Source organism: Staurois parvus, unplaced genomic scaffold, assembly GCF_062004578.1.
Source record: "Staurois parvus isolate SC_StPar_1 unplaced genomic scaffold, SC_StPar_1.0 ptg000695l, whole genome shotgun sequence".
NCBI lineage: Eukaryota > Metazoa > Chordata > Amphibia > Anura > Ranidae > Staurois > Staurois parvus.
This window is the reverse complement of record NW_028318491.1, coordinates 1,122,726-1,411,083: the sequence shown is the minus strand read 5'-3', so window position 1 is coordinate 1,411,083 and position 288,358 is coordinate 1,122,726.

The following is a 288,358-nucleotide window of genomic DNA, read 5'->3' as shown; positions in this document are numbered from 1 at the left end:
TGGCATGGCGGTACCTACTATAAACAAATAAGAGGCGTAGCAATGGGTGCCAGGTATGCACCAAGTGTGGCGAATATTTTTATGGCGTGTTGGGAGGAAACGGAGATATACACTAACTACCCGGAAGAACTAAAAGTATACAAGAGGTTTATTGATGACGTTATAATAATATGGGAAGGAGAAGAAACAGCATTGGTGAATTTTCTATATAAATTGAATACTAATGGTAAAAATATAAAGTTCACATGGGAACATAGTAAAGAGGCAATTACATTTCTAGATTTGAATATAACACTTGGGAATGGTACATTTACAACAAAAACATTCTTTAAAGATGTGGACCGGAATGGCTACATACCAATGGGAAGCTGCCATTTTTCTCCATGGCTATACAATATACCGAAAGGCCAGTTTGTGAGAGTGAGGAGGAACTGTACTAAACATGAAGATTATCTGAAACAGGCGAATAAACTGGGATCTAGATTTATAGAGAAAGGTTATTCAAAAGATATGATTACTCAGAAGATAAGAGAAGTTGGCAATATGGAAAGAGAGGAACTACTGAAGGATAAAGATAAAAATAAAGAAGGTATTAATAATGAAGAGGTTCCTATAGTATTGGATTTTAATATCCAACATAAAAAAATAGAATCTATTTTCAAAAGACATTGGAATATTTTGAAATTGGATCCTGGGCTGACTACAGTCATATCAGATCATCCGAGGTTTGTGTATCGCAAAGCACCCACGGTTAAATCTAGGGTGGTAAAAAGTGTGCTAGATCCTCCATGTACAAATAGATTGACTTTTTTAAATGATATAGGCTTTTTCCCATGTAAAAATTGCCTTGCGTGTAAAGCCACAAAAAATATGAAACGGAAAAACTTCAGGGTTAACACTACTGGACAGGAATATACTATTAAAGATTTTATAACGTGTAAAACTATAGGAGTGGTGTACTGCCTGGAATGCGAATGCGGTTACCAATATATAGGCAGAACCAAGAGACCACTATGGAAGAGACTGGGGGAACATGTGAGAAATATTTTAAAAGGGTAACTGAAACATAATGTATCCAAACATTTCTCCATATACCATAACAGGGACCCTAGTAAAATGAAATTTTGGGGTATAGAGAGATACAAAAAGCATTGGAGAGGTAGTAATAAGGTCAAATCATTAAGTCAAGCAGAGTCACGTTGGATACATGATATGAGAACCTTGGTCCCAAGAGGTTTAAATGTTGAATTTGACCTCAACTGTTTTATTAGTGATTTTTAACTTTTTTAACTTTTATTATATTTAATATACTTTGGAAGCTGAGCTATTTATATTGTAGATCCGTTTTTAAGATTGTGATGTATGGGTAAACTGCAAGCATATAAGTTATTTTTTATTTTTATCTTTTATTTTTTATTTTATTATTTATTATTTATTATTTTTTATATGTTATTTTATGATTATCATTTATTTGCGCATATGGGTATATGTGTATACTCATGGGAGTATATGAGTTGGGTATCTGACTATATTTAGTCATACTTGTAGACAGGGGGTATAGGGAATAAATCAATTAATTATGTTCATAAGTTAATTTTATCAGAATTATGAACATTGATTTTTAATATGAATTCTTACTATTCTGTAATAAAAAGTTTTTATGTATTTTTTATCTATTTTATGTTATTAATTAAAGAGGTTACCAAATATATATTTATATCAACATAGTTAAGACAGATAGCCTAATGTGGAAGGATATGGATTATTTAATCGTATATAAAGTTATTGCAATGATTTAAGCACTAGGCTGTTTGCTTAATAGAAATCCCTGGGAGCAGGCTTCAAGAAAATGGCGGCGGCCATATACATGTTAATGGAAGGGAGGTGCATACACCTCCCACTAGGTATAAAAGAGATCTGAGTCTCTCTAGTGGTACCCAGATGAAGTCACGAGGTACGTGACGTAACGCGTAGGCACGCAGAGACGCAGTTTCCGGAGTCCCGAGTGACGTACTTCCGGTACGGGACGCCATTTTCCTAGAGCCTTACATGAGTGCAGTTTACCCATGCAGGGGAGAAGAAAAACGCTGTACACAATGTGAGTGACTTTCTATTCTATAAATAAAATGCTGGTATTTTAACTACTACACTATGGAGGATTTCTTTTCTTGAACTCACCATTGTGAGAGTGAGGATTTACAGAGGATTGGAGTAGAGGTCTCCGTGAGGCGGAAAGGTGTGGAGGAGGACAAACAGAAGGATAACCTGAGAGGTACCATCCAGGAGTGCTGAGGATCCAAGTTGATCCTAAAGGCTTGTTGGCCCCTAGGGGTCGTAGGAAGGAGGTGAGGAGGCATTGCAGCCAAAGTGGAAGAGTGGATTTTTCACGAGTGACACCATGTTAACACATTGCATGTGTATTTAAGCATCACTTGGACTTCACTGTTTTATATTTGTTTTTTGGATATTGGACAATACATTTACTTTTAGTGATTTGGCACGATCACATGTATTATTGATTAGGAGTGGCACTAACACAAATATTATGCTGAATGGTTATTACAACACTAATATGTTTTATGAGGTTTTTCACTCATGAGTTAAGTTACACTTGTTTAGAGCACTTATTTTTTAGACACTATGTGAGTTGTCACTAGGTTTATGTACCTAATTTATTTATTTTAGTTGTTTTTATATGTTATCAAGCGCTACACTATTATATTATTTATATAATATACAAGTCTTCACAGCTATAAAATTGAATCACTTTGACATAAGAAGTTACTTGTTGGAGTTGGTTGATGCGCTTGCATGTGGAATAGCACCACAGCAATTTGGTGTGTCTGCGTAAAACCATTAGACCTAGATCGTGGTGTCATCTTTTTATCACCTGGTATAAATCAACAACCATCCCATCATTACACAATCATTGTTGACTGTGTGGACACCCTGCTCTGAAATCTGCACATACCCCTTTTGTTTATTCTGATATCAAGTTGAAATTCAGGGGCATCACCCCTATTATCTCCTCCTGCAGACATCCTATAATCGGTATAAATTAGTGGTATAAGTATGCAAAAAGAAGCTTAGAGCACATTTCGGCAGGAAAATGTAAAAATATGTATTCCATCTAACATTTTAGTATCATAATGTAATAAAACACTATAGACTCCCTTTGAGCTTGAACTAAATGCACCACAACTGATGTAGGTATATACAGTATATATATATATATATATATATATATATATATATATAATTTTTTTTTTTTTTTCAAATATTATTATTTATTTATTTATTTTTGCATTGGCTTCTTTGTAACTGAACACAAATGTAAAAATTCTGAATGAGCCCTCTGCACACAGATACTGTACACTATATTGTCAAAAGTATTGGGACGCCTGCCATGAACTTTAATGACATCCCGATTTTAGTCTGTAGGGTTCATTATTGAGTTTTCCCACCCTTTGCAGCTATAACAGTTTCAACTCTTCTGGAAAGGCTGTCCACAAGGTTTAGGAGTGTGTCTATGGGAATGTTTGACCATTCTTTCAGAATTTGTGAGGTCAGGCACTGATGTTGGACTAGAGGGCCTGGCTCACAATCTCCGCTCTAATTCATCTCAAAGGTGTTCAATTGGGTTGAGGTCAGGACCATCCCCAAACTGTGCCCACAAAGTTGGGAGCATTAAACTTTCCAAAATGTCTTGGTATGCTGACTCCTTAAGATTTCCCTTCACTGGAACTAAGGAGCCAAGCTCAACCCCTGAAAAACAACCCCACACCATAATCCCCCCTCCACCAAAGGAGGTGGATTATGGTGTGGGGTTCTCCTGGCAACCGCAAAACCCAGACACTTCCATCAGATTGTCAGACAGAGAAGCATGATTGGTCGCTCCAGAGAACATGTCTCCACTGCTCTACAGTAGAGTCTAGTGGGTGCGTGCTTTACACCACTACATCCGATGCTTTGCATTGCACTTGGTGATGTAAGGCTTGGATGCAGATGCCCGGTCATAGAAAAACATTCCATGAAGCCTTCTGCACGTTGTTGTGCTAATCTGAAGTCTACACAAATTTTGGAGGTCTTTAGCTATTGACTCTGCAGACAGTTGGCGACTTCTGCACACTGTGCACTTCAGCACTGCTCTGTCATTTTACGTGGCCTACCACTTCATGGCTGATACATACTGTATATATAATCCATCAGGTTCTAAAGGGGTGTGACCACGTAACACTAAAATTCTGAATGAATCCTCTGCACATTGCTATATACACAAAGAAATGCCTCTCCAGGACACAGGTAATCATTTTAGGTTATTGATCTTCCAAAAGTGGGCAGCACTGCAATTCAGGCCTGTAGCAGAAAGCATTAGCACAGTATCTCCATCACAGTCTATGGAAGAACATTACTAACTCATCAACTGTTCATTTGTGTGATTTTTGGCTTAATTTGCTTTGCTTTGCCATTTATGCCCCTGTTAGGTGAAATGTCCCCATTCAGTGACAATCTTCTCATATGATTGTATGTGAAATTACCTTGTTTTGTGCATTACAACTCTCTGTAATTATTGCTGCAATTATTGCTGATATTACGACGTTAAACAGATCTGAGATCATCTTAGATGTGACATCAGCATTCACAAGAAGACGTAGAGCTGTAACTATATAACTATAGGTGAGACTATACAAGATTATTACACCCAGAGGTGGGATGACATAGCATGTAAAAATTTCATCAGACAAATGTATGGAACCATGACCTTGGTAATATCCATCAAGCTAAAAAGAAAAATTACAATGTTTAATGTATGTGACAATCTTAATAAAGTGGTAATGTGGATGAAATGTGTATGTGTATGGCCAGTTTAACTGAGCAGACTCTCATTTATCTTATGACATGGCAGAAAGGCTGATAACAGGAGCTCACATATAACAGAGCACTGAATAATGCCAGCAGTGACAGCTCCTCCACTCTGCACATTACACTCAGCCTCTGCTTTTTACATATTTGTGCACTAATGACTCTGCTCCAGTTGCCATTTTTTTAATTGTTTAATTACTTCATGGGTGCACAGGCAACAAAAAACTAATATTGCTTGAAATCCTAATGTTTGCTAACAAGTATCTATGTGGGCTCCTAATGTCTGCCTACAAAGCAGCAGGGGAAGGGAACATGAGCAGGGGCTGGCATAGACATGAACTAACACTTCCCAGAAGTGGTGACATTCCTGATAAAGTTACAAGGATCACAACATGGCAAAAATGATGATTAAAAAATAAGTAGGGAAACATGAATGTGCTTATTTAAATGTCTTTCAATTATATAAGTAAGATTTGGTGACAGGTTCTCTTTGAGGATCTCATAAGTCTCAACTCGTAATGACCATTTACCAAACTACTGTAGCAACATGATCTGGGGGTGTTTTTTTTTAACTCTAGGATTTCATGAATCTCTGAGATTGGATCATCATGTATTATCATGACAAAGTTGGCAAGAAAATGGCCTAGCAATTGAAAAGTAATCTGAATAAAGTCAGATTTTAGAAACTATAATCCAGAAAAATACCTCTGATTAAAATCATTTTAATTGCCATACTTCTGTGCAATTGAAAGTTGTGCTTTATTGTAGATAGAGCTTACCATTTAGATCTAAACTGAAGCAATCCAGGATAATTAGTTTTTAGCAAGTTAATAGAGATTTTTCCCACCTAATTTTTCAAGACATTTCACTAGTAATTAGAAAAATGTTAAACTATTGTTCCAAGGATTACAGTGGTTATATTGATGCTGTAGGCTAACATGTTTTCAAAGAAAGAACAGAGCACCATGGGTATTTAGTAAAACCGCAGAAACACATTTATTGATTTTTAAAAAGAATCAGTCATCAATTAGATTCAGTTAAGCACTGTGCTACATAAAAGCAATTCTAATTATGGACCCTGACATAGTCATACACAATCAATCCTTTTTATTGTTTGGTATATCTTCTCTATCCAGCACGCTGTTTTACCTAACAGCTAAACGTTCAGGACTTTGTTTCCTTACAACCCTAGCTATTTGATTATTAAAAGCAAACATGTGATCTAATTAATGTAAGTAAATTCTGATTTTCTCAAGAACAGAAATCTGAGAATCCACTTATAAATTTATAGCATAGTTTATATTTCTAAGTTTGCTAGAAACAAGTATACAGGATACAGGAAAATATGATTCATGCCAATATCAATAATAACATATAAAGGTCCAAATGTAGAGAACTATTTAAAAATTGCTGTTTTAATGTTCACTGTAATACTGATGTAGTGCCAACATTTTTGTGATTTCCTTGATTTTACTCTATTTATAAAGTACTTTAATGCTATTTTAAATCTCTTAATTTAAAATAATTTAACTGTTGTTACATTTTTATTTATGACTGTAAAATGTCATGATAATAATGTTTATTTTGTTAGATTTGTTTTGCAGTTAAAATGTGGAAATGACCGTTAATGTCAATTAATTTTTGGAAATTCAGCAGGATTGTATTACCATTTTAAGCACCAGAACCCTATGTAAACAGAGAAACAATTTGGTAGAGGGCAGTTTGATGAGAAAGCAATATACATCACAAGGATGAGGGGAACTTCACAAAAAATTATTTCTCCAATAATTATTATTCATTTTTAGACATTTTTTTTACAAAACCAACAATCATGCAATCCAATCTCTCTTTACAATTACAGTTAAATGACAATATAATTATAAACCTTCCAGAAATATAATTATCCAAATACCATCTTAAATGATTCTTATATAAGAAAAAATCCAATATATTGCTAATTAAAAAACGATTAAACCCATATAATATAACATATAAATAAACCAAACACTAAAACAACAAAACACATTCAGCACCTTGCTTTTTTAAATCCTACATAGATTTCATGCAGCCATAAACAATATAATAATTGGCTGATCCCCATGAATACCCAGGTACCCTCCAATATAGGCACACCAGCCAGTCACCCCCTCTTTAAAACAATAATCTGTTTAGGATTAATGAAGGTGGAGCTAAGCCAGCAGTAGCAAGCCATCTATTCAAAAATCTTTCAAATGTATTTGGGCAGTTTGTGTGTTGGTAAATTTGTGTTTATTTAGATAAAGTATGATTTATATGTATTTTCAGTTCCTCCAAGGTAGGGGAATAGGGGGATAACCATTTCTAAGCAATTAATTTGCAGGCTTGAAATAACACTTGAGTAATAGAGACATATGTATTTTCTAGTAAAGTAGCCTCTTCCACCATGTTCAATAAACATATCCCTAGATCTTCTGCTAAAGTAACCTAAAAAAATGATCTTATAGTAGTCAGAATCCCTTTCCAATATCTATGAAGTTTAGGACAAGTCCACATCATGTGGATCAGAGTGGCAGGGCCAACAAAAAATTCTTTAGTTTAATTTACTTTTTCTTAAAGTCCTGGGGTTACACACCCCTTCCAAAATGTAAAATCAACTTTATTGCTCAGTAAATGTATAAACATAGACACTGCACCCAGTATCCTACCTCTAACACATTTCACCCCCTACTGGGGCCTACTCAAAGAGCAAGAGGACATGAGGGAGGAAAATATTTTCATACCTTCTCCATGACAATTATCATTTGGTGCCTAAAGGTATACTCTCTTTTTCAAAAATGTCATTATAGCCAATATCACATTCATCCTCTCCCCCCTTCCTGCATTAAAACCAAAAAGTTTATTACAAATATTTAACCACTTCATTACCAGACACTTTTACCCCCTCCCTGCGGATGCCAATTTTCAGCTTTCAGTGCCGTCACACTGTGAATGACAATTATACAGTCTTGCAACACTGTACTAAAATTAAATTTTGAGAAAAATGTTTTCACACAGATTGAGCTTTCTTTTGATGGTATTTGATCACCACTGGGTTTTTTATATTTTGCTAAAAAATTGATACTGAAATACTGAAAATTTTGAAAAAAGTGTTTTTCTTTGTTTCTGTTATAAATTTGTTTCAAATAAACAATCTTTCTTCATAAATTTAGGACAGAATGTATATTGCTACATTTCTTTGGTGAAAATAAACCAAAATCAGTGTATATTATTTAGTCTATAGGAAAGTAATAGAGTCCACAAACTATGGGATATACAATAGCTCTTGCACTCTTTTATATATATATATATATATATTATACTATATTGCCAAAAGTATTGGGACACCCCTCCAAATCAATGGATTCAGGTGTTCCAATCACCTCCATAACCACAGCACCTAGGCATGCAGACTGTTTCTACAAACATTTGTGAAAGAATGGGTCACTCTCAGAAGCTCAGTAAATTCAAACGTGGTACCATGATAGGTTGCCACCCGTGCAAGTCCATCTTTGAAATTTCCTTGCTACTAATTATATTCCATGGTCAACTGATAGTGGTATTATAACAAAGTAGAAGCAACTGGGAACAACAGCAACTCAAGTGGTAGGCCACGTAAAATGACAGATCGGGGTAAGCGCATGCTGAAGCGCACAGTACGCAGAAGTTGTTAACTGTCTGTAGAGTCCATAGTTAAGACCTCCAAACTTCATGTGGCCTTCAGATTAGCACAACAACAGTGTGTGGTAGAGCTTCATGGATTGGGTTTCCATGGCCGAGAAACTTCATCCAACCCTTACTTCACCAAGTGCTATGCAAAGCATTGGATGCAGTGGTAGAAAGCATGCCACCAATGGACTCTAGAGCAGCGGATTACAGTCTATGTGTGCATGGACACATAAGATAACATGCTGGGGAGTTTACTGGCTGTAGAAAAAAAAACAACAAAAACAGCCGCTGTAAAAACATCCAGTGTGCATGAGGACAAAAAAAGAAAACATTATAAAATTTGAATTTTTTAAACTCAGGAAGTTTGGATATCAGACATTGTACAAATATGACATTATATAGACCTCAGTGGACACAGATAGCTATCTCCATTTTTCCTCTGCTGAAAAAGAGCAAGCATGAATCATGTTAACACACTCTAGGGAAGAACAGACAGAGAAGTAATTTGTATGTGACAATATATACTGTGAGAGTGTCCCTATACGAGTCCTCAGAGCACACCCTATCCCTACCAAAGAGATTATGTTGAAAAATTGTATGAGTGCCATTTTGAAAGAAAGCTAACGGGAAATAAAAAAGAAAATGGAAATATTTTACAGCCACGCCAGCCATTTCCCTGGAAGGCCTTCTCAGTGTCTTCATGTGTCCTGTAGGTATTAGTAGAGGGGAGTGCAGTGCTTTAGGCAAAAAGTATTTTGCCAGGAAATTTTGCAGAAAAGGAAAATTCATCGAGCACATTCACTCATTGAGCTGCTTCAGCAAACATTTCTTAAAAATGTGCTTTTTATTTATAGAGTTTTTATTTATTGTTGTTTGGGTAGTTTATTTAATCAAAAAGTTATTTTATACTTATATAGCTAGTATGGCTGAAAAAAGACAAAAGTCCATCCAGTTCAACCATTAAAAAAAAAAAAGTTATAATCCCACAGTTGATCCAGAGGAAGGCAAAAAAACACAGCAAAGCATGATCCAATTTACTCCTGTAGGGGAAAAAAATTCCTTCCTGATTTCCCAAGAGGCAATTGGATATTCCCTGAATCAACTTTACCTTTAAATGTTAGTAACCAGTTATATTATGTGTATCCAAGAAAGAATCCAGGCCTTTTTTAAAGCAATCCACTGAGCTGGCCAGAACTAACTCTTGAGGGAGTCTATTCCACATTTTCACAGCTCTGTGAAGAAAACTTTCCATGTTTGGAGATTAAATTTCTTTTCCTCCAGATGTAAAGAGTGCCCCCTTGTCCTCTGTGATGACCTCAGGGTGAATAGCTCTACACCGAGTTCACTATAAGAACCACTCATGTATTTATACAGGTTGATCATTTTGCCCCTTAACCACCTCCCACCCGCCATATAGTCCAATGACGGGTGCAAGGTGGTTCTCTCGTTCTGAGAGGATGTCATATGACGTCCTCCCATTCTCACCGCGCATGCACGGCTCAGGGAGCGTGCAGCGATCGGCGGAGCATTGTGTCCTTCGGACACAGCGGGTCACCGATCCACGGAAAAAGCCGAAGATGTCGGCTCGGTCATGTGATCAGCTGTGTCCAATCACAACTGATCACATGTAAACAGGGAAATGCCGGTTATCAGCATTTCTCTCCTCACGAGCTGTCACGCTGACAGCTCGAGAAGAGAGGAGAGCCTGTAATCGGCATTCCACGGAGGGGACATCTACACTGATCATCAAAGCGCTGATGATCAGTGTGCCCTGATGATCAGTGTAGCCCCAGCAGTGCCACCTGTCAGTGTCCATCAGTGCCAGCTGTCAGTGCCCATCAGTGCCACATCAATGTCACATATCAGTGCCTACCAGTGCACATCAATGTCACATATCAGTGCCCATCTGAGCCTCCTTTCAGTGTCACCCATTAGTGCCAGTCAGTGCCACCTATCAATGCCAATCAGTGCCACCTATCAGTGCTGCCAATCAGTGACACCTATCAGTGACATTCAGTGCCGCCTATGAGTGCCAGTCAGTGCCACCTATCAGTGCGCATCAGTGTCGCCTATCAGTGCCAGTCAGTGCCGCCTATCAGTGCCAGTCAGTGCCGCCTAACAGTGCCAGTCAGTGCCGCCTAACAGTGCAAGTCAGTGACGCCTATCAGTGCCATATATCAGTGCCATATATCAGTGCTGCCTTTCAGTGCCCATCAGTGATGCCTGTCAATGCCCATCGGTGCCACCTACCAGTGCCTCCTCATCAGTGCCCAGCAGTGCCACCTATCAGTGCCCATCACTGCAGCCTCATTAGCGCACATCAGTGAAGGAGAAAAATCACTTATTTACGAAATTTTATAACAAAAACTAAGAAAAAACATTTTTTTTTCAAACTTTTCAGTGGTTTTTGGTTTGTTTAAGAAAAAATAAAAACCCCAGAGTTGATTATATACCACCAAAATAAAGCTCTATCTGTCTCAAAAAAATGATAAAAATCTCATATGGGTATAGTGTTGCATGACCGCACAATTGTCATTCAAAGTGTGACAGCGCTGAAAGCTGGAAATTGGCCTGGGCAGGAAGGGGGTATAAGTGCCCTGTAGGTTGTGGTTAATCTCCTCTTCTCAAGAGAGAATAAATTCAGTTCCTCTAATCTTTCCTTATAGCTGAGCTCCTCCATGCCTCTTATCAGTTTTGTTGCCCTTCTCTGTACTTTCTCCAGTTCCCCAATGTTCTTTTTGTGAATTGGTGCCCAAAATTGAACTGCATATTCCAGATGAGGTATTACTAATGATTTGTACAGGGGTAATATGATATCTCTCTCTGGTGTCTATACCTCTTTTAATACAAGAGAGGATTTTGCTTGCTTTAGAAACCACAACTTGGCATTGCATGCCATTATTAAGCTTTTGATCTACCAGAACCCCCAGATTCTTCTCCACCATTGATTCCCCCAATTGTACGCCCCCTACTATGTATGATGCATGCATAGTCTTAGTCCCCAAGTGCATAACCTTACATTTATAAACTTTTGTTTATGTTTTTTTCTGTTTTGTTGTGTTTAAGTCTCAACCAATATTAGTGTATTGCCACATTTTTTTACTGGCTTATATAAAAAAATACCTACAGTACATTTATGTGACAAATATTGTACCATTTTTGGTACAAGAACAAGTCCAGGATATTTGAAACGATCTTCCCTAACTCCTAGGAGCTATTTTTAAGCCCATTGCACAGTTGAAAACTACCAAATCACCTTAGCCTAAAAGTCCCTTTTAACATTAGGGGTCCCTCAAATATTTTTCCCTTTTTACATGAATGAGTACAGGGTACATAGTACCCTTTTTTACCTATTCACAAAAAAAAAATCAAATAGTAAATAAACACAAAGACACCATAGTAAAAGTTCTATTTTTTAAAAAATAAATAAATAAACATTGTTCTCCAGTGCCTAGTGTCAATCATCTAATCCTAAAATGTGGATCTATGATAAATAATGCCCCATCAATCCGCCAAACAATGACCATGCCATAAAAATTATTTCCTGCTGGGCTCCCATCAAGAATGACCACTCCCTGGCTGGCTACTGAATGTGTAAAAACTGCCTGGGGATGCTGGCTGACAGAAAATATGAAATTCATGCTGACTTGTGAATAATCTGGAAAAAGACAGAGGACAACCAGAAGCTGTCATTTACTGGTGGCAGTAATACCTTTTGCAGCTTAAAGTTACTGATGCACTTCTGACAAAGGTTAGAGTGGATACCTGTTTTGACAGTAATCTCTCTGAGATCTCTTTACATCATTGATCACTGACAAAATATGGGATTTTCACCAGCTTGTGTACATTATGAAACAAGATGATGGGAATCCAGAACTTATCATCTAGTGGACGGGAGTGCAGCTTAAAGTCACTGAAGCTTTTCTAGAAGGAGTGGGAATAGGTATCTGTATTTGATAGTAATCTTTTTGAGATCACTTTAGAACATATGTGGAAGAAAAGAATAGTCTCTTCTTTTCTACGAAGAAAATTTTAATTCTACAAGAAGTAGCATTATAATTTAAACTTTTTTTAGATTCTCATCTGAGTAGTCATACAAATCAGTAAGTTCAGGTTTACTGTATATATGAGATAGACCAAAAGGGAATTTTTAACAGATGAAATTTGGGAGTAGAAATTTTGCAGCAACTAATGGTAGACTGAGGTGGGAAAAAAAAGCATATCTAGTCTCAATTGTTTAGGTATGGTAGATTTTGTCAAATCAAGAAGTATTATTCTTTCTAGCTTAGCCTTTAATAATTCAGATATTTTTATATACAATTGATGCTACATTATGCTATTTTCAGAAAGTCATTAAAATTGTTTAATGTTTTCCTTTATAGCACTTTGGGGGTATTGCAAAATAGATAATTCAGCAATAGTCAAGGGTTGAGGATCATCTTACAACACTACCATCGCCTTATGAGATCTGGTACGAAGCCAGCTATTTTGGTAAAAAAATCTGAGCCTAAACTTGTAGCTTTCCTTATAGAACTCATTTAACACATCTACCAATTTATACTTAAGAAAATATATATCAGTTTGAATGTGACCGGTGACTTTGGACAAGACAAGTACTTCTTTAGTAGAACATATGAACGAGTGACTGAATGGCTGAATTGTTCAATAGTGCATTTCTGGATGAAATAGAGTAAACTGTCCCAAATATCAGTGGGATATTATTTTGAGCCCAAAAGACAGCAATAGAAAAACGATCGGGAACACCAAAATTTGATTCTCCAACCCCAATGAACTCAGATCCATAGGTTGCACACCTCTGCCCTGGAGGTTGAATGGAATTACCTTGAATCATGTGCAATAATAGCTTTTACAGCCACTGAATTACATTTTGGTGAAAACATTCTAAAGTTATTGCAATTTCCTACTTTAAAGGCTTGTATTCTTACCAAAGGTAAAAAAAAAACACTCTTTTGTGCACTTCATAAATCATATGCCTTTCTGCTATATGAAGAAATCTGAAAAAGGTAAAGCTACATTTTATTATTGTTGCTTATATACACGCTGGTTTGTAGTGAATATACTTTTATCACAGATCCATTGCAAAGCCTCAGAAAAACCTGTCAACTATATGTGATGAATTATGTGGCAACAAAAAAGGAGAGTTAACAACACTGAAGGGGAAATAATGAGTCTGAAGTAAAAGCATAAGGACAGAACTGTGTTATCTTTGGACAGTTTCAAACTCCTGCATATATTGTAAAGCTATTTATAGGCTCCTTGCTATAGAATGGTATTATATACAAAATAATACATTTTAAGAAACATCAAGACATGTGAGAATAAGAAATCAATTCAATACAAAAAAAAAGGTACCTACTGTACATTTCAGCAAAAAATACATTGCCATGGATCGTGAAAATGTTATGAAAATGAGTGTAAGAGTGCTGTCACAATTTTTGAAGTGCTAAAAACAGGGCAAATAAAACTACTTTGGTTAGCACTGCTTTGGTTTTTCCTGGTTTTGGAATACTTTCTTTAGAGTTGGATACAATTGATACAAGTTGTTCTCATTCTTAATTCTAATGTTTGGACTGCGTCAGTGAATTACAGTTTTTGTTTAATACATTTTATTTAAATGTATACAAATATAGTGCACAAAGAGATAGAACATAAACAAATAAGTCAGTGACAGTGTACAGATACAATACAAAAAGCGCAATTTCACTAGGATCAGAAACGAGGGACCAATGCTTCAAAGAAAACAACGCTTACAGTATAACTTCCTAATTCCACCATTGCAGCAATTCTGATTAAATTAATACAGAGTGTGGGAAGCAAGGAAGGATGGAACCCAAAAAATTGTGATCCCCGGGAATTAAAAAAAAAAGTGTACACCAAAGAACTGACACAAGTCATGTACAAATCAGTTTTGTGCACAGAATGGAATTAAAGGAGGAAGGGGAAGCAAAATGAGAACAAACCATGGACACCCACAATCAGAAATTAAGTATGCTTGTTCATGAAGTAAGCAATCTTTCAGAGGATCTTTGATTTTTGTCCAGAGAACAATTTTTGATGAAATCAGTAATCTGCATATATTACAAAAAGTGCTGGACAAGCTGAACTCAGGGACCAAGGTATGAAAGAACTTTGGATCACCAGATTCCACATCATATAAGGATGCAACCCAAGGTAACCCCTGAGATCTCCATGACAACAAAGCTTCTTCTTGTAGGCTTTGAGGAAATATAGGATTGCCATGGATGGGCAGGAATCTAGAAATATAAGGGGATATCCCCAGCTTTTTCTGTATTTCCCTCCAGGCGATCGGTGTCCCAAATCAAGAGATTATGTTGCATGTTCCCAGGGAGCATTTTGAGCTTACTGTGCTGGAGGGCAGAGAGGTTGAATGGCGATGCCATTTCAGACTCCAGAGTATAATTAGAATGATTTGAAGTTTGCATTAGGCAGTCTAGGATTATCCTTAGAAAAAAACAGGATTATATACTCATATATTGTGTGGCATTGTTTCAAATGAAAATTAACAATGTTCTATTGAGTTTTTGTAGATCTTTGTGCTTAAAGAAGAGTGGAATCATCTGGAGTGAGTACAAAATATGTGAAAAGCTAACCATTTTAAAGAGGTGGCATCTCCCAGAGAGTGATATAGGGAGGTCCATCCATGCTTCCAATTCATCCACTATCTTCAAAATGAAAGCAATATAATTCAGAGAAGAGGTACAGAGAGTACAGAAGGAGGGCTCCCTACCTATCCTGATTTACAGAAGAAAAGGGACAAAGAGAAGATTTATAGGGAGCCAGTGGAAGAACGTCACTCTTTAAAAATTAATGCATAAGTCTGAGCAGAGGTGAAAAGTGGAAAAGATCTGTTGTATGGTGTGTGTGTCTGCGAGGGGGGGTAGATGTGACTATTAGAATGACACCTGCAAAAAGCGCTGTGTGGAGGTCTTCCTATTCTATTTTGACACCATGGATAGGGTCTAAGAAGCTTAGATATTGGGAAAGAGGTTCTAGTGTTAGATTAAACAGAAAAGGGGAGAGGGCAGCCTTGTCTTGTTCCTTTATGTAACGAAATACAGTCAGAAATGTTACCTGCCACCACTATCCTAAGTGAGAGCAAGGAATACATACTACCAATAAAGTGTTGAAATTGACCCAAAAAAATCTAGATGATGGAGAAATAAAGACAGCCACTGAAAGTTGCCATTATTAACCACTTAAAGCCCACCCACAGTACATTTACTGCTGTGGGGCGGGCCCTCCAAGCAAAATCACACACACACACACACACACACACACACACATATATATATATATATATATATATATATATATATATATATATACGTGATTCTGTATTCTGTATTTCAAGGTAGGTGGGCCTGTGAGGCACGCAACCTTCCTACCTGCGCCGATCGTGTCCTCTGGTGTCAATCACCGGGTCCCAGCCGGTGATTAACCGCTGGTGCCCAGTGATTACCAGCGATCACCGACAGGGAGGAGGGCTGCATTGTCAATTTGGTCACACTGCTCTGAATGGCTGAGCACAGCCTTCCCGATCAGTGTGATTACAGTGAAGAACACACACCCAACCCCCTAGTAAAACACTCCGATCACACAGTTAACCCTTTGATCGCCCCCAAATGTTAACCTCTTCTTGCCCAGTGCCATTAGTACAGTGTCAGTGCTTTTTTTAGCACTGATCACTGTATTGGTGTCACTGGGGATGTCAGTGACACCAAGTCAGTTCCCCCCCAGTGTCAGAAAGCCCACTGCAGTCCCACTATAAGTCACTGATCACTGCCATAAGTCGCTGATCACTGCCATTATTAGTATGAAAAAAAAATCCTGTATATATACCCCCATTTGTAAACGCAATAACTTTCACATAAACCAATTAATTTACACGTATTGGGATTTTTTTTTGCAAAGACATGTCGCAGAATACATTTTGGCCTAAATTTATGACGATTTGATTTTCACATTTTTTTACTGGACATGTTTAATAGCAAAAAGTCCAAAATATTGTTTTTTTTCTCAAAATTGTCGGTCTTTTTTTTTATAGCACAAAAAATTAAAAACGCACAGACGATAAAATACCACCAAAAGAAAACTCAATTCATAAATTTAATTTGGGTGCAACGCTGCATGACCGTTAAAGTAATGCAGCGCAGTACTGCAAACTGCTTCTTTAACTGCTTCCTGACCACCCTGTAGCAGAAATACTTGCTACAGGGTGGCATGGGTGCGCAAAATCACTTATACATACATGATTCGTGCTCCTGTGGTTTTCACACCCCTCCCAGATAGCATCAGATTTCCTGTCAGTACAGCAGTAATCACATTTAACCCCTTGATTGCCAGGAACACGCTCATACACAATAAACCTCCATCACTAGTATAGTGTCTGAACAATCTGATCAATATCTTTGATCGAATCAGCACTATAACAGCGTTCACATTAGTATAGTGTCCCCAAAAACACAGCGTTAATGGGATCAGCCCCATCACCTGCCAGCACCTGCGTTTAGCCCCTACGCTTACCCCCCCCATTCTCCCCCAACAAGTGCAGTGTCAGTAGGTCACTGTCACTTGATACATTGCACACAAAACCGCAGTGTTCGCAGAATCAGGCCTGATCTCTGTTAGCACTTTCCGGTAAATTTTGATGACTCTCATATGCAACAGAGTGCCAGTACTAGTGCCACTCTACCTTTTGGTGAACTGACGAGCACCAGCGGCCTAGTACATCCTGGTCTTTCACATACCAGCACTGCAGTATAACTTGGTGACGTGGTGAGTCCCATAAGTGCAGTACAAGCTGGTGCGATGGTGAGCACAAGTATTGTCCAGTAGCCACCAAGAATTCGCACACAGGCCCGTAGAGCCCCTAGTATCCTTCTAGATGTGCTTGCAAATCCCTATTGGCAGCCCACAAATTCTACAGCACTAGTAATTCCCCCATTCACTACCCAACCCAGAATACAGGCGGAAACAGCAAATTTAACTACTCCCCTTTTTTGGAGCTCTTTTTCACAGAAGATATGTATGCATTGATTGTGAATCAAAGCAATTTATATGCACAACAATTTATCACCGCCAACCCAAATTCAAACCTTGCTAGACCATTTGCATGGAAACCCATTACGGTTTCCGAATTTAAATTTTGTTTGTGCCTAACCCTCAACATGGGCATTGCTAAAACAAATGAATTGTGGTTGTATTGGTCCACAGACTTGATTCATCATATGCCTGTGTTCTCTGCTGCCATGGCCAGGCATAGATATGAGAGTATAATGTGTTTTATGCATTTCAACGACAATACACTGTCGTCCTCGGGGTTACCCTGAATTTGACCAACTCCGCAAAATTTGGCCCCTCGTAAATCAACTTAACCAAAAATCTGCAGATGTCTATACTACCCAAAAAAAAATCTGCATTGATGAGTCCCTCATTAATTTTACTGGCCACCTTGCATTCAAACAATTTCTCCCCAGCAAGTATGCCATATATGGGGTCAAGATGTATAAGATCTGTGAGAGGGCAACAGGCTATACATATAAGTTTTGGATTTACAAGGGAAAAGATAGTCAGATGGAGCCCCCCGGATGCCCAGACTACATGGGGAATAGTAGCAAGATAGTTTGGGACTTGGTGTCAACCTTTTTCCATATGGGGTACCACTTATATGTGGACAATTTTTATTCAAGTGTGCTACTATTTAGACATTTGTACAATCTTGTAATTGGTGCGTGTGGCACCATATGACCTAATGTGCCCACCATTAGAAGTGGGTGGATGCAGGGTGGTATATTCTAATGGTGGGCATGCCACACACTTTTTCTGTCAGAGATTTCTTCTCTTTTTTTCATTCAGCCCACAGGTGGCTTACAAAAAAAAAAAGAACATAGCATATATACCCAACAAGGACCAGTGAAGTACTGGTACATCACTGGACTTTGAATGGTTATACCAGGATGATGCCTACAGCTGCAGGCATCATCCTGGTATCGTTTTTTTCAGCAGGCGATGGGCTTTCATGTGAAAGCAATCCAAGTGGCTAATTAGCTGCAGGATTGCTTTTACAAGCAATGGTATATGATGACCCCCCTCCCCCGCTGCCTTCCATGGCCTTCTCGGGCAGTCCTGTGTCATCGGGGGAACCTGCTGAGAATGCAACCAGTATTTCTGCCAGCTGACCATAGAGCTGATTGGAGACCGGAATGGTGCCAATCATCTCTATAGTCTAAGAAATTGGAAGCTATGAGCATTTCATCTCTTCAGTTTCACAGGATAAAAACAGCACCATTTGTAAATCGGGAAAGCATCTGATCACACCGATCTTGGTGAGATTAGATAATGTAAGGGCAGAGGAGATATCTAGAGTCTGATAGACTCCATATTTCTCAAAAAAGAATATATGACAATGCCCATTGAAGTTATAGGGGATATTTGCATATCCTGTGATAGCATTAAAAGTGATCAAAGAAAAAATGAAAGGGACAGTGTAAAAATAATGAAAAAAATCTAAATAATTGTGTTCACAAGCGTTGATCCTGTGCCGGTATGCAAACAGCAGTTGTGCCATGCATGTGAGGTATCACCACGAACGTCAGATCTAGGGCAGTAATTCTAGCACTAGACCTCCTCTGTAAATCTAAAATGGTAGCTTGTAAAGGCTTTTAAAATGTTGCCTATGGGTATTAAAAATGTATGCAGTTTGTCACCATTGCACAGGGCATGCACATTTTTAAAGCATGTCATGTTTGGCATTTATTTACTCAGCATACCATCATCTTTTATATTTTACCAAATAATTGGCCAATATATTGTGTTCTGTGCATTAATAGTAAAAAGGAGTACTATGTGACATAAAAAATTGCAGCACCCACCATTTTATTCACTAGGGTGTCTGCTCTAAAAAAATATATACTGTTTTGGGGGTCCAAAATACATCTGCTACTTGTACCGAATGTGAGACTTTTGACAGTCTAGCCAAGTACAGAATCCCTTAATACAATAAGCACCTTCAGGTTTTTAAATGGCTTTATTTCCTCATTACAAGATCTTGTTTGTTGCCACAAGTTTTTGGAAAATAAAGAAAGAAAACAAACATATTTTCTTTTTCTCTTTTTCTTTTTCAAAACCTTGTGAGAACAAATGAGATCTGCAAAATACTCACTATGCCTATTTATTAAATTCCTTGTGGTGTCTACTTGGGGGGGGGGGGGTTGGTGCCATCCTGGCATTTCAGGTCCTCCAAAACTGTGATAGGTAGTGAGGAAGTGAAATGAAGTTTCGCACCTTCAGGCTTTCAAAGGGGTTATTGGATTTCAGGCTTCTGCATGTGGCTAGGCTCCCAAAAAGTCTCACACATGTGGTATCCCCATACTAGTATGAAGTAGCAGAATGTATTTTTGGGTGTAATTCTACATATACCCATGGCATGTGTGAGCAATATGTCATTTAAGTGACAACTTTGTGTAAAAAAAAATGTCATTTTCAAAAACTTGTAGTAAAAATTGAAGTATTCCATTGACTCTCAGCAAATAGTCTGGGGTGCCCACTTTCCAAAAAAGGGGTATTTTGGGGGGTTGTACAATATTGCAATTTCAGAGCCTCTGAAACTGCGATAGGTAGTGAAGAAGTGAAATTAGGAATTTACGCACCATCAGGCTTTCAAAGGTTTCATTGGATTTCGGGTTCCAGTATGCAGCTAGGCTCCCAAAAAGTCTCACACATGTGATATCCCCATACTCAGAAGAAGTAGCAGAATATATTTTGGGGAGTAATTCCAAATATGCTCATGGAATGTGTGAGCAATATACCATTTAAATGACAACTTTGTGTAAAATAAAATTATGGTAATTTTGCAAAAACTTGTGGAAAAAAATAAATCTTTCATTGACTCAACATGCCACTCAAGAAGTGTGATAGGCAGTCAGAAAGTAAAAGCTGTGAAAATTCCAGTATCTACATCATAGTTTGTAGACGCTGTAACTTTCACAGAAATACACTTACTGGGATGTTTTATTCACCAAAGACATGTAGCAAAATACTATTGGCCTAAATGTATGATGAAATTTTAATTTATTGGATATTTTTTATAACAGAAATTAGAAAATATTGTTTTTATTTTAAAATGTATGGTCTTTTTTTGTTTATAGCACAAAAAAATAAAAAACCCAGAGGTGATAAAATACCACCAAAAGAAATCTCTATTTGTGAGAATAAAATTACATAAATGTATTTATGAACAGCATTGCATGTAACTCTCACATAAACCAAATAATATACACTTATTAGGATTTATTTTACCAAAGACATGTAGCAAAATACATTTTGGCCTATATTTATGATGAAATTTGAGTTTATTGGATATGTTTTATAACAGAAATAGAAAATATTATTTTTTTCAAAATTTTAATTTTGTTTTGTTTATAGCACAAAAAACCCCCCCAGAGGTGATCAAATACCACCAAAAAAAACTTTACTTGTGTGAAAAAAGGACATACATTTAATTTGGGTACAGCATTGCATGACCGCACAATTACCAGATGAAATAGCAGAGCACCAAATAGCAAAATATGGCCTGGTCAGGAAGGAGGTAAATCTGCCGGAGGGCAAGTGGTTAAAACCAGTTTAAAGCAGGGGTCCCTTCAATAAGCTTCAAATATATAGAATATAAAACAAAGAAGACTTTGTCAGAGCTTTGTCTAGGATGTCATCAGTAGATATTCCTGGAAACATATCTGAATGTTTCCTGAAGTTTTGTGATGCCCTGCATTGAACTAATGCTGCATTTATCCAGTTTCTCAACTACACAATATCTTTAATAGAATCTGAGTACAATTTGTTACTTATGTTAATTATGTGTTTTTTTAATTATTGCACCCACATTTCTGAAAGGTTAGACCTAATAACCTATTATCAAACAAATAAGTGTAACAAAAAGTTACTCCCTTTGTTACATTAAGAAAGAATTGATAAAGTAGCCTGTTATTATAAATAAATGTAACAATGGGTTTACAATCAGTTATCAATTTTGGGGAGTTTTATAAGCAAACATTTTTTTTATTCTTTCTGAACTTTAAATCTCCCCACATTACAATCATTAAAGCTGAATTTCACTAATATGTCTGCAAAGTCACTGTTATTGCGTGCTTCTATGACCACAGATTATGGGGTTGATTTACTAAAACTGGAGAATGCAAAATCTGGTGCAGCTATGCATGACAGCCAGTCAAATTCTAACTTCAGCTTGTTCAATTAAGCTTTGACAAAAAAAAATGGAAGTCAATTGGTTTCTAAGCAGAGCTGCACCAAATTTTGCACTTTCCAGTTTTAGTAAATCAATCCTAGTGTGTTTTAAACTACTGGAGGCTCCATTCACTAAAACAGATTGCATGCATCATTTAGGTGTCCAGACATATCTTCCCTAAATACACTCAAAATGCTTGGTAAATACTGAATGAAAAGGCATTGAAGTCAATTCACAAAAGAAAATACATAATAACATTCATGAGTTAAATAAGTAGTGTTCCAGGCATGTGGTATGTAGCCTCCCTAGCGGTCTGATTATGTCCATATTTCTGTGCTCAAAGTGGTACATTTTTTTGCATGGAAATATGTATTTTTTTATTGTAGGCCTGTAATTTTTAGGAATAACTCACTGAAATCTGTCCGAACAAGAGTCTAGTAAACATCCCGGGTATGTTAAAATTTGAAACACAAAATCATAAATTATAATTTAATAAATAATCATAAAAATAATAATCTAATAATAAATTTAATTCAATAATATAATCAAACCAAAAACACTGAAATTTGAAATATAGCGCCAAGTTCGCACATCACTGAGCAAAGTCACAAAATAGTTTTCAGTGTCTGATGACGAATTTCCCCACAAATCATTATCACTCAGTTCTGCAAGTGGTTGTAATTTACTATCACTGTTCTCTAGCTGGTCTAAAACTGCTTTTGACCTAAAGGGACCCTTTTGGATGCCATGGACATTTCTCAGTTTCTAGGCAGAAAGAATGGTAAAAATGCAGGCAGGGCACAGGACAAAGCACTAGGGACAAAATGTACGTGAAATGGTTTGGTACAGTAATGTTTTATTATGTGATTTTAGTGTATTTAGTGAATGTCACTTTTTCACATTTTTAAATTTCCCACTGTTCCATCCCTCGTACATTCCGACCTCGCAGGGAACAGAACCCAGAAGACAGATACCGGCATCGGCCGGAGGACATTGCAGGGGACACTGCAGGAGGGACATCGTGGGAGCGCAGGACAAGGTAAGTGCAGAAGAGATCCCGGAGCAGCGCTGCTAGGTATTCCCGAGTGTAGCTCGGGGTTACCGCTTGTGGTGCTGAAAGTTTACCCCGAGCTACACTCAGGAATAGCGCCAGGGAGGTTAAGGAATATAAAAATATAATAGCAAATTTAGAGTAGTCTCTACTTTTTGGATCATTTCTTTCAAACCTAATGCCTAGAAACCTAAATAAAGAAATATGGAAAGCAATGGAGTTGACTTGCTTAAAGTATAAGTAAAGGATTTTTTTTTTAGTTTTGGATAGAGTGGAGGTGGATTAGAACACTTGTCAGATTTCTATTGCTACCTGTGCCCCCATTAGGGAGATTCACCCTCTCTATTTGTCCTGTTTACCATTATCATTGAAAGTGAAAGTAAAAGAAAATCACAAATTTTGAGTTGCCCCCAGAAAAGTAATAGAGGGGAAATCTTCCAATGGGGACTCTAGTTCTAGTTACCTGGGGGACCCCAAGGGATTCTTTTAATTTGCAGGGAATTCCTCTCATTTCCTGTCATAGTCTTGAAGGTGTCACTCTGGTATCCATCTGTCAAACCTTCAAAGTGAGGATACCCTTCTCCCAACAGCTCACGTTCCACACCTTTGTAAGAATACTTGTCTATTCCTAATCCAATTCTGCCTTGTGAATGTTTGAGCCAAAGATATCTCTCAAAATAACTGTGAAAAAATAAAGTATCCCCATTACATATGACATAAGTTCTAACAAGGGACTAGAACATTGTGAATAAGCATATACATTGTATTGTGACAAATAAAAGCTCATTGCTCAAGGAACCCCTGGTAACCCTTTGATAAAGTCTGGTGACGAAACACATGTTGGGGTCGAGCCGCACAATGTATTCTGTAATGAGGCATCCACCTTACATCCCCCGCCAGAAGTGACGTATCGCTAGCGAGCAGCGAGGCAGATCGGGTGAGACGCTCGCTCCATGTGATATACATTTACCCTTAATAGTTATTGTGGATATTTTGGCATGCTTTCATTTATTTTATGTGAGTGCAATACTTTCTATCCATTAAATGCTTTTTAATGGATTCACGCTATGAGTTTACTTTTACATCTTTCTCTGATTATGGAGTGTAATAGTTTGGAGGATGTCCTGCCATCATATTAGTCTCTAATTGATGAAGGGCTTGTTGATTGATGATCTGTACTACGCTGACACTAACCACAAGTGCTATTGCCTATCAGGTTTGGATGGGCCACGATATCTGGTGAGTGCCACTGAATTGGGGAAAGTTTTCCTCTGAAGTATGTGGTAGTATTTGAGTGCATTTTATTCAACCAATTATCATTATGTTGTTCACGTGGTGATCTTGGTGGATCAATAGATACATTGTATTATGTTTGGAGTGAGTGGGAGGTTTTTTGCAGCAAATGATGTATATGCTTCTATTTACACAAAAAAGTCTCTAAAAATCCTGCAAAATGACAGGAGAAAATAGACATATTTTACTATGTAATGGTGTAAATTTACTAAATGTAATGGTGTGAATTTACTAAAGGCACATAGATGGAGCACTTTGCAAGTGCAGTTACTCCAGAGCTTAGTAAACAAGGAGAAACTCTGCTGAGATCCATCATCCAATCATGTGCAAGCAAAAATGTAGCTTTTTAAATTTTTTCCTTGCATGTGATTGGGTATCCTTTGTAAAGTGAAGCTTTACTTCATTTACTAAGCTCTGGAGCAACTTGAAAAGTACATTTCCACCCGGCAATTGCACTTGAACTGGTGCCAAATCCAACCTTGTACCAGTGATTGATATCTGTCACACAGTACCAGTGTCAAATCCATATATGTACTAGGTTAGTTAGTTAGTTCAACTTGAACATTGGCCTTTGATGTGTTTGCCGAACACACGAACGGTAAGGGCATTTGGTGGGCTGTTCATTGTGAGAGCCATGATTAGCCAAAGTAATGCACCTGACCACAGGTCAGGTGCAATGCTTTGACCAATCACAGCACAATTTGGTGGAGCTAGCAGTGACGTCCCCTCTAGTTCCACCCAATTGTTTACATCTGACCGGCAAATGTCAGACCTGTCAGGTTGCGGGGAGTGCTTGGCGGGTGCAAACGGGTGTCGGGTTTTTATTATTTCAGCATGATTTACGATGGATTATGATTGATTTTTATTATCGGATTTTTTTATTAAAGGACTGTTGTTGTAGTTTTTTTTGTTCAATTAACCCCCCTGGTGGTATTCTTGTGTGTAGCTCAGGGTAAGGTTTCAGTACCACAAGCGGTAACCCCGAGCTACACTCGGGAATACCATGCGGCGCTGTTCCGGGATCCCTTGATCACTTACCTTGTCCTGCACTCCCGTGATGTCCCTCCTGCAGTGTCCCCGGCAATGTCCTCTGCCGGATGCCGGCATCTGTCATCTGGGATTCGTCCCCTGCGAGTGTCAGGACGTACGGGGAACGAAACAGGCGGGAAATTTGAAAAAGTCAAAAAGTGACATTCACTAAATACACTAAAATCGCATAGTAAAACATTACTGTATCAAACCATTTCACATACATTTTGTCCCGAGTGCTTTGTCCTGTGCCCTGCCTGCATTTTTACTGTTCTTTCTGCCTTGAAACTGAGAAAAGTCCATGGCGTCCAAAAAGTGTCCCTTTAGGTCAAAAGCGGTTTTAGACCAGCTAGAGAACAGCGATAGTAAATTAGAACCACTTGCAGAATTGAGTGATAATGATTCGTGGGGAAATTCGTCATCAGACACTGAAAACGATTTTGCGACTTTTCTCAGTGATGTGTGAACTTTGTGCTCAATTTCAAATTTCAGTGTTTTTGGTTTGATTATATTATTGAATTAAATTTATTATTATATTATTATTTTTTATGATTATTTATTACATTTTAATTTATGATTTTGTGTTTCAAATTGTAACATACCGGGGATGTTTACTAGACTCTTGTTCGGACAGTTTTCAGTGAGTTATTCCTAAAAATTACAGGCCTACAATAAAAAAAAATACATATTTCCATGCAAAAAATGTACCGCTTTGAGCACAGAAATATGGACATAATCAGACTGCTAGGGAGGTTAATCAAGAAAGTCTGGCATCCCTATTCTTTCACAATTTCACCGTTTATTGAATGGGTAGGGGTACAAGTACCCCTTACTCATTCACAAGGGGGGGCAGCATCAGGGTGCCCCTTTATTTAAAGTGGTACACTGATGCTAATGATACATACTGCAGCATACCTTGTAGATAATATAACTTTCACACAAACCAATTAGCAATTAACATTTTGGCCTAAATTTATGACATTTATGACAATTATTTTTATTATATTGGATATTATTAGAAACAAAAAGTAGAATTTTTTTTTTCAAATCTCTCACTCTTTTTTCAATTACAATTGTGCTGAAAAGTTTGCATACCCTGGCAGAAATTGTGAAATTTTGGCATTGATATTGGAAATATGACTGATCATGCCAAAAAATGCTCTTTTATTCAAGGATAATGATCATATGAAGCCATTTATTATCAAATAGTTGTTTGGCTCCTTTTTAAATCATAATAACAGAAATCACCCAAATGACCATGATCAAAAGTTTACATACCCTGGAATGTTTGGCCTTCGTACAGACACACAAGGTGACACAAACGAGTTAAAATGCCAATTAGAGGGTAATGTCCCACATCTGTGGCTTTTTAAATTGCAATTAGTGTCAGTGTATAAATAGTCAATGAGTTTGTTAGCTCTTACATGGAAGCACTGACTAGGCTAGATACTGAGCCATGGGGATCAGAAAAGACTGTCAAAAGTCCTGCGTAACAAGGTAATGGAACTTTATAAAGATGGAAAAGGACATAAAAAGGTGTCCAAAGCCTTGAATATGTCAATCAGTACTGGTAAATCATCTATTAAGAAGTGGAACGTTCAGGGATCTCTTGAAACAAAGCCAAGGTCAGGTAGACCAAGAAAGATTGCAGCCATAACTGACAGAAGAATTGTCTGGGATTCAAAGAAAAACCCCACAGGCAACTTCAAAAGAAATACAGGCTGCTCTGGAAAAAGATGGTGTGGTTGTTTTTAAAGAGTACAATACGGTGATACTTGAACAAAAATGAGCTGTTTGGTCTAGGTGCCACAAGCTTTTACTGCACCAATGCCACAAAAAAGCCCAGTTACAATATGCCTGATAACACCTTGACATGCCTAACCAGGCTTTTTTGTGTACTTGATGCAGTAAAGGCTTCTTTCGGGCACCGCGACCATGCAGCTCATTTTTGTTCAAGTGTCGTCATATTGTGCTCCTTCAAAACAAAACACACTGTCTTTTTCCAGAGCAGCCTGTATTTTTCTTGTGGTTACCTATGGGTTTCCCTTTGCATCCCGAACAATTCTTCTGCCAGTTATGGCTGCAATCTTTCTTGGTCTACCTGACCTTGGCTTGGTATCAAGAGATCCCCAAACTTTCCACATCCTAATAGGTGATTTAACAGTACTGATTAGAATATTCAAGGCTTTGGATATCTTTTTATGCTCTTTTCCATCTTTATAAAGTTCCATTACCTTGTTACACAAGACTTTTGACAGTTCTTTTCTGATCCCCATGGCTCAGTATCTAGCCTAGTCAGTGCTTCCACGTAAGAGCTAACAAATTCATTGACTATTTTTACACTGACACTAATTGCAATTTAAAAAGCCACAGATGTGGGACATTAACCTCTAATTGGCATTTTAACTTGTGTGTGTCAACTTGTGTGTCTGTACGAAGGCCAAACATTCCAGGGTATGTAAACTTTTGATCATGGCCATTTGGGTGATTTCTGTTATCATTATGATTTAAAAAGGAGCCAAACAACTATTTGATAATAAATGACTTCATATGATCATCACCCTTCAATAAAAGAGCATTTTTTGGCATGATCAGTCATATTTTTAATATCAATTCCAAAATTTCACAATTTCTGCCAGGGTATGCAAACTCATGAGCACAACTTTATATCACAGAAAATAAAAAAACCAGGTGATAAATAAATACCTCTAAAAAAATGTAATTTGGGTACAATGTAGCATAACTGAGTAATTGTCATTCAAAGTGTGAGAGCACTGAAAGCTGAAAATTGGTCTGGGCAGGAAGAGAGTAAAACCCAACGTTGAGGTGGCTAAAGAAGAACTATAGACACAACTTTTTCATTTTGGATAGAGTAAGGCAGGGTTATAACCCATCAGTTTTTTTGCCATGTGTGTCCCATTGAGGATAATGTACTTTCACTTTCTGTCTCAGGAAAGGAAAACAGGAAGTGAGAGGAAATCCTTACAAATTAAAGGAATACATTGGGCCCCCTGGTTACCAGAACCAGTGCCCCCATTGGAAGATTTCCTCTTTATTTCTTTTCTGGGGACAATCCAAAATTTGTGATGTTCTTTTACTTTCCCTTTCAATGATAATGATAAACAGGACAAATAGAGAAGGTGAATCTCCCTAACGATGACACAGACAGCAATATCAAGCTCCACTCCACACTTTGCCTTTAGTTATACTTTAGGTAAATCAACCCAATAATTCTGTGTTCTTCCATATTTATGTTTCTATGCATTACTGTTCAGAGGACTGATCCAAAAAGGTAGAGACTACTCCAAATTGGCTATTATATTTTAACATTCCTTAAATACTGCATGCCTGGACCACTACTTATTTGAATCATGCATTTAATTATTTATTTTCTTTTGTGACTTGACCCTAATGCCTTTTCATGAGGTATTTACTGAGCATGTTGAGTGTTTTGGGGTTAATACAGCAAAATGGCATAGTGAATTGACAACTTCAGGATCGCATGTGATATTTAGGGAAAATATGTGTAGACACCTAAATACCACATGTGATTTGCTTTAGTAAACGGTGCTCAATAAGATTATATCACTTTTCTTTTGAGAAGTATCACTAACATATTAGAGTACATTCATGCTAGCATAACATTTCCCATATATATATAGGGTTGTTTAATAGTTGAAGCAGGCTTTTCACTAAAACACAAGGCATGTGTACATGTCAGCCCTCCACCACCTAATTTACAAAACACTAAAGAAAATCAGTAAAAAGAATTTAAAAAAGGTAGGACTGGACATTGCATTGCTTGAGTTTAGACTTTTAATTCTACAAACAGATCTTGATGAGATCTCAAATTACATGACACTATTCATTTGCAATGACATCAAGAAGCCTTAATACTGTGTACAGTATATGCGATTAAACAATTAAAGTCTCTCAACATAGTAGTCATGAACTAACGCACACATATGGTTAAACATAATGACAAATAACATCTTACGTAACTCATGACGATAAAATGATACAGATGAGATACAGAAATAGCAGTCTCAGCCTCATTCCGTCCACTTTATTCCCATGCAGGACTTGACCTTTCAGTCATCTGATACTGCAGGCTGCTGAGTTTTTATGGTCATAATGGCACTTTTCCCATCAAAAAGCTCTTAACAGTAAAAATGTGAACTTCTCATTTATGATACACAGATCAGTCACTCAGTGGTCACTCAGTGTGTTGTATTTCAGATTTGGGATGCTCCTCCAAAATTTTAAATTAAATTTAAGCTATATGGTCAGCTGGCTGATAATTTTATTTTTCTGTTAAGCTGAATTCTATTCCTAGTTAGTGTGGTTCAAGCGTACCAACTTGATATGAATCTAGAAACATATACCTTAAAGCTCATTACATCCCTCAAAAACACTTTCATTTTGTTTTTTTCCCATTGAAACATTTTACCAAAATGGGGAAATATGGCAGATGGGGAAACTTCCTGACTGCCTATTGTGGGAAAAGAAAGCCAGTTTAATATCCTCTGGTTTCCAAACTTCACCCTCAGTGCCAACAAAGAAGCCACTGATTTTCCAATTATTAATAAAATAGAATCTATTTAAATATATGTCTATACTGTACAATCATCACATGAACTGAATAATCAACACATTCATATACATTCTTATTTGCAAGCTTATCATAAATCATTGTCCCATTCTGCCATCTAGAGAATGATTATTTTCCAAATGAAAAAAAGGAAAAGAATGCAGCTGATCCTCATTATGCAGAATGTGCAAAATACAAAGCATCTGTTTTAATGTTTTTCTTCATTTGCAAACCATACATTAGGTAAAAAGAAATGTAATTATGCTTATTTAATTGATTGGGTGATGTATTTAATTACATGAAGTCTTCATTGTATAATTGATCTGCCCTGTGGTCTTTCAGAATGGCCTGTAAATATGAGTTGTGAAACAGTCAGCACTTGAAGGTTTATTCTCGTACAGTTCCTGATGTGCAATAACAGACTTTGCTTGTAAACACAAATAATACATATTTATTTTAGATAATGAATTTTCAAGTGGTTGCATTATTTGCATATACATTTTGTTGTCATTATTACAAAACATGGGCATAGTTAGTGCATTGGTGTTCAACATTGTTGATATAGGGAGCCTCAAGGGCTGCACCTGACATCACCAAATGGCCACATGTAATATCCAGTAGATTTATTGCTACAGAAGGTTTCCAGACTGTAGAAATCCAAAGAACAAAGGTAAACCACTCAGGCAAACAATCCAGATTGATCCACGACAGGTGCAGCCTCTGGCTCGCCACCACACACGATGCAACAGAAAGAAAGTTCAGCTGCACACTGGAGGATTGATGAATATGGTGTATATTTATTGATCCATAGGACACAAAAAACACCAGAACATGAATAAAGGATATGTGAAATGCGTTACCAGGTCTTATATTCATATCCTGATGTTTTGTGTGTCCTATGGATTAATAAATATACACTATATTCATCAATCCTCCGGTGTGCGTCTGACCCTTCTTCCTGTTGCAGACCGTAGACATGCAATAGGAGATGGTCAAAGACTACAGGTATGGTAGAAGAGATGGCCAGAGATGTTGAACATACAATAGAAGTTGTTGGTGACTGGGAAAATGCTCCAGTTCATATTATTCAATTAATTGAATGCTACAATAGGCTGCCAGAGACTGTAGACATATTAAAGAAGAAGGCCAAAAACTACAGGTATTGTAGAAGAGATTGTCATAGAAAGTGAACATGCAATAGAAGTTGGTGATTGAGGACATGCTGCAAGAAATATTCATAGACTGGAAACACGTTGTTTGAGACTGCTAGAGATCACTGCCCTTATAACCCCTTTATAAATATATACTACCACATTTGTGCTTAGTATAATCCCATTTAAAGTTATTTGTTTCACATATGATATTTATTTCAACAACATACATTAGAAAAGAAGAGAGAAAAAAACATAAAAAGAGAAAAAATAATGGACAGCAGAGAGAGAAAATAAGGTATTGTGAAAGAAATAAGATAAGCTATATAGCTACTGTAGTAGAGCACCCATTTACTCACCATGCTCACCATACATTTGCAGGCCCCTTTAACTTCTTTTCCCGCAACACTTTGGGTTCCTGAACATGCCAATGGAAAATAATTTCCCTCTGTCACAGAGAGGCCACACCTGATAAGTTAGAATACTTATCCTTACCCTTGCTCAGCTCTGAAGAAGGGAGTTCGTCTTCCGAAACGCATTAGCCTATCCCTATTTAGGGCACAGTATTGCATTGGACTGATATTTCAGACCACCTGTTCTGTTTTTATTCTTTTTTGGTTTGTGAGTATATATCTATATGTTTTTTCAATAAATACGTGGTGTACCACGGTAATGCACGATGAGAGTGCGCCCTTGTTTGCTTTAGTTCACCTGATAAGGTAGAGTTAAATGGGCAAGTGATCTACAGTCAGATGAGCATGCCTCCACCATCTGAACTGGCATGTAGGCAGATGGGGAGGAACCTTATTGCAGCCCTGTGTTTTTGGGCCTTGAATCCTACCAGCTGTTTACTTGTGTTAACCAATCTACAGTTGTGTCCAAAATTATTCAACCCCCAATGCTGTAAAGGGGTTTAGGGACTATAGTGTACATTTGGAATTGTATTCAGAATCAAATCCTACAAGGACGTTGTAACTACCCAAATGCAACTAAAATGACATCAATTGTTTATGTAATACAGTAGTAAATGGTTCTTATGTGGTTTCTTCATTGCCACAATTATTCAACCCCTTAAAGACTACCACTCTGAAGAACAGAGGTTCATACAGGTGCTTTCCATCAGGTATTGAAAACACCTGTGGATGTCACCGAGCAGCAATCAAGCATAATAAGCACCAATTAGGCAGCTTTAAAATGACTGTGATACTCAGCTCCTTCTAGACATTTACTGGTGTGGTTACAAACATGGTGAAGGCAAGAGAATGGTCCAGGAAGACAAGAGAAGAGGTGATTTCTCTTCACAGGAAGGGCAATGGCTATAAGAAGATTGCAAAGATGTTAAACATACCAAGAGACACCTTAGGAAGCATCATTCGCAAATTCAAGGCAAAGGGCACTGTTGAAACGCTACCTGGTCGTGGCAGAAAGAAGATGCTGACTTCGACTGCTGTGCGCTACCTGAAGCGTAGAGTGGAGAGAAGTCCCCGTGTGACTGCTGAGGAACTGAGAAAAGATTTGTCAGATGTGGGTACAGAAGTTTCAGCCCAGACAATAAGACGCACACTGCGTAATGAAGGCCTCCGTGCCAGAACTCCCAGGCGTACCCCCTTGCTGTCTCCAAAGAATAAGAAGAGTCGACTGCAGTATGCCAAAAGCCATGTGGACAAACCACAAAAGTTGTGGGATAGTGTTCTGTGGACTGATGAAACAAAATTAGAACTGTTTGGGCCCATGGATCAACGCTATGTTTGGAGGAGGAAGAACAAGGCCTATGATGAAAAGAACACCTTGCCTACTGTGAAGCATGGTGGAGGGTCAATCATGCTTTGGGGCTGTTTTGCTTCTGCAGGTACAGGGAAGCTTCAGCGTGTGCAAGGTACCATGAATTCTCTTCAGTACCAGGAGATATTGGATGGAAACGTGATGCAGTCCGTCACACACCTGAGGCTTGGGAGACGTTGGACCTTTCAACAGGACAATGATCCCAAGCATACCTCCAAGTCCACTAGAGCATGGTTGCAGAGGAAAGGCTGGAACATTTTGGAGTGGCCATCGCAGTCACCAGACTTAAATCCGATTGAGAACCTCTGGTGGGACTTAAAGAAAGCAGTTGCAGTGCGCAAGCCTAAGAATGTGACTGAACTGGAGGCCTTTGCCCATGAAGAATGGGCGAAGATACCCGTAGATCGCTGCAAGACACTTGTGTCAAGCTATGCTTCACGTTTAAAAGCTGTTATAACTGTAAAAGGATGCTGTACTAAGTACTAAGATTGAATGTCACTTGGGGGTTGAATAAAACTGATAATGCTGTGAGCACAGAAAAGACATTTGTGGTTATTTCATTATAACTGTTATGTTATATTTGTCTGACCTACAAGTGCCTCTTTAATGTAAATGTAAGCAAGATGACTGAATGATCAAAAGCAATGTCAAACTGGCCAAAACACTCAATTTCAGTGGGGGTTGAATAATTTTGGACACAACTGTACCTTGGGCTTCATTGAAAGGTTTGCTGTTTATGAAAGTAAGCTCAAGTAGTTTTACTGATGTAGTGATTTTCCTCTAGACTTTCCATTGCTATAGAATGTTAAAGAGATGATACTATACAGCCACATGTTACCTTTCTTTGGCCACAGAGAAATTGTCGTGAAGAGTCCATGCTTGTTCAGCTTTCATGGTCTGTTTTGTACTATTCTGAAATGTGTGCATGCTCTTTTCCATTCTGACACTGTTTTGCATTATTGATTTTAACTTTGTAACTGTTCAATAAACTGAAAGTTAAAGTTGCTCTTTGTCAGGTCATTTGGCTGATTGCCCTTTATGCTACACTTGGTGTACATGAACAGGATTGTCCATGGCACAAAATGGTGATTGAAGTGGTGAGAGAGCAGTGCCCAGTAGTACTACTCAAGAGGGAAGCAGGAAACCTACCATTCCTGAAATAATGACCCCTTTATTCCTGGCAGAACTCCTGTCACAATTGCCTAAGTACAGAAGGTAAGCTCTGGGGAAACTATGCAAAAGATTCTGGTGCCTGATCCATTAATTTAGGATGCCACCCACTTAGCAGGTAGAGCTGGCCATTAAACTCTTAGAAGGGGCTGCAAGAAGGTTGAAACTGCACCTCCCAGCAAAACACTAAGATTCCCTTAAATATAATTAACAGCTTAAAAACAGTGTATAGCAAAGTAGTAACATTAAGGGACCTTTGTAAATGTCATTTTTGCTGTAGCACATCCTACAGCAAGAATGAAGGAGAAATCGTGCAGTGTCCCTTCTAAAATGTGTACCAGACCCTTTGAATCACCCCCCCCCAAACCATTCCAGGCCACATGTTCGCAACATGGGGGAGTTCCTTTCAAGGGAGGAGGCCCCCTGGCAAAGCACCTTGTCCCCTATATTGCTGAGGACAAAGGCCTCTTCCCCACAACCTTTGCCCAGTGGTTCTTGGGACTGTGGGTGGGTATCTTATTGGATACTACCCCCATGTGAATGATAATGAGGTACATAGTACCCCTATGAATTCAGAAAAAAAGTTGTAACTTAGAAATAAAGACATCAAAACATTTGACAAGTCCTTTTTTAAAAATATAAAAATCTGCGCACAGTACCTTGGTAGGTCCAAAGAGGTCTTTGGGGGCATCCACGGTTTTCTTTGCAGGTGGATAGTAAGATATAAGAGTAATTAAATCAGCACCTAACAGAACGCTGGTGGGGATCTCATTCACGACTCCCACCTCTCTCATCTCACTTCCTGCACCCCAATCAATGAACACATAGACATGGGAGATGGGGGAATGGGTCCCCCCAACTCCGTGATGTTCGAAAGTTGTAGGTGTGAAGAAATGCTGTATAGTAAGAATGCTTTCAAAAATGTATATTTACATTTTTTTTTTGCAAAGTGAGGGAACAGAAGAAAAATCTGAATCAAATCAATATTTGGATTCAAACTAGCATCAGTTCTTACACTTGCACACTTTGTAAGGTTGCATAAAGCCAGGGATATTCTAGGAATAAAGTCAGGTGTATGATTTACTAATTATACCAGGCAGGTGCAAAGGGTCATTAATTTCATATGTAGGTTGAAACTTAGTCATTATTTGAAACAGAAACAGTGAGGCATAAAACTAGGTGAGGAACAGATAAACTCTGCTACCAAGGTGAGGTTGTGGAAGACAGTTTCATGTCACAGACCATACACCATGGCAACATTGAGCACAGCAACAATACACAAGGTAGTTACATTGCATTAGCAAGGTCTCTCTCAGGAAAAGATGTCAAAGCTGACTGGGGTTTTAAGATGTGCTGTTCAAGCTGATGAAGCACAAAGCAATGGGCAATACTGGGGACCATAGATGCAGTGGTTGGCCATGGAAACTTAATGCAGCATTATGCATCATGCCTACTTCCCTTTGATGTCCAGCAGTGCCATCAGCACAGAACTGGTAGAAACCATTGGGACCCAGGTACACCCATCTACTGAGCAAAGCAGTAAGGCCAGAAATGGCCTTCATGAAAGAATTGCAGCCAAAAAGCCATACCTTCGACATGGAAACAAGAGACTCAACTATGTATGAAAACATAAGAACTGGGGCTTCCAGTAGGTGATCTGGACTAATGAGTCAAAATTTGAAATAGTTGGCTGTAGCAGGAGCCAATTTGTTTGCCAAGGGGTTGGAGTGCAGTACAATAATGAATGTCTGCAGGCAACAATGAAGCATAGTGGAGGTTACTTGCAAGTTTGGGACTGCATTTCTGCAAATGGAGTTGGAGATTTGGTCATGATCAATGGTGTCCTTAATGCCGAGAAATACAGGCAGATACTTATCCATCATGCCTTACCATCAGGGAGGCATGTGATTGGCCCCAAATATATTCAGCAGAAGGACAATAACCCCAAACATTCAGCTAAAGTCATTAAGAACTATCTTCAGTGTAAAGAAGAACAAGGAGTCCTGGAAGTGAGGGTTTGGACTCCAAAGAGCCCTGATTTCAACATCATTGAGTCTGTCTGGGATTACACAAAGGGATAGAAGGATCTGAGGCAGCCTACATGCACAGAAGATCTGTGGTTAGTTCTCCAAGTTCTTTGGAATAACCAACCTACCAATTTCCTTGAAAAACTGTGTGAAAGTGTACATAAAATAACTGCTGCTGTTTTGAAAGTGTGGTCACACTAAATATTGATTTGGATTTCTATTCTGCTCATTTACTTTCCATTTTGTTATTTGATAAAACATAAACCATTAACACTTCTATTTCTGAAAGCATTCTTAATTTACATCATTTTTTTCACACCTGCCTACAACTTTTGCAGTGTATACAAAAACAAAGAAGGATTATGACAGTGAAAAATGAGTGCAATACAAACACCTGGGCACTTTGAAAATAAAATCATATGTATTACATACAGTTATCAAAGAAGTAAAAATGTTTTCCATATTGAAGCATTTGCTTATATATAGTAAGAGCTTATAATCCTAGCACCTGACAAAAACGCCAAGTGCTAACAAATGTAAACCATGGCGAGGACCAAAAATTAATCCAAATGTCTTATTGCTAAGTCTTTGCCTAAGAGTTACCCTCTGAGATAGCCCCAATTAAGAAATATTTATATTATTATCTTTGAATACTTGAGACTCTTTGTCAGTGTATAATGCAAAAAAAGGCAAGTCCAAACCTATAATAAGGAGTAATGCTATCATGAATTAAGACCATGCAAACACCTGCAATAATGATATAACTCCACCTAATTCTTCACTAAATAATGTCACTATAGCATAACTGAACGTTAGATATAATATGTGTTTCCATACTTTGCAGTGGTGATGGCCAGAAAGTCTGAAACAGCAGTATGCAGTTTTGAAAAAATGTATCTATAATCGTAGACTAGTGTACATTTATTAAGCGGAGATAATTTATCTAATTTCAGTTCTCAGCAGTTCTCAGGGAAAGATTGTCTCCTCTGTCCCCCTGTTTATGAAGTGGAGAACATTTGTTCTCAGGAGGAAAAGAGAGCAGAAATTACTAATTATTGGAATAAGCTATAAAATGAGATATGTTGTGAGTCTTTTCTGTGCTACGCATTGATTTGGTTGGAGGACCTGTTGTTTACATTTACTTTGATCGGGCAAATGCATGCATTTTTTAACTGTATATTAGAAATAGTACACTTATGTCTGGTTCTTATTTTTCTTTTTATCACTTTGATGGTTTTACCTTCATAATAAAAGTCACTCCCACATTTCAATCAACATAATCTGTGAACTCAAGGTATTTCCCATTTAACGATCCTTATATAGACGATTTATGGTCTTGTACTTTATCATAATGGCACAATAAGTACAACCCAAACATAAGTATGAACCAAATTGTAGGTAAACCCAAAGAGAGATTAAATAAATTGTAGGCAAATACACTAATGAACAATAAAAGATAGGATTGGGCAGTTTGCTTCAGCAAAATCTAATAGACCTTTTCTATATGCCTGTATTGGTAGCATTCCAAATTTCAGGATCAATGAGTAACTCTCCTTAGAATGTGCCAGTGTCAGTTAATGATAGATTGTGTTTTATGTGTAAAATGAAGTGTGTGTGACACATAAACCATTTAGTTTTTTTAATGAATTAAGTGCAGAATCTCTTTGTAATATTTGCAGTTGAGCATCTTTTCTAGATGAACCCTCTTCTGAGTAATCCCTTTCCATTAGATTATATTCCATCTCTATCAAATCAAATCTCAGCGAAGAATTCTTACAAGCCTTGAACCATATTTTAACCTCCCTGGCGGTATTCCCGAGTGTAGCTCGGGGTAAAGTTTAAGTACCAAAAGCGGTAACCCCGAGCTACACTCGGGCTTACCATGCGGCATTGCTCAGGGATTCCCTGCAGTGCTTACCTTGTCCTTCGCTCCCGTGATGCGTCCCCTGCAGCGCCCCTGGCCATCTCCTTCGGCCGATGCCGGCATCCGGATTCCATGTTTTGGTCCCTGCGAGCATCGCGACGTACGGGACGTAGGGGGGCCGGAACGGGCGGCAAATTTTAAAATTTTTAGAAACTGTCATTTTTCTAATAAATGAATTTGACATAGTAAAACATTACTGTATCAAACCATTTCACATACATTTTGTCCCTACTGCTTTGTCCTGTGCCCTGCCTGCATTTTGACTGTTCTTTCTGCGTGGAAACTTAGAAAAGTCCTTGGCGTCAAAAAAGCGTCCCTTTAGGTCAAAAGCGGTTTTAGACCGGCTAGAGACCAGTGATAATAAATCAGAACCACTTGCAGAACTGAGTGATAATGATTTGTGGGGAAATTCGTCATCAGACACTGAAAACGATCAATTGCAACTTTGCTCAGCGATGTGAGAACTTGGCGCTATATTTCAAATTTCAGTGTTTTTGGTTTGATTAAATTATTGAACTATATGTATTATTATTATATTATTATTTTTATGATTCTTTATTAAATTATAATTTATGATTTTGTGTTTCAAGTTTTATCGTACCTGGAATGTTTACTAGACTATGGTTCGGACAGATTTCAGTGAGTTATTCCTAAAAATTACAGGCCTACAATAAAAAAAATACATATTTCCATGCAAAAAAATGTACCGCTTTCAGCACAGAAATATGGACATAATCAGACTGCTAGGGAGGTTAACTGATTTCAGGATGTTGATTATCCTTTAAATAAGAAATGTCTTTTATTGAAGAATCACAGTTTACTATAGAGACAAAACATTACAGATTTATAAATTGTATCATTTAATTTCTCCTGCATCTTTCCAAATATCAATTATATCATAAAAATTAGTAATGTAATGGGATACATTGAGAATATAGTATTTTGTAAGATCCAGGGTAATACTAATACCAAGATGTTTAAAAAAATCTGTAACTGGTATATGGCAGGGTGGGGTTATGTCCTGAGAGCAATCTCCATTAAGCAAAAGTACTGTGGCTCTAGACTAGTTGATCATTAAAGCAGGATTAAACATATATTACACTCCAAACCTCCTGAATTGAGGATGTGGTATTCCCTAATAATAGTAAGGTATCATCCACATATAACAGTATCTTTTCATGTTTTTCTCCAAAATAAAACCCAAAGTTTTATTCTACTGCACTGGAGCAGATAAAGGCTCTATAGCTAGCACAAATAGTAACAGTGAGAGTGGGCATCCTTGCAAAGTGCCCATGCAGTGCAAAGGTGACAGTCTGCCTTCCTCACAAATGACAGTGACCTGGATAGTTGATAAAAATGTAATCCAAAGAAAGGTACACCCTAACCCTTACTTCTCTAACAGAGAGATATGGTCCTTCAATACTGTCAAAAGCCTTGGATTTGGTTGCCCTGTTATCTAAGGGAGTTAGCTCATTAAAAAACAATCTAAGGAGACTATATGCAGGGGATTTTTGCAGCAAAAAGTCAGCCTAATTATGGTGGATGATTGTTATAATAACCTTGCCTAATATGTTCACCAGGACTTTTGACAAGTCTTTCACATCATACTGCACAAGTTAAAAAGGTCTATAAGAACGAGGAGCTACAGAATTTTAACAGAGGATATTGATTTTACGTACTCTCTGATTGGAAAATTGAAAGATGTTTGAGTTATTTTAGATCTGTAGATTTTAGCATAGATTGCTAACCAAGTGTCCATTCATGGAAATATGTCTGTTAAGAAACTGAGTTAAAGTTATATCAGGTTAAATTCGAAACCACAACATTACCCTGAAAATGAAATGGCAATAAGAAATCTAGTTGAACTCCTCACTCACATAGCAAAGATATTTGCTATAAAATGGTACCAAACAATGCAAGAATCCAAACAATGTGTTGGTTTAAAATACTGTATTTTGTTGTTTTTTTTTTCATGCTCTGATAATAATTATGGGCAGCACAGTGACTAAATGGTTGGTACTTCTGCCTGGCAGTACTAGGGTCCTTGGTTCAAATCCCAACCACAGCACCACCTGCCTGGAGTTTGCACATTCTCCCTGTGCCTGCGTGGGTTTCCTCCAGGTACTCCAGTTTCCTCCCACACTTCAAAGACATGCTGGTAGGTTAATTGGCCCTAGTATGTGTATGAATGAATGTAAGTTAGGGACCTTAGATTGTACACCACTTGAGGGTTAGGGACTGATGTGAATGTACAATATATACTTGTAAAGTGCTGTGTAAATTGATGGAGCTAGATAAGTACCTGTAATAAATAAATAAATAAAATAAATAATTTGCACTGGAGGAACATGAAAGACCTGTAGAATTGTAGAAAAAAAAAAGAAGCATAAAATAGTTATTCCCAGGAATATGCTGCAGTAAACATACAAAGAGCTTGACTTGTATCTATGAACAGAAAACTAACTCCTTTAATTATAAAAGACATGCTTAGCAGCCTATTAAATGTAAAATGAATGTATAGAAACCCAATATATCAGACATAACAAGAGTTGGATTAAACAGAAATTTAGTCTTTTGTAACTTTAATAAAACATCAGAAGTATCTCTCATATATGGTTATAGGTAGAAACTCTTTTAAATATTTGATTAGTGTCATATTGGGTCGACCCTGGAATGTAGTCAGATTTTTATGTATTTTTGGTAGGATAAAGATTACAAGAGTAGTGTTTTTGTATATTTGTTTGTTTTCTCATCATTAATACCTTCACTTTAGGTAGCAAAAATCACCTCCTCAGTTTTTACCTTTAGTAATACCTTCACTTTAGAGTAGCTAAAATAACCTGCTTGGTTTTTTAGATTGGCAGACAAATAACCTAACCCGCTTTATCAAAATCCATAACTAACTGCTTTCTGCTGAGAGGCCATATATATGCTACCTGGGCCGCAAGTGGATATATGGTCTTTACAGCTGCCTAATCACTTCTACAATTCTCGGAAGGGAGCCTCCCTCCCACTGCTGTCTGACACTGTTCCCAGACTCTCCTGTTCCACCAGGGAGCCTAGGACCACTGTAGGTGATCACATCAGCTGTGCTCAGAGGAGATGGAGGAACATCCATTCCCTCATCTCCACTGTGATGAATGAAAGTGATGATGATTTTGTCACTTCTGGTTTCAGTGCTGTCTTTCCCTGGCCAAGAAAGTATTGGATCAAACAGATCTGTGTTTGATCAGATGCTTTGAAGGGCAGGGAAGACTTTTAGAGTCTAAAAGACTCCTGATGTCTCAATAAAGAGTAACTGTCACTGCCAAAAGCTACCACAAGGGGCTTGTGATAATAAACATAAATGAAAAAAGTGTAAAAAAAAGTTACATAAAACAAAGAATTAAAATATAATTTAAAAGCACCCCTGTCCTCCCGTGCAAGCATGCCATGCAAGCATGCAAATGTGCATGCAGGTCTGACAGTGACTGTACCACACATGTAACACAACATCATATTTTATATGTTACCAAAAAAATAGGTATTATATTCTGTTTGTGTGCATTAAAATTAATTCAAGTGTATTTTTCCTGAAAATTTGTGTTTGATAAACAGCACAAATATTGCGTGACATAAATAATTGCAACAACCACTATTTTATTCTCCAGGGCTTCTGCATTCAGAAAATATGCAATACTTGGAGGTTCTAAGCAATTTACTAGCAAAAATAAGTATTGATTTTAACATGTACTGTATGTGAAAAATTAAAAAGTTGCAGACAAGCTGTCGAAATTGCCTCCTCCGTTATCTGGGAGTTCAATAACATTGTTCAACCTCTTACGTAAAAGAGCTTTGTAATTCAATTGAATAGGCAAGGTAGTATAACTGGGCTTAACCTTTCACTATGCAGGCATCCTCCATTTATTTGTGCTGTGATCATAGGATGTAGGGGACTGCTGAGATTTTTCTTTTTTGGTGGGGGGGGGGGGTATGAAGCATAGGAAAACTTTTGACAAAAGAATGGAGGAAATCTAGAGCACAGCTGGAAAGGTTGTCAGGAACCCAAGGTCTTCAAAAATATCACAGGGTCTGGACATGCCTGATCTTCACAATTGGTCCTTAAATCTTGAATCTTAAAGGGAACTGTCAGTGCAATGAGTCCCTTGTGCTGATTCCTCTTCTGTTAGTAGAAATCTTCCTCTGTTCACGCCCCACTACCCCTGCTGCCACAATATTGTGCTGCAAAAGGGGTTAATACAACTGAAAAGCTGTCACATGCTCTTATCAAGAAAACCAGATTATGTCCACTATTTCCACCCAGCTCCTCCATTCATAGAATACAGCTTCTATGAATGGAAAGTGGTTAATGGAGGATGGGTGTATGAATAATATCCCTACTACCTCCATTCATAGATCAAGTTTCATACATAGAAGCTATGGTATGGCTTCTATGAATGAAGCTGGGTAGGGCATGGTCGGGCACTCTTGATGAGAGCCCGTGACAGTCCATTAATCCTATTAAACCCCTTTGAACCAGAAGACTATGGTGGTGGGTGTGGGGGGGAATGAACAAAGGAAAATTTCTACTGACAGAATAGGAATCAGCACAAGGGAAACATCCTAATAACTATAAGTTATGTTCTTTGTGCTGAATTTTCTGGTTTTTATTTTAACTACACTTAAGCTTTAAAATGGTGAAATAAGATATCAGTCACAAAGGTAATGGTTTGTTTTTCATGAGTGCACTTACTTATAAACTCAGTGAAGAAGCTAAAATAAAAAACACAACCATTTTGTAGCACTACAAAGCATAAAGAATACTGCATTTGTAATGTGCTTGAATGAATATGTGCCTTTATATATGCTTTTGGGTTTACAGTGCTTTTTAAGGAAATGTAGGCCTTTATATAGATAAGTTGTTGTGCTGTTACACTTATTGTGTAACAATATAATGCAATGCATAGTCATGGTTAATGTTCATATTATTGTGAATTGAAATTACAGGTAATTTCTTTAGCCATTGTTTATTTGCCTCATTATAATTAGTTATTATACTGCCATCTTGTGATTAATTTGATTATGGCAGCATCCTTTTCTGCCTTCCATCCTGTCCCCTCCCACTAGCTAGTGATGTAATTCCTGTTCCTTTTCACTCTGTCTTCTTGAGATGAATATGGCTTTTAGTCTCTAGGTCACATGTAACCTGCACGCATTCAGGAACACATGTTTTGACATACAAATAGTCTTTTCAATCATCTGCCGTATCTGTTGTCTGATGTTAACCTGCTGCATGCAATAAAGATCTGTAGATAAGAAAAACAGGTGTTTGGTGAGTTCAGCTATCTGATAAAGACTGTCCGTGGTGATTGTATCTGCTTATACAGGCCAGGCATAGAGGGCTCAGCAAGTCATAAGTCACTAATAGAACAGTTGGAGTCAGAATGAATGTAAGAATGGATGTGTTTACTGATTTAAAGATATATAAATTCATACAGAGATTTGTAGATAGGGTAATATGCACAGATAAAACAATTGACTAAATGCAAACACATAAACAAGCAGTCAAACAAAAGTAATAATTAAGCATTACTTAAAGATTAACTCCACTTTGCAAAAAAATAAATAAATAAAAAAAGATTTATCAAGCAAATATAATTGCTACACAAGCTATATTGTAATTTATAGTTGTTATCCCTGAACCTTACCTTACATAGCTTATCTTATCAACATTCAGTATTGTAATATCCTGTAAAATCCAATGCAATATGGAAACCTGGGGGTATTCTATACACAGCTGGCATACAAAACAACCCAGAAAAATGTAATTCCTGCTTGGATAAAGACCTCTGCACTAAGTTAAATGTCAGGTTTTAGGCATCCTCTGCAACAAAATGTCATTTTAGTAAGATATTCCCTAAGGGTAAATCATGTTTAAAGCTGTGCAGATGCTTTAACTTTTTTCATCTTAACCCTGAAAGTGCATGAGCTGATTAAAATTAATTAGTCATTCCCATTCAAAATCAGTATCCAGTGACAATCAGTATATGAGGACAAACAGCACTGTTTTTCAATATTTGCAAAATAAATAAACTAAAATGAAAATAAGGCTGTAGATATAAACACACAGTCCAATAAGGTTTTTACAATGAGCTGATCTCTTATTCATGTATATCTAATAAAGTAGAAAGAATATATATTACCTTTAAGAATAGTATCATTTGTCACCATGGCCTGATATAGAAGCCAATAGAGCACTATTTCTTGGACACCAATGACAGTACAGTAATTATTTTTTTTCTCAGCAGAAAAGTGTAAGATTGATATTGTGTGTCTGACTGAGAGCAGCAGGTAAAGAAAAATTGTATTTATTGCTAAGGTATAATACACATTGTTTATAGATATCTTTAGAAAAAGGTAATTGCATACAGCAACACAAATGGCATTTCTTGTTTAATAAGAACATTAAAGCAGTTGTTACTTTTTATTTTACTAGTAGACAAGTGATGGAATATTTGATTTAACAGAAGAAATATACAAAGCAATGTATTTGTGTCGCTTTGTCACTCATTGTAAATTGTTCATTGAGTATGGTAGTTACTGTTCAAGGAAAAAATATTTGGTGATATTTATTGCTTAGAGTTGTTAAATCGTGCAAGTAGTAAACTATTCTATATCCTATCTCTTATTACTTCCAGTTTCAGTCCATACCCTGACTCGCAATAAATAACAGACACTGCAACATACTCTGTCTAAACCAGCTATCTCTATGTGGCAATAGTCACCACACTAAACCAATAAATAAATAAATAAAGAGTACTAACATTTAGTTTAACATTGCATTGCTATAAACAAATGCCCATCAATGAAAATAGTAAAAACTGTACCAAAAAAAATGACACATGTACACCATAATTAATGGTGGATGAGATGGACAAGAACTATTAACATTATTCTCGGTGGTCTCCCTGCAGCCAATCTTTCCCCATTACTGAGTTAACATACCTGATTCTGCACCGTTTCTCTGTGTGGAGGCTGTCATCTTGATAGATGCAGGATTTTCCTTCCTCATGTCAGAACCTCCTGCAAGGAGAAAAAAAACAGCATAGTAGTGGCATCACCACATCTCCTAAGACTTGCTGTCTTAGGCAGCAGTGCCTTAAATTTCTTGGTACAGACACACAGTTTTAAAGAAGTGAGCATTTTCACATACCAGGAAGGACACTGCTACTTTTCTTTTCCAATAATTATTTTAGTAAATTGTGAAATAACAATGAAAAAAAATAAGAAATACAAAATGTCACAAATTGCACTAGGTTGCTTGAGCCAGTGCTTTGCCAGTACAGTGAAAAGCAATCATAGAAGGCACTGCTATGTTTCAGGAGTAATTCAAGACAAAGGGTACACTTTTCAGGACTCTGTTCTAACTGTTTCAATCTTTTTTTAAGTTCAGGTCCACTTTAACCCTAGGTTCACAAATATGCAGATTTCAGTGTGTTTTCCAGTTTGCAGAAATGCACTACTGTCCATTTAACATGATTTCCCATGGATCTGGTTCACATCTGTGCATTTAGAGCAAGTGCAGATTTTTTTAAAGTGTCAGGGACTTTTTCCCTTGCAGCAGATTGTGTTTTGCATGTAACAGACTTCAATGGAACCTCATCAAAGAGGCATGCAAATTGCATGTGCGTGCATTTTTGGTGAGTTTCCTGCATGATAACAGACACCTTCCCCTAGCAACATTAAAGTGGTTGTAAAGGCTCAAAGTTTTTTACCCTCATGCATTGTATGCATGAAGATAAAAAAAACCTCCTCTGATCCAGCGATGTCTACAAGAGCCTTGGTTCTCCAGGGACTCTCACTACTGATTGGTTGAGGCAGCAGCGGGAACCAGTGAGTCACTCAGCAGAAGGAGGGGGTGGGGCCGAGCTGAAGCTATGTGTGTGAACGGACACGCAGAGCCATGGCTCTGGACCATGCCTGTGTGAGTGCCCCTACAGCAAGCAGGAGGGAGGGGCCAGGAGCGCCAGAAGAGTACCCAGGAAGAGGAGGATCCTGGCTGCTCTGTGCAAAACTACAGAACACAGAAGGTAAGTGTGACATGTTTGTTATTAAAAATAAAAAGACTTTAGTATCACTCTGAACACATCCCAAAAAATGCTAAATGCATAAATAAGCATTCAAAAGTGTAAAAAAATGCAAAATGCACCTGGAAAATGCATCAACTGCAACCTTCAAGTGTGAACCTAGCCTTAGGCATAGACAAGGATTAATAGTCATGAAAAACAACATGGAGAAATCCAACAAACATCATCAAATATATCAGCAAATATCACATAAGTTTTCCCAAGCTAGGTTGATGCTGGAACCTGAAAAATTAATCAGCTTATTCCTAGGTAGTGCTTTGATTCTTTTCAGTTTTGAATATAGAGTTATAAAGCATTAACTAACAATTCATGAAATTTGCCTTGGAACAATGAAGGTCATGTACAGAAGAATACTGGACTATTGACATGTACAGTATATTTACCAGAAGCAAATAGGAAAGAGTTCTTATAAAAAACCATGGCTATATCACAAAGACATCAGAAAAGTATTCCTTATATTAACTTCAAACCATTTGCATTCACTACTTCTGTAAATGTAACAATGACATGTCATGGTCATATATATGGCTCTCCTAGAAATCCCTTTCCTGATACCAACAGCACCCATTCAAACATGCAGCAAGAATTATTTTTCTTGTGAGCTAAGATGATACATTTATATGCCGTTTCCATGACATTTGAATGTAAATTGCAGTAGGTTGAAAAAAAGGGTAACAGGAAAATGTAGAGAGCTTTAAATATTCATCTTCTTTTGATTATTCTTCTCATAGTTTGTTTATTCTGTCTATGCAAGTACATTCCGTGTGATTTAATGTTATATTAATAAATGTATATTGTGCTTGAAAATAACAATAAATCATGAGTACATGATCAGAATGCTAATTTAAGGAAAACAATTCACACCAAGCTTAGATGCTAAGAAGAAAAGACTAGGAGAACTTTGTCTTCTTAATATTCTACTAGCAGATTCTTCATTACTAGGCACAGGGAGGAAGATGACATAGGCCACATTTAAAGCATGCAGTCTGCTTGTTGTCATGGCTGTATCCCGTGTAGTGTGATGAAAGCGTATTTTATTCCAGCAGTGCAGAATCATGCAAGACTGACAGAGTACCATACATGTTCAGAAAAATGAATAAAGATGTAACTGATTTTAAAATCAGTAAGTGTAAAAATTACTAAGCTTTTCGAAAAATATATTTTTTTCACATTAGGCGTGAACTAAAACTGAATCATTTGACTCTGCTGTAACTCACAGAAAGATTTAACATTTTTCAATTCTGCTTTTAGTGTTGGAACAGGAATTAGGTTAAAAAACACCTTCTTACTGGATACACAAAGTTGAATTGGAGTTTCAAAGCTGGGTGAGGAAATATCAATGCTCAAACAATTTATTGACCTATGTTTTTATATGTATTGTTCTGTTTGTATGAGAAACTGGGTTAACAGTCTTATATTTAAATACCATATATTTTATCTTGTTAGCTATATGTGATGTCACAATTATCATAACTTAAAAGAAGCACTTTCCTCTTTAATAGGGATAAGCAGAGGCTTTGGATCGAAGCTAGTTTGAACTGAACCTTGGCTGTTCAGGTGTTTGGACGACCACCTGAACTTTAACCCTCTGTTCAGGAGGAGCCAGACATCATCTATAGAACTGTTATTTCTACTGTTTCTATATATATGACAACTTTTCACTGTCACTAGTTCCTAAGGAAGCTGCAGATACTTGCACCCATGCACCTCTAGAAACCAATGGCATCTCTAGGAACTCTTTTTAAGCATAACAGGCAGGGCAAAGACAACTGGACATCACTTGGGTCAATGATGGACATCACTATCCCTGCCCCTTACCTGATAGAGCGTATGACACCTATTTGGCTGGTATTACAGCTAGGATTGGTCAGGTGTTTTGGGTAGTCTTTTTTTTTTTTTGACAAGTGGGTGGGTAACAGGCATCTTAATTGATGATGGATGAACATTAAGAACATTTTTAGGGATTTTTATATTTTTAATAAATGACGTCAAATGTTTGGGTGTTTTTTTTATTAACAAATGCATTGTCAATGGCAGATATCAAAGTCATTTTATGGTAATTTCAAAAAAATTATTTTATTTAAATGTGCATCACAGAGATGTGCCCTTAACGGGCAGGATTAGGATACCCCCCAGGAACGTTATTTAAGAAGATTCAACATCTTTAATATTTCACTTCTCCTGGCCAAATGGATTATGACAAACTTTTTTTGCATTGCTACATGCTTCCCAGGATAGTGCCCACCCCCTTGCTATTTTTGACACCCCTTTGCCTATGAGTTTATAAAATTGGCATTTTTAATTTGACAGATTAGTCTACCATTGATTTCAGTGGGGGATGGGTTCTGCATCCAAACTGAACGCAGGGGAGTTCTGATCATCATTACTTTTTAAGAACAAGATCACTTGAATGTTTTAAGCAAAAGAGAATGGAGAAAAAGGAGCAAAAGAGCTGTCGCACAAAACGCGTCAGGGAGGAGCCTTTATTTTTCTTGCATGTTCCCCTTTACAGCAACTGCACTTTCAGTGAACTTCCAAGTGCACTTGGAGTGCACTTGGAGTGCACTTGTAGTGCTCAGCCTGTTTGCCTTTAGTAAATCAACACCTTTTTGTCTTAGTCCCTAGTGCTTTCTGATCTGTCATGCATCTGTCATAGGACCTCTAACTCCCAGACCTGGGCGACTGATGCCTGAGCAAGTTCCAACCTATGTGGGCTTTTGAGCTCTAAGCCAAAACTAGCCATATAATCTCAGACCATAAGGGACAGTGCAGGGGCAGACTGACCATTCGAGCACTCGGGCACTTCCCGAGGGCCTGGGGTCAGTAGGGGGCCCCATGAAATGCCCCTGGTACCTTTTATAGGCTTTCTTGGGTGTGTTTTGAGTGTGGGCAAGGACACAGGGGCCCCAATGATCCCTTATTGCCCGGGGGCCCCGTGAGTTGTCGATCCACCCCTGGGACAGGGTTAACCAAAATAACAGGAGCTGTAAATAAACACTATTACAATAGAACTGTTAACCCACTAACATACAAAGAGGTGACCACTACATATGTGCACCATATCACAAACGTAGCTAGTATAGCGCATGTGAGAATACAAAAAAGGCAAAGATATACTTCCATCACCAGTGTTTAAATATTATGCATACCTAGAAGCCGTGGACAAAAATAGTAAACTATTAAACATAAGAGCACTTGCCTAATAATCTATTCTTGTCTAAATTTAGCAGTAGCTTTTCCATAGGCAGGACTTGTGGTCTTAGACTTTCTCTCCTACTCTTCACTTGCTCCTTCTGGGGTTTTTTACCCAATAACCCAGAGACAGGAAGCACTATACCCAGAGACAGGAAGTGCTATACATAATTAATTCTATCATAGCAGCTCTTTACAAATACAGCCTGTAGAGACCTCCATCACAAGAAAAACCTTATTAACACTGCTGCTCTGAACACAAATAATTTTTTGCTATTGTATCTAGATTTTGTGCAGTGAAAAAAACATTGTAATGTTTATCTCTTTAATGGAACAGAATGCTGCATTCTTTTGAGTCCCTCAGAATCTATTGGTCTGGCCTACAATAACAAAACCATCCATGATTACAAGAAAATAAGACTTATGATTGAATGGTGTGGTGGAATTTTTAATGTCAACTCCAAGTCCAATTAGGAATGCTCCTGCTTTTTTCCAGCTCTTCTCTTCTAGTTAACGAATCATCCACCTGTTTAATGTAGTCTGCCGTATGTACTTGTACTGTAACTATGTTTTCAGTAAGCAGGAAACAATTATGTGGCAGACAACCTAAGTGTTTCCTTGCTTCTGAGTGTACCAAAGAACAGCTTCTGCCAGCTGCTAAGCATGCTCTCGAAGGCTGTATCTGGAGGTTTAACAATCTGTAATATGAATATTTATTAACCCAGCCAATCACAAAGATGAATATTTATCAACCCAGCCAATCACTAAGAGTGCTGTTCTCATGATGTGAATGGTTAAAAAACCCTACATTTGAAAAAAAAAATTACATTTACAAAGTCAGTGGCCAATGATATCCACTGGCAATTCTAAAGAGTACTTAGAATTTGCCCTTCTCTCCCTCACCTTGCTTCGTAAGGTGCCATAGAATGTCCAACTGTTAGCTTGAAAGATAACAGAGGATGTTATTTTACATTAAGACCTTCTCAGAAGTCCACTAAAGATGCCAAATCATACTGGTTCCAGGAGCAATGGAAGTGTAGTAATATGTGGTTATCGCTTCTATATTAAAAAATATATTTAGATTTGAAAAATACTTTTTAAAACCTAGACAATTTTGGTTAGTCATGTAGTTACTACAATGGACCTTACATGAAAAATGTCTCTGCTGTTACTTTAATAAGTTAGCTCTGTGGACCACTGCCCAAAGAGTAAGCATGCAAGTGTGTTGATGAATGGCAGGATTCCATCCTGTATCGTTAGATTTGTAATTACTATAATACATTGTTAATTAAAGTGGAACTTTAGTCAGAAAATGAAGTCCTACTTGACTACTTCAAGCTGTCCCATTTTGCAGGTATAGCTATACCTTAAAAATAAGTGCCTATATTGTTTAAAATCCAGTAATACACTCTCTCCCTCTGAACATGCTCAGTTGCTTTCTATTTTTCAACACTATGCCAAAACTCAGAGCCACCAGAGACCAATCTGCTGACAGCCTAAAGATTTTCTACTGCTCAGGTATCTAGGCTGCAAGCAAAATGGCAGCCTCCAGCAAGAAGAGACAGGAACAATGCTAAAAGCAATTTATAGCACACACTCATTTTGGTAGCATAAAAAATATTGTGGAATATATGTTACTTGCTAAAGAACATTATTTTTACAAATAGTTTAAGTTGTTACAGGTAAGTTCCGCTTTAACATGCTCCATGTACTGTATGATGCAACAATAGAAAAAAAAATCCATGAGGGAAAGACATGGGATATTGAATATACCCTCCAATGTTATATATTAACCAAAAGAACAACAAAATCTGATAAAATCATGATTTTTATTATGCACAATATAAAATACAATATTAAAAATACAATCTCCTAAATATGGGATATTCTTGGATACTCTAGACATGTACACTCCTGTCTACACATTTCGTGGTTCTTCCGCTTCTTTAGGAAATTCAATGAAGCTGTTTGCATTTAATAGGATTAAGAGAAGCATATTCCATCTAAAAAGAATTAACAAATGCTATCCATCCAAAAATCTATCTGGACTTAAAAAGAATGGAACAAAACAGAAAAAAGTAGATTTTTTTTTCTTTTTTCTTTTTCCTTTTTAACCTTTTTCATTATTGTTGTTGTTGTGGGCATTTTTGTGGAAGTCCTTCCTTGATGGTTGATTTGAAACTTCCATTCCGGTTTTCTGTCTGCGCTGGTGATGTGGGCTGCTTCTATCTTTCCCGGAAGGTGCGATGCTCTGGAGTGAGGCACAGAGTGTATTCACTCCACCAGATAATGAGGCTTTTGGTCCAGATGTGACGTCACCTCTGTTCAGATGACTGCAATGTTGGACATTCGCAGCTGCTTATTAACAGGCAATAGTCCATGGGGAGGGGACAGCTCTCTTACCTGCCTCTGGCTGTGAGGGAGTGTAGGTTACTGCATCCCCTCAACTTATTTTGTTGGTGGAGGGGAATGTCCCTGTGAGAGTGAAGGGGGTATTTGAGGAAGAGAGGTTTGGTGGCAATGTTTGTACATGACCACATGTCAAATGATGCATAGCATGTTGAAACATCAGCATACAGTATACATGTGAATGCTCTTTTCTTCGGCATGTTGTATTTTTTCCTTTTACCTTTTTAGGAGTGTCATCTGGCAATTTGCGTTATTTATGGGCTCCTTTGGTTTTTCTTCACTATATAGAGTTTGGAGGCTTCATATTGTATATTGCACATTTCAGCCCCTTGGAAGTTCCTTACAGTATATATACTGTATATATATGTCCCATAATTTACCTTTATCTTCTATCTATTTCTCCCTTTTTTAGATAATTCTAAAAGTTTCTTTTATGTTTGTAAGGTTTCAGAACTTCATTTCTCATACTCTGCTGATCTTTTGCTGCAATCTTCTGGTCTGTTTTTCCATGTGTCCTCTTCTGCTCCTGTGTGCTCTCCCACAGGTTGGATAGGGGATTCTCGTGGGACATCACCCTAGCCGATATCAGTGGGTGTGCTTCTTCTCATGTCCTGTGTAGCTAAGATGAGTCAACTCTACTTTTTTCCATTCTTTTTAGATGGAATATGATTCACTTAATCCTATAACATGGAAAAGACTTAATCAAATGTCCTAAAGAAGTGGAAGAACCGTAAAATGTGTAGACAGGAGAATAAATGTCTAGAGTATTTCAGTATATCCCATATTTAAGAGCTAGTACTTTTAATATTGGATTTTATATTGTGTATGTAATAAAAATCATGTTTTTATAAGAATTGTTTGTTCTTTTGTGTAATATATAACACTGGACGTACAATCAAAGGCCCATGTTTTTCCCACGTGGATTGTTTGTATTGTTGTATTATTAGGGATGATACCTACCAGTGTTACTTTCCTTTTTGTATAAGCATTGAATAATTAATGCTCAATTAACCATGTATGATGCAAGTGGACTTTTTTGAGACAATGTGAATTACAAGAAAAAGAGATGCCTTATTTACATCTTACATACTGTATCTCCAAGATTTCTCTGTATCAACTAGTGTATTCATGAACATTACGCAGAAAATAATTACAAAGGTGGATCATTCTGCAATTTGTTAGAGAGTTATTTGTAATGCACATTAACTGGACAGCTATATCTCTGTGATGATACAATTACTGGCTACCACTGTGCTCCATTGATCTGACCCTGGACCATGACTTACATATATCTGAAAAAAATCTTTAATCAACAAAATATCTAGCACTGTGCTTTACGTGTCACATTTCTAAGGCATTTGTTTTGCTATAGACTCCCAGACTTGAATTGATGTAAACAAATACAACCACAAATTAGGTATTACGTATATCCATATTTTACTTTTAATTAAATTAATAGACTAACATTGTAAATGACAAATTCCCTGTGTAATATGTAGTGTGCTCACATGCGCTGCAGCCCAGGCTCAACCACTTACATATTATTGGTTTTGAAGTCGTCAATATCAAATCAGACTAAACCTAATTGCAATCAATCAGGCTGTAAACGAGCAAATGTTTAACTTCAAACAAACTGTAAGTAAGCATTTTTATTAAGCCATTCATTTGAAGGGCATACTGATGTCCAGAGAAAAAGGAGAGGCCAGTACTGTGGAACTAAATGTTTGTGTTATAGAATGACATAATTTTTTGTAGAATCTTATTTATATTTTATTTTTATAGGTACATTTTTATTTTTAATACTTTTATTTTTTTTTGGAGGGGCAGTGCCGCGGTTTCAGCACATTTGTCAGCAAAAATGGGGTTAAAAGAAGTGGTGAGGAGGCGTCGACTTGCTTCCTTAGTCAGTAGCTTATGAAGTGCATTCCAAATGCAGAAAGGGCTTCAGAGGCAAGGGATTTTAAGACTTTAGACTTTTTTTTAAAAGTACATTTTAATTTTTACATTTTTGGGGGGGCTTTAGAGACACATCAGGGATTTAAACAAACCCCTAAGGTCTCCTTTTTTAAGAGCAAGGGACTGAAGACAGTCTCTTTTTTTGCAGCCTGAGTTGCACTGTAGATGAATGAATAGAAGTCTGTAGAGACCCCTAATTATTCACAAAATGACATAGTAAACTCTGTTTACTATGTTTCATTCACAAACTGAAACATAGCAAACACAGTTTACTGTGTGTTAGTGATGAATAAACAGAGTGATCGTTACAGATCCTGTTCATTCAAGAAAAAAAGGGGCTGGCAAACACAGGTTTACCAACCCCCCCCCCCCCACCCACACTCTCCATTCTGATGGTCATGAACTCCCATGCAGCAGCTGCAGCCAGTGGTAGGGGGTGGAGGGAAAGCCGGCCAGCAGCGCTGCATGGAGGGGCTGTGGATGACCAGTGGATGGGGGACCAAAGGGAGGGGTCACAGCTGCAGGAACTCTTTAGGCTATGCAATTGCTGACAGAGGCAGAGGAGGGAAGCCTGTAATTGCATGATCACAGGGAATTGGTACTGATGGGGGCAGGGGGGGGGGTAACTGGCTTGTTCTGAGGGAGATCAGTGATGGGGGGTGCAAGAAGGGGGCAGGGGTCACAGAGGCAGGGAGGCTCTGCAATTACTGGTGAGAGAGGCAGTGGATGGAAGCCGGTAATTGCCAGGGGTGAGAGGCAGAGAAGGAGCGGCAGGTGAGAGGGTCACATTTTAGGTTAATAGCTCTGATCAGTGGATTGGTAGCTGCTAATCAGAGCTATTGTTTTGTTCAGCTGAGTCAGGTCCATATGGTGTATGGACCTTGACAGCTGAAAGCAGTGCTGTAAGTCCACACGGCGTATGGACCTGGCAGTGAAAAGGTTAAAGCCTGAAGATGATACAGTGAAAAAACTGACCAGCAGCAGGATGTATTTATTGAGACAGATCTGGGTGCAATGTACAGACGAGGATTTTACAACAAGATTTAAGTTATTATAGAGGATGCAGCAGTGTGAAATTGGCCAGTAGCAGAACAGTTGTAATCTGGAATAATGCTCCTTGATGGTGTATGTCTAACTTATGTTTTACCTAATCAATTCCCACCCTACCAATAGCAAAATGATGGCATTCATTTCAAAATTCTATAACAGAAATGAGGAAAAACATGTTTTTTTCAAAATGTTTTGTCTTTTGTGTTTAATTTAGCAAAAAATAAAAAACCCAGTAGCGATTAAATGCAACCAAAAGAAAACTTTAGCTATGTGAACAAAATGATAAAAACTTAGTTTGGGTACTGCGTTGCAAGACCATCCAATTGTCATTCAAAGTGGGAGAGCACCGAAGGCTGAAAATTGGTCGGGGCAAGAAGGGGGTAAAAGTGCCCAGTTTTGAAGTGGTTAATAGGGGTAGGGGGTGCATTGAATGTGAGTGATATAATGTGAGGTGGTTTAGGTGCACACTTTCAGTTAGTCGTTTTTTCTTGTAAATGAGGTAGTGGCAACTTAAAAAAAACTAATGGTTAATAATAATTGACTGATTAACTATAAGCACCCAAGATTTAAAAAGGTATATCAATATAAATTAAAAAATAAAAAAACCCTCCGAAGAAATGAAAAAGCAAAAACACCACCCCAAAAACAGAAGCAACTTTAATGGGAAGACTTGCAGAAAAAAGCAGGTTAACCTAAAATAAAGGCCATATCAATAAACAAAATACCCAATCCATGAACAAAACACCATTTTTTAAAGGAAGCATTGCAGCAAAAACAAAACATCTGCTATGGACTGAACAGCAACTAAAAATGACAGGTCATAAGTACAGCTGACTTATTCACAATTCAATTTAGGTTTATACAGGATCCCCTGGATCCTGTCCCCTCACGACTGTTGCAGCCTCCTTCCTGCTCTATCCTAAACTCTCTAACCCACATCTTCAACCTCTCACTCTCCATGGGCACCTTTCCCTCCCCGCTCAAACATGCACTGGTTACCCCCATCCTCAAAAAACCCTCGCTGGACCCCACCTGTTTGAATAACTTAATACCCATCTCCCTGCTCCCATTTACCTCCAAGCTTCCCGAGCGTCTTGTTCACAACCGTATGAACTGCTAGCTCACCGACAACAACCTTCTTGATCCCCGACAGTCTAGCTTCCACCCACAACATTCCACAGAAACTGCCCTACTAAAACTCACTAATGACCTACTAACTGATAAAACCAACGGCCATTACTCCATACTCATACTCCTTGACCTTTCCGCTGCCTTTGACACAGTCGACCACCCGTTCCTCCTCAGTAAACTCCACTTCATCGGCCTCCGTGACTCTGTTCTCTCCTGGTTACCTCTTACCTTTCTCAGCGCACTTTCAGTATCACATACAACTCCTCCTCCACTCCGCTTCCTCTTTCTGTTGGGGTACCCCAAGGTTCTGTTCTTGGGCCCCTCCTTTTCTCTCTCTACAACTCCTCCCTGGGCCAACTGATAACCTCCCATGTCTTCCCACGTCTTCCAATACCACCTCTATGCTGATGACACCCAGATCTATCTCTCCACTCCCCAGCTCACCCCCTCAATCTCCTCACGTATCACAAATCTACTAAGCGACATATCAGCATGGATGTCACATCACTACCTTAAACTCAATCTTTCAAAAACTGAGCTTGTAATATTTCCTCTTCCCCGATCCCCCACTCACGACTTTACCATTAAGATCAACAGCACAACTATTGGTCCTTCCCCTCATGCCAGGGTGCTAGGCGTAATCCTAGACTCTGACCTCTCCTTTGGGCCCCACATCCACTCACTGGCTAAATCCTGCCGCCTCAGACTCCGGAACATTTCCAAAATCTGCCCCTTCCTGATCAATGACACCTCAAAACAACCTATTAATGCCTTGGTTATATCCTGCCTCGATTACTGCAACTCCCTCCTCACTGGTCTACCGTTACACAGGCTATCCCTCCTTCAGTCTATTATGAATGCTGCTGCTAGACTCATACACCTTACTAACCGATCAAGGACTGCTGCCCCTCTCTGCCAATCCTTTCACTGGCTTCCACTAACCCAATGTATAAAATTCAAAATACTAACCACAGCTTACAAAGCCATCCACAACACTGCCCCTAGCTACATCACCAACCTCATCCACAGATATCGCCCAAATTGCCCACTCCACTCCACTCCTCCCATGATATCCTCCTCCCTAGCTCCCTCATCACTTCCTCCCACGCTCACCTCCAGGACTTCTCCAGAGCCTCTCCCATCCTCTGGAACTCCCTACCACAGCATGTCCGGTCAGCCCCCACCCTGTCTGCCTTTAAGCGATCTTTGAAAACTCACTTCTGCAGGGAAGTCTACCCCACCTCCACCTAAGAACTGTACTTGAATCACCTCCACTAGATCATCCCCCACAGTTATCACCTTTTGTATCACCTCCCCCTTCCTTTAGATTGTAAGCTCCACGAGCAGGGTCCTCCTATTCCTTCTGTACTGAAATGTATTGTAATTGTACTGTCTCCCTTATATTGTAAAGCGCTGCGCAAACTGTTGGCGCTATATAAATCCTGTATAATAATAATAATACATCATCTGCATTACACGCGGGACAAGTTGTATCATATGGGCCTAACACCACAAATGCAGCACTATAGATGTAGTAAATCTCTTTATAACACACTGTATATCACATTCTGGGCTTGTCCATACATCACCAGTGTTTGTGAAGCACTGTTTTCTACATTAGAAACTCATCTCAGATGTTCTGGTTCTAGATCTTTTGGGATATGTCTCCTTGGTATTTTCATGCCTTTGTACCCCCAATAGATGAACATATTAAGTTCCAGTTGATATGATACTACTCAACTGAAAGAACCCTAACCCCCCAACACTAGCACAGACATAAAATAATTAACACTGGCAGAGCATCCCTGAATATATTCCTTGAGATCTGGAATTTATGGATGGAATCCCCTAAAACAAACAATTCAGAAGTAGTTGTCGATATGTTTTTGTTTTGTCCATATGGATTTCTGCCTTCCAACCTATGATATAGGTGTTGGAGGAGGAAGAGGGAAGTATAATGTTGTTATTTGTGTTTATTAATGGTAAGATATACAATGTCATTATCTCACTGATATTGGGTACTGTATATCCAGAACTTGTATAAAACATTTTCATCCATGTATGCTACCAGCTCAGTTAAGCTTGTTGATCTTTTCTATTTGTAATCTATATAAAATCAAAATAAACACCTTCGAAAAAATTACCACTGACCTCACATTAAGCATAAAATAGAATGAAAGAAAAGAGGCCCAATAATAACAAAAAAGGCAGACAAAGGGATGATTGTCCAACAAGCTAGCAGTTGGAATTACAGTACAGTTTCTCAACTGACCCTACTCTCTCCCTTTGCCTTTTTTCAGCTTTCAAAAGGCTTTTCCTACAACAGCTTTCAATTCACTGACACTATGATTGCTCTGTGTCCTATATGACCTGCAAAAACAAGGAAGAGGCAGCAGCCTCAGATATCCAACATGGCATGGCTGCAGCTCCACCACAGAGAACGTGACAAGGAGCAGACAAGCATCGGGATATAGGTGCCAAGAGTAAGTCCACCCACCCAGCGAGGAAAGACAACCTTGGGGGAAATAATTTATTATACCAGAAAGATGAATAGGTTACAGATCAGAGCAATGAGGAAAAAGATTCCTTAGACAAGCAGCAGGAGGTGAAACAGACACCATTTCCTTACCAGCCTCATTTCATGTTCTGAGAAACAGATGGAGGGAGAGGAGCAACTCACATTGAGCCAGATCTTACAAGCTGTAGATAAGTGTACTGCCTCGGTGAATACAGTCAAGGATCGCCTGGGAGGACTGACAGAGAAAGTTGCACTTTGTTGAGAGTCTTCATTATGTAGCTGCCAAGTGCAATTCTGCAGAATATTTCATCACTGCCAGTTGCTTCCTTGTTTATGAGAAAGCCTAGGAAATTAAAATGATTTACAACTTCTATTTTGTCACCGTCTAGTTTCAAATTTTTGTCATTTTCTGTGTTCATGATCTTCATCTTGTTTATATTCTGTTCTAATCCCATGTTACAACTTTCCACTTTAACCTTACTCGGTAGATACAACAAATCTTCTTTGCTGCTAGTGATGAGCATTGTGGCATCTGCATAGTGCAAGTTGTTTATGTTTTGGCCCCCAACTTTAATACTGACAAATTCTTATTCCAAATTTACTTTTCTCAAGATGGCTTCACCGTATAGGTTCAAAAGGTAAGGTGACAAGATATATCCCTGCCTGACGTCCCTTTTTATTGGAAACCAATCAGTGTTGCCGTATTCAGTTCTCGCTGAAGCGACTTTATTTTTGTAGAGGTTCTTTATTAACTGTTTTATGTGTTTAGTTATTTCCATTTACTCCATAATTTACCATGGTCCACACAATCAAACGCTTTACTCTATTCAATGAGGCAAAGGTATATGGTCTTGTGGTATTTTTTGCTCTTTTCTAATATCCATCTAACATAGGCAATAATGTCTCTTGTTTCTCAGCCTTCTCTAAACCCCACCTGAGCTTCAAGTAGTTCTCACTCAAAGTATCATTGTATTCTCCTTCGTATTATTTTCAGTAATACTTTGCTAGCACGTGGAATTAATGCAATCATTCTGTAGTTGTTACATTCTATGGCATCTCCTTTTTTCAATGTAGGAATGAACAGTGATCTTCTCCAGTCAGTTGGCCATGTTTTTTCTTTCCAGATCCACTGACTTAGCTGAGTAAGGGCCATGATAGCTCCTTCGGAGCCTGTTCTCAGTTAGAATCAATACCTGGTGACTTATTGTTCCATAAAGCTTTAATTGCTGCTATGACTTCTTCTTTTAGTATATCTGGTTCATCTTGTCACTATCTGGTCCGCTTTCTACAATGTTATCCATACTGCTTTTTTTATATAAATTATCAGTATAATCTACTTATCATCATGGAGGACTTCAATGCAAAAGTAGGATGTAAATACAAAGACGCAGTGTTTGGAAAATATGGATCAGGAGAATGAAATAAAGCCGGTGATAGCTTCATACAGTTTTGCAAAACAAATTAACTGTGGGGGGCGTGGCCAACACTCGAGCAGCATGGACTCATGAAGCTTAGCTCTCCATAGAGATCCAGGCACAGCATCAAACTAGAGCACTCCTCGTATCTGGCCCGAAATTTCACTGGGCCTCCTGCCACCCTGGACAGCAGTAGCGGCATGTCTCCTAAAAGAAAGGAGGAGAGGCACCTGAAAAAATTACGGCCTTCCTCTTCCAGTCAGCCTCAAGGACCCAGCCAAGATAGCGCCACAGCTGTGGCACATGTCTCTCCCCCCACACGGCTCCCGACTTCATACTGTTCACTGACTGAGGATGAAGGAGAAGGAGGTATGGATCTGTCTAATGCTGCCCAGCACCTGCCATCATCTCCTCCGGGCACACTGCTGGCATGCAGCCCAGCCAAAGCAAGAATGAGAATGAGTGCAGCTTCCACAGTCACTTATGAGGTGAGCCATAACATTATGACCACTGATTCTGTCAGCTCTGCACCAGACCCCTTTACCATTTTCCCTACCAATGATCAGCCTGTGTTGGACACTACTCTTAAAGAAATGTTAACAACTTTAAGGAATTCACTGCAAACTGACATACTTTCTATCATGCAGCGATTTCACTCTGGCATGTCCTCAGTCACCAATAAGGTTTCCCACACTGAAAACCAAATGGGAGATTTCACTGCAACTGTTAATGATTTGGTTGCTGCACATGAGGACAATGTAAAGGAACATATCTGTATCAGGCAAAAACTGGCTGACCTGGAAGACAGATCATGCCGTAACATCTTGACAATTAGAGGCATTGCAGAAACAATGCAAAACCAAGATTTGGCAGGCTACACTAAAGGCCTGATAAAATCATTGCTATCGCATCTCAAAAATATTGAGTTAGTGATTGACCAAATCCATTGTCTGCCAATACCAAGTTTTCTGCCTGACAATATTCCAAGAAATGTTATCTTGTGTATACACTTTTATCACATCAAAGAGCAACTAATGCAGAAGGCTAGAAATATGGAATCCCTACCACATCCATACATGCATCTCCAACTATATGCTGCTCTATTGCAGCATACACTTCAGTCACACAGTGAACTCAACAAAGTGACTAAAGCACTCAGAAATCATAATATAACATATCAGTGGATTAATCTAGCAAAACTACTGATCACCTACAATGGCGCAAAATATTCGGTAACCACCCTTGCTGAAGGTCTGCAACAATTTCATACCTGGGGCATAATTCCAGAGGCTCCAGACCAATCATCTGGTACCCGTTGACCCAACAAGCAGCCTCCTGAGAAACACGTACCTCAGTGAGCACGCTTTTCTCAAAATTACTGATAAAAAGCCCTGGCTTATAACAGCCTCCATATCCCGGATTAATAAATGGCACCATTCTACCTACTTGAACTTTTACCCTCCACATAGTAACCAAGAAAGTGCCCGGCACTCAACTGCGTGATACAGCTCCTTCAGTCACTTAGTTGATTGTTTGTCTTTTTTACTGTTACGGTCATATAATAGTTCACATTTTAGCTCCAGCAAAACACTTTATTATTCTACTTTGCTAGTGCATACCTAGCTGTCAGTGCGTACCTCCGGTACAGTTTGGATGGCACACAAAGCCTATATGCGTGGAATCAACAAGGGTCTAGAGCAAAAAGGAAAAGAATGCAGTACATAGACAGTTTACTAAAAGAAATCTAAGACCTTGACTCATTAAACAAAAAACATGCAAGTGATCACTTGCAAAACAAGCTAGGCCGCCTCCGCTTAGAACTCAGATCCACACTATTGCACCAATTTGAATTCACCCACAAACGTTTCAAATCCTCCTTATATGCAACTAGCAATAAAGCAGGTACATTATTGGCCAAACAAATTAAAGGTCATCAAAACAAAACAAACATCCACTACTATTATCATCTCATCACTAAAGAAAAATTACTTAACCCCCAAGACATAGCCAATGCGTTTAGTGCATACTATAAGTCTTTACACAACCTTCAAGATGATTCCACTACGACAGTCTTCTCACATCATTTTACAGCATATTCAACAACCTTGCTTGACGCATTCCAAAATTGAGACCTTAAATTCTCCATTTACAAATCATGAAATAAACAAAACCATCAATTCTCTTCCCAACAGCAAAGCTCCAGGACCTGTTGATTTTGCTGCTGAATAATATAAACTTTAATAATTACCGCACCAAAACCAGGGAAAGAACCCACTTTCCCTTTGAATTTGCGCCCTATATCACTGTTGAATCAAGACCTCAAACGGTTTGCCAAAGTGATTGCAAACAGGATCACAGACATATTTCCTAATTTATTCCATCCAGATCAATCCGGATTCATAAAAGGAAGACAAACAGCAGATGTAACTAGACGTCAAATCAATATTATTCACAATGCCAATAGTCATAAAATGCCTTCTCTGCTTCTCTCTTTGGATGCAAAGAAGGCTTTTGACAGAGTCCATTGGTCCTATTTAAAGCAAACTCTGCAGAAATTTGAATTCCAAGACCACATTCTTTAACAATCCTAGCACTATATTCCAAACCATCATCCCAAGTTTACTGCCCAGCTATGCTTTCCACATCCTTCCCTTTATCAAAAGGTACAAGGCAGGGGTGCCCCTTATCTCCCCTTATCTTTAACCTTATGGAACCATTGGCTCAAAAAGTGCACTCTCACTTAAACATTTCAGGATTTCTAATTGGCCAGAGGGAACACAAAATCAATTTGCCGATTATGTAATATTTATGCTAACCAACCCAGATACTTCTCTAGCTGCTGTACAGACAACCCTATTGGAATTTAGTTCAATATCTTATTATAAGGTAAATTAATCTAAATCTTACATACTAGGCCTTAATGTACCTCCTAATGTAAAACTAACTTTACTAAACGCTTCCTATATGCCTGGACAAAAACCTCTATATCCTACTTAGGAGTACAACTCACAACTAACAGAACCTCTCTTTTTCAAGAAAATTTTTTACCTTTTCTATAAACTTTACAATCAGAATTATCCACCCTTTCCAAAAATATTCTTTTTTGATCAGGTAGATTAGCTGCCTTCAAAATGCTTAAGCTTCCACAATTGCTATACTTCTTCTGATCCTTACCCATTCCTATACTCACATCTTACTTTAAGAAATGTCAGTCATTACTCTCCCATTTTGTGTGGCAAGGTAAACGAGCAAGATGTTGCCATATTAAACTAATTAAGCACAAATTAGTAGGGGGCATGGGTTATATTGACTTTAAAAATGACTATTTTGTCACAATATTAGCACAATTAAAAGCGTGCTTTACCTCTCAATCACAAAATATTTGAAAGTAGCTGGAGTCTTTCCAAATCCCAGGCCACAACCTATACAACTGGCTTAGCCATCTCCAGAAGAAAAACACAGACAAGCATCTATCTCCAACTATAGTTGCTTCATTGTCAGCATTCCATCACCTACTACTCAAAACACCTAATGATACTTCCTGTACCCAACTACCAACCCCCTTAACTACCCTTCCTTTATTAATTCCTGACATCAATATTCAAACATGGGTAGGAAGAGGTATCAAACATGTATCAGATTTATACTCTTCAAGAATACCTAAATCCTTTCCAAGACTTCGAAAAGAATTTCAGTTACCTACCACCCAGGGGCGGACTGACAACTCATGGGGCCCCTGGGCAATAGGGGATCATGGGGCCCCTGTGTCCTTGCCCAAAATCAAAAAAGCCTATGAAAAAGGTACCAGGGGCATATCATGGGGCCCCCTACTGACCCCAGGCGCTCGGGCACTGCCCGAGTTTCCAAATGGTCAGTCCGCCCCTGCTACCACCGATTATTTTTTATATATATTAGAATTACCCACTGCTAAATACATTCCCCTAAGCTAGTTTTCTGTCTCCAAACCATCATGGAAGCTTTGGTCAGGAGTGAACACTCGCATTAAAGGCATATCTCTCTTCTATCAACTCTTGCAAGAGAAACTAACATTCACCAAATCAAACTCTCATGTTAGATGGGAACGAGGTTTGGGATCCTCCTTTACTGAAGCACAATGGTTGGCCTCCATAAATGCACCTTTTAAGGCTTCTAAATCTGCAAATCTCTGGAACTATTATATAAAATCATCCTCAACACTCACATTAACCATTTCCAACCTGGGCACTTTTACCCCCTTCTCTCCCAGGCCATTTTTCAGGTCTCAGCGCTCTCACACTTTGAATGACAATTGCGCGGTCATACAACACTGTACCCAAACTAAAAGTTTATCATTTTCTTCACACAACTAGAGATTTCTTTTGGTGGTATTTATTCACAACTGGGGTTTTTATTTTTTGCTAAATTAACAAAAAAAAATAATTTTAAAATAAAAAAACACGTTTTTCTTTGTTTCTGTTATAAAAGTTTGCAAATAAATAATTGTTCTTCATAAATTTAGGCCAAAATGTATTCTGCTACATGTCTTTGGTGAAAATAACCCAAATTAGGATGTATTTTTTAGTTTGTAGGAAAGTTATAGAGTTCACAAACTATGGTATAGATCTGAAAATTGATCAATCCTGAAGTACTGACAGCCAATCTAATTTCTTGAGGTCCAAGAATGTCAGAATAGTACAGATATCCCCCAAATGACCCCTTTTTGCAAAGTAGACAGTCCGACGTACTTCAAAAGAGGCATGGCAAATTTTTTGAAGTTGTATTTTTTTGGAAAATGAAAAAATTAAAACAATTATTTTTTTTACATACTGTCACCAGTGCAGTACAGCATCATCATATAACTGGCATGGCGGTGATCAGGGACGCTTACTGGTGACAGTATTAAAAATGTATTTATTTTTTTTGTATTATTTTTAATTTTTTGTTAAATTTTTTTTCTTTTTTTTAAGATTTGTTTTTCGTATTTCACTTTGACTAAAGTAGTACAATGTTGTCATAGTAATAGTACCTTTACTAAAGCACAATGGTTGGCCTCCATAAATGCACCTTTTAAGGTTTCTAAATCTGCAAATCTCTGGAACTATTATATAAAATCATCCACCACTGGTACAGAAGTCCTCACATACTGCACTTAATAGACCCCTCTACCTCACCCTTATGCTGGAGGGGATGTGGATCTCATGGTACACACTCACACATACTGTGGTCATGTAGCATCATATCCAACTTCTGGGGTGATGTCCTTCAACTAATCCAGAATTTCACCTACATTAGTATTGACCCTTCACCAGAACTTGCTCTTTTAAACCTGGGCATAGACAATCTCCCTCACCCAGCTAGATGCATAATCATTCATATCCTCTTATATGCTAGACTGGTCATCACACGTAATTGGCTCTGTAACTCCTTTCCTTCCTGCTCAAGAAAGGGCCACATTCACACAGCTCAAAAAGAATGGTCCCAATGGGCTATCTGGTATAAAGAATTGTACACTACAATCAGCTAACTTGACAGTAGTAGGTCCCCTTTTCTAGTGGTTCACAATATTATACTAATCTATCCATCATAAACATGTTTTCTGAATGAATATATATTATTTGGTTCTTCTTTCCAAACATCACACAAGTAAATGTTCAGTTCTATGTATATTTATAATTATGCTGCTTGTTATTATGTGTATGTGCCTGCTAATAATATTAAAGTACTTTGTATTACTCTGCACACAAATTCTTAATAAAAATATATTGAAATATATAACTAACCAACTGTCCATCATGAATACACAATTCGAGCATCACTAGCATTGGCAATACACATGGACCTCTCCAAATGGCATGCATCATAATCAAACTGACTTCACCTGCATAGGACAGATGTAGAAATCTACAGTTTTGACAGCAAAGATTAAATCTGAAGCTGACTGTGGCAGTGATCACAAACTTTTGACATACAATATCAAGGTACAGCTTTGCAGGCAAAAGATCGTTAGATGCCTTTCAAGATATGATAATGAAAATATTACACAAAATTACTGGATTAAACTCATCAACAGATTTTCAGTTCAGGATACAGGAGATAGAAAGCGCAAAGAGTTATGTAACCATACCTAAACCATAATTAGTGAAGAAGCTGAAATAACATTACAAATGAAGAATAAAGCCAAAAAGTCACCTAGGATTTCAGAAGAAACTAGAAAGGCTCATTTCAACTATAAGTAATGTTTTAGCTATAAGTGAAGCCAGATGAGCTGAGTGACCTGCTTCTTTGGTTTTGGATATTTCAACATTGAGGTCTCCCCTGCACAATACTTGACTACCAGGTAGTTTTCTCTGTTCCTGCCCACCTTTGCATGCTTTAGCACAGCTGTTACTGTCTTATAGTATATAATATCAAATCAATTAAAAAAGCCAACAGAGGGTGATATGCCTTCAGAATGACCACAGCAGATGCAGCAAACCAAGTCCAGACTTAACACTAATAGAGTCTCTATGAAAGATACAATATTTTTAGATGGTTTAGGTTAGGTCTCCAGCATCTTCTAAACACTAGAACATTATATTTGAATCCCCTGACACTTTAAGCTAATGCAGTTTAGACAGGTTTGATGTTTCAATAAAAAAAACTGGTTATCTTAGTTATCCTAATTTTACTAGTTATTCTATATTAACTTAAATGAACTTATAAAAAATTGCATGAGGGAGTTTTAACATGCTCTGAATAAAACACAAACAACATGATTTATATATATATATATATATATATATATATATATATATATACACACACACATATACTGCATATACAATATTATAGTCAAATAAAAAAATTTCTAATTAATTTGTGACTTAGCTGTTGTCTTTGTATGGTGAAATTTGCTCCTGTCCATAGTTATTGTTTATTTCTATAGTACAAATATCGGGGAATGTATTTTCATACAGCTATCGGGTAATGTATTTTCAGCAAACATGAGCAATTAGATACACCATGGACAGAGATTATCCCAGCATGTCAAAGGTATTTGCATTGCCTTCTATATCAGTTAGCTCTCTGAGCAAAATCATTACTAAGAAACAATATGGAGACTGACTTTGATTTGTTTATTCTTATGAAGAGCTGAGATGAAATCATGCACTTGGCCTGGAACATTGTTTGTGTGGGTTTATACATTGATGTAATAATTAAAATACTCTGTGAAATCAAACAGACTGGTGGCTTTTATTATTTTGTTTCTAATGTAAAAATTGTAAAGCCTTTGAATAGCCACAAAACACTTGTAAAATAAGCACAATGTTTTCTATAGAATAATAATTTAATTGAGTTAGTGTTTCTTAACCTACAACATGAACTATGATGCCCATTTAGTGTGTGCATATAATGCACTTCTTTACCCTTTGTGGCTAAGGTAATTTCTGGACTGTATCAATGTAGAAAGCCATTGTTGTCATATAGGCTGGGCTTCAAGCATGTTTGTCTTTATTCATCATTATTACGTAGTGGATTTATGAGATTAGTAGTTTGCAAAATAAGATTAGATTTTTTTGTTGTTGTCTATTAATCCTACAGAAAGACAAAGGCACTGAATATCTGAAAAGATCCACAGGTATTTTCAGCACTTACTGAAAATGTTCTTAGCTTGAAAAATGAAAACTCTTGCAGTCACCATATCTGAGTACTGGCAGACTGCAATATATAGCATTTTTATATTTTGGTTTAGATATGCTTCAAAATGCATTTGACGTTAGTTTTTTGCATCTTTTTTCTCACCAATGGAATTTATTTACTTTGCAAGGAAAAAATGCAAACAAATGTACAGGCTTTTACCCCTATCATTATTCAAAGCTTGCAAATAACCATCAGAATGTTGATTACAGAGATAGATCAGCAAAACATTACAGAGAGTTGTACAACTTGCAAGGGAATTTTCCCCAGAGCTTAGTGAATGTGGTGAAATTTCACTTTGCAAAGAATACCAAATCACATGCAAGGTAAATAAGAACAGCATTTTTGCTAGCACAGGATTGGATGATGGAGGTCAATACAGCTTGACCTCATTCACTAAGCTCTGGGGAAAAATTCCCTTAAAAAGTGCAACTTCCCTTACAAAGTGAACAGTCTGCTTGCCCTTAGTTAATTAACCGTAAGAATTGCAACATACTGTAGATCTAAAAGCAAGTTGGGGGGGGTGTAGCCAAGTGCACAGCGGGATAGGATGTGCAGCTTCTGAGCTCCCACCAACGCTTTGATCAGCTCTCAGCACCTTCCCCAGGTTGGTACCAACCTCAACATGGGAAAGCTACACAGCAGAGAAAGACAGAACTGGAGTGGTGGCACCTATTCCACTGAGATCAGCCATTTATTCACCAGTGCCGGCCCACTCCTCATCCTCCCACGTGGCCTCACCAGCCAGCACCAGGCACCTTACTAGATTTCCATAGGACTCAAACCACGGCTCCCCTAGATCCAGGAGCCCCTCACAAACCTCACATAGGTCTAGGGATGGCTGGGACTTGGAGTCCTATATCAAATCTCTCCACACTCATCAGGACATAGAAAGCTACGTGAATGGGCTTGAACATACATACCGCCAGGAGATCGCTGACTTGAGGAAAGATTTTAGCTCCACGGTGGAAGATGTGGAGCAGTCTGTGGAACAGGAAGTGGCCATGCTTTTGGCACCAATACAACATTTCGCCTCTCTCAGTAATTACAAGCTGAACTTAGGTAAAACCAAAGCACTTAATATCACCCTCTCAGGTACTGCCCTGGCAGCTACACAGATCAACTTTCCATTTCATTGGCAACAAAAATCTATACTTACTGCTATTCCCTCTCGTCTAGCGGATCTCTGTGCCTTAAACTATAGCTATCTACTCACTAAGATCCGCAGATCATTAGAAACCTGGCAAATATGAAAATCCCTTGGTTCGGCAGGTTAAACATACTAAAAATGGATATTTTACGAAATTTTCATATATATTTCGAGCCATCTCTTTATCGGTACCAGCTTCTTTTTTCAGCACCCTTTGCTCCCTGGTGATTAGTTTTATCTGGCATCACAGAATGTCACAACTGAACTACTATCACGTACCTGGTGTTAGAGGCCAGTGGAGAGAGGGCTTCCCTTGCGGCTAAGTTCCAGACTCCCCTGAGAGTGGGACAGCAGGAGTCTGGCCCAAAGTGGCACAGGTCGCCTGTAGGAGTGCTCATTGGTGGTCCACCCAGGAGCACAGCTGATGCACTGAGATGGGATCTGCAGACAGTTGGGCCCTGATTCACTATTGGGCGTGGGCGCATATTTATGGGCTTAAGCCCAATTTTCATGGGCGTCTGTCATTTTTTACCCTGCAACCTAATTCACTATTGAGCAGAGCCCATAAGCAGATGCCCAATCTAATTCACAAAAAGACACACGCCCGAAATCAGACTCACAAAACAGACTTGCTAAGAAGCAAGTCTAAAACCATGAAAAATCACTGCAGAGACATGTTCACTTAGAAATTTGCTTTGCCAAATATCAGGACTTCACTTTAAACAATATCTGCTATTTCCAAAAAAATTAAAAATGTGTTAAAAATCGTTTTTTTCAAGGAAATCGACACAGTAAAAATCTAGAAGCCCGTGCAGTGTCTTTGGCAGATACAACTGAGCATGTGCAGAACACATTTTAGACTTCTGCCATGGGCGTTTGCTTTTTAGCCACTGACTAATAGTGAATCTGATTGTGGATTCCTCTGAGAGCCGGCACTCGCTCGCGACTATTGTGTTTAATAAACAGCACTCGGCATATCTTCATGTAATCTAATTAGATTTCCTTAGTTCTAGTGATTCTATTTTTGTTTCTTATCCTTTATAATTATTTCTGTAATGATTTTACTTATTTCAAAGGTCTAGATAATATTTATTTTGACAGCTGAATGTAAAAATAAAGGTCCACAATAAAAAAAAAAAAAAAAAAACAGCGTGGGTCCCCCCTCTCATCCATACCAAGCCCTTCAGGTCTGGTATGGATATTAAGGGGGAACTCCACGCTGAAATTTAAAAAAAAAAACAGCGTGGGTCCCCCTCAATATCCATACCAGACCCTTATCCGAGCATGCAGCCCGGCAGGTCAGGAAAGGGGGGGGACGAGCGAGCGCCCCCCCCCTCCTGAACCATACCAGGCCACATGCCCTCAACATGGGGGGGTGCTTTGAGGCAGGGGGGCTCCCCCCCCCAAAGCACCTTGTCCCCATGTTGATGAGGACAAGGGCCTCTTCCCCACAACCCTGGCCGGTGGTTGTGGGGGTCTGCGGGCAGGGGGCTTATCAGAATCTGGAAGCCCCCTTTAACAAGGGGGCCCCCAGATCCCGGCCCCCCCCCTACGTGAACGAGTCTGCGGTAGATGCTCCCGCAGACTCCTTCACAAAAAAAAAAAGTGTGGTGTAAAAAAAACACAGTACAGGGTCTTTGACAAGTCCTTTATTAAAACAATGTCCCCCGAAGTAGATCCAACGTCAATCACGGCGGCGGCGGCAGGGACCCGAAAAAAGAAAAAAAAAAAAAGGTTCCGCTCCCGTCGGAGGCTTCCAGCCATGTGAAGAAGAGGCTAGCTGACAGTTCTTATATAGGTATGGGGCGGGGCCAGCCGGGCACATCATCCCCGCCCCTTACCTATTTGAGAAATGTCACCCTGTCTCTCCGCTGAGGCTAACTAGCTGAATGCAGGAGACAGTCTGACATTTCTTATATAGCTATGGGGCGGGGCCAGCCGGGGACATCATCCGAGTGACCCGCCCCATGTCACATGCTTGCTGTTCCCGGCTGGCCCCGCCCCATAGCTATATAAGAAATGTCAGACTGTCTCCTGCATTCAGCTAGTTAGCCTCAGCGGAGAGACAGGGTGACATTTCTCAAATAGGTAAGGGGCGGGGATGATGTGCCCGGCTGGCCCCGCCCCATACCTATATAAGAACTGTCAGCTAGCCTCTTCTTCACAAGGCTGGGAGCCTCCGACGGGAGCGGAACCTTTTTTTTTTCTTTTTTCGGGTCCCTGCCGCCGCCGCCGTGATTGACGTTGGATCTACTTCGGGGGACATTGTTTTAATAAAGGACTTGTCAAAGACCCTGTACTGTGTTTTTTTTACACCACACTTAGTTTTTTTGTGAAGGAGTCTGCGGGACCATGTACCGCAGACTCGTTCACGTAGGGGGGGGGGCGGGATCTGGGGGCCCCCTTGTTAAAGGGGGCTTCCAGATTCTGATAAGCCCCCCGCCCGCAGACCCCCACAACCACCGGCCAGGGTTGTGGGGAAGAGGCCCTTGTCCTCATCAACATGGGGACAAGGTGCTTTGGGGGGGGGAGCCCCCCCTGCCTCAAAGCACCCCCCCATGTTGAGGGCATGTGGCCTGGTATGGTTCAGGAGGGGGGGGGCGCTCGCTCGTCCCCCCCCTTTCCTGACCTGCCGGGCTGCATGCTCGGATAAGGGTCTGGTATGGATATTGAGGGGGACCCACGCTGTTTTTTTTTTAAATTTCAGCGTGGAGTTCCCCCTTAATACCCATACCAGACCTGAAGGGCTTGGTAAGGATGAGAGGGGGGGACCCACGCTGTTTTTTTTATTATTTATTTAATTCACGGAAATAATTTAAAATTCAGCTGTCAGTGGGAAACCCCGATGACAGCTGAAACATTCCTTCTGTCCCTGCAGAGAGCTCCGCTATTATATTTGACATTAAAAAGTATAGAGACTGCAACATTGTATCCATTTGTATCCATTCCGGATATAGATGTTTTTATTCGGATACAAATAGATACAATGTTGCAACCTTTATACTTTTTAATGTCAAATATAATAGCGCAGCTCTCTGCAGGGACAGAAGTAATTACTTCGCTATTATATTTGCAGGCCGTAGATGGGGCGAAAATCGAACAATTTTTTTGCCATTGGTGGTAACGTCGGCCCATTGAACAACCGATTTTTTTTTTTTAAAACGGTCAGTTTTCGCCCCATCTAAGGCCTGCATTTTTCTTTTTCTTATTCTTTTTTTTTATTCTTTTTCTTGCAGGTCATGGCTCATGTGCAGATTATTTATCTGTTTAAAGATCAGCCAATTTGCCGATCATTGCAGCTAAAATCGGCCGATCTGCAAAATCGGCCAATTTTTATCCAAATTTACCAATTAAAAAAAGTTGCAAAATCCCCAAAAATGGCTGACCAATTAACCCACTAACGGGCTGAAAATCAGCCGATTTTTTTTGCGGACGATTTTAGACCCATGTAAAGCAGGCCATAGATGGGTCTAAAATCGGCCGATTTTTCTGCCGAAAAGAAAATCGAACGATTTTCGGGCCGTTAGTGGGTTAATTGGTCAGCTGTTTTTCGGGATTTTGGCACATTTTTTTTATCAGTAAATTTGGAACAAAAAATTTTCAACTTTACTGGTAAACAAAATATGCTAAAATCCCAAAAAATGGCCGACCAATTATCCCAATAACGGAAGAGGCCCTTGTCCCCATTAACATGGGGACAAGGTGCTTTGGGGGGGAGCCCCCCTTCCCCAAAGCACCCCCCCATGTTGAGGGCAGGTGGCCTGGTATAGTTCAGGAGGGGGGGCGCTCGCTCGTCCCCCCCCCTTTCCTGACCTGCCGGGCTGCATGCTCGGATAAGGGTCTGGTATGGATTTTGGGGGGATCCCCAAGCTGTTTTTTTTTATTTCAGCGTGGAGTTCCCCCTTAATATCCATACCAGATCCGAAGGGCTTGGTATGGATGGGAGGGGGGACCCCACGCTTTTTTTTTTTTTTTTTTACATTCAGCTGTCAGTGGGGAACCCCGCTGACAGTTGAAACATTAACACATGGCTGTCGCTCCTACAATCCCGCATGAGTTATGTTATCAACTCATGCAGCATTTTAGTAGCGAAAACCAATGCAGCGCTCATGTTTCAGCTGTCGGCGGAGTTCCCCACTGACAGTTGATGTAAAAGTATTGCAGGGAATTATAAACAATTTGTAAAAAACCCGGCGTGGGGTCCCCCCTCCCATCCATACTAAGCCCTTCGGGTCTCGTATGGATGTTAAGGGGTAACTCCACGCTGAAATTAAATAAAAAACAGCATGGGGTACCCCCCAAAATCCATAACAGATACTTATCTGAGCATGCAGCCCAGCAGGTCAGGAAAGGGGGGGGGGGACAAGCGAGCGCCTCCCCCCCTCCTGAACCATACCAGGCCACATGCCCATACCAAATTATTCAAACATTTGTAAACAGACCAATTAACTGAAATGGTTTGGCATTTGTACCCCAAATATGACGTTCCCTGAGGCATTGGTAAACCGAGGTACGCCTGTATTAGTATTGCAATCCTTTGTATTGGGATACATAGAACCATCATACATGTGAATTGGCAACATAGCACAACATTTGTGTCACATTGGAGATATCTGGTAGTTACACTGAACTTGCCCAGGGACCTAAGATTGATTCACAGCACAGAAATACAGGCTGGATTAGCAATGTAGCTCCGTGGATTAGTGGTTAGCACTACTGCCTCACAACTCTAGGGTTGTCGGTTTGAATCCCAACCACGGCAAGGAAGTAGTATGATCTCCATGTGTGGCTGTCTTCAAATAGATGTTCTGGCAACATCTTTGCTTTCTGTCTAAGTGATCCCTAAAATGTGAATTAGAATGAGGCCTTGTCTGTTGAAACACCTTCAAAGCTGCACCTTATGTGAATGTCATACAATGGGGTAAGATAAGAGCCTGGAGCACTAATAGATTTGATAATGATGGTTTACACTCAACCCACTTTTGTGAAGGATTTGGCAAGCAAAGAGCTGACAGAGAGAGAGAAGAGCGAGCCAGTGAGATGAAGAAGAGTGAGCGAGAAAAACATACTGAAGAGTGATAAAGAGAGACATACAGAAGAGTGAGCGAGAGAGAAGAGCGAGCCAGTGAGACAAAGAAGAGTGAGCGAGAGAGAAAAGACTTGGTTGGTGAATCCACACATCAAACTTGTCACAAATACTGGTATGGATTTTTCCACCAAATGCAAAGCAGACCGCACGCCTTCAAAGATTTATTTCCTTTGTTAATTCTCCTGCTTCGTTCACACTATATGCAAATGAAAATTACTGTTTAAGTTGCCAATTTTACTGTGTTTTCTAGAGAATTACTAACTAGTTGTGTTTTCAATTGTGTGTAGCATTGCGATTTCTATTTGAGTCTAGATGTTAAATTGCTAATAAATGGCCAAAATCTTCAAATACCTTTGAACTCTCACTGCAACAAATGGCGTACGTTAATACACTCACATTCACATTCATTATATCCAATATCAGGTACCATGTCAATTCACAAATCGCACCTGAAATTGCACACCCTGGATGCGACTTGTCATGCGATTGGCATGGCCAGCAACTTGCCCTTTGCATGGCAAATTGCACACAATGTTACTGGGGGCCAACACCACTGTCACATCTAATCCGATGCGGCAATTGCCCAACTTACAGTGAAGTTGCACGAGTTCACAATCCAATTGGATGTGAACAGAGCCTACAGTGGCCAATAGGGTGCGACTCGGTCTACGATTTGCAAGTCGCCTGTAATGCCAATTGCATGGCAATCGCAAACAATGTTACTGGGGGCTACCCGGTCACATTAAAGCAGATTTCTAAGTGGTGTTATTGACACCACAGTCACATCATGTGACTTGCATAGAAGTTGCATGATTTCAAAGTTAGGGTACATGGTGATTTCAAGTGCAATTTGCAAGACAATCGACACCGATCTCTCAGCAAATTGCATGAAAAGTAGTGTATTCATTACTCTATTATTACTTGCGGCTCCAACCAAGTTTGAACCACAACAATATGAACACTCCAATAGCGTGCACATTGAGTGGGACATGGCATGTGATTTGCACAACATGCAAGTTGTAAATCGTCTGCAAAGTCGCACCCTATTGTCTGCTATTAGAGTGACCACATGGGTGCGTTTCAAACACTGATTTCTATAGTAGTACATGTACTACTTTAGTGGCAATTTGCATAGAGATCTGTGTCAGATGTCTTGAAAATTGCATTAAAATGGTCAACTTTACTGTAAGTCGCAGGATTTGTAAATCAGCTTTGCCCAGAGTGTAATGTTTGGTGATGTTTGATTTCTGGAGTGTTTTGCCAATTGATGGGAAATTCACCATACTAGTCAAATCGATTTGTCATTTTCAGTATTGCATACAAGATGTGGTCATGTGACTGTCTTAACTCATGCGAGAATCTGGAGGGAATTGTGACCATAGTAGCAATAAAGGTTCCAATTGGGGTTCCCTTTCACATCCCTGCTCAATGTTCTGTTGTATGCTGCACACGTACATTTCACTGTATATTTCTTTCTGATTTGTGGGGCCTGTATACCAAGGGTTAATGCAGGTAGGAAGCGGATTCATCAGGTGAAAACACTTTCACTGACCAAATTAAGGTCAGTGGTGGGTGTGGCTTCATTGGGTGTGGGGCCTTGTTTGGCACGCTCCAAATACAACCTAGCTTATATAAAGATGTGCAGTAGGGAGTGATTTGGCCTGTTACTAGGCCGGGTGGTTTGTGACTAAGGCCTTGCTTGTAGTGGTTTGGGGGAAGAAGAGATTTTGTGCTGAATTGCCCCAGACACCACCCAGGCTGTGTTTGGAAGTGGGCTGGAAATGTTTGCATATTTTTGGCCTTGTAAAGTGTTTGTGTGTTATTGCACAATGATTGTGTTTTTTCTCTTTGCATTGAAAGCCTCACACATGTCAATCGTTTTGTTTAAAATCTGCTCTTGTTTTAATTTTGCTTGCTTATTTAGACTCCAATGCATTTTTCTGACAAACCTGCTGACAAATGTATGTGTAGGGGATTTGTAGAGGTGGGAGGGGATTTGTAGAGGTGGGAGGGTTTTTTTTCACATGCTTTGTTTTCTTGATATTTTGATCTGAAGACTTTTTTTTTTGAATGGATCTTTATACTAAGTGATTGTGTAAGTAAATCCTATGTGCATGAAAATGTTACTTGATTCATCTTCCCCTTTGTTTCCTGCTATAACCTGAGCACACACAGTTCACTAGAAGTATCTTTAGATTGTAAGCTCTTATGAGCAGGAGTGTTTTATTTTTGCCACATCAATCCTATTTTTGTGACTCACCAAGATATTGACTGTACCTACTTGTTCCTGCTGACCAAATAAATGACGATATATTTGATCAATAAATATTTGACCGATGTTTTTGTGTTTATTTTATGTTCAATATATGAACAACCTTAATAGTTACTTTGTATACTTATATAATCTGCTCAAATGTAGCTTGTAAGAGCGTGAATATGCAAGTGTGTGCAAACTGGCTTTTTCAAAACCAAAAAAAAAAAACCCACTTGCACCACAATATTGTTATGTACTAATGAATGTCACATTCACTGTGCAGCCAGCTACAGGTTTTCTACAATTCGATTTACAGTAATAAAATAGTCCACACTTTGTTGATTTTTGGCCTTTGGCAACAAATATTAGCCAAGGTTAAAAAAAACAAATCAATAAGAAACACACATTTGCGAAAGCTATCATAGCCGCACATAAAAATGCGCGATTGCAAACAAATAAGCACCAAACAGGTGTCCGCATGGCGCATGAACGACTATCCTGGAAGTCTGTCATCACGTGCGCGCGCACCCGGAAGTGGTTGTGGGGAGTGTAAGTGGATGAGAAGTGGTTGGAGGTTTTGTGTTGGTTGAAAATTTTGATAACTTTATTGGCATTTGGACATGGCGAGAGCACAGTTCTCAACTGAGGAGATGATCCTTATATGTACAGTAAGTGTGGCCATTGCAAACATGTTTATAACATGTGAGGGACAGGTAATTGCAATTTTGTGGGTGGGGCCTAGCAGAATCTCACTTGGTGCACATGCTACTTATCTGTACATTAGCTCCTGGGTATTGATGGGTCAATGATATTAACCACTTGCCTACTGGGTACTCCTACCCCCTTCCTGTCCTGGCCAATTTTCATCTTTCTGCACTGTTACCCTTTGAATGACAATTGTGCGGTCATGCCACATTGTACCCATCTTAAATTTGTATCAGTTTTTTCAGACAAATAGAGCTTTCTTTGGGTGGTATTGACTTGCTGCTGTGTGTTTTACTTTTTGCTCGATAAACCACAAAATAGCTCATAATGAATAAAAGTCTGTTTATATTATAACATTTGGTAAACTGGTAATTTAGCAACACTGATGTGCGTTGATGAGGCAGCACTGGTGGGTGGCACTGCTGGCCACAGGTGGGCGTAACTGTTGGGTGGCACTGGTGGGCACTGATCATCGGGGCCGACCCCTGCTTTGATAACTGCTGGTTCTCGGCAGTACTTTCCACACATTCTGATAGCGTGATGAAAGTGCAGCCAAGACCCGGCAAATGCATTTCCCGGTGATCAGCGTGTCATTGGACATGGCTGATCACATGGTAAAAAGCCGCTGTGATTGGCCTTTACCACATCACGTGATCAGCTGTGTCCTTAGGACACAGCAATCACGGAGAGCGTGTTCTGCCAGGATGTCATATGACACCCTCCCAGAGCTGCCTGGATGCAGTGTAGCGTTATTCGGCTATCTGCGGTCGCCCAATAGGTAACCAGCTAGGCCTTCATGGCTAATCTTTGAATATCTGGACATGTATACTGCGTATAATGCATTACATTCTACAATGTGTTGGTGTACATGGTATTACAGTGTGCAATGCGTTGCTGGATTCTGCATGACAGTGGACAGCGTATCACAGTGTGCAATGCGTAGCTCCATCCTGCATGACAGTGTACAGTGCATTACAGTCTACAATGTGTGGGTGTACACGGTATCACAGTGTGCAATGCGTTGCTCCATCCTGCATGATAGTGTACAGTGCATTACAGTCTACAATGTGTGGGTGTACACGGTATTACAGTGTATTACAGTGTGCAATGCGTTGTACACTGCAGTGTGCACTAAAGCATTTTACACTCATGCACTGTACACACTAACGCATTTGACATTTTTAGTGTGCAATGCGTTAGTGTGCAATGCCTTGGACAGTACAATACATGTGCATACCCTGAAAAAGGGTCCTGCACATTTTTGGCCCGGATGCGGTGCAATTTGAGGTGTGCAAAATGTATGTCTCTAATTGCAACGCACACAAATTGCATGTGATTTGCCCAGGAGTGCGGTGTTAGACCACAATGCATGTATGTGAAGCCAGAATAAAAGGATGTGGATTTTGTCTATTTTTACTTGCGCATGTTAACATTATGGAAGTGCATTTTTTTTCTGTTTAACATGCTATAGAAATGCAACATGCATTTGGATGGAGTGTTTTTATATGTGCATTTTGGAAGTATTCTAAACACACATTGACCCTAGGGCCACACCATATCTTATGCAGGCCATAGATGGGTCGAAAATTGGCCGATTTTTCGTCCGAAAATAAAATCGGCCGATTTTCGGATCGTTAGTGGGCTATTTGTTCGGCCGTTTTTCGGTATTTTGGCAGATTTTTTTTTCCGGTAAAGTTGGAAAAAAAAACGGCCGAATTTGCCGATCGGCCGATTTTCGCGGCAATGATGGGCAAATTGGCCGATTTTTTACTGATAAAAAATCTGCACATGAGCAGTGACCTGCAAGAGGAAGACAAAAAGAAGAAAAAGAAGAAGAGGATGAAGAAGAGGATGATGATGAAGAAGAAGAAGAGGATGATGATGATGAAGAAGAAGAAGAGGATGAAGAAGAAGAAGAAGATGAAGAAGAGGATGATGATGAAGAGGATGATGATGATGATGATGATGAAGAAGAAGAGGATGATGATGATGATGAAGAAGAAGAGGATGATGATGATGATGATGAAGAAGAAGAGGATGATGATGATGAAGAAGAGGATGATGAAGAAGAAGAAGAAGAGGATGATGATGATGAAGAGGATGATGAAGAAGAAGAGGATGATGATGAAGAAGAAGAAGATGATGATGAAGAGGAGGATGATGATGAAGAAGAAGAAGAAGAGGATGATGATCAAGATGAAGAAGAAGAGGATGAAGAAGAAGAGGATGAAGATGATGAAGAAGAAGAGGATGAAGAAGAAGAGGATGATGATGAAAAAGAAGAAGAGGATGATGATGAAGAAGAAGAAGAAGGATGAAAAATGAGAGGAATTCCAGTATGGCAAAAAGTGTCCCTGCAGAGAGCTCCGCTATTTCTTTGACAGTTCCTTGACATTTACAGCGGTTGCAACATTGTATCTATTTGTTTCCGAATAAAAACATCTGTATCCTAAATGGATACAAATAGATACATTGTTGCAACCGCTGTAAATGTCAAGGAACTGTCAAAGAAATAGCGGAGCTCTCTGCAGAGACACTTTTTGCCGGCTGTAGACGGGATGAAAATCGGCCGATTTTTTTTTTACCATTGCTGGCAACGTCGGCCGCTTGAACAACCAATTTTTCATTTTTTAAAAGAAAAATCGGCCGTTTTTCTCCCCGTCTATGGTCTGCATAAGCATTAGTGTGCCTGGGGGAGGGGGGGACCTTTGGCCTTTCCAAACACAGTAGATGCTCCAAGAATGTTTCCTTGAACTCTTGAAATGGTTAAAAAGGAAAGACCCTCTAGATAGCCTGCACTGAGAATTGACTGTCATGATGACGTGTCAATGATTATTTGCTCTCATTTTTCAGGAGTGGTACTGCTTGCGGTTGAAGCTGGTAGAAATCCACCTTCACGTCCTCCACTCACCTTCACTCGTGGCCAGTGGATATTTTGTGGCCGCAGGCAAGAACTGGCATCGAGGACCTGCATAATGACCCTGGCATGCCAGAGGTGGTTTGGAAGCAGCACAGCAATTTGACCATCCCTTTCCTCTATGTTGGTTTTAGGGGTGCAGAATTGCTTCTCGTTCGTGAACGGACTGTCGCCGGATATCAGAGTCCCCATATTTTCAAGATATGTTTTAGCCATGTTGGCTTATTTTTATGTTATTTTCCAAGTGTGTCGCACCTAACCGCACAGTAGTGTGGTGCCATGCGTATTTGTGGCTGTGAATGGGGCTGTTTTTAATAGACGTGTGTAGGTGCAACAACGTTTTCATCATGGTACCTGCGCACATCTACATAGGGCATTGCATTTCTTTGCTGTGCTGGAAAATGTGTGTTCTTGCATGCGTTTCTGCACCACCAATGGTGTGAACAAGTCCTAAGGGCTGGTTCACACTATAGAAACAGTCTAGATGTGTTCCTGATGGGTTTTTTTCATGCCCTTTTGGCATGCATGTTTAGTGTGTTCCAGTACATTTTGAATGCGTTTTGGACATGTTTACATTGCATTTTTATATCCCTTCCACTTATTTTTTTCTATTTTCTTTGTATTCAATGTAGTTAGGGACATGTGCGTTTTAGTACATTCAAGGACGTTTCAATGTGTTCCAGTACAGTTCTGTGCAGAAACAATGCAGCGTGGTCAACTTTGTTTACAGCACCTGCAATGCACTGAAAATGCAAGTGCTGATGTGAACTATGACATTGACAACCATATAACCTTCTTTCTGTGCGTTTGTGATGCCGAAAAAGCAACTGAAACACATGTAGTGTGAACTGGCCCTAAAGTTTATTAGAGGTCAGGGAACGGGACTGACCAGGAATTGTGAATTCAATCAGACTAGTGGTGAGATACAATCAGCAATTGTATAATAATGTGAGATCTGAGCTGTAGCTGATAGAAAATGAGACACATTCACTTGATCAGTAAATAGATAGTTAAAGAGTGGGGCGGTGATCCATAGATTTGCATATGGGACAGGTGATGGCGGGGTGGGGGAGGGGGTCAAGTTGTATAAGGAGACAGATTTAAAAGAGAAAAATGTTACAATGAAGTATACACGGCATGAAAATGGCACATTTCCTAATTGGCAGAAGAGTACATTCATCCACTTTCTAGTCATTAGGCAAAATCATAATTGTTTGATCAATATTCCTGGCACTGACACAACCCAGAAAATTGATCTCCATTTTTTAGGATGCAGCCATGACCGGGATTAGAACCCATGACCCAAGTGCTGTAAGTTCTGAGCTCTAACCACTAAACCACTGTGGGAGACACAGTTTGAGTTATAATGTAGAATAGTTCCATTGTTTGAAAATGATAGAGCGAGCGCTGGTCAAATTATATAGACTACTAAAATGGTATTACACAAGATAAATATAACCACGAACAGTAGTGCATGAACTCGTGAAAGGTCATCCACCCCTGTGACAGTGTACTACACTATTGAGCACCTTTCTGGCTCCTGTGGCTGAGCTAATTCCTCCCCAGGACCATTTGGGCACCCACCCTGATGGATGGATGGATGGAGCTGGATGACTAACCCATAACTGCCAGCATACCGCTGCACCCCCAGATGTGTGGAGTGTATAACCCATACACATTAATACTTTTGTTCTGGTGAGTGTAGACCAGTCCCAAGGGTGGTTTACCTTTCACGAGTTCATGCACTACTGTCCGTCACGGAGAGACCACACGTGCCATTCATAGGCACTCTCTGAGTTGGTACTCTCACACGAAGGACATTCCATTATTCAGGAATGATTCTATGAACTTATTTTAGCACCATTTACAATATTACATCATTGTTGCAATTCTTTGCACTTTTTGGTTTTTACATGCGTTCATTATTGATCACATGCATTTATAGCGCTGCACTTGTCTTTACCATAGAATAGTTACGTGATTAAAGAGAATGAAGATATATAATTATATTGGGAAATTAGAAGTATATAAATTATTTGAGATATAAGTGTGTAAATGTTTAACATTTGAGTACAGAATGTATGACATTCATTAGTAAATGCATTAGTTTCCTGATCATTTTGGAGACACAGCAAGAAAATGAATAGAAGAAAATAGAAAATTCTAATACAGGTGTATTTATAACATTCTAAGAATTATTTTGCCATCATGAAAACGCCAATGTAAATAAAGCCCGCGCTTGTGCGCCATCTAGCGAACATATCCGGTATTGCACCTAAAAATGTGCCAGTGATAGCAAAGTAGTCAATAGACGCTCGTCAATGAGCTTGCTAGACGCTGGTCAGACGACTGATTGATTGACCGGAGTCTGCCTGAATGGTCAGTCTCTGCTATTACACTCACATCTTAGTGAATCAGGGCCCAGGTGTCTGTGCGAGGTATGCAAGCCTCCCGGGAAACAGAGGATCACAGGATAGCCAGTTCAAAGCCGAGGTCATGTACCAGGTGGGAATCAGAGCAGACATAGTCAGATGGGATAGCCAAGGTCATACACAGAGGAGCAAAGAGGGAATATCCGTTAGCCAACCGAGGTCAGATCAGGGGTTAAGCAGAGAAGACAGGTCCAAGAGCAAGCCGAGTCGGTATCAGGAAATCATAGATCACAATAGCACAGGAAACAGGAACAAGGTACTGGGAAGCCAGAGATCAACCAGCACCTGAGAGTAGGGCAGGGCTTCCTTATAAAGGCCATTTGGAGCCAAATTTGAGCTGACGTGAACTTCTGCGGCCATGCAAGGTACTCGCAGGGGTACCAGGTCTCCTAACACCTCTGCCGAGGACAGAGCCCTGCCAACTACAGGACACTCTGTAAACCCAAATTGTCTGGCAGAATCAGGCTTCCAAACTTTGAACTATATCATACCTCAGCACTGCTTTCCCACATGCTGTACTGGTTTCTGTGACCTTTAAAGAAAGCTTCCATAATGATAGAACAAGATATGGTCCCAGTGGACCTGAGGGCTCTACCTTGGCCTCACCACAACTTATTCTGCACAATTCCACATGTTCTCCTTTAACAATAGCCTCCCTAAGTAAATGGTACCATAGAGGCAGCCCATATGCCATCTTTTCTGATCCAAGTGCACTCTCCCCACTATTTCACAATCCCCAGCTCCCTGAAGTAAAACGTGTGTCAGCTTTCAGGAACATATACTCAGTCAGAATAGCCTCAGAAACACCATTTATCTACAATCAGCAGGTCTCTCCATACTTCTGGCTCAGTGAACAGGCCACTTACTGAATTTGAAAATCTATGTCTACACTCAGAACCACCACGCCACATGATCTCCACTGTGTACAAATCTATATTATCCTTCCAAACTTTGCTAGATTGTGGTCTGGAGATCTATGGAGAGAGATCACCCCCGAGGAATGGCAGAAGGTCTTTACCTTCACACATAAGTTCTCTGTATCTTGTTAAGCACATGAAAAAAAAAACTACAAGGTCATTTCTAGGTAGTATAAAGACCCTGCCACCCTCCACCGCATTTTTCCTTCGACCCTAGAGGGTTGTTGGTGGTATTATAGTGGGTGAGGTACGTACCTGCATATTTGGTGAGAGTGTCACAGGGTAAGGCCTTTCTGTAATTCCATCTTTCAAATTTACAAAGATATCTATGATGAGTCTCTTACCCTATCCCCTTTCTTAACACTTCTATCGATACTCTTGGGCTTTATAAGATCTAAAAAAAAATGCCTTTTACAGTTCTTTATTTTGGCAGCCCAACAACCGATTTCCAGAGACAGGAAATTCAAGGCCACACCCCTTCTGACGCTATGGTAGATGCTATTAATGATCTCATGCTGATGGAGGAGATGCAGGAGCAAGAAATAAACTCCTGGGATAATTTTAAGACTCTATGGTGTAGCTGTATACATTACGCAGCCTCGGAGTCCCTTAAAAAATGTCTCCCCCACTGAATTTATTGTGCTGTTTACATATGGGGACTCCTACCATGGATCTTTCCCCTGAAAATGACCATGGGACAACTTATTGCTAACCCTCAAGTAGGGCGATATTGTACACTAGAACACCTCTAGATAGGTTTGTTTTGCCCCCTTCCCTTTGTCACATATGCCCTTCCACTCCATGGCACATGCCATTTGGGTGGTGCATTAAAAACAGATGGATCAACCTAGTAGCCTGACCTACTCTACACTTTCTCCTCTCTCCTTTTTCTTTATCCTATTATTTCTCTCTTCCCACTTTTCTGGATACTCCAACCACCCTCACCTAGTTACAAATCACATTCCATTGGATTCCAATATACACCTTCACTGGGTTCATTACACCCCATAGCCTGCTCTCCTGGCACCATGGGTAGAACACACCACTGGTCTCCAGGCCCATGCCTTTATCATTTATCATTGCTTTCAATTTGTGTCATCTTTGTAATTGTCATCTTTATGATTCACATTGGTTATGGACTTGAATGTTATTATATGTTATACTGGAACCTTTACTCAATATTTTTATATTTTCCACTTTTTTGTTGGATTTTGTACAACTTCAATAAATATATACTCAACCTAAAAGCAAGGTCTAGGTCATAAAGTGGTAATCAAGTATATAAAAAGGGTATACAAGTGTTTGACCCATCCATCTCTCACTGAATGGTTGGATATCACATGTCCATGGATCCCAGACCTTTTCAATCTTCATCAATTTATCCTACAGGGTGCCTGCAATTTTCTCATGGAGAAATGTGTTCTTGAGTTTCGTGGCTGCAATATCAGCCACTGAAGTTTTCCAAGTCTTTGTGATTGACATGCCAAACTGGTATGTGCAATATAGATTTAAGGGATAGAGATGTAGTGAGTGGTAAAATTTAGGGCAAAACAAACTGCCTAACCTCCTTTAAAAGACAGCAACATTAAGAGATCAATTGGATGGGGTCCTTCTTCTTGGGTTTCAAGGGTTACCCAATCTAGTTTATAGGAGTCAGAATAGATCTGCAACAACTGAGTCAATTGGGTCAAGCAGTAGTATTTCACAAGGTTCGGAACCCCCAGCTTTAGGAGCCTATAGCATCTTATATGCAAACCTATAACTCCTGGGACTCTAAATCATTTTCAATATTAAATCTGAGATAAGAAGCTTTGTGGGTCAGTGGACAGGGATGTTAATAGACAATGTTCAAAAGTAATATAGGACATTGGGTAGCAGTCATCTTTATTACAGCAATTCTACCTATGCATGAAATTTAGCAAAGCGAGCGGCAAAGTTTAAAGATATAACAACTCCCAAGCTAACCTCTTTATCAAATATATTTACATCCCAGGCTGCTGCAAACAATAAATGTGTTCCCACATGTTGATAAATAAATGATGCTAAAAAAATGTTGTGCTGCCTACAAATAATAAATACAGCTCTACATAGAAAACATAATGTTATAAATGTCCACAAAGTAAATTGAAAGTAAATAAAGATTTATAAATAATAATGCATAAATATGAGACACTTTGTGCCCACTATTCCCACGCTTGTGCTCAATAGCAATAAATCACATGTTTGTCCGTAGAATAAAGTGCTATACTTTGTGCCCACAATTCCAATGCTGCACATATACTGGACCAATATACATACTGGAATAAATATTAGTAATATAAATCCATGCAATACAATCCTACTACAGTATACACTTCAGTATTTACATGCTTGACAAGTAATAATTCATGCAGCTCAGGAGGTTAATACAGTACTAAACAGTAGGCAATAAGGAATAGGCTGGGCAGTCTGAGCCTAAGTGTGATAAGCTGTGATGTAAGGTGTACTAAACTGAAAGAAACAATTAAACTTAGCACAGTCACTTGCAACTTGTGATGGCCTTGGTATGGAACCCTCGCACTTGATCTGTAGCCTCGGTAGCATAATAAGTAGTCTCTCAGTAAGGGATTCCCATGTTCTCCTTGTCCTTCTGGTAAGAAGTGATGCCGATGGCAGCACGACAATCCACCTGTCTGCAGGGCTGTCTGTCCTGCTTGTCAGTGATACCAGTGGTCTGCGATCCTTCTTCACTTTTCCACTCTCCTGCTTGACTCAGCCCAGATCTCCAGCTTCATGCACAGCCTTCTCCACACACACATTCTCTGTTCCTCACTATCCACTTCCTTCTTGTAAATTTCCTGGGCTTCTGAATATATATGCCCCCATTCCTTGCCAGCTCTCCTGGGAAATGTAGGCTGTTTACTCGTTCTCTGACCACAAAGATCCTGTTACAGCATACAAGTTCAACAAGGCTTTTCTTTAGTAGAGTCTGCATAGCTGAGCCACAGAACACTGCCATCTTGTGTCCAGTTAACATCCTGCAACCTGTATTAATGCAGGGTGTTACACAACTGAGCACAACACTAGAATTGTGGGCAAAAAGAGTCTTATATTTAAGCACTATTATTTAAAAATCTTTATTTAATTTTGACTTTATTTGTGGGCATTTATAACATTATATTTTGTATGTAGAGTTGTATTTATTATTTGCAGGCAGCACAGCTTTTTTTGTATTATTTATTTATCAACAAGTGGCATAGTTTGCTTTATAAAGTGTAGTAATATTTGATGTGAATTTATTCCCCAGGAATGATAAATGTAAAGTTGCCAGGAGAAAGGGAACTGAGCCTTGAAGTTCTGAATTACACACGTTAGTAGGTTTGCATTAAGTGCTTCGGAATTGTCAAATTAACCTGGAGTGTCAATATGTCACCAAAATGTTTAAGGGTTTTGAACAGGTTGGACAGAGTGATAATTGGAGAAGTAATAAAAAGTAGGAAATCAACCACAAAAAGGGCATACTTATGGTGACATCTCAACTTGTAATGTCAAATATATCGAGGTTGGCCCATATGGCTACAATCAAAGTTTCAATGGCTATGATAAATAAAAGAGGTGACAAGCAACAGCCCTGTCTAGTGTCTGCATGAATGTGCATTGGGTCAGGTTTATAACCTTTCACTGTAACCTGTGCTGTGGTGTTGGAGTACAGAGAACATATTGATGCAATAAATTTAAGTCTGAGATTAAATTTTAACAGCATGAGGAATAGATATGACCAGGAAACTCTATCAAATCTTTTCTGGAGATCCAGTGATGACAACATTCCTTTACTGTCTCTTCCACCAACCCAGTTAAATCTTAGAAAAGAGATAAGGCCAACAGCCCTTCTCTTGTGATCTAACACCTGCTTATAGGTGGATGAAGCCTACCTAGTCAACATGGATGTAAATCTAAGTTTACTTACTGTACTTTAATTTGCAGTTAATTAGTAACATTTGCCTATAGTTGACAGCATTACATGGATTCTTGTAGGATTTGAGTAGCATGCAAATGTGAGTCCTATTAAGTTCTTTGTCTGGAGCTAGCCCAGACAGAGTGCATAAAAAAATAATGAAGCGGGGCACCAATTGTGGGGTAAATTTCATATAGTATAGTGTGGTGATGCCATTGAGGCCCTGAGGCGTGGAAGGCATACACTTTGGATAGCTCTAGGACTTCATATCTAATATCTCATATTTCCCTGTAGGCCTTTAGGGGATTGGAAGCTGCTATAAAAACTATTTAATATCTTGGGAGGTTCAAAGGGGGTTGTTATGGGCTGTGTAAAGGGCTGAATAAGAAGAGTGCATTTCCGTGAAAACTACAAAGGGATATGGGTGAAGCAGCTGTCTGGCCTCAACAGTTTCTGGATAGCAGTATGGAGTGGGCAAGAAGAATGCATGGGGTTCATTCCAAAATCTATACCAGACCTCTATCCAAGAATGTCGCTTTACTTGCCAAGAAAGGGGGGTCAGCAAGCACATGCTTCACCCTCAAAACCATATCAGGCCACATGCCCTCAACATGGGGAGGGTAACATGCCAGAAAACCCCCATGGAAAAGCAGCTTGTCTTTATGTCAAAGTAATATAAGAAAACAGTCTAATAGACTAAGGCAGCTTGGAATGTCCTAGAAAGGATTGAGTCTCATAATATATTTATGATATATTAACAACCCTCACAGTTTTATTTAGGTATAGTATTGATTGGGGTTAACTATATATTTCAAAGTAATTATTTATGCTTTAGACCAGTGGGTTTGACACATAGAGGTAAAGAGGTGTGTCACTGCCATTTTTTTTTACATAGAATAATTTTCGGTGCCCCACAAAGGACGCTGACATGCATATTAGAATAAAGGTCAAAACCATATACTTAGATGCTTTTGTATTCACATGCACTTTTAAGGGGGTGAAAAGCGATTCAGATGCAACAAAAGCATGATCTCTAAGGACTACTGGCTAGAAAGTATTACTTCTACATAGTGATTCTCTGTGGGCAGACTAGGCATGCAAAGTTTTGTAAAGTGCTGCACAAACTGTTGCCGCTATATAAATCCTACATAATAACTAAAATAATAATAGGATAGTTGGCAAGAGTTTTACGTGTATGTAAAAGAGAATGTGTAATGGTTATGTATATATTTTTCATTATTTATTATGCTTATTAACATTATATCAGTTATCAGTAAAGATAATGTCATCCAAAGGAATAGAACTACTCCTAAAACATCTTTGATACCAATTTTTTAATCAGTTTCTAGGTTGCAGATGGCAATTCATTTAGCTGATTTTAAGCCCAGATAAAGAAGCCATGGACTGGCCACAACCCCAGAGTAATATCCTATTTAGTTTGTATTATGAAACTTTATATTGTTTTGCTTTATTATGTATGGTTTATTTGATGTTTTAGTGAGATTTAGAAATTCTGGACATAGAGTTTCTATTTGTGATATTACACTGCTCAAAAAAAATAAAGGAACTCTTTGAAAACACACCAGATCTCAATGGGGAAAAATATCATGCTGATATGGACTGGGTAATGTGTTAGGAATGTAAGGATGCCCCATCGTTTGATGGAAATGAAATGATTCTGCAGACCCTTTCACGTCTGTCACATATGCTCAGGGTGAACCTGCTCTCATCTGTGAAAAGCAGAGGGCACCAGTGGCAGACCTGCCAATTCTGGTGTTCAATGGCAAATGCCAATCGTGCTCTATGGTGCTGGGTGGTTAGCACAGGGCCCACTAGACGTCGGGCCCTCAGACCAACCTCATGAAGTCTGTTTCTGATTGTTTGGTCAAAGACATTCACACCAGTGGCCTGCTGGAGGTAATTTTGTAGGGCTCTGGCAGTGTTCATCCTGTTCTTCCTTGCACAAAGAAGATACCGGTTCTGTTGATGGGTTAAGGACATTCTATGGCCCTGTCCAGCTCTTCTAAAGTAACTGTCTGTCTCCTGGAATCTCTTCCATGCTCTTGAGATTGTGCTGGGAGACACAGCAAACCTCCTGGCAATGGCACATATTGATGTGCCATCCTGGAGGAGTTGGACTGCCTGTGCAACCTCTGTAGTGTCCAGTTATTGCCTTATGCTAGCAGTAGTGACACTGACCCTAGCCAAATGCAAAACTAGTTACAAACTGTCAGAAAAGTTGAGTAGGAAAAAAATATCAGTGGCCTCCACCTGTAAAACCATTTCTGTTTTGGTGGCCGTCTCATTGTTGTCCATCTAGTGCACCTGTTGTTCAGTTCATTAACACTAGAGATGAGCGAATCGAAGTATCCGAAGTGGAATTCGAGTCGAATATCGGAAAAATTTCGATTCGTGCCGAATCCGAAAAACAGCCTAATTCGGACGCGCGAATCGAAATTTTTCCGAAAATGGCGGCTGACATGTGCGGCGACGGAGCGGGGATGTCGGGGAAGGCGCGCAGACAAGGCGCGCTGCCCCATAATGCATTCCTCAACGACATGTGATCGCATCAGCCAATCAGCAGCCAGCCAGCCAGCACTGTGTAATGGTCGAGGTATATATAGCGGCCATTTTGGAAATCTTCATTTGCCTGCAGTCATTGAACAGAGGCAGACCGCTCTGTACTAGGGACAGGGACAGAGTTAGGGCCACAGAAACGAGAATTGGGGACAGAGAGAAGTTACTTAGGGACAGAGAACCATTACTCAGGGACACAGACTTGTTAATGAGGGCCACAGAATCGTTATTTAGGGACAAAGAAACGCTAGTTAGGGCCACAGAATTCATACTCAGGGACAGACAGAATTGTTACTCAGTGCCAGAGAATTGTTACTTAGGGCCACAGAAACGTTATTAGGGCCACAGAATTTTTACTCAGGGACAGACAGAATTGTTACTGAGTGCCAGAGAATTGTTACTCAGGGACAGACAGAATTGTTACTGAGTGCCAGAGAATTCTTACTCAGGGCCACAGAATTCATTCTCAGGGACAGACAGAATTGTTACTCAGGGACAGACAGAATTGTTACTGAGTGCCAGAGAATTGTTACTCAGGGACAGACAGAATTGTTACTGAGTGCCAGAGAATTGTTACTCAGGGACAGACAGAATTGTTACTGAGTGCCAGAGAATTGTTACTCAGGGACAGACAGAATTGTTACTGAGTGCCAGAGAATTGTTACTCAGGGACAGACAGAATTGTTACTGAGTGCCAGAGAATTGTTACTCAGGGACAGACAGAATTGTTACTGAGTGCCAGAGAATTGTTACTCAGGGACAGACAGAATTGTTACTGAGTGCCAGAGAATTGTTACTCAGGGACAGACAGAATTGTTACTGAGTGCCAGAGAATTGTTACTCAGGGACAGACAGAATTGTTACTGAGTGCCAGAGAATTGTTACTCGCACAGACACAAAATTGTTACTTGCACAGACACAGAATTGTTACTCGCACAGACACAGAATTGTTACTCAGGGCCACAGAATTCATACTCAGGGACAGACAGAATTGTTACTGAGTGCCAGAGAATTGTTACTCAGGGACAGACAGAATTGTTACTGAGTGCCAGAGAATTGTTACTCAGGGACAGACAGAATTGTTACTGAGTGCCAGAGAATTGTTACTCGCACAGACACAAAATTGTTACTTGCACAGACACAGAATTGTTACTCGCACAGACACAGAATTGTTACTCAGGGCCACAGAATTCATACTCAGGGACAGACAGAATTGTTACTGAGTGCCAGAGAATTGTTACTCAGGGACAGACAGAATTGTTACTGAGTGCCAGAGAATTGTTACTCAGGGACAGACAGAATTGTTACTGAGTGCCAGAGAATTGTTACTCGCACAGACACAAAATTGTTACTTGCACAGACACAGAATTGTTACTCGCACAGACACAGAATTGTTACTCAGGGCCACAGAATTCATACTCAGGGATAGACAGAATTGTTACTGAGTGCCAGAGAATTGTTACTCAGGGACAGACAGAATTGTTACTGAGTGCCAGAGAATTGTTACTCAGGGACAGACAGAATTGTTACTGAGTGCCAGAGAATTGTTACTCGCACAGACACAAAATTGTTACTTGCACAGACACAGAATTGTTACTCGCACAGACACAGAATTGTTACTCAGGGCCACAGAATTCATACTCAGGGACAGACAGAATTGTTACTGAGTGCCAGAGAATTGTTACTCAGGGACAGACAGAATTGTTACTGAGTGCCAGAGAATTGTTACTCAGGGACAGACAGAATTGTTACTGAGTGCCAGAGATTTGTTACTCGCACAGACACAAAATTGTTACTTGCACAGACACAGAATTGTTACTCGCACAGACACAGAATTGTTACTCAGGGCCACAGAATTCATACTCAGGGACAGACAGAATTGTTACTGAGTGCCAGAGAATTGTTACTCAGGGACAGACAGAATTGTTACTGAGTGCCAGAGAATTGTTACTCAGGGACAGACAGAATTGTTACTGAGTGCCAGAGAATTGTTACTCAGGGACAGACAGAATTGTTACTGAGTGCCAGAGAATTGTTACTCAGGGACAGACAGAATTGTTACTGAGTGCCAGAGAATTGTTACTCGCACAGACACAAAATTGTTACTTGCACAGACACAGAATTGTTACTCGCACAGACACAGAATTGTTACTCAGGGCCACAGAATTCATACTCAGGGATAGACAGAATTGTTACTGAGTGCCAGAGAATTGTTACTCAGGGACAGACAGAATTGTTACTGAGTGCCAGAGAATTGTTACTCAGGGACAGACAGAATTGTTACTGAGTGCCAGAGAATTGTTACTCGCACAGACACAAAATTGTTACTTGCACAGACACAGAATTGTTACTCGCACAGACACAGAATTGTTACTCAGGGCCACAGAATTCATACTCAGGGATAGACAGAATTGTTACTGAGTGCCAGAGAATTGTTACTCAGGGACAGACAGAATTGTTACTGAGTGCCAGAGAATTGTTACTCAGGGACAGACAGAATTGTTACTGAGTGCCAGAGAATTGTTACTCGCACAGACACAAAATTGTTACTTGCACAGACACAGAATTGTTACTCGCACAGACACAGAATTGTTACTCAGGGCCACAGAATTCATACTCAGGGACAGACAGAATTGTTACTGAGTGCCAGAGAATTGTTACTCAGGGACAGACAGAATTGTTACTGAGTGCCAGAGAATTGTTACTCAGGGACAGACAGAATTGTTACTGAGTGCCAGAGAATTGTTACTCGCACAGACACAAAATTGTTACTTGCACAGACACAGAATTGTTACTCGCACAGACACAGAATTGTTACTCAGGGCCACAGAATTCATACTCAGGGATAGACAGAATTGTTACTGAGTGCCAGAGAATTGTTACTCAGGGACAGACAGAATTGTTACTGAGTGCCAGAGAATTGTTACTCAGGGACAGACAGAATTGTTACTGAGTGCCAGAGAATTGTTACTCGCACAGACACAAAATTGTTACTTGCACAGACACAGAATTGTTACTCGCACAGACACAGAATTGTTACTCAGGGCCACAGAATTCATACTCAGGGACAGACAGAATTGTTACTGAGTGCCAGAGAATTGTTACTCAGGGACAGACAGAATTGTTACTGAGTGCCAGAGAATTGTTACTCGCACAGACACAAAATTGTTACTTGCACAGACACAGAATTGTTACTCGCACAGACACAGAATTGTTACTCAGGGCCACAGAATTCATACTCAGGGACAGACAGAATTGTTACTGAGTGCCAGAGAATTGTTACTCAGGGACAGACAGAATTGTTACTGAGTGCCAGAGAATTGTTACTCGCACAGACACAAAATTGTTACTTGCACAGACACAGAATTGTTACTCGCACAGACACAGAATTGTTACTCGCACAGACACATAATTGTTACTCAGGGCCACAGAATTCATACTCAGGGACAGACAGAATTGTTACTGAGTGCCAGAGAATTGTTACTCAGGGACACCTAATCGTTGAATTAAATAGTATGTCAGACAACATGCAGAGGAGTGGCAGAGGAGGCAATGTTTTAGGAGCGAGCAGACGTGGCAGCAGAGGAAGGGGTCGAGGCAGCAGTATTCGCAGCCAGAGGCCAGTGCTCCCGGTGTCATCCAGCGGTCGTGTCTCCACCGACAACCCTGCCGTCATTGATTGGTTGGCTCGGTCGTCTTCCTCTTCCCAGGTCACCTCTGACACCTACAGCCAACGGTCGGTGGGTACGTCAGACACAACCGTTAGTTGGCATGGCCCGGGACCAAGCCCACTGAAATCACGTGTCCTCTACCTGCCCCTGTCCTTTGCTGTTCCCTCACCAAGCGAAGTATCGCATGCTGTGGGCTCAGCCCCACTGTACAGTGAGGAAGAGCTAACAGAGGGCGGTCAGGAACGGGGGGAGACATCGGCCTTTTCAGCAGCCAAGCGAACAAGTACTGGCGAGGAGAGTGGCTCGGTAGCCGGTCTAGAGACAGGTCTGTCTCCTGACCCAGACGCAGCCGAGGGGGCTAGTAGTGAGGCGGAGACCCTACTTGATGATGAGGAGGTTGATCGCACTTGGCAGCCTCGTCGTCATCAGGCAATTTCTTCCGCATCATCAGGAGAAGAGGGTGGCAGCTTGGCAGCGAGCAAAACAGTCGGTGGGTTGCCCAGGAGACAGCAGCAGGGTCGCATCAGTGTCAGTGGAGCCAAACGTCCACGGAGTAGAGCACCAGCTCCACTGCAGCCTACCACCACGGCCAGTAGTGGTGCCGGTGCGCACGGAGGAAGTAGCAGTCAGCCAGTGAAGAGTAGCGGGGGCAAAGTTTCCTACTCGGTGGTGTGGCAATTTTTCCTCAAGCCGCCCGAGGAAGTAAACGTAGCCGTATGTCGACTATGTGGCCAGAAATGCAAGCGTGGCCAGGGGGCCCATGTTGGGACTACAGCGTTGCGTCAGCATATGCAGCGTCACCATTCGGTGGCCTGGGAAAACCGTGATAAACATACGGCGGTTCTGCCTGCCCCAGCCCCCGCTCCATCACCCGCTCCGTTACTTGCTCCGTCACCCGACGTCGTCAATCGCCCTCTATCAGCCAGTCAAGGCTCCAACACCTCTGCTGAGGGGAGTTGTCGCTCATTGGCATCTTCCGCTCGTTCAGATGCTCCTTCTCCTGCTACTCCTCTTCTCGGATTCCGTCAACAGTCTTTCTTGGAATCCGTATCCAAGAGACAACAGTTTGCGAGCACGCACCCGACGGTGCAAAAGCTGAACGTCCTCCTGTCCAAGTTGCTGGTGCTGCAGTCCCTCCCTTTCCAACTGGTGGACTCAGCACCTTTCCGAGAAATGATGGCTTGTGCCGCGCCGCGGTGGAGAGTGCCAAGCCGTCATTTCTTTGCCCAAAAGGCAGTGCCAGCCCTGCATTCACATGTAGAAGAGATGGTGGGCCAGTCTTTGAGCATGTCGGTCTCTGCCAAAGTGCACGGCAGCGCCGACGTGTGGAGCTGTAACTACGGTCAGGGACAGTACATGTCATTTACGGCCCACTGGGTGAACGTGGTGCCGGCACAGCCGCACCAGCAACTTGGACAGGTCACGACGCTTTTGCCTCCACGTTTGCACGTCCTTGGTCCAGCAAGCATGTCCGCCTCTACCACCTCTTTTTCCGCCGTGTCCTCAGCCGCCACCCCCGTGCCAAGTCCCATTACCCGACCGGCATATCACATGTGCAGGGCGCAACGGTGTCACGCTGTGCTGCACCTGGTATGCCTTGGCGAACGTAGTCACACAGGGGAGGAACTGCTGAGTGTAATGAACAGAGAAATCGACAGATGGCTGTCTCCGCGCAAACTAAAAATCGGAACCATGTTGACTGACAACGGAAAGAACATGGTGTCTGCTCTGCGTCAAGGAAGGTTGTGCCATGCGCCATGCATGGCTCACGTGTTCAATCTGGTTGTCAAGCGGTTCCTAAAATCCACCATCCCACTGCAAGACATCCTTAAAATGTCACGTAAACTGTGCATGCATTTCAGCCATTCCTACACCGCAAAGAACACCCTCATTGAGCTGCAGCGGCAGAACGGAATTCCACAGCATCGCCTGATCTGCGACGTTGCAACAAGGTGGAATTCAACCCTACACATGTTAGACCGCCTTTACGAGCAGCGAAAGGCCATCACCGATTTCCTGATGTTACAAGCGGATAAAGGTACTCCCCTGTGTAACTTAGATGTCAGCCATTGGCAGCTCATGCGTGACACCTGCCGCTTGCTCAGGCCCTTTGAGGAGGCCACGCTATTCGTGAGTCGGCAGGACTATGGGATGAACGACGTCATTCCTCTGTTGCACGTCCTGGAACAAATGCTGTTAACAATGGCTGGTCAGGGTGCGGTAGACGTGGCGCACAGATCTCAACGCCACATGACCCCTGTGGGGGCAGGACAGGAAGAAGAGGAGGAGGTAGAGGAGGACATTTGTGCTCAGGAATTATTGAGTGAAATGGGTGGTTTTTCCACTCAGCGGACAGGAGTGGAGGAGCAGGAGCATCTGGTAGAGGAGGAGGAGACAGAGGACCCAGACGCACCGTGGCAGTATGCTGTGGAGATGGAGGCAGGGAGTCCCTCGCATTCCTTGGCACAAATGGCCCATAGCATGCTCGGTTGCTTGCGTAGCGACAGCCGAATAATAACCATCAGACAGAGGGATGACTTTTGGCTGTCCACCTTGTTGGACCCTCGCTACCGGTCCAAAATGGTGGCCTTTTTCACACCTGCTGAGAGGGAGGCCAAAATTACGTACTATAAAAACCACCTATGTAGTCAGTTGGTCTCTGCCTTTGTGCGCCAACGTCCATCCTCAGACACTGTGGGCCCTGTGCGCTCGCGTTCCGCTGGCATGGCAGCAGGGGAGGGGTGGGGTGGTAGGAGCAGTGGCAGCTCCACCAGCAGTGGCTGCCTCAGTCTGCAGTCGATGATGAGTAGCTTTCTTCACCAGCGCAGTGAGGAAACTACTAACCAGCCGCAGCAGCAGCAGCAGCATCAGGTGGACCTGGAGCAGGAGCTCAAACAACAGGCTTGGGCCTACTTGGACAGCACCCTGCCAACCGAGGTAGACAATCCCCTTGACTACTGGGCAACGAAACTTGACCTTTGGCCCCAACTAGCTGAATTTGCCCTTGAAAGGCTGTCATGCCCGGCCAGTAGCGTGGCATCGGAGCGCGTGTTTAGTGCGGCAGGAGGTATTGTAACTCCGCGGAGGACACGACTGTCCACCCAAAGTGTGGAGAGACTCACGTTTGTGAAAATGAATCAGGCGTGGATTAGTCTGGATTTCAAACCACCAGTTCCTGACACAACTGACTAAATCCGCCATGAATCATGCCTCAAACATGTGCCACTTTCAGGTCTCTTCACACTGCTGGTGTGTTAAATTTTTTGACATAGGGTGCAGGCAGATTACGGGCCTCACATAGCTGCTGCCAGGCCCCTAATCTGCCATGGGCCCCTATATACCGCCTCCTCATGCTGCTGCCAAGTCCAGAGTCTGTCATGGGTCCCTGTATGGCCTCCCATTGCTGCTGTCTCCATCGCCACACTCTGCTGCCATGTGCCACTTTCAGGTCTCTTCACACTGCTGGTGTGTTTAATTTTTTGACATAGGGTGCAGGCAGATTACGGGCCTCACATAGCTGCTGCCAGGCCCCTAATCTGCCATGGGCCCCTATATACCGCCTCCTCATGCTGCTGCCAAGTCTAGAGTCTGTCATGGGTCCCTGTACGGCCTCCCATTGCTGCTGTCTCCATCGCCACACTCTGCTGCCATGTGCCACTTTCAGGTCTCTTCACACTGCTGGTGTGTTAAATTTTTTGACATAGGGTGCAGGCAGATTACGGGCCTCACATAGCTGCTGCCAGGCCCCTAATCTGCCATGGGCCCCTATATACCGCCTCCTCATGCTGCTGCCAAGTCTAGAGTCTCTCATGGGTCCCTGTACGGCCTCCCATTGCTGCTGTCTCCATCGCCACACTCTGCTGCCATGTGCCACTTTCAGGTCTCTTCACACTGCTGGTGTGTTAAATTTTTTGACATAGGGTGCAGGCAGATTACGGGCCTCACATAGCTGCTGCCAGGCCCCTAATCTGCCATGGGCCCCTATATACCGCCTCCTCATGCTGCTGCCAAGTCTAGAGTCTCTCATGGGTCCCTGTACGGCCTCCCATTGCTGCTGTCTCCATCGCCACACTCTGCTGCCATGTGCCACTTTCAGGTCTCTTCACACTGCTGGTGTGTTAAATTTTTTGACATAGGGTGCAGGCAGATTACGGGCCTCACATAGCTGCTGCCAGGCCCCTAATCTGCCATGGGCCCCTATATACCGCCTCCTCATGCTGCTGCCAAGTCTAGAGTCTCTCATGGGTCCCTGTACGGCCTCCCATTGCTGCTGTCTCCATCGCCACACTCTGCTGCCATGTGCCACTTTCAGGTCTCTTCACACTGCTGGTGTGTTTAATTTTTTGACATAGGGTGCAGGCAGATTACGGGCCTCACATAGCTGCTGCCAGGCCCCTAATCTGCCATGGGCCCCTATATACCGCCTCCTCATGCTGCTGCCAAGTCCAGAGTCTCTCATGGGTCCCTGTACGGCCTCCCATTGCTGCTGTCTCCATCGCCACACTCTGCTGCCATGTGCCACTTTCAGGTCTCTTCACACTGCTGGTGTGTTTAATTTTTTGACATAGGGTGCAGGCAGATTACGGGCCTCACATAGCTGCTGCCAGGCCCCTAATCTGCCATGGGCCCCTATATACCGCCTCCTCATGCTGCTGCCAAGTCTAGAGTCTCTCATGGGTCCCTGTACGGCCTCCCATTGCTGCTGTCTCCATCGCCACACTCTGCTGCCATGTGCCACTTTCAGGTCTCTTCACACTGCTGGTGTGTTAAATTTTTTGACATAGGGTGCAGGCAGATTACGGGCCTCACATAGCTGCTGCCAGGCCCCTAATCTGCCATGGGCCCCTATATACCGCCTCCTCATGCTGCTGCCAAGTCTAGAGTCTCTCATGGGTCCCTGTACGGCCTCCCATTGCTGCTGTCTCCATCGCCACACTCTGCTGCCATGTGCCACTTTCAGGTCTCTTCACACTGCTGGTGTGTTAAATTTTTTGACATAGGGTGCAGGCAGATTACGGGCCTCACATAGCTGCTGCCAGGCCCCTAATCTGCCATGGGCCCCTATATACCGCCTCCTCATGCTGCTGCCAAGTCCAGAGTCTGTCATGGGTCCCTGTATGGCCTCCCATTGCTGCTGTCTCCATCGCCACACTCTGCTGCCATGTGCCACTTTCAGGTCTCTTCACACTGCTGGTGTGTTTAATTTTTTGACATAGGGTGCAGGCAGATTACGGGCCTCACATAGCTGCTGCCAGGCCCCTAATCTGCCATGGGCCCCTATATACCGCCTCCTCATGCTGCTGCCAAGTCTAGAGTCTGTCATGGGTCCCTGTACGGCCTCCCATTGCTGCTGTCTCCATCGCCACACTCTGCTGCCATGTGCCACTTTCAGGTCTCTTCACACTGCTGGTGTGTTAAATTTTTTGACATAGGGTGCAGGCAGATTACGGGCCTCACATAGCTGCTGCCAGGCCCCTAATCTGCCATGGGCCCCTATATACCGCCTCCTCATGCTGCTGCCAAGTCTAGAGTCTCTCATGGGTCCCTGTACGGCCTCCCATTGCTGCTGTCTCCATCGCCACACTCTGCTGCCATGTGCCACTTTCAGGTCTCTTCACACTGCTGGTGTGTTAAATTTTTTGACATAGGGTGCAGGCAGATTACGGGCCTCACATAGCTGCTGCCAGGCCCCTAATCTGCCATGGGCCCCTATATACCGCCTCCTCATGCTGCTGCCAAGTCTAGAGTCTCTCATGGGTCCCTGTACGGCCTCCCATTGCTGCTGTCTCCATCGCCACACTCTGCTGCCATGTGCCACTTTCAGGTCTCTTCACACTGCTGGTGTGTTAAATTTTTTGACATAGGGTGCAGGCAGATTACGGGCCTCACATAGCTGCTGCCAGGCCCCTAATCTGCCATGGGCCCCTATATACCGCCTCCTCATGCTGCTGCCAAGTCTAGAGTCTCTCATGGGTCCCTGTACGGCCTCCCATTGCTGCTGTCTCCATCGCCACACTCTGCTGCCATGTGCCACTTTCAGGTCTCTTCACACTGCTGGTGTGTTTAATTTTTTGACATAGGGTGCAGGCAGATTACGGGCCTCACATAGCTGCTGCCAGGCCCCTAATCTGCCATGGGCCCCTATATACCGCCTCCTCATGCTGCTGCCAAGTCCAGAGTCTCTCATGGGTCCCTGTACGGCCTCCCATTGCTGCTGTCTCCATCGCCACACTCTGCTGCCATGTGCCACTTTCAGGTCTCTTCACACTGCTGGTGTGTTAAATTTTTTGACATAGGGTGCAGGCAGATTACGGGCCTCACATAGCTGCTGCCAGGCCCCTAATCTGCCATGGGCCCCTATATACCGCCTCCTCATGCTGCTGCCAAGTCTAGAGTCTCTCATGGGTCCCTGTACGGCCTCCCATTGCTGCTGTCTCCATCGCCACACTCTGCTGCCATGTGCCACTTTCAGGTCTCTTCACACTGCTGGTGTGTTAAATTTTTTGACATAGGGTGCAGGCAGATTACGGGCCTCACATAGCTGCTGCCAGGCCCCTAATCTGCCATGGGCCCCTATATACCGCCTCCTCATGCTGCTGCCAAGTCCAGAGTCTGTCATGGGTCCCTGTATGGCCTCCCATTGCTGCTGTCTCCATCGCCACACTCTGCTGCCATGTGCCACTTTCAGGTCTCTTCACACTGCTGGTGTGTTTAATTTTTTGACATAGGGTGCAGGCAGATTACGGGCCTCACATAGCTGCTGCCAGGCCCCTAATCTGCCATGGGCCCCTATATACCGCCTCCTCATGCTGCTGCCAAGTCTAGAGTCTGTCATGGGTCCCTGTACGGCCTCCCATTGCTGCTGTCTCCATCGCCACACTCTGCTGCCATGTGCCACTTTCAGGTCTCTTCACACTGCTGGTGTGTTAAATTTTTTGACATAGGGTGCAGGCAGATTACGGGCCTCACATAGCTGCTGCCAGGCCCCTAATCTGCCATGGGCCCCTATATACCGCCTCCTCATGCTGCTGCCAAGTCTAGAGTCTCTCATGGGTCCCTGTACGGCCTCCCATTGCTGCTGTCTCCATCGCCACACTCTGCTGCCATGTGCCACTTTCAGGTCTCTTCACACTGCTGGTGTGTTAAATTTTTTGACATAGGGTGCAGGCAGATTACGGGCCTCACATAGCTGCTGCCAGGCCCCTAATCTGCCATGGGCCCCTATATACCGCCTCCTCATGCTGCTGCCAAGTCTAGAGTCTCTCATGGGTCCCTGTACGGCCTCCCATTGCTGCTGTCTCCATCGCCACACTCTGCTGCCATGTGCCACTTTCAGGTCTCTTCACACTGCTGGTGTGTTAAATTTTTTGACATAGGGTGCAGGCAGATTACGGGCCTCACATAGCTGCTGCCAGGCCCCTAATCTGCCATGGGCCCCTATATACCGCCTCCTCATGCTGCTGCCAAGTCTAGAGTCTCTCATGGGTCCCTGTACGGCCTCCCATTGCTGCTGTCTCCATCGCCACACTCTGCTGCCATGTGCCACTTTCAGGTCTCTTCACACTGCTGGTGTGTTTAATTTTTTGACATAGGGTGCAGGCAGATTACGGGCCTCACATAGCTGCTGCCAGGCCCCTAATCTGCCATGGGCCCCTATATACCGCCTCCTCATGCTGCTGCCAAGTCCAGAGTCTCTCATGGGTCCCTGTACGGCCTCCCATTGCTGCTGTCTCCATCGCCACACTCTGCTGCCATGTGCCACTTTCAGGTCTCTTCACACTGCTGGTGTGTTTAATTTTTTGACATAGGGTGCAGGCAGATTACGGGCCTCACATAGCTGCTGCCAGGCCCCTAATCTGCCATGGGCCCCTATATACCGCCTCCTCATGCTGCTGCCAAGTCTAGAGTCTCTCATGGGTCCCTGTACGGCCTCCCATTGCTGCTGTCTCCATCGCCACACTCTGCTGCCATGTGCCACTTTCAGGTCTCTTCACACTGCTGGTGTGTTAAATTTTTTGACATAGGGTGCAGGCAGATTACGGGCCTCACATAGCTGCTGCCAGGCCCCTAATCTGCCATGGGCCCCTATATACCGCCTCCTCATGCTGCTGCCAAGTCTAGAGTCTCTCATGGGTCCCTGTACGGCCTCCCATTGCTGCTGTCTCCATCGCCACACTCTGCTGCCATGTGCCACTTTCAGGTCTCTTCACACTGCTGGTGTGTTAAATTTTTTGACATAGGGTGCAGGCAGATTACGGGCCTCACATAGCTGCTGCCAGGCCCCTAATCTGCCATGGGCCCCTATATACCGCCTCCTCATGCTGCTGCCAAGTCCAGAGTCTGTCATGGGTCCCTGTATGGCCTCCCATTGCTGCTGTCTCCATCGCCACACTCTGCTGCCATGTGCCACTTTCAGGTCTCTTCACACTGCTGGTGTGTTAAATTTTTTGACATAGGGTGCAGGCAGATTACGGGCCTCACATAGCTGCTGCCAGGCCCCTAATCTGCCATGGGCCCCTATATACCGCCTCCTCATGCTGCTGCCAAGTCTAGAGTCTCTCATGGGTCCCTGTACGGCCTCCCATTGCTGCTGTCTCCATCGCCACACTCTGCTGCCATGTGCCACTTTCAGGTCTCTTCACACTGCTGGTGTGTTAAATTTTTTGACATAGGGTGCAGGCAGATTACGGGCCTCACATAGCTGCTGCCAGGCCCCTAATCTGCCATGGGCCCCTATATACCGCCTCCTCATGCTGCTGCCAAGTCTAGAGTCTCTCATGGGTCCCTGTACGGCCTCCCATTGCTGCTGTCTCCATCGCCACACTCTGCTGCCATGTGCCACTTTCAGGTCTCTTCACACTGCTGGTGTGTTTAATTTTTTGACATAGGGTGCAGGCAGATTACGGGCCTCACATAGCTGCTGCCAGGCCCCTAATCTGCCATGGGCCCCTATATACCGCCTCCTCATGCTGCTGCCAAGTCCAGAGTCTCTCATGGGTCCCTGTACGGCCTCCCATTGCTGCTGTCTCCATCGCCACACTCTGCTGCCATGTGCCACTTTCAGGTCTCTTCACACTGCTGGTGTGTTTAATTTTTTGACATAGGGTGCAGGCAGATTACGGGCCTCACATAGCTGCTGCCAGGCCCCTAATCTGCCATGGGCCCCTATATACCGCCTCCTCATGCTGCTGCCAAGTTTAGAGTCTGTCATGGGTCCCTGTACGGCCTCCCATTGCTGCTGTCTCCATCGCCACACTCTGCTGCCATGTGCCACTTTCAGGTCTCTTCACACTGCTGGTGTGTTAAATTTTTAGACATAGGGTGCAGGCAGATTACGGGCCTCACATAGCTGCTGCCAGGCCCCTAATCTGCCATGGGCCCCTATATACCGCCTCCTCATGCTGCTGCCAAGTCCAGAGTCTGTCATGGGTCCCTGTAAGGCCTCCCATTGCTGCTGTCTCCATCGCCACACTCTGCTGCCATGTGCCACTTTCAGGTCTCTTCACACTGCTGGTGTGTTTAATTTTTTGACATAGGGTGCAGGCAGATTACGGGCCTCACATAGCTGCTGCCAGGCCCCTAATCTGCCATGGGCCCCTATATACCGCCTCCTCATGCTGCTGCCAAGTCTAGAGTCTCTCATGGGTCCCTGTACGGCCTCCCATTGCTGCTGTCTCCATCGCCACACTCTGCTGCCATGTGCCACTTTCAGGTCTCTTCACACTGCTGGTGTGTTAAATTTTTTGACATAGGGTGCAGGCAGATTACGGGCCTCACATAGCTGCTGCCAGGCCCCTAATCTGCCATGGGCCCCTATATACCGCCTCCTCATGCTGCTGCCAAGTCTAGAGTCTCTCATGGGTCCCTGTACGGCCTCCCATTGCTGCTGTCTCCATCGCCACACTCTGCTGCCATGTGCCACTTTCAGGTCTCTTCACACTGCTGGTGTGTTAAATTTTTTGACATAGGGTGCAGGCAGATTACGGGCCTCACATAGCTGCTGCCAGGCCCCTAATCTGCCATGGGCCCCTATATACCGCCTCCTCATGCTGCTGCCAAGTCCAGAGTCTGTCATGGGTCCCTGTAAGGCCTCCCATTGCTGCTGTCTCCATCGCCACACTCTGCTGCCATGTGCCACTTTCAGGTCTCTTCACACTGCTGGTGTGTTTAATTTTTTGACATAGGGTGCAGGCAGATTACGGGCCTCACATAGCTGCTGCCAGGCCCCTAATCTGCCATGGGCCCCTATATACCGCCTCCTCATGCTGCTGCCAAGTCTAGAGTCTGTCATGGGTCCCTGTACGGCCTCCCATTGCTGCTGTCTCCATCGCCACACTCTGCTGCCATGTGCCACTTTCAGGTCTCTTCACACTGCTGGTGTGTTAAATTTTTTGACATAGGGTGCAGGCAGATTACGGGCCTCACATAGCTGCTGCCAGGCCCCTAATCTGCCATGGGCCCCTATATACCGCCTCCTCATGCTGCTGCCAAGTCTAGAGTCTCTCATGGGTCCCTGTACGGCCTCCCATTGCTGCTGTCTCCATCGCCACACTCTGCTGCCATGTGCCACTTTCAGGTCTCTTCACACTGCTGGTGTGTTAAATTTTTTGACATAGGGTGCAGGCAGATTACGGGCCTCACATAGCTGCTGCCAGGCCCCTAATCTGCCATGGGCCCCTATATACCGCCTCCTCATGCTGCTGCCAAGTCCAGAGTCTGTCATGGGTCCCTGTATGGCCTCCCATTGCTGCTGTCTCCATCGCCACACTCTGCTGCCATGTGCCACTTTCAGGTCTCTTCACACTGCTGGTGTGTTAAATTTTTTGACATAGGGTGCAGGCAGATTACCGGCCTCACATAGCTGCTGCCAGGCCCCTAATCTGCCATGGGCCCCTATATACCGCCTCCTCATGCTGCTGCCAAGTCTAGAGTCTCTCATGGGTCCCTGTACGGCCTCCCATTGCTGCTGTCTCCATCGCCACACTCTGCTGCCATGTGCCACTTTCAGGTCTCTTCACACTGCTGGTGTGTTAAATTTTTTGACATAGGGTGCAGGCAGATTACGGGCCTCACATAGCTGCTGCCAGACATGTAATCTGCCATGGGCCCCCGTACCGACTCCTCATGCTGTGACGTTGCAACAAGGTGGAATTCAACCCTACATATGTTAGACCGCCTTTACGAACAGCTAAAGGCCATCACAGATTTCCTGATGTTAAAAGCGGATAAAGGTACTCCCTGTGTAACTTAGATGTCAGCCATTGGCAGCTCATGTGTGACACCTGCGCTTGCTCAGGCCCTTTGAGGAGGCCACGCTATTCGTGAGTCGGCAGGACTATGGGATGAATGAGGTCAAATCGGCCATGGGCCCCCGTACCGCCTGTTCACGCTGATGCTGGTCCCACAGTGTGACCTGGGTCCCTGTACGGCCTCCCATTGCTTCCACTCTGCCATGTGCCACTTTGAAATCTCCTCACACTCCTGCGGTTGTCCATTTTGTCATAGGTTGCTGGCAGATTACAGGCCTTCCATAGGTGCCACCAAGCCCCATATCGGCCATGGGCCCCCGTACCGCCTGGTCACGCTGCTGCTGGGCCCATAGTGTGACCTGGGTCCCTGTACCGCCTCCCATTGCTCCCACTCTGCCATGTGCCACTTTCAGGTCTCCTCACGCTCCTGCTAGTTTCCATTTTGTCATAGGTTGCTGTATGGCCTCCCATTGCTGCTGCCTCCACCGCCACACTGTGGCTCCAAACACTGGTTTTGGCCCCGTGACTGGCCAAAGGAGTGAAGTGTGCAGTGATTCTAAGATCGACGGCACTCATCTGCATGTCATACTGACAGACAGTATTATTTCTCTTCCCCAGCAGACTCCAAGGGCATTTAAATTAAAGGTACAGTGTTCTGCACTAATATTAAGTCTCTCTGAAGCCTAGAAACACCCTTTTTTAAGTTAAATTCACAGCGAATTTATTCGACTCGAATCGAATATTGTCCACGAATTCGCCGAATCAGTCGAATCGAATTTTTCATTTCTTCGCTCATCTCTAATTAACACCAAAGCAGCTGAAACTGATTAACAACCCCCTTTGCTACTTATCTGACCAGATCAATATCCCAGGAGTTTTATTGACTTGATGCTATACTCTGATTAAAAAGTGTTCCTTTAATTATTTTGAGCAGTATATGATCACGTGACAGCTAACATATGACTGTTACGATGTGCTGAGTTGTGGACCCTCCCTCCTCCCCTTGTGGTTGAAGGTGCAGTTCTATATGAGTCCAGACCACTAGCACAATATAAACAAGTGGTTAATGAGAGACAGACAGCTCTGAGGAAAAGTCTTTACACTCGAAACATGTCAGCATCTGCTCTACCATGGATGTTGTTTGTGCCTATCTAGAGCTACAAATGGAGGCTACAGTTGATGTCACCTTTTGGTTTATGCCATGTGCCTTACACTAATCTGGATTTGTGAATATAATTCTCTGTGTTTTACATTCTAGAAAATGGCACCATTGGAAATGCACTGGGGTGGTGCATCCTTTTAGCTTTTGGTAGTCCAAATATAAAATATTGCTTATGATTATTTTTATTGCAGCAGACACCAAGTGAAGATTAAGACTTCTATTCACAATGTGTTCCAGTTTCCCATTACCAGTCATTGAAAAAAAGCCTGTTATTCACAAAGATCAATTGCTGAAACTAAAGTTAACACATACCTCTTTTCATATGGCTCCTTTGTGGTTTTAGTGAAAGAAAGCATATTTGAAAATTAATAAATTCAAGCATTATTAACCTCCCTGGAGGTATTCCCTAGTGTAGCTCAGGGTTAACTTTCAGTACCAAAAGCAGTAACCCCGAGCTACACTCGGGATTACCCTGCAGCGTTGCTCTGGGATCCCTCTTGCACTTACCTTGTCCTGCGCTCCCGTGATGTCCCCCTGCAGCGTCCCCGGCTATCTCCTCTGGCCGTTGCTGGCATCTGTCTTCCAGGTTCTGGTCCCTGCGAGCGTTGGGACGTATGGGGGACGGAACCGGGGGGAAATCAAAAAATGTTAAAAAGTGACATTCACTAAATACACTAAAATCACATAGTAAAATATTACTGTATCAAAACATTTCACATACATTTTGTCCCTAGTGCTTTGTCCTGTGCCCTGCTTGCATTTTTACTGTTCTTTCTGCCTTGAAACTGAGAAACGTCCATGGCATCCAAAAAGTGTCGCTTTAGGTCAAAAGTGGTTTTAGACCGGCTAGAGAACCACGATAGTAAATTAGAACCACTTGCAGAATTGAGTGATAATGATTCGTGGGGAAATTCATCATCAGACACTGAAAACGATTTTGCTACTAAGCTCAGTGATGTGTGAACTTGGCACTCTATTTCAAATTTCAGTGTTTTTGGTTTGATTATATTATTACATTTATTATTATTATATTATTATTTTTTTATGATTATTTATTATATTATAATTTATGATTTTGTGTTTCAAATTTTATCATACCCGGGATGGGATCTTCAGACAGATTTCAGTGAGTTATTCCTACAAATTACAGGCCTACAATAAAAAAACAACATATTTCCATGCAAAAAAAGTACCGCTTTGAGCACAGAAATATTGACATATTTATACCGCTAGGGAGGTTGAACCCAAACGCAAACATTTATTATATTGCAGTGTACCAATTCTTAGATATGTTAGCCATATTAGTTTCCTTTTTTGGCTGTTTTTCTTCTATTTTCATTGAGTGATCCAGCCAGCAATTCTGCTGTTCTTCAGATGTTCAAGCTCTCCAGCAGAATATATCAGCTTACATGGATGAGACCATAAATTTAAAACTGGCAGGGGTTGAAATGATCAGTTTTTATTTATTCATGTAAAAAATATATCTCTAAAGAAAAAAAAGTTTGCTGTAATTGATTATAAAGTGTGAGCTGGAGTTTGGCTTCAGTTTGTTATATTAATTCAAATATGCTAAAACATTTAACACTCCCACCCCTACCGTCCCAGGCTGAAAATGTTACTGTCTGCTGTGTCCTGTGCTCATTCCTCCAGAGCGGTGTCTCACTAATACCGGAGGTGTGTTACTGGCCAGATCACCAGATGAAAACAGAGGGAAAAAGCCAAAGAAAAGAAAACTAATGCAGCCACCACATCTATAGCTGCAATATATTACATTTTTGGTTTTGTGTTTAATATCGCCTTCAGCTGTGCTCTCTTTAGAAAGCTTATAAACTGTTTTTTTTACATATGTTTAAACAATTATCAATCATCAGTTTATAAAATGAAAAAGTATTATATTTTCTCTTTAAGACAAATTAGGTGCTTTAAAAATAGACTAAATAAGGCTGCCTGTTTTTATATTTTTCTGATCCATGTGAATCAATATTCTATGGGGACTGCTTACTGAACATTGCTAAAATTGATTTACACTATGATATTGTTATACTGTAAAGTGAGTTTATTCTATAATTCTGTATCTTTTGTATCTGTTTTATCATTGATCATTATGTTAACAGAATATGAATCTAAGGGAGGCTTTAAAACAAAAACAGATACTACTATCATGTTTCTGCAGGAAACCACAGTGTTTACTCTACTTTGTGCCTGCATTTCACAACAGCTAAAAAACCCCACAAAAAACAGAACTTCTAAATCTTTTGCCAATAATATATGTGGGCCGTCTCATGCTTGTGAATATTCAAATGACCATCCATGTTCCTATTGTCATGACTTTGGCTTCCAGCTCAGTAAAAGAGTAGCTGTACTTAGCAAAACCTTACAATCCAGAAATTAAGGACTCCTGTTTGTGAATAATTACTGAATCCTGACTTCTCCTGAGGAGACTAGCTCTAACTAGTAAGTCGCTGTGTATTTCCACTTTTGCAGCCAAATTGGGTAACCTACTTTATTTATTTCTCTTCACATAGAATACCTTAAAAAAAAATACAAATTGCAGCTTACCTTTTACTTGGTATTTTCTGAAAACTCCAAAACTGAAGTTTGCCCTTTTTATGTAATCTTGCTCTAAAGAAAAAACTAAAAAGGTAAATTAAAAAAATATATATTTTAGGTATGCTGTGTGAATGGGAACACATAGCATGCATACAGTATAGTGAGGAGTTCTTAAAATTGGCTGTAATGGTGGAGATACACTCCACAGCAGTCACAGGAGGGGCACGTACAGGCTCAATCACACACACCCATATATATATATATATATATATATATATATATATATATATATATAGTGTGTGTGTGTGTGTGACTGAGCCTGCACATGTCATCCTGTTGCAGTAAATGTATTGTGGCAGAGCGGCAAGTGATTAAAAGTAAAAAAGTGCAGCACTCCAATAATATATAGTGCAAAACGTAAAATTAATAAATCTATATCAATCAGTGATGAAAAAAATATTTAAATATATACTATCACACTATTGTGCATATATCAAAAGGAAACCCAACAGTTCAATGTCCTTCACATCCTAAAATGCCCAAAGTGAAACTAAAAGGTCAATAACAAGATAAAATCTTTTTTTTTCACTGCTCAAAAATGTAGTGAAAATACCTCCTAATTCCCACTTATTTCATCATCACATAGTGCTCTTCTATTGCATTCAACTAGCAAGTGACCTCAGTGTTAACAAAAGGTCAGATAAGGCTTAATGACATAGGAGATTCCTTGGCAATTTTATTCATCCATCTGTTTTCTTGATCCTGGACACTTCCAGCCTTGATTCCCAGTATTAAAGATTTCCTCTTCAGAAGAACACCTTCTCCTTAGTACCGTGTTTCCCGGAAAATAAGACATACCCATAAAATAAACCGTAGCAGGAATTCTATGCATTTGTGCAATATAAGCCATACCCCAATATAAGACATAGTGATGGACAGGCAGCCCTTCTCATCTCCCCCATTGTGACAGCCGCTATCTCGGAGGTGAACGGAGAGGTTACGGGCAGCCCCATCAACAAGGTCGGCTCCCGGTCATTCTGTCTTTCTGTGCATGCTGCAAGCTGATTCATAGAGGGAGACAGTGAAGAGGTAGAAAGTGAATGTAAAACTCTCCTCAGTGAAGTGAGGTGCAGAACGCTCTGCTTTAGGTACCGTATTGTGTGTCCTCAGGGGAAAGAAGTAAAGCTGTGCCTGCTGTTTTACTCAGCACTGTGGGTCTCTCTCCCCCAGCACCATCCACCAACAGTCTGTGGGTCTCTCTCACCCCCCACAAAGACCAGTAAAGCTGCTGCTCCCCAGCACTGACCAGCAACAGTCTGTGGGTCTCTCTCACCCCCCACAAAAACCAGTAAAGCTGCTGCTCCCCAGCACTGACCAGCAACAGTCTGTAGGTCTCTCTCACCCCCCACAAAAACCAGTAAAGCTGCTGCTCCCCAGCACTGACCAGCAACAGTCTGTGGGTCTCTCTCACCCCCCACAAAAACCAGTAAAGCTGCTGCTCCCCAGCACTGACCAGCAACAGTCTGTGGGTCTCTCTCATCACCCACAAACACCAGTAAAGCTGCTGCTCCCCATACTTACCATATGTACCATACTTAATAAAAATAAGACATCCCCTGAAAATAAGCCATTGTGTGTCTTCTTGAGAAAAAATAAATATAAGACAGTGTCTTATTTTCAGGGAAACACGGTAGGAACTCAAAGACCACCAGTATCTAATGCTTATCCTCATATTTTATTAAAGTGTTACTAAATCAACAACAGTAAAATCAGTCTGTATATTCAGTAAAGCATGCTTGTTATACTCACTGTGGAACCTAAGGGGTTAATCATCTGCATTGTGTAAAAAGGCAGTTTGATCCTTTCTTCTCTGCCCCTCCACTTGTTGAAATAACCACCTGATACAGACTCAATCCGTAGTCACATGCACATGCTCAGTTTGGTGTGTATTGCTAGAGAGGTTTTTTTTTTTTTTCTTGGGAGAGTGCATGTGATTAGCACAGGGCCAATCATCACTGTCCAGACAGAGGGTCAAGGGTTTCACATCCTCCTAGAGCAGAAAGAAAACTTCTCGTATAAGCTTTAACCAGTGCTCTGCTGAAGTCACAAGACTGCTCTAACTGCTGATGAGAAAAGGTATTTGGCAGTTGATATGTACTAAAATAATTGCATTTTCATTTGCTGTGTACTGTAGGAGACCGTATATAGTGAATGCAGGGTTCGGGGTTTAGTATCACTTTAAAATAAACATTAAAAACATACTCACAAAGGAGACGTAAATATGATGTATGTCAGTTAAAAATTAAATACTGCTGTAGACAACTTCCTGGCAGGTATCACTGAACAGAACATGATGATTTAATGTACGGGGCGGGTCCAACCTGTGTGCATGTTTTGTATGTGAGTGAAACACATATTTTTATGCTAGCCAGCTATCGTGTTAGGAAAAGGTATATTGGCTGCACTAATATACGTTATTTAATCTTTGTGTTTAATTTTTTAGGGCTCTTTTAAGAAAGTGTTTTTTTTTATGTAGGTGCACGCCAGGTAAAAATGATGACAAATATAGTAGAAACTGTCACTGAAATAGCTTTGTTTATCAACAAACCACAAATGTGGTCACCATGATGGTGCTAACAAAATGATCGTATAGCTTTGTATATCAACAATCATTTCTCTTAACTTTGTTGAATATTTTACACAGCAGGCAATCAAATGTGCAAACTCAGATGGGGGGCACAGTCACAGATGGGGTGCTGCTTTTGCGTGAGTGCTGCTTTGATGGAGTGCTAAGACGCAGTTGAACACAGCAATCTAATCATGCCTTCCCTGCTTTTCACAGGTAAATGCTGCTATCTCCTCTCCACTCTAAACTACAACGCATAGACTTCTGCTTTCTCTGGGTAGATGCTGCTATCTCCTCTGCTGTCAGGGCTCCAGGGTATGACCAGAGGTATGTGAACTGACGCAGGGAAACGCAGGCTTCAGATAAGTTATAAACAATATAATTTATTAAAGACTAACAATACAAACATAAATGCAGTGCAATACTAAAACATAACACAGTGCAAACGAACCAAACCAAACCACAGATAACAGTACATACAATGCAAGCGTCGTCAGGCAGGCCGGGTCAATAACAATCGGGCAGGTAGGTACAGGGGGTCAGGCAGAGAATGGCCTAATCAACTTCAGGTGTTTGGCTGGCTGCAGGGTTGAGTCTCTGATTGCTGGGAGCACCCGCTGGCCAGCCCTGGTACTGCAGCCCACAAGGCAGGTGAGTCCCACCATTACTGGCAAGTCCATTCCTGACATCTGCACTCTAAACTACAACAACGCATAGACTCCTGCTTTCTCTGGGTAAATGCTGCTATCTCCTCTCCACTCTAAACTACAATAATGCATGGATCCTGTTAATTTCAGAACAAATAGTGTATATATATTTTTGTCTATGTTGATTAGTTCTCACCTCTAGTTGCACTCTTTTTATGACTGTGGCCTGTGTCTGGTCTGTGTTTGAGAAACATCCCCCCCTATTCAATGGGATAACTCAAGCAGCAGGAAGATACAACAACAAGAAACTCTACTGCATGCTGGATAGACTGCAAGCAAACACCCTGGGAAACATCTCCTACAACTCTGAGTCCCACTCCACGTATCTTTTTAATATGTCCCCTCTACTCCTCCTTTTCATATTACTTTCCTGTGTTCCCAAAATCTCACTTCTTTACCCCACTGCTCCACCACAGAACTTGTACATCTCACCCGCACTGCTACCATCTCACTACTACTGCTCTCATCACCTACTACTGATACTTCACTCTCCTGCTGACCCGAACAGCAGGACTGGAAGGCATGTGCACTCGTTTACATCCCGCTCCCATGTTACTTTCCTCACCCTTCTTCTTCTCCTAACCTCTGGGGATATCTCTCCAAACCCTGGTCCTCCACTATTTCACCCCCACACCAGGCATCCTCTTTCTTCCGGGAATAGCCGCAATCCCCTCAATTTAATATCAGTCCCCGTGCTCCCAAAAACCACCTTTTTCATGTGCACTCTGGAATGCCTGCTCTGTCTGTAATAAGCTCACCTCTGTCCATGACCTTTTTGTCTCCCGCTCCCTTAACCTACTAGCAATTACAGAAACCTGGCTTCAAGCAGCAGATTCTGCTTCTCCCGCAGCACTTTCCTATGGAGGCCTCATCTGGATCCACTCACTCAGACCCAGTGGCCGGAAAGGTGGTGTAGTTGGTTTGCTTCTATCCCCACTGAGCACCTTTCAAGTCCTCCCTAACCCTTCCTCTCTATCCTTCTCTTCTTTCAAGACTCACTACAACTGGCTGTTTTCTCCTATTTCTCTGAGGATTGCAGTGATCTATCGGCCTCCTGGACCAATGTCCCGCTCTCTTAATGATTTCTGGCCTGGCTACCCTACTTTCTCTCCTCTGAACTACCCACTATCATTCTCGGAGATTTTAACATCCCTAATAATGTCAAAAACACAGCTACATCCCAACTCTTCAGCATAACCTAATCTTTTGCATTAGCACAATGTATACAGTCCTCCGCTCACTCCGATGGGAATACATTAGACCTTTTTTTCTCCCAACTTTGCACTCCCTACAACCTCACAAACACCCCCTTTCCTCTCTCTGATCACAATCTCATCACCTTCACAGTCTCCTCGTCTTCAAACACCTATCCCTCCAAGCAGCAAACAATTACCCGCAGAAACCTTCACAATTTGAACCCTGCTCCTTTCCACTCTGCAACTGACCAACTCTATGACAGAATCTCTCCCCTGTCCTGCCCTGACCTGGCCACTGCTGTCTACAACAGTTCGCTTTCATCCACATTAGACTCATTTGCTCCTCTAACAACACGAAGCATCAGACCCCAACCATTACAACTTTGGCAGACTGACGACACCAGAAATCTTAAACGAGATAGTCGTGCACTGGAGCGATTGTGGCGTAAAACCAAATCCCAGCAAGCATTCAACCTATAGAAATCTGCTTTCTTAATATACAATTCCTCCCTTCATGCTGCCAAACAAGCATACTTTGTCACTCTTATTAATACCTTGTCATCCATTCCTGGTCATCTCTTCTCTATTTTTAACTCTCTACTTTCTCCACCTCCACCCAGTACTTCACTCACAGCTCATGAGATTGCAAATCATTTCAAAAACAAGATTGACGCAATTCGTAGGGGCATCGCCACTGCACAGACATCCATCCCACTTAGCATACCTTATACTAAACCTCCCTCAACACTTTCCTCTTTTGACCTTGCTACTACCGAAGAGGTCACTAAGGTTTTCTCAGAAGCCTGTCTCACTACCTGCCCCCTGTCCCCTCACAACTACTAAGGTCACACTCTTGTTCCATACTATGCTCCCTCACTCACATCTTCAATCTTTCCCTCTCTACTGGTGCCTTCCCCTCCCCTCTAAAGCATGTGCATATCACTCCCATACTTAAAAAGCCCTCCCTGGACCCCACCAACATGAACAACTTAAGATCCATCTCCCTGCTGCTATTTACCTCTAAACTCCTAGAATGCTTAGTCTACAATCACCTGAGCTCCCACCTCACCGACAACAACCTTCTTGACCCTTTACAGTCTGGCTTTCGCTCACTACACTCCACTGAAACTGCCCTACTAAAACTCACTAATGATCTACTAACAGCTAAAACCAATGGCTACTACTCCATACTCTTACTACTTGACCTCTCTGTGGCTTTTGATACGGTTGACCATCCCCTCCTCCTCAAAAAACTCCGCTCTCTTGGCCTCAGAGACTCTGCTCTCTCCTGGTTCTCCTCCTACCTATCGCAGCGCTCCTTCAGCGTTACCTTTAACGCTGCCTCCTCCTCTTCACTCCCTCTTTCTGTAGGGGTCCCTCAAGGTTCTGTCCTTGGACCCTTCTCTTCTCCATCTACACCTCCTCCCTTGGTCACTTGATAAACTCCCATGGCTTTAAGTACCATCTCTACGCTGATGACACACAAATCTATCTTTCTTCATTGGCCTACTGAATCGCAGGCTATCCCCTCTTCAGTCTATCATGAATGCTGCTGCCAGACGTATCCACCTTACTAACCGTTCTGTATCTGCCACCCCTCTCTGCCAATCCCTCCACTGGCTTCCCATTGCCCAACGGATAAAATTCAAAACATTACCAATAACGTATAAAGCCATTTATAACTCTGCCCCAAATTACATCAACGATCTTGTCTCTAAATATCACCCTAACCGTACTCTCCATTCCCCGCAAGACCTCCTGCTCTCTAGCTCTCTTGTCTCCTCCTCCCATGCTTGTCTCCAGGACTTTTCCAGAGCTTCCCCCATCCTCTGGAACTCTTTATCCCAATTTATCAGACTATCACCTACTCTGCTCACTTTTAGGCGATCTCTGAAAACCTATCTCTTCAGGGAAGCCTATCCTGCCCTCAGCTAATAATGGAATCGTCTACTCTTCCAACCAGTCCATCCCCCACAGTTACTACCTTTTGTGCCACTAGCCCCTCCCTCCTAGATTGTAAGCTTCAAGGAGCAGGGCCCTCCTTTCCCTCTTGTATTGAACTGTATTGTTGCTGTATTGTCTCCCGTTATGTTGTAAAGCGCTGAGCAAACTGTTGGCGCTATATAAATCCTGTATAATAATAATAACCCGTGTCTTCATTCTGACAATAATATTGGTCAGTCTTTAGTGTAGGTGGTGAAGATAAGATCTGGAGATAAAACTGATAAATCCTTTCTTTGAAGAAGATTCGAAATAGAGGAAAAGGGTTTTGACCAAAATGCATTCAAATGCAAATACCTCTGGTAATAAGCAATTTAAAGAAATTGTACATATGTGTCTTCCACATTCAAGGCTTGAATGGAAATTGAATCACCAGCCCTGATGACAACCCTGCATAGCAACCTCTTTTATAATATGCATGGTGTATTAGTAAATCTTTGCCTCTTAAGTTAATTCATTGAGTAATCAATACATATCAGCAATAGATTTTTCTATTCTTACAAATGTTTCAAAACCTGAAAATGCAGTTTTATGCTTTGCAGCTTTTCACTGTTATACCAGTTTAAGAAATGTAAATGTTAATAGAGAAGGACAGTCAAAATGTGGCTCTTGTATGAGAAAACCACTGACACTGCAGTACAATACTTCACATACTCAGCACTGCATTAAGGTTAAGAGTCAGTTGTATTTGTAATAATACATCTTCTATCACACATGGACTAATATAAGTGCCTCTTCAACTCTCTTCTAATCTTCTAAATGCAGCACTTTAGCAATTTTTTTACAGAGTGTACAGCAAGAAAGTGAAAAATAACATGCTAGAAATATGGCATATTTTGATAAACCTGAATCCTATAATAATATAAAAATATAAAAAAAGAAAATGTATATGGTTAAGTATTTACTAAAAATGGATGTACTTATTTTTGGATGCAATGGAAGAATCAGGGCTTAACTTGGTAGCAGCATTTATAATCCCATATTCAGAAGAAAAAAGGGTACTCTGAGCCAATTAAGCTTTGTTGAAAGCAGAAGAGAGGAAAGAGATGACCTCATCACTCTGCCGCTGCCCTTTCATTGTCCATTTACAAGCTAGGGACAGGGAAGAAAATGTTATATTGCGTAACCACAGTAGTAAAAAGTTAGGTAACTTTCCTGTATTTGTTGCAAATCACAGGACTGGGTGGACAGAAATTCGAATCTTATGGCAGGTAAAACATCTTCTATATGTATGGCAAAAGTTATATAGATATTTGACTGGAGTTCAGCTTTGATATCTAAATAATCCTGTACCATTTTTTGGAATTTTATTTCCTAAAGAGGATACATTTAAAAGCTGAAAGAAACTTTAAATGAAGGACCTTTCTTGAACAAACAAATGTATAACAGAAGGATACGCCTACACATAAATGAACAATTTAATACAATAAACATTTTCCTTAGCCCTGGTTTCCTGCTGCCGTAGCTGGCTACACAGTGTAATTTGGTCAGCACTTGCAGAGGATAGCATGAGTAGTTACTGCAGTTGACAATTCTTTAACTAGCTGCAAAACATTACAGAAATGTAGTTTTTACTGACTGAGCTAAAAATTGCAGGAATTGCTGCAACAAAAAACTGGCTGCAGTTCAATTCTTCGTACCAACAAAACTGCTCAGAACTAGAGATGAGCGAAGTATTCAAAAATTTGATTCGGCTGATTCGGCAAATTCGAGGAATAAATTCGATTCGAGGCGAATATATTCGCTGCGAATTTAACTTATAAAAGGGTGTTTCTAGGCTTCAGAGAGCCTTTATATTAGTGCAGAACACTGTACCTTTAATTTAAATGCCCTTGGAGTCTGCTGGGGAAGAGAAATAATACTGTCAGTCAGTATGACATGCAGATGAGTGCCGTCGATCTTAGAATCACCGCACACTTCACTCATTTGGGCAGTCACGGGGCCAAAACCAGAGTGTGGAGCCACAGTGTGGCGGTGGAGTCAGCAGCAATGGGAGGCCATACAGCACCCTATGACAAAAATGGAACCCACCGGCAGTGTGAGGAGACCTGGAAGTGGCACATGGCAGAGTGTGGCGATGGAGACAGCAGCAATGGGAGGCCGTACAGGGACCCATTAGACACTCTGGACCTGGCAGCAGCATGAGGAGGCGGTACAGGGGCCCATGGCAGATTACAGGCCTGGCAGCAGCAATGGGAGGCCCGTAATCTGCCAGCACCCTATGACAAAATGGAACACACCAGCAGTGTGAGGAGACCTGAAAGTGGCACATGTTTGGGGCATGATTCATGGCGGATTTAGTCAGTTGTGTCAGGAACTGGTGGTTTGAAATCCAGACTAATCCACGCCTGATTCATTTTCACAAACGTGAGTCTCTCCACACTTTGGGTGGACAGTCGTGTCCTCCGCGGAGTTACAATACCTCCTGCCACACTAAACATGCGCTCCGATGCCACGCTACTGGCCGGGCATGACAGCCTTTCAAGGGCAAATTCAGCTTGTTGGGGCCAAAGGTCAAGTTTCGTTGCCCAGTAGTCAAGGGGATTGTCTACCTCGGTTGGCAGGGTGCTGTCCAAGTAGGCCCAAGCCTGTTGTTTGAGGTCCTGCTCCAGGTCCACCTGATGCTGCTGCTGCTGCGGCTGGTTAGTAGTTTCCTCACTGCGCTGGTGAAGAAAGCTACTCATCATCGACTGCAGACTGAGGCAGCCGCTGCTGGTGGAGCTGCCACTGCTCCGACCACCCCACCCCTCCCCTGCTGCCATGGCAGCGGAACGCGAGCGCACAGGGCCCACAGTGTCTGAGGATGGACGTTGGCGCAGAAAGGCAGAGACCAACTGACTACATAGGTGGTTTTTATAGTACTTTATTTTGGCCTCCCTCTCAGCAGGTGTGAAAAAGGCCACCATTTTTGAACGGTAGCGAGGGTCCAACAAGGTGGACAGCCAAAAGTCATCCCTCTGTCTTATGGTTATTATTCGGCTGTCGCTACGCAAGCAACCAAGCATGCTATGGGCCATTTGTGCCAAGGAATGGGAGGGACTCCCTGCCTCCATCTCCACAGCATACTGCCACGGTGCATCTGGGTCCTCTGTCTCCTCCTCCTCCTCCTCCTCCTCTACCAGATGCTCCTGCTCCTCCACTCCTGTCCGCTGAGTGGAAAAACCACCCATTTCACTCAATAATTCCTGAGCACCAATGTCCTCCTCTACCTCCTCCTCTTCTTCCTGTCCTGCCTCCACAGGGGTCATGTGGCATTAAGATCTGTGCGCCACGTCTACCGCACCCTGACCAGCCATTGTTAACAGCATTTGTTCCAGGACGTGCAACAGAGGAATGACGTCGTTCATCCCATAGTCCTGCCGACTCACGAATAGCGTGGCCTCCTCAAAGGGCCTGAGCAAGCGGCAGGTGTCACGCATGAGCTGCCAATGGCTGACATCTAAGTTACACAGGGGAGTACCTTTATCCGATTGTAACATCAGGAAATCGGTGATGGCCTGTCGCTGTTCGTAAAGGTGGTCTAACATATGTAGGGTTGAATTCCACCTTGTTGCAACGTCACAGCATGAGGAGTCGGTACAGGGGCCCATGGCAGATTACGGGCCTGGCAGCAGCAATGGGAGGCCCGTAATCTGCCAGCACCCTATGAAAAAATGGAACACACCAGCAGTGTGAGGAGACCTGAAAGTGGCACATGGCAGAGTGTGGCGATGGAGACAGCAGCAATGGGAGGCCGTACAGGGACCCATGAGAGACTCTGGACCTGGCAGCAGCATGAGGAGGCGGTACGGGGGCCCATGGCAGATTACGGGCCTGGCAGCAGCAATGGGAGGCCCGTAATCTGCCAGCACCCTATTACAAAATGGAACACACCAGCAGTGTGAGGAGACCTGAAAGTGGCACATGGCAGAGTGTGGCGATGGAGACAGCAGCAATGGGAGGCCGTACAGGGACCCATGAGACACTGTGGACCTGGCAGCAGCATGAGGAGGCGGTACGGGGCCCATGGCAGATTACGGGCCTGGCAGCAGCAATGGGAGGCCCGTAATCTGCCAGCACCCTATGACAAAATGGAACACACCAGAAGTGTGAGGAGACCTGAAAGTGGCACATGGCAGAGTGTGGCGATGGAGACAGCAGCAATGGGAGGCCGTACAGTGACCCATGAGACACTCTGGACCTGGCAGCAGCATGAGGAGGCGGTACGGGGGCCCATGGCAGATTACGGGCCTGGCAGCAGCAATGGGAGGCCCGTAATCTGCCAGCACCCTATGACAAAATGGAACCCACCAGCAGTGTGAGGAGACCTGAAAGTGGCACATGGCAGAGTGTGGCGATGGAGACAGCAGCAATGGGAGGCCGTACAGGGACCCATGAGACACTGTGGACCTGGCAGCAGCATAAGGAGGCGGTACGGGGGCCCATGGCAGATTACAGGCCTGGCAGCAGCAATGGGAGGCCCGTAATCTGCCAACACCCTATGACAAAATGGAACCCACCAGCAGTGTGAGGAGACCTGAAAGTGACACATGGCAGAGTGTGGCGATGGAGACAGCAGCAATGGGAGGCCGTACAGGGACCCATGAGACACTGTGGACCTGGCAGCAGCATGAGGAGGCGGTACGGGGGCCCATGGCAGATTACGGGCCTGGCAGCAGCAATGGGAGGCCCGTAATCTGCCAGCACCCTATGACAAAATGGAACCCACCAGCAGTGTGAGGAGACCTGAAAGTGGCACATGGCAGAGTGTGGCGATGGAGACAGCAGCAATGGGAGGCCGTACAGGGACCCATGAGACACTGTGGACCTGGCAGCAGCATAAGGAGGCGGTACGGGGGCCCATGGCAGATTACAGGCCTGGCAGCAGCAATGGGAGGCCCGTAATCTGCCAACACCCTATGACAAAATGGAACCCACCAGCAGTGTGAGGAGACCTGAAAGTGACACATGGCAGAGTGTGGCGATGGAGACAGCAGCAATGGGAGGCCGTACAGGGACCCATGAGACACTGTGGACCTGGCAGCAGCATGAGGAGGCGGTACGGGGGCCCATGGCAGATTACGGGCCTGGCAGCAGCAATGGGAGGCCCGTAATCTGCCAGCACCCTATGACAAAATGGAACACACCAGCAGTGTGAGGAGACCTGAAAGTGGCACATAGCAGAGTGTGGCGATGGAGACAGCAGCAATGGGAGGCCGTACAGGGACCCATGAGACACTCTGGACCTGGCAGCAGCATGAGGAGGCGGTACGGGGGCCCATGGCAGATTACAGGCCTGGCAGCAGCAATGGGAGGCCCGTAATCTGCCAGCACCCTATGACAAAATGGAACACACCAGCAGTGTGAGGAGACCTGAAAGTGGCACATGGCAGAGTGTGGCGATGGAGACAGCAGCAATGGGAGGCCGTACAGGGACCCATGAGACACTGTGGACCTGGCAGCAGCATGAGGAGGCGGTACGGGGGCCCATGGCAGATTACGGGCCTGGCAGCAGCAATGGGAGGCCCGTAATCTGCCAGCACCCTATGACAAAATGGAACACACCAGCAGTGTGAGGAGACCTGAAAGTGGCACATAGCAGAGTGTGGCGATGGAGACAGCAGCAATGGGAGGCCGTACAGGGACCCATGAGACACTGTGGACCTGGCAGCAGCATGAGGAGGCGGTACGGGGGCCCATGGCAGATTACAGACCTGGCAGCAGCAATGGGAGGCCCGTAATTTGCCAGCACCCTATGACAAAATGGAACACACCAGCAGTGTGAGGAGACCTGAAAGTGGCACATGGCAGAGTGTGGCGATGGAGACAGCAGCAATGGGAGGCCGTACAGGGACCCATGAGACACTCTGGACCTGGCAGCAGCATGAGGAGGCGGTACGGGGGCCCATGGCAGATTACGGGCCTGGCAGCAGCAATGGGAGGCCCGTAATCTGCCAGCACCCTATGACAAAATGGAACACACCAGCAGTGTGAGGAGACCTGAAAGTGGCACATGGCAGAGTGTGGCTATGGAGACAGCAGCAATGGGAGGCCGTACAGGGACTCATGAGACACTGTGGACCTGGCAGCAGCATGAGGAGGCGGTACGGGGGCCCATGGCAGATTACGGGCCTGGCAGCAGCAATGGGAGGCCCGTAATCTGCCAGCACCCTATGACAAAATGGAATACACCAGCAGTGTGAGGAGACCTGAAAGTGGCACATGGCAGAGTGTGGCGATGGAGACAGCAGCAATGGGAGGCCGTACAGGGACCCATGAGACACTCTGGACCTGGCAGCAGCATAAGGAGGCGGTACGGGGGCCCATGGAAGATTACGGGCCTGGCAGCAGCAGTGGGAGGCCCGTAATCTGCCAGCACCCTATGACAAAATGGAACACACCAGCAGCGTGAGGAGACCTGAAAGTGGCACATGGCAGAGTGTGGCGATGGAGACAGCAGCAATGGGAGGCCGTACAGGGACCCATGAGACACTGTGGACCTGGCAGCAGCATGAGGAGGCGGTACGGGGGCCCATGGCAGATTACAGGCCTGGCAGCAGCAATGGGAGGCCTGTAATCTGCCAGCACCCTATGACAAAATGGAACACACCAGCAGTGTGAGGAGACCTGAAAGTGGCACATGGCAGAGTGTGGCGATGGAGACAGCAGCAATGGGAGGCCGTACAGGGACCCATGAGACACTGTGGACCTGGCAGCAGCATGAGGAGGCGGTACGGGGGCCCATGGCAGATTACAGGCCTGGCAGCAGCAATGGGAGGCCTGTAATCTGCCAGCACCCTATGACAAAATGGAACACACCAGCAGTGTGAGGAGACCTGAAAGTGGCACATGGCAGAGTGTGGCGATGGAGACAGCAGCAATGGGAGGCCGTACAGGGACCCATGAGACACTGTGGACCTGGCAGCAGCATGAGGAGGCGGTACGGGGGCCCATGGCAGATTACGGGCCTGGCAGCAGCAATGGGAGGCCCGTAATCTGCCAGCACCCTATGACAAAATGGAACACACCAGCAGTGTGAGGAGACCTGAAAGTGGCACATGGCAGAGTGTGGCGATGGAGACAGCAGCAATGGGAGGCCGTACAGGGACCCATGAGACACTGTGGAGCTGGCAGCAGCATGAGGAGGCGGTACGGGGGCCCATGGCAGATTATGGGCCTGGCAGCAGCAATGGGAAGCCCGTAATCTGCCAGCACCCTATGACAAAATGGAACACACCAGCAGTGTGAGGAGACCTGAAAGTGGCACATGGCAGAGTGTGGCGATGGAGACAGCAGCAATGGGAGGCCGTACAGGGACCCATGAGACACTGTGGACCTGGCAGCAGCATGAGGAGGCGGTACAGGGGCCCATGGCAGATTACAGGCCTGGCAGCAGCAATGGGAGGCCCGTTATCTGCCAGCACCCTATGACAAAATGGAACACACCAGCAGTGTGAGGAGACCTGAAAGTTGCACATGGCAGAGTGTGGCGATGGAGACAGCAGCAATGGGAGGCCGTACAGGGACCCATGAGACACTCTGGACCTGGCAGCAGCATGAGGAGGCGGTACGGGGGCCCATGGCAGATTACAGGCCTGGCAGCAGCAAATGGGAGGCCCGTAATCTGCCAGCACCCTATGACAAAATGGAACACACCAGCAGTGTGAGGAGACCTGAAAGTTGCACATGGCAGAGTGTGGCGATGGAGACAGCAGCAATGGGAGGCCGTACAGGGACCCATGAGACACTCTGGACCTGGCAGCAGCATGAGGAGGCGGTACGGGGGCCCATGGCAGATTACAGGCCTGGCAGCAGCAATGGGAGGCCCGTAATCTGCCAGCACCCTAAGACAAAATGGAACACACCAGCAGTGTGAGGAGACCTGAAAGTGGCACATGGCAGAGTGTGGCGATGGAGACAGCAGCAATGGGAGGCCGTACAGGGACCCATGAGACACTCTGGACCTGGCAGCAGCATGAGGAGGCGGTTCGGGGGCCCATGGCAGATTACGGGCCTGGCAGCAGCAATGGGAGGCCCGTAATCTGCCAGCACCCTATGACAAAATGGAACACACCAGCAGTGTGAGGAGACCTGAAAGTGGCACATGGCAGAGTGTGGCGATGGAGACAGCAGCAATGGGAGGCCGTACAGGGACCCATGAGACACTGTGGACCTGGCAGCAGCATGAGGAGGCGGTACGGGGGCCCATGGCAGATTACAGGCCTGGTAGCAGCAATGGGAGGCCCGTAATCTGCCAGCACCCTATGACAAAATGGAACCCACCAGCAGTGTGAGGAGACCTGAAAGTGGCACATGTTTGGGGCATGATTCATGGCGGATTTAGTCAGTTGTGTCAGGAACTGGTGGTTTGAAATCCAGACTAATCCACGCCTGATTCATTTTCACAAACGTGAGTCTCTCCACACTTTGGGTGGACAGTCGTGTCCTCCGCGGAGTTACAATACCTCCTGCCGCACTAAACATGCGCTCCGATGCCATGCTACTGGCCGGGCATGACAGCCTTTGAAGGGCAAATTCAGCTTGTTGGGGCCAAAGGTCAAGTTTCGTTGCCCAGTAGTCAAGGGGATTGTCTACCTCGGTTGGCAGGGTGCTGTCCAAGTAGGCCCAAGCCTGTTGTTTGAGGTCCTGCTCCAGGTCCACCTGATGCTGCTGCTGCTGCGGCTGGTTAGTAGTTTCCTCACTGCGCTGGTGAAGAAAGCTACTCATCATCGACTGCAGACTGTGGCAGCCGCTGCTGGTGGAGCTGCCACTGCTCCTACCACCCCACCCCTCCCCTGCTGCCATGGCAGCGGAACGCGAGCGCACAGGGCCCACAGTGTCTGAGGATGGACGTTGGCGCAGAAAGGCAGAGACCAACTGACTACATAGGTGGTTTTTATAGTACTTTATTTTGGCCTCCCTCTCAGCAGGTGTGAAAAAGGCCACCATTTTTGAACGGTAGCGAGGGTCCAACAAGGTGGACAGCCAAAAGTCATCCCTCTGTCTGATGGTTATTATTCGGCTGTCGCTACGCAAGCAACCGAGCATGCTATGGGCCATTTGTGCCAAGGAATGCGAGGGACTCCCTGCCTCCATCTCCACAGCATACTGCCACGGTGCGTCTGGGTCATCTGTCTCCTCCTCCTCCTCTACCAGATGCTCCTGCTCCTCCACTCCTGTCCGCTGAGTGGAAAAACCACCCATTTCACTCAATAATTCCTGAGCACCAATGTCCTCCTCTACCTCCTCCTCTTCTTCCTGTCCTGCCCCCACAGGGGTCATGTGGCGTTGAGATCTGTGCGCCACGTCTACCGCACCCTGACCAGCCATTGTTAACAGCATTTGTTCCAGGACGTGCAACAGAGGAATGACGTCGTTCATCCCATAGTCCTGCCGACTCACGAATAGCGTGGCCTCCTCAAAGGGCCTGAGCAAGCGGCAGGTGTCACGCATGAGCTGCCAATGGCTGACATCGAAGTTACACAGGGGAGTACCTTTATCCGCTTGTAACATCAGGAAATCGGTGATGGCCTTTCGCTGTTCGTAAAGGCGGTCTAACATGTGTAGGGTTGAATTCCACCTTGTTGCAAAGTCGCAGATCAGGAATTCCGTTCTGCTGCTGCAGCTCAAGGAGGGTGTGCTTTGTGGTGTAGGAATGGCTGAAATGCATGCAAAGTTTACGTGACATTTTAAGGATGTCTTGCAGTGGGATGGTGGATTTTAGGAACCACTTGACGACCAGATTGAACACGTGAGCCATGCATGGTGCATGGCACAACCTTCCTTGACACAGAGCAGACACCATGTTCTTTCCGTTGTCGGTCAACATGGTTCCGATTTTCAGTTTGCGCGGAGACAGCCATCTGTCGATTTCTCTGTTCATTACACTCAGAAGTTCCTCCCCTGTGTGACTACGTTCACCAAGGCATACCAGGTGCAGCACAGCGTGACACCGTTGCGCCCTGCACATGTGATATGCCGGTCGGGTAATGGGACTTGGCACGGGGTGGCGGCTGAGGACACGGCGGAAGAAGAGGTGGTAGAGGCGGACATCTTTGCCGGACCAAGGCAAACGTGGAGGCAAAAGCGGCGTGACCTGTCCAAGTTGCTGCTGCAGCTGTGCCGGCACCACGTTCACCCAGTGGGCCGTAAATGACATGTACTGTCCCTGACCGTAGTTACAGCTCCACACGTCGGCGCTGCCGTGCACTTTGGCAGAGACCGACATGCTCAAAGACTGGCCCACCATCTCTTCTACATGTGAATGCAGGGCTGGCACTGCCTTTTTGGCGAAGAAATGACGGCTTGGCACTCTCCACCGCGGCGCGGCACAAGCCATCATTTCTCGGAAAGGTGCTGAGTCCACCACTTGGAAAGGGAGGGACTGCAGCACCAGCAACTTGGACAGGAGGACGTTCAGCTTCTGCACCGTCGGGTGCGTGCTCTCAAACTGTTGTCTCTTGGAAACGGATTCCAAGAAAGACTGCTGACGGAATCCGTGAAGAGGAGTAGCAGGAGAAGGAGCATCTGAACGAGCGGAAGATGCCAACGAGCGACAACTCCCCTCAGCAGAGGTGTTGGAGCCTTGACTGGCTGATAGAGGGCGATTGACGTCGGGTGACGGAGCAAGTAACGGAGCGGGTGATGGAGCGGGGGCTGGGGCAGGCAGAACCGCCGTATCTTTATCACGGTTTTCCCAGGCCACCAAATGGCGACGCTGCATATGCTGCCGCAACGCTGTAGTCCCAACATGGGCCCCCTGGCCACGCTTGACTTTCTGGCCACATAGTCGACATACGGCTACGTTTACTTCCTCGGGCGGCTTGACGAAAAATTGCCACACCGTCGAGTAGGAAACTTTGCCCCCACTACTCCTCACTGGCTGACTGCTACTTCCTCCGTGCACACCGGCACCACTACTGGCCGTGGTGGTAGGCTGCAGTGGAGCTGGTGCTCTACTCCGTGGCCGTTTGCCTCCACTGACACTGCTGCGACCCTGCTGCCTCCTGGGCAACCCACCGACTGTTTTGCTCGCTGCCAAGCTGGCACCCTCTTCTCCTGATGATGCGGAAGCAATAGCCTGATGACGACGAGGCTGCCAAGTGCGATCAGCCTCATCATCATCAATTAGGGTCTCCGCCTCACTACTAGCCCCCTCGGCTGCGTGTGGGTCAGGAGACAGACCTGTCTCTAGACCAGCTACCGAGCCACTCTCCTCGCCAGTACTTCTTCGCCTGGCTGCTGAAGAGGCGGATGTCTCCCCCCGTTCCTGACCGCCCTCTGTTAGCTCTTCCTCACTGTACAGTGGAGCTGAGCCCACAGCATGCGATACTTCGCTTGGTGAGGGAACACCAAAGGACAGGGGCAGGTAAAGGACACGTGATTTCAGTGGGCTTGCTCCCGGGCCATGCCAACTAACGGTTGTGTCTGACGTACCCACCGACCGTTGGCTGTAGGTGTCAGAGGTGACCTGGGAAGAGGAAGACGACCGAGCCAACCAATCGATGACGGCAGGGTTGTCGGTGGAGACACGACCGCTGGATGACACCGGGAGCACTGGCCTCTGTCTGCGACTAGTGCTGCCTCGACCCCTTCCTCTGCTGCCACGTCTGCTCGCTCCTAAAACATTGCCTCCTCTGCCACTCCTCTGCATGTTGTCTGACATACTCTTTAATTCAAAGATTCTGTGTCCCTGAGTAACAATTCTGTGTCCCTCAGTAACAATTCTGTGTCCCTCAGTAACAATTCTGTGTCTGTCCCTGAGTAACAATTCTGTGTCTGTCCCTGAGTAACAATTCTGTGTCTGTCCCTGAGTAACAATTCTGTGTCCCTCAGTAACAATTCTGTGTCCCTCAGTAACAATTCTGTGTCTGTCCCTGAGTAACAATTCTGTGTCCCTGAGTAACAATTCTGTGTCCCTCAGTAACAATTCTGTGTCCCTCAGTAACATTTCTGTGTCCCTGAGTAACGATTCTGTGTCCCTCAGTAACAATTCTGTGTCCCTCAGTAACAATTCTGTGTCTGTCCCTGAGTAACAACTCTGTGTACCTCAGTAACAATTCTGTGTCCCTCAGTAACAATTCTGTGTCCCTCAGTAACAATTCTGTGTCCCTCAGTAACAATTCTGTGTCTGTCCCTGAGTAACAATTCTGTGTCCCTGAGTAACAATTCTGTGTCCCTCAGTAACAATTCTGTGTCCCTCAGTAACAATTCTGTGTCCATCAGTAACAATTCTGTGTCTGTCCCTGAGTAACAATTCTGTGTCTGTCCCTGAGTAACAATTCTGTGTCTGTCCCTGAGTAACAATTCTGTGTTCCTCAGTAACAATTCTGTGTCCCTCAGTAACAATTCTGTGTCTGTCCCTGAGTAACAATTCTGTGTCTGTCCCTGAGTAACAATTCTGTGTCTGTCCCTGAGTAACAATTCTGTGTCTGTCCCTGAGTAACAATTCTGTGCCCTCAGTAACAATTCTGTGTCCCTCAGTAGCAATTATGTGTCTGTCCCTCAGTAACAATTCTGTGTCTGTCCCTGAGTAACAATTCTGTCTGTCCCTGAGTAACAATTCTGTGTCTGTCCCTGAGTAACAATTCTGTGTCTGTCCCTGAGTAACAATTCTGTGTCCCTCAGTAACAATTCTGTGTCCCTCAGTAACAATTCTGTGTCCCTCAGTAACAATTCTGTGTCTGTCCCTGAGTAACAATTCTGTGTCTGTCCCTGAGTAACAATTCTGTGTCCCTAAGTAACGGTTCTGTGTCCCTAAGTAACGGTTCTGTGTCCCTAAGTAACGATTGTGTGTCCCTAAGTAACGGTTCTGTGTCCCTAAGTAACGATTGTGTGTCCCTAACTAACGGTTCTGTGTCCCTAAGTAACGGTTCTGTGTCCCTTAGTAACGGTTCTGTGTCCCTAAGTAACGATTCTGTGTCCCTAAGTAACGATTCTGTGTCCCTAATACAGAGAGATCTGTCTCTCTTGAATGACCAGAGGCAAATGGAGAATTGTAAGATGGCCGCAATTTATAGCTCCACCATTACACAGTGCTGGCTGGCTGGCTGCTGATTGGCTAATGCGATCACATGTCATGAATGAATGCATTATGGGTCAGCGCGCCTTGTCTGCGCGCCTTCCCAGAGATCCCTGCTCCGTCGCCGCACATGTCGCCGCCATTTTTGGAAAAATTTCGATTCGCGCATCCGAAGTCTGCTAATTTTCCTAATATTCGATTCCTAATCGAAATTTTCCTAATATTCGAAACGAATTCCACTTCGCCTAGTTCGATTCGCTCATCTCTACTCAGAACCATGACTGTAGCTGCTACAAAATCTCTCTTGTGTTATGCATTTAAATCATAAAGAAAAGGACTTATCTGAAGTTGGTCTGAATGCTCATATTGGTGTTATCAGAAGCAAAAATGTGTTTTCTTTTTACCTTAATACATCTTTGTACTTTTTTGTAAGAAAAGTATAGGTATTTGGAAAGAAAAAAGATATGAACTTAGAAAACCCTACAAGTGATACCATCAAATTAGCAATGCAATTTGTTTGCTGAGATTCTGTAATTTGAAAAAGGTGATTGCTAAGCTTTTGTGCTTACGTTTTAGCCATTTCTTTTAAAATATTGCAACATACCTTTTCTCAGGTATAATAAATTACTTTGCTGAATATTCTTTTTGACATTTTTCTTCATGCTAGCAATGAAAAATAGGATTTCTAAATTTAGATTTGCTCTGTTCATTGCACATGTTACAGTGTGTGCTTTGGAACTATATTTAGTACTGCTGACAGCATTGCAGTGACTCTTGCGGACATCTGCTACCAAATTAAAGAAGTTCATTCATTTCTGTATTTGTCATATATGTATTTTTCTGCTTTATTTGTTGTGTATTTTAAGGTCATAAATTAGTATCAAAATAATGAACACAAATGAAGCCCTAGGGAAAAATGCTCATAGAACAGGTTATTTGCAACTATGAAGTCTAAATGAAACTTGTTATACTTAAATTGTAATTCAAACTATTGCATACATAGCCACAGCTGTGTAAAACTCAATGTTCCTGTTTATTTCAAGAGCAAAACTAATGGGGTTCCATACATCAGGGAAAAAATACAAATCACAGGGTACTATAATGAAAGCCCTTATCTACCTTTCTCTGTTGCAACTGGCCCTTTGCAGAGGTGGTCAGCAGTTAAGCTTGCACCCCTGGTAATAGCCCCTTGTGACTGTTTCCTTTACATATGTGATCATTGTAGGAATAAATATTGGTAACAATAGCCAAACTTGCCAAATCCTTCTCACTGTAAGTCCTCTTGCTGTGTAGTAATGTAGAGTAGCTAGGGGCTCACAGTTTTCAAAATGAGAGGTGCTGCTGTAGTTTGGTCCTCTTCTGAAGACTCTGGGTTCCCTTCTTGTGCTTCATCAGAACAATTTTTTTAATTAACCACTTGTGCTCCAGAGGATTTACCACCCTTCCTGACCAGGCCATTTTTTATGATACAACGCTGCTTTCTTTTAACTGACAATTGTGCGGTCATGCAATGCTACACCCACATGAAATTTACGTCCTTTTTTCCCCACAAATAGAGCTTTCTTTCGGTGGTATTTAATCGCCTGTGCGTTTTTAATTTTTTTCACTATAAACAAAAAAAAATGACATTTTTGAGAATAAAAATATTTTAGCTTTTTGCTATTAAACATTTTCAGTAAAAGAAATTTTAAAAAATCAAATTTCATCATAAATTTAGGCCAAATAATATTCTACTTTGGTAAAAAAAAAAAAACAATACATGTAAATTAATTGGTTTATGTGAAAGTTGTAATGCTTACAAATGGCGATATATAAACTAAAATTTGTGTCTACATTTTTTTTAACTAGTAATGGCAGCGATTAGTGACTTATATCGGGACTGCGGCGGGCATTCTTGCACTGGGGGAAACTGACTTTGTGTCACTGACATTCTCAGTGACATCAATACAGTGATCAGTGTTAATAAAAAGCACTGACACTGTACTAATGGCACTGGGCAGGAAGGGGTTAACATGTAGGAAAATCAAAGGGTTAACTCTGTGCTGTGTACTGTTTCACTATGTGGGCTGTGTGTGTGTTTTCCACTGTAAGCACACTGCTTGGTATGGCTCTGCTATGGAGAGCCATACAAAGCAGTGTGCAGGAGCTGACAGGGGAGAGATCTGTGATGTTTATACACAGGTTTCTTCCCCGTCGGAGATACTCAGTGATCACCGGGTGCCGGCAAGTAATCACCGGCCAGAAACCAGTGATTGACAGCCAAGGCCGCGAATGGTGGCGGGGGAAGGGAGCGCGCGGTGTGTGCGCTTCCCCTACCTGGAACTGAAAAATCACGTATATTTATATACGTGATTTTGCACACCTGTGCCACCCTGTAGCAGTATTTCTGCTGTAGGGCAGCGCAGAAGCGGTTAATGTGTGAAAACTAGGAAATGCTTTTCTGCATCACAGGCAGAAACTGAGGGCACCACAACAATATGATGGACAAAACCAGTAAAAGAATAAAGCTTTTTTAATGTCTTTGCTAACTTTTACTCCTTTCTCCATCCTTGGGATCCACAGGAGTCACATGAGAAGCACTGTCACCAAAATTCCACTGGCAGCATGGGGCTGCTGTATAGTCACTCATGGATTTTCAATACAAAGCTAAAATGTTACGTTAACCACTTGACAGAAGATTTACCCCCCTTCCTGACCAGGCCATTTTTTGTGATACGGCGCTGAAAGGATGATTTTCTTTATCCCCTCAGAGACCCCCGGTCTGTGGAGAGATTCCTGGTTTATCAGCAGAATTCTGGGAACACCCCTTGAACACGGAAATAACGGCAGCTTATGTTCAGAGATGTTCAAAGTTTATTAGACGTTACTAAGATTATATAGGATACAGAAAAATAAAGGAGGGGGGAGTGAGTTTCAAAACTGTAACTTGTAAATTTCCATCATGAGCTAACTACATGAAACATGACATATACATTTCTTGGTACAAATTGTTTTGGCTAGCTTTCTGAGAAACAACCAGACAAAGACATTGTCAGGGTCATGTTAGCTTCTGTTGATACATCCTTGAACAACTAAAACAGTTTCATTAAACTTCTAATATATCTGCAAAAAGCTAACTTAATACTTAAAATGGCGTACATTTAACAAAATGGAGGTTATCTAGATCCTTTCAGGCGCTGCGTTACTTTATCTGACAATTGCACGGTCATGCAACACTGTACCCAAAATACATTTATGTCATTTTTTTACCACAAATACAGCTTTCTTTGGGTGGTATTTGATCACCTCTGCGGCTTTGAAAAAAAACTATTATTTTTTATTTTCTACTATAAAACATATCTAATAAAAAAAATAAAAAATCCAATTTCTTCATAAATTTAGGCCAAAATGTATTCTGCTACATATTTTTGGTATAAAAATAAGCGTATATTGATTAGTGTGTGCAAAAATTATATTGTCTACAAACTATGCGACATATACTGGACTTTTTCTTTTTTTCATTTACTAGTAATGGTGTCGATCAGTGACTTATAGTAGGACTTCAATATTGCGGTGGATATTTTTACAATAACTGACACTTTGTAGGAACCAGTGACATTAATACAGTGATTCATGCAAAAAATATACACTGATTACTGTACTAATGACACTAGTTGTGAAGGGGTTAACATCTAGGTTGATCAAAGGGTTAAGTGTGTGCCTGCTGTAGCCATGTACTTGGTGTACAATAGATGGCGCTGGTACAAGAGGAAGTGATGGATCATTGTCCCAGCTCTGCAGGGACAAGCCATGCATCACTTTCTCCTGTCACAACAAACCTGTGCCTATTTAAACATAGGCACAGCTCTGTTTTTCTTCCCTGCCTGACAATCTGCAGGTGCCAGTGCAGATCTGTTTGCCGGGACTCGCAGATCGCCTTCTGCTGTGACAATTCACAGCAGAAGCAATATGCCGGTGGCACGTTCCCCCCCCCCCCCATGATGAGGAAGTGGAAAATCACGTATATATACATGATTTTGCCCAGGAGAGCCACCCTGCTATAGTTCGGATGTAAAGTGGTTAATATGTTGCTATGATTTCTGTGGACCTTTTGTATCTCACCTGTTACTTCTCACTAAACTTTAAACTATAAGTTCATAATAATATGTTAGTGTGTTTAGCCTAGACTTTTCTTGGTAGTTTAAAATTCTATTACTTGCTGGTTCTTACTATAGTCAATTGATGCCTTCCAATAAGCTTTGAGATTAGACAACTCATTGTTTGCAATTCAGTAAACTACCTTATTAAATGGGGTGTTTGGCTGAGCTAAACCTCCGGCTTCATGCATCATGAAGTGAAACATGTGGCAGCAGTAAAAACATTGTACCCATGTAGATAAGGGCATGCTAGGATGCATGCTCGAATAAGGGTCTGGTATGAATTTTGAGGTGACACCGCTTTTCTTATTCTTGCTTATTTCCCTTAAAATGCTTAACAGACCTGTGTAGGGTCTGGTATGAATTTTACACTATCTTGTCAGCTAGGAATCTTAAGCTGACAGCTGAATAGGCAAGGCAGGGATGGCTCATTGGTTGTAGGACAAGCAGGAACTCTGAGAAGGGTCATATTTAGCAGTAGTGGTAATTCCACTGCTAAATGTTTAATTTCCCGCTGCTGCCAAACGTTTGGCTTGCCCAAGCACCCATTTAGTTTGGTCATTTACTGAACCAGAGATCAGACGAAATTCAGTCTGATGCAGATCTCGGACCAAACCACCAGCTTATCCCATAGGTGAGGGGAGGGATGGAGGTGCTGGACCAGCACAGATGGTATTTAACTCCAAGGGGTCTGTGTAAGTTCAAAGGCACATTACAAGTGAAGGAAAATCATTAATGAAAGGAAAAATGTTGCAAGCAAGTATTTAAAATATTTGATTTTCTGTGCTTTTACCTGTAATTTTCTAACTGGTGAAAGGGTCATAGGGTCTCTATAATACAGGTTGTAACCTCTTCTAACATATTTTAATTTTAAATTTAAAACATTTTAACATAAAAATGTGTTTAGTGTATTAGATATATGTTCTTTAAAAAATTGTCATTTCCTGCACATGACATGTATGTAAAGTAGCACTGAGTTTATTTTCATTACTGTGCTGTAACCCTTTGTAACCAATGGCAGGGATTTTTTTTCTCTTCAGATTTTTGTATTTATGTTCACTGCTAGGTCTTACCAATGAGGTATTTTTCTCCTTTTGAAACACCCACATTTTAGCCACAATCTCAGTTTGTTGCACCAGCTTGGTGATCCTAGCAACACCCCTTCTTTTTGCATCTAGGGAAGTTTAGAAAGTCTAAACTTCAAAATCTCATGCCACCTAGTGGCTTTACCTGATTTTTACTTCTTCTTTCTCCCTCAGTCAGGAAAATATCTGAGAAAGGGCTGGACAGTTGTTCAATGGTATCCCGACCCAGGATGGTCTGACTTCCTGTATGACGCCATTCCTACTAATTGTGAAATAACTTTAATACCTTCACATGCAACTTATTGGTATTAAAGCTTTTCTCCACAGGCTAGATCTGCTACCTCACTCCATTACTGTCTTTGTTTAGTCTCATGGTTTTACTTATGAATAGGTGTAACTATTACACCCATGGACACAGGCTATGGAGTTTAGGGCATGCCAGCCATATTAACATAGGTTTCTTTTTTTCAGGTATGACCAAATGGCTACCTGACCCAAGGCTTGATAAGCCTGAATTCTGGTTTTTGTTTTTTATCTCCATTATTATTATTATTATACAGTATTTATAAAGCGCCAATGGTTCGCTCAGCGCTGTACATTACAAAGGGGGACAGAACATGTGACAGAACAATACCAATACAATGCTAAACATGAGGGGATCGAGGGCCCTGCTCTTTCGAGTTTACAATCTAGGAGGGAGGGGATAGTGGTACAGGAGGAGATAGCTGTGTGGGATGGAGTGGTAGGAAGAGTGGAGGAGGTCGGCAGGTTAGCAGGGGGTGGGGTAGGCTTCCCTGAAGAGATGGGTTTTCAGAGTGCGCCTAAAGGAGAGGAGAGTAGGTGATAATCTGATGAGTTGGGGCAGGGAGTTCCAGAGGATGGGTGACACCCTGGAGAAGTCCTGGAGGCGGGCATGGGAGGAGGAGACCAGGGAACTAGAGAGAAGGAGGTCTTGTGAGGAGCGGAGTGTGCGTGCTGGGCGGTACTTGGATATTAGGTCAGTGATGTAGTACGGGACAGTATGATGTTAATTAGTGTTTTTCTTTTGTTTTATATGTTGAAGCACTTAACATCTGACTTAGACATACTGTTGCTCTCTATTGATTATTTTGCTGACACCTCCCTGGTCTGTGCTGCCCTGTGGCCTGAGGGTGGACTTTGTACCCAGGGGAGTTTTTTTACAATACCACTGCCCCTTACTTTATATTTCTGGAACTTTATCCTGATACTTTTGTTATGAGTTAAAGTATATTATCTAACCAATGGCAATTAAATGCATTTCAAGGTTTTAACTTGCCTATTAAGTGTAAAAAGACCTTTTGATGGCTGTGTGCCAAGATTCTATTACTGCAAGAAACCCACTTTGCTACCAACAAACACCCTGCTTTTTTCCATAAATCGTATAAACAGGCCATTATTCTAGTGGGCCCTGAACTTACTATAGCAAATGTTTACACCCCAAATATTGCTCAAGCGACTTTTTTCTCCAACATTTTCAACGTTCTAGAAAAATATATATCTTTTCATATGTATGTAGGTGTAGATTGTAACCTTGTGGCCCACCCACAGAAGTATTTTGACCACTTTTTCAAAAGCCTACCCTAAATCTCTTAATAGACATCTCTATTCATTTCAGCTGACAGACTCCTGGCGGGCCCATAACATAGGCACTAGGGATTATACATTTTATTCCCATCCACATTACTTTTTTGCCAGGCTAGATTATATATATTGTACCCGTATCATTCTAGCCAACTCTTTGAATACCAGAATACAATTGTGCCCATAGTTAGACCATAATATTGTGTCATTGGCTACTTCTTTCATTGGCTTAGCAAACACCCCATATTCCTGGCGTATGAATGACTACCTTCTCACAGACCTAACTACTCACCAGGACATTGCCAAAGCCATTCAAGAAAATTTTCAATTAAATTCAACTCCAGATACTCCTGCTACTTTGTGGGTGGCTCACAAAGCGGTCCTCCGGGGCTGTCATAAATTTTGCTGTTACTTAAAATACGTTGGAAGCAAATTTCAATCCTCACCAAAGAATTAGACACGTTACTATCAGCCAAGACTGAGAGGGCACTTCGTTGGTCAAGGGCCAATTTCCTTATGCTCAGTAACTCTGCATCTGCCATGTCCAAATCCACTACTTTACCGATTAACATCCCTGTGTGAATCCCTTCATAGATCTTTCCTATTTCAGTGGTCACAGGACAAAGTCCCTTATGTTGAAATTCAACTCACCCCTAAAATATCTACTACCTTTGCTGTGAATTACCCTGCATGTGTGTTTCGAATCCGTAATTTTCCTAAAGTTTGGAGCACTTATCCAATATTATTTCTGGGCAGAGTCACAGTGGTTAAGATGAACATTTTACCCAAACTTCTGTATCTTTTTAGAGCTCTTCCTATCAACATCCCTAAATCTTATTGATACCAGCTCCAAAGAGAGCTTAATAATTTTATCTGGCAAAACAAGCGACCACGGTTTTCCTCTCTTGTTTTATATAAATCTCAGGCCTCTGGGGGCCTAGGACTACCTAAATTCTGGCTATACTTTGTGGCCACTCGTTTCTCCCACATAGCTCAATGGTCCACTGTTAATTTCAATGTCCCATGGGTTTGATTTGAAGCCCAATCGATATGCCCTTTTTACCTCCCAGGCCTTTTATGGACCTCTTCTATCTCTCCACATATGATCTTCTAACATAACACTATAGTCTCATATTCCTTGGCCCTTTGGTCTTGATATAAAATAAAATTACTTCTGGTATCACTATCCCCCTGGATCCTCCTATTTTGGTAATCCAGATTTTGCCTCACCGATTGAATACCAATGGTGGCATAATAAAGCCCTCATTAAATTAGCAGACTTTTCAAACTGGGAGAACATTTATCTAATTTAATCAACTGCAGGCCCAACATAATGCCCCGAACTGGGAACTCTATAGCTATCTACAAATTTGTCACTTTTTTGCCTCTTGATATGGCCTATCCCCAACCTTTCCCATTACATTTTCTGAACTAATATGCCTTGACTTCCCCAGAGTCCTTATTTCAGACCTCTACTGCTCTGCCTTAGTGATACACTTTGCTACAACACTCCCTTACAGATCTAAATGGGAAGCAGACTGTAATATACAATTTTCTGCTGAGGAGTGGGGTACCATGTTGGATAATATACACAATGGTACCAAATCTCTTGCTGTGAGGGAGACAGCTTTAAATTACCAACTAGGTGGTACTATACACCTTCCAGACTTCATACTTTTTTCCTGGAGTATCAGATTTCTGTTTCCGTGGATGTAATCTCACTGGCACCATTAAACACATATTTTGGGAGTGTGCCCATCTTTCCTTTGTATGGCAGACCATTTCTGAGATTGCCTTGGGAACACATAATAATCTATCTATGCAGACATGCCTACTAGGCGCTCCCACACTGGGCGTCTCAGAAGGGAGGGCGAGATTGATCCACACCATATGTGTGACCACTATTTGGGTAATAGCGCTACACAGGAAATCTACAATAGTCCCCTTTTCCTCTATGTTGAAGAGAATTGATATGGTTATGCTTATGGAATGCATATATTATACCTTGCAAGATAAAATGCACCTGTTTAATCGTAAATGGGATAACTGGAAAATTCATTGTCTTATATTGTTTGACTGAATTATATGTTTACTTCTAATTCATTTATCCTAACATTTGAATTTTTGATGTCTAGCTGATTTATTATGTGCTTCCTGTTAGATTTTTTGTATACTCTGTTAATTTTGTCCTTTTAATTGGATTTGTTTATATTTTTGCTAAAAACCATATGGCATGTGACTCTATATTTGTATCTCATCTAATAAACAGTTTGTAAATATAAAAAAACACAGGAGCTGGATTGATGTGAATTGACATTTAAGATATGATGATTATATTTAAAGGCAAAAATGTAACGAAAAAATATAATTCAGGAGAATATTTTTTTAGGTTTATAATAAACAAAGCTTATTTATAGTGCATTTTGAGGAAAATATCAGCCTCCTGCCCCATTCCCACCCATTGTCAAATTGCTGTTTTAAAACCCCTTTTTACTCTCTTCACGTTTACAGGTCTCCTTGTTGTAAAATCATCAATTCCTGCAGTACTCTATGGTTTCGGAGAACATCACTGATGGGCTGACAAATGAAGATTTCAGGTCACCCAGAGAGCAACATGGGCAGCCTAATAAGGAACCTCACACTCTGCAGTAAAGAACTCAATGGGGTAGATTTACTAAAGCTGGTTCACTCAGAATCTTTTGCACCTGTGCATGGTAGCCGATCAGCCTAAGCTTTAGCAATAAAACCTGGAAGCTGACTGGTTTCCATGCAGAAGTGCACAGGATTCTGAGTGAACCAGCATTAGTAAATAAACCCCACTTAGACATGAGATTATGGATTTGGGTGAAGTTTTATAAAGTGTTTTTTTTTTGGCTGCAGCAATTAGAAGGGGTGGAGATGCTTGGCTGAAATAGAGCCTAAAAAAATAAAAGTTATACTACAAACCATCTTGCTAAAGTTGATATCTTAAACACATATATGAAAAGGAACATTGATTTGATTTGACAAATACTGTATGTCCAATGATGAATAGAATGCTTTAGGGTGATGCTTTGGGTTTATTTTTTAAGCACCACTGGATTTAAAATACAAATTGATCCAAAGTGAAAAGGCATCTTATGATGTTTACAAATATTTAGAAAGAGTTGCTTGATTATATAGTCATATGGGAGTCTTTATTCCTGCTTGAGTAACATCCTTTAAAATTAAATACATTAATATAGTCTGTGAGTGTTAAAAAAAATATAAAAATTGCTTTTATGTAACCATGATAAACTATTTCGTATTGTACACAAAATTATCCTACTGTTAAAGGACCTTTTTCTTGCCTGAAATTCACATACTGAATAGTATTATATTATTAGTAGTAGTGGTAATATTATTATTATTATTATTATTATTAAATGGAGATACTACAGGTACAATACAAGAGAGCTTACAATCTAAACGGGAGGGGTGAGTGATAAAACAGGCAAGAGTTCCATATAACTGGACAGACTCCTTAGAAGTTCTAGAGGTGGCCATGGAAGGAGGTGACGAGGGAACCAGGAAGCAGGAGCTCTTGGGAGAAGCAGTGTGGATTGGTTTGGGTGATATTTTAAATTTAAGACAGTGATGAAGCAAGGGGCCACACTGAGGATGGCTTTTTATTATGCTGCTAGTATTTGAATTTTATATGTTGGATTAGCAGGAGCCAGTGGAGGGAATGGCAAAGTAGGGCAGTTGATGGAAAAGTCAAGGAGGCAGCATGGGGAGGAGAGTCTTCAAGCAATGTAAAGATGGGAGAATACAAGATCACAGGTGTTGCTATCATTAGAGATGTGTGTCCATTACATTAAGTTAAAAAAAAAAAGGTTAGATTGAGCAACTGAGATTTAGCTGGGGTGTTAACAATAACCAGGATGTCAAAGTCACTGAGAATGATAGTGGATATTTCAGAGAATAGGAGAGGTCTAGGAGGAGTTACAGAAATCCTTTAGGAAACTAGAGAAATAATAAGAATACAGTGAGCTTTGAAAAGAAGAGGTATGGAGAGAAAGATGTAGGAAGAACTTTGTGGGGATATAAAGAGTCTAACTCCACTTCCCTTTCATCCACTGGGTCTGGATAAGTGAGTCCAGTGGAGGCCACCATGAGAAAGAGCAGCTGTAGAAGCAGACTCAGGTTTTAATGACAGCAAGTAAGTTAAAGGTTATTAAACCCAAAAGCAAACATTTATTATATTTTAACTTACTAGTTCTTACCATCAGATGTGATGGCTGCATTTATTTTCTTTTTTAACCCCTTCCTGCCGGAGCCTCCCGGCCCTTTAAGAGTTTCAGAAGCCGGGAGGCGGGACGGGTGGGGCGGGGTTTAGGGATCATGTGAACGCTGTGACGCTTCATCACGATTGGGAAAGGTCCCGATCGAAAGAGCAAACCGGAACCTTTCCGTGAGTACGGGACATGTGTGTTGGGAGCGCGCAGGGTGCACAGGTTTTTTGTTAAATGCACGCAAATGTGCGGCCGCTCGGCGTTTAGGCCCAGATGCCAGGTACCTCACATTTGTGTGCGGCCGGCGTGAAGAGGATAAGCTGTCTTTCTTCCATTTTCATCTGGTGATCTGGTCAGTAAGTCAGTCATTTTTCAGCAGAACCAGCTCTCTTCCAGATGTATCAGTTACAGGGATGAGACAAACCATTGGCGGGGGTGCTTACAACAATCAGCTTTTATTTATTCATGTAAAACTTTCATCTCAAAAGGAAAAAAAACAGTTTGCTGTAACTACATATGCTGTAAAGTATTAGCTGAAATTTGGATTCAGTAGTGTATTTAAATCTGCTAGTATATTTAACACTCCCCTCCCTGTCAGACTAAAAATGCTGCTGTCTGCTGTGCACCATGTGCTTATTTATCCAAAGTGGGGGCGCTCTAATACAGAATGTGTGTTACTGACCAGATCACCAGGTGAATACAGTTGGAAAAAGCCTAAATAGAAAACTAATACATCCACCACATCTTTAAAATGGTAAGCTGCAATATATGAAATTCAACAATTTTTTTGTTTTGGCTTTAATACCATTTTAAAGAATTTGAAGATAAAAAGATATCTGACAGAGGGGACCTTGATACCAAGAAGACATTCCAGAGAGCACATGAGAAGAATGGCTGGTTCTTGAAAGTAAGGGTATCAACATTAGAGTGTGAAAGTTCTAGCTGCTGCTAGATGAAAGAGGGTGACAATTGTGTGGGTGAAAGTTAGATAGTGAAGGCCAGGGTAAAGCCAGACATACATGTATCCAAATTCGACCACCTCATCAAAGACTAGCTGAATTTTGATGCATGTATGGGCAGGGTGGTTGTAGAGAAGTCAATCTACCACCCTTTTGTATTTTTTGCCACTCAATAAGTGATGATGGCTATAGCCGGCACCACTGATCAATGTACTCTGACAACAAGGAAGTCAGAATGCAATAGCACAGAGGGGAGGATTCCCCCATTCACATTGAATGTGTTGAAGGGGGAATCAAATCAAATTTCTTGTTCAACTTGCTGGTTGAATGAAAAAGAAAATACTAATCTATGGCCAGTCTTACAGGAGATATCCCCAGTAATTGGATGATGGAGGCAACATTTGTAGGTGATAGGAGGTGATAAGTGCAATAAAAGGGAAAGGGCTAGAGTGGGTGTGATATTTATAGAGTGAGAGTTTTAGGAGTGAGTGCAATATTTTGAGCATACTAACAGGTCAAACAGGGGAAATTGAATGTGAATGAGACAGGCAGATGGAGAAATATGGATACACTTTCAGTCTGTCTGGAGTGGAGCACTGTTTGTGTTAATGCTCACAACCTGTTGCCGCTATACAGTATTCTGTATAGAGAAGGAACAATAGGTCACCGGCTAAAACATTTCCACACAACAAATTTCCAGTTCTTTGGCACTAATGCTCTGAGAATGTTTCTGTCCAATTCTGCATAAAGTGGATGTGGATATGGGTAATCTTTAAAGTATAATTAAAGGCAATTTTTGTTTTAGTTTTGGATAGAGTGGAGAGGAATTAGAATGCCTGTTTTTAATGTTGTCTGTGCACCATTAGGTAGATTCACCCTCTCTATTTGTCCTGTTTATTGTTATTGTCATAAATATGCCCCTAAGCAGTGATTTGATATTATTATAACTACTAGTATGAATTATTTATATAGTAATTTTGGCTCTCATGGCTCTCTACAATTAAAATTATACAATAAGGGTAAGTAATACAGATAGTATGGAAAGTTTGTAATCTAAGTTATTCCTTTTATTGACCAACTTTTACAATGCCTGAGAAATCCAAAGGGTTTTGTACAGCTTGCATATTTTTATAACTTAAATTGCTACTAAAGGCTTGTTACCAACAAAACTGGTTAGCCTTGTTACCAAAATTACATAGTTACATAGTTAGTCTGGCTGAAAATAGACAACAGTCCATCCAGTTCAACCATTAAAAAAAAAAAAAAAGTTATAATCCTATACCCACAGTTGATCCAGAGGAAAAAAAAAACAGCAAAACACGACCCAATTTGCTCCCGCAGGGAAAAATATACCTTCCTGATCCCCTGAGAGGTAATTGGATATTTCCTGGATCAACTTTACCTATAAATGTTAGTATCCAGTTATATTCTGTGTATCTAAGAAAGAATCCAGGCCTTTTTTAAAACAATCCACTGAGCTGGCCAGAACCAACTCTTGAGGGAGTCTATTTCACATTTTCACAGCTCTCACTGTAAAGAAACCTTTCCCTGTTTGGAGATTAAATTTATTTTCCTCCAGGCATAAAGAGTGCCCTCTTATCCTTTGTGAAGACCTCAGGGTGAATAACTCTACACCGAGTTCACTATATGAACCATTGATGTATTTATACATGTTGATCATATCCCCCCTTAATCTCCTCTTCTCAAGAGAAAATACATTCAGTTCCTCTAATCTGATCTCCTCCATGCCTCCTATCAGTTTGTTTCTCTGTACTTTTTCCAGTTCCCCAATGTTCTTTTTGTGAATTGGTGCCCAAAACTGAACTGCATATTCCAGATGCGGTCTTACTAATGATTTGTACAGGGGTAATATGATATCTCTCTCTCTCTGGTGCCTATACCTCTCTTAATACAAGAGAGGATTTTGCTCACTTTAGAAACCGCATCTTGGCATTGCATGCCATTATTAAGCTTGTGATCTACCAGAACCCCTAGATTCTTCTCCACCATTGACTCCCCCAGTTGTACTCCCCCTAGTATGTATGATGCATGGATATTCTTAGCCCCCAAGTGCGTAACCTTACATTTATCAACATTAAACCTCATTTGCCACATAGTTGTCCAATTAAACAGTGCATTGAGGTCGGCTTGTAAGTTGAAGACATCCTGTAAGGACGTTATTCCACTGCACAGCTTGGTGTCATCTGCAAAGATTGAAATGGAATTTTTAATCCCAGACCCTATATCATTTATAAATATATTAAAAAGTAAGGGTCCCAACACTGAACCTTGGGGTACACCACTGACAACCATAGACCATTCAGAGTATGAATCATTAACCACTACTCTCTGAATACAATCTTTAGCCAGTTTTATATCCAAGCCCGCAGACTTTACCTTACACATTAGCCTTGTGTGGGGAACTGTGTCAAACACTTTTGCAAAATCCAAGTATACCACATCCACCGCCACCACTCTGTCTAAGGTTTTGCTCACTCCCTCATAAAAAGAAATCAGATTTGTTTGACAACTTCTGTCTTTCATGAATCCATGCTGTCTGTTGCTTAAAATATTTTTCCAGCAAGAACTCATCTATGTGGTATTTTATTAAACTGTCCATTATATTCCCAACTATAGATGTTAAACTAATAGGTATATAATTACTTGGTAAAGATTTTGACCCCTTTTTAAATATTGGCACCACATTGGCCTTACGCCAATCCAGTGGTACTATGCCAGTTATTAAAAAGTCCCTAAAAATTAGAAACAATGGCTCCGAGATGACAGAGCTCAGTTCTTTAAGGAACCGTGGGTGTATGCCATCTGGTCCAGGTGCTTTTTCACCTTTATACTGTCTAAATATTTTTGGATCATATCAATTGTGAGCCAATGTGAATCATCTGGAGTTGTGTCAATGCCATGCCCATTATGGACAAGAGCTCCCCCATGCTCCTTTGAATACACAGATCTGAAGAAGGTATTTAATAAATTTGCCTTCTCTTTGTCCCCAGTCACCCACTCTAGATTATTTTTCCTGTATGTGATCACTGTTTACAACTAACAATAAATCAAATCATGTTATGGTCACTGCTACCCAGATGTTCTTTTACATGGACATTCGTAATAAGTTCTGCATGGTTTGAGATTACCAGGTCCAGCAGCACATCATTCCTAGTAGGGGCATCTATGAACTGTACCATAAAATTGTCCTGTTGTAGGTTTAAAAATGTTTGCCCTTTAACTGTTCCTGCAGTACCATTACTCCAGTCAATTTCCGGGTAGCTAGATCCCCCATTATTATCACTGTCCCAGCCCTTGCAGCCCTTTCAATCTGTGCAAGGAGCTGAGTCTGCACCTCCTCATTAACACTGGGAGGCCTATAACAAACTCCAATGAATACCTTTGTAGTACGGACACCCATGTGCAGTTCTACCCATAATACTTAAGCCTCATCACACTCTCCATCAACTAGGTCCTCTTTCACACTTTTTTTATTAAAATGATAAACATGTTATACTCACTTGCTCTGTGCAATAGCATTGCACAAAGAGACCATGAACTTCATAAACACACACAGCTCAACTTGGCCCCACCCCCTGCTTTCTCCTCAAAGCATTTGATTGACAGCAGCAGGAGCCAATGGGTCCTGCTGCTGTCCAAGTACTTGTGTGAAGAGGTAGAGACGAGACAACAGATCCAGGCATGCACAGCACTGGATTGATTGAGGACTCACATAAGTACATAAGGAGATGGAGGAGGACAGAAAGCTGTAAAACTTTTTTTTATCTTAATACAGGGAATTAACTAAGTTAACAAATACTTTGGCTTTCGAACCACTGTAAGTTACCCAAAAATTGTATTATTTATGAATGAAAACCAAACATCTGCCCAACAGAATGTACCCACCAAACTGCATCCTCTATTCACTCCCACTTGGGTGTTGATTTACTAAAAGGCAAATAGATTGTTCACTTTGCAAGGGAAGTTGCAAATTGCAAGGAAACATTTCTCATAGCTTTGTGAATGTATTTCATCTTAGAAAGAATATTCAATCAAATGCAAGAAAAAAAAACTGCATTTTTGCTTGCACATGATTGGATGATGGAAGTTACTAGTGATGAGCTGAACTGCCCTGGGTTTGGTTCAAGCAAGGTTAAGCAATCTTCAAAAACTCCGAACCCAAGCAACAAATAAATGGGAATCAAATCTGTCAAATTAAAAACGCCAATTTTTGGGGCTTATAGGCAAGAAGGTGTTGAAAAATTGCATGGGGGGGTGGCCACTGCCCTGGGGAACATGTGTCAATGTTTTGTTTTGTTTTTTGTTTAATTCCATGCAGCTAGGAGTAGTGATTTTTTTTAAAGCACTGACATTTACAAAGGAAACAAATAAATAAATTGCTGAAAAATAACATCTCCCTCCTGGCATCTTTTTTAAACAGTAAAAAAAGGAGCACACAGATCCCAACATTCCCTTGCTGTCTTTTTTCAGAAAACTGTATAATTTGTTTTTCTTTGTAAATGTCATTTTTGCTGTAGCACATCCTACAGCAGGATCCTAGGAGCCTAGTAACCAGCCTGAAATACATCGGCAGGATGTGAAATCACAGGAAAAGGCAGAGGGTCAGTGGGGAGGAAGAGCACAGATGTGGGAAAGTCAGGCTATACACTTGGAGCTTCTAGCTCCTTCTGTTGGCCATCCTGCCGGGGTGTTCCAGGCTGGTTACTAGGCTCCTTCTTGCACAAACGCCGCTGGATCGGCTCAACAACACCACCACTCTGTAGGATTGACCACTACAGTGTCTCTCGCCATCTCCATCAGCCCAGCTGCTATTACACCAACCTCCGGTGGCTCCTGCAGGACGTTTTGAGGAACGATCATCTCTCATATACACAGATGAGCTTGTTTTATTACTTCCTTTGTGAGTGTTTTTAATACTTTGCTATTAAATACAGTGCTATTACTATACTCAGACGGGCTGCTCCTGTCTCTTTTCTTCTGTACCAGCTAAGTTTTGCCAACCTTTAATGTCAATCCACACCAGCCATTGACTTCTGGCTGCAAGTGGTGAATACTATTTATATGTAACATTTCATATTTTTCTGATTAAGCCTAGGTTCACACTTAAGCTGGTTTGCGACCCCCGTTTGTGCTGGCACTGTAGTCCATTCATTTGAATGGGCTGCTGTGCCTGAATTTCCCACACAAAAAGGTGCCTGCACTTTTTTCAAAACACAGAAGCAGGGAAATCATATAGTGCTTTTACACCATGCAATTTTCCTGCAGTTCCTGCACCCAAAAATGTGCTGTAGGTTTAGATTCATGGGGGTGCTATTAAAAATGATTGGCATCCCTGTGAATCTCTACAGAGCAGCACGATTTGGCTACAGGTGGTTGTGGTGCAGGAACAGCTGCAAATCCCGCACCTACAACCACCTGCTGAAGTGTGAATTTAGCCTAAAAGGGAGAAAAATGAGAGATTGGAAAAGGGGGGTAAGTAAAAGTGACATACAGTATATAAAGTCCTGCTTCAAATAGTAATATGATCTTACCCTAGGTTCACACCGAAGCGTTTTCCTCAGTGTTTTGCAGAAACGCAGTCCAGTCCATTTAACGTGATTTCCTATGGGACATGTTCACATCCCTGTGTTTTCACCCCGTGCATTTTTGGAAAAGGGTCAGTGACTTTTTTGAATGCAAAAAGTTGAATTTTTGTTCTATAGCCTTCACTGGAAATGCTGCAGAAAAGCATGTAGTGCAGTTTTGCTGCGCTTTTGATGTGTTTTTGCCATGTTTTTGATGCATTTTGTATGTGTTTTGTATTTTAAATCTGCCTAGCAACAAGAAAAAAAATGAAAAAAAAAAAACGGAAAATGCATCAAAAACGTGGCAAAATCGCAATGCAAAACGCAATGTAGAAACGGCTTAAACGCAACCTGCATAGGTGTGAACCAAGCCTTCCACTGCTCAGAAAATATCAATATTTGAACTAGGATGAAAACATGGCTATGTAATCCAAGAGATGAACCATTCATCCACACATGATTTCTGCTTCTTATACATATATTATATGCAAACAGTAACATTGAATCTTATAAGAACAAGCAATGCCTCCAGATATATGATATGCAATTTAAATAGTGGTGTTTCATTTACAGTGGACTGAATGAAGAACTTCTGTGCTATATGTATCAGAGATTCCCTCCAGTGCTGAAACAGGCATACTTTTGCTGGTTATGTATTACTAGTTATGTTCACTTCAGCTCTCACACCTGTACACCCCCTGTAGACCAGAGCAGTTTTTATATTTAAGCAAAAGACCTATTATATCCGTGATAACTTTGCCATTGCCTAACATAACAAAAAATGTTCTGTGCACCCTAAAGAAAAAAGATGGAAAACAACACAAAAATGCATTTTTGTTTAGTTTGACTAGAGTTAGTTTTAAAACAATTGTTTCTGTTGATAAAAAGTGCACATTTTATTCCATCATTTCTCCTGTATTTAATGACACTAACAAGTTTCTATTACAAAGCATAAGGATGGTATTAGCATATTAAATAAAGTTGTTTAATTTCAATGTTGCACTTTTTAAAAATGCTTTGCTAAAAATAAGAACAAAATAAATAAACATGAAAAGATTTAACAACTAAAAAAAAAACTGAAATGACAAAAAAGCTGAAAAATAGTTAAGGGGGATGTTAATTATGCATAATTAGGGTTAAATAATTGGTACTAAGCGGTTCAACAGGAAAGCTTTTTCTTTTTTTAAACTTGCAAAGTTCCTTTAACTGGCTGGAGAGTTGCAGCGGAAGAGAAGAGGTTGGGTGTATTATACAATACATACCCAAAGATTTTTTGGTCATGTGTAGCGCACCAAATGTCAGGTGGTTAAGGGAAACGCCAGGACATGAAAGAACAGACATCAATGAATAAGTGATATATTAAGTAGAGGATATACAACAGATTTGATCAACATATGTGTAGAAAGTGTTATATAAGGCATGGCATTGTAACACTGGATTTTTTATTCTTGGGCTTTATCACTTTTTTTCATGCTGCAGGTGTTCCATTAATGGTTTGCGCATGTCATTCTTTTTCTTATCGCATCTAAAAGTAAATTTGCATAGATGCTCTTGTATGCACTGTATTGCTTTCTTTTTCATGTCACATTTCTCTAGATATCCCTAAATTGTAAAAATCCATTTTATCTATTTTCAGTTTTACTTTACCTTCCTCCCTTCCAATTGTGTTTACATTTTTTTTCCATTGGTTGGCCTCTACAATTCCAACAAATTGGGAAAGAGGGATGATGCCATTGTATCTAGATAGACTGAACACAGAGACTGCATAACAAACTTTTGAAGGGAAAGTGCATGTTTACACAGCTGCTATCTAGGGACTGATAGAAATATATGACATGACAATGAGAGCAATATGCTTGCTTTTGTGTTGTCTTGCGTTGCCTTAACTTTTAAACTGACCTCAAATGTGCATTGTGGTATTGCACATTACTGCAGTGCATGGTAACGCATAGCACTTTGTTGTAGTGCCCTTCACCCAAATGCACAGTACATTAGACCCATTATGTGTGTTATGGTGGGCTGCATTAAAAAACAAGGTGCAGGTCTGGTTATGTGAATGTGCTGCCTCAACATACTGTTTTTTTTAACATAAAAATACATCTTGTCAATGAGTGTGTTTAAATGTACTACAGTGGAATGAAACATTGCTAATGGAGCCTAAAAGTTCATGTCTTGTTTTAATGTATGGCATTTCAGGACTCCCACTCCTGCAAATGGATTCAGTGGCTAACCAGTCGGGACTTAAACGTGCACTTGACCCAAACCCTGCTGGGCATCCTGGGTAACATCATTGATCATGTATGATTATGATCATATTTGGTCAGTGGCATCACCCAGCACCCCTGGCTGGTTTGTTTACCAGCAGAAGCTGTATGGGCATCTGTCTGTCAGTTTGCAGCAGCAGTGAGGTGTGTCTTCATAGCAACATCATCAGGTGGCATGTTGTCATAGTGGCAGGTCATCATGATTGACACTGGATATACATCACTGGATAATGTGTATCAGCCAAGAGTGTGTAAATCCCCCCACTGCTGTGGAAGTAAGTGTCAGGCAATCCCTGTGAGACATCTGGAAAACAAGCATGTACATGGTGTTTCCTATAGAATGGTGATCAGGAGTGCATGCATGCACTTTCACTAGTTCCTGTTGACACCAGATGGCCTATTTAAAGGATGCTCATGCCCATGTTATGTACTGACTGGTCCTCAGCTGTTCCTGTGTCCTGCTTGTATCCTGTGCCTGACCTCCGTTGCTTTCTTAGCTTGCTATTGAACTGAACTTGGATCCTGATTTCTCTTCTGCCTACCCATTCCTGACCTCAGCTCAGCCCTTGACTACACTGTGCCACTGTACAGCCCACTGCTGCACATATGACTTTTCTTCTGTTCCCCATTTTGCTCCATGTTGCTTCCAAGTGCCTACTTTTACTGTCTTCCATATCAGCTTCAATCATCACAGTGTGTTCCTATCTCCAGTCTGCTGGAAGCCCTGACAAGCCTTATACATCTGTGGTGCATGGGCAGTGATCCTTTACCCTCAGCTGGATCATCCTGTATGGCTGCTGCCCCTGACCTTATGTAATGCCAGCCACCATCCAAGTCTGCATTTCCTACTGCAAGTTCTACAATCAACACTTGCCAACACTTGTGTTCCTCCTGTCCTTTGGCACCATCTGTTCTACCTTCAGTGGGGCCTGGGCTGGAGATACCAGTAGAGAGGCCTACCAAGCCATCTTAGTCTCTTATCAGGTATGTGACAGGAAGCCTTACATCAATGGCATCAAAAAGATCAGCAAAAGTTCCAATAAAAAAGTTCTCAGATGTAAATTCCACATCAATCACCTGCCACCAAAACGACCAGATGCCTTATGATGTTGCCTCACTACCACCATATCTTGTCACCTGATGATTTTGCCCTGCCACAAAATGACATCTCCTTTGCTGACTGTTTTTTGTAAATAAACTGGCTGGAGATGCTTGATGCCGTCATAGACCAAATATTTCATTACACGGAGTAGAAATTTTTTAATGTCACTTTTGGAGGGTTAACTCGTATTGTTCCGAAACTTCATGTACAGCATTAAGGCACCCCCTAAGCGGCTTATTTAAAGGATTTGCTTATTTTAAATATTGCCCTTTAAGCCACATAATCCTCACTGATTGGTATTTTTTGCAATGGTGCATGTCTCCCATAGCAGTGCCCAGGTATCAATGCACATTTTTAACAAAAGCATGCAAATTAGCTTTGAAAAAGGCCATAGAAATAGCAAGATTCAGCTTTCAAGAAGGTTCAACATTATATTCAGTATTCACAGACATCCCACTGGGTTCACCAAACAGTCTTCAAACCAAACTTTGCCTGTTTTGTTCATCTCTGCTAACTAGTTTCAAGAGCTGTTATAGAGAATTGCTGCAATCTCTACAGAATCATCTCATACATGTATAGGTAAAAAAAAGTATTAACTTAAAGAGCATAATATGCAAAACTAATTTCTATTTTAAATGTTAACGAAATATAAAATATATATGATTTAGTTAGGGAATATTATATATCAGATTCTTAATGTCTACTGATGCATTTTTGCAGTTGTCTTTTATTGCTTTTTTAAGTTTCTGTCCCCTACTAAATGTAAAAAAAAATATTTACATATACAAAATCATTATAGGGATATTCATAAGTGGAACTGTAATATATCTTCTTTCTTTACAGCTTAAGTGCATATTTAACTGTCTGATCTATTTGTGCTCATGGTCTAGGAAATAGCCAAACTTAACAATGAATGAAAAGTCAAAGTTTCACACCCTAAGGCAAGGAACTTGCAGGGGATATTGGATTGGAGACATAAAAAACCTAATTTAGATAGAGAAATATCTGAACAGGCAGCAGACATGTTCTTGTTTTAATTTTTTTCAGTCAAATACATTTCTTACATGGTCACTTAACAGAAAACTTCACTTTAGGGTTTTAGCGGTTTTCCCAGAAGCACTCGAAAAAAATATGTTTAGCATATTTCCAAGCTTTGTTATTGTACTCAGTGGACAAAACACAAATAAGTCTTGACACTTCAGAGGTAAATAAAGTAAGATGTAACATTCATCATTTTACAGTAGTTCTAAAGAAATAAAACACTAAAGTTTAATATACAGTGTAACTTTGCAAAGTAATCTCATGATGCTCAACTTTTTATCACAATCCAGAGATACCATTTATGATAAGACTTGTGGCATAGATTTGGTTGGAAAGCTACTCCAACCACACTGAATGTTTCTGAAAAATATAACAAAATAAATAAGAACTAGAAAAGCTACAATTTCTGGGGAAATTGTGTGAAGTGTTCTTGCCTCCACCAGTAGTCTACAACTGGAGTGGGCGGAGTAACTGGGTGGAGTGGCTTGTCACTTTGCTGCCTGCTCACACACCTGTGTTCCTATGGCAACTCACTCTATAGCAAGGGCAGAGAAGAGCAGTTAAAAACAAACTGCTCCAACTTGCTCACTTCACTGGCGGTTGCCATCTTCAAACGGTTGTAGTTTAAAAATGATAAATCCTACAGGTGGGCTTGAAAATGAGGGAGTGATGGCACTTAATTAAGTGTTCTTGCATGGCAAGACCACTTACTGTTATCTCACATATATATTCTTATTATTATAGACAAATTTACCACCCTAACTCCTCCCTCAGTTTTTACACTACATAGACAGTAATATACCGAAACGTGCGGATTGTTCCCGATTGGTGTGCTATTACTTTGTGGAACGTTTCGCCAAATGGTTCACGAAATATCGGCGTTTCTGTGGTGAAATTGGTCCCATAGGAATGAATGGCGGAATGTTCAAAACTAGAGTGGGAGCTGACAAAAGCTAGAGTGTGAGCTGAAAAATCAGGACATGATTTCTAAACTGCCATCACTCCCTCATTTTCAAGTCCACCTACACAAATCTTATATCAAAATGTTCAGCTATCCCTGCTGCCACTAAAAATGCCCACGACTAAGCCATAGTCCTGATAGTTTTCACAATATGACCATTTGTTTGCAACTCACGCCGCCCATTGACATTCATTGAAACTCCACTCTAGCCACCTCAAATATGAAGGGCAATTTCTAAACTGCGACTGTGCCTTCATTTTTAATATTTCAGAGACATACTATGCATCAAAATTTAGGTCTGGGTCTTGTGATTCTCAGAATCCTTTGGTGTAGGATTTATAATTTTTAAACTACAACCGTTTGAAGATGGCAACTGCCAGTGAAGTGAGCAAGTTGGAGCAGTTTGTTTTTAACCACTCTTCTCTGCCCTTGCTGTAGAGTGAGTTGCCATAGGAACCCAGGCGTGTGAGCAGGCAGCAGAGGGACAAACGCTAGAGTGTGGGTTGTAGACTACTGGTGGAGGCAAGAACACTTCACACAATTTCCCCAGAAATTGTAGCTTTTCTAGTAGTTATCACAATCTCCATGACAAAACATTTTCTATTTTCAAGGACAGTGCTAATGATAAACTTTGGTATCACATTTGTGTGGTAATATAATGTTACCTTAACAGTACTGTTAATTTACTATTGTCAAAATATAAAATCACATACAGTATGTGATATTGTCCAAAGACCAATTGCAGCACTAGAAGTGGGACTTCCAAATTATTTAAATTAAAACACATCATGTGAACTTACAATTGTAGCGCTGGCATAAAGGAATAGTTAAATAATTGCTTTTGTAGCTGCTGACTTTTATTTTTTGACAGGGTGAGTGGAACTCCGCTTTAATAAAAATGCCATAAAACGTAAAACATACAGTACATGTATATCAAATTATTTAAATGCCGCCAGATTTTACATGGGACTCCGTTGCTCTACTCTGAACCAAGAATCAGTGCTCTAACTGTGCCCAGTGCATTTCATGAAATAAGACATCCTCAGGGGCTAACAGCACTGATGTAGTGGCTTTCTTAAAAATCAAAGCAATGGTTTCCTCTTACCATACAAGATGCCTACCCAGCCTGGTTAACAAGTAACCTATGTTGACCTAGACAGATTCCCCTAATCTAGTGTGAGCTAAGTGCTACAAAAATGCTAGTGCATATTAAAAAAATGATATACAAATCATGAGCCAAATGCTAAAATTACAATACATAACATGACCAATCAAAAGTGAAATACATCATTACAAATAACACATAGCACATATATGGTATCACTGCAATTATTAGGAGCAGGAGAATTTATCTTGTGTTGTTCTTTGGTGGAAGGTTATGATAATAGAAATATATACAGCTAAGTTTAAAACATTTTGTTTTACTATTTTGTGGCAGTTTACTTTGATATTAAACAAAAATCAGGAGACACCACCAAATGAAAGTAGTTGTGATGACACATAGGGGTTGATTTACTAAATGCAAAAAGAATGTGCACTTTGCAAAGTGCAGTTGCACGCTGCAAGTGCAGTTGCTCCAGAGCTTAATACATCTACCCCATACAGTTTTACTAGAACATGTCAAAGTTGTAAAACTGTGTTCAGATGCTGATTTGTTTTACCTTTCATAATGAAGCAGTTAAAGTGGTTGCAAAGCTTCAGTTTTTTAAATTAAAATAATAAACATGTTATACTTACCTGCTCTGTGCAGGTAAGCTCCTCCTCTTCATCTAGTGCTCCCATAGGAAGCTGCTTCCTGTGGAGGCACTCATGTGGGCTCATTCTCAAACCCTGCTGCCTGTGCAAATAGACACAAACAGTGGGGCATGGCCCTGCCCCCCACCCCCTCATCACAGAGTTTAATTGACAGCAGTGGGAGCCAATCACTCCTGCTGCTAAAGATCTGCCCTGTAAGGAGGGACAGAGCCACTGCTCTCACCGCTATGGGCTCAGGTCAGTATAAGGGGGCCTGGGGGGGATTCCAGACATAGAAGGTTTTTTACCTAGAATGCATTTTTTTAATAACAAACATGTCATACTTACCTTCTCCGTGCAGTGGTTTTGCATAGAGAAGCCCCAATCTTCCTCTTCTCAGGTCCTCCATTTTTGATTCTGGCTCCTCTCCCCTGAGCAGTACCCCCATAGCAAGCCACTTGCTATGGGTGCACTGGTACGTTCTCGATCTTGAGCCCCACTCTCTGCATCCATAAGACACAGCAGAGCAGGACTTGGCCCCGTCCCCTCGCTTCCTTCACATAGGCTGTAATTGACAGAAGCGGGAGCCAATGGCTCCTGCTGCTGTGTCTCAGCCAGTGAGGAGGGAGACACATGGGAAAGCCAAGTCTCCTATGCACATCGCTGGACTGAGATCGGGCTCAGGTGAGTATTAGGGGGGCTGGATGCATGAAGGTAAAAAACCTTAAGCCTTTACAACTACTTTAGAGTAAAAGCCCTTAAGGCATTACAACTAGAGATGAGCGAATCGAACCAGGCGAAGTGGAATTCGTTTTGAATTTCAGGAAAAATTTGATTTGCGTCGAATCCGAATATTTGCATAATTCGGGTGCGCGAATCGGATTTTTCCCGATCAGCCGGCAAAAGTGTCCCTGCAGAGAGCTCCGCTATTTCTGACAGTTCTCTGACAGTTCCTTCACATGTACAGTGGTTGAAACATTGTATCTATTTGTTTCCATTTAGGATACAGATGTTTTTATTCGGAAATAAATAGATACAATGTTTCAACCGCTGTACATGTGAAGGAACTGTCAGAGAACTGTCAGAAATAGCGGAGCTCTCTGCAGATACACTTTTTGCTGTACTGGAATACTTCTTCTTTTCATTCTTCTTTTCATTCTTCTCATTCTTCTTTTCATTCTTCTTTTCATTCTTCTCATTCTTCTTTTCTTCTTCATGAAAAGAAGAATGAGAAGAAGAATGAAAAGAAGAATGAAAAGAAGAATGAGAAGAATGAAAAGAAGAATGAAAAGAAGAAGAAGAATGAAAAGAAAAATGAGAAGAAGAATGAAAAGAAGAATGAGAAGAAGAATGAGAAGAATGAAAAGAAGAATGAGAAGAATGAAAAGAAGAAGAATGAAAAGAAGAAGAAGAATGAAAAGAAGAATGAAAAGAAGAAGAAGAAGAATCTTTTCATTCTTCTCATTCTTCTTTTCATTCTTCTTCTTTTCATTCTTCTTCTTCTTTTCATTCTTCTTTCATTCTTCTTCTTCTTTTCATTCTTCTTTTCATTCTTCTTTTCATTCTTCTTCTTCTTCTTTTCATTCTTCTCATTCTTCTTTTCATTCTTCTTCTTCTTTTCATTCTTCTTCTTCTTTTCATTCTTCTTTTCATTCTTCTTCTTCTTCTTTTCATCCTTCTTCTTTTCATTCTTCTTTTCATTCTTCTTCTTCTTTTCATTCTTCTTCTTCTTTTCATTCTTCTTCTTCTTCTTTTCATTCTTCTTTTCATTCTTCTCATTCTTCTTTTCATTCTTCTTTTCATTCTTCTTTTCATTCTTCTTCTCATTCTTCTTTTCATTCTTCTTCTTCTTTTCATTCTTCTTTTCATTCTTCTAATTCTTCTTTTCTTCTTCATGAAAAGAAGAATGAGAGAAAGAATGAAAAGAAGAATGAAAAGAAGAATGAAAAGAAGAAGAAGAATGAGAAGAAGAATGAAAAGAAGAATGAGAAGAATGAAAAGAAGAAGAAGAATGAGAAGAAGAATGAAAAGAAGAATGAGAAGAAGAATGAGAAGAATGAAAAGAAGAATGAGAAGAATGAAAAGAAGAATGAAAAGAAGAAGAAGAAGAATGAAAAGAAGAAGAATGAATGAATGAAAAGAAGAATGAAAAGAAGAAGAATGAAAAGAAGAATGAGAAGAAGAATGAAAAGAAGAATGAAAAGAAGAATGAGAAGAATGAAAAGAAGAATGAAAAGAAGAAGAAGAATGAAAAGAAGAATGAGAAGAAGAATGAAAAGAAGAATGAGAAGAAGAATGAGAAGAATGAAAAGAAGAATGAGAAGAATGAAAAGAAGAATGAAAAGAAGAAGAAGAATGAAAAGAAGAAGAAGAATGAAAAGAAGAATGAAAAGAAGAAGAATCTTTTCATTCTTCTCATTCTTCTTTTCATTCTTCTTCTTCTTCTTTTCATTCTTCTTTTCATCCTACTTCTTCTTCTTCTTCATCCTCATCCTCATCCTCTTCTTCTTTTTCTGAGGATGAGGATGAGGATGAAGAAGAAGAAGAAGAAGAAGTAGGATGAAAATAAGAAGAATTCCAAGCCGGCAAAAAGTGTATCTGCAGAGCTCCTCTATTCTGCAGATACACTTAGAGGAGCTCTGCAGATACACTTTTTGCCGGTTTGGAATTCTTCTTATTTTCATCCTACTTCTTCTTCTTCTTCTTCTTCATCCTCATCCTCATCCTCGGAAGAAGAAGAAGAGGATGAGGATGAGGATGATGAAGAAGAAGAAGTAGGATGAAAATAAGAAGAATTCCAAGCCGGCAAAAAGTGTATCTGCAGAGCTCCTCTATTTCTGACAGTTCTCTGACATTCACTCCATACAGCCGTTGAAACATTGTATCTATTTGTTTCCATTTATGGAAACAAATAGATACAATGTTTCAACCGCTGTATGGAGTGAATGTCAGAGAACTGTCAGAAATAGGCTATTTCTGACAGTTCTCTGACATTCAATACTCCATACAGCGGTTGAGGAGTGAATGTCAGAGAACTGTCAGAAATAGCCTATTTCTGACAGTTCTCTGACATTCACTCCATACAGCGGTTGAAACATTGTATCTATTTGTTTCTATTTATGGAAACAAATAGATACAATGTTTCAACCGCTGTATGGAGTGAATGTCAGAGAACTGTCAGAAATAGCGGAGCTCTGCAGATACACTTAGCGGAGCTCTGCAGATACACTTTTTGCCGGCTTGGAATTCTTCTTATTTTCATCCTACTTCTTCTTCTTCTTCTTCATCCTCATCCTCATCCTCTTCTTCTTCTTCTGAGGATGAGGATGAAGAAGAAGAAGAAGAAGAAATAGGATGAAAATAAGAATTCCAAGCCGGCAAAAAGTGTATCTGCAGAGCTCCTCTAAGTGTATCTGCAGAATAGAGGAGCTCTGCAGATACACTTTTTGCCGGCTTGGAATTCTTCTTATTTTCATCCTACTTCTTCTTCTTCTTCTTCTTCTTCTTCATCCTCATCCTCATCCTCTTCTTCTGAGGATGAGGATGAGGATGAAGAAGAAGAAGAAGAAGAAGAAGAAGAAGAAGAAGAAGAAGTAGGATGAAAATAAGAATTCCAAGCCGGCAAAAAGTGTATCTGCAGAGCTCCTCTAAGTGTATCTGCAGATTAGAGGAGCTCTGCAGATACACTTTTTGCCGGCTTGGAATTCTTCTTATTTTCATCCTACTTCTTCTTCTTCTTCTTCATCCTCATCCTCATCCTCTTCTTCTTCTTCTGAGGATGAGGGTGAGGAAGAAGAAGAAGAAGAAGTAGGATGAAAATAAGAAGAATTCCAAGCCGGCAAAAAGTGTATCTGCAGAATAGAGGAGCTCTGCAGATACACTTTTTGCCGGCTTGGAATTCTTCTTATTTTCATCCTACTTCTTCTTCTTCTTCCTCTTCATCCTCATCCTCATCCTCTTCTTCTTCTTCTGAGGATGAAGAAGAAGAAGAAGTAGGATGAAAATAAGAAGAATTCCAAGCCGGCAAAAAGTGTATCTGCAGAGCTCCGCTAAGTGTATCTGCAGAGCTCCGCTAAGTGTATCTGCAGAGCTCAGCGGTTGAAACATTGTATCTATTTGTTTCCATTTATGGAAACAAATAGATACAATGTTTCAACCGCTGTATGGAGTGAATGTCAGAGAACTGTCAGAAATAGGCTATTTCTGACAGTTCTCTGACATTCACTCCATACAGCGGTTGAAACATTGTATCTATTTGTTTCCATTTATGGAAACAAATAGATACAATGTTTCAACCGCTGTATGGAGTGAATGTCAGAGAACTGTCAGAAATAGGCTATTTCTGACAGTTCTCTGACATTCAATACTCCATACAGCGGTTGAGGAGTGAATGTCAGAGAACTGTCAGAAATAGCCTATTTCTGACAGTTCTCTGACATTCACTCCATACAGCGGTTGAAACATTGTATCTATTTGTTTCCATTTATTCTTCTGAGGATGAGGATGAAGAAGAAGAAGAGGAAGAAGTAGGATAAAAATAAGAAGAATTCCAAGCCGGCAAAAAGTGTATCTGCAGAGCTCCTCTAAGTGTATCTGCAGAATAGAGGAGCTCTGCAGATATACTTTTTGCCGGCTTGGAATTCTTCTTATTTTCATCCTACTTCTTCTTCTTTTTCCTCTTCATCCTCATCCTCATCCTCTTCTTCTTCTTCTGAGGATGAGGATGAGGATGAAGAAGAAGAAGAAGAAGAAGAAGTAGGATGAAAAGAAGAAGAATTCCAAGCCGGCAAAAAGTGTATCTGCAGAGCTCCGCTAAGTGTATCTGCAGAGCTCCGCTAAGTGTATCTGCAGAGCTCCGCTAAGAAATAGCGGAGCTCTACAGATACACTTTTTGCCGGCTTGGAATTCTCCTTCTTCTTATCCTTCTTCTTCTTCTCATCCTTCTTCTTCTTCTCATCCTTCTCCTTCTTCTCATCCTTCTTCTTCTTCTCATCCTTCTCCTTCTTCTCATCCTTCTCCTTCTTCTCATCCTTCTTCTTCTTCTCATCCTTCTCCTTCTTCTCATCCTTCTCCTTCTTCTCATCCTTCTTCTTCTTCTCATCCTTCTTCTTCTTCTCATCCTTCTCCTTCTTCTCATCCTTCTTCTTCTTCTTCTCATCCTTCTTCTTCTTCTCATCCTTCTTCTTCTTCTCATCCTTCTCCTTCTTCTCATCCTTCTTCTTCTTCTCATCCTTCTTCTTCTCATCCTTCTCCATCTTCTCATCCTTCTTCTCATCCTTCTCCATCTTCTCATCCTTCTTCTCATCCTTCTACTTCTTCTCATCCTTCTCCTTCTTCTCATCCTTCTCCTTCTCCTTCTTCTCATCCTTCTCCTTCTCCTTCTTCTCATCCTTCTCCTTCTTCTCATCCTTCTCCTTCTTCTCATCCTTCTCCTTCTCCTTCTTCTCATCCTTCTCCTTCTTCTCATCCTTCTCCTTCTTCTCATCCTTCTCCTTCTCCTTCTTCTCATCCTTCTCCTTCTCCTTCTTCTCATCCTTCTCCTTCTCCTTTTCCTTCCTCATCTCCAAGGGCATTTAAATTAAAGGTACAGTGTTCTGCACTAATTTAAATGCTCTCTGAAGCCTAGAAACCCTTTTTATAAGTTATATTCGTAGCGAATAAATTCGCATCGAATCGAATTTCTTCCTCAAATTCGGCGAATCAGCCGAATCGAATTTTTGAATAATTCGCTCATCTCTAATTACAACCACTTCAATGTGGTATAGCACAATAAATGGTCTATTTATTTAAAAAAATGTTGGACGAATGTCAGGAGCATTTACCCAGCCTTCACAAATTCTGACCATATTTTGCTTCTCATCCTTCTTCTTCTTCTCATCCTTCTTCTTCTTCTCATCCTTCTCCTTCTTCTCATCCTTCTTCTTCTTCTCATCCTTCTTCTTCTTCTCATCCTTCTCCTTCTTCTCATCCTTCTCCTTCTTCTCATCCTTCTTCTTCTTCTCATCCTTCTCCTTCTTCTCATCCTTCTTCTTCTTCTCATCCTTCTTCTTCTTCTCATCCTTCTCCTTCTTCTCATCCTTCTTCTTCTTCTTCTCATCCTTCTTCTTCTTCTCATCCTTCTTCTTCTTCTCATCCTTCTCCTTCTTCTCATCCTTCTTCTTCTTCTCATCCTTCTTCTTCTCATCCTTCTCCTTCTTCTCATCCTTCTTCTCATCCTTCTCCATCTTCTCATCCTTCTTCTCATCCTTCTCCTTCTTCTCATCCTTCTCCTTCTTCTCATCCTTCTCCTTCTTCTCATCCTTCTCCTTCTTCTCATCCTTCTCCTTCTCCTTCTTCTCATCCTTCTCCTTCTTCTCATCCTTCTCCTTCTCCTTCTTCTCATCCTTCTCCTTCTTCTCATCCTTCTCCTTCTTCTCATCCTTCTCCTTCTCCTTCTTCTCATCCTTATCCTTCTCCTTCTTCTCATCCTTCTCCTTCTCCTTCCTCATCTCCAAGGGCATTTAAATTAAAGGTACAGTGTTCTGCACTAATTTAAATGCTCTCTGAAGCCTAGAAACCCTTTTTATAAGTTATATTCGTAGCGAATAAATTCGCATCGAATCGAATTTCTTCCTCAAATTCGGCGAATCAGCCGAATCGAATTTTTGAATAATTCGCTCATCTCTAATTACAACCACTTCAATGTGGTATAGCACAATAAATGGTCTATTTATTTAAAAAAATGTTGGACGAATGTCAGGAGCATTTACCCAGCCTTCACAAATTCTGACCATATTTTGCTTGATAAATTGCTTTCCTATGATTGTTAGTTCCATCTAGTACCAATAATTGTTAATGGCACCCCTAATCTGGCTAGGAAACATGCATTTTGTCTCTTGACATAACACTTGACAAATGAGCCAAAACGTGGTAAAAAAAACCCTGCAAAGCTCACCGTCCAGAAAAGGTGCAGAAGCTTCTTTTGCTGTATTTGTCATGCATTGGGCAAGCCATGTAAGTGAATGGGCTCCCCTATGTGGTCACACGAGACGCAAACAAGGAAAAAACAAGTGATAGCATGACACACAGGTGTGAATGAGGCCTAAATATTGTTTTTTATTTATTTAAGTTTCATCTGGGACCATACAGAGATGAATGATAAAAGAGTAACACAAGTATTTTCATTGTCACAAAGTGGATAAGGATTTTTTTGTACATGCAATAGTGTTTGTGGCCACCTGAAACTTGAAAAACGCCGCTTCAGGTAAACAATATAAAAAAACTGCCAAATGTGCACACTGGTTACCAACAATACTTGGTGGACTCTCCCATGAAAGAGTGGTTTTGGAATGGCAGTATGTTGTTGACAACATATACTGTATATGTTATATCAATATAGTATATGGAGATTCTCTGTAGTGTAACACATTAGCCCAAGGATAGACTAGGGAAAAAGAAGACAATTGTTGACACCTCTACACAGTTTTCTATTTCAGCAGTAACATTTGCATTTTAAATATGAAATGACAAAAAATTGTTCCCGTAAGGGGAAGAACTAAATACAAACACTTTCAGGTGGTGAATACCACCTGAAGAATAAATAAATACATTAATAAATGTGCAGTAGGTTTCCATAGCACGTATATAAACTAGATTACTATTGCTATTTAATTGTGACTTTGTTGTGGAAATCAATTATAGACTAAATTTAAAGGATCCTTCAATGGTATTTCAACATTGTATGCAGCTGTATGCAAACAGCAGTTAGTGCAAGTACTTACACGTATAGACATTTGCTTCAGATCCCAGATCCTTATAACATATTTATTTCATTTTTTAAATGTTGAACCACAGGTTTCAGCATTAGCAGACAGTTCCAATCCCTGTCTTCCAGTGTTTTCAAATAATTAAATTCCTCCATTAATGTATGAAATTATTTTGTGGAAATAATCAATTGAACATTTATTAAGATAGCAAGGTTATCATTACACAGCTGTCAGCACTTTGGAACACTCAGCATAGGAGAAGCAAGACCTTGTAATAGCATTTTCTTCCTAAAATTCTGGTCAACCATCAAAAAAAAGTTCTCAACATCTTTAAAGAAGACGTCCACATTTCAAATCTAGTGATTTCTTGAACCATCTTGTTGTGAAGCTGGTGAACAAATTGTCTTGATCCAACATGTTGCAATGTTGTCCAATTGACCAACAACAATTGGCTTTAAAAACCTGCTATGTGGCTTTTGAAGAATTTTTGAAGAAATGTTTCTTCAAGTTGTGCAAACATGTTAAAATGCAGGTAGACTAGTTGCATGGCACAAACAAAATAAAAAGTAAAGATCTTTTTTGGAATTGCACATTCATTCTTTCTCCCTTCTTAATTGTGTATCTGTTCCACTGGGCAAATCCATATACTGTATGATTTATGGCAAGCATGTGGTCTAAAATTCTTTTAACAGCTTTCTCAAATGAAAGTCATGTGGTTGCTTTACTAAAGACAAATAGACTATTCACTTTGCAAAGGAATTTGCACTTGGCATGGGAACTATTCCCACACCTTAGTGAATGTGGAGACATTTCACTTTGTAAAAAATATCAAATTATGGCTCTGGGGAAAATGCCCTTGCAAAGCGAACATTCTAGATGCCTTTAATAAATAAGGCCCAGCATGTTGCTATATGTTTATTAATTTTATAGTTTTTCAACCATACCTACCATTTTAGTACTTTAAACAATTTAACTATTTAAAACTATGGTTACAGTGTAGCCTGCATCCACGCACACCATAGAAAACCCCTTTTCAATGTTTAAGTTTAGAAGAGTACATAAGTAGTAATAGTAATTATTGCTGTGGCTACTAACCAACTTCTGTAAGCCATTCAAGCCTAAGTGCAGCCAAAATAAAAAATGCAAAAATCAGCACAAGGTACAAAACTTACAGTTCATAGGATATGTCCATTGTATTGATACCTTTTCTGTTGGGTAAAATCCTCCTCCATCAATGCCCCCCATTCCCGCCCCATGATCCTCCATTGTGAAGGGGATTGATAGAACTGTGGGAGCTGTCACAGGTTCTTATCAAGAGTTCTCAACTACTCCTGTCCTTTCTGCCCACTGCCGTACTACATCTTATATGAATGAAACTGGATCTATGAATGGAAGATAGGTGGAAGACTGAAATGTCTACCCCCTCCATTCATAGATTGTTTTCATCTCTCCAGCTGAGTGGAAAAGTCAGGCATAGTTGCACACTCATGTCGAGCACCAGTGACAATTCCCACAGTTCTATTAGCCTCCACTTCACCGGGAGATTACAGCAGTGGGGATGGGGGACATAGATGAAGAAGGTATAGAAGAGGGATCAGCACAAAGGGCACATCCAACTGACTGTATGTTATGTCCACTGTGCTGATTTTTGCATTTATTATTTTGGCTGTACTTAGTATTTAAGTCTTCCCTTATTAACACTTGCATTATCTTTGACAAGCCCACACAATTTCTCCAAAGAATTCTTGATTTTCTAACAAAATCTACAGGATGAATGATAGCATTTGCAAAACTGTCTTCTATTCAAATCAGCACCCCCAGCATTGCAAGTTGTAATATTCCAGAAGAGGGTTCAAGAAAACAAACTAGCAAAGGGAAACATTTTCAATTGTAGAAATTATTGCTTCCATCCAGACACAAGGTACATGAGTCTTTCTCAAAATATCAATTCCAGCACTGGTGCAGTTGGGTGCCAGTGCATCATTGATCATGGATGCAGAGGCGTCCCTAGGGTTGGTGTCACCCAGTGCGGTAACATGTGGTGTCACCCCTCCAGAGAGGAAGGTGCTGGTGTAACGCTAAAATGTGTATCCTGTGAAGATATGTATCCCCTGAAGCAACTGCGCATATGCCGGTTTGAAGCTGAAGAAGCCGATCGCCGATCTCCGACTTTAGCACAGAGCTGCCACAGTTAACCCCTTACAGGCTGCAAACCGCTGAAGCTGATCCAGTGGATCACTATGGGTTGCAAGATCAGTTAACCCCGTATAGGCTTCTTTGGCCTGAAACCTGCACATGCGCAGTTGCTTCAGGGGTTACATATCTCCTCGGGATACTCATTTTACCGCTACACCAGGGGCAGCTGTCACTGTGCCGGGAATCGGGGATCACCCCAATAACTGGCCAGGACCTTCACAGAGCCCAGAAGCTCTGCTGGCATTCTTCTCCTGCACCCCCTGTGATGGTGTCACCTAGAGCAGCCCGCACCCCCCTAGGGACGCCACTGCATGGCTGTACACTTGCAACATCTATGTGAATATTGCTTTGCAAGTACAGACTCAAGTGAACATTTCTCTGAACAGGAACAGTGAAACCTTATGCTAAGACACAGCCAGGGGTAGGTTATGTTCAATCAATCCCTATGTGAAAAGTGTTTCAGCTTAAAAAGTGTTGTAAAATAGATCACTTTTTAGACTTCAAAAAATAATTCTTTGTTGAACTACTGTATATCCTCTCTCACACCTTATATCTCTTTATGGACTCTACTCTTTATGTGCTTTTTGCAGTCACTAAGACCTTTATGGCTACTGAAATATCAGAGAGGTACACTGAGCAATAAATGTATTCTTTCTCTTTTCCTGACTTTTTAAGAACTGGGTATGTTGTAGTATAACTTTCTTTGTATGAGCAGGAATATTTGCTTTTTAACATCTTGTGAACACTTTTCATCTCAGATAAATGTGTTTTTTATCTGCTACTGCATTTCACTTTTAGTTTTGTCACTTTATTGTTGCTGTATGTCCTGAAAATATATAAATCAGAAAAAAGTATCAACACATCTAACAATGAAAACTATCCATATTACTAAGCAAGACAATGTCACAAGCACAAGGGGAAAATATTCAATATCTATTACCAGGTGTCAATTCTATCCAGTTCAAGAGATGGAAAGTGTTATCTTGGGGTAGATGTCCCTGTGCTTGGTTATAGATATAAAGACAACTTGATTGCTCAAGGTGTAACATGTGTGGGGTGACAATGTGTGGATTCATAGCGAAGGCATGTTTTTTCTGTAAAACTGCAAGAAAAAAAAAAAGAAAACTTCAGTGCAAAGAGCAACACAAGGGCAGACGAGCACAAAATTTAAGGGTGAGGACAAATGAAAACTCACCAAGTGCTGTTGGTGACAGGTTCGAACTTGGGCAGACTCATATGCAAGAGGCACATATAGGTTTGACTGTGGATACAGGGTGCAGTCAATATCCTTTTGGATGGCACTGTGAGTGAAATAGGAAGATCTCAGCGCAAAGCGCAAATGAAAATGACTATTAGGGTGAGGTCAGTGTATTAATTACCAAGTGGTGCTGGTTTGAGTTTCAACAGACTCTGGCAGATGCAGATGCAGGCTTGACTGTAGGTACCGGGTGCACTAATGATCCCTTTGATGGCACCAATAACTTGGTAACTTTTATGACTGTAGTAGCCATTGCTGCTGAAACAGGAAAACCTCAGTGCCATTTATGAGCTGAACATACCTAGATTCAGATTCAGGAGGGTTCACCAAACATGACTGAGGTTTGGATGTTGAATCTAAACCCATTTGAAGTCAGCTGAGCGAAATATTAAAACATAATTCTGACTATGTTCTAAGCTAATAGGCAAGGGACTGTCAATAAAATTGCATAAGGGTCTGGACACTGCCTTGGGGAACATGTACCAAAACAAAAAAACAATAAAAAATTTAATTTGGCTGGGAGCAGTGAATTTAGTAATGATTAAAGTGAAAATGAAAAATGCCAATCTTCATTAAATAATATGCCTTGGGGATGGCCTTGCAGTGGTGCATATATGTGATAAATACACCCTACTAAGCAAAACTGATATTTACAATGAAAAAGTATGTGTAAATTGCTGGCAAAATGATAGCCCCCAGCTGCTTCAAACCAGCCTGGGATTCTCTTCATCTATACCAAACCCTTTATCTACATGATGATCTGGTATAGATGTTAATGGGCGATCCCCACAAAAAAAATAGCATAAGGTTAACTCTAAACTCATATCAGGCCCTTAATGTAAGGGGACCCCACCAAACAAAAGCACAAGGTCCCCCCAAATTATAAGGGGGAGCCCCATGCAAGGATCAATAAAAAGCAGAAGGTCCACTGAAAGATCCATACCAGATCATAATGTGAGCATGCAGCCTGGCAGAACAGATGAGCATGCACCCCCCCCCCAACCCCAAACCAGGTGACATGCCCTCAACATGAGGGGATCCTCTACTCCCCAAAACCCTTGGCTGGTGAGTGTGGGGGTCTCTGGAAAGTGGGCTTGTCACAGAGGGGGGGGGGGGGGCCTTCAGATACCAGCCCTTCTATTTGAATGATTAAGGGGTAAATAGTAAACACAGTTTTTGACCCATCCTATGATAAAATATAAAACTCCAAAATATGTCCCACAATGTATATCTACTGTCAATCACCTTTTTCCAGCAATGTAGATCCACATCAGTCAAGATGCTCATACTTGCTGATCCACCAAAAATAATGCAGTTCGTGGACAAACTTCTGGTCCCAACACTTCATTTCTGGCAGATGGCAGTTTATATATACAAAGGGCTGGGGGGTCCAAAAGCCATAATTGGCCTTATATGGTCATATGTATACATGGTAAATGAAATCAACTAGGAGATTCTGCCCTTTTTTATATACCAGCTGCTATCTACCAGACCTGTAATTTGTGTGAAGTGATGGGACCAGATACTGTATGTGTCGGTAAGCAGTGCCCGTATTCACTGTCATCTTTAAAAGTAAGTAGGAAGCTGTCATGCATAATATCATTAGTAATATCATTATTACACAGGATGTGTGGCTTCCACTGAAAGGAATCTTATCCAGGTGCTCTTCTGAGTGCCAAACAGCCAAGTTTAGGTCCACAAACTTGTGTTTGGACCTAACCTTATGTCCATCCCTACTCAGCACAAGAAGCAAATGACCATGACCACTAAGGACAAGGTCAAAGGATTACACAGATGGTGTTGGTGACAAGTGGAAGATTAGGCAGACTCAGATTGGAGGTAGATGATGGCTTGACTGTGGGAAGAGGGTGCTGCAATAACCCCTTGGACGGCATAGGTAAGCTTCCAGCAGGAGGTACAGGTAATTTGGATGACTGTAGGAGTCCCTGTAGGTGAAACTGAAAAACCTCAGCACAAGGAGCAGAAAGGTGACGAGATGTCTTGAGCATTGTTCTTGATCAGTTAGCAGCAACAGAGGAGGAGGATTACTTCTCTTTCTGTCACTCACTGTCAAAATAAAAAAATCACTACAACTTTTCTCTTCTGTTCTTTAACCCCATTTTTCCTTTCTACTGTTCTTTCCTGTACAGTGGCAACGTTCTTCAAATTTAGACAAGCCCTACTGTCAAAAATATTAAATCAAAACAGTCTCAATCACAGGCACCCCATAAAAATATGCTACCTGTGTAATGTCATTTTGCTCCCTGCCCTCAAACACCCCCACTGAGTGCAGCAGCAAATTTTGTCCAGCACCAAGCAAAATCCAAGGTAACATCCAGCCAGGCACTAAAGTAACCCCCACCACTGTGCAGCCTCACACACATTCTTGGCCCTGAGCTAAATAACAGCCACCAGAGCCAGCCATGTATCCACACCAACTGCCACCATAAAGCTAATTTAAATGTAAATATATGTTCTCTATCAATTGTGCTGTCCTGACTGTTTCTGGCCCTCTAAGTCCGGCAAGCCCACAAGCAGAGCAGGAAGTCAGTATCACAACTACAACAAGTTGCTCTGCTCATTATTCTTTCCTAAATCAATCACTCAGAGTATAATAACACCAGGGCCATCTTTAAGGAGGGGCAAAAGGGGGCAGCTGCCCTGGGCCCAGTCATTGTTGTGGGACCCAAAGAAACTATCAAATACTTGCAAATTCTACTAGTTTACATTCCCTTTTCCCTGAAAGTCTTTGTCCAAGGCTGTGTCCGATATCTTAGTGTGAAGTGCTGTCACTTATGCTGCCCATCTCTGTCCTATTGCCATGTACAAATGACTCATGTGTGCAGACCATGTCAGCATTCACGTGTAAATAACAGCAGCATGCATATGTAAATAGCGGTGGCAATATGGCAATCATATATAAATAGCAGCAGCATTCTTATACATATTATCCCCCCCCCCCCCCAAGGTTCCAGCCAAAAACACCTCTGTTGGTGATCATGGGGATCAGTGTAAATTCCCCCTTACATTGGTGGCCAGTGTAGAAGTGTATTGGTTGTTGGTGTAAAATCCCACATTACATTGGATGTCGGTGTAAATTCTTCCTTATATTGGTGGTCAGTGCAAATTCTCCATTACATTGGTCATCAGTTTTAATCCCCCCTAACATTGGTTGTCGGTATACAAATGTCACCTCCCAACCCCATCCAGCACTGCCACTGATCAAATCCACCCCAAGCAATGCCATTGACCCCATCTCCCCAAGCACTGCCACTGATCACACCCCCCCAGTCAGCATTGTCACTCATCCAATCCCCTCAGCACTGCCACTTACCCCATCCTTCCCACAACTGCCACTGATCACACCCTCCTCCCCCAGCTCTGCGCAAGATCCCAGGAGTCCTAGGAGTTTTCTGTCTATTGGTGGGTCCCCTAACCTTCTCAGTCCATGGTGTGCAGGCAGTGAGGAGATGATGTGTTGTAACCTTCAGCAACCAATCAGTAAGAAGTAATTAAGTGCTGTAATAAATCAATCTTTAAGCAAACTTGATTACAATAAACCTAAATATTAGTGTATAAAGTCCCAAAATAAGAGTCCAAAAATCAAAGTCCAAATAAAATCCCAAAAAAATGTATCTTTGTCGGTACTTTCTCAAATCTTCGTGTTATCCAAACCGCCTTTTTGATATAATCCAAAAACAAATCTTCATATACCTCAAAGAAAAAAACTCAACATAGTGTTTTATCCAAATATTAACATAAAAGTGCCACACGTGTTACATGCAAAAAACTACCGTGCCACAGCAACCGTGAAAAAACAAAATTCCTCTGACTTAAATGTTAATCCACTGCACAAAAATAACAGAAGTGCATAATTACCCTCAAGGTAGTGACATAAGCATAGATGAGATTGTTTCCAACCTTTTTTTTCCTTTAGCCTTTCCAGCCACTTCCCACAGACCTCACAAACAGACCAGGGATCAGTGTATATCATAAATAATCTCTTTCTCTCCCTCTTTATCTCTCTCTCTTTATCTCTCTTGCTCTCCCTCCTTCCCTCCCTCCCTCTCCCCTCCCTCTCTCTCTTTCTCTCCCTCTTCATCTCTCTCGCTCTCTCTTTATATCTCTTTCTCTCCATCCCTCTTTATCTCTTTCACTCTCTTTATATCTCTCTCCCTATCTTTCTATCTCTCTTGTGATCTCTTTCTCTCCCTCCCTCATTATCACTTGCTCGTTATCTCACTATTTATCTTTCTCTATCTTTCTCTCCTTTTTTATCTTTCTTTCTCTCCCTCTCTCTTTTTATATCTCACCTTTTCTCCCTCCCTCTTTATCTTTCTCTCTTTATCTCTCTCTCTCCCTCCCTCTTTATCTTTTGCTCTCTGTTTATCTCTCTCTCTCTCTCTCTCTCTTTCTCTCCCTCTCTCCCTTTATCTCTCTCCTTCTTTCTCTCTCTTTATACCCCTCTCCATCTATCTTTCTATCTCTTTCTTGATCTTTTTCTCTTCCTCTTTCTCTCTCTTTCTTTATCTCTCTCTATATCTCTCTTTCTCATCCTCCCTCTTTCTCTCTCTCTCTCTCTTTGTCTTTCTCTCTCTTCATAACTCTCTCCCTCTAGCTTTCTATCTCTCTCCCTCTCTTTATCTCTCTCTCTCTATATCTATTTCTCTCCCTCCCTCTTTCTCTCTTTCTTTATCTCTCTCTCTCTTTCTCTCCCTCTTCATCTCTCTCTTACTTTATATCTCTTTCTCTCCTGCCCTCTTTATCTCTTTCACTCTCTTTATATCTCTCTCCCCATCTTTCTATCTCTGTCTCTTGATCTCTTTCTATATTTTGCTCTCAATTTAGATGGGGGGGGGGGCAGGTGTTAGTGTTGCCTAGGGCAGCACAAAACCAAAATACACCACTGGGTAAATGAAACAATTGTATTGTAAGATGGTTCCCATATTCTGCTTCAAATCCTCCATAGTAGGGGGAGTTTCTGATTTCCAACACAAGAATATCCCTGCGTGCCTGGAACAGGGCCTTGGAGAGGGCTTCTAGGTATAAATATATCATGGGCAGGGGAGGACTGACCATTTGAGCACTCGGGCACTGCCCGAGGGCCCGGGGTCAGTAGGGGGCCCCATGAGATGCCCCAGGTACCTTTCATTGGCTTTTTTTCATGGTATGGGTGAGGACACAGGGGCCCCATGATCCCCTATTGCCCGGGGGCCCCATGAGTTGTCAGTCTGCCCCTGATCATGGGTGACATTATCTAAAATATCTAAAAGACATTGTTTAGAGTCTAGAAGTAGGTTAGCTTGAAACACTAAATTAAGAGTGTTGATCACTTCCTTCCAGTATTGATGACGTTTCAGGCACCGCCATAGCATGTGAATAAGATCCCCATGGTCCCACTTACATCTGCCACAAAGAGGGTCCTGGCATAGCAGCATCATACACATTTTAGTTGATGTATAATGAGCCCTAAGTACAAAATACAGTTGTGATATACGGTGAGAAACCATCAATGAGCTAAGATGGATATACTGCAGAGCAGCCTCCCACTGGTCTTCCTCAAAAGCCCCCACAACTCACTCCCACTGGCCTATGTGGGTATTTTTCTAAGTAATCTGACAGAAGCATGGTATAGCAGTGATAAATAATCCCTTTAGTAGTTGTAGCTGAGTGCAAATAATTGAAAATGGGAATGGGGGAAGAGTCCCATAAGGCTGACAGGCCTTTAGCGGCACTGCATGTTTTAATTGCGTGTATTAAAATAACATTGTAGACGGTAAATTATATCTGGACTTCAATGTATCAAATGACATGCGTTGACCACTGTATGTATATATGTTTCAAATGAGTTATCCCATAGGATTTCCACTGAGAGGCATATTGTAGCTTGGCCAGTTCTGGTAATGCTGCATTATTCCATATGGGACTATATGCAGTGTAACCTGTAACCTGCTGCAGCTGCTTGATCTTGACCCAAATTTTATGTATTAGTCAGTAGGTAAGGAATAACTTATTTGGTTTACAAAAAGATTGAGCCTCAAGACCTTCTGGTAATGAGCCAGAGGCCATACAATTTAACATCAATTGTAGCGTAGAATCATTAGCCATGGTGCCTCCTTCTGCCATAGTATTTTTAGAGCAGAAAAGATTGTAGGTAAAGGGGCCGTAAACGTGGAAAAAGATTTTGATGAGTAGAGGTCCGTATAATAGTGAACTAGCTCCTCCATAATAGTGAAGGGAGTTTTCACCAATCTACCCGTTGAAGAAATCAGTGATCCAATTGGTTGTACTGAGCGCTGAGCCTGAATTAATTTGGCTAACAAGTCAGGCAAAGAAGCACTTCCTGTGCTGATAACGATGCCTGTTTGTTAGACTCAGTTGGGTTATTTACTGTATATACAGTACGTACACTCCAATAGTTGAGCCTGCTGGGTAACCTGGGCCTCATGCATCCTCGTCTTAGTTTTAATCACAGATATTTCCCCTAAGGAATGCCTTAAATGTATCCCAAGTAAAGGGCGACTTGAAGATCATTATGATGGAAGAAATCCTCGATCTGTTGCGCTACCGTGTCATGGGAAGGGATCAAATTCAACCAAAAAGCATTTAATTTCCATGGAGCCCGAGGGAGAGCCGAACCGGGTTTAATATGTAACTTGACCACTAATGGTGAGTGATCAGATACACTTCTAGGGGTATAGGTAATCATTTTAATTAGAGAAAATGCTAATGAATTTTCAACACATAAGCCAATGCGAGAAAGCATGCTATGGTTTTTAGAGAAGAAGAAGAACTGATGAGAAGAGGGGTAATGCATATGCCAGCAATCCACCCAATCTACCTCAGACAAGAAACAACCAAGGGTAGTCCCTTTAGCATGGAAACACGCTGCAGCCATTGGGTGCATATCTAAAGTCCGATCCAGATACCCATTAAAGTCGTGCAGCACAAACAATGGCATATTAGGTTTGTCAAGCAAAAACTCGACCAATTGTCTCAAGATATTAGTTGAAAACAACTACTAAGACAAAGATAACAGACTATTCTTTACACAATAGGAATACAAATCTACCCTCGGGATCAGTTTCACACACCAGCTCCCGGCAAGATATGGCTTTATGTATCAATACACACACCCCACATGAATAGGCGGTGTGGGTGGAGTGATACACCCACCCCACCCAGGAAAACCGTGCCATTGACAGAGTGTCCCTGGTGAGATGAGTCTTCTGTAGGCCACAGATAGCAGGATGATGTTTACGTAGTACTGTAGATACCATCATCTTTTTCAGTGGGTCATTGAGGCCTCTAATGTTCCATGAGATCACAGTAATGTCTTCCATAAATTGAGTAGAGGTAGTAATGTTAGGATATCGCTAGAACAGGAGAAGCTCAGTATCAAAGACTCCACTGCCCCCTTAAAACAGTCAGAAAGACCATTCTCTATATTGCAGGGCACCGCACCACTCACAAAATAAACAAGGTAGTTAGGATGGCCAACACTGAAAAAAAGGTTTGAAGGTTCATTCTGAACAGTGGCATAAATGTGCCTAACAAAACAAATCTACAATCTACAAAAATAACTTCCTGGTGAAGAATGAACAAGGCATATCAGGCATCCTGGCTCATCAAAGAAGGTATGGCAGCAAGAGTCAATCATCAGGATTGCGTGGATAATATCGCTGTTGAGCTTCATGCATGTCCACCCAATCTTGCTCAGTGTGATCAGTGTCCCTTTTGGTACACTGCTAGTAGTGGAGTAGCAGGCCGCATAGGGGGAGAAAGAGTGGGGGCTGCCTGATTGTCTGAGTCCAGGTACCCTGTGATCTTCTGAGTGTAATAAAGCATGTTCTGGGAGCACTCCCTCCCCATAGGGTAGCTTGTCTTATCAGACTTTCCAGCAGCCTCTTTCATCTTGTCACCTCCTCCTCTTTGAACATGTTGTGGAGTAGTGGCACCATGTTGGAAGTCTGTGCTGGCTGATTTTTCCCGATTTTTACGGGTCATCATTATAGGTAAAAGCTCCCCCAAGTATGTAGAGGTGCCCCGAGTCAGGATCGCTCTGCAGAAGCAGCAGAAGCCACAAAAATCAGTCCGGTACAGCATCAGTGATAGGATCAGAAGCAGGAGCTCTGTGAAGTACAGCCGCTCACATGCCCTGCTTAGCCACGCCCCTTGGAATTACAGTTTAATTTTACAAATTGGCAAAAAGGCAGATAATTTGTCTTAAAACTGGGGAGTCGATACCCACAAGAAAAGAAGCCTGCAAGTACTCAGGTTTGCTGATAAGATTCCTTAGGATGTCAGTCAAGCAGGATCACTCTATTGTCAACATGTATTTTTATATTTATACAACAGATAAAACAGAACACCTTCAGTAGTATGTTTAACAGGCCAAAATGCAGCAAAAAATACAAAATCATTGCTAAGGTTTACATACTCTTTAAGGTTCAGATTTATGCAGTACTTTAACACTGATAGTTAGACAGGAATTGTGCAGTCACTACGTGGACTGGTTGCAAAATGTTGGAGCAAAGTGCAGACAGCGTAAAATATTTGGGGCATCATGGTTTATGCCAACCCTCTAATGATCACACCTTGGCTGTGACTGGCTGGTGCACAGTGCTTTTTTCTAGTTAACTAGTTGGATCACTGCTCCCCCCCATAAATCAAAGCAGCAGAGATTGTGTGTGGAATCATCTTCAGATTACTGCTTCCAATCCAGTTTCTCTTGTGACTATCACTGATCCTCCCTCAATCTCTTATCTCAGTCTCTCCCTTCCCTTTCTTGCTCTCTCGCCTCTCGTTCCAACCTCCCTCTCCATTCGCTCTCTGTTATGCTCCACTCTCTCTCTTTCCCAACCCTCTCTCTTGTTGTGCTGGGGTTACATTTTTGCGAGAGCTAAGATTGTACTGGAGGGTTTGTAGTGCTTGAGGTTATTATTGTCAAAGGAGATATCGCTTTCCCTGACACTTGCTGGGGGTTATTATTGTGCTGCAGCTAACCGTTTGCCTGGACATTTGCTGGCACTATCATGCTTGGCCCTGGCAATTAGAAGGAATTATGTAGGAAAGTTATAGAGTGCACAAACTATGATATATATATATATATATATATATATATATATATATATATATACATACATACAGTGAGGAACAGAAGAATTTGAACACCCTGCGATTTTGCAAGTTCTCCTACTTAGAAATCATGGAGGGGTCTGAAATTCACATTGTAGGTGCATTCCCACTCTGAGAGACAGAATTTAAAAAAAAGATCAGGAAATCACATTGTATGATTTTTAAAGAATTTATTTGTCTTGCACTGCTGAACATAAGTATTTGAACACCTAAGAAACAGCAAGAATTCTGGCTCTCAAAGACCTGTTACTGTGCCTTTAAAACGTCCACCTCTACTCCACTCATTAATCTAACTTAGTAGCACCTGTCTGAGCTCTTTAAAGACAACTGTCCACCCCACAGTCAGTCACACGCCAACTACTATCATGGGCAAGACCAAAGAGCTGTCAAAAGGCACCAGAGACAAAATTGTGGACCTCCACAAGGCTGGAAAGGGCTATGGGGCAATTGGCAAGCAGCTTGGTGAAAATAGATCAACTGTTGGAGCAATTGTTAGAAAATGGAAGAGGCTAAAGACGACTGCCAGTCTCCCTCGGACTGGGGCTCCATGCAAGATCTCACCTCGTGGGGCATCACTGATGATAAGAAAGGTGAGGAATCAGCCCAGAACTACAAGGGAGGAACTGGTCAATGACATGAAGAGAGCTGGGACCACAGTATCAAAGGTCACTGTTGGTAGAACACTACGCCGTCATGGTTTCAAATCATGCATCGCACGGAAGGTTCCCCTGCTCAAGTCATCACATGTAAAGGCCCGTCTGAAGTTTGCCAATGACCATCTGGATGATCCAGAGGAGGCATGGGAGAAAGTCATGTGGTCAGATGAGACCAAAGTGGAACTTTTTGGTCTAAACTTCACTTGTAGTGTTTGGATGAAAAAGAAGGATGAGTTGCATCCCAAGAACCCCATCCCTACTGTGAAGCATGGGGGTGGTAACATCATGCTTTGGAGGTGCTTTTCTATGAAGGGGACAGGATGACTGCACTGTATTAAGGAGAGGATGAATGGGGCCATTTATTGTGAGATTTTGAGCAACAACCTCCTTCCCTCAGCCAGAGCATTGAAGATGGGTCCTGGCTGGGTCTTCCAACATAACAACGACCCAAAGCACACAGCCAGGATAACCAAGGAGTGGCTCCATCAGAAGCATATCAAGGTTCTGGAGTGGCCTAACCAGTCTCCAGACCTAAATCCAATAGAACATCTTTGGAGGGAGCTGAAACTCTGTGTCAGGGATCCCGGCCGCTCAGCGTTGCGCACATGCGCAGATCGCCGATTCTTCCTAGCCGGCGAACACAGAGATCGCAGCGGCGGCCGTGCATGCGCACCAATGAGAACACAGGGCGCCCTATTTAAACCTGCCCTGTGCATCTCCAAATTGCCGCAAGGTCTTGTTCCTGTTCCCGTGTTCCTGCTAGTACGTTTCCTTGTTGCCAAACTCTGCCTGTTCTGATTTATGCTGACCCTCTCCTTCTCTGACCCCGGCTCGTTCCTGACTATTCTTTGCCTGTCGTTACTACTATTTGGACCCTCTGTTACAGAACCCAGCGTGTGACCTGACTACTCTTTTGTCTGCTGCTTGATACCGCATCTGTCCCCACTGTTACCGACCCAGCTAGTCTGACCACACTCACTCCTGGCAGTCATCCATCCACCCCGCTCGGACCTGGACCTGTCATCCCCTTTACAGCAGGCTCATCCCGGGCACATACCCTCAGCGGGACCCTCTAATATAGTTGGGTGCACCCAGGGGTCGTGACCTGGTTCCAGTCGTGCATTAAGTCCATCCCCACCATCTGGCGCTCTGGTGAAAAGGCAGACTGGGACTTAGACTCCGCGCCCTGGGGAATCCCATTCTGTGGACCACTAGAGATCCCGTTGGGCGGAGCCTGACAGTACCTTGCGGCCATGACTGAGTCTGGAAGGGGAACCTCCCCCCTGGATGACCTATGCCGACACATGGCAATCCTCACAGAGGGGGTTAGGCTCCTCCAGGAGGGCTATACAGAATTAAGCGACTGTATACAGACCTTAGCCACCCCTACCTTGCAGGGTAAAGAACTCTCTGGGGAAACACTAGTTTTGACACCTGCACCAGAACCCCGAGTTCCCTTACCGGAACATTTTTCTGGGGATCGAGGTAGATTCAGGAGGTTTCATGTTTCCTGCCAGTTATACTTCGACCTCCAGCCTCGAACGTTTTCATCAGAAACCATGAGGGTTGGGTTCATTATTTCTTTATTACAAGATGAACCCCAAGCCTGGGCCCACAGACTACTAGAGAACCAAGACCCTCAGTTAGGTACAGTAACATCATTTTTTAAAGCAATGGCGCTCTTGTATGACGACCCAGATACAGCCGCAACGGCCGAGATGTCCCTACATACCCTAAGGCAAGGTAATCAGGCAGTGGAGGAATACGCCTCCGAATTCAGGCGTTGGGGTGGTGACACCCAATGGAATGAGGCGGCCCTGTCTCACCAATTTTGCATGGGGTTAACCAAACCATTGAAGGACGAGCTGGTCAACCGGAACCAGGAATTCACGGTTACGTCAAATCTCGGGTCATCAGGAGGGTTTCGGTCTCCACTAACGTCTTAGGAGCGCCAGAGACGTCAGGTAAACCGTCTTTGCCTTTATTGTGGGGAAGCGGGCCATATAGTACGTACCTGCCCTGCCAAGAGGAGGAGGTTTCCTGCGATATTTTCCACAGTTACTCCTAAGAATAGGAACAACACCAGTTATCTAGCAGTATCTATCTCACTGCAGCTGCCAGGGAGAATTGTGGTAACCACTGCAATTATAGACTCTGGAGCATGTAGCTGCTTCAAAGATCTGGATTTCGCAGCTCAGCAGCAGATTCCCTTACAGTCAAAAGAGACGGCGTTAAATATATTCTTAGCTGACGGGTTCCGAATTAGGTCAGGGGTAGTGGACCGTGAAACTCCACCTATTTGCACTACAGTGGCCAACCATCACCAGGAGCTTCTTCGCCTGGATGCCATTGCATCCCCTCTGTTCCAGGTGATCTTGGGTCTCCCTTAGTTACAAGCCCATGACCCGCAGATTGATTGGAAGGCTGGATCAGTTCACTTCACGTCATCCTATTGCCAGCAGCATTGCCTCCCTAGTGCGTCTCTGGCACCGCAGGCCTTCCTCTGTCTGGATACGGATGCAGAATTGGTTCAAGCCATTCCTTCAGCCTACCATAGTTATTTAGATGTATTCAGTAAGCGGGGGGCAGAGGTCCTGCCCCCGCACAGAACATATGACTGCCCGATTGATTTGCTCCCAGGTTCGGAGATACCTTTTGGGCAAATATTTCCTCTGTCTGAATGGGAATTAGGGGCTCTAAAGGAGTATATTGACGAAAGTCTCCGCAAGGGGTTCATTCGGCCCTTAACTTCACCAGCTGGGGCTGGTATCTTTTTTGTGGAAAAGAAAGACAAATCCCTACGACCCTGTGTAGACTACCGAGACCTGAACAAAGTAACTGTCAAGAATCGTTACCCGCTACCTCTAGTCCCTGAGCTCTTTCAGAGATTGAAGTCAGCTTCTATCTTCACTAAACTGGACTTGAGGGGAGCATACAATCTAGTCCGTATCAGAGAGGGGGATGAATGGAAGACAGCATTCCGTACCAGATTTGGGCATTTTGAATATTTGGTCATGCCCTTCGGTCTATGTAACGCGCCCGCCACTTTCCAACACTTCATTAATGACGTATTTAGGGACTATCTGGACATCTTTGTTGTCGTGTACCTAGATGACATCCTGATCTTTTCCCCATCCTTAGAGGTCCATAGGGGTCACGTGAGGTGCGTTTTGGAACGGCTCCGCCAACATAGTCTATATGCTAAGGCAGACAAGTGCTGCTTTGAGCAGCATAGCATTTCTTTTTTGGGTCTGACCATTTCCACTACAGGAATAGCCATGGATCCCCAAAAGGTGTCAGCTATCTTAGATTGGCCCTTACCCACTGACAAAAAGGCGGTCCAACGGTTCATAGGCTTCGCAAACTTCTATAGGAAGTTCATTAAGAACTTTTCAGGCTTAGTTTCCCCGATTACTCAGTTGACCAGACAGGGGGTCCGTTTCCAGTGGACACCAGAAGCGCAGGAAGCATTTACGACTTTAAAGAGGTTATTCACTGAGGCCCCTATCCTGAGCCATCCTGACTCATCTATATCCTGGAGGTGGATGCGTCTGAGAATGCAGTTGGGGCGATTTTGTCGCAGAGGAAGGGCATTAAGGAGCTCATGCACCCGGTGGCCTTTTTCTCTAGAAAACTGACTTCCGCAGAAAGGAATTATGATATCGGGGACCGGGAGCTTCTAGCAATCAAGGTAGCACTAGAGGAATGGAGGTATTTATTAGAAGGGGCAGTACATCCAATATTGATATTCACAGATCACAAAAACCTGGAATATTTGAGGACAGCAAAGCGCTTGAGACCACGTCAGGCTAGGTGGGCACTTTTTTTTTCACGATTTGCTTTTCACATTACCTATAGACCAGGGTCAAAAAATACTAAGCCCGACGCGCTTTTCCGTATGTTCGGGGACCCTGAAGAGATGCCCCGACCTGACACAATCTTGTCCTCAGGGAAATTTTTGATCCTACAATCTGAGCTCCGCTCCAAACTGCAGACCGCATCCATAGGCATGCCAATCACACACGGTGTTTCCTTAGTGAATAGGGAGGTGCTTCTTTGGAAAGAGGGCCAGATTGTAGTTCCCGAGGAGACCCGTACTTTGGTACTTCTATACTGCCACGACCACCCCTTAGCGGGACATTTTGGAATACGCAAAACCATGGAACTATTGCAACGTACCTTTTGGTGGCCCACTATGGCCAAGGATTGCGAGAAATATGTTAAGACTTGCACCGTGTGCCAGAGGAATAAAACTACTAGAAATAAGGCCTGGGGCCTATTACGCCCACTACCAATACCTGACAGATCTTGGAGTATGATCTCCGTTGACTTTATTGTGGAGCTTCCACTCTCCCAGGAACACACAGCAATCTTTGTGATTGTAGACCGGTTATCCAAGATGGCCCATTTTGTACCCTTAAAGGACACACCGACAGCCCATGAGACCGCACAGGTTTTTATCAAGGAGGTGGTGAGACTCCACGGGATCCCCAAGGATATTGTGTCAGATAGGGGGGTTCAGTTTACGTCTAGATTTTGGAAGGCTCTGTGTGAGACGCTTGGAATTAAACTGTCATTTTCTTCTGCATATCACCCACAAACAAATGGCCAGACAGAACGAATGAATCAGACACTTGAGCAGTACCTCAGATGCTACACCACCTTCCTCCAAGACAACTGGTTGACCCTCCTGCCACTAGCGAAGTTCGCTTATAATAACGCGAGTCATTCTGCTACAGGACAGGCTCCTTTTTTCGCAAATTATGGGTTCCATCCCACATTCTTACCGGATTTGATTCCGGAAGTCACGGTCCCGGCCACGCAGGACATGCTGGGCTTTTTATCCTCTAATAGCAAGTTGCTCCAAGAGGCGATGGCAAAAGCCCAGGAGAGCAATAAGAGGGCTTTTGATAAGAAAAGAAGAGGGGAATTAAGTTTGCAGCCGGAGGACCAGGTTTGGTTGTCCACCGCAAATTTAAAGATGTCCTGCCCATCAAAGAAATTGGCTCCCAAATTCCTGGGCCCGTTCCGGGTCAAACGTAAGATCAATGAGGTAGCATACGAGCTCGCACTGCCCGAATCTATGAAGGTTCATCCGGTCTTTCACGTGTCTCTATTGAAACCAGCAACTCCAGACCCCTTCCCGGATCGAAGGTCTAAACCACCGGAGGCAGTAAACGTGGATGGGGAGGAGGAATTTGAAGTTGAAGCTATCCTGGATTGTAGGAAAAGGGGAGGCCAAACTCAGTTTCTGGTTAAATGGAAGGGATATGGGGCGGAGGAAAATTCGTGGGAGCTGGCCCAAAATGTGCACGCCCCAAGACTTGTGCAGAAATTTTTTCAAAACCAGGCATTAAGAAGGGGTCGGTTGGCATCCGGAGGCTGCCCGTAGGGAAGGGGCAATGTCAGGGATCCCGGCCGCTCAGTGTTGCACGCATGCGCAGATCGCCGACTCTTCCTAGCCGGCGAACACAGAGATCTCGGTGGCGGCCGCGCATGCGCACTAGCGATCGCGGCCGCACCAATGAGAACACAGGGCGCCCTATTTAAACCTGCCCTGTGCATCTCCAAATTACTGCAAGGTCTTGTTCCTGTTCCTGTGTTCCTGCTAGCACATACCCTCAGCGGGACCCTCTAACATAGTTGGGTGCACCCAGGGGTCGTTACCTGGTTCCAGTCGTGCATCAAGTCCATCCCCACCATCTGGGGCTCTGGTGAAAAGGCAGACTGGAACTTAGACTCCGCGCCCTGGGGAATCCCATTCTGTGGACCACTAGAGATCCCGTTGGGCGGAGCCTGACACTCTGTGTTGCTCAGCAACAGCCCCAAAACCTGACAGATCTAGAGGAGATCTGTGTGGAGGAGTAGGCCAAAATCCCTGTTGCAGTGTGTGCAAACCTGGTCAAGAACTACAGGAAACGTCTGACCTCTGTAATTGCAAACAAAGGCTTCTGTACCAAATATTAACACTGATTTTCTCAGGTGTTCAAATACTTATGTTCAGCAGTGGAAGACAAATAAATTCTTTAAAAATCATACAATGTGATTTCCTGATTTTCAGACCCCTCCATGATTTCTAAGTGGGAGAACTTGCAAAATCACAGAGTGTTCAAATACTTCTGTTCCTCACTGTGTATATATATATATATATATATATGACAATCGATCAGTCCAATGTACTGACAGCCAATCTCATTTCTTCAGGCCCAAAAACTCCAGAATATTACACATACCCTCCCAAATGACCCATTTTTAAAAAATGGACAGTCCAAGGTATTTAGCAAGAGGCATGGCGAGTTTTTTGAAGTAGCCATTTTTTGCAAAACTTTTTTGGAAAATGAAGAAATTACATATTGTCACCAGTCCAGTACAGTGTTATCATATAACTAGTGTGGTGGTGATTAGGGACACTGACTGGTGACAGTATGTAAAAAAATAATAATTATTACATTTATTTTTTTTATTTTTCTATTATTTTTCTCTTTTTTAACTATTTTTTTTCTTTTTTTTACTATTTTGTTAAACACACTGTAATCAGTGCAATACAATGTTACCATAGTAACATTGTACTTCTCTGGGTAGGTGATCACAATTTTGTTTTTATGATTGCTGATCACAATGAATTCATTTATATTAGCAGCAATTTTTACTGAATGAAACTGGCTCAGTGTCTTTTGTTGTGATGAGCTGTGATTGGCAAAAACTCATCACATGGTACAGATGGACTGTGATTGTTCCTGTGTGTACCTTGAGACCACTGTGAAGAATCACAGCTAACAACACAATTGTGTACAATGGATAGCATGAAAGGAAGCCATCCATTGTATACAGTTTTCATGTGATCTGCTGTGATTGGTCACAGCAATCACATGACACTGGCAGCAGGCAGGTGTAGTGATCAGTCACTGGCTGTGTCCAGTGGACACAGATCGCACTGCTGCACGGCCCCATGGCTACGTGATGCCTTCTGAGAGGACGTCATATGATATCCACTCAAAAGGAAGAGCAACCCACCTGGCCATCAATCTGCTATAGGCCAGGCAGGAAGGAGTTAAATGTTGGTATCTATGGGTTATTTTTATGCCCACTGACAACAATTATAGAACTAAGTTTTGCACTTGCTAACCAGCAATGTAAGGGATACTGTTTCAAAAGTCTTAGTACTACCCTTTGTAGGCTTCATTGTGATTAAAAGAGGCTACAGTCTGTGTTCTTATAACAATGTAAATGGTTTCTATAGCATTGGATCTTTATTTTTTTTTTACAAAAAATTCTCATTATGTTATGTGTTTTGGTATTATAACATGGGGTTTAGAGTCATGGACTTAGCTCCCCCATTTATACTCACAGCATCAGCACAGCACACCCAAATATTGCCTAGATACAAACCCCCTCCCCCCCACACACATACATACACACACACATATCTCCACCCATTTACGTGGTTTTAGGCCACATGTGTATGATCAACTGTTTTCGATTATTACCAAAATACCAATTAACCTCTTCCAGTCCAGACAATTTTCCACCTTTCCTGTCCAGGCCAATTTTCAGCTTTCAGCGCTATCACACTTTGAATGACAATTGCGCGGTCATGCAACACTGTACCCATATGAATTTTTTAGCATTTTTTGTGACAGATAAAGCTTTATTTTGGTGGTATTTATTCACCACTGGGATTTTTATTTTTTTTTTGCTATATAAATCAAAAAGTCCAAAAATTTGGAAAAAAAGTGTTTTTCTTATAAAATTTTGCAAAGAAATAATATTTCATCATAAATCTTGGCCAACATTTATTCAGTTTTCTTTTTAGAAAAAAAAAATAACCCAAATTAGTTTATAACCAAAAACTATAATTTAAAAAAAAATGTTTTACATTTTTATTTTATTTTTTTATATTATTATTTATGGTTTTTTTCTACATACTGTCACCCCAGCAGTACAGTGTCACCATGGTGACACTGTGCTACTTGTGGGGGGTGATGAAGATTTTTCTTTTTTTTTACACTGATTGCTTTTACACCCATAAAGGCTGCAAAAGAAATAATTTCTCCTTTTCTCTGGCTGCATTCTTGCAGCCATTGAGAACTACTGTGTGAGCTGTGATTGGTCACAGCTTGTCACATGGTACAAGGCTGTTGTGAATAGCCTTGTACCATGTGACCTCTGTGATCATTCACAGATTTCACACGTAGTAAGCAATGATGTCAGAAGCTTACTACTCTGCATGTGATCACTGATTGGCCAATCAATGATCACATGATCACATGATCAGGACTTTGCACAGAGGTCCTGTACAACGATCGGTGTTCCACTGTGTCCGGAGGACACAGCGAGCACCGGATCGCGGTGCTGCACGCTCCCAGGGAGCACGCACAGTCCATAATGGCGGGTGCCATTTATGAACGGTAACCCGCGCCTGGAGTGCCACCGTCCTGCCGTTTATATACAGCGGGCAGACGGCAAGTGGTTAATAAGAAGCCAATTTTTTTTCTTCCTAATTTTTATTAACAAGCCTATATACCAAACTATTTCAAAATATCTCAAGTTCCCAGATCAACTGGTATACAATATTGATTTGTACTTGAATGGCTTGCTTTTACTGTACATTTTCTTCTGCATTCACAAATACAAAAGATTGGGCAAAATTGTATTTTTGCTCCAAAGCAAAGACATTTTAATGTCACTATGCCCTTTTAGGATACTATGGTTGTTTGTCTTTTCTTTTCTATTTCTTTCAAACAGTAAAAAAAAGAAAAAAGCTTTCAATTTATGAAGAAAAAATATTTATTTGCTAAATGTGTGAACAGAAACTAAGAAAAACATGTTTTTTTTTCCAAAAGGTTTTATATTTTTTCACTTATATAGCAAAAATAAAAAAAAACAGTGGTGATTAATGGCTTCCAGTCTGCCTTATAGCAGTAATACTGCTACAGGGTGTCACGGGTGCACAAAATCACGTATATATAGTATCTCACAGAAGTGAGTACACCCCTCACATTTTTCTAAATATTTTATTCTATCTTTTCATGTAACAACACTGAAGAAATTACACTTTGTTACAATGTAAAGTAGTGAGTGTACAGCTTGTATAACGGTGTAAATTTGCTGTCCCCTCAAAATAACTTAACACACAGCCATTAATGTCTAAACCACTAGCAACAAAAGTGAAACTGTCCAAATTGGGCCCAATTATCCATTTTCCCTCCCCTGCGTCATGTGACTCATTAGTGTTACAAGGTCTCAGGTGTGTATGGGGAGCAGGGGTGTTAAATTTGGTGTTATCACTCTCCCTCTCTCATACTGGTCACTGGAAGTTCAAAATAGCACCTCATGGCAATGAGCTCTCTGAGGATCTTAAAAAAAGAATTGTTGCTCTACATAAAGATGGCCTAGGCTATAAGAAGATTGCCAAGACCCTGAAACAGTTTAACAGTACAGCTTCCACTCAGAACAGGCCTCGCCATGGTCGACCAAAGAAGTTGAGTGCACATGCTCAGCGTCATATCCAGAGGTTGTCTTTGGGAAATAAACGCATGAGTGCTGCCAGCATTACTGCAGAGGTTGAAGGGGTGGGGGGGTCAGCCTGTCTGTGCTCAGGCCATACTCCGCACACTGCATCAAATTGGTCTGCATGGCTGTCGTCCCAGAAGGAAGCCTCTTCTAAAGATGATGCACAAGAAAGCCCCCAAACAGTTTGCTGAAGACAAGCAGACTAAGGACATGGATTACTGTAACCATGTCCTGTGGTCTGATGAGACCAAGATAAACGTATTTGGTTCAGATGGTGTCAAGCGTGTGTGGCGGCAACCAGGTGAGGAGTACAAAGACAAGTGTGTCTTGCCTACAGTCAAGCATGGTGGTGGGAGTGTCATGGTCTGGGGCTGCATGAGTGCTGCTGGCACTGGGGAGCTACAGTTCATTGAGGGAAACATGAATGCCAACATGTACTGTGACATACTGAAGCAGAGCATAATCCCCTCCCTTTGGAGACTGGACAGTATTCCAACATAACAACCCCAAACACACCTTCAAGATGACCACTGCCTTGCTAAAGACGCTGAGGGTGATGGACTGGCCAAGCATGTCTCCAGCATGTCTAAACCCTATTGAGCATCTTGAGGCATCCTCAAAGGGAAGGTGGAGGAGCGCAAAGTCTCTAACATCTACTAGCTCTGTGATGTCATCATGGAGGAGTGGAAGAGGACTCCAGTGGCAACCTGTGAAGCTCTGGTGAACTCCATGCCCAAGAGGGTTAAGGCAGTGCTGGGAAATAATGGTGGCCACACAAAATTTTGACACTTTGGACATTTTCACTAAGGAGTGTACTCACTTTTGTTGCCAGTGGTTGACTGTGTGCTGAGTTATTTTGAGGAGACAGCAAATTTACACTGTTATACAAGCTGTACACTCACCACTTTACATTGTAGCAAAGTGTCATTTCTTCAGTGTTGTCACATGAAAAGATATAATAAAATATTTACAAAAATGTGAGGGGTGTACTCACTTCTGTGAGATACTGTATATATACCCTATTCACGGCCTCGGCTGTCAATCACCGGGTCCAGACCAGTGATTACTCACCAGCACCCGGTGATCGAGGAGCAGTACCAATGGAGGGAGAGAACTGTAAAGTAAACAATACAGTTCTCTCTCCTGTCAGCTCCTACATACTGCTATGCATGTAATAATAATAAAAAAATCCCAGTATATATACCATCATTTGTAAATTCCATAACTTTCACGTAAACCAATTCATTTACACGTATTGGGATTTTTTTTTAGCAAAGACATGTAGTAGAATACATTTTGGCCTAAATTTATGATAAAATTAGTTTTTTTGTATTTGTTTACTGAACATGTTTAATAAAAAAAAATTCAAGGTGTGACAGCGCTGAAAGCTGAAAATTGTCCTGGGCAGGGAGGGGGTAATTGTGTCCAGTTTTTAACCACTTCAATTTAAAAAAAAACAACGCCCGTTGACCCACCCGTACTCGCAGCAATCTGCTTTTGCCAGTCAGATGTAAACAATTGGGTGGAGCTAGCAGTGACATCATTGATTGTGCTGGGATTGGCCAATCACAATGCAGTGTGAGAGCGCAGTGCATTGTGGGGCACGGCGAACACCCCAACAAACACCCTTACTATTCGGCGAACACACAAATGGCTAATGTTCGAGTTGAACCTACATTCAACTTGAACATCTAGCCCATCACCAGTGACTGACTACAGTTATGACATGGTACAGAATCACTATGATTGGCCCTGTCTGTACCATGTGGTCTCTGTGACCAATCACAGAGATCATCACAATAGTACACAATGAATGGCTAAGAATGAAATTAATTTATTGTGTACAACTGTCATGTGATTGCTATGATTGGTCACAGCGATCGTATTGTACATGTGGCCAGCCCAGTACATCCACTGTATCCTGTGGACATAACAGATGACAGATCATTCTGCAGTATTGCCCCTAGGGTGTGCATGAGCTGAATGACTGAGAGGACCTCATATGATGTCCACCTGGAACTGTAGTGCTCCTGCTTGGCCGTCATTTGACTATAGACTGGTTGGAAAGCAGTTAATGCAGCTCTGTTGCTTTCCAAAAAAAGCAAAGCTACGGTAGGCTTCTGCCTAAGAAGAGGCTGAATACTTACTGCTCCAGAGGGTAGTTAGTTCAAACCCTACTATCCTTAAAGTGGATGTAAAGAAAAAAACCTTCTGTGTGCAGCAGCTCCCTCAGTCTCCCCATTACTTACCTGAGTCCCATTATAATCTAGAAATGTGCACGAGATCCTCAGCTCTCCCGCCTCATTGGCTAAGACAGCAGTGGAAGCCATCGGCTGTTAATCACAGCCAGTGAGCCAATGAGGAGAGAGAGGAGGCAGGGCTGAGTCACAGCTCTATGTGTGCATGGACAAGTGGAGCCGAAGTTCAGGAGTGAGCCTGCTTGGGTGCTTCCATAGCAAGCTGCTTGCTTTGGGGGCACTTGGCAGGAGGGAGGAGCCAGGAGCACCAGCGGAGGACCCAGAAAAAGGAGGATTGAGGCTGCACTTTGCAAAACCACAGAACAGGTAAGTATATTATCTTTTTTTTATTGCCTTTAATAGCAATTTAAGGAGCAAATACCTCCAGCAAAGTCTTCAGCATTGGACAATTCCTGGCTCAGCATGTCAAGAATAGAAATGAGTGCCTGGGACAATGTAACACATGTGCAGGAATTACCTGCACATTACCAAAACATTGGTTACTGTCTAATGGCTGAAGAGGAACACCACAAGATATTTGAGAAGCGGGGACAGAAAAAGGTGCCAGCAGATGAAGCAGCAACTGGAGCCTAAACCCTAAAATTCTCAATTATCCCATCTACATATTGCTAAAGGCCCTTACATATTTCTAGCAAACTTGTGAATAAAAACAGGAATCTTGATTTGCATATATCACAATAAATACTATTTTAGCTGCCCAACTGCATCAAAGTGATCTCTTTTATGCCAGCTCCTACTTTAATGTGCAAAATGTCAAATACTTGTTCCTACCATACTTTAATGAACATGTAGTGCCAATATGGGCTAAACTGACAGTCAGAGGAAAACTACAGACCCAGAGCTATTGTGTTTAGACCTTTGCTGCACTTGGTAACACTGGTATAACCTGCCTTCTGAAACTGTTCCAAGGAGGAAAGAAAATACAGATCTATCTGGTATCTGCTTATCCATCTTCTTGTCCTAGGCACAGTCAAAATGTTTGAGTACCGAAAATGTATTGGCTTTTTTTTTTATTACTGGGAACCAATTTTATCAATTAAAACTTTGGACACTTGGGCATTTGTGTGCTGCTCTCATTGTACTGTAAATAGCACTGAAGGAGGGAATACTGAGATGTAAATATTCCTTGATGTGTATAATTGGTGAGATCCGTCCCCCAACCCTGCAGAATTTAGTACCACTTTAAACCCAAATCCCACTACCTCAATAGGAAGATTAAGACTGGGTGCAAGCAAACATTGGAATGTTTTGTTTACATACATGCTCTTTTGGTATCTTACAGTAATCCCATGGATGAGATTTATAAACTAAAGATTTTCCTTGACTTAAATAGATTCAAAATAAAATTCAAAAACCTTATTCAAGGAAAATGACCTAGAGTAGCTGACTCTAACAGACATTATTCAGGCATTTGATGGACACTGTGACCTAAAAAGAAATGAAATTGTGAAAAGAAACAAGTTATTTTCAAGAACTCAAGAATATGGAGAAAATATGGATTGGTATGTCAGAACTGAATCTTCTAAAGGCAAGCTGTGAGTTTCTTGATACCTCAGACTACCTCATTAAAGGAACATAGTGTGCAGAATCAGAAATTCTTACTGAGTGGAAAATCAGAGTTTACATAAATGCATTCAAATACACAAGACCTGGGAATTAATAAAAAGCAATCTGAAGATGAATAAAGACCCTGATAATGTCATTGTCTAAATGGCATTCATTAATAGGCAATACAAGTTCAGTTCAGTGAAAAGTTTTGCTTAAAAAGACTTAAGAGACAAATGGAAATTTCCAACACATTTTGGTACAAGTAGGAACCAAGGCAAGAGACATCATTTTACAGCTCAATGTGGACTACAAGGCAAACAACGCACAGACAAGCAAACAAAGTGACACAAGAAAAAGACTCTTGCAGACTAGAAGACATTATTACAGCCAACAGAAAAGTGTCAGTGAAGTAAAGTGATTAGCGATGCAACCTAGAATAACTCAACCTTCTTACTGGATGAAAGGTTCATAATCTATTATGTTGCCAATTCAGGGCAAAGGGACAATGTCTGTTTAAATGGGACCTCTCTGACCCACTAATACTCACTTTGACAGCTGTCCCCTGCAGTTCCATCCTTCCAGCCAGCACAAATATCCACATATCTACAGCAGTACGCTTGTTTTAACCTCTGCAAGCTCTGGATGTAAAAGGCACATCTAAAGAGCTGAAGAGGTTAAAGGAAATATAAACCCCTCCAAAAAATTAATATATTAAGTTGAAGGGTCCTTTAATGTGGTGATTGCATTTTTTTTCAGTATGTTTTCCAAAAGTACAAAAAAAATCGTTTGCAGCCACCACATCTAAGGATAGGTAAAAATGCAATATGCCACATATTTTGTTTGCGGTTTGTTTTGGGGTTTAGGCTTTTACCCTTTTGCCCTTTTGCTGGCACCAACAAGAGGCTTACATTAGTGGAGAAACATTTAAAAAAATTAAAATACCATACTGTAAATTCAAAAAGCAAAGCAAAGTAAAGACCTCCCCTCCAACACACACACACTTGTAAATGTATGTGTTTAGTGTGCCTACATAAGAAAATGACAATTGTGCTACTGAAAGTGCAGTTGCTCTAGATCTGAGGGGAACATGCAAGGAAATACAGTGGATATAAAAAGTCTACACACCCCTGCTAAAATTAGACAAAGATAAATCATTTCAGAACTTTTTCCACCTTTAATGTGACCTATAAACTGTACAACTCAGTTGAATAACAAACTTAAATATTTTAAATGGAGGGAAGTAAAAATAAAAAATTAAAATTAAATGGTTGCAGAAGCGTGCACACCCTTGAACTAATATTTTGTTGAAGCACCATTTGATTTTATTACAGCACTCAGTCTTTTTGGGTATGAGTCTATAAGCATGGCACATCTTGACTTGGCAATATTTGCCCACTCTTCCTTGCAAAAACACTCCACATCAGTCAGATTGCGAGGGCATCTCCTGTGCTCAGCCCCCTTCAGATCACCCCACAGATTTTCAATTGGATTGAGGTCTGGGCTCTGGCTGGGCCATTCCAAAACTTTAATTTTCTTCTGGTGAAGCCATTCCTTTCTTGATTTGGATGTATGCTTTGGGTCATTGTCATGCTGAAAGATCAAGTTCCTATTCATGTTCAGCTTCTAGCAGAAGCCTGAAGGTTTTGTGCCAGTATTGACTGGTATTTGGAACTGTTCATAATTCCCTCTACATTGACTAAGGCCTCAGTTCCAGCTGAAGAAAAACAGCGCCAAAGCATGATGCTGCCACCACCATGCTTCACTGTGGGTATGGTGTTCTTTTGGTGATGTGCAGTATTGTTTTTGCACCAAACATATCTTTTGGAATTAGGGCCAAAAAGTTCAACCTTGGTTTCATCAGACCATAACACATTTTCCTACATGCTTTTGGGAGGCTTCAGATGTGTTTTTGTAAAATTTAGCCGGGTGTGGATGTTTTTCTTAGTAAGAAAAAGGCTATCGTCTTTCCACTCTACCTCATAGCCCAGACATATGAAGAGTATGGGAGATTGTTGTCACATGTACCACACAGCCAGTACTTTCCAGATATTCCTGCATCTCCTTTAATGTTGCTGTTGGCCTCTTGGCAGTCTCCCAGACCAGTTTTCTTTAGGTCTATTCATCAATTTTGGAGGGGCATCCAGTTCTTGGTAATGTCACTGTTGCACCACATTTTCTCCACTTGATGATGACTGTCTTCACTGTGTTTCATGGTATATCTAATGCCTTGGAAATTCTTTTGTACCCTTCTCCTGAATGATACCTTTTAACAATGAGATCCCTCTGATGCTTTGGAAGCTCTCTGCGGATCATGGCTTTTGCTGTAGGATGCGACTAAGAAAATGCCAGGAAAGACCTACTAGAACAGCTGAACTATATTTGGGGTTAATTAGAGGTACTTTAAATGATGGCAGGTGTGTATGAATGTGATTGCTTAATTCTGAACAGAGCTACATTCCCAGTTATAAGAGGGTGTGCACACTTATGCAACCACATTATTTTAGTTTTTTATGTTTACTTCCCACCTAAAATATTTCAGTTTGTTTTTCAATTGAGTTGTACAGTTTATAGGTCACATTAAAAGTGGAAAAAGTTCTGAAATTATTTGTCTTTGTCTCATTTTTTTTACATCACAGAAACCTGACATTTTAACAGGGGTGTGTAGACTTTTTATATCCACTGTAACTAATCTTCAGGTCTAAAAAAGGCAAATGGCTCTCACAGAGAAAGAGTAAAGCTGAATTGTGGAGTAAGTTGCAGTAGTTCTCTTTTCACTGTGCACAACAAACAGGTAATAAGTCAGCCTTTAAATCATGTACTCATAATGTACTTTACCCAATGGAAATATGTAAGATGCAATGACACTGTAGTGTCTGCGATGTGAATGAAAATCTTTACTGTTGAAACATTATAATCACTCTGAATCAGACTCAACCTCACAAGTAAAACAATACCCTTTATTAACCAGTTCCCGCCTGGCCAATAGCACAAAGGTGGCCGGGTGAGCAGCTCGTCCCTCCGGGTGGACGCCATATAGCGTCCTTTCAGGCATGCGCAGTTTGCCTGCCCACAGGACCGCTCTGCGGCTCGATCTGTCACTGTCCGTTTACCTCGGACACGGCCGATGACAAATCTGTGTACCGGCCCGTTTCCAGTACCATGTGACCTGCTGTGACCAATCACAGCAGGTCACATGACAGTTGCATACAATGTATGGCTTCCTTTCATGCCATCCATTGTATACTAGTATGTCAAGCTGTGAATGGTCACAGCGATCACATGCACAAGCTGGGCTAATCACAGCCCAGCTGTGTCATGTGATTAGCCATGGCCAAATCACAGCTAAGCACAAAAAAAAACCCCTGAATGAATTGATGTCATTCAGGTAAATGCTCGCTTATAGCAAAGTAATTCTTTGCTATAAGCAAATTGTGTAAAAGAAACAAAAAAAAACTGATCACTTCACCAAAGTAGTACAATGTTACTATGGTAACATTATACTACTTTGGTCATAGTGAAATATGAAAAACAAAATCTTAAAAAAAGAGAAACAAATTTAATAAAAAATTAAAACTAATAAATAAATGAAAATAAAATTTAAAAAATTATATATATTTTTTTTTCGTACTGTCACCAGTCAGTGTCCCTGATCACCGCCATGCCAGTTATATGATGACGCTTTACTACACTGCTGACAGTATATAAAAAAAAAATAGTGAAAATAATTTTTTTCATTTGTCAAAAATTATGACAAAAAAATTACAACTTCAAAAAACTCGCCATGCCTCTTATGAAATACGTCGGCCTGTCTACTTTGCAAAAATGGGTCATTTGGGGGATATCTGTACTGTTCTGACATTCTTAGACCTCAAGAAATTACATTGGCCATCAGTACTTCAGGACTGATCAATATTCAGATATATACTATAGTTTGTGAACTCTATAACTTTCCTACAAACTAAATAATACATCCTAATTTGGGTTATTTTCACCAAAGAAATGTAGTACAATACATCTTGGCCTAAATTTATGAAGAACACTTATTTATTTGTAAACGTTTATAACAGAAAAAAAGAAAAATGTGGGTTTTGTTTCAAAATTTTCAGTCTTTTTTTGTTAATTTAGCAAAAAATAAGAACCCCGGTGGTGATTAATTGCCACCAAAACAAAGCTCTAGTTGTGTGAAGAAAATGATAAAATTTTAGTTTGGGTACAGTGTTGTATGACCGCACAATTCAAAGTGTGAGAGCGCTGAAACCTGCAAAAAATGGCCTGGGAGGGAAGGGGGTAAAAGTACCCTGTATGGAAGCTGTTAATCCTTAATTAACCTCAATCGGCACTAATGCACGCCTTCCTTCCCTTGTCCACTTAGTTATTTTTTACTGTTGATTTTTTAATTCATGATATTTTTTCCCTAAATATTTGAACTGCTTTCATTTTAATTCAATGTATTCTTTAAAGGTGACCTCCAGGTAAAAAGACATTCATCAATAGCAGCACAGGATATAAATACACTCTGGAGTTGATTTACTAAAGGCAAATAGGCTGTGTACTGCAAGATCTGAGGGGAACATGCAAGGAAAATTAAAAAGCATTTTTGCTTGCTCATTATTGAATGTAAGAAATCGGCAGAGCTTCGCCTCAATTCAGAGCTTCCCCTCGGATCTAAAGCAACTGCACTTGCAGTACACAGTATATTTACCTTTAGTAAATCAACCCCTCTTTGTGCACTAAGGTGTCCGTTTATGAACCAGCGGTAATAGATCGCTGCTCAGTTCTCCAGCATTCTCGGAGAACACAGTTCTCCTGTGAATGCAGTTTATGAAGCAGTGTAGATCAGTTCTCCAAACGAACAAACGCTGGAGAACGGTCTACAAACGCTGGAAACCGGCTGATTTTACTATAATCTTGCGAGATTACAGTAAAAGATCAGTTTACTAAACAGAGGTAAATTATCGCTGCTTAGTTTGCGGTTCCTCCGATTCTCCAGCTCTGGGCTGGAGAATCTGGAGGGAGAACACAGATCTCCAGTGAAGGGCTGAATATGTTCTCCGCTGATCTCCTGAGTGTCATAAACTGTGAATGACCAGAGAATAGCTGCGATCCTCTGAATCGCAGCTATTCTCTGTGTCATAAACGGACACCTATATGCCTTTACAAACACAAACTTTACTTTGGAAAAAGTCATGGTTACATCATGATTGTGCTGCAGAAAGCCTGTGCTGAGAGCAGAGCTGTGGGAGGGACCCAGCAGCTCAACCCACTGCGGGCTGCCTGCAAAAAACTACAGGAGGGGGTGATGACAAGACCAATCACCCTGTACAAGGAAAGAGAGAAGAAGTGACCTGTCTTTATTGTAGGAAGCTTCTGCACAAAGGCAATGTTTCACACTGGATTACCGATCTGAAGAAATACACAAAGCACACCAAGATTCACGTAGGAATACACATGACTCTTGTTTTTATACAATACTTGCTTGTCTTTGAGTTCAGATTTAATTTTTTAAAGGTACATTTAAAAAATGTACAACATGCTTTTTAATAGAAATGTGATTTTAGTGTCTTTATAAGCATAACAAATTTTAGAATACACTTTTTATTTACAATGACATTAGTTTGTTTAATATTAACACTGGCCAAACTAAAAGAGTAAATGTTTTTAGTTTTTTTTATTTTCCGTCTATAGAGTTCCATAGAATATAAAATTAGACAACATAGAAAGCCTTGTCTGTACTGAAAAAAAAGATAAAAGGATTACTTTGTAATTTGCAGTTGACAAGGTTATTACCAAAATATAGAACCAAAGTAATAAAAATGCATTTCTAACACCTATAAAGGTTATATAGGTGTAAGAAATTAAATTAATAATATACCCATATTTTCAAACAATCATACAAATACAGTACATACTTCATTATCTGTATTTGATGACTACATGAAACCCATCCAAAGCTAAAACACTAATTATAAACAGTTTTGCATAGCTGTCTCTTCCTTGAAACTACATGTTGCTGCTATATTCTCAGCAGTTTAGATATGTAAATACAGGAAATATCACATTATGGCTACTAGATAGATTTAACCATCATAGGACGTAACTATGCTCCTCAAAATCATCTAGTGGCCGTAATGTGTGATTTACAGCATCCACACACAAGGTTGTTTTTTGCTGTCTGTTTCTTGCTATGTAGACTTCCTGTTTAGGAGAGAGGCAATTTCCCCAAAGTGAGTAAATTATTATCTTGAACTGTCATTAGAACATGTGTCCCCATTGTAAGATTTTCCCACACTTCCTGTTCTTATGGCAACTCTAAATTGGTTGTCATAAGGAACAATTGAGTACTGTACATGATACTTTTTACTTGCACTAGCATCCAAATTTTCAATACAAGCTTTCGGGGTGCTCCCTCACATAGACAGTGCTCAGTTGTTCTTGTTGCAAGTGCACTAATACAGCTAAAATCACTTTATGTATGTCGTCATATGGGCAATTAAGGCTTTTTGCCTTTTTTAGTATAGTACTGTATAGCTATTAGAGGAAGATGGAGAAGTGTAGGTGGTTAACCAAAAGATGACCTTTTCATGCCTGATAATTTTTCCGCTCATTTCCCCATGTCTGACTGTCCAGAATCTCATCTAACTAAATTTCTAATTGTCCCTAATCACACTTGTATGCTCAGTTGCCCTACATGCTATGTCCTACGCTCAAAAAAGTATGTGGGCTTTTTTGTGTATAGTCAGGCATTTTTGGCTTCATAGACCTCATGGGAATGTCTGTAAACGCATGGGTTTTTGTGCATTTTGTGCACATATTTGTGCCTGAAGAATTCCTTTTCTCCTATAGAACTGCAGTCCTTCCTTTACCCAGCCCATACAAAGCTCAATACATGCAAAAATCTGTAATAGGCCTGTAAAATGCCTGAAAAACACACTTCAAAATCACCAGGAATAAGCTCTGTTTACTTTCTGCTCAGGTGTGAATGAAGGCTTAAATTGCCATGATGTGCCAATTCTATGCTGTGACACTGATAATTAACAAAAGTTAAGTATTTTAGCTCCTAAAATAATATATGTATTACTAAAGTGTATAAGGATCCAGTGCAGGTTCTACATCCCTTACTCATTTGTAATTTATTAGTACAGTTTGGCTCTGATGAACATGTAAAATGTGTTTCTCTCTTTCATTTTGTTTTAATGTTCGTTTATTTTTCATGAAGCACTACTGAACACATGCCATTGAACTGTCCTCATATTAAACGGAACAGAGCAAAATGTATATAAATATTCATTGAATTTTTACAATAACATTACCATTTTGTTTTCTGCTTGACTGTGTTTCAGTCTCCTCTCTAAAGCAGGCCGAATAACTTTTAGAACAATATCTCTTGTATTATTCCCCTTGATCGGAAAATAGTGAAATCACATTACCAGAATAGGAAAAAGGTATTCCTTCAATAGGCAATGCATTTGATTATGGGTTATTGTCAGAAAAAGAGGACATTATGTTGATACCGACTGAATAAATAAAATAATTACAGTAAGAAAGCTCACATAAATGAGAGTCATTATGATTAACAAAATACAATAATGCATCATTTCTGAATTGTTCTTCTTTTAGTGTTATCTAAAATACCAAATGGAAATTCATACATATGAAATGTGAATATTGTGAAGGTAAACCATTTCGGTCATGTTGGTTTATAGCAAGGAAAACTTAATTTTGTACTATAGATGTTGTTTATCACCGTTAATAATACAGAGTAGGAGTACACTTAGAGTTTTACACACACATAGTTTACACACAATCGCAGATAAAACAACATTTTTATTGGAGTAAGTTATTCACACAAAAAAAATTATATCTAATCAGTAACAAGTAAAGTGTTTCATAGACAATAGAAAGCTTGTAGAAGATATTGTACTGTTCATAAGGATCTTATGTTCTAGAACATTGTCAGCGTATGTTTTCAGACAGCATACAGTTGTTAAATATGATTCAGCACTAAATAGAAGATGATTGGATGGCCATCCTAAAAAAACAATAAGTTCTAGAAAATGAAAATGTACTTTATAGGCTGTACAATTGTGAGCCAACATGACATTTGATGTTCCAGAAGGCTTTCAATTTGATTACACCATACAGGTAATTCAATAAAACTGCAGACTTCTGGACCTTTTCAACAACACAACAGTATCTCTGAGGTGATTGAATTATGCTTAGAAAAGCAAAAATGATTGCACATGAAATTTTAGAGCTGAGAACTGACTCACAGGCTTCAAAAAGTTAGTAAATCAATGTATGTTAGCTGAAAGTGATATTAAATGCATTTTTTTAAATTAAAATAATAAAATTACTTGTTATACTCACATGCTCTGTGGAATGGTTTTGCACAGAGTGATCCCAAACCTCCTTTTCTAGTGTCTGGCAATTTTGACTCTTCCTCTTTTCCATGTGCCCCCATAGCAAGCCGCTTGTTACAGGGGTTACACAGTAATGCAGGGAATGCATTAACCACTTTTACCCCCTCCCTGCCCAGGACCATTTTCAGCTTTCAGCACTGTAGCACTTTGAATGACAATTGCGCAGTCATGCAACACTGTACCCATATGAAATTTTTATCATTTGTTTTCACACAAGCAGAGCTTTGTTTTGCTGGTATTTTATCACCACTGGGTTTTTTATTTTTTACTAAATAAATGTAAAAAGACCAAATGTTTTGAAAAAAAAAATTCTTTGTTTCTGTTATAAAAGTTTGCAAATAAATTATCTTTCTTCATAAATTTAGGCCAAAATGTATTCTGCTACATTTTTTTGGTGAAAATAATCCAAACTAGTGTTTATTATTTAGTGAAAGTTATAGAGTCTACAAACAATGGTATATATATTTAGTTAAATTGATCAGTTCTCATTTCTTGAGGCCCAAAAATGTCAGGACAGTGCAGACATCCCCCAAATGACCCCTTTTTGGAAAGTAGTCAGTCTAAGGTATTTAGTAAGATACGTGGCAAATTTGTTTGGAGTTGTAATTGTTTGTCACAATTTTTTGAAAAATTAAGAATTTGTTTTTAAAAATCATATTTGTTTTTCACACTGTCACCAGTGCAGTAGAATCATCATATAACTGGTGTGGTGGTGATCAGGGACACTGACTGTATGAACAAAATGTACAAAGTTTTTGTAAAAGGAAGAGAAAGTGTTAGGATTATGTTAGACCTCAGGGATATTCTGGCACCATGTGTACTTTTTATATGTTTTTTAGGGCCAATGACTTGAGAGCTATTACTTCCTCTGCCAAAAGGTGACCAATGTCTACATATGAAGGCATATTAAAATATATCTACCCAGAGGGAGCAGTCCTTTTTAAGGCCTAAATTGAAACATTAAAAATACACAATTATTTTAAATAACATTCTTGGACTATGCTTTAAATCAGGGGTGCCCAATCTTTCAAAGAGCAAGGGCCACTAATTGACTTGGTAACCAGTCACAGGCCACAATGAGCAGAGTAGGCAGATGACAGGTCCATGTCCACTCTGCACATGTAGAACAGACATGGACACAGCTGGTTCTACTCTATGGGCCCTCTAATCCACCCAGAAGGAGATGGAGACCCTTTTTTTTAGCAGATCGGATTGGAGGTCCAAAGAAGTCTAGACACAATCTTCACTTCAGGAATCGCTCTGCAGATATTTCCAGCTCTTGTTGTCCCAGGAATGCATTTGGTATACAGGAAGCAATGACTTTTCTTTCTACTGCAGCTGCAAGCTTCCTCTACCAGCAGCTACATTCTCAACACTAATGCCCTGGGATTGCGGGTCGGGAACCCGTGATTTGGGCTTGCCTATACACCATCCCAGAGCAGGAGGTCACAGTCCACATCAAAGGGCTTCACGGGCCACATGCGGCCCATGGGCCAGTGGTTGGGTACCCCTGCTATAAAGCATCCTGTGAATTGGCACATCTGTATGATATACACAAGCAAAAAATACATTTAGAAAAAATGCTAGAGGCTAAATGACATTTTCCCGCTGCTTCATTCTGTTTGTAAACAAAGTGGCCATGGATTCTCATTCTCAATAGGACTCTTATCCTAGAAAGTCTGGCATGAATCATAATGTAGATCCATGTCAAATATAATGAACTATGTCTGCCCAAAAAAATTAATTCTGGCATGTTTACTATCAATCCTATGAATGATAGCTCCCAAAACCTTGGGTGAATATAAACAAAGCAACAGAGTATCCAGGGCTATGTCATTTACCAAATGTGGACACAGTAGTCAGACTTTTTTTTCATCAAGTGTCATTCATCAAGAATGATGTGGATCTATATCACTGGATGGCATGGTTGATGATGGATTTACACTATGGCACATGCCCTGTTCTTTTATTTAAATGTGCGGAATGTTTTTTGCACATTTTTTTTTTGTGATGTGTAACCAGGGTTACTATGTACTCCTTATGTACTTCAGATAGGGGGACAGTATATGGGGTCCTTGGTCCTGGTGAAGCAGATAAATCCACAAAACACACAGACTTGGGAAAGGGGTGTATGACTGTGACCTCAAAATTAATATGTCCCTATTGGCCGTAATAGTGCAACATCTCACTCAATGATGATTGTTCGATCATAACTTGATTTTAAACAAAGCTAATGATAAAATTACATATTTTTTGTAGAAAAGAATGACTCTCTTTAGTAGTCTATACATAGCATGTTGCATGTGCTAAATATAAAGTCCCATTAATGTGCTTTGTGTCAATGCTACATAATATACAAATGTCAGCACAAAAACAGTTATTTAAAGGTCTCTGCCCCCTATTTTAACAGTTCAGGAACATTATAAGGGTATGTTCCTAAGCCTTATGCAATAGGTGAACATGGCTCAGCATTAGCTCTTTTACTGTTACTGCCATAATAGTACTGTTTGCAATACTCCAGACCTGTAGGCTTTACAGTGGCTGCAAGTTTATGGTTGCTTCAGTGACTAAAAATGTACAGCCATCTGTTGTCCAGAACAGCTTGTAATTTTGAATAGATGTGATTAGTGGCTAATAAGCTGCTTATTACATCCATTCATATTGGGGGGGGGGGGTGGATTTGCAAAACTAGAGAGTGCAAAATCTGGTGCAGTTCTTCATAGAAATGTAATGCTTATGAAAACCCAAATCTCCCTCCCTCTGAACAAGTAATATTCATCACTCATCCCCCCTTCCTCTTGCATCTGTCTCTGGATATAAGGAACCATATGATCTCCTCCCATGGGACAATGCTTACTCTGCACTAGTGAGTGGCTACACTGCTACCTTTAGATTCTAACACTGGGTATTTCATTAGTGGCTGCAATGAAAGAAGGGGCAGTGGCAAATCACTGGGGGAAAAAAAGAAATGGAACTCCAATTCGCCACAGTGTAGATTATGAATTGCCATAAAGAATATTTTGTTTTTGTGTGCACAAAAAAGCAGTTTATTTTTTATTGAAAGTGTAGCTTTAATAACACAACTATCTTAAGTTTTGGAAAAATGACCAAGTTTTAATTGTTAAAGTTGAACTTTAGTCATAAAATTAGGTCCTGCTAGATAATTTTAGACTGGCCCCATTTGAAGGTGTAGCAAAGTAAAACATTAAAAATAAGTGCCAATGCTGCTTAACCTCTTGGCGCTGGCCAAATGCAAATGTGCGGCCTCCCGACGTCTGGGCCTAGATGCCGAGCGGCCGCACATTTGTGTTCTATTAAAAAAAAATATGTGCTGAGAGCACGCACCTTGCACGCTCACAGCACACACGTTAGGTACTCACGGAAAGGTCCCGATCTCTTATTTCGATCGGGACTTTTCCCGATCATGTGACTGCTGTGACAGCGAATCACGGCGGTCACATGACCCTGAAACCCCGCCCCGCTTCCCAGCTTCTAGAACCCTTAAAGGGCCGGGAGGCGCTGGTGCCAAGGGGTTAAAATCCAGTGATACACTGTCTCACCCTGAAAATCAGAGCCACTAGAGGACGGTCTGCTGACAGCCTAAAGATTTATTGCTGCTCAGGACTCAGGAACAGGAATAATACTGGAGGCAATTTACAGCACAACTGATTTTTGTAGCATAATTAATAATGCAGAATATATGTTCATTGCCAAAGAACATTCTTTTTTATTAAGCTGTTATGGGTAAAGTTCCACTTTAAGGTTCTGTGCTTTCACAAAATATATGGTTTGAGGGTATACTAACTTTCTAAGCTATAAGAAAAAATTGCAGACAAAAAGTGGAGTATAGTAAAAATGGTTTGACAACCTGAGATGAGAAATAGGTGGCTGGTTCTGGCAGTGAAAAGGCTAAATGAAAGACCATTAGATAGATTGCTAGGTTCCAGAAACTTTTATGCTGGAAAACTGTTGGTCAAACATTACATTTGGTGTTCCAATGGGCATTCACCTTCATTATACCAAACATTAGTGTAATGTGGCAGAATTCTGGACTTAACAGTATCTCTAAACTGTTTTAGGTTTGTTTTAAATAGCACATATTATAGTGGACCTAGCAACAGATATATTTTACATATTAAAATTAAGTCTTGCTAGATCACTTCAGGATGGCCTTTTTTGCAGATATAGCTATGTAAAAATAAGTGTCTATACTGTTTAAGATCTAGTAATCTAGTAATACACTGCCTCACCCTGCTCTGCACATGCTCAATTGACCTACATTTTTAAGCATTTTTAGACACTAAATATGTAGAGGCCAATCTGCTGACAGCCTTAGAGAGTAATTAGACCCCCCCATTCTTAACAACCAACACATGCACATGTGATCAGTTATGACAGCAGCCATTTGGTGATTTGACAGTTTGGTTGAGGACACAAGTCAATGTTACAGTTAGATGCAAATACTAAATATTGATGTAGCGCTATACTATTAAATACCCAATCAATAACAGTTAGACACAATAGCTGTATCACTTAACAATAGAGTGGATTTCAACAGTGAGAAAACAGTGTATTCTGTGTCAAACAGCCCGCACAATCTCGGCACACAGTGATTCCCTCTATGGAGTATAAATCACCATTCCTTGATGGTTCTAATATCAAGACAAATATTACAGTCCACAGTATCCAGTGTAAATGTATAGACACGCTTTTAATGAACACACATGCTCCTGTGCTCGTGCAAGTGGTAGGTGACAATCCTTATATGGCTAGCATGCCCGCTCACCTTCCCCCTGCAACCCACAGGGGCCAAATAGCCTTAGGGGTCACACCTGGACCCTATACGTTTTCTCCAGGTAAAGGGTACTCCACACTCTCCAATGCTCTCTCCTTCACCATCTGCTATTCCCCCTGGATAGGTACCGCTGTACATGTACTTAAAAACTCATGGGGTGGTGGCAGTCATGAAACAAAAGCACAAAGATCCTCCATAGTGCAAAACTGTATATAACATTTATTCTGTTTAAAAATCGCCAAGTTGCAACTCACATTTCAGCAGACAATAGTATCGCTATTTTTAAGTACATGTACAGCAGTACCTATCCAGGGGGAATAGCAGATGGTGAAGGAGAGAGCATTGGAGAGTGTGGAGTACCCTTTACCTGGAGAAAACGTATAGGGTCCAGGTGTGACCCGTAAGGCTATTTGGCCCCTGTGGGTCGCAGGGGGAAGGTGAGCGGGCATGCTAGCCATATAAGGATTGTCACCTACCACTTTCACGAGCACAGGAGCATGTGTGTTCATTAAAAGCGTGTCTATACATTTTTCTTTGGTAGAACATAAAAGAAATTGTTCTTTGGTAGAACACACTGTCCTTTGGTAGAACAGTGAAGAGATAACTTTTGGAAAAAGGTCAATAAGTCTGTGGAGCAGATTCTGGTTTATCTGTCTGTTGCTTTTTCTTTCTGTCGCATAGAAGTATAAGATAATTTGTTGTGTGGAACAAAATAAGATTATAAAGTAAGATAATCTTATCCACTTTCTAAATATGGGTCAAGGAGGTAGTTACCCACCAGGTCCCCCAGAAAAGGGAGAAAATTGTAAGGATTATGTGGGACAGACTACTACTTAATAAATCCCTGGGTGGATTGTATGCCTGGTTGGACAGAAGCCATGGGATGTACAGACCCATCCCCGAGAGAGTGGGAGAGATCTTATGGGAATTTTAGGGATTTCTCTGAGAGTAACAACAGAAGGAGGTTTTGTTGCCAGATCCTCCAAAGTACCCATTATACCCGCCTATTTCAATGATGAGAGTCATCCCTCACACATTACACCCCCTCCTGATACACATCCAGTTTGGGCCACAAATTCTATGGATGTAGGATTAATTTCATGTACACCATACACAGTCACACTCAAGGAAGGGGCATTGCCCTACAAACAGGGGCAATACAAATTAACGCCAGAAAAGGAGGAAGGGATTGCTCCTCTAGTGGACAGATTTTTAGAAACAGGTATTTTAGAAGAAACTGTTTCTCCTTACAACACACCTATAAATCCTGTTAAGAAGCCGGATGGCTCTTACAGGTTTGTACAAGATTTGAGGGCCATAAACAATTTGGTAGTTCCAATAGCCCCAATAGTGCCTGATGTGCCATCACTCCTCACCCCCATTCTATCTGATGCAAAATATTTTACAGTGATTGATTTAACAAATGCATTTTTTTTGGTTCCTGTGGACCACCAGACGAGTGCGCTATTTGTATTTATATTCTGAAAACCACCAGATGACCTGGTATAGAATGCCCCAGGGCTTTGTAGATTCGCCTGCAGTCTACTCACTTGCCGTCCAGACCACACTAAGGTCCTGGACCCCTCCCAATGGTTTGGTCCTCCTACAATATGTGGATGACCTATTGATTTGTAGTTCAAGTCAGGCGGCCAGTCAGGAGGATAGTTGGTCCCTGTTAGAATGGTTGTCAGGGAATGGTCATAAAGCATCTAAAAAGAAACTGCAATGGTGTCAAAAACAGGTTGAATACCTTGGTTTTACTCTAAGTCATGGTGAGTGGAATGTCAGTCACAAAAGAGCTGCGGCTCTCGTGGGTCTGCCCCGCCCACAAACAAAAAAGGACATGCTAACTTTTCTTGGTATGATTGGTTACTGTTGCCAATGGATACCTGATTGTTAATTCTATGATCATATTCTGAGGTCTGCCACACTTTCAGAATCCCCTGACATTCTCACATGGTCAAATGAAATGATTGATGCCTTTTTGTACCTGAAGAATGCTATGGTAACGGCCCCTGGCCTTGGACTACCCGACTATAAGAAAATGTTTAATTTGTATGCTAGGGAAAATTGTACAACCATGGCGGGGGTCCTGGCCCAGGAACATGGAGGCAAGCTCCGCCCTGTAGCTTTTTTTTTCCAAAGTAGTGCCAACTCAGGTTCAGGGCATGCCTGCTTGTCTGAGAGCTGTTGCATCCTGCACGATGGTGGTATAGATGGCAATTTATTTCACATTGGGACATGAAACTACCCTACACACCACACATTTCCCTATCATCCTCAAAGTTCGGGTATAGTAGAAAGGATGAACAGGACAATTAAGGATAAGTTGAGGAAGGCCACTGGAGGAACCTATACCCACTGGAAGAAGATGTTACCTGCAATTCTGCCAGAGGTAAGAATGACACCTAATAATACTACAGGGTTATCTCCTTTTGAAATATTAATGGGAAGACCGTTCCCCACTCCTTGGACTAGACAGCCACTTATGTTAGAAAGAGGGGACCTTGACCTGGTACAACAAGAATATGTGAGAAAATTGATTCAGACTTTAGATCAGATTGAAAGAAATGTTGCTCGCACATCTCCTTTATCTTTTCAGGAACCAACATACCCTTTACAATTGGGAGATGTTGTAGTGGTCCGCCAACTCGCTAAAGACAAGAAGCAAGGCTACTCTTTTGGAATACCTACTACGGTGATTCTGGTGGAGAATTCCCAGTTCTGGATCCATGCTAGTCGAGTGAAGAAGGTGAACAAAACACCTGAGAAACATGAGATGGAAAAAGGAGGTGAAGTATGAGAGGGTGAGGTAAGTGAAAAAGACATTCTTTACTGCCCCTCATGGTGCTTTGAAGATCTGGGTCCTATTAGGCACGCTGACTGTGCTCTTTTTCCTGCCAGTATGGATCATAACTAACTGTATTTATCACCCTGAGGACTTGGGCCTAATAAAAGGTATCTGTGGTCAAGGACTAGATTTAAATGAGACCCAGATAACCAAAAGTGAAAGAAAGTCAAAAAGAAGTTTTGAAGAGAACAATCCTTTTTCAGGAAAAATGTTGATGATGCAGTTTAAATATGCTTATGCTCAAAAGTCAGGTTATGCTCAAAAGTCAGGTTCTGGCTGCTCCAGTCAAAATATTTTTGTTAATAACAGGGAGGTACTGGTAGGAACAGGTAGATGGTTTAATGGAAAAAGCTAGAGCTATAGGAAAAGACACCTTTTGATTGGCTAGGATCAGGATTTGGTTCCATCTTTTCATGGATGAAAGGTATCTCTGTAACCATAGTCATGATATTGTTTTTTGTTTTATTTTTCAAGAAGAAACAGGAGCAATGCTGTAGGCAATTTATAGCATTCATTCATTTTGGTAGCATATTTATTAATGTGGAATGTATGTTCTTTGCTAAAGAACTTCTTTTATCAAGTTGTTATGGGTACAGTTCTGCTTTAAGTGAGGTAAGCACTTCCAGGAATTTATGACCTTTCCCAGAGATTTCATTACATGCCCTAGCAATGCCTTCATCTTGTTTTCTGTCCAGAAGTATGGCACCATTTTTGTTTAGGCATCATCCAGGCTCAGCATCTACTGTCTAGACTGTGATGCTGACTCAGAGATGACATTTATGTCTTATATAGATCAGCCCTCTCAGCTTGTGATTTTCTACAAAGTTTAAATGTTGCAGTCTGAGGGCTGAGGCACAGGGAGATTTTAATTATTAAAGTTACACCTTTTCTGAAAAATAATAATGTTGCTGTAATTTTTGAAATGTCATGAATGTATGCATGCAAATTTGCAAGTTACTAAAAGGTACACTTTAACATGGTACTACTGGGAACCATCCTTTAGGCTTGGGAGTATTAAAAACTATAAGTAGATATGTTTAAAACATTTAAATAAAAAAAGTGGCACATGCGCGACCACGGATAATGACAGACATGCAGCTCTAGAGCTACGCTCATCTCCGGCCTTAGCGACTCACCCACATTGCATCCACAGCCTTCAAACGACTCCGGGTGAGTCACACAAGCCCTGCACCCGGCTCAGCACATAGGGGGAGGAATAATGGGGAAGATCGGCACTGGAAGCTCCCTTCCCCACAGCCACATGACCCGCGGCCTTCTTCGCTGCAGCGGTTCCTCGCTAGGCCACAATCCCTGGCCTCGAGTATGGCTGCAAGCCCAAGGACGAGCTCCAGACCCCCAGTGGCTGTGGGAGGTACTGCAGCTCCTACCCTAACTGAGCAGCCAGCATCTCCAGCCTCTATACACCCCCAGATGTAGGATCCTGAGCCCCTGACATTGGTAGGGGGGGCACTAGAACACCCTTCTTTGAGACATCATCCCCCTGCTCCTTTCACTCCGCATGTGTCACCTTCTCTCACGGTATCTGCTTTGGATGAAAAATTACAAGCATTTCTACGCAACATTACCGCCTCTATATCCGCTGAAGTGAGCAAATTGGCTTTGGATCTTAGAGGGGAAATAGCCCAGATCAGTGAACGTGCGGATCAATAAATTTGACAAATTGGTGCAATACGTCCATGTCTTAGAAAAAGACAACGTGTATCAATCCAGCTCCAACAAGAAGATTTGGAAAACAGGAAACGCCAGCAGAACATCTGTATTTGCGGTATGTCTGAATCTATTGCCGACTCTCAACTCCACCGACATCTCTTACTGTATCCTTCTTCACCGCAACCGCCCCTATGGTTCCAGCAGCAGATTGGCGCCTGGACAGGGCTCACCGATCACTAGGCCCTAGACCTGCTACGGCACCAGACCGCGCAACATCATTGTTTGTTTTCCTTTTTTTTTTACAGCAAAGAAACCTTGTTATACTCAGTATGCAACAAGCTTTCCTTGGAATTTAAAGGAGACAGGCTCCAGCTCTTTTGTGATCTCTCTCCGATTACCCTGGCCAAACAGCGGGCACTGAAACCATTCACCACACACCTTCAACATCACCATGTCCCCTATCGCTGGGGTTTTCCCTTCAAGCTGGTCGTCTCTAAAGATAATTCCCAAGTTATTCTGCATGACCTTCATGAGGCGGACTCTTTTCTGAAGCAATTGGGACTCCCTCCTTTATCGAAAGACTCCTCCTCATTGCTACCTACTCCATCTCGCCCTTCCGTTACCCCCAACAAGATTTGGACACCAGTTCGTAGGGGCCGGAAGTGTCTTTCTCGTACCCCACAACGTCCTTGTCCTCCTCGCTCCAGCGATGAGCCTACCTGATGTTCTTCTAGGGTGTTCTCCTGTGGATACTCCAAGGTTGACTCTTCCCCCCCCCTTTTTTTTTTTTTTTGCTTGCCGAGCCTTTGCTGGGTGCTTTCATTTGTCTTGTTTTTCTGGTTGGGTTTGACGACTGTTATGTTTCGGTTGTCGTGTTGCCCCCGATCCCATCTAGCCACTGGCCTGGATGACTTGGGTATAGATATTTTCCCCAAGTATATATTCCTATGGATATCTATGTTTTTTCTGTAATGTTTCTGATTTACATCTTATGTGATCTATCAATGTTATTTGTTTTCTGTGTTGTTCCGTCGATAGTATCCCATTTACCTTTTCTGCTTGAACACATGCTATATCCATTGTTATTTTATGATGGCCTTACGGCTTTTATCATATAATGGCAAAGGCCTTAACTTCATTCAGAAACGGTGGATGGCTTTGAAGGAATTTCAATCCTCAAGAGCAGACATTATTTTTGCCCAGGAGACCCATTTTAAATCAACTGGCTCCTTTCGTTTTGCCTCAAGGATTTTTTCCCAATCCTACTCGGCCTTCGATCCCTCCGGTAAGGCTGGAGTGGCAATTCTGATTTGGACACATTGCTCCCTTCAGGTAATTTCCTCCAGGGTCGACCATCACGGTATTTTCATTATTGTAGAATGAATGCTTGGTGGCACCCCCATTATATGCCCCAAACTCAGGTCAGTTGCAGTTTCTTACACAAACACTTGTCAAATTAGGTTCCTTCTCTACTCCACACATGATTATAGGGGGTGACTTTAATTTGATACTGCCACCACACAAAAACAGGAATGTTCTCTTTGAGTCCACTCATTTGAAGCGGCAATGCTTTCTACTCCACTCCTCATTGTAGTTATTCCTGTCTGGATCACTTTTTTTTCAGCTCCTCTGCTCCCTCTCCTGGTTTCCTCTGACATCAATCCTATCACATGGTCTGACCATGCCTCTTTGACCTTAAATCTTTTTTTCCCTATCGCTATGCCAAAGACATGCCATTGGCGCCTCAATGAGACCTTTTTAACCACAGACAATCTCTGTGCTGAGCTTTCGCAGGGACTTAATATGTATTTCCACCACAATGTCAGCTCAGTACCATCTACCTTGATCGTGTGGGAAGCTCACAAGGTGGAATTTCAGGGTCTCTGTATCTCCATGGGTTCTCGTTTGAAGAAATCCTCAGAGAGTGCCAAGATTTCCCTAGTTTGCCAATTATCCCTGGCTGAACGTAGACTTCTCGCAAAACCGTCTATTTCTGGGCTGCCCAAAAAGTGACCTCTCTTCGTGATCAAATCAAGGCCCTTGATGCCCGCAAGTCCACACAATCTCTTCTCTGGGTCAAACCGAAATTCTATGAATTCTCTAACAAACCTCACCGTATGCTCGTCAATCGACTCAAAGCATAATCTCCCTCTACGATACCAGACCATCTTATCCAACCAAATGGAGATCCTACCTATGATCCCCATGTAATGGTCTCCCTTTTTGGCTCATATTATGAGACCCTTTACAACTGTTTGACCCCAGATCTCCATCCCCTCCTTACAGAGACATCCTTTGATAGGTTTTTTAACCCTCTACTGTTACCAAAGCTATCGCCTTCTGACATCTCGGCCCTTAATGCTGACATTTCATCTGAAGAACTATTTGATACAGTTAAACATCTCCCCTCACGCAAAACTCCTGGACCAGATGGACTGCCCTACTCTTATTACAAAACCTTCATTGGTATCCTGGCTCCTCATCTTCTCTCTCTTTATCAAGATTTTTTCAAAGAAATTACTCCCCAGGCTGACTTATCCCATGCATATATTTCTCTAATTTCCAAACCTGACAAGGATCATTCTATCTTAGATAATTATCATCCTATTGCTCTAGTAAACTCTGACTACAAGATCTTTACTAATATCCTAGCCAATAGGTTGTCCAGGCTCATCTCCAAGCTCATACACAGAGACCAAGTTGGCTTTGTTCTGGCCAGACATGCTGCTTATAATACCAGGAGATCCATTGACCTGGTTGACTTGGTTAACCGGTCTTCTAACCCTACCATTTTATTGAACTTAGATGCTCAAAAAGCTTTTGATCACCTTAGCTGGCCTTATATGTTTACGGTCTTGGAGAAGTTTGGCTTCCGTGGCCCGTTCATACAAGGGATATTTTCTCATAGCCGTGAGTACAAACTATCCCTATTTGCAGATGATATCCTCCTTACACTCTCGAATCCCCAAATCTCTCTTCCAGTATTACATAAAATTTTACGTCAATACGGGACCCTCTCAGGTTACAAAGTTAATACGTCCAAAACTGAAGCACTCCCACTTCACATCCCACCAGCTGTCCTCTAGTCTCTCCAAGAATCCTTCCCTTACCGATGGTGCACTCATTCTTTAAAATATTTGGGTACTAGCCTCACTTCCTCCTATCATTCTATATATGATGCCAATTTCCCCCCCTTATTTATAGCTATCTCCTTGAAATTCTGGGATACTCTACCCATATCCTTCCTGAGATGCATCAACGTAATAAAAATGACTTTGCTGCCAAAACGTCTGTATTTACAGTATTTGAGACTCTTCCTGTTCCTATGTTGAAACTACATTCCCTCCAGAAATCTTTTCTACACTTCATTTGGCATAATATGCAACATAGAATCGCACGTAGTGTACTACTCTCTCTGCGTTCTAGGGGATGCCTAGGGGCACTGGATATCGTGACCTATTATTATGCTACTCACCTCTGTTTTCTTACGTCATGGTCCACCCATTACCCTCCCAACCTGTGGACTGAGATCAACTCCTTATAACTGACTCATCCTTGTTCTCTCCATTGGTCGACCTTGGCGGTGGATATTGCCATCTCTCCCTTGGCCCCATGCAATTCTCTATGAATATCTGGCAGAAATGTAAGACTAAATTTGCACTGACCTCAGATTGCTCCCCACTGACCTCAGATTGCTCCCCACTGACCAATATCCTCTTTAACTCCAACCTCCCAGATAGTCTGGCCATGCCCCAGGTGCTCCCTTGGGTCACAGCCAATCTCTTCCAACTACATCACTTGGTACACCCTGTAACTCGGAAGCTGCAACCATTCTCATACCTCCAGAAAAAAGATCTACCTTCTCAACGTTTATATAGTTACCTCCAGATACGCCACTTCTTCTCTACCATGTCCCCCACATGGGAAACCCACTCCCTTTGAGCGTCTATGCATACAGGGTCTGCATCAAAAGGGCATCATTTCTAATACATATAAACTTCTTATGGATGCTTCCCCCCTTTCTAATGACACTCATCATTACATGCGCAAATGGTCCCAGTTTTTACAATGTGACATTGATCTGTGAAAGAAAATTTGGGAAAATGCATCTAAATTTTCTGTTTGTGTGGTTTATAAGGAAAATACATACACAATTATGATGCTGTGGTAAAAAAACACCCAATGTGCTTCATGCCTTTAACCCAAATGCTTCTTCCGCCTGCTGGCACTGCTGGAAGGACTTTGGCTCCCTCTTCCACATTTTTTGGACCTGTGGATCCATTGTTCCTTTTTGGGAAGAGGTTTTGTCCTTTTTACAAGTGCTACTGCATACTTCTCTCCCTTTTGAGCCTCTATACTTTTTATTGAGCCTGCCATTCCCGGGTCTTCCCAAAATGGCCAGGAAACTTTCCGCGCATATTCTGACTGTGGCTAGAAGAAGCATTCCTATGTGTTGGCTATCCTCTATATCTCCTTTAATGCCGACTCTGTTTAAAATTATTGCTGATGTGAGACAGATGGAATACTTGACCGCTCTACATGCCTGTTTGATTGCTGTGTTTGAGGCAGTGTGGCACCCATGGGATAATTTTACCTCTTCTCACCTTTCTCCAAATATATGGTTCTAATGGCCTCCCCACTGTTACTCTGTGACATTATATGTTTTGTAACCATGCAGATATTTACCATCAATGGGCTCCTTTTTTCTCTCTTTTGTTCTTCTTTCAAATGTGCTGTTTGTTTGTATGTATATATATATATATATATATATATGTGTGTGTGAAAAAAATAAAAACTGTTAAACTGTCACAAAAAAAAAAAAAAAAATAAACATTTGGCATTTCAGGGCAGATTAAATTTTAAATATTGAAAGGAATACTTCAGTATTTCAATATTCCACTTAAATAAATCTTTTCGCTGACTTCAACACAGTCTTGTTAGGCATGCATTTTTATTTTCTTTTACACAATTCCAGTACAATATATTGGAGAATTATCAGACAAGGACTTAAAAAGCATTTGTTTTCTGTCCCTTTGGATATTTTATTCTTATTCCAGAGACAACATGTTCCTTTGCAAAGGGAACTGTCTTCCTCTTTGCCCTTGAGTTGTCATCTTGACTGAGATGTGCTTCTGATCACTTCATTGGTGGAAATTAATTCTGTTTACTAGCTTTTTGGCCTTGATCCAGCTTTGCAGATTTTTTTACATCTATTCATACTGTTGCTTTTAAAGCTAGCCTGCACTACTGCATTCTATTAACTAGACTTTAAATAAAGTGTATTTGCTTTCTCCACTTTAAGTAGAGGTAGACCTAAAAAAAATACTTCCATGTATTATTTTTCCAATTTTTACATTTGAATAGTTAAGGTTATGACTTTTGTACATCTGTGCATTTTGATCCATTCACAGTTATTAATTTGAAGAATTTAAAGGCCTAACAAATATTGTATTAGAGCTCTCCAAATCATTAAGTGTCTTCATCAAAAACACATTTTAATTTAAATATTAATTATTTAAAAGCACACAATATGCTATCATCCACATTAAGATGTTTCTAATCTTGAACTAGTGAAGAGACCTAGGAAATATTGACTAGCATGTATGCTGCTATGTAAAGGGAAGATTTGATAAAGCAACTTCTTCAAGAGTAAGACACACCAGTTATGGTGTGTCAGGGTTCAGCTGTAGGAGCTTAGATACAGCTTCATCAATTCCTAAAGCAGATGTAATTGTGTAAGTGTAGCCCCTTCAAATATCTATCAAAGGGATAACAGTTCTCCTCCTAAAAGTGGTAATTTTTCTTTCAGAAGGCCAATACCATGTTTGTTTAATCATTCTCCAAGATTACCATCAACTTCTTCAGCTAAAAATCCTCTCCTTTGATTACACTATCAAATAACTCCTAATGGCTGTGAAGGCATTTGTGTTCTTGGCTGTATGTACAGAAGTCACCTCACACAAATAAGGAATATAGTCTTTACAAAGCAAGGATTATTGCTTTCAGTAAGGTATATGCCAATGAATGGATCTTATACTTGAAAGAATGCTATGCAGTATCTCTGAGTGTCCTTGTCACATCAAAAGACTGTTTCTTCAGATTATAGACTATTATACCTAGGAGCTATAGAACATTTCTCTATTGTACAGGCCTTGCTAGAGTTGTGGTTTTCGATATTACAAGCTGTGCCTGGGATCTAGAGAATGTTCCTTTACATTACAGATTTGCCAGGGATATAGAGAACATTCCTCTCTATTATCAAAGTTGTCAAAGATTTAGAGAATGTTACTTCATGTTACTGATTTTGTCTAAGATCTAGAGAATAATCCTCCCTATTACAAACTTTGCCTGGGGTCTAGAGGGTGTTCCTCTATATTAAATACATTACTTGTATTACAAACTGTCTGGGATCTAGAAAATGTTTCTCCATTTCACAGACTTTGCCTGGGATCTAGAGAATACACTTCTTCATTACAGACCTTTCTTGGGTTCTAGAAAACATTCCTTTTACAAACTTTGCCTGAAATCTAGAGAATGTGCCTCTATATTACATATTTTGCCTGGGTTCTAGAGAATGCTCCTCTATATCGCAGACTTAGCCTGGGATTTAAAGAATGTTCCTCCATATTACAGATTTTGCTTGTGTTCTAGAAAACATTACAAACGTTTCTGAATTACATATAATGTTTCTCTGTATACAGACATTGCCTGTGGTCTAGAGAATGTAGATTGAAGACCTACTACTTGTTTTGAAGTTTTCAGTAAGTTTATCATCATATATAACAGTTTGCTTTAATCACTCTGCACCTTCCTTTTGTTACAAGTACAGAACAAAACAAAAAAAACTATTTATTGACTTACATTTAAAGAGTTATTAGTAGTGTATTTTGAGTATTTCAAGCAATACATATAATTGTGATCAGATTAATTTATGTTCTTAAGTGGCATGGTTTTACAAACATTGTTTCTCTATACTTGCAAGAAAATCCAACTTTGGACTGTGCCACCAAAGCAAAAAAATAGGGGTTCTAATACTGTGGGGAAGCAGCTATTCTTCTTATGGTGAAATACCCCAAAGAATTGTGCAAACAAATATTATAAAACAGCGCTACCCAACACTCCACCAATCTATCTTCTTCAGATTTATTGTACATCCATCAAATACTAAAATGCAAAAAAGTTATCAAAAACTTAGCTTATATGACTCAAAATACTATGTGCAAAATACTAATATAAAAAGTACTATTGTGCCAGTAAAGTGAACAATCAATTCATATATATACGAATCCTATAAACAAAGTGCTAATGTGCAATAAATTAAGTGTCCAATTCATATAGAAATCATGACAACTATGTTGCCAAATAAATATTATGTATGAATGACCACCACAGAAATAAATATCATATTGCACAGTAACCTCCAAATAGTGCTATATCTTATGTTTTGCTCGTTATTTGTAAATCCCAAAAATGCTATCTAGATCTCGGAAGCAGGCAGGTTCCATGAAGGATGTGGGCATCTGAAGCTCGCTAGTGTATACCTAGATTCGGTGCTGCTGGTTATCCCAACATGCACCTCCTGATTTCGTGCTTGTGCAGTAATGACACTGCACAGTGCAATTTATTTACAACAGGTGCCTGCATCAGATCTCCACAACCCCAGGTTACATCCACAGTACCTGGCTTGAATCCAGAGTGCCGGCAGTGTCTCCTCCTGAAATCCTTTCTTGTTTGAAAATGTTGCCGATATCTCCGTGATTGCATCACTTCTGGTGTCATAATAACGTGAGAATTCGCTATTAGGAATTCCCTAGGACTTCTCAGATAGATGATACAGATATCTCAGAATCCCTAGGGGATGCATAATGACAAAATCACCTAAGCGGCTGGGATTGGAAGTGGAGACTGGATCTCACAAATAAGGTATTTAGGAAAAAAATAAATGTATATATATATTGCCAAAACAGACTGTGAAGAGGGTCACCATTGTCTTTAAAAGAAGAAAAAAAAAGGCTGGAACTCCACTTTAATTTCTGGATGGCTTCTAAGGATCTGAGTTCTGCAGAGGAGGGAATTACATAAAACCCTTTTAGACATTACTGAACCACCAACCTATAAAATAAAAAAAAATGCCTTTCTAGCTCTGCCAATCACTGCCACTGAATTCACTGCTAAAAGGGAGGTTCATATTTGCAATCCTGTTACTGACGAAAATTAATCAGCAACAAGGTCTCTAAAATATGCAGAAAGAAGAACACACACCTGCTTTGTATGGGTTGCTCCGTCACCAGCTTTGGCAAGAACGTGTTGAATCCTCTCTACCAAAAACACTGTATTAAATAAGTCACTGGCAAGAAAGGCAACTGTTACCTTGACAGTGGCAGATTTCAAGAGTTACATTGGCCTAAAGAAATCAGATCACCTTGCCTAATATTTAGAATTCTGTAGGATTATTACTTTCAAAATACCTGCAAAAAAGATTGAAATTGGCCTAATCACTTAAGAATATGGGACTTTACATTTAGCTTAATACTTTATTTGCTGAAATACTGGATTAAGAAATATATACCTCCCTGGGTAAAATAACCAGATGAAGCAGTTTTTCTAATCTTTTTCTCACGAAACAAAAATCTATGTCTGAATAAAGATACACATATACAGGTCAGCTAGATGTCAGGGACTGACTAATAATCAACATTCATGTATGAATTCATATACTTCTATTGATAAGGTTACATTATGTATAAATTCATATGAATACAAATGCCTTAAGATTCATTGCAACGTCCAGTGAAACAAGTGAAAGATTTTATTCAATCTTGTTATTATTCTTGTAAAAAAAATACATGATTACTACTGAAAGGATTACAGGAAATAAAGTGAACAATGCTATTAATGTTAAATAACCTAATCAGTAGAGCTTATTATTTATCAGAAAATCAGAAGCATATCCAAATATAGATCATTAAAATAAGTACAGTTTCTGTTCAAGCAAAACATAGTACTTTCAATTCAACACTTTAAGAAGTTATTCTTATTTGCATAGAATACACTAGGATCTAAGAGCCCTCCATTTCCTGGGCAGTGATGTGCACAATGAAACAGATGACAATACCAGAGTGCACAGCACACTAGCTCGGGCATACTTCTACAATCTGTGATTTTTTTCATGAAGGAAATCTCATTCAAGAATTAAATATAGAATTCATGCAAGTGCCGTATTTGTACACATCTTATAATCCTATTTAAACCAGCCATTCCATGCAACAAAAGTTATTATTACTTACTTGGCCCACTGTCCATGCCTCCAAATTTGCATACATTTAAGATTAAAGCTTGCTAAAGCATGTTCAGAACTTCTCAGAGTGTTGAAAGATGTTGTTCCTGCTTCACCATGTAGTTGACATCAACTTAATGTAACTACAGGATGCTGGTGAAAGTAACCTCACAAATTAGTGGGGTGTCAAGTATCTGACACACACAGAAGAATGCCAGATGGCGAAGGTCTCTTCTTTCAGAAACTTAGCTCTTAAAATTAAACTGAATTAAGACAATGTTCACTAAAGTATGTACATCTTCTAAACAGTAAAAGTGCTTTCAAACAAGCCCTCAGTCACTTCTATAGGTATAAGCAATGTGAAGAAATTATTTTTTAAAGTTCTCATCAAAGGCACAGAAATCTCATCTCTTTTCTATGATAGCAGAACTTCCCAGCCTACCAACCCTATAAAATAACAACCAGAAGATGTTTCTAAGCTGTTAGGAATTGATTGAAACCCAACTTCACAGTCTCTGTTGTGATTTTTTAGAATGAATCACTTCAGGGTACAAGTAGTTAGAGAGATCAGGGATGACTAATTAGAGCTTCTGATGAATATGTAAAATTTTCAATGCATATAGTCTGGGCACAGGTGCACTAAACCCAAATGAGTGCAGTGGTGTAGGCAGCAGAACAGGTAAGTATAGACTGTTGTTTTTTGTTTTGTTTGCAGGAATAGCTTTATTTGTTATTTTTTCCAGTTTTGTTAAGAAAAGCATAGTCACCTCTTGGTGATCTATATACATTTCAATACTTTTATCAAATGTGTTTCAGATTTATACCTTTTTCTATTCTAAAGAATTAGCTGTTTGTTCCCCATGTCCTTTCCAGAAGAAGAGGGACTGCCTTCTTTATAATTACTCAATCTCAGTGTTCTAATGAGGAAAGTTGGAGCATCTACAGCCCTTTATGTATACGCAAGCCTTCAAGGATATCTCTGCAAAAGTTAAACTCATAGTGCAAGAGGTTCTTTAACATGACCTGTTTCTCAGAGAGATTTCTGGGAAAATAAGTGATCCAAGCAGTGATCCAAGAGTAAGCAACCTTTTGCCCATTAACCACCCCAGTACTGGACACTTTCATCCTCTTCCTGCACAGGGTAATTTTCAGCTTTCAGAGCTCTCACACTTTGAATGACAATTACTCAGTCATGCAACACTGTACCCATATGAAATTTGTATCTTTTTTTTCACACAAATAGAGCTTTCTTTGGTGGTAGTTAATCACCACTGTTTTTTTTTTTTGCTATAAATGAAAAAAGACCACAAATTGTGAAAAAAAATATTTTTCTTAGGTTTGGCCAAAATCTGTACTGCTACATTTCTTTGGTAAAAATAACACAAATCAGTGCATATTATTTGGTCTGTGTGAAAGTTATAGAGTCTACAAGCTATGGTACTCATCTTTGAAACATTGGACAGTACAAATACTCCCCAAAATGACCCCTTTTTGGAAAGTAGACATGCCAAGGTTTTTAGTAAGAGGCATGGTGAGCTCTTTGAAGTTATCATTTTTTCCCACAATTCTTTGGAAAATGAAGGAAGTCCATTTTTTTTCACAAAAACATCATATTTACAATTTATTTCCCACACACAGCATAGGTATACTTGCAACTACACCCCAAAACACATTCTGCTACTCCTCTTAAGTATAGTGATACCACATGTGTGAAATGTTGATGGAACACTGTGGCAGATTTTGAAGTGCACTGTGGACAGGGATAGATGTTGACAGATGTTAATGTGCACTGTACATTGTGACAGATGTGGATGGGACACTGTGACAGATCTTGGTGTGCACTGTAGACAGTGACAGATGTTGACAGATATTGATGTGCACTGTACATTGTGACAGATGTTGATGGGACACTTTGACAGATGTTGATGTGCACTGTACACTGTGATAAATGTTGATGGGACACCGTGGCAGATGTGCACTGTGGACAGGGACAGGTGTACTCTGTGGGGTGGCTGCAGTCTGTGTGATCTCTATGTAGCTGAACAATAAAATCATCAGATACATAGAGATCAGCTCCCACAGGCTGCAGCATCCCCCCCCCACAAAAAAAAAGAAAAAAAATGAGCTCTCACTAATCTTTGCAGGGATAACACGTGTCTCTGTTTACATTTCATGATGGCTGTGATTGGACACAGCCATCACGTGATCAGAACCACATCCTAATTTGTGATGTACTGCCATCACAGAATTGGACTGCTGTGTGGCCTCGGGGGCCCTCGCAGGCACCCGTTCTGAGGGTCGTACCATTTATGTTCATTGGCCTGGTGGAAGGTGGTTAAAGATCAATTTACAAAGAATAACAGCCAGCATGTCAATAGCACACTGTAGACCTTAGATCAGCCCCAATTCCTGCATGTTCAGACCTCAGATCAGCCCCAATTCTTGCATGTTCAGACCTCAGTTTAACCCCAATTCCTGCACTTACATACATATGGGGTTCTATATACATATCTACTTCAGCTGGAGGTTTTACTAGAAGAAGGAAGAGAGTAGGAAGGCAGGCTTTTCACATAACACCTGCTGTCACAGGTGAGCCTATTCCTGCCTTACACCTATGGTGTACAGAATGTTTAATGGTTGTCATATCTGAAAATTAGTGGCTGCAGATTGAAATGGATGAATCCTTTTTAATAGCATTGAAATACAAAATTGTGAAGTAAAGTTTTCCATTAGGCAACAGAGTTTCTGTAAACCAGAATTTCAGCCAAAATGTTGTTTCTTATATGTAATATATAATGTATATTACATTGACTGGAGTTAAATTGTAATTGCATTAAAGGCTAAGTTCACTTAAAAAAAATATTACATGCACATAATTGTAAAGAAATGTTTCATAGGAGCCCACAAAGCATTGCACTTACAATCAGTGAATCACGGGTTCAACGTTAGCCTCCTGCAGATACTTCCTCTAGCTCCTTGTCGGTACCTCTATATGGGCTTTCAGTTATGGAGAGGGAGGAAGTGTCAGTGGACTATGAATGTGCTGATTAATGCACTCATAGTCCATTGATAACTATGGTAGCAGACAGGACTTGTAGTTTATTAATTGGCAGATCTCTGTGAATGAATGATGTGGTTGTTTAGGCAAATATTTATTTTATTTATTTATTTCAGGTACTTATATAGCACTGTCAATTTACACAGTGCTTTACACATATATATTGAACATTCACATCAGTCCCTAACCCTCAAGGGGCATACAATCTAAGGTCCCTAACTTACATTCATACATATACATATTAGGGTGAATTTAGACAGGATCCAATTAACCTATCAGCATGTATTTGGAGTGTGGGAGGAAACTGGAGCACCTGGAGGAAACCCACGCAAGCACAGGGAGAACATGCAAACTCCATGCAGGAGGCGCCATGGTTGGGAATCGAAACCCATGAGCCATTTACTGCAAGGCAGACGTGCTAACCACTAAGCCACTGTGCCGCCCACACAACCACACCACTTTTAAATATGACAGTGGCTGAGGGGGAGAGGAGCCCCTGCCTGCTGTCACGGGGGGAACACTAAGGGTAGGAAGCAGGTGCTTAAGAACACAATGCATGTTACATCCTAAATACTGTTGTGTGCCAATAATAATTGCCTGACACTGAAGAGTACATTTTTAGCAAACATCATAGCAAAATCTAGCATAAAACAGTAAGAGCATAATATATCATCAAAACTATACTTAATAGAACCACTTTACTGCATCTAACCAGGTGCCCCAAATTGCCCCCAGATGTTGCTTATTTTAGCTGAAGGTTGTGATAGCCTTGTACACCATTGAGTATGCCTAATTTAAACTTACAGAAAGCACTCCATTTGAGTAAGTGATGGTGACTCCTTATTTGCTGGACAGCTTCTGAGGATCTGAGGTCTTCATAGGAGGGAATTACATAAAACAATTTTGCTTTTACCGAACCACCAATCTATAAAATAAATGCCTTCCCAAGTCTGCCAACCGCTGCCACAGAATCCACTGCTAAAAGGGGGTTTCATGTTTGCAATGCTGTTGCTGATGTGAATTTATCAGCAACAGGGCCCCTAGAATATGCAGAAAGATAATACACTCTTGCTTTGTATGAGTAGCTCCCTCACCAGCTTTGGCAAGAAGGTGCTGAACCCTCTCTGCCATAAACACTGCATTAAATGTGACTATAAGTGTGCTGATTACTGCACTCATAGTCCATTAATAATTAAGGTGGCAGACAGGACTTGCACTTGCAGTTTTTTCATTGGCAGATCTATGTGTATGAATGAAGTGGCTGTTTAGGCAAATCTCCACACAGCCACACCACTTTTAAATATGACAGGGGCTGAGGGGGAGAGGAGCCCCTGCCTGCTGTCACTGGGGGAACACTGGGGTAGGAAGCAGGTGCTTATGAACACAATACATGGTACAACCTAAATACGGGTGTAACATATGACATGTTCCTAAGGGTTAAATTAGCCTTAAACTATATTGAAATTGTAAATCCTCATTATATAATGCAGATTTATATGCCAAATATTGTGTTAATATGAAACAAGTCTACATTTCTATTGAGACTTTGTAATCCTAGCCTTGGCCATTTTATCCTTCCATAAACATGGGCTTATCCAGGTTCAACTCCAGATCCACCCAAAAACCCTATGTAATTGTTCACATTTTCCAAACTTTCAACTACTATAAATAAACCAGGAGTTGGCAAAATTGGGAATATGCAAAAAAATACACCATATGCTATTAGTAAATTAAATAACTCAAAGATTCTTACTATTTGAGAACACATGTTCTGTAAAATGAAAAGATATGTATCACAACCTCTAAGACATTTTAACCGAGTTGAAAATCAAAATGTACAGTGCCCCATTGAAAAGTTAAAAACGGGTAATATTGCAAACCAATCTAATCAATAAGTGTTAATTTGTTAAAGAACCAATTATAATCTTGCTATAAGTACATTGTAAAATATATGTTTAAACAATTCCCCATTAGATCTCAAAAACCAAGACCAGTCAAGTGAATATTTATGTGATGCAACAAAAGTAAAGTTCAAAACACATGCCTGCAGTGAATCCATCTATCTCCACTGCCTTTAATCTTTAACAACCTTCACTCGTGTGTAATAGTTGGACACTTACCTTCATTTGTTGACCTCTTAGCTTACAGAAGGTCACAAATCACATCAAAAGAATAATGTCAGCCTCTCCTCATCATCCATTGCAATGGAAAGTGTCATATACCACTCCTTCAGCAGGTCAGGAATGCTGCCATCACATCTATAATACCCTCTAAGGGTCTCTGGCTACGTAAACTCATAAACACAAAAAACAAACCATCTATTTTTTTTTAATAGAGAAAAAAAATGCTATCATATATTTGCTGAGAAACAAGTGCTTCAGTGTAAACAGTGTAGATCATTTGGCATCCTCTAGCTTCTATAACCATCTCCTGACAGTATAGTCGGCTCTGCCCCAGCACAACAAAATCAATAGTCCGACCTACTTTACACATTATGTTCTAATGAACTTTCTCAGAAGATAAAATTTAGTATTTAAGTTTTCACTGCGTGGTGAAACATTGTTTTTCAATTTTAACTGAGAAACTGGGAAAGATATGCAGATCAGGAAAATCAAAAGCCCTTATTTCTAGAGATGTTCTGGGTTAGTGAAACAAGGGGGTCAGTTTGACAGCCAGACACATAACATGCAAATAATGTGAATGGGGGCTTAACACTTGGATCACAGATAATGCAGACCATACTGGAGACCAAACACCTGCACTGGTGTTAATTTACATAAAGGTGATATGGCATATTATGCACAACCATATTTATTTATACCTTTAATCACAATCAAATTCCCAATTAAAACTTAACTGTCCTGATAAAACATGGAGGCTACCATTGCTGATCTATAAATGTCTTTTTATGTACTGATTTTTTGTTGTTGTTTTTTTGTTTGTTTTTTTTACGCTAATCATAATCAAGGTCCCCCTTAAGGCAAACCTGTCATGAGGGTAACATGGAAGCTGCCATTGCTGATCTTCTTCTGAAAATGTTAGCTTCCTGGCTGTTATACTAATTTTAAATGCAATGCCCTAAAATGTGTACGTTAGAGAAAGTTCTTATTTATAGGCTCATGCTTAAATAGTGACTCAGATTATTGAACCACATATCTTCATGGCAGTCAGCAACTAGCATCTTCAGAAGGACATTTCATCAAAGGCAGCCTCTATGTTTTTCTAAAACTAAGATCACTTTATGGTTATAATAGACAGTAAGGACCACATTGTAGGGATTTGTCATTCGTAATACGGTAAAATGGTTAAACATTTGCATGATATTGTTGTTATGACCAGACTGGAAAGGAGAATCAAATGTGAGAGGTGAATAAAAGCAGAATAATAACAGAAAGATAAATATGGGTGATCAAAAGCCAATAATTCTTATTCACACATAACCAAGGAAACTGTATAATAGATATTAGGGTAAACACATTTCTAGGATGTGTTACAAAACATGCTACTATTACAGAATCCATTAGTTAATCGTATAGAAACTGCTGGAAAAGCATTTGCAAAACAGAAACAAACATCAGTGTTATTAAATCAGAATACAGCAGTAGATAATAAAACAATAATAAATAGTAAATGTAAGCAGTCATATAGTAAGCAACCATAGGGCCTTTTCACACCAGAACACAGTGCCGGAGACCCATGTTGTATGTGCATTTCCTGCATTCAAAATACACTTGGTGTGCGGTCTGCTGTGGGTGTAAATGATATCCTAAAGAAACCCCAAATGCAAATCGCAAACACGGTGCATTTGCCTGCACTGGATTACATGATACTACAGTACCATAAAATCCAGTTACAATGAATTATTAAAAGTAGCACATGTACTGCTGTCAGTGCAATCTAATGCAATTCATCCCATTCAAATGAAGGAGCTGAATAATTGCATTGCTCTGAATTGCAGCGGAATAAAGAGCTCATTCTTGTGCGATTCTAGTAGGAACCAGCACTAATGGAATAAAAAACATGTAAAAAAATATATCGCTAAAAAAAGTATAATATATAATAAAATACATAGTGTAAATAAATAAAATAAGTTGTATAAATAAATATATTAAATTAATCATGTGAAATCATTTAATGTCCATCTAACATATTAAAGTCTAATGAATATCACAAAAGTGCTACAAGTGAGCAAAAAGACATTTTGCAAGTTTCATGAAATAAAGTGTTTTATATCCAGTTTTCAGGGAAAAAAGTTACTTTTTGCTCACTTGTAGCACTTTTGTGCTATCCATTTGAGATTATTATGGTGGATGGACATTTAATGATTTCATTTTACTTATTCTATATCTTATTCTTTATTTCACTGATTTACAGTATGTATTTTGTTTATAATGTGTTAATTTAAGGTTTGTTTTTTAGCATTGCATGTTTTATATGAATTTCAGATAATATCTTAGTTATATATTTTAGGTAGAGTAGCTTTCTTTGTGGTGTGTAACAATTATTAGTAATTAGTAGTTAGAGCACCAAGTTTACTTGTGACTATTAACAATAATAAAAATATGAACATTTAGATAAATATTAGGTCCAAATCATGTGGATATTCCGATCAGGTCTGCCTGTCGGTTTTTCAGGCGGATCTGATCGGAAGGTCCATGGAACCCTGTGGACAAGTGGGACCTGTCTATCTCTGGGTCTAGACTGCATTATTTTCAGTTTTGGAAGACTGGAGATAGCCTGTTAGAGCTAAGTGGGGTCTACCCATGTCCATTCTGCATAAACTGAAAGTGCACAGATGTGACATTCATCCCACTGGGCTCCAATCTGCTCACAGATTCCCTGATGGTTGGAGTAGACTCTTCTCCATGTGGGGATCAGTACACCCGAAACTCATTTTATACTGTTAGGTATATGCTTGTAAATTTAGTGGAACTTCAGATGAACATACAGTATGTAACATATATGTGTAAGTTTACCATCAAAGGATTTGGCCAACCATTTTTTGGTTGATTTAAAGGATTTGAGGATACCATCAAATGATTTGGCCAATCATTTTTGTTAGATTTGAAGATACCATCAAAGTATTTGGCCAACCATTTTTGTGATGTACATATCTCTTCTAAACAAGAACATCACTATATTACTTCCTGGTTTAGCATTACTGCTTCTTGGATCTAAAAAAAAAAGAAAAAAGTTTTGGCTGGACTGGACATACACTTTATGAATTATTAGCTATTACAAAAAAATCAGACACAACCTTTTTGTCAAAACACTTAATAGTTCCAGACAAATGCGCAATGTAAGTTCTATGTAAATCTTGAGATTATACTAGCACCACCTTTTCCCTCCTCCTGATCCTCCTTTAAAGTGTATGTAAAGTTAAAACTTTTTTATTTTTAGTTTCCAATTTAGTAGGTGTTTCCATATCACATCGGGTTGATTTACCAATGTCTCCCAGAGACAAGACAGGAAGTTAGAGGAAATCTTTTCAAAAGGAGGTGAAATCCACTCTTTGGCAGTTTGGCAGAAAAGGAGTCCCCATTAAAAGATTTCTCCTCACCTTTTGTTCCTGTACAAATTAAAAATTTTGGATTTGCCATCACTTTTTGTGCTAGAGGCAATGGTCAACAGGAAAAACACTGAACTTCAATCCTAGCACGGAGACACAGACAGCAATGACCATGTTTTAACACTTTCCTACTCTATCCAAAATTTGAAAAAAAAATTTTGGCTTTACATACATCGTTTTTTTATCTACTGATCATATCCAAATGCAGCTTCCATTGACAGTAAATTTTACTTATGCATTTTTTCCATTATATGCTCAGTTTTGATTGTCTAGGTTTGTTATAAGTTTACTTTAATGGTTTATTCCCTTACACATCTAAAATAAAGATCAACTAATTAATATTATTTGGTGATGCAACCGCCGTTCACTGTCTAATAGCTCAACTAGGTAGAGGATTATGACAGATTTCTGAGGTTGGATGTGATATCAGACCAAAACGGTTGAGTGCTTTCCCAAGTAGCATGTTAGAAATCTGCTTCTGTATTAATTGGATGGAAGATGCCTGGATTCTAGCATAAGATATATAGGCTTAGACGTTAATTTGCTAACAGCAAATTGGCTGTTACCTATGCAAGTGAAGTTGCACTTTGCAAATAATTTTACCCAAGAGCTTACTGAATGTGGCAAAGTTTCACTTTACAAAAATAAGCCAACCATGAGCAAGGAAATGCTTGCACATAATTGGATGGTTGACACCAGCACAGCTTCAGCTTCTTCACTTAGATTTATGGCATATTTGCTTTAAAAATTTAACTTCCTTGCAGACTCTTTTGCTTTAGTAACAACCCTTTAGTGTTATCACTGGACCCTAGTGTGAATTTGAATATTATTATAAGCTATGCAATCCTTTAACTTCCACTGGAACGTTGCATTGCTTTTCAAAATGTGAAAAAGAAATCCTTAAACACTAGGGTCAAGGTAAAGTTTTCTTCTGACCTTCAAGTTACAAGGTGTCCTTCCACCTTGAGAAAGGAGTCCTTGTGTGGCCTTGAAACACCATGGGGTTTATTTACTAAACCTGGTTGACTCAGAATCTTGTCCACTTCTGTATAAAAACCAATCAGCTTCCAGGTTTTATTGCTGAAGCTTAACTGAACATGCTGAGGTTAGAAGCTGATTGGCTACCATGCACAGGTGCCCAAGATTCTGAGTCAACCAGGTTTAGTAAATAAACCCCCATTTGTCATGTGCCAAATTTAAAAAATAGAACCTGGTTTGTTTGATTTTTCTTCATTGGATTGGTCTTCACAAGGGACAGAGCACAAAAAATGTGGTCTTCTGATTAAAAATAAAATTTTCAACTTCTCATTTAACCCATTCACTACAGAGGTCAATAGCATATTACAGTAAGAACAGGGTAGAAATGTACGACAGGAAGAAAGCCAAGGCAGATTTCAGACAACATAATCACACTGGCAGAATGACAAGACAGGTAAGGTTTCTATAGATGCAAAACATGGACAGAAAATTGAGGAAAGAAACTGGATAGTAAAACTGCAGATTCCAGGGCCAGGGGTGGCTGCCAGAGTAGCAAACTAAGAACACAAAACACACAAGATCAAGGGTTACACATTTGTGGTGAGAACAAACCTGCATCCCAGTCTTGATCATAGGATATGTATATGTGTTTATATGTTTATATTATTTGTTTTTCTTTAATGTACTGCACAAGCAAAAAAACATGCATGAATAATAAATAAATAAAAATTAAGAGTCAACATATATCACATAACCACATCTTGATAAACATACAGTGAACAATGATGTGGTGATAAGCAAATGCAAATTAATAAAGTGCAAGTTCATATAATGCAAAAGTATTAATTCAAAACAATCCTCAAAGTCCGCTGTGATAATACATTCAAATCTTCCCGTGCTTCAACTCAGTGTAATGTCCACTCATCAAAAATGCTCCCGATATCCATGTGCTGTTATACCTCAGTATGCCTGCACCAGTTAATACTGCCCCTTACCTCCACTAATTGACCAACTGTTAGATTTGGTCAAAAACAGCCTTCCCACTAATCTGGGTAACTCTCTTCACAGCCTTCTATCAGCGGTTTTTGTGACTCTCATATATGCCAGTAAGGTATGGTAAAGATTAAAAGAAACTTCTAATAGTGCATTAACTCCGGACTATCTCTTTATTTACAATGACAAATATACTCACAAAGCATGTGCAAAAATCTCGTGCACAGGAGTAATCGTTTTTTTAAAACCAATCCATGTTTCCCCCTTAAAGAAAGACATCAATCCACAGTACAGTAAATAAAATAGCTGACCAAGTACGTCTGGCGTAATGACATCACATAACTGCACCCCTGATGTGTTTTGTCACGAACAGGGGGAATTCCTCATAAGATAGCTATTCCTCCTGTGCACGGGATTTGTGCACATGCTTTGCGAGTATACTTGCCTTTGTAAATAAAGTGGTAGTCCAAAGTTACCCTGTAGAAGAAAGATCTGTATACTGTACTTACCTATTCTCAGGGCACTCCGGTCCAGACATGTGATCTCCCCTGTATCAGCGGTGATGTCACCCATAGGCTTACTGTGTGCCATCCACTGCTAGCCGAGAGAGAAGAGCCAATCGCATGATGGGATTGCCAATCACATGAAGTGCCCTGAGAATAGGTAAGTCTATGCTTCCATAGGTGCAGATATAGGGGTTGGGGGGGGGGGTTGGGAGCGGTTTTAAGGTTAGATAGTTTTAACCCGGAATTCTACTGTAAGATAAAAAGTATTTTGGAAGAAGTTGGTTTTACCCAGAGCCTTTAAGAAAAATCAGAAGTGAGGAATCAATTCTTTAATGTTGTTCTCTGCAGTTATACACACTGAAATTTTCCAATGAGAAAAAAATGCTGACAAATATATGAACAAAACAATTCAGCAAGTAGAAAGCATTTACTTAAATAAGTGCCAATGTGACTGCAATCTTCATTCTCCAATTTGTAAGTGTATGTTAAAAAAATACTTCTCACTGTACTTAACTATTACATCTGATACTTATAGCATGTCATACATCATTTGATATACTTATCTGTGCAAGTGCATACAAGATCCAGTTTAGTGGGTGCAAGGAGATACATTTAAAAGAGAGGCAGCAATCTCTATGATGACAAAGACATTTAAAAGCGCTGGAGATTTCAACCATGAAAATCTGATTTTCTGAAGTTTTCTTTGTCTCTATTAATGTCTTCGCCTGCTCAAACCTTTTCATCTTTTCCCATCTGAGATTATGGAGTTTGTTCTTACAACAATATAAATCAGGATTTAAAACGGCTTTACTGTGAAGGAATGGAATTGCTGTAATGTTATTAGTGCATTGTGTTGGACTTGCTTTTTTATGATTGTGTCTTTTTCTGTTCTTTCTCTATCCTATTTTATTTTAGATTCCTGCTTCATGCAACACTGTATCATATTCTGAGATTTAAAAGATATGGTATATGTATTTAGAAATAACATAGTTTTTTCTTGCTGAGATTTAGGTAATGTGTTTTCACAAACTTATATAGTCTATTCCTTAAAGGCTCAGTCCACCCAAAACTGATATTTCAGTGAACTTATATTTTAGAAATATCAGCAATACTTGCCTACAAATATGGAACAAGCTCCCTATTGTGTCAGCTACATAAGTAGCATGTAGTAAAACATGATCATTACTAAGAGCTGTGTGTACAGCACTTAAATTCCCTATCAAAAAAATGTTTGCACCCCGTATTGCATGTACAATACGTAAATGCATGTGCCAAAGGTGCCTACGCATTAAAACATTGACATGTTACATATCAACATGCATGCCAGAGTAGGAGCAATAATTCTAAGCTCAGTATATATGGTTAACTCTGGAAAGTATAGGGTATCAAAGTTTGCAGATACCCTTTACTTTTTTAATATTTAACATTTAACATTTTAACATTTTTAATATTTACATGTTAGGTATCTATTTACTCGGCACATCATCATCTTTTACATTTTACAAAAAATGAATAATGTATTGCGCTTGTGTGCTCTAAAATTAAAGTTAGTGTATTGTTTACTGAAGTTTTGTATTTCATAAACTGTTGCACTAATACGGCAGCAAAAAGAGTTAAACAAGCTACTAGTACAGAAGCATACTTGTTGCCTATGTACTCTTGCATCCAAATGGTATGTAAACCCCCACAAGTTTTAGCTTTGGACAGAGTAAGGAGTCAGATTTGTTTTTGCTGTCTAGGTCATATCTACGACATGTATGTTCACATCCTGTCCCAAAGACACAACAGGACGTAAGAGAGAGAGACAATGGCACCAGAACAAATAGAGGTATGAATCTCCCTGGTAGAAAAAAGTAATTACCACTTTCTCATTGTCTCAAAAACTAAAAAATGCCCTCCTGTTTTTGGGTGATACATTGACATGGCTAATGGCCTTCATCACTGAGTTTGGGTCCTTCTCCGGCTTTTCAATAAACTGGGACAAATCCACCCTGCTCCCAATAGACACCTGTTACATCCTATACTCCCTGAAGCCACAGATAGTTGATAGTTGAGTCCTTCAAGTATTTGGGCATCATTATACATTCTAACTTATCCAATTATAATAATTTGAACTTGCTTCCGATACTTAAGAAATTCCATCAAAAGGGGTAAACTCCCTCTATCCGTGATAGGTAGGTGTAACTTAATTAAAATGACATGGGCTCCGCAATTACTTTACACCCTACACAATGCCCAAGTATGGAACTCTGTTCAGCTCTTCAAAAGGTTTGACACTGTATTTCACTCTTTGATATGGCAAAAGCTCTCCCCTCGCATTAAATTGGAGACTCTACAGGAACCTAAGGATATAGGAGGCCTCGTGGTTCCCAATCCTCTTTTTTATTATTTAGCTGCCTAATTACAGCACATTACAGCTTGGCAAGATAACACACATCCAGACCCTATCCAACCTATTCTCAGAAAAGTAGTTGCCAATGAAAACCAAGTGGAATGTTTGGAAGCTGGAGTATTTAAAGCTTTAGCTCAATTAACCACTTTGGGCTTTCTAAAGTATGTTGTAAGGCTAAGCAGTTATTTCACTACCAAGGCTTGACTCCATTTACACATATTTTCAACAATGTCAACTACTCTGAACTTTATAAGCTAAAGGGGTTTGATCGATGATCATCTGCGGGCCTTAAGTACATCACTTGGGTATACCATGGCCAATTATTAAAAGACTGTCAAACTTTTAGAATGGAATATGGATTGCCCCATTCTGCCTTTTCCCAATATTTACAACTTAGATATGCCATTATGGCCCAAGCAAAAATCTCCCTGTGGGCTTTAGTCAAACCTACTCTCTCTCACCGTCTAAGAAGGGTCAGAATTCCTCACTATATGGGGCCTCGATACAACGGGTATCTAAGACGTAATTTCTTAAATATAGAACGCAGTGGTCTGATGATCTAGGGGACATTTCTGATGAGGAGTGGTCTATAATACTCGCCAATGTTTTATTTGTATCTGTATTTACTTTTTAAAAACTTACACAACTCTTTATCATCACACCTACCACACCCCACACAAATTATTTGAGTGGCTCAAAAGGGACACTACCTGGTGCCCACTCTGAGTGGTGGAAAATAGAACCTTGTTACATATGTTATGGAACTGCCCTAAATTGGTGAGATTTCAGGTTTTGGTACTGTGATTGATTAATAATATTTTCTCCCTCACCTTTCTGTTGGACCCTAAACTATGTTTATTAGGCTGGTAGGATTAAGAAAATTTTGAACCCCTTGCATACACTACTATACTTTGCCTCTTATTTATGACTAGAAAACTCATTGCACAAAAATGGCTATCTCCGAAACCCCCTTTGCAAGCTGACTGGGTTAAGGCAGTTAATGATATTATGAGAGACACTAGTCTATCAACACAGATGTAGTGTCGGCAAATTCATGAAACTGTGGGAGGCCTGGTTAGGTGCCCCTGGCCTGGCACCCTTCCACTTGATCAAGGATAGGATATTGCCCTACACCTTGTGTAGATTTTTCATGTGATCCATTATCTGTTCACTAATCAGTTAATTACTTACATTATGATACTGGTACATGTAATGGTTTCACTTGACTTGAGAATATTCTACTGTTTCTGTCCTGCATTACAGATTTTTGATGGTCTCACATTGTTTGTCGGACTGTGTTTAACCTTTGTTTTTCTCTACTGTTTTTAGTTTCTTTTTGTTTGTGTGCTGGTTACCACAAATCTGGAAACTTTAGTATCCGATTTTAAAAAAAAAACATTTTTGACTTTACATACATATATACACATAAAACAACTGCCAGTTTATTACATGTCTTAGAAACTCTAAGCCTAAATTTAGATATGTGCATGGGGGGCAGCAAAAAATGCATGGTTGAGCCATGTTCACAGGAGTGATTGTACCCTTAGGCTAGAGCTACACAGGTGATTTTTACAAGTAGCAGCTCAGTCACAGTTAATGGCTAAGAGTAGTGATTTTTTTTTTTTTTTTTTTTTTTTAATTTAGATATTTATTAAATTTTTCATATTATTACAAAAACCCAAAAAGGGAAAAAAATTTTCATACAAATAAACATTTCTAACATTTCTATCTATCCCTTACTAAAAACTCTTTTCTTTCCCATCCCACTATCCCCCCTTCCCACCGCTCCTCCCCCCTCCTCCCCCTCTGCAGACTCTATCCCATTCTACTCTCTTGAGGCTTATTAAATTTTTTTTTTTTTTTTTTTTTTTTGCTAACATCCTGGTTCATATTTTCCTATATTTCTCTTTCAATCCTGCTCTTTCCCATTTTTCCCATCTCCTGAAATAAACTCTCATCTTATCTTCCTGCATATGATATGATCTTTCCATTCTACCTATCTGGTTTACTCTATTAATCCAGTCTTCCTCCTTTGGTACCTCAGCCCTCCGCCAAAACTTGGGTATCAACCCTTTCGCCGCATTCAAGAAATACCAAATACCTGAGTCTTTATATTTATTTACTGATGTCTCTACATTGTGTAGGAGGCACGTCGTTGGGTCTAACCCTATGTCAATTTCAGTTATTTCTTTAATCAATTTGACTATTATCTTCCAAAAAGCCTGGATTTTCGGACATTCCCACCATATGTGAAACACCGTGCCCATCTCTCCACACCCTCTCCAACACTTATCTGAGTCCTCCCCATTCATCTTGTGCTCTACACTCGGTGTAATGTGCCATCGTATCACACACTTATAATTAACCTCAACCTCTCTCATACTCACATTATCGTGTATCAATCTAAACATCTTTTTCTGTCTATCTTCGTCAGACCCAACTCCCATATCTCTTTCCCATTTTGTGATAAAGATTAACTTTGTGTTTGTGTCTAATTCTGTGAGTATTCTATACACTTTTGAAACACCGTGCTTCCCATCTCTTCGTGTCTCTAACAACCTTTCAAACATATTCCACTCCTGTTTTACTCTCAAGGGTTTCGGAAGATTTCCAATAAAACATTTCAATTGATGATATTTCCACTCATCTATTCTAATAAAAATATCTCCCTTATTCTCCATTAAATCTTTAAGTGGTCTCAATTCCCCCCCCACCAAAACATCTCTCAGTTGGGTATCCTCCTTTCTAAACCATCTCCCCGATATCTTATTTTTTCCCGGAGGAAAGTAATCAGTATTTGTGAGAGGCATTAATATAGAATTAAATTCCCATTTCATGTTTTTGTGTAAATTATCCCATATCCTAAGAACATTTAGAGTGTAGATACTTGTGCTTTCTTTAATTCCCCTAAACTGTGGTGGAACCCATATCGTCTGGTTCAATCTAGTGCCACTAAGATCGTTTTCAATTGTTACCCAACTTTTCCCCTTATGGTTAAATGTCCAGTCATATATTCTTGCTAAGACCACTGCTTTATAGTATCTCTTGACATCTGGTAGACCCAATCCCCCTTTCTCTTTAGTCCTACTCAATGTTTCATATGCTATTCTAGGTTTTTTATTCTTCCATATGTATCTTGTTAACATTTTTTTCATTATCTTAAAGAAGGCTTCTGGGATTTTAATTGGTACCATTTGAAATCTATACAGTATTTTAGGCATAATTACCATTTTGACTAAGTTTATACGTCCTATCCAGGATGGATTTCCTCCTTCCAGTCTTTTTAGATCTTCCCTGATCTCATTTATCAAAGAGATATAGTTTAATCTATACAGGTGCTTAGATGAGGCAGTGAGTTTTATTCCTAAGTATTTTATCTCTTTTTCTCTCCATATAAAGGGGAATTCTTTTTGTAGTTTTTCTTTTTCGTTCTTTGATATATTAATATTCAGGATCTCTGTTTTCGTTGGATTAATTTTTAAATTTGATAGCTCACCGTACTCCTTCAGAATCTTCATTATATTTGGGAGAGTTATTCGGGGGTTCCCCACATAGAACAATAAGTCGTCCGCAAAGGCCGCTACTCTGTGTTCTATAGATTCTATCTGAATTCCCTTTACCGATCCGCTATTTCTTATTGTTGACAACAAAGGTTCGAGTGACAATACATATAGCAGGGGGGATAGTGGGCAGCCTTGTCTTGTACCATTGGACATTCCAATGGGTTCTGATCTCTCCCCATTTACCGTGATGATTGCAGTAGGCTCCCTATATAATTTACTTATCCACTCTCGCATTCTATCGCCTATCCCCAGCACTTTTAAGTTGTCCATCATAAAGCCCCAGTCCACTCTATCAAATGCTTTCTCTGCATCAATTGACAAGAGCACTACCGGGGCTTTCCCTTTTCTACTTTTCTGAATAAGCATGAGGGTTCTCAAGCCGTTATCTCTACCTTCTCTCCCCGGTACAAAGCCCACCTGATCTCCATGTATCCATTCAGGCATCAAGTCCCTCAACCTGTTTGCTAACACCTTTGCATACAGTTTAGTGTCAGTGTTCAATAATGAGATAGGTCTGTAGCTGGAGCACTGAGATGGATCTTTTCCCTCCTTATGAATAAGCACTACATGGGCCTGTAGGGATTCTCTCCTCACTTCCATCCCACCTCCCAGAGCATTCATATATTTCTCCAGTTTGGGTAACAGAACTTCACTAAATTTCTTATAGTACTTAACTGTATAACCATCCGGGCCTGGGCTTTTTCCCCCCCCTGTGCTTTTTAATGCTGTTTTGATTTCTTCCTGGGAAATTTCTGCGTCTAGGGAGTTCAACTGTGCTTCACTTAGTTTTGGTAATCCCGCATTTTTTAAGTATGTCATCTTTTTTTTGTTAATTACCTCTTGAGTTTGTTTTAGAGGGCCTTGGGGACTAATATTATATAACTTTTTGTAATACTCCGTAAACACTTTAATAATCTCTTTATTTGAGTGGACCAACTCCCCCTTTGAGCTTTTTATCTTTTCTATATAGTTCCTATTTTTCTTTTTATTCAAAGCTCTCATTAAATATCTTCCTGGTCTGTCTCCCCATCTATATCTCTCATTCAAAACCCTGTTGTATACTCTTCTCTTCTCCTCATCCATCAATCTCTCTAGTTCATCTTTTTTATCCAATAACTTCTGTCTCGTATCTTTTGTTATTTTCTTCTTATGTATCTGCTCTAAATCCAATATTTCTTTTAATATCCCACTGACCCTCTCTCTTCTTTCCTTTTTCTTCCTTGCTCCTGCCGCTATCAAGATTCCTCTTATGAATACCTTATGGCTTTCCCAGACTGTGGCTATCGATACTTCCTCTGATTCGTTCTCCTTAAAGTATACCTTAATCTCTTTCTCGATTTTCTGAACTACCTCCTCATCCAGAAGAAGAACCTCATTTAACCTCCACCCTAATCCTCCAGTCCACCTTCTTCCCCATTCCATTTTCATTACGACCGGAGCATGATCCGAGAACGTCCTTGTCTCTATGTCAATTTTAACCAGGTGATCTATAAGTTGATGGTCTATTAAGATGTAATCTAATCTCGAATATATCTCATGTGCATTAGAGAAGAAGGTATAGTCTCTGTCTTTCATATGCGTTATTCTCCAGGTGTCCACTAGTTGACATTCATGCATCACTTTCTTCAAAACTCTCAGAGACCTACTCCCCTCTCTCTGCACAGAAGAGGTATTATCCCTTTGTGGGTCCATACAGAAATTTAGGTCTCCAGCTACTATCAAACGCCCTTTTTTGAATTCCATTAATTTTTTCAACAGACCCTTCATATATATCTCCGGGTTTCTATTAGGGCAGTATATATTGGCTAAAGTACACTCTATCCCCTGAAGTCTACCTTTTAGGAATAAAAACCTCCCCTCCGGGTCGGTTCTTCTATCCTGCAGCTCAAATCTCATATTCTTTGCCAAACCTATTGCAACCCCTTTTGCTCTTTTTATTGGAGAATCTGCATAGTACCATATTGGGTAGTATTTGGATTTTAATTTCACGTTTGCCTCTATCTCAAAATGCGTCTCCTGTAAAAATACCACTGACGTCGCCCTATGATGTAACTCATTAAACAACCTAAATCTCTTCCCTGGACAACTCAGCCCATTCACATTATAAGTTATAAACTGTATTTCTTCCATCTTTCCCTATTAACTCCATCTCTCTTCTAGATTGCCTCTTCCTCTTTGTCCCTTCTGTCATGCAGAGTATTAACCCAATACCTCCTCCCCTCCCTCCCACCCAGCTCCCGTCCCACCCAACTCCCCTCCCCTCCCCCCTCCCACCCCTTTTCCCATCCCACCCCCCTTCCTCCCCCTCCCCTCTTTTTAGGCCTGTTGATTGCCTACCAATCATTTGTGGTAATACTATCCACTTTTGATTTAATCTATAGGGGAAAAACTCCAGCCCTGGGCAGCATTCCGCCCCTTCCCCCCCTCCCCCTTAACCCCTAAATCCTACCAAAATATCTCAATAACAGTGGTTTGAGGGCGGAAGGGACAAGGCGGAGATAGAGAGAGAGAGAAAAAAAAAAAAAAAAAAAAAAAAACACTATCTCTCTCCCTCTCCCCCTCCCCCCCTCCGCCCCCCCCCCACCAACCAGTTGCCAGTCCTCTTTTCTTTTCGTTCTAATTTCCCAGTGTTCTTCTTCCCAGCCAGGAATCTCCATTCTTTGTAGATTGAGTCTGTCGCAAAAATTTTTCAAATCTTCTGGGAACCTAAGATATGCTGTATTTCCATTTCTCCATCCTATTAGGCACTCAGGGGTCCCCCATCTATATTGCACCTTTTGTTCTTTCAATCTTTCCAATAGAGGTCTAAGGGTTCTCCTTCTCCATAAAGTCTCTGATGACAAGTCCGCATATATCTGTAAGTCCTTTCCTTCATACATAATTACTGCTTTTCCCTTTATCCTCTTCCAAATTTTATCTTTATCTAGGAATTCACAAAATTTGACAAGTATATCTCGTGGCCTATCTTTTCCCGAATTTCCTTGGATTTTTCCTTGTCTAGAGATTCCTTCTATTTTAGTTTTTTCCATATTAGTACTGTCCATTATGGAATTTAATATTTTACAGACCATCTCTTGCAAATTTTCTCCTTTAGAATTCTCTGGGACTCCACGTATCCTAATATTTCTCCTCCTATTCCTATTTTCTTGTATCTCAGCCTTATAAAACAATTTTTCTTGTGCTTTCCTCATATTAATTATTTCTTTTCCCAATTCGGCAATAGTTTGGGACTGGTTTTTGACTTTTTCCTCCGTTTCTTCCACTCTCACCAAAAGGTGACCCAAATCATTTCGAATATTTACAATTTCTTGTTTTATTGTTTTCTCCAGATCTTTGAACATTTCTGCCATTTCTTTTTTGTTTGGTATTTGTAGCTCTGTCTCCATCTCTGTATTAGCAGATATTTGTTGGCTGCTAATGTCAAGGCCTAGTGATAGTCTAGGGCTACTTTCCAGGCTTAGATCTACTTCACCTTTTCCACTTTTGCCCTGAGTCCTTTCTGGGGTTATATTTCCCTGGGAAGTGTATTTTTTAATAGTGCCAGTCTGAGTCCCTTTTAGCCCACTTCCTTTTGTACTTTTATTTTTCATTCTTCTATTGCTCTTATTCTTCTTTATTGGCTCGGGGGTTAAGGAGAGATAACTATTAATATATACGTCACTACTTATCCACTCATTTGATTTTCCAGCTTTTTATTCGTTTTTCCTCTTCTCGTTTTCACTATTTTATATTTCCCACTCAAGGGGCTCCCCTCTCTTCTCTCACACACTGCCTCTCCCAACAGCCCACAGGAAGCACATAATTTTGTTGAGACTCGGTCAGAGTCACTCACCCTGCTCGTGTCTCTCTTCTTCTCGGGGCCCAACCAGCATTCCTCTCTGTCCTTCAGCTGGGCAGTGTGATCATTTTAGGGGTTCCTCCAAAAAGAATCCTCCTCCTTTCTCTCTCCAATCCCCCGTGTCTCTCCTCCTTCAGAAGCAGGACTCAGAGCAATGGACCAACCAGCAGGGCCCCAAACAACGGACCGACCAGCACAGCCCCCAGCAGTCCAGCAACGGTCAAGATCCCAGCCAACAAGCCGGCAGACAGAGCTCCAGGTAGAAACCGGCTGACAGGATTCTGAGCACTGGGCTAGGATGCAGAGCTCCGAGCAGTGAGCCTATTAGCAGGGCACCAGACTATCGGCGCTATAACAGGGGACCAGGTATTGGGTCTGCAGCCGTGCACCAAGGGGTAGATCCACAAGCCGATCAGCTCCTCTCTCTCTGCACCAAACACCGGCCGGCTTCCTGGTTTCCCAGTGGTGCTTAGCGGCCGGTCACGTGTCTGCACCGCTCCACCTTGTCTCCCCGCTGCCCGACACACCTTCACCCCGAGCACCGGAGCCGGATCCCTTCTCACAACTCAGCTCTCCCGCAGGGTTCCTCCATCCATCCAAGGGGGACCACCGCACCGCAGCTCCACATCACAGGTAGGGGTTTGGGGAGGTGGGTGAAGGAGCTTGCCCGAGAGCTCCTACATCGGGCTCTCGTCAGCCGCCAGGGTTAGGCTCCACCGGCTAAGAGTAGTGATTGATCTGGTAGAATAAATAATCCTCTATGATATAATCTACATTGTAGACTTTAACTCTGACTAGTTTTGCATTACTAAAATTGTGCATTGTGTGTTGCAACACATGTACAGTATGTCAGAAGTGCTTTGGGGTGCCATTGACAATAAACGTAACACATGTAACATGGAATTAAGGCATTTCCACAATGCATCGCTTTAAAGATGTCTGAATGGGCCCTCACTGTAAGTCAATCATTGTAATTTAAAACAGATGCACCAGAAAAATTCACCTGAAATTATTCTGTCACAATGTTTTATAAATATACCCAAAGCAATCAATATATATTTTTGTGTAGATGTTACCAGGAGGCAGTCTTCGGGTATCCTCAAACTCATATTTAAAAAAAATAAAAAAGTTACTATTGTCCTAAGCCACATCCCTTTAATTTGATTGTATTATCAAACCCACATATTGTTATTTTCCCAGGAACCCTAGCTTCTGGGAGAACCATCAACAACCAACCAAGTAGAAGCACAATATCACATACCATTCTTGGTTCACATGACCTTTTCTAACCTAAATGATGGCAGGTGGGAAAAAACTCTTTCTTCGCCCAGTACTGCCACAGGATCCACCTTTTTGGCTCGTCACTGCCCATCTGACCTTCAACGACCATTCAGGTAATACCTCCATCCTCCTCATACTAAACAAACACCTTTAACTTTCTTAACCAAACAGATCTTCTGTCTATTGTACTTTTCTGGGTATCGTTGTAAATGTTAGTGTTGCGCTGCTCAAAATAGCCACCAAACTATAATGACTCCACCTTACTTCTATATAGTTTGGTGGTTATTTTGAGCAGTCCAACACTAGCATGTACTACAGTTTTTTTTGATGTTGGAACACATAACAGTGTTTGCCGCTTGTGAGAAGAAAGAGCTATAGGCAGCTCAGAAGTGTTTTTCTTTTTTTATTTCTCTGGATATTACTTGATTGCTCAAAACTCCTCTACATACTACTAAAGCTTCCCTATTATATGCTACTACATGCTACTTGTGTAGTTTACATGATAACCACTTGCCCTCCAGAAGATTTACCCCCTTTCATGACCAGGCCATTTTTTTGCTATGCGACTCTGTGTTACTTTAACTCACAATTGCACAATCAAGCAAAGCTGTACATAAATGACATTTTTTTTCCCACAAAAAGAATTTTCTTTTGGTAGTATTTGATCATCTCTGGGTTTTTATTTTTTGCATTATAAACAAAAAAAATTGTAAATTTTGAAAAAATAACAATATTTTTTACTTTCTGCTATAAAACTTATCTAATAAAATAAAATAAAATTAAATTTAAGAAATCAATTTCTTCATAAATTCAGGCCAATATGTATTCTGCAACATATTTTTGGTAAAAAAAAATCCAAATAAGCATATATTGATAGGTTTGCACAAAAGTTATAACGTCTACAAACTATAGTATATACTTTAATTTTTTTTGCATTACACTAGTAATGGCTGCAAGCATGACTGATAGCAGAACTTTGATATTGTGGCAGAAAGTCTGACACTAACTTACACTTTGTGGGAACCAGTGACACTAATAGAGTGATCAGTGTCAAAAATGTACACTGTCACTGTATTAATGACACTGACAGGGAAGGGATTAGACATCTAGGGCGATCAAAGGGTTAATTGTGTGCCTAACCAGTGTTTTTATGTATACCTTTAGGTGTATTTACTGGGCAATGTGCTGGATTTTATTCCCTGCTGCACAGGGAAAGAAAATCCAGCAGATTGCCACTGACAGGACACAGCTCTGCCTTATTTACATAGGCAGAGCTGTGTCCTGTCCCTCCTCACTGGTCAACAGGTGCTGGCGCTCATCCATTGGCCAGCACCCATTGATTGGCTTCTGCTGTGACTAATCACAGCAGAAGCGGTGTGCGCCCTACACCAGGAAGTACAAAATCATGTACAGTGGGGATCAAAAGTTTGGGCACCCCAGCTAAAAATTTGTATTAATGTGCATAAAGAAGCCAAGGAAAGATGGAAAAATCTCCAAAAGGTATCAAATTACAGATTAGACATTCTTATAATATGTCAACAAAAGTTAGATTTTATTTCCATCATTTACACTTTCAAAATAACAGAAAACAAAAAAATGGCGTCTGCAAAAGTTTGGGCACCCTGCAGAGTTAATATCTTGTACTGCCCCCTTTGGCAAGTATCACAGCTTGTAAATGCTTTTTGTAGCCAGCCAAGAATCTTTCAATTCTTGTTTGAGGTATCTTTGCCCATTCTTCCTTACAAAAGTCTTCCAGTTCTTTGAGATTTCTGGGCTGTCTGTCACGCACTGCTCTTTTAAGGTCTATTCATAGATTTTCAATTATGTTGAGGTCAGGAGATTGTGAAGGCCATGGCAAAACCTTCAGTTTACGCCTCTTGATGTAATCCCCCGTGGATTTCGAGGTGTGTTTAGGATCATTATCCATTTGTAGAAGCCATCGTCTCTTTAACTTCGGCATTTTCACAGATGGCATCAAGTTACCATCCAAAATTTGCTGAAATTTTATTGAATCTATTTTTCCTTCTACTCGTGAGATGTTCCCTGTGCCACTGGCTGTAACACAACCCCAAAGCATGATTGATCCAACCCCATGCTTAACAGTTGGACAGAGGTTCTTTTCGTTAAATTCTGTGCCCCTTCTTCTCCAAACGTACCTTTGCTCATTCCGGCCAAAAAGTTCAATTTTAACCTCTTCGGTCCACAGAACTTGTTTCCAAAATGCATCAGGCTTGTCTATATGTTCATTTGCAAAGTTCAAACGATGATTTTTGTGGTGAGGACGTAGAAGAGGTTTTCTTCTGATGACTCTTCCATGAAGACCATATTTGTACAAGTATCTCTTTATAGTAGAATAGTGTACCACAACTCCAGTGTCTGCCAGATCTTTCTGGAGGGATCGTGCAGTCAAATGTGGGTTTTGAATTGTTTTTCTCACAATCCTGCGAGCTGTTCTGTCTGATATTTTTCTTGGTCTTCCAGATGTTGCTTTAACTTCCACTGTTCCTGATGACTGCCATTTCTTAATTACATTCCAAACAGAGGATATTGACATCTGAAAACGCTTTGCTATCTTCTTATAGCCTTCTCCAGCTTTGTGAGCGTCAACTATTTTCAGTTTCAGTTTTCTAGACAACTGCTTAGAAGAACCCATGGTGCTGATTGTTGGGGCAAGGTCAGATGAGTCTGGGCATTTAAAACCTTTGAGATTGACATCATCTGGTCTTCCCAGACGATGATTGAGAACAATCCATGACACTGGCAGGTCTCAGCTTGGCAAAGGGGGCAGTGCATGCTATAAATTCTGCAGGGTGCTCAAACTTTTGCAGACGCCATTTTTTTGTTTTTTGTTATTTTGAAAGTGTAAATGATGGAAATAAAATCTAACTTTTGTTGACATATTATAAGAATGTCTAATCTGTAATTTGATGACTTTTGGAGATTTTTCCATCTTTCCTTGGCTTCTTTATGCACATTAATGCACATTTTTAGCTGGGGTGCCCAAACTTTCGATCCCCACTGTATATATACGTGATTTTGCACAGAACGGCTGCCCTGTAGCAGTACATCTGCCTTAGGGTGGTCAGGAAGTGAATAAAGAGCTATTTATTGCATCTCCTTAGGGAATGACTGCTACTCTTACAATATTTGACCTTCAATCCTTATGTTCTTCCCTACAAGCCAGACTGTTAGGCAAAGGAACAGAGCAACAGCACCAGGAGAAGCAAAGAATAACATAAGTATATTAACTTATTCATCAACTTCTAGGGAAAACGAGCAGTTGTGTCAGGGATCCCGAGTTTCGCCGCGGCGCATGGGTCTGCGCATGCGCGGAATCCCGATGCGGACAAGCGTGCGGGCACTAGGGCATAGGCACCCGCGGCAACAACTGTGGCCGAGCATGCGCACTCGCGCACGTGCACCTGGCACCAATGACAGCGCAGGGCGCACTATTTAAACCGGCTTTTGCAATGCTCAAGTTGTCGTATGGTCTTGTTCCTTGTTGTTCCTGTTCCTGTGAGAGTATCCTGTTGTTGCCGAACCCTGCTTGATCCTGATTACCGCTGACCCTCTCCTGCCCTGACCTCTGGCTCGTTTGACCACTCTTCTGCCTGTTCCCGATTATCTGATCTCCTGCTGCTGTACTTGGCCTGTGACCCGCCGACTCTCTGCCTGCTGCTCTGTACCGCTCTGCCTCCACTGTTACCGACCCGGCCTGTCTGACTCCGCTATTGTTCCAGTGTGTTCCATCCATCCATCCTGCTCGGATCCATCCATTGCGGTCTGGGCCTGTTCTGCCTCTTCACATCAGGCTCTCATCCTGCTACGTGCCACTGGCGGTTCCCTCTACCACAGCTGGGTGTACCCAGGGGCCGCAACCGGGTCTCAGTCTGCTCCAAGTCCATCTCCACCATCAGGGGCTCTGGTGAACAAGCAGATTGGGGCTTACACTCCGCGCCCTGGGGAAATCTGGTCTGTGGAGCGCTAGAGCTACCGTCGGTAGGCACCTGACAAGTTGACTCTCAGTGCAGAAGAGCACCCACTGTAAGGGTAAAGTTTTCTAATTCCTAAATCTCAGCTTTAGGAGGTGCCTGATGTGCTGTGGCAAAATTTGTCCTGCTCCTGAGTGTATGTTCAAAATACATAGTATACTACACAGCACTTTTAAGTGGGAGGCAGGGGTGGACTGACAACTCATGAGGCCCCCCAGGCAATAAGGGATCATGGGGCCCCCGTATCCTTGCCCACACCCAAATAATCCTATGAAAAAAACAATGAAAGGTACCAGGGGAATCTCATGAGGCCCCCTACTGACCCCAGGCCCTCGGGCAGTGCCGAGTGCTCGAATGGTAAGTCCGCCCCTGGTGGGAGGCCAGTCAGATCAATTAATATTTGGTTACCATGTGACAAAGAAATCACCGGGCTGAACTAAAAAAATCAGGTACCCGCAAAACAAAACTCCAGGACAGGAGTATATCATATAGTTTTACTTAAAGGTCCATTTATCATTTAAGCTTGAACATGTTATAAGACACAAGGCCTTAACGTCCATGCTGCTCAGTGTTGACGTTTTGTCCGGACAGATTCTCTTGCTAGTGAGCCTTACAATGTGCTGCCCACTCTAATGATCGCATAGTTCAAAAGTATCATACGATCCAGTTGCAGTGCCTTTCCAAATGTAGTGCAAGCACTACTTTGGTGCTATGCAGTGTGATTTGAGCCCATTCCAGAGGTGATTTACTAAAACTGGTGCACTCAGAATTTGGTGCAGCTGTGCATAATAACCAGTTTCTAACTTCAGCTTGTTCAATTAGGATTTGACAATAAAGCCTGGACTGGCTACCATGGAGAGCTGCACCAGATTCTGTGTGCAGCAATTTTAGTAAATCTCCCCTATAGTGTGAACCTAGCCTAAGGGAAAACATGCTTGTTACAGAATATGACTGATCCCCTAAATACACAAGAATATGAATATAGACGGTTTATAAATATGTATATTGTTTTATTATAAAAATAAACTAACTAAATAAAAAAAAACAAAGTGGCTGTTTCTATAAAGATATCTATTATTGAAATGGTACCATGTTAAAGCTGCTATAAATGTATTTAATCATTAAAGCCATTCATAGTAATTATTGCATACAGGTAATTCCAGGAAAGCAAACTACATTTCTATTTAAAAACAAGGAGAATTTGTTCAGGTTTTCAGATCAGGAACAATGATGAATTAACCATCCCACACCATGCATGCAGAACGTCCTTGTTCACCTTTTTAAAGCATTAATCTATCACTATTTGTTTAGCATGGTATATTATGAAGCACAGCACAGATCTGTTCACATCAATCCTTTTGCTCTAAAAGAGCTCACATTTTCAGGTCCATGTCACACTAGCAAATCCGGTGAGAACTTGCCAACAGCTGGAATGCTATGGAGGATTGTGTGCATGAGACATTGCTCTTTTGCTCAGTATTTTTGGTGGAGATAGAGCAATGTCTGGCTGATGAAGAAGCAACACATACAAAACAAGTGTTTGTCCTGCGCCTTTAGCTGGCAATTTCTGACATGGGCCTGAAGTCCCTACTACACTGGTTCACATACAAGGGAAAGCCTGATAGAGAACCTAGTAATCTTCCAGTATGTTTTGGAAAATGCAGATAAATCTTACTGGATTTATGTCAGATTCCTGCTACATTTTGGCAACATTTTAGTTTATCCACAGGTTAAAATGTCACTTAACTCAGAAAAAAACAAGGAAAGACTGAAGGGTGTCACGGTTCTGCCCTGAAGAGTGCCACCATAGTACTCTATACACTCAGTGCATTGATGCAGAAAGTGTCACTGCTGTCATCACATCAATTCATCTCTCTGCATCATGCGTAACTGCCCACTGCTGATAGCAGACCGAAAAGCAAAAAACCCAGCATGTCATGCGAAAAAGTTAAAGCAGCACTTCACCTAAAAAAGGGAAGTTCCACTTTTCCTCCTCCTCCCCCTCCCTCCTCTAGCACTTTTGGAGGTTTTTTCTTTTTTAGGGAGAGGGGACCTATTTCTGACAGGTACCCACTAAACTCCCTAATCCACCCCTCCCTTCTACAACCTCCTGAAACATGTCACAGGTCCATTCACAAAGTGTAGTGTGACTAGCAATGGGGAGTTAGCTCTGGAGCTGTAAGAAGGCACAGTCGGAGTCCCACATCCAAGATGGTGGTGCCAGGGACACAAAGAGTGTCGACGAACTAGCTCAGGTGAGGACACCAATGGATCCATGAACTGGTAAGTGCATGTTTTTTTTTAAGTCAGCAGTTACAGTATGTGTAGCTGAGGACTTTTATTTATTTTTTCCAGAATGAAGATCCTTTTTAAGTACAACATTTAAAAAAAGCATAACATACTGCTACACAAAGGGAGAAGAGAATTCTCTGGAAGGATGGAGGGAGAGGAATGGAGCCCAGAGTTAGGCTATAATTGTTTTAGAAAAATTTGAGATGTTTAAGAGTTCTAAAATTCAGACTGTTAGCTATCACAGATATCGGCAAATTCATTGTGTTCCAGTGCTAGGTGTAGGGTTTTAAGGCACAGTATTGATTTTCCAGTCTTCACCCTTCACAAGAGGGATGGAATTGACTTTGTGGAAGCTCCCCAGTTATGGTACTCGGTAATGACTTACTGGTGACAGCTGATAGTTTGACAGTGAACAAATTGAAGAATCTAATTGTAAGGTTGAGATACAGTCAAATGCTGGCAAAATAAAAAAAAACCTAGGAGTAAAGTCAAGGCAAGCAGTAGACCAAAGACAGTAACCAGAATAGTGCCAAGTTATAATTAAAGGCTGGCAAAATTAAACCAGAGAAAAGTCAAGTTGAGCAATAGATCTGAGACACTAACCAGAAGCAAAGCTGCTGCTAGGAGTAACAGGAGATTAGCTTTACATATCAAGAAACAAATTAAAGCAACACTAAATTATATCCTTCTTCTCCAAAAACTATCCATACACATCCACTATATAATGATCCTATAATCTATTTTTAATTAAATTGCTTCACACTGTATTTTCTACCTTGTTGTAACATTCTCTCTGAGCACCTAAATCTCTTCTTTTCCCATTCACTTCCGTTTGTTTGGAACCCTCCCCATTGTAAACTCTGACATTCAGGGCACTCAGATTCCTCCTGTATTGAATTATATTGTAACTGCACTGTTTGCCCTCATGATGTAAAGCGCTGTGCACACTGTTGGTGATATATAAATCCTGTATAATAATAATAGGCAGCAACCCACTTTAGTTGAGATCATGTGCTCAGCTCTATATAGCTCCTATAGTCCAAAATCCCTAATCCATATCAGGAGTGAGATGAGGGTGGCTATATTTCTACATACAGTTAGACCACAGAGAATGAACTCTAACAGGAAGTCAGATCACAGCAGGAAAAAAAAAGTAAATTGTAGATTTGGAAGGTGATAAGGACAATAGAAGGTACTTTTTTTTAGTTAAGAATACTTATTGGAATACAATTTTTAAACCAGAGTTTATTATACTTTAAAAAGTAATCAGATTAGGAGATTGGGAAATTCACAAATAGTTTGGTCGGCTAACATAGGTTTGCTCAGAAATAGGTAGTATGCCAGTATTAAATCCAACACTGGATGACATCACACATTTTCTGCAGTGTGCCAACACCACAGTACTAGAAATCAGAGATAGAATAGGTGAAAAACTAAAAACAGAAAGTCTTTATTGGTTTTCACTTTAGAGACTTATGGTATCCAATAAAAAACACTTGTGACAGGGTGACAAATGTCGGAATTGAGATTTTAGTATTTGGGATTAGTAATGAACTATAAAAACCATGTTAAATATTAACTCCTGTTACTGTCTCTTTTCCTGATTCCTTACATTTGCTTGTAATTTTAGCTGCATATATAAATACAGCTTTAGAAATACAGTCAACACATTATAGCATTCTTCAAGAATATTTTCCTTTATATCACAAAATATGACAAACAACCTCAGAAATCATAGGGTGTGGTCTGGCAGGGCATGCACTTACTGCCAAAGTTAGGGTGAGTTGTGTGACATAATGGCAACTCCTCAAACCTATCACCAGGATGCAAACTAATGGACAATCCTACCACAACAATAGGTGAGGGAAAATCCCCAAATGGTATGCCAGCACCAATGTGAACTGTTAAAAAGAAGATTTCCCTTCACTTTTGAAAGAGTGATTTTACTTTCAGCAGGGGCACAGACAGCACTAGCAACATACCAGGGTTCTTTATGTTCCCCTTGCTACTCAAACCTAGAAAAAAAAAATGTCTAGACATATAATTTAGGCAGCATTTATTTTACAGTTTTGTACACTTCAGGAGAACACACCACCGATACTCTACTCTTTTAAAGCAGTAGTAAACAGCTGCTGAAAAAGAAAAAAAATTGGTCCCCTTGCAGGGTAAAGTCATAATGTACTAGTATGCACTGCTCCAGCAGCGCCCTGTCACGGCTGACAGGGAAATCATCTTCACATAGTCTCCTTCCGGGTTTGCTGGCTGCTTGACTGACCAAGCCGCAATAACATTAACGTGAACAGGAGTCTTTATTTATGGCAAAGGGCTCTGAAAGAACGGCATACGAATGCCGTTCCTTCAGAACGCATGTACCGGTGATGTCACTGGTGGTTAAACAGGTAAATATCTCCTAAACGGTGCATGTCCTCCTAGATTGTAAGCTCGAAAGAGCAGGGCCCTTGAATCCCTCGTGTTCTGTTTTGTTACTGTATTGTCTCATGTACTGTCCCCCACTACTCTGTACAGCGCTGAGCAACCTTTTAGCACTATATAAATACTGTATAATAATAATATTTATGATACCTACAGGTAAGCATTATTATAGGATGCAACAAAAGGAGTTTACTCCCACTTTAAAAGAGAATTACCTCTGGCAGAGCTTAATCATTTCTATAGTCTAACAGATCTCACTTTTGTGTATCCAAATCCAGCTTAACAGCTTCTCGGGGTGAATGCTGCCCATTGCTTCCAGTTTATTAAAATTTATTTGTAAAACTTTATAAGAAAAACTTTTTTTCAAAATTTTTGGGCATTTCATTTACATAGCAAAAAAAATATAAATACCAGTGGTGAATAAATACCACCAAAATAAAGCTTTATCTGTCTCACAAAAATGCTAAAAAATTCATATGGGTACAGTGTTGCATGAGCACGCAATTGTCATTCAAAGTGTGATAGCACTGAAAGCTGAAAATTGGCCTGGACCGGAAGGGGGTAAAAGTGTCCGGACTGGAAGTGGTTAACAAGAATTCCACTACAGGTGAGTCTAATTATTCATTAAACAAGTGTCAAACAGACAGTTGATTATAAAAGGGTGTTACTTAAAGAAAAACCCTTCTTATTTCATTCTGTCGGCAATGGCACCACATGGAAGAGAAATTTCACAAAGTCTGATAATGAAAATAATTTCTTTACACAAGAAAGGTGAAGGCTACAAGAAGATCAGCAAAGGTTTATTTATCAGTCAGAATACTGTATCAAAAGTGATGCAAACATTTAACAAAGATGGAACTGCAACCATCTCACAGAGATATCCAGCCATCCACAGAAGTTAATTAACCTCGACAGGAGCATCTTCTGATGGGTAGGATTGAAGAAAATCACCATGCAAGTTCATTGCAGTTAGCTAAAGAAGTAGAAAGTCAAACTGGGGTGATTGCTTCCCGTGACACAATATGATGCACATTGCAGAAGAATGGCATGCATGGATGTCATCCACAAAGGAAGCCTCTCCTAAAGCCCATGCACAAAAGTGCCCACCTAGAATTTGCCAGGGCCCATGCTTGAAAAAGAACAGGACTACTGGGACTCTGTACTCTGGAGTGATGAGAGCAAGATAAATGTTTTTGGAACTGATGGCTTCAAAACTGTATGGCGTCGCAAAGATGAGGAGTACAAATAAAAATGCAAGGTGCCTACAGTGAAACATGGTGGTGTCAGTGTCCTTTTGTGGGCTGCATGAGTGCTGCTGGTGTCGGGGAGCTGCATTTCATTGGTGGTATAATGAATTCACAGATGTACTTCTCTATATTGAAAGAGAAGATGCTACCATCACTCCATGCCCTTGGTCGTCGTGCACTTTTCCAACATGACAATGATCCAAAATACACATCTAAGGCCACTGTTGCATTTCTGAGGAAGAACAGGGTGAAAGTGATTCAGTAGGCAAGTACGTGATCTGATCTGAACCCAGTCGAACACCTATGGGGAATTCCGAAGAGACAAGTTGAGCATTTCTCTCCATCAAGCATCCAGGCTCTAAAAGAGGTTGTTATTGAAGAATGGAAAAAGATAGATGTTGCAATATGTCACCACCTTGTTCATTCCATGCCTAGAAGGCTTGGTGCTGTACTTACAAATCATGGAGCTCATACAAAATATTAGATAGAGCAGTTTTTGTTGTGGGGTGTATTCATTTTTGCATCAACTCATTTGAGTAAAACTGAAGATTTTGTAACCTGTTATATTATTAACCTTACTTTCATGTAATGAGCTAAATAAATGTTCTATAAATGTTGTCAACATTTTGGAAATTGTCTTTGTGTTCATTGAGATATTGATTAAAAGTTACTTTCTTACTTTTCAAAAGGGGTGTACTCATTTATACTGTGCACTGTATACTGTATATATATATATATATATATATATATATATATATATATTGATTTACTTATACATTGAGCAAGTGAGCTAATGTGCCTTTGTTAGAACAAAAAAGTCCAATTAAGTCATGCTGAAACTTTAAAACAGAGGTCCTATCATATACCATTGTCCCAAAACTGCTTTCTAAAATGATGATAAGATGCCTTCACTGCTGAAGCTGTCATATAATTTGGCAGGCCTTTCATCATTCTCCCTGCTCAATTTGTCAAATAGCTGTACTGTCGCTCTATGAAATGAGGCTGCATATTATACTGTGCTATTAGTGAAATTGATAACTATGTAAAAATAGAATAAGAGCTCACCAAAATTAAATTGTACAGTTAAGATGGTGTGTTGAATTATTGAATTGTTGTCTGTTCACCAAATTAGAAAATATGAATGTTCCAATTACTGCTTTTAAAATACAATGCAATTTAAACGCGCAAAATAATGTTTATCATTAAAAGACTAAAACCATTTGGTGAATAGTGTTGCTGACCTAGCTCTTTTTATAAAGACAGCAAGCAAAGTAAAGGGCAAGACAGAACAATTCAGAAGGACACTGATGAAATTGTTCTGTTATTTTTTTTGGAAAATGTTCAAAAAGTTGTGAGCAGCATTTCCAACAGATTAAGTGAGCCTACACATTCAGATTGTGCTCGTCATATCTACATACTTGATGAACTAAACATTAAAGCTGGCTTAAATTGCAAACCCTGAATGTTTATTAAATTGATCAAAATGTAAATTGTAGTTACTGGAACACATACATTTCCAGCAATAACATTCTCAGTATAATTTTTTGTGTAAGAAATAGACACTTAGCTATTACCTTAACCTTGGTTATTCCAAGCCCTCATAAGTTTGTATAGCATCCTGGAAATTTTCTGCATTGTTCAGCAACATTTTCAGCAGCTCAATGTGCAAGAATATTCCAGTAAATAATTTATGTTTAATCTCGATGATGCATATTAATATTTGCTATATATCTGCCTAAAGTGAAGACTTTCTACATTTTTTAAATTTGTGGATCTATTAGAGATTGCATAACTGGTACACATAGTACACTATGAACAACATGTTTGATTTTACCTTGTGCCAGTCCTGTTTATAAGTTTAAGAGAGATGGTGTTAATCTCCCTAAAATGTATGTACGGACAAAACATTTTTTTTTTTCAGTTTTGGATAAAAGTAGAGAAGGGATAGACCCCCCCTGTCAAGTTTTAATTGCTGTGTGTATTCCCATTATAGATTTACCCTCTCTCTTTATCTAGGTGACCATTATCGCTCGGATAGAAAGTAATGGGAAACCGACATTTAACAGTCAACAGTAGAGAATTCTGTTCTGGTGACAGTTGTCTAAGAGTGGAATTAGATTTTTTTCTCTCTTCCTTTTGTGTCTCTTGGATGGGAAGTGAAGAGAAATCTCTTCCAATGGACACAGACAAGACAAAATGAACTGGCAGGGGTTTTAGCTCTTATACATACATTGGTTTTATATAAACTTTAGAAAGTTCCCTGTCTGACATATCCCCTCTGTAGAAGCTAGTGTCCTCATTTTCTTCTGTGGTTGATGAATTTGAAGCTATCAGGCAGTCTAGGTTCCCCCATACCAGAGTAGTATGGCACTGTTGGCATTGATCCCCCAAAGGTGGACATACATTCCTTCTCTGTAGAGTTTAGGGGAGTAAAAAGAATCATTGGACCTCAGAGCAAAGTAAACAGTCTAGAAGAACTCTGAAATGAAGAACTAATGTTTTTCATTCCTAGGCTTTAGTGATTCAGGTGTCTTTTTTTTGGGAAGGGGGGTATACTTCAGTTTATTTATTTATTTTGCTAGGGCCTTTTTATTTCAAGGTGCACAGTTAATGCTTGTTGCTTGCACAGGCAAAGTTGCTCCTTGTTTTCTGCATGTCTCAACTTACTTGTGAGGTAAAGTAGTGTGCACTACATATTTATTCTCCCCATTGCCCTCGATGTCCTTAAATTTAGGTAATCCCCTTTATAAAAAATGCAGACAGGCCTAAAGTGGTAGGTAGAAGTTCTGTATGTGCAGATAGTAGCGGGGGGGGGAGTAGAATCTGTAGGAAAAAACAGTGACCCACTTTTTAGAGACAGGGCATGTCTGCCAAAATATGTGCAGGAGGTAATTAAGTGGCAGACAAAGCCTTCAACTTCTTCCTCCTCTCAGGAGGATCATTGACCTGCTTCAGGAGGATGATCTTGCACAATATATTCTCCCCTCAGATATTGAGGGTGATGAAGACAGAGCCATGACCATAGAGGGAGGCATGAGGAAGAGAACAGCAAGAGGTAGTGATGTTCCAACAGCTGGAGTTTATTGCAAAGTGGGAGTTAGGATCTATTCAGTGCCCAGTTCAATGTCTCCTACTGTGGAATTTTATTGCTGGTCCTAATGGTGCTTCTAGTCTGTAATATGGGTCACATGAAAATTTCTCCTGATGTCCTTTTGGATATATTCTGACACTATTTAAGCCCTAAATCCACGTACCTCCTATTCAGAGACTTCCTTCCAGGTGGTTACATAGACTGCAAAGCATAATTAGTTTCCTTCTCCAATAACAACAGATTCTGATACAAGTGTTCTCATGTTCATTTACATCTATCCCTAAAGATGTGCAGCTCAGGGCTACTGTTTCCTTTTTTAAGTATCAGACACAGCAGGTAGCAGAAAGGAAAATCGGCCTGTTCCCTTACAGTATGGATAGACTGACTTTCATCAAATGAACCATTCTTGGATTTCCAATGACTACAAAACTGCTGTTTATTTAAAAAAAATAAAAATTGCCACTAACACAGGTCATGCCACCTTTCCTGGCCTATTCCAGAAGTGTAAAGAGGCCACAACATTTTTTTGTAGAAATCATATGATCATATGGCATGCTGCATGTGCCAAGGTGGGGGGGAATTAATGGCTAGAGGGAAGAGCAGAAAAGAGAGTAGTATCCTATGGCCCACCCTTTTCCAGATCAGGGCTACCCCAAAAAATCACAACCTATCTCTTTCTACCCCTCCTTTACCTTCCCCTCCACTTTCTCCCTTACCATTCCCTTCTCCTGCCCTTCCTCCTCATCCAACACTCATTCTTACTTCACCTCTTACTCCTATACCTCATCCCCATTCTATGTGACTATGGCAAGAGCATGTGCACCTGAATTATATATACATAATAAAAAAACTAGTGAAAACAGACTTCTCCTCCAGGTTTTGGCCTGAGTTGCCCCCCTGTGACATATTCACGGACTTATTTAAACCCCCTTTAGTGCTCACTGGACTTTCCCTGTGAGTATTTCTCTATCGACAATAAGAAAAAGCAGGCAGCAGCAAAAATAAAGCATATAATCCTACGGTCATAGGCTCTCGGCCCAAAAACTCACAATGTCAGGTTTTTGCTGGAGAAGAGGTAACCCCCCCCCCCCACACACACACACACACACACCAATTTTGCATTTGCCATCATTATTTTATGTGTTCTTAGAAACATTACTTACAGATTTACTGTTTTATGTTTTTCATTTTAATATTTTTCTTTTTTCCACATAAGGCTGCCCCTACCCTAGTCAAGCAAAACGGGCAAAGACAGCAAGGCTGTAAACAACAAAATGGACTGCTGGGTGTCAAAGATGTACAAGAGAGATGACTTGCTGAAGAAAAAGGATAAGAATAGTAAAATAGGGGATTTGGCTTTTATTACAGGCTATTCGAGCCAATATAAATTGGTTGAAAAGATCATTAAGAAATATTGGCCTATTTTGAAAAGGGATGAAGTCATTAGTAAGTTATTACCTGCGAAACCCATGTTTATCTATAGGAAGCCACCAACATTAAGAACTAGACTGGATAAAAATGTCCCTGACACACCTAGGAAGGTGGTTACCTTCCTAGATAGGGTGGGTTTTTTCAAGTGTAGGAGGTGTATAGCATGCAAAAATCTTAAAGGTGATAATAAAAGATATCATGATAGTTTCCAGTCGTGTTCCAATGGTTCATCATTTAAAATCAAGAAATTCATATTGTGTGATAGTTCCCATGTTACCTATCTGCTGGAGTGCCCTTGTAACTTCCAGTATATAGGTAGAGCTACTAGGAAACTCTCTATGAGACTGGGGGAACACATCAGAAATATAAAGAAAGGATTTAAATACCATAGCTTGTCACATCATTTTAGAGCAGTGGTTCTCAACCTGTGGGTCGCGACCCCTTTGGGGGTCAAACGACCCTTTCACAGGGGTCCCCTAAGACCATCAGAAAACACATATTTCCGATGTGTAAAGAGCAGCTACTGTGTAGAAAGAAGCTGCTGTGTTGAAAGCAGCTACTCTGTTAAAAGCATCTACTGTGTTGAAAGCAGCAGTATTGGAGGTAAAACGACACTCATGAATTATAATTACTGGGTAAATAATTTTATGGTTGGGGGTCACCACACCATGAGGAACTGTATTAAAGGGTCACGGCATTAGGAAGGTTGAGAACCACTGTTTTAGAGTATGTCACAATAGGGATCTGACATCTTTAAAGTTCTGTGGGATAGATAGGATTGATGCCCCATGGAGAGGGGGTGATATGGTTAAAAGTATCTCACAGAATGAAACAAAATGGATCTACCAGATGGGGACATTGATCCCTAACGGGTTAAATGCAGAGATTGACATAAATAGTTTTTTATCCAATTGGTAGCTTTATTCAAGTGCAATTTATCTGTGTTGTATGCGTATGCATATATATTGGAGAAATAATCTTGTTATTTTTATTTTTGTTTCTTTTATTTATTTTTGTTTATGTTTATTTTTACATTGTATTATTTTTAATTTTTATTTACATTTATTTTCATTTTCATATTATTTTATTTTTATTTTTTTTTGGTAGTCTCTTCATTCTATATATGTGTTTTTTTGCCATTTTTGTTTTAAACTTTCCTCTGTTTGATGATTTAATGTACTTGTTTTTGATGTTTTGATTTTTAGTTCATTGGCCAAAGATCTTATAGTGAGTTTAGGTTCAAACGTATGGTTGGTTCAAGTGTAATATTAATGGTTTAAGTGTTGAACCAATGATCAGATAAGGTTTTGAGCCATTGACTTGTTATTTATTGTGAAGGAATCTCGCGGTGTGGGAGCAAAGGATGAGGTAATTTACTTATCAAGGTTAACCAACCTATGGAAAAAGAGGGGAGGGACTTTGTGTTGTCAGATAAACAGCTGAAGACTGGAGGTGTGTGTCTTGAGAACGCCCTGTGGGAGGGGCGAAATGTGTTGACGCACTTTCGGTCTGCTGTCCTTACGTCCCCTGTCACTTCCGATGAGTGGAACGCACGCCAAGCGGTACGTTCCAAGCGGTCATCTTTAATGTTGTTGGAGCTGTATCCTGTCATCCTATGCAGAAACAGGCTGTGAGGTCTCTGATATGGGCTTGCAGAAGCCTTGGAATTGATGCTAGCCGATGAGGGCAATAAATGAATGCTTTTATTCATCCTTTGAAATGTGAGTGGTCTGGCATTTTTATTAGTACTGCACAGGGTTAATAGCAGTATTACACTATTTTATATTTTTTTCCCTTGCACTGCTGTAGAGTTTGGTGGAAGGAGAAGGCAGGAGTGAGTGGAAGGAGAACCCTAAATCTTATATGGTGGAAAGGAGTCCTGGAGGTTATAAGGTGGGTTTAGGATCCCAAAAATCCTAAAAGGCACATTACTCACCATCATCTGGTGAGTGCGGTTGATGTTGGTTTCTCACTGGTGGATGGTGGAAGCACAATCTTTTTGGAGAAATCATTTTTTAATACACAATCTATTTGGGAGAAAGGACTTTTGTTTTTTTAATTTTTTATTATATATTTTTTGGACACTTTATTATGATTTAAATACTTTACATTTTTTGGGACACTTTATTATTATTTAATATTTATATTGATTTATACACTGTATGGAATTGATTTATGTTATTTATTTAGTGAAGGGGTTTTGATTTGCGCTGTTTATTTATATTTTTTTACTAATTGGTTTATTATACCTGTGCGCAGCAGCAATCCATACCCTTATTATACCTTTGGAGGTTTTTTCCTGTGGGCTGGGGTTTGTTATACATTTATTAAAGATGTACCACTGGCTGTTGGTTGCTTAATATACATATGAGGTACTTTCCAGCTCTGCTGCATGTGCCAAGTCAGAAACAGTCTTCAGGGTGTTCAGGGTTTTGGGACTGAGTGGCTGACTATTAATAACGTTAATCAGCCCTGGATCTCAGAGGACTCCCAAATGCCCTGATAAAATCAATACATTTATTTTGTACTAAACATGATCAAACACTTTTTTTTCTGTTGTGATCAAACACTTTTTCCTGTTATGCCTGTTGTTTCTGTTACTGCAGCCTATGTTTTCTCCCTCCTGGCACCTTGAAAATGTAGAGCCAGCGGCCAGTTCACCCAAGGCCCGAGACATAGAGTCCAAGGAGCCATCTGATATTTACCAGCACACCCCTCAAGGAGTGATGGACTTTGCTACAAAACGGCTCCCAGTTTGCAGCCCTTTAGTACAATCAGGCGGCTGGCATATCATCTTGGCACCTTAAAATAATTGAAATTGCTGAAAAAAAACACTTTGTGTTTTTACATTTTGGTCTATTCAAGCAGCTTATGTACTGTTCTGCCTGTGCTTAAATTTATTCAAAAGTGCATTTGATATACTATACTGCATTTTTTTTTTTTTTTTAGAAAACACACTTGCCTTGTTTGTGTATGCGCAGTTTGGATTACTCTACTACTATTCTAAACTACCGTCTTGCTGCTGGTCATTTTTCTCTGCTGTTTCTCTGGGACAGCATGACTATATTTTATTTTTAAACTGTCTTTATTATGGATATGACACATGTACAGAATAATTAGACAATTATTAAAGACATCAAAAATGTGACATGTGCCTTGGGGCAACAAACAGAATACAAAAAATGGTACAAACAAGGCTCCATCTCTTGTATCTTCTCCATTATGATTACTGAAGGCTCAATATTACAGTTGTGAGGGATTAGCCCAGTAGCGGGTTGTGCTTGACCCCCTGGATCAGTCAGGGCACAGTGAAAGAGGATCAGCACGACAGCAGGATCTTGGTGAATAAAGTTGTGCTTTATTTACAATGCTGGGGAACACACGGTGCATATATTCAAAAACAGCAAAACAACTACAAACAGAAAATAAAGCCTTGCCACACTGGGCATCTAACTGCACACACAGGTTCCTATCTACCTGTCTGGATACAGCCTATTGCTGCTCAGATACAGGGTGTTCACACAGAGCGTCTCCAAGTCCAAAATCACACAGATTTACTCTCACCGCAGTATTGTTTGGTTGCTCCCCAGTCTGTTCTGCACAGCAAACTGGTTCCAGGTTGGAGCATTCTCCCTAAGCAGCCTGGGAGTTTTATAGAGCCCAGAGCCCTTAACTCACTACACCTGAACTCATTACATCATCAGTGAGCCAAACAGGCTGACTACACAGCACAACAGAAGAAAAAGTCAGTGTATAATATGAACCTGGTACAAATATATCTCCCATCCTAGACACATCCCTTAGTTCTTCCTGCCTTCCTGTCACACAGTGTAAACATATGGGGCTGATTGCTTATTACCCAAAGCAACCCTTGATCTTCAACTGAGTTATTTAAAGTGGAACTTTAGTTTGAAAATTAAGTCACGTTAGATAATTTTATGCTGGCCCCTTTTGGAGGTATAGCTACTATATGTAAAACATTAAAATAAGTGCTTATACTGTTTAAAATCCAGCAATATGCTGTCTTATTCTGCTCTTAACATGCTCAGTTGCTCCCTATTCTTTTTGGCACTGTGCCAAAAATGTATAGGCTGACTTGCTGACAGCCCAAAGATGTAATGTTGCTCAGGGCTCTGGGCGTCAACAAAATGGCAGTTTTCAGCAAGAAGAGACAGGGACAATGGTAGAGGAAGTTTACAGCACACACTAGTTTTGGTAACATAATTATGAATATGGAATGTATGTGTAAAGTTCCACTTTTGGGTGAGAGCAGATGTACTCCATCTCTTCCAGATTTTTGGAGGCTTACATGGACAACTTTGTTTATTATATATTATTTTTGCATAGGGAATTATTTGATATTATTTGACTGACCAACACAATCCACTAGGTTAGTGTCAGGGCTGCCGCTTGTATACACTTAATAGCGATAATCTTTTTTGTCATAAATAGTCTCTTTCAAGAAAATCCTGATACATGGGGACCATACCTCCTCCTCTAGGATTCCAAAGAGATGCTTCTGGAGTGCAGCATACTGCCTGAAGCAGTAGTGAGGTAAGCATTGTGACAAACCTGGTGGCAGTATAAGGATACCACTAAGCATGAGAGGATTAAGTGGATGAAACCCACCTGGGGTTGTGCACAACTTATACAGTTTGTACAGGGTAAACAAATCATCTTATGCTATCTCATTTAAGTTGAGTAGGTGTGATAGATAACATATAGTTGGATGAGTTTGTTTTTGACAGCTAGTGTTACCAACAAATGGGAGGAACAAATGTCCATCCAATCGTCCCTGGATATCAAGGGTCTGCAAGCCAACTATTTTGCCCTCACCACCCAAGATTTATATATTCTGCTGAAAGTAATGATTCTTCCCTCCAGAATATTGCTGATTATCACATGGATAATGGAGGACAGTACTTTTTCTTGAAGAATTTCTCAGAATAAATCAGATTCCTCGGAAGTAAAGGGAATATCTATGAATAAGTATAGTATCATATTAATACATCATGTTGTCATGACATTTTCAGACATAAACCTCATACATCTCTACAATTGCGATGAATCATAAAGACCACACTTACATGCCTGGGTATGAGAGCATACCAAAAATAGAGCTACATAAATGTGGTCTTTATGATTCATTGCAATTGTATAAACGTATGAGTTGTATGTTGAAAAATTTCATGACAATATGGTATACTAATATGACACTATACGTATTCAAAGATATTCCCTGTTCTTCTGAGGAAATGTATTTATTCTGAGAATCACATCAAGAAACAGTACTGTTCCCCCACAATTTTTGAGAGCATCAGCAGTATTCTGAAATAAAGAAGCATTGCTGTCTTCAAAATATATAAAGCTGAGTAAAGGAGTGGTTGAGGTCCTATTTTATCTGTGTATTTTGTATAACATTATTGGAGTACCATTATAGTACTGTATATTTTATTATGTGATTGTAATTAATAAATGTACATATTTTATACATCAATTTTGTGCATATTGTGTAGAGAGTATTTGTATTCTGTAAATGATTAGAGACCTAATCATCAAGGTTACTATTTTAAGGGAGCAAAAGGTAGAGATAGGTTGACTAGGCATGCCTGACCCTTACTAGGCATGCCTGGTCAACCATGCCCCCCCCCCCCCCACCATATGCTTTTATTTTCAGTGTAACAAAACCCCTGCTCTGTTTCTAAACCTCTAACCTGCTCAATCTGCTCACAAAATTTTCCTGCTGCATGTCAATTTGTTCTTACGTGCCTTTGAGATGATGCACTTGAATTTCTAGTGTAGCAAAACACTGGCCTTGGTTGTGTTTTCACATTTTAGCCTATTCCATCTGGATATATTCATGTTCTGTCCTGGTGCTGGCCAATTTTTACCAAACCATGCCTAGCCACAATAGTTCTGTTGTTTTTGGACGGAGAGTGGTGTTTGGGTACACAGTGCTTTTACATTAAATCAATCATTGTTATATATTGTAGGAGCTTTGGGTGTTTCATCAAACACCCACCCACCCATAAAATAAATAAAAAACTCTACATAATACAAATAATCAAAAAAATCTCCCTGTTTTACATTCAACAACTGCCTGATGCAATATGATTACCCCAAGATAAAAGGTATAATAATTAAAAAAACAGAAAAAACAAAAGACCCATAACAACTGAAAATCCATTTATAATTCAGATGCTGGTACTGATCTTTAAAAGGAATTTTCATGGGCAGGACACATAAGAAAATTCTCCCCGAACCCTGCATTACAAAGAACTTAGTTTGAACACATAGTTTGTAAACCAGAAATCTTGGAATGTTCAGATATGGACTTTTTAGGCACATACACTTCACACCATATTTTGTTAAAAACTTTTATATCTCTTTATTGACAACAATTTATATAAAATACATATTTGGACATATAATAAAAACAATAACCATTTCAAAGGTTGAATGATGGAATATGCCCCAGACAATTAGTTGAAGTACTCAGTATATGCAGTCTCTTCCGTCATTACATGGTATATTCCTCCATCTACAGGCGATTTTTTCTACTTTGAGTGGTAGTGCCCTACGTGTTTTGCGACCAAAATTGCTTCTTCGGAGGCTCACATTTTGTCTAGGAAACAAAATTCTTTGAGTAATCTACACAAAGTATCTACAATTAACAACAAAATGTATAATTAACAACCTACTAATGAGTGCAGATATAAGAACACACAAAAGTAAGGCGATGGCTGGGGACACCACGGGTGAAGGAGTGGATCCCCCACCATATAAAGAGTGCGGGGGCACAAAAACAACAGCTACTGGAGGAAGGATCACACCATCAGAAAGCAAATTGGATAACTTAATAAGCTATAAAAATCCAGAAAGAATCCACTGGAAAGGCATATACTTACTGCAAAATGACGATTGGCTAACAGGCCTGTGACAGAAGCATAGGCAGGACAGAACACACAAAGAAGATGGGGAACACACAAACTTTATTGAACTATGAAAGACACTCAATCAGGACAGATCATGGCACTCCGCGACATGCGGCTTGTTGGGACACCCACGGTAAGCGGGCTCACGGGGACTCAACAGGACCTTGGCGATGGGGTCTGACCTAAGCACAACCCCCACACAGCTTTCTAGGGACAACATCAGGCTCATGGGGACTCAACGGGACTTTGGCTGTGGAGTCTGGCCTCAGCACAGCTCCCACACAGCTTACTAGGGACAACATCAGGCTCACGGGGACTCAATGGGATTTTGGCTGTGGGGCCTGGCCTCAGCACAGTGCCCACACAGCTTTCTAGGGACAACAGCAGCCTCACGGGGACTCAACGGGATTTCTATGGACAACAGCAGCCTCACAGGGACTCAATGGGAGTTTGGCTGTGGGGCCTGGCCTCAGCACAGCGACCACACAGCTTTCTAGGGACAACATCAGGCTCACGGGGACTCAACGGGACTTTGGCTGTGGAGTCTGGCCTCAGCACAGCTCCCATACAGCTTACTAGGGACAACATCAGGCTCACGGGGACTCAGCAGGACTTTGGCTGTGGAGTCTGGTCTCAACGCAGCTCCCACACAGCTTACTAGGGACAGCAGCAGCCTCACGGGGACTCAACGGGACTTTGGCTGTGGGGCCTGGCCTCAGCACAGCGCCCACACAGCTTTCTAGAGACAACAGCAGCCTCACGGGGACTCAACGGGATTTCTAGGGACAACAGCAGCCTCACGGGGACTCAATAGGACTTTGGCTGTGGGGCCTGGCTTCAGCACAGCGCCCACACAGCTTTCTAGGGACAACAGCAGCCTCACAGAGACTCAAAGGGATTTCTAGGGACAACATCAGCCTCACGGGGACACAACAGGACTTTGGCTGTGGGGACTGGCCTCAGCACAGCACCCACACAGCTTTCTAGGGATAACAGCAGCCTCACGGGGACTCAACAGGATTTCTAGGGACAACAGCAGCCTCATGGGGACTCAACGGGACTTTGGCTGTGGGGCCTGGCCTCAGCACAGTGCCCACACAGCTTTCTAGGGACAACAGCAGCCTCACGGGGACTCAACGGGTAGCGATGGCTCAAGCACTCAGGGGGGCAGTCCAGGTAGCTATACTCCGGGCATGCCATGGGGCAGTTCAAACCAGGGTGGTCTCAGCGCCCAATAGGGGCAGTTCATGACAGGGTTGGTCTGCGCGCACAATAGGGGCAGTTCATGACAGGGGTAGTCTGAGCGCACAACAGGGGCAGTTCATGGCAAGGGGCATCTGAGCACACAATAGGGGCAGTTCCTGACAAGGGTAGTCTGGGCACACAATAGGGGCTTGTTCATGGCTTCTAGGGACACTCAGAATAGGCGTCTTGCAGATGCTCAGCAGCAGGCAGCTTCCAGGGGGGTAGGCGACTTGCGGACGCTCAGCAGCAGGCGGCTTCTAGGGAGGTAGGCGACTTGCCAATGCTCAGCAGCAGGCAGCTTCCAGGGACAAAGTGGTCAGCAGACAGGGAGGCTTCCCAGGGACCCAGCAATCAGCAGACAGGGCAGCTTCCTAGGGCCCCAGCGATCAGCAGACAGGGTGGCTTCCCAGGGGCCCAACGAGCAGCAGACAGGGAGGCTTCCCAGGGCCCCAGTGATCAACAGACAGGGCGGCTTCCCAGGGCCCCAGCGATCAGCAGACAGGACGGCTTCCCAGGGGCCCAGCAATCAGCAGACAGGGCAGTTTCCAAGGGCCCCAGCGATCAGCAGACAGGGCGGCTTCCCAGGGGCCCAACCATCAGCAAAGAGGGCAACTTCCCATGGGCCCAGCAATCAGCAGACAGGGGCGGCTCCCCAGGGTCCCAGCAATCAGCTGGTAGGGACACAGCGGGCTTCAGCAGGTAGGAACACAGCAGGCTTGCAGGGGCTCGGCAGGGTCTTGGCTGTGCGGGGTTTGTGCCTGGGATGGTTCTGACCTTGGGGGAGTCTCCTGCAGAGTGTTCAGTGGGGATGGCTGCGGAGGCCCGGTCCCCACCCGGACCTCCCAAAGGAGCAGCTGCAGCGGACAGCACAAGAGGGAGAGAGAGAGAGAGAGAGAGAGAGAGAGCGGCCTGGTCCCGTGCCGGCTTCTTTAAAGCCGTGCGGGACGGCTGACCTAGCGTCAGGTTGCCGGGGCAACGAGGCACGTCCCCCTCACTCAGGCCATGCTGAGGGAGCATGGCCTTTGTCTCCAGTGGGTGCAGAGCGTGGGAAAGCCTCATGCCCGCGCCGTGCCTGCCAGGGGCGTGCGGAGACACCTTGGCGGCCCTTTGCAGTAAAGGTGCTAACCGCACCACAGGGGGCGTTTCCTCCTGTCCTGCACAGCCCTTTGATGTAGGCTGGCTGGACACAAGGAATCCACAAGGGGGGAGGGAGGGGTGAAGGGACAGGCAGAGGGACAGGCAAAGGGGGGTGGGGAAGGCAAGGGTACTCCGTGACAGGCCTACTAAATATTTTCAAGCCCTCCACATGAAAAGATTGTAACCAAAAGGTAATGTTCTCATATACTTGGAGTCCTATGAGATAGGAAAGAAGGGGAGAAGAGCTTCCATAAATATCTAGATATTCAAAAGATATCCAAGGGGCAGTATCCATGGTAACATAAATTTACAAACTTCTTGGGCACTGGTAACCAAAAATGAGGTCTTGTAGCTTGTGAAGGCTATAACCACAGCTGCTCAATAACCCATAGGGGACATATGTGAATAGAACAGTACCTGATACTGAGCGCTATTGGTATAGAGACAAATTAATTAATTAGTGACCAGAAAAGTATTAAAAATTAGCAAGGATGATGACAATATTATCCAAATAAAAAAAGAAGAATTTTATTATCCACTTGAAAGGAATTAAAAATATTGTTCATAGTCATATGTCCAATGTAAACGAAGGAATAAATGGGTGGTATAGCCCAAATGCGTGAATATGGTCAATAAAATTGGATAACTGCTAAGGAAACAGGTACATCTGGACCAGGGTGCAGGAGGCGGTGGAGAAGAATCCCATGGGCTGCTCTGCTGGAAGATCGGTCGCCAACTGCGAGAAGGTACCACTCACAGAACAGGATGCTGCCTCGGATGTCCCCGTGAAGCATGAAAACCAGCAGATGGACACTGATGGATGGACAGAGAAGCCAGGGTATAGCTACAGCTGATTGATGCTACACCGCTGGCACCACGAGGAGTCCCGGAGGCCATCCTGATTTGGTCAGTATTACTCTTTTATACCCATCTGCCTGAACTTTGGAATAAATATCCTTGACATACTACACTATTGGCTTCCTCTGTTTTTTGAGCCCCTGTGGGAGCTCATCATGATTGCAGAGCGTATGCTATTGGAGTATGGATTATGAAGCAGTGGAGGCTACATGACCAGATCTGACCAGACCTATGTGAGGGCGTCTGATGCGTTTTTATGATGTACAAATGCGCACAAAGATTGCGTATCTGGTGAGTGTGCAGTCTTTACCTTATTTTCTCACCATTTTCACGTTTCCGGTTATTGGACGCCTGAAGATCATCAGTGATCTTGTTCACATTTTTTGGACTCATTTAGATTGGTTATAGATCTTTCACGATATTAGCCACATAATATAGTGGCATATATGCTTGCACAATGTCACCTTACTTATCTATTTATATACAAGGCTCATTAATTTGTGGACGTCTATGCGTCCGTCTGTGATTTCAACCACACTGTCACCTTTTGGTATGCTCAAAATTTTGTTTTTTTGTTTTTTTTTTGTTTTGCAATATTAGTCACAGATTCTAGTTGCATATGAATTTGCACAATGTCACCTTATTGATGATTAATTATCTATATATGAATTTAGCATATATACATTATATTTGTGATTTTTACCAGCGCTGCACCTTTTTAATATATTACTATCTAATGACCATTGCTCATTATTTAGAATGTCAAAGTACGTTGTTTCATATTGGTCAGATGACACCACTACTATATTTCCACCTTTGTCAGATGGTTTAATAACTACAGTATATTAGGTCTACGTTACAATCGGATTATGGCTTGTCTTTGTGCAAATGTTGTATTAGGATCTTTGATAGTTATATTCATACATTTGACATCACTGACCATGGCAGTTATGAAGGTCCATATCTGAGAATTTATAGTTAAAGGAGAAGTACAGCCAAAGCTCCTTCGTTCTGCATTCTGTTGACCCGTTCTCAGCTGACAGCAGACTGAAGTCCACTGTCGGGTGATATCACTCAGTCGGTCCAGGCTGGGGAAAGATGCCAACTTCACAGTTGGTTTGCACCCTAGAGCATGGAACAGAACCCGGCTCAACCTCTCAGCAAATCACTGAGAGCCTGAGCCAGCCACTCCCTCTCCCTCCACAGCCCTGTGCTCCAGTGAGCGTTGGGGAGGCTCAGCAGACAGCGGTGACTGACAGTCCCAATCTCTGCTCAAAGCGGAGAGGAGAACTCAGTGGTCATGTGATCACTGAGTTCTCACCCTTAGAGCTGCCAGGAGAGAGATAAAGCATCGGACCTATGCTTCATCCACCTAGGTAAGTATAATGTGGGGGGGGGGGGAAACAACCCCATACTTCATAGTAAGGAAAAATTTGTGATTTGTTTTCAAATTGTCAATGAAGGAGTGTATTCTGTAGTCAAGTTGATGCTCATTTGGGTGCCATAGTGTGATTGGGGGGCAGGAATGGTACTGTAGATGGACTTAGTTGTATCACATATATGTAGTTTGTAAACCAAGCTACTAAAATTTCACATACGTTTTAACATGATACTATTACTTGTAAAGCCTATTTTTATCTTTATTGTTAGCTTTCATGAAAATAACAACTGGTAATGCTGATATAAAAGGTTTTTGTTTGGGCACTTTGCATTATGGAGTAACAACACTCTGCCTGTCTCCAACAATTTCCTGCCTTTAAATCACTCTGTCACATGCTCTCCCAAGGGAAACTATAAGTTTATGTGCTGATACATGTTTTTTCAGGAATATTCCTCTGCTGTCAAAATTTTAAAAAAGGCATGTGAAAAAATTATTTCAGACAGCAACAAAAATACTCTGTGAAAAACACATGCAGCCTGCATTCACTGTACTTCATGTGGACAGGGACAGGATGTAAAGAGGCTGTCGGACATCAGCAGAATTGTGATGAAAAGAATAAACAAAGGTAAACTCCCTTTCCTTTCCCAACCTCATTTCTTTAAGAAGCATAGTATTTGCTATCTACATGACTTTCAGTAGGGTTTACATCCTTTTAAGAGACCTAAAAGCCCTACACTAACATTTTCACATGCAGTTTGTCAGCAGCACTATCTATATTTTTCCTCTCAGATATAAAGCACATTGTCAGGGAGTGGCCTGCAGCCTGATGTGAGAGGACATGTACTGAGTGAGCTCTAGGGTATTATCCACACAGTCCATCCTTATCCTCCTCAGCACTTCTGATGCAGTGGCCCTCCTGCGCATAAGGTCCCCGGCAGCCATGATGAAGAGGAAAGTACAGGTGGGCACATAGGGCTTCTGGGTGGCCTGACTACTCGAGTCAATGGCATGTGGGAGGATATCTCTTTATTATGCCATGACTTATAATGCATCCGTGAACATACATCTGCCCTAGAGGGTCATGTTAGTGATCTAGAGGATACAAGAGGTAGAGGTAATCAAAGCTAAAAATGAAGACCTAGAAATAGGATGTAAAGCAACAATATTAGAGTAGTGGGGTTTCCTGAGAACGAGCCTACTACCTTTGCTGAGGTGAGTATATTTTGTCTACTATTAGCAAAGATAACACTAATATCACTATTTGCTGTGGAATGTAACCTTCGGGTCCCCACCCGCCCTCTGCCTCCTGGTAACCAGCCCCAGTCATTATCATACATCTGCTCAAATATCATGGCACAAAACTAATCCTGCAAAAATCACATGCTCTTGGAGAAATTTTGTACAATGGCCCCAGGATCATGCGTTTTCCCGACTTCTCCCCTGATGTGTAAAAATTAACTAGTTTCATGGAGACTAAAAATGCCTACAACAGCTTAAACTTTCATACTCCATACTTTACCCAGCAAGGCTACATGTAGTAGCTGATGGTGAAACCCAGTTTTTCAAAACTCCTGCTACCATCACTGATTTCTAAATAGAATGGGGAAGAGACGCTGGAATACCTGAGGACTCAGGAGTCCTCACTTTTGCTTGTTATTCTTCCTCTAGAAGCAGGTGTTCCATACTATTAAATTCTCCTCATTAAAAGGCCATTCAGTCTGCAAAGTTACCTCAATTGCCTTAACTGTTCAGTTTGTTTCAGTTCCTTCTGTTTACACTACCTACTAACAATTGCCACCTGCTATCACATTCCTGGAACATTCCTGCCACCACTTAATAATATATCTGCTAAAAGCCTCCCAATTCCATAACTGAGCTAGGGGCCACTCTCATCTGTAACAAGGGGTCATGGTCTCCCTCATTGCTCTGCTGAGGCCTTTCATCTGAAATCAACCTTGGGTGAAGGCTGACTACATCGTACAGTATGTGTTCACCAGAGTTAATGCTTACTCAGACCTGCACTACAATATCTGCATTCATGGGAACTGAATTGCACCGGGTCCATTAGCATTGTTACATGCTATTACATGTTATCATTGTTCTGTAATGCTATTTCCTCTCTTTGGGTGCTTATTATCAGTGAGTAAATACATCTGGCCTGTGGTTCATGTATAAGCTATATGCACCTCTCGCGCTAATCACACCCTGATTTTCAAATGCACCTTGTTGTTAATAATTCCATTTGATAATGGGTATGTTATGTTAATCTTTCTACACTGTAGCTTTCACAGCTGAACTTCTATTTTCATTTCTTCTTCTTACTGCACTCTCATCCCACATTCCTACCAGCCCCCTCAATTTTGCAATTCTGGCATGTGCCTCTGAAGAGCAGAAGGGACTCAACAACAATGGCAACTGTTAATTTGATTTCATATAACGTAAGGGGCCTACACTTCCCAGGTAAGCAACACCAAATTTACCATGAGGTATAATGCCTTTGCTGTAACATAGCATTTCTACAAGAGCATTTCTACAAGAAACCAATGGAGACTGTCAGACGCCACTCCACATATTATGTTACCAGTTTTTATAGTTTACCAGACATCCACAAAGCAAAGGAAGTTGCCATTGGGTTTCACAGTAACACTTCCCTTCTCTCTGACACGATAACAAACAATCAAGAAAGAATTTTATCCCTAAAGGCTCCATTGGCAATATTGCGTGAACATTAGCTAAATTCTATTGCCCCAATCAAGGTTAACCCATCTTTATTTCTCAAACGCTAATGAAACTTTCTGAGTTTGCCATTGGGATCATCATATTAGCAGGCGATCTGAATTTAGCTTTAGATCCCAGCATGGACTCCTCACAAGGTTTTACATCTTATTTAAATGTCTTAGATATATTACAAAATGTCTCCATGATGCTCAACTCATAGATGTGTCTACACCCGTGAAAATGAGATTACTCCTATTATTTGAATACTCATTCATCTTACTCTAGGTTCAATTCCAATTTTTATCGTTGATAACTATTTAGAGCTACTACACAAAGCTGCTATAGAAACAGCCACTGTTTCCTATCATGCTACTGTTACAGCATAATTTCATATACTCTCTCTACCTATTCATGCTAACAAGTAGAAGTCGAATTACTCCTTACTCCAAGACCCAGTTGTTCTAGCTTAGTTGACTGCTGAACTTCATTGGTATAACATTTCTAACAAAACACCAGAGATTGCCCCTGCCTTGTTTTAGGAAGCACATAAGGCCACTATAGGGTATGAACTCATTGAACTAGGAGCTTGCAGAAAGAAAGAACTGAACTGGTGGCTGACTGAGCTACTTCAACAAATCAAACATCTTGAACAGCTGCACAAACATAGAGAAAACATAGAGATTTAGGGAACTTTAACCACTAGGGGACCGCCCGCAGTACATATGCTGCTACAAGGCGGCCCCTGTGCGCAGGATCACGTATATAAATGTGATCCTGCATTCCAGGGTAGGGGGCACGCGCAAGGCGCGCGACCGTCCTACCCGTGGCACCAATTTGCGGCCGCGGGTGTCAATCACCGGGTCCCAGCCGGTGATTAGCTGCTGGAGCCTGGCGATTGCCAGCAAACACTGAAGGGGAGGATGGCTGCATTATTTTCAATTGAGCTCTCCTCCATGTCAGCTTTCAGCACACTGTTCAGGGATCGCTGGACACAGCCTTCCGGTACAGTGTGCAACAGAGAGGCACACAACACCGCTCCCTAGTAAAACACTCCCCTCACACAGTTAACCCTTTGATTGTCTCCAAAATTCAACCCCTTCCTTCCCAGTGCCATTAGTACAGTGTCAGTGGTTTTTTTTTGCACTGATCACTGTATTGGTGTCACTGGGGATGTCAGTGCGGCACAGGTGCACAAAACCACACAAACACACATATATATATATATATATACATGATTCGCACTCCCGTGGTTTTCACACCCCTCCCAGATGGCGTCAGATTGCCCGTCAGTACACCAGTAATCACGTTTAACCCCTTGATTGCCAGGAAGACACTCATAAACAATAAACCTCCATTACTAGTATAGTGTCTGAATGGATCAATATCTTTGATCAGATCAGCACTATACCAGCGTTCACATTAGTAGAGCGTCCCCAAGAATGCAGCGCTAGCGGGATCAGCCTCGGCACCTGCCAACACCTGCGTTTAGCCCCTACGCTTACCTTCCCCTTCTCCCCCAGCAAGTGCAGTGCCAGTAGGTCACTGTCACTTGATACATTGCACACAAAACCGCAATGTTCGCAGAATCAGGCCTGATCTCTGTTAGCACTTGCCGGTAAATTTTGATGACTCTCATATGCAGCAGAGTGCCAGTACTAGTGCCGCTCTACCTTTTTGGTGAACTGGAGAGCACCAGCGGTCTAGTACATCCTGGTCTTTCACATACCTCTTAAATCGTAAGCTCCCAGGATCAGGCCCTCCTAACCCCCTTGTATTGAACTGTATTGTTACTGTATTGTCTCCCATTATTTTGTAAAGGGCTGAGCAAACTATTGGCGCTGTATAAATTCTGTATTATAATAATAATAATAATACCAGCACTGCAGTATCACTTGGTTATGTGGCGAGTCCCACAAGCTGGTGCGGTGGCGAGCACAAGTATTGTCCCGCAACCACCAAGAATTCGCACACAGGCCCATAGAGCGCCTAATATCCTTCCGGATGTGGCGCCTAATATCCTTCCGGATGTGCTTGCAAATCCCGATTGGCAACCCACAAATTCTGAAGCACCCATACTTCTCCCATTTACTGCCCAACCTGGAATTCAGGTGGAAATAGCAAATTTAACTCCTCCCCTTGATTTTTTGGAGCTGTTTTTCACGGAAGATCTGTATGCATTGATTTAGGATCAAAGCATTTTATAAGCACAAAAATGTATCGCCGCCAACCCAAATTCAAACCTTGCCAGACCTTTTTGCATGGAAACTCATTATGATTTCCGAATTTATATTTTTTTTGGGCCTAACCCTCAACATGGGCATTACTAAGAAAATTGAATTGTGGTTGTATTGGTCCACAGACCTGATTCATCATATGCCCGTGTTCTCTGCTGCCATGGCCAGGCATAGATATGAGAGTATAATGTTTTATGCATTTCAACAACAATACACTCTCGTCCTCGAGGTGACCCTGAATTTGACAAGCTCCACAAAATTCAGCCCCTCATAAATCACCTTAACCAAAAATTTGCAGATGTCTATACTCCCCAGCAAAAAATCTGTGTTGATGAGTCCCTCAATAATTTTTCTGGCCGCCTTGCATTCAAACAATTTCTCCCCAGCAGGCGTGCCAGATATGGGGTCGAGACGTAGAAGACCTGTGAGAGGACAACAGGCTATACTTATAAGTTTTGGATTTACGAGGGAAAATATAGCCACGTGGAGCCCCCCGGATGCCCAGACTACATGGGGAGTAGTGGCAAGATAGTTTGGGACTTGGTGTCATCCTTTTGCCATATGGGGTACCACTTATACGTGAATAATTTATATTTAAGCGTGCCACTATTTGGGCATTTGTACAATCTTGGCGCATGTGGCACCGTGTGACCTAATGTGTGCCCACCATTAGAAGTGGGTGTATGCAGGGCGGTATATTTTAATGGTTGGCATACCACACATTTTTTGTTTTGGCAGAGATTTCTTCTCTTTTTTTCATAGCATATATACCCAACAAGGACCAGTGACGTACTGGCACATCACTGGACTTTAGTTATACCAGGATGATGCCTACAGCTGCAGGCATCAGCCTGGTATCATTTTCATATAAAAGCAATTCTAGTGGCTAATTAGCTGCAGGGTTTCTTTTACAAGCAGTGGGAGACAATGCCCCCCCTCCCCCGCTGCCTTCCACAGCCTTTGTATATTGGGAAAGTATCTGATCACACCAATCTTGGTTTGATTAGATAATGTAAGGGCAGAGGAGATATCTAGAGTCTGATATAACCCAGATTTCTCCAAAAAAAAATATATGACAATGCCCATTGAAATTATAGGGAATATTTGTATTCTCTGTGATAGCATTAAATGTGATAAAAAAAAAAATAAAAGGGACAGTGTAAAAATATTTAAAAAAATGAAAATAACTTTAAAAAAAAGTACTCTTGCCCCCCCCGCGCACGTGTGCATCTGCATCCGTGAGCGTTGACCCTTTGCTATTATGGAAACAGCAATTGCACCATGCATGTGAGGTATCGCCACGAACTTCAGATCAAGGGCAGTAATTCTAATACTAGACCTCCTCTGTAAATCTAAAATTGTAGCTTGTAAAGGCTTTTAAATCATTGCCTATGGATAATAAAAATGTATGCCGTTTGTCGCCATTGCATGGGGCATGCGCAGTTTTAAAGCATGTCATGTTTGGTTTCTATTTACTCGTCATACCATCATCTTTTATGTTGTATCGAATAATTGGCCAATATATTGTGTTTTTGTGCATTAAAAGTAAAAAAGTGTATTTAAAAAAAAATTGCATTTGCGTTGCGCAAATACTATGTGACATAAAAAATTGCAGCACCCACCATTTTATTTACTAGGGCGTTTGCTTTAAAAAAATATATAATGTTTGGGGTTTAAATTAATTTCCTAGCAAAAAATACAGATTTTTTTCATGTGAACAAAAAGTGTCAGAAAAGGCTTGATCTTCAGGTGGTTAGAAGAGTGAATGATGTGTGGCATAAACTTCTAATGCTGGGCCTAAAATGCCCCACCCCCCAAAACGACCCCTTTTTGGAAATTAGACATCCCAAACTATTTTCTGAGAGGCATGTTGAATCAATAGAAGAATTTATTTTTTTACCACAAGTTTTTGGAAATTGACTAGCAAAAAATTTTTTTTTTGCACAAAATTGTCACCTAAATGATTTATTGCTCACACATGCCATGGGTATATGTGGAATTACTCCCCAAAATACATTCTGCTACTTCTTCCGAGTATGGGGGTACCACATATGAGAGACGTTTTGGCAGTCTAGTCAAGTACAGGACCCCAAAATCCAATTAGCACCTTCAGGCTTTTAAATGGCTTTATTTCCTCATTATACTTCCTGACTACCTATCACAGTTTCGGAGGCCCTGAAATGCCAGGATAGCACCAAACCCCCCAAATGACCACTTTTTTGAAAGTAGACACCCCAAGGAATTTGATAAGAAGCATGGTTAGTATTTTGCAGATCTCGTTTGTTGCCACAAGTTTTTGGAAAATGAAGAAAAAAAAACAAAAACATATTTTTACTTTTCGTTTTTTATATTTCAAAACCTTGTGAGAAAAAATTAGATCTGCAAAACACTCACCACTCTTCTTTTTAAATTATTTGGGGTGTCTACTTTCCAAAAAGGCGAAACTGTGATAGGTAGTGAGGAAGTGAAATTAGGAAGTTACGCTCCTTCGAGCTTTCAAAGTGGTCATTGGATTTCAGGCTCCTGTATGTGGCTAGGCTCCCAAAAAGTTTCACACATGTGGTATCCCCATACTCGGTAGAAATAGCAGAATGTATTTAGGGGTGTAATTCCACATATACCCACGGGTTGTATGAGAAATATATCATCAACTTTGTGTAAAAAAAAAAAAAAGTTTTTGCCATTCTCGAGAGACTTGTGAAAAAAAAAAAATTTGCCATGGACTCAATATGCCTCTAAGCAGATAGCTTAGGGTGTCTACTTTCCGAAATGGGGTAATTTGGGGGTGTTTGTACTATCCTGGTATTTTAGCACCTCAAGAAATGTGATGAGCAGTCAGAAAGTAAAAGATGTGTAAATTCTATTATCTATACCATAGTTTGTAGACGCTATAACCTTCACATAAAGCAATAAATATACACTAATTGGGATTTTTTTTAACCAAAAACATGTAGTAGAATACATTTTGGCCTAAATTTATGACAAAATTTTAGATTTTTTTGGATATTTTTTATGACAGAAATGAGAAAATATTGTTTTTAAAAAAAAAAAGCATTCTCAACATTATTTTGTTTATAGCGCCAAAAATAAAAAACACTCAGGTGATCAAATACCACCAAAAGAAAGCTCTATTTGCGTTAAAAAAGGACATGACCGCGCAATTGTCAGTTACACTAGTGCAGCGCTGTATAGCAAAAAAAGGCAGAAATTGCAGTATCTATATCATAGTTTGTAGACGCTATAATTTTCACACAAAGCAATCAATATACACTTATTGGGATTTTTTTTACCAAAAACATGTAGCAGAATACATTTTGGTCTAAATTTCTAACTAACTTTGAGTTTACTATATCTTTTTTATAGCCGAAAGTAAAAAATATTGTTTTTCTTCAAAATGTTCTGTCTTTTTTTCCTTTATAGTGTGAAAAATAAAAAGCGCACAGGTGATCAAATACAACCAAAAGAAAGCTCTATTTGTGTGAAAAAAGGACATAAATTTTGTTTGGGTGCAGCGTTGCATGACTGCACAATTATCAGTTGAATTAGTGCAGCGCCGAGTAGCGAAAAGAGGCCTGGTCATTAAGGGGAGTAAATCCTCTAGAGCAGGGGTGGGCAACTGTGGCCCTCCAGCTGTTGTAGAACTACAAGTCCCATGATGCATTGCAAAACTGACAGTTACAAGCATGACTCCCAAAGGCAGAGGCATGATGGGACTTGTAGTTCACTAACAACTGGAGGTCCACAGTTGCCCACCCCTGCTCTAGAGGACAAGTGGTTAAAGAAGATCTTTTATATAGACAAAAAAAAATCATCCATTAGTACACTGTCCTACACAAAAAAATTAACCTGTTAATACAGTTTTGAAGATCCTTACCATTTAGCAAAAAGGTTTAATTGAATTTTTATGACCTCATCTCATAACAGCGGGGATTACATGATATGCTCCCCTTTCTCTGCAGTAAAAAGAAACTATGGTTCCCATCAATCACAGGAAATTTGAATGATTGTGGGTGGGTACACTATGCATGTACATGTTGAATGTGTCTGAGTCCTGGTCCACCCACCACAGCAAGTGAGGCTAAATTGCATCACTGCTTCCTGGAGAAAAAACTACAGAAGGGATGTGACAAGACCTTGCAAACAGAAAACCAAAGAGAATGAATGGTTTAACTTGAGAATGAATAGGCTATTTCAGAGCAACTAGAAGAGTGAACCAGAAGGTGGATGACTTATTCAGTGAAGGTAGGAATACAGCCACAAGGACAGTCGCCTAGAGTTCTACTTTAAAGTATGTGGGTGTTATAGATCGTAGAAAACATTTTGAAGTTTTTTGGGGTTGAATCTCCTGGGGTAGAAAACGTAACAATGGCTATAGCAGGGTTGAAAAGCAATATAGAAAGATCCATACTGTATTAATTCATCCCTGTAATGTACTAATAGACTTAAAAAAGTATAATAAAGTGATGGCAAACCTTTATTTTTTTCAATAACAAACAAGTTTTAGTTACCAGCTCTGTGCAATGGCTTTGCACAGAACAGTCCCGATCCTCCTCTTCTAGCGTCCCTCATATGGGCTCCTAGCTCCTCGCTTCTGCCGAGTGGCCCCACAGCAAGCAAATTGTTATCGGGGCACTCATGCAGGCTTGCTCCATTGACACACAGTGTGCAACTCAGACCCGCCCCCACTCTCTCCTCACTGGCTGTGATTGGCAGCAGTAGGGGCCAATGGCTTTCACTGCTGTCTCTGAGCCAATGAGGAGGGAGAGCAGAGAGCTGCTCCTCTTGTGCAAAGCTGGATCGGGATCGGTCTCAGGTAAGAGGGTATAAGAGGTATGGTTGGTGGGGGGCTGAACATTGGAGGTTTCAGAGAATTCATTAAGGTAAAAATCCTTTACAACCACTTTAAAGAATATGTACCCCCAACATTTCATATTCCTAATATGTGCCTGCTGTACCATGTACTTGTATGAAAAAGTATCCTGTTCTCTTTTTTTGCTTCTTTTGTGTGAAATCCTTGGTGTTCCTGCCATTCCCTCTGCTTTCTTATGAAAAACTGACCACACTAGGCATTTGAGCACAGCTGAGAACTCAGCCTGCTCTCCTCTCCAATGATCAGACATGTTCTGACATGCCCCCTCCCCACACAGCCATTCACTGGGAAGATCAGCGTGCTGCTGTTTCTCTGCCCCCAGCTATTCTGAGTTCCTTGTGCAACTGGGAACAGAGAGTATGGGATCATGTATAAAAAAGGAGAAAAAATGAATTTATAATGTTTTTTATATATACAGTATACACAAGTGTTTTGTCTATCATTTCTATTTTAAATGGAATGGGTTATTTTGCAAGGTGAGGGTTCATATACATATTTTAGGTCCTTATTATATCTTATAACATTTTCCTCTAAAATACATCTATTTGTAGGAGTCATATGTCATATTTCAAAATAAGTATGTATGGAATGCTTTCAAATACTTATAGTACTCAGTAAAGCCATGTTCAATGTGAGGTTAACAAGTCAAACAATGAAGGAAACATAGTGTACTCTAAAAGGACAAAAAATATTGTAAACAAGGTCATTATTGTCCACCTCTTTAAAACATGTTGCTTTAAAAATATATCTATCTAATATATCTATCTGTAGGAATCACATCTAATATTCTAAAATAAGTATGGAATGCTTTCAAGTACTCATTGCTAATAGTACTCAGAACAGCTATGTTCAGGGTAGGGATGACATGACAAACAATGTTGAATCTTATAATCAATAACAGAACAAGCTACAAGTCCCTGTTGTTGGGAAAATGTATTTTGACTTAATCAAATTTCCTGTTTTTCTAATAAAAATATGAGGCTTTTGGAGTCAAGCCAGTGCTGTACTTCTAAAAGGCCTAAGACATTGTATGCCGCTATCAATCCACAGTGAGATTTTCCTCTAGCAAAACAAAACATGCATTTGGAGCACTTTCCAGTCTTTTATGCTTGAATGCCTAATTTGATTTCCCCACCTTCTTACAATTAATGAATTTCTCCTACTACCTTTTTATGTTTCTTTTCTAAACTAGGAAAAAAGCCTTGTGCTATTTATTGATTATATTTCCAGGTACACTTTACAATTTATTTATAAGATCCATATACTGAATTGCAATTATCTCAAACTGTGTTGCATATACAGCAAAATATGGCTTTCTTACCATTACTATGATATCATGCTGAGTTCTAGAGATGGGTCAGTAAAATTAGTGAAAATATTGTTCAACCTTGAAATCACATAGCCAGTGCCCTTGTTGCATGTATGCACTGGTCACGTGCCAGCTTATATTTATTCTGTACACTCATGGGGAAAATACATTAATCATGACATTGTGTTTTAAATTCGGTGTCAGGTTTTTTTTGTGTGTTTTCCAAGTTACAAATACATGACACAAGCAGAGTAATGACAGTATAATCTATATTCTCTCCTGCATAATTACATTTGTTACTACTTCATCCTTCATAATCTTAATTAATGTTTTATTACATGGGGGCAATGTGTTTTTTTCCTTTGACTTTTATTCGGAATTATATTGAAATACCTCACTGGTATTTAATATGCACTTGATGAATATATATATACATATATATATATATATATATATATATATTAATTGAAGTTGCAACAAATTCAGCACCGCATGGTCTTCCAGAGGATTGAAAGACTCATCCTGCTATATAAAACACATTAGACACAACTTTTCATACAAACTATAACTTAAAATATGACCACAGAAGGTACGCTGAGTAAACCTTAGTTAGTGAGCACAAAAGCTTGAGTACGGCCCGGTGCAGCCACACAAATCTAACCCGTGGTTATATTTCCATCACTCGAGCCCTTGGTGCCTTAGCAATCCCCTCAATTTTATTACTATTATTATACAGGATTTATATAGTGGCAACAGTTTGCGCAGCGCTTTACAAAATGAAGGCAGACGTTACAGTTGCAATAAAATTCAATACAAGAGGAAACAGAGAGCCCTGCTCATTAGAGCTTACAATCTAAAAGGGAGGGTGAAGTAATACAAGTGATCCCTCTCACCTGTGTGACACAGATCTGAGACTCTGAGTTACTGGTATTTGAGCAGTCTCTGACTATTGAAGTTCTTCTATTAGATCCATTGGGAGCAAAAGCAAGAAACAGCTGAAGAATGGTTGGGTCCTTCTGGTCTTCTGTGAGCTGATCCTCTTGAGTCATATATAGAGTCTTCTAAAAATGCAGGATCATTAATAAAATACATGGGAAGTTCATTTATCCATATGTACAGAACATCACTGCAGATGAAGGAGAAAGCTGATTGAAAATTCTTCAGCTGTATGTGAGAATTTTTGGGATATCCAAAAGTGCATTGTGACTTCCTTTGAGAAAAGGGGTCATACTTATCCAGTGAGTGCAATGTGCTTCTATCTGGGGATAAGGAAGAGCACCCCCCTCTGTCATTCCCTCCATTGGCTTCCGATTGCCCAACGCATAAATTTCAAATTGCTAACATTGACGTACAAAGCTATCCATAATACTGCCCCAAACTACATCACCGACCTGATATCCCAATACCACCCAACACGTACTCTTCGCTCCTCACAAGACCTCCTACTCTCTAGCTCCCTGGTCTCCTCCTCCCATGCCCAGCTCCAGGACTTCTCCAGGGCTTCCCCCATTCTCTGGAACTCACTATCCCAATCCATCAGACTGTCACCTACCCTCCTCACCCTGAAAACCCATCTCTTCAGGGAAGCCTACCCTGCCCTCACCTAACTGCCGATCTCCTCCATTCCTCCTACCACTCCATCCCCCACAGCCATTTCCTCCTGTACCACTATCCCCTCCCTCCTAGATTGTAAGCTCCAAGGAGCAGGGCCCTCGAACCCCTCGTGTATTGTATTGTTATTGTACTGTTTCATGTATTGTCTCCCATTGTAATGTACAGCGCTGAGCAAACCTTTTTGCGCTATATAAATACTGTATAATATTAATAATCTTCTTTGGTGTTGCATTTTCATCATGGATGGATTTATTTGCACCAAGCACTATGTTATTGAACAAGAACTTCTAATTGCATATACAAGGGGCGTTCAGATTAAACTAGGATTTTTCATTTTACAGGTATAAAAAGGGATGATAGTGACGCAGTAGTAAGTGGCAAGTGTGTCCTGTTATTGATAGGCAGCACACATGTTGTGGGTCAGTGCAGAGCCCGTTAATCAAGATGGCAGACACAGTGTTAGTGGAACAGCATGTAGTGATGAAGTTTCTTGTGAACAAAGGCATAAAACCCATGGATATCTACAGGAGATTATAATCACAGCACGGTGATGAGACGCTCAGCCGCAGTAAGACATATGAATGGTGTAAATGTTCCAAAGATGACCGTTTGTACATCAGCGGTGATCCCAGCTGTGGTGGTTCCTAGCACACTGCAGTCATTTTAGTGAAGATTCACTCTAGAATCAAAATGAACATCAAAGCAATGGAAGCATATGGACTCACCACCACCAAAAAATTTTCAAACAACTGTGTCTGCAAGTAAAGTGATGGCAATTGTTTTCTGGGACAAACGCGATGTTATTCATGTGGACTTTCTATCCCGTGGTGCCACTATCAACAGTGTGAATATTACCATCGTGTTCTGAGTAATGTGTATACACATCTGTGGAAAAAAACTGCCTGGTTTGATTACTAAGGGTGTCCTGTTTCTCCTGGATAACGCACAAGCTCATACTGCTCACTGCACTGTGCATGTGCATATTACAACAACTCGGTTGAGAGGTATTGCCGCATTCCCCTTACAGTCCAGACCACCCTACGAAAATTTCCACCTGTTTGGACCCCTAAAAGAGTTCCTCAGAGGTCAGTATTTCAGCACCGATGACGAAGTGAAGCAGGCTGTCCTAGGATGATTCAGGTATACAGACAAATCTTTCTATGCCGAAGCTTTCCAGGCATTAGATACATGCTGGGATAAGTGTATAAATGTAGTAGGGGAGTATGTTGAAAAATAAATGCAGTTTCCCGTCCTTGAAATTTGTTCTATTATTATGTAAACTGAAAAGTCCCAGTTTGCCTTGAACTTCCCTTGTATATTTATGTTTATATATGTATATATATATATTTTTATTTCATCATATTTTTTGCAACACATTATTGTGAGGGATGGGCTGATGGGGGGGGGGGGGGGGGGTCTCTATGCCATGTTTACAAAACAAAGAAGTTGACTGGGACATATAATTTACCAACAAAGTTTTTTTTTTTTTCAGTATGTATGTTTTTTGCTGCAGTACACACTACAGCACAAATGACTAAAAATGTATGGTGTTGCCCTAAAAATTCATACTAGACATTTGTCTTTGATGAGGGTCTGGTACGGTTTTAAAAGACATATCGCCAGTACATTATGGATCCTTAAAATACTGTATAAACATTTATTTGGATGATCACATCACAAGTGCAAAGTTTTGGAGTCATGCAGAACCCCTTCTTCAGGCATGTGATGATGGTATGAATTTAAAGGAGAATCCCACACAAAACAACAGACAAAAACAGTGTGGGTTTCCCAAAAATATCCATACCAGACCATCAGGTACAGATTTTAAGGGGTACCCCTTGAAAAAAATGAGGTCCCCCCAAAATCCATACCAGGCCCTCATTCAAGCATGCAGCCTGGCTTGCTATAAAATAGGGGGGACAGCAAGAATGCAGCCCTCCTCCTGGACCATGCCAGGCCACATGTCCTCAACATGGGGAGGGTACCAATCATGTTGATAAGGACAAATACTTCTTCCCCATATCTCTGGCCTGGTGGATGTTGATATCTTCTGGCAGGGGGTTTGTCAGAATCATGAAGCTGCCTTTAAAATAAGGTGGCCCATGGTATCCCCCCCTACCCCACATGAATGAGTATGGGGTAAATAGCCATACCCTACTCATTCATTAAAAAAAAAGCAAATAAGCACAACTACACATTTGAAAAAGTTATTTATTAAAAAAAAGTCCCACAAAGTAAACCCATTGCTAATCACATAAGGCAGATCTTCATCATTCATGATGAGCAACACCATCAACCTGCCGATACAAAAACAGAGTTGATGCGCTCCTTTCGCAATCCCAAATGTGACTGACAATTTACTGGGCCAGCAGCTTGTCTGGTGGTTGATGTCACCGGTATGGTGGCTTATGTAATTGGCAAAGTATGGCCATGGTATACCCCATTTATATAATTCATTCACTGAACGCAGACCAAGCAAATTTTCAGACTGATTTCTACGTTGTTTCAAACTAGAACCAAATCCCTAAATCCATATAAGAGCAATTGAGAGGTGCATATCTGTGAGTCTGGTTATTGACCTAAAATTGGACTTTCACACACCTCAAGCACTGAATGCAAATCCATATTTGAAATCTCCCTGGTTGCACAGTACAGCCCCACCAACGTCTATGGGGTTATCTGCCAGCTGGGAGACAGAGGAAAATGAGCACCTTAGCATCCCACTGCGCAGGTGGGAAGGGGGGGGGGTGTTATGGCAAAAAAGAATATGTCTGAATTTGTATGAAAATGTGTAGTCTTTAACTACCAAAACTTCATATAATAGCGCTTGTGTTTTTTGCTCAATAATTCTTTATAGCCTGGATAATTGGGGAAGTTTGTTCTTTGTCTTCATAATTTGTGCTAAAAAGGTGGCCTTCTTTCTCATCTCAGTAAGTTGAAAGATATGTAATTTTATCAAGCCAGAAAACTATGGTAATTTTACGTTTAGCACAGGGAGATAATAGGACAGTATGATATAGGCATTACATGACAGATTTCAACAATTTGTATTGTTCCCTTTCTGCAGAAATATGACACCAAAGAATCACAATGATTTTCTACAGACTACGAATAGCAGTGACTGTCATTATTAACATGCGATATCACAGGTAATAGGAAAAAAAGAATTGGTCAAGCTGCAGTTTGTCATTTTTACACTCCGTATATCCACTCCTAAGGCACTCTGGCTAAATTGGTCTACTGTCCAAACACAAGGTCAAAAGATCCCTTACTAACCCTTTATGCTATGTTTCTAGCTGCAGGCTGGAGGCATAATCTGACAGCATTTTATGTACCATAAACATAATGACTTCCATGCTAGCAACACAAGAAAAGGGGTATGCAAAGAATGGCTGTGGAAAAGACAAGAGCATGGGAAATATACAATCAAGCAGATAAGCAAACCAGAGATAAAAATCAAGATGTGCAGGAAGAACAGAACAATAAAGAAAGGAAAGTGATGGGGATTCAGAAAATAGAACAGACCTATAAACTGAGAAGGAAAGAAACAGATCAGGACAGACACTGGACACATGGCTTGGAGGCTGACCAGTTAATGGAAACAGTTTCTAAGCTAGGAGAATTTTGTATGTTTGAGCTACAATAAGACAATATACACTCACCGGCCACTCTATTAGGTACACCTGTTCAATTGCTTGATAACACTAATTGCTAATCAGCCAATCACATGGCATGTAGACGTGGTGAAAACAACTTGCTGAAGTTCAAACTGAGCATCAGAATGGGAAAGAATAGGGATTTAAGTGACTTAAATGGCATGAGTGGTGGTGTCAGACAGGTGGTCTGAGCATTTACAAAAATTACTGATCTAGTGGGATTTTCATGAACATCTCTAGGGTTTATGGAGAATAGTCCGCAAAAGAGAAAATATCCAGTGAGCTGCAGTTGTGTGGATGAAAATGCCTTGTTGATGTCAGAGGTCAGAGGAGAATAGGCAGACTGGTTGCTGCGACTTTCAGATGGTAGGGTTAGAATTTGGAGTAAACATGAAAACATGGATCCATCCTGTCTTGTATCAACGGTTCAGGCTGGTGGTGGTATAATGGTGTGGGGGATATTTTCTTGGCATTAGCAGGGTGTGCCTAATAAAGTGGCCGGTGAGTGTATATGTCCATCCTTTTTCCTCATAGACACAGTTGATCCTAATCTGGTGCTGAGTTGCTATAATTAAGCAATACAAAAAAAAATACATTTTAATACAGCTACTATTACAGTAAACCTTTCAAAAGCAGATATCTAAGTTTTTAATTTAGATTAGGAGCTTGTGTACATGGGGAAATGTGTCATCCTTTTAGGTGCTTTCAGCTATTGTTTGAGATCAATTTTGGATACTTCTCAGAGTTTGGTTTGAGTTCCTTCTCAGGTGAATTGAACCTACAACTGACATTCATCTGTTTGCATTTGACCTCCTTCTATGCTGCATTACGCTTCTATCTAATAGGAATGCAAATGACATAATATTTATTGTATTTTATGATTTTATAGGCTTATATGCAGCAACAGGGTAGACAGCCGCCGCATAAAAGCATTGCTGTTCTGTTGTGGGATGTGCTCTATTGGCACCCCCAGAACTGTGTGTCAGGTACTATCAGTCAGAACCTGTCAGGACAGGCCCCAATGATGTCAGCGCTGTGCAACCAATCACAGTACTGAAATACTGGCCCCAGCCCAATTAAAGCATTGCCTCCTGCCGGCATAAACCACAGAAAATGCAGCAACAAAAAAAGGAAGGGTGTGTGCATGTTGTGGATCTCAAGAAAAGATCACCTGCACAGATCATCTCATTATATACTTCTTAGAAAACATAAGATACAGTAGTTGGACATACAAGAGGAGAGCTTTAACTGTCAGGTTATGAAGGTGTTTATCCAGGTACAAAGCAGAAAAAAAATGGAGAGCACACACACAACCAACAAACAATAAAATTCTTAAAGGGGCCCACTGCTATCCCACTAGGGGTGCAACAAAATAACGTTTCACTCCTTTAACATGCCATTTGAACTGAGTGACAGTTTTGAAATGGAAAAAAGCCCATGGACACATGGATAGATATACTGCTGTGAACTTTGATGTAAGAATCACCCAACCTGTTGCCTTTATTTCTAAGGCTGACATTTTGGTAACAAACTGTGACCATGCCTATGGTTTTTGACTGACAGCTGGTAAGGACAACCAGAAACCAGGATCAGATGAGATTACTTATCTTCAGTTTGTTAGCTTAAACCTAAGGTACATGTGAGGAACTGGAGAAGATATATTAGGTAGAAGAAAACGGGAAGGTTATATGCCTGTGACCCAGCAGGAGAGCCTGGCATGCATCCCGTTTCCTAGGCTTACTGATTCCTATGGCCCAAATCAGTTTTAAATTCAACCTTTTTTATTTTTGGCAGAAATGTAAGATTACATTTAAATCCTTTCAATAACACAATTTAACATGCATTTGCATTCCATTTCTATCACTAAAAAGCCTCTTTGAAATAAAATGGCTCCCAGTTATTCTCTTACAAAACTAGTTTTAAAGTTTTATGCTTTTCCTCCAGAAATATGATTTTAAATCTTTTGACTACATCAGAGTAGTTAAATAATACAATAGTACTTGCCTGAAAAATGTGCAATAAACCTAACCACATTTAATATTTTATTGGTTGTGCTATGTTGGAAAACTTGCCATGTGTTTGAAAATAAATGTTTACTCTATGATAGACAACATTACTGGTTCAGTCTCAGTTAATAGTTCTAAGTCAATATTAGCTCACATCTATAATGCCTTGTTGTCAAGTTGTAGACTTTGTCATTTTTTCGATTAAAGCAAGCACAAGGTAGATTTATTTTAGTTAGGAAAAAGCAATGGAAACGTAAACCTGCTGATGGCTTTTGGTGGTGCAGTGATCACCATCTATTTTTTTCACTGTACAGTTCCTATTTAGCAATTATGTTTCAACATAAATAGGCTCACAGTTTCAATGATTATAAATAGGACAGCCATACCTCATTGATTCTTTGCTAGACAAGCATTAGAAGTAATGCCTTCATCAGAGTAACTATAACAGCAGTTAAAGGTCTGTATTCAGTCCAAATCTGCTAATGAATAGTAGCAACTGAGCACATTGAGCAAAGGACCTTCACAAACACAGAAGGTTATTAGGAATGCTACTGTGATACTGCATCATTTGTGTACAATATGTTCAAGGGCAGAATATCAAGTAAAAGAGTTACAGAAAAGATGTATAGGCATAAAGACTTTTTTTTAGAACAAACTATAGAAACTTAGCTGAATTTATTTCATCTGCTTGTTATTTATTGCTGAAATGTGAAGGTAGATTATATCTTATATTCAAAATCGAACACTAAAATCTACTGTATGTTTTAACATGTTAATTTAAGAAATCATTTTCAATATTTTTAAATCTGCAGCTTTTCTTAAAAGAATACATATTGATTCTGCCATGAAGGTACTTAAGTAGGTACTGGTTAAAGGGGGACTATTCTCTGCCCCGCCTACCAAATGTTCTTCTGCATTGTCACCTTGTTTCCTAAACTCCTGGTGGAGACAGGTGACTTTTTAAACATACAGCTGTGGTCCACAGTTGACATCACCAGAAAATCTTCCCTGAGAAAATCCATGCAGCCAAGTAGTCAGGTTGCAAAGAGGCTGCAAAAGATAAAAAGCACAAAGAAGTAACAAAGAGTTAAAGAAAGGTAAAGGTAGTAATTTATTTAAAAAAGGCGATTGTTTATACTTAGGGTGTATCACCAATATAAACCACTTGTAATTTATTTAAAAAAGGCGATTGTTTATACTTAGGGTGTATCACCAATATAAACCACTTGCCGACCCCCGCAGTACTTTTACAGTGGGTGGATGGCATGTGCAAGCTGGGTCATGTACATGTACATCATCCAGCCTGTGCAGGTTTAGGAACACCATGCCCAACCCATCCCACCCCCACTCCCTGGGACCGCTGTGTCCGCTGGACACAGTGGATTGCGACTCCTGGTATTCGGATAGCTTTGAGTACTATGTGACCACATGATCACAATGCCAACAAAGCTGTTATGAATGAATCTCATTCATAACAGCTCTGCTCCTTATACCAGTGACCTGTGATTGCCCCACAGTTATCACATGGTACCTGGGCCAATAACAGCACTTTGGACCATGCGATTAGCGGTAGGCAATCACAGATCACTAGTAATAACAGCTATCATGAACTGTGGACAGTCAGCAAGTGGCTAATATAAAGCCTTCAAAACATTGATGTTACAGTGATTTTCATTACTATGGTGACACTGACATACTCCACTGAAAGTATGTAAAAATTGTAAACATTTTTTATTAAAGTTTAAAAAAAATTAAAAAAAATGTAAAACATTGAAAATGTACGTATATACAGGTGAAACTCGAAAAATTAGAATATCGTGCAAAAGTTCATTTATTTCAGTAATGCAACGTAAAAGGTGAAACTAATATATGAGATAGACTCATTACATGCAAACCAAGATAGTTCAAGCCGTGATTTGTCATATTTGTGATGATTATGGCTTACAGCTCATGAAAACCCCAAATCCACAATCTCAGAAAATTAGAATATTACATGCAATCAATAAAAGGATTGTACATAGAACAATACCGGACCTCTGAAAAGTATAAGCAGGGATATGTACTCAGTACTTGGTTTGGGCCCCTTTTGCAACAATTACTGCCTCAATGCGTCGTGGCATGGAAGCTATCAGCCTGTGGCACTGCTGAGGTGTTATGGAAGACCAGGATGCTTCAATAGCGGCCTTCAGCTCTTCTGCATTGTTCAGTCTCATGTCTCTCATCTTTCTCTTGGCAATGCCCCATAGATTCTCTATGGAGTTCAGGTCAGGTGAGTTTGCTGGCCAATCAAGCACAGTAATCCCACGGTCATTGAACCAGGTTTTGGTGCTTTTGGCAGTGTGGGCAGGTGCCAAGTCCTGCAGGAAAATAAAGTCAGCATCCCCATAAAGCTCGTCTGCGGAAGGAAGCATTAAGTGCTCCAAAATCTCCTGGTAGACGGCTGCGTTGACCCTGGACTTAATGAAGCACAGTGGACCAACACCAGTAGATGACATGGCTCCCCAAATCAACACAGACTGTGGAAACTTCACACTGGACTTCAAGCATCTTGCAGTGTGTGCCTCTTCATTCTTCCTCCATACTCTGGGTCCTTGGTTTCCAAATGAGATGCAAAAGTTGCTCTCATCAGAAAAGAGGACTTTGGACCACTGGGCAACAGACCAGGTCTGTTTTTCTTTAGCCCAGGTAAGACACTTCTGACATTGTTTGTTCAGGAGCAGCTTGACAAGAGGAATACGACATTTGAAGCCCATGTTCAGGATCCGTCTGTGTGTGGTGGCTCTTGATGCACTGACTCCAGCCTCAGTCCACTCCTTGTGAAAGTCCCCAACACTTTTGAATGGCCTTTTCCTGACAATCCTCTCCAGGCTGCGGTCATCCCTGCTGCTTGTGCACCTTTTTCTTCCACGCTTTTTCATTCCACATAACTTTCTATTAATGTGCTTTGATACAGCACTTTGGGAACATCCAATGTCTTTTGCAATTACCTTTTGAGGCTGTCCCTCCTTTGGAGGGTGTCAATGATGGTTTTATACACAACTGTCAGGTCAGCAGTCTTTCCCATGATTGTGTTTCCTATTGAACCAGACTGAGAGACAATTTAAAGGCTCAGGAACCCTTTGCAGGTGTTATGGCTTAATTAGCTGATTAGAGTGGGACACTTTGAGCCTAGAATATTGCACCTTTTCACAATATTCTAATTTTCTGATTTTGTGGATTTGGGGTTTTCATGCGCTGTAAGCCATAATTAGAGATGAGCGAATCGAACCAGGCGAAGTGGAATTCGTTTCGAATTTCAGGAAAAATTCGATTCGTGCCGAATCCGAATATTAGCCAACTTCGGGTGCGCGAATCGGATTTTTCCCGATCAGCCGGCAAAAAGTGTCCCTGCAGAGAGCTCCGCTATTTCTGACAGTTCTCTGACAGTTCCTTCACATTTACAGCGGTTGAAACATTGTATCTATTTGTTTCCATTTAGGATACAGATGTTTTTATTCGGAAACAGATACAATGTTTCAACCGCTGTAAATGTGAAGGAACTGTCAGAGAACTGTCAGAAATAGCGGAGCTCTCTGCAGATACACTTATTGCTGTACTGGAATACTTCTTCTTTTCATTCTTCTCATTCTTCTTTTCATTCCTCTTTAAATTCTTCTTCTCATTCTTCTTTTCATTCTTCTTCTTCTTTTCATTCTTCTTTTCATTCTTCTCATTCTTTTTTTCATTCTTCTTTTCATTCTTCTTCTTCTTCTTTTCATTCTTCTTCTTCTTCTTTTCATTCTTCTTTTCATTCTTCTTCTTCTTCTTCTTCTTTTCATTCTTCTTCTTCTTCTTTTCATTCTTCTTTTCATTCTTCTTCTTCTTCTTTTCATTCTTCTCATTCTTCTTTTCATTCTTCTTCTTCTTCTTTTCATTCTTCTTCTTCTTCTTTTCATTCTTCTTTTCATTCTTCTTCTTCTTCTTCTTTTCATTCTTCTTCTTCTTTTCATTCTTCTTTTCATTCTTCTTCTTTTCATTCTTCTCATTCTTCTTTTCATTCTTCTTTTCATTCTTCTTTTCATTCTTCTTCTTCTACTTTTCATTCTTCTTCTTCTTCTTTTCATTCTTCTTCTTCTTTTCATTCTTCTTCTTCTTCTTTTCATTCTTCTTTTCATTCTTCTCATTCTTCTTTTCATTCTTCTCATTCTTCTTTTCATTCTTCTTCTTCTTTTCATTCTTCTTTTCATCCTTCTCATTCTTCTTTTCATTCTTCTTTTCATTCTTCTTCTTCTTTTCATTCTTCTTCTTCTTCTTTTCATTCTTCTCATTCTTCTTTTCATTCTTCTTCTTCTTCTTTTCATTCTTCTTTTCATTCTTCTTCTTCTTTTCATTCTTTTCATTCTTCTTCTTCTTCTTTTCATTCTTCTTCTTCTTCTTCTTTTCATTCTTCTCATTCTTCTTTTCATTCTTCTTCTTCTTCTTTTCATTCTTCTTCTTCTTCTTTTCATTCTTCTTCTTCTTTTCATTCTTCTCATTCTTCTTTTCATTTTTCTCATTCTTCTTTTCATTCTTCTCATTCTTCTTCTCATTCTTCTTTTCATTCTTCTTCTCATTCTTATTTTCATTCTTCTTCTTCTTTTCATTCTTCTTTTCATTCTTCTCATTCTTCTTTTCATTCTTCTTCTTCTTATTTTCATTCTTCTTCTTCTTTTCATTCTTCTTCTTCTTATTTTCATTCTTCTCATTCTTCTTTTCATTCTTCTTCTTCTTCTTTTCATTCTTCTTTTCATTCTTCTTCTTCTTTTCATTCTTCTCATTCTTCTTTTCTTTCTTCTTTTCATTCTTCTTCTTCTTCTTTTCATTCTTCTTCTTCTTCTTTTCATTCTTCTTTTCATTCTTCTTCTTCTTTTCATTCTTCTTCTTCTTCTTTTCATTCTTCTCATTCTTCTTTTCATTCTTCTCATTCTTCTTCTCATTCTTCTTTTCATTCTTCTTCTCATTCTTCTTTTCATTCTTCTTCTTCGTTTCATTCTTCTTTTCATTCTTCTCATTCTTCTTTTCATTCTTCTTCTTCTTCTTTTCATTCTTCTTCTTCTTTTCATTCTTCTTTTCATTCTTCTTCTTCTTCTTTTCATTCTTCTCATTCTTCTTTTCATTCTTCTTCTTCTTCTTTTCATTCTTCTTCTTCTTCTTTTCATTCTGCTTTTCATTCTTCTTCTTCTTCTTTTCTTCTTCTTCTTCTTCTTCTTCTGGCAACTCCACCACGCAGCTCATTTTTGTTCCAGTATTACTGTATTTTGCTCCTTCAAAATCCTGAAACTTTCTTTTGGCAGGTGTACAGACTCAGGTACTCAGTGCAGGAATGGTGGGAATCCCTCACAATGGACACAGCAGGTGTACATACAGACCCAGGAATTCAACACAGGGACAGTGGGAACCCCTAATAATGGGTAAAGCAGGTGGGCAGACCCGGAATCTCAGCACATGGATGGTAGGAACCCCTCATAATGGGCACAGCAGGTGTGCATACCCAGAACCTCAGCACAGGGATGGTGGGAACCCCTAGTAATGGGCGCAGCAGGTGTGCAGACCTGGGACCTCAGCACAGGGATGGTAGAAACCCCTCATAATGGGAACAGCAGGTGTACAGACCCAGGAATTTAGCACAGGGATGGTGGGAACTCCTCCTAATGGGCAGAGCAGGTGTACAGACCCAGGAACTCAGCACAGGGATGGTGGGAACTTCTCATAATGGGCGCAGCAGGTGTGCAGACCTGGAACCTCAGCACAGGGATGGTGGGAACCCCTCATAATTGGCACAGCAGGTGTGCATACCCAGAACCTCAGCACAGGGATGGTGGGAACCCCTCATAATGGGCACAGCAGGTGTTAGGGGGTTTAACTCTCCAGCATCCATTAGAGACTGATATAGTAATATAGTTCATTCTTCTTTTCATTCTTCTTTTCATTCTTCTTCTTCTTCTTTTCATTCTTCTCATTCTTCTTTTCATTCTTCTTTTCATTCTTCTTCTTTTCATTCTTCTTTTCATTCTTCTTCTTCTTTTCATTCTTCTTTTCATTCTTCTCATTCTTCTTTTCATTCTTCTCATTCTTCTTCTCATTCTTCTTTTCATTCTTCTTCTCATTCTTCTTTTCATTCTTCTTCTCATTCTTCTTTTCATTCTTCTTCTTCTTTTCATTCTTCTTTTCATTCTTCTCATTCTTCTTTTCATTCTTCTTCTTTTCATTCTTCTTCTTCTTTTCATTCTTCTCATTCTTCTTTTCATTCTTCTTTTCATTCTTCTTCTTCTTCTTTTCATTCTTCTTCTTCTTCTTTTCATTCTTCTTCTTCTTCTTTTCATTCTTCTTCTTCTTCTTCTTTGTCGTGCCCCGTGACTGCCCAAATGAGTGAAGTGTGCGGTGATTCTAAGATCGACGGCACTCATCTGCATGTCATACTGACTGACAGTATTATTTCTCTTCCCCAGCAGACTCCAAGGGCATTTAAATTAAAGGTACAGTGTTCTGCACTAATATAAAGGCTCTCTGAAGCCTAGAAACCCTTTTAATTAGTTAAATTCGCAGCGAATAAATTCGCATCGAATCGAATTTCTCCCGCAAATTCGGCGAATCAGCCGAATCGAATTTTTGAATAATTCGCTCATCTCTAGCCATAATCATCACAATTATGACAAATAACGGCTTGAACTATCTTGCTTTGCATGTAATGAGTCTATCTCATATATTAGTTTCACTTTTTAAGTTGCATTACTGAAGTAAATGAACCTTTGCACAATATTCTAATTTTTTGAGTTTCACCTGTATATATATATATATATATATATATACAGTATTTAGTTTTTTTTTACATACTGTCACCAGTTAGTGTCCCTGACCACCGCTATACCAATCATATGATGATGCTGTATTGCTGTTTTTCAAAATAGCATGTAAAATAATTGTGAAAAAACACATTTCTTTAAAGTGTTACTAAGCCCACAACAGTAAAATCAGTCTGTCTACACAGTAAAACATGTTTGTCACTGTGGGACCTAAGGGGTTAATCATCTACATTGTGTAAAAATGCTGTTTGATCCTGTATTCTCTGATCCTGCCCTTCTTCTACTGTCCCCAATCCATCTGCTGATATTACTGCACTCTAGGAGTCACTCTGTACATGCTCAGTTTAGGGAGCATGGCTAGATAGTTTTTTTTTCTTTGGGAGGGTGCATGTGATCAGCACAGGGCCAATCAGCACTATCCAGTCAAATGGCTATTCAGCCTCATTGTACAGTCAGAACAGAATGAATACTCCTCCTACAAGTTTTAAGCAGTGCTCAGCCAGACACTGATAGAAGTCACAAGACTATTCTAACTGCTGATGGGAAAAGGTATTTAGCAGTTTATATTTACTAAAACAATTGCATTTCCATGTTCTGTGTACTGTGGGAAACCAGATATAGTGAATGCGGGGTCTTGGGTTTAGTAATACTTTAACCCCTTCACGCCTAAGGGTAAAAGAAATCTAAATGCCTAAGCACAATTCTGCATCGTTGACATGTGTTAGTAAAACTGTACATATCAGCACAACTGCTTTGTACATCCAGGTGGATTATACCTTGTTTTTTCAGGACAAATTGGGCTTTCATTTGGTGGTAAATGGTAATGGATAGCTCCTAATTTTTTTTTATTATCAAAGGAAAACTGGCCCAAAATAATAAAAAAAAATAGTTTTTTTTTATTTAGCTGTGTGTTTCTTGTTACGACCATAATCTACCTCCATAGAACAACCCAAAATAAATTCTCCAGCTCTTGACGATCGCAGCGATACCATATATGTGTATGTTATTTGTTGTTTGTACCCGTAGTACAGCCCAGAAACAAATAGTGCTCAATTTGTTTTTGTCTTTGTTTGTTTACCTAAAACACACTGACACTGACATTAACGCTAACTGACACTGATACCATTTTTTGTTTTTAAATCCTGACCTTTGACCCTGACCTTTGACCCTGACCATGACCAAAACACTAACCCTGGTACTGAACTAGATCCAACCTTGATCTAGGTATTTTTCTTTATTTTCTCTTTTATTTTTTAAAATGTATTTATTTATCTTCTTTCTTTTTTTTTTTTTTACAAACATTTTTTTTTCTCTCTATGTCAGGAGTTAGAGAGATACAATGTATCTCTCCTCTCCATTCATAGAGAGAGAAAAAAACAAGGGGGCCAGACTGCACAGTGACTGATCACTGTGATAGCCAAACAG